At 41.4% G+C, this 246,112-nt stretch overlaps 1 protein-coding gene and 2 long non-coding RNA genes across 3 annotated transcripts; all 3 read right to left on the bottom strand.

Moving 5' to 3' along the window:
* Positions 1-3,627: 3,627 nt before the first annotated feature.
* LOC114560383 (uncharacterized) lies at positions 3,628-9,202 on the bottom strand. Its single transcript, XR_003693178.1, has 3 exons — positions 9,057-9,202; positions 8,879-8,951; positions 3,628-4,507 (listed from the first exon to the last, which is right to left on the bottom strand). It is a non-coding gene; the product is annotated as an uncharacterized LOC114560383 (long non-coding RNA).
* Positions 9,203-9,283: 81 nt separating this feature from the next.
* On the bottom strand, positions 9,284-207,679 carry kiaa1549la (KIAA1549-like a). Its single transcript, XM_028584441.1, has 20 exons — positions 207,279-207,679; positions 206,519-206,634; positions 185,940-186,162; positions 179,747-179,880; positions 178,495-178,663; positions 162,682-162,741; positions 156,083-156,243; positions 153,606-153,677; positions 151,261-151,432; positions 148,681-148,841; positions 144,069-144,104; positions 118,908-119,095; positions 88,965-89,110; positions 48,957-49,081; positions 42,237-42,457; positions 38,820-38,952; positions 36,668-36,900; positions 36,331-36,499; positions 33,227-33,324; positions 9,284-9,440 (listed from the first exon to the last, which is right to left on the bottom strand). Exons 1-20 carry the CDS (start codon positions 207,379-207,381, stop codon positions 9,284-9,286), a joined length of 2,877 nt encoding a protein of 958 aa, XP_028440242.1. The 5' UTR covers positions 207,382-207,679.
* A 10,615-nt stretch (positions 207,680-218,294) lies between these two features.
* LOC114559575 (uncharacterized) lies at positions 218,295-219,520 on the bottom strand. Its single transcript, XR_003693125.1, has 4 exons — positions 219,303-219,520; positions 218,605-218,667; positions 218,457-218,489; positions 218,295-218,328 (listed from the first exon to the last, which is right to left on the bottom strand). It is a non-coding gene; the product is annotated as an uncharacterized LOC114559575 (long non-coding RNA).
* Positions 219,521-246,112: the final 26,592 nt, after the last annotated feature.

The following is a 246,112-nucleotide window of genomic DNA, read 5'->3' as shown; positions in this document are numbered from 1 at the left end:
CAAGCAGGCAACACCACTGTGGCTTTCAGTAAGAGCCTAGCAAGGAGACATTGGCCGGGAAAAAGGACTGACCTCTCTGTCTGCTCTAAACCCCACAGGACAGGTTGTTTAAGAGAAGACTACAAGAAAGCCAACGGACCCCGGGAAGAATCCTCAGTTAAAGACCCACCACCCTTTTCCTTGAATGCCACAGTATATATTTGTTTTTCTGTATTTATTGTTTATTTCATCCATCCATCCATCTTCGTCCACTTATCCGGTGTCGGGTATCGGAGCAGCTTCAACAGTTTTTTTCATATTAATGTTTAATATGTCTGTTTGTTTTTATGTATGCACCATTCACCAAGGCAAATTCCACATAAATGTACTTATTGTGGCAATAAAACCTCCCATTCAGGTTTCAAGTTTCCACACCGTATTGTAAATTAGTTGAGTAAATTTTATAAATCACTTAGTTTGAAATTATTTACGAACAACTTAGAAAGAACTTCACACAAATGTGCAACCAAGTCCTGGAAAGATGTTCTTTCCTTTGTTCTAAATACAATACCAAAAAATTGTAAAAACCTTTTCGGCTCAAAACTCTCTAAGAAAATAATTAATTGACTAAGGTTGCATATACCATTAATTTAGGCTACAATCAGAGGCCTAATGATCAGGGCTGACTGTACTGTGATTCGTGGCAGTGTCTGTAAACAAAATCACCACAGCCACATTTCTTCCTGTTGTCTTTTTGCTTGGGTTTGAAGAGTCAAGGTCACTGACTGGAGGCTGTTACACCAGCTCAGCTGTTTTATTCATTATGCAACTCCCTCACCTTAAAACAGAATGTATTTCCATTATTTTGCATCTGGCTGTCAGCACACGCAACACAAAAATAAACAGATAAGTAATTTTGATCACTTGCTTTAAGAATTTCTGAATGTGGAAAACACTGATTGAAGAAGCATGTCCGAAGGAGTGCTGAAGATAAGGCCTGTACTGTATATGTCTGCTTCCCTCTAGTGGTCATAATATGGGGATCTACTGTATACTGTATACATGCACAGAAGTTCATTAGTTAATAATATGGACCATATATCAACAAGGCAATATATGTTGTATCACAAATGTATTGTAGAAAAAAGAGTAAATGACACAACAATAAAAAGCATGAGAGCCAAAGAATTGTAAGTTGTCTTTATTTTTAAATTCACCAAAAAGTTTTCTTTTTAACTACATCCAACAGCATTTATTGTTGTCACTGTGACCTCATCAACACCCGAGTAACGATAGTGTGACATCATCAGCGCCGCCATGATATCTCAGCATCATGACATGGCTCAAACGGCAGAAAAAAACTACTGACTGTCAGTCCATCCCAGAGTCCGTCGTCAATAAAAGCATCTTGCCGCTACCCGTGTAAAGCACAAACATTGCACATTAACTTATAGCATAGCATCAAGTCTCCTTCTTAAAATTACTGCTTAAAAACAAAAACCCACCCCTCTCTTTTACATGGAGTCAAATAAAATGATAAACATGAGTGGAAGAGTTTTATTTCAACCATATACTGGTTTATACAGTATACAGAGTATGATTTAAAATATGATTGCTGCAGATCTCCAGTGAAGATAATGATGATTTAAAACACCAATTGTGTGCGCTCATAATGCTCTAGTATTGTCATCTCTTACCTTTGCTCCCACTCCCCCCAGATAACCATATCTAATGTGCAGGCCTAGATTTAAAAAGGGGAAGACTGTCTGACCGATGAAAGAAAGATGACTTCTTATCTTTGCTACTTTCCAGATACAGGCTTTGTATTAAATGCATGTAGATATATTCTACATATTAATATTGCCTTTGGAATTCAATCTCAAAGTCATAAATATAGAGGCAGGCCATAGCCAGGATTGTAGAAATACTGAGGTCAAGATTACAAAGTCCTCTAATGTATGCCGAGTCCCCTAAGAAACTTTTGACTAGCCTCCAAAGCAGTCTAAAAATGTTCTTTTTCCATATATGCTCTATTAATGTAATGTCAAAATTGATTTTATTGATCTGTAAATTTTATCTCCCTACATAACGGTCTGTTTCAAAGCTATCATATTTACTTTTTGGCCTATTACAGTCACATCTTCCCCAACATAATACTGTGAACATGTCCTGTCCAGAAAAGTGAATCGTAATTTAGTTGGAAAAAAAAAATATTAAAAAACCTTTGTACTTTGATTATGCATTTACAGTTTCAGGCTTAGTTGAAAGAAATTCCAAATGGTTTGTAGATTTATAGAATCTAAATATTCCATGCTATACAACAGCATTTTTACAATGATTCTGCTTTTTTTTTGCCAAAGTTTGGGCTCTTTATAAAAGTGCTCATCTCATGTTTAACTATATGTACTAACCTATCTTTACATTTCTATTTCTATCTTTACTATATCTTTATTACTTACCTCATTACTTCCTATCTAATATTTTCTCATTTGGTATCATTTGCCACTTTTAACATAACACTGTATATCCTAGGTGTTAACATATGACTATATTGTACCATCTAAATGATGAAGAGCCTTACACACAGTGTGCTCACAGATTTCCAGTTCCCATATAAAAAAAATAGGGTAAATATAATTTAGACTGTGACATTCTCTGTATTGAAGAAATTGCAAAAAATGCATTATTTTAACTTGTATATGGCTTTGTTCAAACATAAATAACACTGTACATCCATCTGTTCCTTTAGTAATGCATTTATCTGTAATATTTTCTGTCTTCATTTTTCTTAGTAATACTATGAAAAAAGATGATCCAGATGATACTGAAATGTGTGCATCCTTCAGAAATTCAAGGAGAGTCAAAAACAGTCCATCATAAACGAAGTGGAAATTTAAGAAAGAAAAATGAGGTCAGAAAAATGTCAAGTGAAGTATCCCTCCCACAGTACTTGCATAAATCTCTTTGTTAAATAATCTGCTATATACAGTAATACATTTAATCGTTACATATAAGGCTCATCTGAGCCCAGCCAGTCTCTTGAACAATACTACACCATAGTCCAGTGACCAAGTATTCATCAAGACCAAATTAACCAAAAGTTAAATTTCCTTGTACAGTAGAAGACACCTTTCAAGTAAAATAATTATATTCTTATCAGTAATTGTGTGTTCTCATAATTTCATCAGACCTGCATCAAACCAGAATTGAAAGAAGTTAAAATCAAAGTCATCATGTAGTAAATGTTTTTATCTTTTGTCAGAAGTCAAACAAATCCTGCAGCGGCTGCAAAGCTACAAAACGCAGAACTTAGAATAGTTGACCCAGGTCTGCCTAATGATTAGCAGACAAAAACTTCATAATTAGATGATCAACATAACAAAGTGACTAATTCCTATTTTCATTACTGAATCTGATGAAGTAAAAGAGTAAACAAAGTAATTATTTTTAAAAGTACAGTAATGCCATTATTACCATAGACAACTAAGCCACCGATTTCTCTGTTTTGAAAAATGTAATATATATTTTTTTACTTAAAATAATGTGAGTAAAAGAGAAACACTCACTAAGTTTTTTTTTTGTACAGTAATCCATTGATAATAATCAATGCACAAAAGTAAAAGACAAAAGCACATAAATATTAAAAAACTGAAATTGAGACAGCTCAAGACAAGATTTTTTTCTCCCTTTTCCTTAGATTTGTTTTCTCACTTAAGTTTAAAATACACATATTAACCAGCTGTATAATGTTTACATACAGTAGGAATTTGGATTCATCAAAAAAGCACAGTTTTAAGTCAGTCCAGGTTTCCTGGTTTTATGGGACAAGTCCAGGATGGTCCAGTCCAGATGAGAGGAGTAGACTACTGGCCACGGCTGGGGCACTACGATACTGATAACGCAGCGTTCGTGTGCTGGGCAGATGCAGCTACTGTGCGATGATTGCTGGGGCAGAGAACTAGTTAAAATTTCGCCCTGCATGTCACACTGTAATGTACTCACCCTGTTCATCAATACTGCACGTGTTATTACACAGGGAAGCACAGTAAAGCTTCACGCAGCTCAGCTCAGTTCAGATCAGCAGTGTGAAGGGCCTCTTGCTGTACAATGGTGGTTACCACAGAGGAGGCAGTGTACAAAGATATAGTGACTAGAGGCCCAGAGGGGCCTGTTAGGGCCAGTGAGGCCAGGGGCTCAGAGAGAATACAAGATAGAGAATTATGGCTGAACATTTACATTGGTAAGGAGATTGAAGCAGAGCTTTGACCAGGTCAAGGGGCTTATGGGACAAAGCAGTTTTGGTGGATGAGAAACGCTATAAGCTGCAGATGAAGCGGGCTGAGAGAGGATAGAAGGAGGCAAGCCCAGCAGAGAGAGGAGGAGGTGGGGGTAAGGTGGTAGTGGAGGCGTGTCCACCTGTGATGAATAAATCAGACAGGACGAAGACCGGGCCGAAGTGAAGGAGGGGTGATATAGCTCCAGGGAATTTTCAGTGAGAGGGAGGTCTTCTGCCCATCCAAAGAGACACCTGGAGAAAAACACATACAGTATAACTGACCTGCTCTTCCATTACAGATTTAGGTTAAATGTTCACTCATCAGCTATTATTTGTGTCCTTCAGTACAAATGCCTGGACACACAAGGATTCAAAATGGCGCAATTTGTTTAGAGTTCAACTGAACAATTGCACACAAATTTGTGCTGTTGATCAATAACAAGCTGTCTTGACAGTGCTGACCTTTGAGGGGACGGAGAGCCTGAGAATCCAAATAGAGGAAGCTATTGGAGCTTATTAGTTGTGTTGCACACATAAAACATTTTTATTTGTCCTCCTCTGTAATATAAATGATCCACTAAAGAGCAATGATTTGCAGAACACATATTTTGAATAAACGTTTTGGACTTATTGTCCTGTTAGACCAATTATGATGTTGAAAACTGACCATTAGCAAGTTTGTTAGCTCTGGCAGCTTTATTTTTCCTCTTCAATAACTTTTGTATTGCACAAAATGGTGTGCAAAGGTGAACAAAATACACAGCAGAGATATTGTGAATGTCACTTTATTGTGTGACTTAATGATGTTTCAAGTCTCAAATTTAGGCCTAGAGGCTTTTCAATGCCCTGCTGACTTGTTTTTGTGTGATGTGGGATTTTTTGTGTTATTCCTCTATTTTTGTATTTTTATCTAATTTAAGGGGTGCCACTGCATGTTAAACACAGTTCAGTAAATTTACTACCACATAAGCTTTAATTATCTACTCTGGTTCAATTTAAAGTATTTTCTAAACTGACTTAAAAAAGCATCAGTGTAGGTACAGTGTCGCCTTCCACTGAGCACTAGTGCAGTGCCTGAAGGCTGGTCTGCAATCTAAACTCCAACAGAGATCATGTGTGCCAAAGGCTTCAAACATACGTTTGAACAAAATAAATGTTTACAGGCAGAAGTAATATGTTGTACATGTATTGATATTGTTAAAGGAACACGTGACTTATTGGGAATTTAGCTTATTCCCCGTAATCCCTAGAGTAAGACAAGTTGATACATATCCTTCCCATCTCCGTGCGTGCTGTAACGCTGCCTGACGGTTCCAGCATCAGCTTAGTCCAGCACAGATCCTGCAGGTAACTGGTTCCAACTAGCCTACTGCTCCGAATTGTGACAAAAGTGACAAAATAACGCCAACATGTTCCTATTCATGTTGTGATTTGTATAGTCACAGCGTGTACAAAAAACAACGTAACATGAGACACAGCCATCTTCTAAGAGTAAACAAACCGGGAACTATATTCTCAGACAGGCTTGCTGCGAGCATATCACTCCTACTTTATTCTTCCGCCTGAGAATATAGTTCCCGGTTTGTTTACAGTTAGAAGACGGCTGTGTCTCATGTTACGTTGTTTTTTGTACACGCTGTGACTCTATAAATCAGAACATGTAAATAGGAACATGTTGGCGTTATTTTGTCACTTATTCGGAGCAGTAGGATTGCTGGAACCATTCACCTGCATGTTCTGTGCTGGCCTGATGCCGCTGGAGCCGTCAGACAGCATTACAGCACGCACAGCGATGAGAAGGATATGTATCAACTTGTCTAACTCTGGGGGTTACGGTGAATAAGCTAAATTCCCAATAAGTCGGCGTGTTCCTTTAAAGGTGCCCTGTGGAGGTTTCTTGTTCACAATCAGTGTTAATCATCAAAAAGCATTCAGTCCTTCCAGAAAAATGCAGAGTCAGATGCAAAAACTGCGGGAACTTGCAAAAACTGCGGTTTGATGAAAAAGAGAAAAAAAACTCCCCCAACACCCTGCTTTTCGATGATGTTCACGTCGCGTAATTATGTTACTTCATAACGTTCTCATGGCAACAGGGGAAAATGGCTGCTCTTGTGTGAAGTAAACGCAACATTTTTTAACTTTCTGTTAAGATATATGTGACTTTTTTGCAACGAAAATGCGGGGATTATGAAATCATGCAAATCCCGCATTTTTTGCACGGAAATCGTCAATTTATGCGCGAAGGTGCGGCGTATTTGAAAAAATGTGTCCCCCACATAAATATGCAGACTTTGGCTGATTATGCATTGAATTATGCGATCACATAATTGCGTTTTTCTGGAGGGACTGAGCATTATGTGTGTCCTTGAGGCCTAGCAAACATGTTGAGTGCATTTCTTTACAGAATAATCATTTGCAAAGCTGTTTTTAGCTTTTTAATTTGAGAGTTACACCTATGTTGGCTTGCTAGCAGTCTTCTTCCCTGCTTGGTTGGTGTAATGCCGTGTTTTTGACCTACCTACAGTATGTAACGGAGTTAAAAATGCACTTTATTAATTCTAATTTCCAATTTGTGTTTAATTTAATTGTAATCATATTTTAATCATTATTTAATGATTTGTTGGGTATTGGTGAATTTTATCTTATTGAGTTTAATTTATTTATCATATTGCTATTGTTTCCAGCGGAGATGTTGTTGCTCCCTGCGCCTCTATTGTACCTCTTAATTCGCCGTAGCTTCCGTCTTCTCCTCACAATACCGTCTTGTATTGCTGAGGTAGGTTGTGTGTAAAATGCTGCTGTGCTATTTTATTGTTTTCTTTGAAAATTGTGTTGTGACCCTTCACTATTTAGTGCCTCTAAGCTAATACGATATTAACTAAGCTGTTTAGTGCCGTTTTTATGGTTAGATATAAGTTTTAACGATGCTTTGTTTAACTCTTTTTCTTTTCGCGCCATTTTTGCGCTGTTTCTGTGCATTGTGAATAACGAAGGCTCAGCGGTCCAGTTTGAGTGTGTAAATTCTGTTATTTAATGTTTAGGAGCAGAGGTGCAGATAGAAGGAAACAGTAGACCAGAAGCCAATTAATGTTATATTGTCTTCTTCAGGTATGCGTATTTCTTTGTTAGACGTTATACTCTTTTTGTTATCTGTGCAGTCCCCAAACCCACATACTGTTTAACTTTGCCCACTGAAACTGTTAAAAAGTATAAAATGTTGGTTCTCATGTTTGTCACATAGACTATTGTTATAATTTAAGTAAGATTTTCCCAGTATATTCTAATTGCTCCTGTTGGCTAACAATGTGCATACTAAGAGTTGAGTGAGATGCTATACTGTGATGTGATTTTTGTGTATGTATGATAGAAAATGAGATCACCCTGACAATACCATCTTGTATTGCTGAAGAGCAGAGGTGCAGATAGAAGGAAACAGTAGACCAGAAGCCAATTAATGTTATATTGTCTTCTGCAGAGAAAATACATCTTGGAAAACTGTCAGCTGAGGTTGTCTGTCTTCACACCCTAATCACATCTGTTACACCTATTCATACTGTTATGGCAACAAGAGGACATTTGGGTCGCATGTTTGCAGATATATGTCAAATTGTTTAATTTGATTATAGTAGTGCATATATGCAACAATATATATGCTTTTTTTTTTTTTTTTACAAAAGTAAAAATCTACACAATCTACACAGCCTGTTACATCCAACCCAGGGACAAATTCTACAATAACCAGAAAGTCTGTGAGGGGAAATTAGAAACACCAGAAAACATTACAATGTAATGTGTTTTAAGTGAAGTGTCAGTTTCCTACTAAGCCGTTTACATGGCTAATGAAAATTAATATTCCACTAATATTCCCGTTAAATGCAGCCGTGCAAAATAGGATTATTTTTCACCGGTGGTGGATTTAGTGGACCGTGCAAACACAGCCGCCCTCATTCATTCCTTCAACCACCTGCTTAATGAGGTTGCTATTGCGTTGTTTGCAATCCAATAACCAATTGATAACTAATTGATATCCAAGTCTTTCTTTAACTATTGTTAAATGTAGGTGTTTTTCTGCCTCCAATCACAAATGTGGGCTTTTCTTTTGGGTATGCATCTCTACCATAGCCTTGCAAACTGTTAGCTAGTTAGTTTGGGTACAACAACCATAGCAACACACAGAGCTGTCCATAAGCCATAAACAGGCAAGAGGCTGTAAGCTGTTGCAAACTGTGGTAAAAAAAACCCAGTTGAGACACATAACTCAAATGCGCTGTAAAAATCTTTGTGTATCGCCAAAGAATGCTTCTAAAACCCAAATATTACCAACATATCCCACATTTTAATCGTAAAATGCTATATTTGGAAAAAGGCCATATTCAGAATATCCCAACGGAACATGCTGTTTACATGACCTGTGTCAAATTCCGATATATTGTCATATTTGGAATAATAGTTTTCATCAAAATCTAGCATCTTAATATCTAAATACTATCACATTTCTCACCAAAAGTACCAAATATCTGCTGTCTTGAGGTATAAATATATTTTTAAATATAAAAAAAAAATATCCACCCAGTATACAAGCATGACAACATAACATTGCAGTGCTGAGATGGTATGACCCACCAAGCTATCGGCTGTTTCCACTCAGTGTCACAGGCAGACGACTTTAGCAGATGGTTTCAAGATGACGTGAGTTCTGCGGGGGAAGAGAAGAAATACTTCACACACTGAACAAAATACTGGTTCAGAAAGTGTTTGCAGCTTGTCATGTATGACTGTAAACTACATGTATGTGTCTCACTGGTGTGTCGTTCCAATGGCGCGGCAGGTCTTCAGGCTCAGGTGGGTAGGACATCCAGGATGGGCTACGGTATGAGGACGGCGGTGACATGACAAAGTAGTCTGAGTAACCAGGGCGGTTGGCAGATATAGCGTAGACTGCTGTTATTGGGTTTCCTGTAAGATATGAAGATCGATTTAGCCAATGACTGAACTTCACTTAATACTGTCTGTATTACAACACCACCACTATGTCATACCTGAGTAGGTGCTGATGGACTGGTCGACAGTGACAGCAGGGAAGGGGGTCCTGGACAGCGGCAGGTATGGGGCTCCGTTGTGCTGCTGGGCCTGCAGGTCTGAGGCCTCTGACACACGGGGCTTCAGACTAACATCAGGGGTGGAACTGTCAGTGGAGAGGAGGGACGGATGTTAACCTGATCTACAGTAATCACACAACTGCAGCCGTTAACGTAACAGTTGAACATGTGAACTGACATCTGAACTGTAAGAAGAAGAAGACATACTTTATTGATCCCCGAAAGGGGAAATTTGATTTTTTTCAATTCAAGCCAAGTCCCTATGGACTGAGCTACTGCCAACCCCTAAAGTAAGTGATGGTAGCTGAAATGAAAGTGAACTGAAATTACAGTTATTAAGTGCTGAAAGCTGTTGAACTGTCATTTGAACTATCATTTAAAGAGAAAGAAAAGCAGTTGGAATGTCAGCTAAAGTGCAAATGATGAAAGCAATTGAAATTTCAGTTAATTGTAGAGATGAATTTGAAGTTTGTAAGATGTTTACAGTTGAAGTTTCAGTTGGTATCAAACCAGTGACTAGGTAAGTCAGCTGAAGAATCAAAATTAGGTTGGTTGATGTGTTTACATTTAAGACAAGCATACACCCATCAAAGTCCATCCAATAAACAAGCATAATAGTCATGTTTGTTTGTTTTTTAAATTATTTATTCCAATAGACACACACAAGACTCAAGACAAGTATGGGCTGATTATACCCAAATATTTTCTCTAAAAGACTGCTGCATAGCATACTAATTACTATATTACAACAGTAGTAATACTGTTGTAATGGCATGTTTTTTCACAGGAAGTGAAAGATGAGGGAAATATGTAAATTGTTTTTTTTATGATATGACTGTAGTTTAATTTTTATGAAATTGTTAATCATTTTAAGGATAAAAATATCCACTGTCCAATAACACTGCACTCAAAGCAAACATCTGGTTAAAGCAAAACACCCAAATGTTGGTGTCAAAATACTAAATAATTAGCTATGTATATTTTAATATATATATACTGCCATTAAAACTAAAATTCCAGGGAAGGAGGAGGAATTAGTAGAAAAATAACAGTTGGTATTTTTTATGCTAATTTCATTAAATTTAGATTTGATTGTTCTCACTTTTAGGCCAACAAAAACAATTAATGATTCAATATTTCCCCACCAGAATTGTTTTCCTGGTAACAAAGAGAAGGCCTTGCAACTTTGCAACTAGACCTTTCATTGACAGAATATTACAGAAAACATAACAAATTATACAATATAACAAAGCCAAACAATTAAAACCATTTTTGGACTGTTTTGTTGGTGTCAGGTTGAAATTTCAGGGTATTTTGGGTACTTAAACTTATGACCTCACCATCTGAAAAACCTTAGCAATGTCCTTGTTCCAGAGCCTTGTTATTGTTCTCCGTGTAGATCACAATTTTTCAGTGTGACAGGTATTGTCATTATCCTTTTCCACCTCTTCTACATTGCAGCATCCTCCTCTGCACTTTAGAAATACTTACCACTGTACATGAGACTGGATGAGAGATGTCATTGCCAGGGCTCAGGACCATAATGCACTATGCACACTAATGCCTCAGTCACACTGCATACTAAAGAGGAATTAAAATGCGGCACTCTTCCACCCTGAGGGCACAGAGGAACTGATGTATGACAAGCTGACTTATTAACTACTCACACATTTCTGTTTCTGGTTTTCAAGCAAGAATAATGGTCACAAATTGTAAAACCAACAGAGCTGTCTTTGTCATACAAAATACAAACATTTGAAGTCCTGTATTATATCTCAATTATACATTATATATCCACATTATATGTGAACAACTGCAAAAAATTAAATACAAATAATAATATTTTACTGAGTGTCAGTTTGTTCCTGGCAGTCTGCAGTACATCGCAGGTCAAACATGTTTACTCGTAAGTGTTATTTAATCAGTTTGTCCACTAGATGGCAAACATGTCTCTCCATGCAATCCACAACAGCGGAAAAGTCAATCACTCTCTGCAGTGCTGAAGTGCCCAGCAACACGGTGCACACAGCAACAGCATTTAAATTAAGAAGCTGCTCGGTTCAAATGATACAGACTAACATATGGGTCTGAAAGAGAAAGAGTGAGAGACACAGTGTGGATGGAGGGCAGTTGGTTCAAATGATGCTGATGAAAATTCTTTAGCCCATTTTAAAACTCTGTATTCTCCGGTGTGCTATCTTAATTGCAGGAATTGCTTAGAGTGAAAGGTAGATACTAGCTTATACACTGTAAAAACGGATTTTGGAGGGTAGTAAATACAACACATGCAAATTGTTTAAATTTTACTGCAAATATATTAGTCAGTAAGCAAATATACAATAATGGGTAAATTCTACCTACATTACATATTTTATAACAGTAACATTTGCAGCCTAAACAAATATAATAAAATCTACCCCAAAATGATAAGTCTGCAGTTCAAAGTGAACATGCGTCAGTGCTGGTTCTTGGCCAAGATCTATCGTTTCACTGGCGGGACACTGGAGTCAAGCTGTTCGGTTTAGCTAAGGTAAGATTCCTTTTAGACAGGTTGCTGTGTGTAATAAACTTATTTAATGTTTGGTTTAGAGTGTACATTTGGCTTACAAGTTACTCAATGGCAGTCTGTCATTAAAAGTTAGCAAGCTACCGAGTGCCAGCTAGCTAGCTAATGCCAGAGTTGAAAGGCTAACGTTAGCTTCTAATGTTACTAAAACGAAGCAATGTGGAGATTGTTGGAAGAAATGTTAGTTACGTTACTTCAAACTAGCTAACGTTACCTGTCGTGGCATTTGACAGTGTCACAATGTAACGTTATTGCTTTCACGGCTGAACCATGTAGGCTCTAAATGTAAGCTAACTGTTAGCTAACATTACAGGTAATGTCACCTAACGTTATCTAGGTAGCCGACTAGATACAGTAAGGTTACCTAATAGTATTGATAAGCCCCGACATTACCTTCTTTTGAGAAAATATATTTTAGGCCAACCTTAGCTACATAAAGTTTTGCTTACTCAGCTTTCATCTTACCAAATCCGTTTGTTATTTAATATACAGTACAATTGAGATAGGGGTGGATAAAAAAGGGTGAACTCAACTGTGAGGGCAGTGCAACAACCGGTCAGTCTCTGTTACACGCATACGCTAACTACAATACACAAATACACTGTAAATGAGGTGTGTGTGTGCATATATATATAAAAATATATAAAAAATATATATATATATATATATATATATATATATATATATATATATTTTTTTTAATAAGTGTAAAGAATTTGTGGAAATTAGCTAATCACTAAATGCATCTATTCACAGTCCCAATGTGTCGAGAGAGAAAAAGGGATGCAGTTGTTTGTCGCCTCATTGAGTACCTTGGGGAACATCAAGAAGATCTCATCCAAGATTGCTAGGTATGTTATTAAATTATCGATCAATTCAAGGTATCACATGGTTACACATAGGGTTGCCCTGATACAATTGTTTAATTTCCGATAACACACACACACACATATATATATATATATATATATATATATATATATATATATATATATATATATATATATATATATATATATATATATATATATACATAGAAACTGTGGATACTTGGCACAGCCACCATTATGGGACAGACATGCCACCCCTAATAATGTCAATTTAGTTTGTAATGAGGCAGGAGGTCTATCCACAATTAAAATCATAATGTAAATTCTTTTTTTTAATTTGTCACTGAATTGTATTGAGGTGCTGATTGTTAAAAACAAACTCTACTTGGGTTGATTTGGCTTAACCAAGAAAACATAGTATCTTGTTATTGTCCTTAACTTAAAAGTGCATATTTTTGTTTCTTTTTTTAACATGGAGGATGAAAATGAGGACAACACCATGAAGGTGCTTGTGATCCATAATCCTGCAGCCAAGGAGCATACAACATGTGTTGATTGCGATGGAGGGAAACAAAGTGCTGAACGTGTGTGGAAACTGAACCAAGGCATGTGTGCTGTTGATGGGATTGATCTACGCTCTCAAACTTGAGTATTCCAAGAAGCTTGAGTATACTTAAAGTATTTCAGAAACTCTTTTGGTGCTTGACAGAGCAAAGCTGCTCAAGAAGGTCCAGAGCCTCAAAAGTAAGCTAATGATGAACTGTTTGTCACCGTATTCAGGCACAGACTGACTGTTTCCTGGGAACTTACTGTTGGTGCTGAAGAATGCTCACTGTACAATGCAATCAGACAATTTCATCTCCCAAAGAGCAGTGTCACATTGAAATTCACTACATTCAAATAATGCATATCATCTCATGGATCAATGTTATTCAAAAGATACATATTGGTTGAGCAAGGACTGAATTCAGTGTGTTTCTGACTGGTACTAGGCTGTCAATTCATTTAACCAAAGGGACACGGTGTTGAGATGTGGAAAATGCTGTTTTTTGTTCAGGCACAAACTGACTGGTTATCTTCAACAATCCCATAAGGCTTTGCAAATATCTGCATATGTTCCTCAAACATATAAAAAAATGTAAGATGTTCATGTTTGGTATAACAAACTGGAATCCACATATGAAGGGTTTAAGAAACTTGTTTCAGTTGAATATGCAGAGTGGAGAGGTTTTTTTTGTACCTCCTCCTGTCCTTATTTTTTCGAACATTTCATTGATTAAAAGAAATTGACATGATCAAATATCTCCTGTGTCTGACAATAATTTTTTTAAGTAAAGTTTACCTTCCCTGAATAAGTAATGATTAATTACTCATATTGTTCAATTTTTAATAACAATTATTAAGTATTAAGTGCTTACAATCAAGAGGTAATGTTACTTACTTTTTATAAGTAATCAGTTGTGCAATGTATTGAGAAATATTAGGTAGACTTTACTTAATTTCTTTTAGTGTATCATAGCTGTTAAATGTAGATATGCTTCACTCAAAACGTGGTGAAATCTACCCAAACAGACTGAGTGCAAATTGTTACCTCACATTTATTGAGTAGATTCTATAGGTTGCTTTTTACAGTGTAGTAGTGGGCAGATCGATCTAAATATCGATAATATCGATACCAACGTTGGTATCGATATGGATCAATACCAGTGTAATGAGATTGATAGTTTAGTTTCAGTTTCTGCAGTTTCATCAAAAAGGCGACCTGGCTGTCTGTGTTTGTGTAAGTACTGCTGCTTTCAAATGCTGCTCCTGTCACAGCGCGGAGCAGGCACACTTTGCTCCTCCTCTCCCCTCTTATGATTTGATGTTGTACCATCACGCGACTCAGCGGTGCCAGGCAAACAAGCAAGCAAGCAGCCAGGCCTGGCGGTGGCCAGCAGCACACACACACAAGCAGGACAGAGATGGCAGAAGAATGGCAGGGACCACAATGGAAATAAGTCTTTGAGCTTTATTGTGTCTTTGGGCTTTATTGTGTTATCTCTGACTATTTATGTATTTTTAATGTATGACACAGAGTGCTGTTTCATATTTTTTTTTATATTTAAGTGGTCAAATAAAATCAATCACTCAATCAATCAATCAATCAATCAATCAGGAAGAGGAGCGCCGTGTGGCTATATTTTCAGTCCAAAAATGAAGCTGTATGATTTGTAAAAAGGTTGTAAGATACAATGGTAACACAACAGATGTATTCATCCATCCATCCATCCATCCATCTTCATCCGCTTATCCGGTGTCGGGTCGCTGGGGGAGCAGCTCCAGCAGGGGACCCCAAACTTCCCTTTCCCGAGCAACATTAACCAGCTACAACTGGGGGATCCCGAGGCGTTCCTAGGCCAGGTTGGAGATATAATCCCTCCACCTAGTCCTGGGTCTTCCCCGAGGCCTCCTCCCAACTGGACGTGCCTGGAACACTTCCCTAGGGAGGCGCCCAGGGGGCATCCTTACCAGATGCCCGAACCACCTCAACTGGCTCCTTTCGACGCGAAGGAGCAGCGGCTCTATTCCGAGCTCCTCACGGATGACTAAGCTTCTCACCCTATCTCTAAGGGAGACGCCAGCCACCCTCCTGAGGAAAGCCATTTCGGCCGCTTGTACCCTGGATCTTGTTCTTTCGGTCATGACCCAGCCTTCATGACCATAGGTGAGGGTAGGAACGAAAACTGACCGGTAGATCGATAGTTTTGCCTTCTGGCTCAGCTCTCTTTTCGTCACAACGGTGCGATAAATTGAATGTAATACCGCACCCGCTGCACCGATTCTCCGACCAATCTCCCGCTCCATTGTCCCCTCACTTGCGAACAAAACCCCAAGGTACTTGAACTCCTTCACTTGGGGTAAGGACTCATTCCCTACCTGGAGTAGGCACTCCATCGGTTTCCTGCAGAGAATCATGGCCTCAGATTTAGAGGTGCTGATCCTCATCCCAACCGCTTCACACTCGGCTGCGAACCGATCCAGTGAGTGCTGAAGGTAGCAGGCCGATGATGCCATCAGGACCACATCATCTGCAAAGAGCAGCGATGAGATCCCCAGCCCACCGAACCGCAACCCCTCCCCGCCCCGACTACGCCTCGATATCCTGTCCATAAATGCTACAAACAGGATTGGTGACAAAGCGCAGCCCTGGTGGAGGCCAACCCTCACCTGAAACGAGTCCGACTTACTGCCGAGAACCCGGACACAGCTCTCCCTTTGGTCGTACAGAGATTGGATGGCCCTGAGAAGAGACCCCCTCACCCCATACTCCCGCAGCACCTCCCACAGTATCTCCCGGGGGACCCGGTCATACGCCTTTTCCAGATCCACAAAACACATGGGCATACTCCCAGGCTACCTCCAAAATCCTTGCGAGAGTGAAGAGCTGGTCCGTTGTTCCACGACCAGGACGGAATCCGCATTGTTCCTCTTCAATCTGAGGTTCGACTATCGGCCAAACCCTCCTTTCCAGCACCTTGGAGTAGACTTTACCAGGGAGGCTGAGAACTGTGATACCCCTGTAATTGGCACACACCCTCTGGTCCCCCTTTTTAAAAAGGGGAACCACCACCCCGGTCTGCCACTCCTTTGGCACTGTCCCAGACTTCCACGCAATGTTGAAGAGGCGTGTCAACCAGGACAGCCCCTCCACACCCAGAGCCTTGAGCATTCAAGCATATGAAAATTCTTTCCTGGGTTTTATTAACCCATTTCAACCCATCGGTTACAATTGTGACCGAAAAAAAGAAATATATTTATAAGCCTCTAAAAATGTTACTGGGGAATTTCCCAATACTCTTTCAGTAAATATTGAAATAATAGAGTGTTTTAATGAAATGTGTGCAGTGTCAAATGTTTTGAGTAAATTGTCACATGACCAGAGCTGTTTACTTCCTGGTTGCACCTTGAGAAGAGGATGGCTGCCTCAAAGCTCCAAATAAAAGGTTCGTAAAGTATGTTAAAATAAACATAGGAAAAAGATTTTTTGTACACATGCTCTTTAAGTTGTCTAATTATGATATATACATTTGTAATTATTCAAATGTGTTTGGTGTGTTTGCAGAATGAGTAAACATGTTAATGGTCACAACAGTGACCGGCGGGATAGAATGTTGTATCTAGATGCACACATACTTCTATACAAACAAAAGTCTTGTCGTATCTTACCTAAATTTTTTCTTTATTTTAGATTTACTTTAAGTGAATTCCTTGACATGTTGGATCTAGGTGACGGCCCAGACTAGGCATGCAACATTGCAATCATACCTCAAAATGAGAAAGATGCCATTATAAGTGATTGTGATAGTGATGAGTCAGATATGGCCTATGAGGGGGAGATGGGCCATTTGCCAGCCAGGATTTTAAATGCACATGCTGAACTGTTGGAGACAGATGACAAGAACAAGTAAAGAACCTTGGAAGTGCAACCATTTTGATAGCATTGATTCGGTCACTTATTGAAAGGGGAAGCAACTTCCAGTTTCTAATGTAACTTATCTTTTAATTTGTCTACCACGTCCAGAAAAGTTTGTTTAAATAAAAGCTTAGGGTTTTGTCGTTTGTGTAATAAGGTATCAGAATGAAAGTTTGATCCTTCTTTATTATCGTCCACAGTCTGTATGGAGTTCCCGCTCTACAAAAACATTCTACTCCCGAAGTCCATCCCGCAAGACCCACTCATAGTACGGTAATACCTTAGGGTCAAAACAGTTAAACAGTACCACTATCTACGTCCCCCTTCTTTAGCTGTGGCTCCTGAACATGAGAAACATAGAATCACATACTTCTGCACTAACAGCAATTTTATAATAGAAATGCAAATATTATCTGGTTTACATAGAAATGAACTCTGTGAGTGTCCCACAACTAAATGCATTGTCAACAGAATGAAACATTATGCAGATCTGAAAAGAACAAAGTATTATTTCTGACATTTTGGATTCAATAGACTTGAGCAGCTAGTTCAGTTCATGTATTTTGTATTTGGCCTAGAGACTCTTCCGGACCTAGTGAGATACACCGAAGTGGCAGCTTGACCTGGGTTCTTGGCCAGCAGTTCCATGTGTTGCTGGGATACACTGGTGGGAGACTTTTCTGGACTTAGTTGTCCGTGACACTGTTCTGATGGTGTTTATTCAGTTCTTTCAGTCCCTTGTATTTTGTCCATGTCTGCGTCTGGTGTGTATCCTGTTGTGTTCAATTCATCGGTGTATGTGGTGCTCTTTGGAGGCTGTGACTCCATCACTGGCAGGATGTGGAGTTGGTTTCGCCTGTATTCCTTCCCTTCAGAATCTACCACATGTGAACGTGGCTCATCACACTTTCGCTTCACAATTCACACTTTGTCATGACCCCTTTTTGTTTGGAGTCTTACCACCTGGTTTGGTGCCAGGGGGCGTAGGGGTTTGCTGGTCTTGTCGTAGTAGTATTTTTGTGTCCGCCGCTTCTTTGTTAATTGTGCTTTGATGCTGGTCGGGGTTCTTGCAGCTGGTTTCAGCAATTGCTTGCAGATGGACAGAACAGTTTGAGTGCGACGGGACAACAGCCTTTGTGCAGGTGAACCCAGGGTGTTGTCTCAGGGCGTTTCGTATGCCAAGCAGATTCAGGTAAAAATCTGTCCCGTCTCTCTCTGTGGTCTCTAACAGTTTCTTTGCACTCCTTACAGCCCTCTCACTGAGGCCATTGGACTGTGGATACTCAGGACTGCTCGTCACATGCTGGAAATCCCAAGATCGGGCAAAGTCATGGAAGGCCTGGCTAGTATACTGGGTGCCATTGCCATTGTGAGTACAACTTCTGTGGTATGCCGTGGACTGAGAAGTGACACTTTAGCTTATTAATGACTGTCAGTGATGACAGGCTGCTGAGCCAGTCAATTTCAAACCACCCAGAGTATGAATCCACAACCACAAGGTAATGGTGATTCTTCCATTCAAATATGTCTGTGGCGACAAGAGACCAGGGCAGGTCCGGGACTGTGTGCGGTTTTAGTGGCTCTTTTTACTGGTGGGGCCTCAGGCTGTTATAGACGTTATAGACAGCCTGAATGTCCTCATTTATTGATGGCCAGAAAACACTTTCCCTCGTCCTTCTCTTCGTGGATTCAACTCCTGGGTGTCCCATGTGTAGCACCTTCAGATATTCAGAGTGCAGGGCAGTGGGCATGACTGCCCTGTTTCCTTTCATGATGACCTTGTCTTCGATGGTGAGTTCATCACGGAAACTGAAGAATGCTCTCAACTCTGTAGGTACGCTGCACGAATGTTTTGGCCAGCCCTGTTGGATGAAATAGGTGAGTTTCTGCAGCACTGTGTTTGCAGCAGTGTATTGACGGAGCTCTACAAGGCGCATTGGAGATATTAGTTGAACTGTCATCACCACAAACTCTGACCATTCTGACCTCTGGGGGCTGACGTTGCATCTTGGTGCACAGGAAAGGGTGTTGGCTAAGTAGAGGTGCTTTCCTTTTTTGTAGGTGAAAGTCAGGTCAAATTTTTGCAACTATAGCATCATGCACCAGCTTGCCGTAGATGTAGTCATAGAACTTGTAGCAGGTGAAGACCACTGCTAGAAGTTCCTTTTCTATTTGTGCGTATCTCGTCTCCGTCTGGGTCAGTGTGCAAGACGTGTATTCCACCGGATTCCCCTCTTGGAGGCAGGCAACTCCTAAACCATATTGTGAAGCATTGCAGGTGAGTGTCACTGGTTGCCTTACATCATAGTAATGGAGTACAGGTGGGCTGTGATGCAGGTCTTGAACTTGTCAAAAGCATTCTGTTGGTGCTCTGCCCAATTCCACACCACTTCACACCAGAGCTCACTTAGGTTTGGAATGAATTTGCCCAAGTAGTTTACCATCCCTAAAAAGCGCTGAAGAGCTAGGGTCTGCTTTTATTCCTTTATCTGTGAATGTGTGCCCAACATAGCTCACCTCGTTGAGTCCAAACTTGTATTTGCTTGGATTCAGTCTCAGTTTTACCTGTCTGGCACAATCCAGTACTGTTTAGGTTTCTTTCATGCTCATCAGGATCTTTGCCACCGATGATGATGTTGTCCACGATTATAGCACATGGATAACCTGCAAAGATTTGTTCCATGGCTTTTTGGAACACTTCTGAGGCTGTACTAATTCCGAACAGCATCTTTAGGAACTTAAATCAGCCATACAGAGTTGTGAATGTTGTGCGGAGAGATGAGGCATCATCCAGCCTGACTTGCCAGAAGGCGCTTTTGGCATCAAGGACGGAAAAGATAGTGGCACCTGACATCTGAGCGGCAACCTCCTCCACCATGGGATGGTCGGGGCCCATGAGGGCCTTGTTAAGGTTTCTGGGGTCTATGTAGACGCGCACGTCACCCGTCTTTTTCTTGTGTGTGGCCACCAAATTTGAAACCCTTTCTGTGGGCTCATCCACAGGTTCAATTATTCCCAGTGTTTGCATTCTTTGGAGCTCTTGTTCCACTTTTTTCCCATGGCATCTGGGTTATGACGTGGAGGGCTGACGACTGGTGTTATTTCTGGATCAACCTTCATTGAGTATGATTCACCGACTTCATCTTTGAATAGGTCTGCATATTCCTGAAACATTTTCCGTGACAGGGTGTGATCCTTTACACAATCTAGGTGGAATACCTTTCACCAGGTTCAGGTTATACTGCTGTTCATTTAGCCTGCATGATGTCACTGTGCCAATTGGTTTGATCATAGATCCGCCAAATGCTACAAGATTAACTTTTTAATTGGCATGTGCGGTTCTTCAGCGTGCCTGAAAAGTTTGTATGTGTGTAAGGACATAACGTTACATTTCGCTCCTGTGTCCACTTTCAGACTTAGTTGTTTGTCATTAACAGTCACAAAGCAATGTCCTTCCTTGTCAGTTTTCCCTTCATCATCATGCAAAGACAAGCCTTCAATGGTGAATGGGTCTTCACTGTCAATGCCAGAGTCTGTTTCGGCATATAGCTGTTTGGTCTGCTTGACTTGGCAGACCTGCACTAGCCTTTGAAGTGGTTCTGCTTCCCGCAGTTGTGGCACTGTTGGCCAAAAGCTGGACACTGGTCACGTTCTGCTGAATGGGTTCCCCCACAATTTCGGCAGCTGGAGATTGATGGTGAATTTTCCTTCATAGTGCACTTCATTTTGCTGTAGACTTTTTTATGTTTTATTTGTATAGCATCCACACTGGTGGTTGTCACAGTTTTTGGCGTGGAGAGGGTTTTGCTATGTTTTTCTGTGAGTTCACTAATTTGGCAATTGCATACTGCTTTGGACAGTGTTAGGTCAGCCTCTTTTAGCAGTGTGCGTCTGACACTGTCGCTACTTATTCCACAGACCAGTCTTTCTCTTATCAGTTCGTTTTCCAATGCACCGAAATTGCAGTTTTTAGCCTGATTTCTTAATGTACTCACAATATGCCTCGATCGTTTCGCCAGATTTTTATGTCTGGTGCTGAAGCTGTGCCTCTCCATTATGACGTCTGTTTCAGGGTTGCATATTTCTTTAAACTTCCTTTTAAGACACTCAGGGTCCTCTCTGGATTCCGCTGGAGTAACGATGTTGTCATCTGCTCCAAGTACCGCGGGCACATAGGTGAATGACCGCTCCCTCTCTATAGCCTCTGGTACTGCGAGGTTAAGGAGTATATAAGGTCTGGTTCGGGCAGGTTTATCACTGTGTGCGGCGGCAATGAAAATATCATATTCTTGTTCAAACTTGCGCCAATGCTCTGCCACATTCTCGTTGAAAACGAGAGGGTCCGGACGTCTGAATCCATCTGCCATTTTGGTGTTGTCGCTTACCGTGGTCGAAACTTAAAACGTTGACGTAGGCTACTTCCTACAGACGAAGTTGTCCGAGGAATGTCTCCAGGAACGATATCCCACTTCTGACACCATGTCATTTGTGCCTCCTCTTTGTCTTTCTCTATCACTCTGCCCCTACCCCAACCCCGCCTTCATTGCTTCGATTTGAAAAATAGCGGAGGGAGATGATTCCGAGAGTTAGAGCAAAAGTTTCCAAAGTATGGGAGTATTTCAGGCCAACTGGTAAAAGAGTTTTCTGTACACTCCGTCAAACTTCACTTGGAAACACACAGGAGTTGTTCAAGATGTACGGAGCGTTTTTTTTTCTCCTCCATGTAACCTCCTGGTCTGTAAAGATGCGCCCACAGAAAAGTAAAATACAACGTAAGTATATGATTACTAATGAAACTGCGAGCTAGTCTGTACTGTTTATTAACTCTTGAGAAGTACATTGACTGCCTTTGGATGTTAAACAGGTGGCTACTTGGACTTTGGCAGTAATGTTTTAAACTACACCATGCATGCGAGCAGCACAGCTGTGTGCCTGCCTTCCTTCAGCACGATTCATTAGCAGAGCTAAGCGGGTGAGTTGCTTTATAAAAGTGTATTTTTTTGGTCTTGTAATTTACAGGAAGCAGTACGCCGTCTTCACAACTCAGAGACAAATTGTAGCAGGCGCTATGAACCGGAGCAAGGGTAAGATTTAAAGAATATGCTTTCATTGCATCTGCTCTGAGAGTCCAGTTCAGATACCATCTGGGTTACTGTTTGCATCATAGCTCCTAAATAAAAAAAGCTGTGTCTGAAATTGCCGGGACGTGCTGACGTGTAAGGTGAGCGTATTGTGTCACTTCCGGTGTTCCCGTGTTACAAACGCTAGTTTGCTGCTCCGGCAAAAACTTATTGAACTCTGCTTTACTGGCTAAATTAGCGGCTATTTGCCTGGATTGCATTTGAATTATAATTGTTTTACTCAAGCACTTATACTTAGCTTCACTTACAGTGACTGACTCGCTGAATTTACAATTGTTAAAACGCTGTTAGCTACTTTAGCTTAGCCATTAGCAATGGCTAATTCCTCTCCCTCTCCTGCTCTTTCTTGCTCTGTGTGTCAAATGTTTAGCTATTCCTCTGCCTCCTTTAGTGATAACGATACATGTAATAAATGTAGTATATTTGCTGCTCTGGAGGCAAGGCTTAGTGAATTTGAGTTACGGCTCCGCACCATGGAATCAGAATCGTATGCTTCCGTAGCTAGCCAGCACCATGTAGTTAATGCGGACCACCATACTGTAGCTTCTGTAGCTTCTTTAACTTCTGCTAGCTGTCCCCCGTCAGACCCCGAGCAGCCGGGCGAGTGGGTGACTGTCCGAGGGAAGCGTAGCGTTAGATCTAGACCAGGGAGTGCACATGATGACGGTCGCTCTAAACCGGAGCGTCTTCGCCTCTCTAACAGGTTCTCCCTACTCAGTGATACACCCGCTGAGAAGCCAATTCTGGTTATTGGGAGCTCTATACTGCGATATGTGAAGCCTGCGGCCCCGGCGGCTACAGTACCTACGGTCATATGTGTCCCCGGGGCCAGAGCGGGCGATATAGAAACCCATCTAGAGCTGCTGGCTAAAAAGAAGCGTAAATACAGTAAGATCATACTTCACGTAGGGGGTAATGGTCGTAAATCGGAGATCACTAAATTGAATGTTGAGTCACTTTGTGCATACGCAAAGACAATGTCGGACTCAGTAGTTTTCTCTGGACCCCTGCCAAACCTGACCAATGATGAAATGTACAGCCGTACGTCATCCTTCCACCGCTGGTTGTCGGGGTGGTGCCCAGCTAATGATGTGGGCTATGTGAATAACTGGGGGGCGTTCTGGGGAAAACCTGGTCTGATGGAGAGAGACGGCATCCATCCCACCTGGGACGGAGCCGCTCTGATATCAAAAAATCTGACCGAGTTTATTAGACATAAACCATGACAACCCAAGTTTGATATTAGTAATAAGGGGTGCAGTACTACGCGCCCCCCGGTGCTTCCGTTGGAGCAGTCACCCACTCATAGTCTAATAAGCACGGTGTCTGTTCCCCGACTCAGATCGGTTAAATCAAAGGTAAACAACAGATGCGCTATACTTAACAACCTAATTGGAATTAAAACGACTGCAACGATAGAACAAAATAGGAAAATTAGATGTGGACTATTAAATATTAGATCTCTGTCTTCTAAAGCATTATTGGTTAACGAGTTGATATCAGATAACAACATTGATTTATTTTGTCTTACTGAAACCTGGCTGGGCCATGAAGAATATGTTAGTCTAAATGAAGCCACTCCTCCCAGTCATATTAATACTCAAATTCCTAGAGGCTCAGGCCGAGGAGGGGGAGTTGCAGCCATCTTTGATGCAAGCCTGTTAATTACTCCTAAACCTAAATTAAATTATAACTCCTTTGAAAGTCTTGTTCTTAATCTTCAACATCCAAAATGGAAAACATTACAGCCAATTATATTCGTTGTTATTTACAGGGCTCCAGGTCCGTATTCAGAATTTTTATCTGAATTCTCAGAGTTTTTATCATGTTTAGTCCTTAAATCAGACAAAGTACTTATTGTAGGTGATTTTAATATCCATGTGGACGTTGACAATGATAGCCTTAGTACTGCTTTCAACTCAATACTGGATTCAATCGGTTTCAGTCAGAGTGTGCACAAGGCGACGCACTGTTTTAACCACACCCTCGACCTTGTGCTGGTATATGGTATTGAAATTGAGGATTTAATAATATTTCCGCAGAATTCGGTATTGTCAGATCACTCTTTAATCACTTTCGAATTCTTACTACCTGACTATATTAAATTAGATAAAAGCTTCTACACCAGATGCCTATCTGACAGTGCTATAGCTAAATTTAAAGAAGATATTCTAACAGCATTCGACTCTATGTCATGCCTTAACATAACAGAGGACCTCTATGCTAACCTCAGTCCCTCTCAAATTGATACATTTGTTGACGGTGCTACGATTTGCCTACGGACGACCTTAGACTCTGTTGCTCCCCTGAAAAAGAAGATGATGAAGCAAAGGAAATTAGCACCTTGGTATAACTCCCAAACTCGCAAATTAAAACAAATCTCGCGAAACTTCGAATGTAAGTGGCGTTCCACCAAAGTGGAGGAATCCCGTTTGGATTGGCAAGAAAGTCTGAAAACCTATAGGAAGGCCCTAAGAAAGGCCAGATCAGACTATTACTCATCACTAATAGAAGAAAACAAGAACAACCCAAGGTTTCTTTTCAGCACTGCAGCCAGGCTGACAGATAGCCACAGCTCTACTGAGCCATCTATTCCTCTAGCTCTGAGTAGTGATGACTTCATGAGCTTCTTTAATGATAAAATTACAACAATTATAGATAAAATTCATCACCTTTTGCCCTCAACTTCTGATGGTTCACCTTTCAACGCAGGACCGCTAGAAAGAACAACTAGTCCCGACATATACTTAGACTGCTTTTATCCTATAGACCTTCAACAATTAATGTTAAAGATATCCTCAGCTAAGCCATCTACCTGTCTCTTAGACCCCATCCCAACGAGATTACTCAAAGAAGCGTTACCCGTGGTAAACACTTCATTACTGGATATGATCAATATGTCTTTATTAACAGGTTATGTACCGCAGTCATTTAAAGAAGCTGTGATAAAACCTCTTCTGAAAAAACCCACCCTCGATCCTGATGTCTTAGCAAACTATAGACCTATATCTAACCTTCCCTTTCTCTCCAAGATCCTTGAGAAGGTGGTTGCTAATCAGTTATGTGATTTTCTACATAGCAATAGTTTATTTGATGACTTTCAATCAGGATTTAGAAAGCATCATAGCACAGAGACGGCACTGGTGAAAATTACTAACGACCTTTTAACTGCTGCAGACAAAGGACTTGTCTCCATACTTGTTTTACTAGATCTTAGTGCTGCATTTGACACTATTGACCATTCAATCCTGTTACAGAGATTGGAACACTTGGTTGGCATTAAAGGAGTTGCTCTGGGCTGGTTTAAGTCCTATTTCTCTGATCGATCTCAATTTGTAAATGTTAATGATAAATCCTCCAAGTACGCTAAAGTTAGCCATGGGGTTCCTCAAGGCTCAGTGCTTGGACCAATTCTATTCTCCTTATATATGCTTCCTCTAGGCAATATTATTAGGAAACACTCAATTAACTTTCACTGTTATGCGGATGACACCCAATTATACTTGTCAATCAAACCAGACGAAACCAGTCAGCTAGCTAAATTTCAAGCGTGCATTAAAGATATAAAATCCTGGATGACCTATAATTTTCTGATGTTAAACCCTAACAAAACTGAAGTTATTGTGCTGGGACCTAAACACCTCAGAACTTCATTATCTAAAGATATAGCTACTCTGGATGGTGTTGTCCTGGCCTCCAGCACTACTGTCAGAAATTTAGGAGTTATTTTTGATCAGGATATATCCTTTAATGCCAATCTAAAACAAACCTCAAGAACAGCCTTTTTTCATCTTCGTAACATTGCTAAAATTAGGAATATCCTGTCTCAAAACGACGCTGAAAAACTAGTCCATGCATTTGTTACTTCTAGGCTGGACTATTGTAATTCCCTACTGTCAGGTTGCTCAAATAAGTCCCTTAAGACTCTCCAGCTGATCCAGAATGCTGCAGCACGTGTTCTCACAAGAACTAAGAAAAGAGATCATATTTCTCCTGTATTAGCTTCTCTGCACTGGCTTCCTGTTGAATCCAGGATTGAGTTTAAAATCCTTCTATTGACCTACAAAGCTCTAAATGGTCTAGCACCATCATATCTAGAAGAGCTCCTAATACCCTATTGTCCCACTAGAGCACTGCGCTCCCAGAATGCAGAGTTACTGGTGGTACCTAGAGTCTCTAAAAGTAGAATGGGAGCAAGAGCCTTCAGCTACCAGGCTCCTCTCCTATGGAACCAGCTCCCGATCTGGGTTCGGGGGGCAGAAACTGTAATCGCTTTCAAGAATGAACTTAAAACTCTTCTATTTGATAAAGCTTATAGTTAGGGAGAGAGGAGTTGCAGTGTTCACCTAACTGGCCCACCTGCTTCTCTTCATAATTGTTAGATTAATAATACATAACAAAGTAGAGGGAGACAGGCCAGCCAAGCCCGATCCGGCAGGGGGAGTTCTAAGCCCGAAAAAGCTACCTCTCCTTATGACCTGTCTCTCTTAGTTACGCTGTTATAGTTCTAGACTGCCGGGGGACTTCCTTCCTCTGACACACTGAGCTGCTCTCTCCTCTCCCTTTCTATTTTCTATTTACTTTTACTATTACTATTTGTGTGTATCCAGTCCCAGAAATGCTTGTTACTAATCCTAGCTTCTGGGGAGTTTACTCCCCGGAGTCCTTATGTTTTTTTTTTTTTTCCCAGCGTATTTCCTTGGAGAACGTTGGCACCAAGATCCTGGTTCCAGCTGTCGCCGTGGTCCTGCTGCACTCCCTGCCGAGCTCAGCGGTGCCCTGCAATGTCATGCTGCTTCCTGCTGAACCCTTCTGCTTCCTGCTGAACCCTGCAGGTCCCCGCTACATCCAGTCACTGTTCCACTATTAATGTGACTATTATCGCCACTGTTCATCACACCCCCAACCGGCCCGTCAGACACCGCCTACCAAGAGCCTGGGTCTGTCCGAGGTTTCTTCCCAAGAGGGAGTTTTTCCTCGCCACTGTCGCACTGCTTGCTCTTGAGGGAATTACTGTAATTGTTGGAATTGTTGGGGCTTTGTAAATTATAGAGTGTGGTCTAGACCTACTCTATCTGTAAAGTGTCTCGAGATAACTCTTGTTATGATTTGATACTATAAATAAAATTGAATTGAATTGAATTGAATTGAATTGAATGAATTTCATTCATTCTGCTGTATAAGGACATAGATACGTTAATACAGTGTTTCTCAAATGGGGGTACGTGCACCCCTAGGGGTGCTTTGGAGGACTGCAGGGGGTACTTGGGCTGTAGTTACTTCTACTGTCATTTTCTTTGCTTTTTTTCAAAGTTTTTTTCCCTGTTTTTGAAGGTTTTGTGTTGCTTGTTCTGACCTATTCTTCTCTTTCTTCCTTTTTTCTACTGTCTTTTTTTCAAAGTTTGTCGCTTATTTGAATTTTTTGTCACTTTTGTCGCCCTAGTGTTGCCTTCCGTCATACTGTTTTTTTTTTTTTTTTTTTACTATTTTCGACCTATTCTTGCCTTACTTCCTTCTTTCTACCGTCTTTTCCCAAGGTTTTGTTTAAAAAAAAAAAAAATCTGCATTTAAATGTTGCTGACATTGCTGTATTGTTCCTCTTTATATAGAGACTTAATTTTTTTTTCTACCAAAAACTATTCGCACTGGTTAGGGGGTACATGGCTTAAAAAAACTGTTCAAAGGGAGTACATTATTGAAATAAGCTTGAGAACCACTGTGTTAATAGATACTGATCTTAACGTACTTTCTTTTTACAGACTAACCTCTCCTCATAACGAAACATTCGCGAAATTGCCTTGCTAAAGCCACCATATAAATAAACAGTAATTTTAGCATCGTAAAATACAAGTTGACAGAAACAAAATCAACCTATGAAAAGCCGTTTTGGGTCATCCTTCCACTTTTCCAGCCATCACAACTCTAGTTTTGGTTTAGTCATAGTTTACCGATTCACATGTTGGATTTATTCAAGCTAAAAGTATTGTTTTTTTTAAATGGAGTCTGGTGGGTTTAGCGCTAGCTGGTTAAACAGAAAGGTCTTAAAGAGGTTTTAAAATTGGTGATGCACATTTTCCCCGTATGGTTACATTGCAGCCCGGTCTGTGGTTGTTTGTTAACGCAGCGGTCCCCAACCCCCCAGGCCTCAGATTTATTATCTGAGTCTGAACAATGTTTTATTTTGAAAAATGACCTGATTCCCTCTGATACATCCGTCTATGACTCACTCTTGACGCTTGTCTCGGTCACGTAATACGTTGCCTCTAAAATTAAACCCACAAGCTAGCAAAATGAGTAAAAAACAAACGTCTTTGGAAAGTTTCTTTGCGAAGGGGAAAAGGCCCAGTGAGGAGACAGAAGAGCCTACGACTTCCAAGAAAAAAAAAGCTGCATTTAACAGACAATACCCGGAGTCCTACTTAAAATATGGATTTATCGCGACAGGTGATTCCCGCGCACCAAGCCCGCTCTGCATAATATGCGGCGACCGCATAAAAAATTCATCAGATTGACTTCAAATTCTAAAGACCTTAAAGATGAAAAGTTATTAAAAGCAAAACTTTTCGTCCGACGGTGTGGGCATGGCGGCCATTTTGAGCATTTATCAATGAACGAAGAAGTTGTTGTAACTTTAGTGTACATTGTCCAATTTGGCCGAAACTTTTTGGTCATAGCGCCCCCCGCTGGCAACAGGAAATCAGCCTTATATGACAAACATCATCCGATTTACATGAAACTTATGTGTGGTCTACATGTGATACTGAGCCGCCTCTTATACTTTAACCACGCCCACTTACTCAGGCCACGCCCCCTTTCATAACATTTGAACCATTTAAGGTAGAATCTTGTGTGAGGTGTCATTGAACTCAGCAGAGAGTTCCTTCTTCATTGGTGATGGTTTGGCGTGTCCCCTATGCTTAAGCCAAGCCCCCTTTCATAACATTTGAACCGTTTAAGGTAGACCCTTGTGTGAGCTATCATTGAACTCAGCAGAGAGTTCCTTCCTCATTGTTGATGGTTTGGCCCACCCCCTATGCTTATACCATGCTCCCTTTCATAACTGGTGACCCGTTTAAGGTAGAGTCTTATGTGAGGTATCAATGAACTCAGCAGAGACTTCTATTTTTATTGGTAAAGGTTTGCCCTGAGCCCTATGCTTTGGCCACGCCCCCTCTCACAGCTAATGAACTGTATGATGTACAGAGTCTTGTGTGAGGTATCATTGAACTCAGCAGGGAGTTCCCTTTTCATTGCTGACAATTTGCAGTGTCTGAATGTACGGTCGCAAGGAGTGGCGTCCGCTAGTAACCCCGACGCGTGCAGAGGCGCGAGGGCCTGTCCAACGCTGCTTGCAGCTTTAACCCCTTGACGCCTGAATTTATTCACAATTATATAAACAAAATATTATGTGTGTTTCTGGCTCCAAGCTGATGCTAAATTAAGTTGAGATTGTTAATTTGTCTAGAGCATATGGAATAGATATAAATTTAGTTATGATGCAAATTAGCGACAACAGGCATTATGGTAAAGTTCTTTACAAAATGGTAAAATTAATAAAACACATAGTAGATTTCATTCATGTCACAAAGTTGTTAGAACTTCTAAACTGTAAATGACAAATACATGGATCTTGACAACGGCAAGAAAGAAAACACTCTCCTACTCCCTAACATTGACAGTAGTTTCTTTAGGGTTAGGGGTAGGGTTAGGTTTAGGGGTAGGATTAGGTTTAGGGGTAGGTTTGGGTTAAAACGCAACACCCAGAATGGGTGCTGCGAGGGGCACGGGCACAAGGGGACCACTGGTGTGAATAAAAACACTTTAAATAACTCCTTAAAAAACCAGGTTTGGTTAAATAAAAATGACGGGCTGTTTAAAAAAAAGGGGGGGGGTTTAGATATTAAAAGGAGGTTAAAAGAACCACTGGAATGGCAGGACAGCGGGAATTTCAAACTTTGAATAAAAGGTCAACTCCACGACCACTCTGGTGTCTCTCCCAGAAGATTATTTAAAAAAAATTAAATAAAATAAAAAATAATAATAAACTAAATAAACAATAAATAAATAAATATAAAAAAACACACAGTCGTCTGATAAATAAAAAAGCCTGGTGTCCCAATTTAAAATATAACTCTATTATAATCTTAAAACCATGTTATTTTAATAAAAAAATAAAAAAATTAAATACTGTCTGCATTACTTGCTCTTGAGGTTAAAAATATCCATACACATACCATTCAGGGTTAATAATAAGTGCTATGTTAAAAGTGCTTTAAGAAGTAAAAAATAAGTAAATAAAAAAGTGCCACACAATAATTAACATGAATAATTTAAAATACATCATATAAATAAAAGCAAACTGTTAGTAAAAAATGCATATAACCAATGGCATGTGTATAATTATGCTCCACTGTAACGGGTTGTAGGTTATGTTTGAGTTTTATTTTAGGGTGATACGAGTTGAGGATGTCCAGAAAAGTCAAAAAAGGTTGTTCGGTGTTATCCCAGAGGCCGAAGATGTCGTCCAAGTACCGGAAGTAAAGCAGAGGTTTGGTGGTGAGTTTGTGGAAAGCTGTTTCCTCCCAATGAGCCAGGTAGATGTCTGCGTATGACGGGGAATACTTCCGGCCCATTGCACACCCACAAAGCTGGAGATAGTGTTTATTGTTAAAGGTGAAGTCATTTCTGGTAAGTGTAAGATGGAGTAACTGTAAAATTTGGCTGTCAGGTCTGGATGGGTCTGGGTGTTTACCAAAAATGTGTTTTATTGCAGCGAGGCCAAGTGGTGTTTCTATGTTTGTGTATAATGAGTCTATGTCTATTGAAAAAAGGAGTGTGTGACCGGGTACCTGGAGGTTTTTAATTTTATTAACAAATTCATATGTATCTTGGATATAGCTAGGGTGAAGTTTAGAAAGTGGGTTAATGAAATGGTATATGTATTCTGTGATATTGTATGATTCTGATCCGCAGTCACTTACTATTGGTCTGCCGACCAGAACAACAAAGGGGACCGTCCAAGTCACAGGAGGCTTGTGGATCTTAGGGAGGAGGTAAAAGAGGCGAGGCCTGGGCTCATCCTGACCGTCCAGGTATTTCTTCTGTTTAAAGTTAATGTATTTGTTTTGATAAAGGTTGTCTGTAATGTCCTTGATAAGTGTTTGTGTTTCTAACTGTAATGGGTGAGTGAGTGGTCTGTAATATGTGTTGTTATTTAATTGTCTGTTGGCTTCTAAAATGTAGTTGTTTTTATCCTGTATGACTATTTGGCCCCCTTTGTCTGCTGGTTTTATGACTATGTATTTGTTATTACCTAATGTTTTAATAATGTCTTTATGTTCCTGACTAATGTTGGGTGTTTTGTGTGGTAAGGGGCGCCAATGTGTGAGTGCTTGGTTGTTTTTATTGATTAATTGTGCAATTTGTGGTGTTAATGTGTCTATGTGTGGTTCCCAGTAGGACGGTCCGGTAAAGAGCACAGGCTCCCGCCTCTGCGTTCCCTGAAAATGGTCCAGAAGTTTCAGCTTCCTGTGAAAGGTGTGTAGGTCCCCCCTGAGCTCCGGCCGGGTGGGAGGTTTTGGAGTTGGAATGAAGGTGAGTCCCTTTTCCAGTATCTCCAGCTGTGTGGGCGTAAGGGAGAAAACAGCTGAAAGATTTTTTATGTTTGAGTGAATGGGGGTTGTATTACAGTATGACAGTTTGTCCCCCTTAGTAGTTTAATTGTTGTTTCCAGTACTTGAACAACATCTCGGCCGTGTCTGCAGTCCAATGTATGTTGTCTCTGGCTGTTTGAAAAAGAAGTGGATTAATTTCTGCAAGAAAGGTGTATTTTGAAGTTATTGTTTCATTCAGAGTGGTTAGTAGTGCCTGTTGGCGTCTGTTCAACTTGGTGGAGAAGTTTATTACAGGGATGTAAATGGTGGCGTTAGGAAAAGTAGTATGACCAGTTTTTACCATCTGCTGTAGCTGTTTAAGTATGGTAGTCTGTTCGTGTTCTGATAGGCAGTTGTTGAGTCCAAAAGAGAGTATGACATGTTGTGTGTCTGGTTGTGGCTGTAGTTTCTTTAAAATGGCTGTTATGTGATGAAGAGTTGCTCCGGGGTAACTGTCAACCTGTATGTCTGGATCTGTGAAAGATGGAATACGTGAGAGGTTGGAGTCCCCAAGAAAGAGGGTCGGCTTCCGCACCTCCAACGACCAGTCCTGTATTTTTCTGAAGGGTACAGGGAGTACCCTTTTCATTGGTGCCGATTTGCAGTGTCTGAGTGCCGCGCAAATGCACGGTCGCGAGGAGCAGCATCAGTAACCCTGACGCGTGCAGAGGAGCGAGGGCCCGTGCTTGCAGCTTTAATTTATAATTTTTTTATTCTAAGAAAATATAAAAACAAAGGGTACTTTGTACTGTTAACTCCTCCTGGGAATAAATAAACAGGCAAACTATGTAAATTCTCTCAAACATAGCAGAGCGGCGCCTCTCATTAAAGTGGTGAGGCCGCTTTAATATTAGGCATAGTGTCGTGAAAAGTCCACTACCTGGACTACACTGTATAAGGGAAGTTCCCGAGGCAAGTGAAATGAGATGTGAGACTGAAAATATTAAATATGAAGAGTGGCACAGAGGAGCCTCTGGAAGCATGTCTACTCTACTAATGCCCCCCAACATTTTTTTTTAATCTTAACAGCACAGTGGATGTTTTGCTACCTGGTAGAGCATTTACCTCTATAGCATTTAGTCTATATATTATCCTTTACAGAGGGTGCAGTGTGTCCCTTGTGTTTATTTGTTTCGATAAATTTACATTTATTTATTTATATATTTAATATATTTTCTCATCCAAGTGTCTTTTGTTGTCTATATTTGTGTGAGTGTGTGTGGTACCGTCGTAATGAGGTCCCAGGTGGTGGTCCTGGTCTTGAGGGGATCAGTGGCGGGGGAGACCCGATACCCATATCAGGAAGCTGGGTGAACCGAAAACCCTGCAGAAGCCACAAATGTTACATATTTAACTAGCATCTGGACTCTACAAAGTACAAAATGGCACAATGGTGTAAGGAACAACAAACAAATCTTGATGGATAAAAAGGGCTACAAAATCAGATGGATGTCTGATCAGTGCAAAACAGAAGATAAATACAAATTCAAGCTGCATTAGTCTCTTTAATCTCTTTAAAGCTTCTCCCTTGCAGATCAGCTGTTGACAATTCATATACTGAGAGCACAAACGGCAGCTTTTCTGTCCAACCTCTGTACAAGTCTGTGTGCAAACATTTTAAAGGATCTAGTGATGATATAGTAATTTGAGGATGTTGGTTGTATGAAATGTTGTGTTGCGTGGCCCTATCTACAAATAAAAATTAAATGTGTGCAAAAATGTATATACCTGCATATGCAGATGAACCAACATATGATTATATGATGGGCTCAAACAGATTTAGGTACATTTTCCTACTATTATAATATTTTCATATTTTCACTGCTGATTTCACATAAATCTACTTTAATCATGTAGGATGAATTGATTTTATTTTATTAAAAGCAAAAGACAAAAAGTCTTTCACACATGATAGTTTTAACAACTACTTCTCATCAGTTGCTAGTAAACTGGTGGAAAAACTATCTGACCAGTCAGGGCAGTGAAAGTCACATCCTTGATTTTTATTCTCGGCAAGAGGTTAAAGGTGATGGCTTCTCTTTTGAAAACGTGTCAGAGGCAGTTGTACTTGAGAAACTTAAAAACCTAAATAGCTCTAAAGCCACCGGCTTTGACAATATTCCATCTAGATTCTTAAGAGATGCTGCTGAGGTTATTACCCCATGTATCACCCATATAATAAACATGTCTATAGAACAAGGACATTTCCCCAATGATTTTAAGCTTGCCAGAGTGATTCCACTTTACAAGAAAGAGTCAATTAGACCATGGAAACTATAGAACTGTTTATATTCTGTGTAGTCTGTCAAAGATAATTGAAAAGTATCTAGTATCATACAATCTACTCTATGAGTTCCAGTCTGGCTTTCGTAAATCACATTCCACTGACACCTGTTTACTGTATCTAACTGACTACATCAAGAGGGAGGTAGATAAAGGTCATTTTTGTGGTATGGTCATGTTAGACCTACAGAAGGCCTTTGATACCGTTGACCATGGCATTTTGGTACACAAATTAAAAACCATTGGTTTTAATGTCTTAGCAGTCAGATGGGTGTGTTCTTATCTGAAGGATATGGATATTGGGGGAACAGTGTCTCAACCACAATGCATAGACTGTGGGGTCCCGCAAGGGAGTGTCCTGGGTCCACTTTTTTTTCGTTCTATATATAAATGACTGTATGTTCATGTGAACTTTTTTTATATGCAGATGATTCTGTGTTATTGGTTTCTCATAAAGATAAGAACATAGTTGAAAGATCTCTCAGTCTCGAACTACTGAATGTCAGCAGGTGGATGTCAGACAATAGGCTATCGCTTCACTTAGGGAAAACGGAAGCCATACTGTTTGGGTCAAAGCTAAAACTGAATAGATCCCCTGGTTTTAAGGTCTTCGTTAATAATTAATATAATTAATGAGATTAATGTAAAGGACTCAGTTAGTTACCTTGGTTGTGTGCTGGACTGCCACTTGTCTGGAGTGGGCCAAGCGCAAAAGGTACTTACCAAAGTAAATCAAAGAGTATGTTTCTTGGCCAGAATCTCAAGGTTTCTGGACAAGAAAGCGATGTCATCTCTGGCAAGTGCTCTAATTCAGCCTTATTTTGACTACGCATGCTGCTCATGGTACAATAGTGTACAAATTCTGTGTATATATATATATACTGTGTGTGTGTGTGTGTGTGTGTGTGTGTGTGTGTGTGTGTGTGTGTGTGTATGTTTGTGTGTATGCTTCATAACTAGAAAGTAGCGTGCACTGGGGCCTGTTGTGACTACCGTACACCACTGCGCTTCCTTGGCTCCTGAGCAATACACCTGACCATGACATAGTTGCATCACACATCCAACTCACGGCAACTCACGGTCATAAACACCGGTAAAATACATTCAAAGTGAAGAAGAGTTTGGTTGTAATTGTAGTACTGGTGCATTGAAGTTGACTTGGGAAGTTGGAATTTCCAAGTCCCAGTCGGAAATGTCAACTGGAACCCCCCCTGTCGGATTTCCGATTTCGAAAGTTGGGAGAACCTCACCAATCCCTTAATCACAATCCAAAATGGCTGCTCCAAACATGAACAGTAGTGAAATTGAGTGTATAAATATACTCTTTTTTTAGCACCTCTCTCTCATTTGTCTCTCATTAAGTAAGTCTTACACACAGTACTGTTCATCTTCTATCTGTGGACATGTTGCTACGGTGTTTGTACCTTTTAATTTTAAAATAGGTGTATTAGTCGCTTGCTTTGACATAACCACCACGCTATGAAGTAGCTTTAACCCACTGTGGAATACATGTTCAACTCCACAGAGCCCTGTAACCCCCGCTTCTGCATACAGCTAGTTGCTTGTTTATTCAAAGTTGATTAATATTGAACATGTTGCGTGTCCAAATTTCACCAAATTCCACAATACAAGTTCTTAGGTAAAGTAGAGTGGATGAACGGTTTGCAAGATATGTGAAGGACAAACAGAAAGACAGAGATTCCTTGGATTATAGTTAGAGGCTAAGGTTCATATTAGAAGCCACAGGGTAGGGCAATCAACGAGCCTGCAAGGATGCATGTCTGGAGAAAGACTAATAGCTAGGATCTGTATCTGGTTTACTGTCGGGTTTTGAGGTTTGTGCAAGTTCATTTTCTATGGTAGGCCTAATTCTCGCAACATTTCTTCACTCATTGGGCATATTAGTCAGAATATGACAATGTACCTGCTGGTATCCTAATTATTAAATTTCATGTAAACAAAGCATCTGTTGTTGAAATTAAGGAAAATAGTTTTTTTTTAATATAATTTGGGTAATTTAGCCCTTAAAAGTCCTTCTACTGCTTACCGGTTTGGGCAGGCTACACTGATGCATGTCCTCGTAGCCTGCACTCCTCTGCCTGCCTCCACAGGGATGGTTCATGGTCCCCGGGGCACTGGTCACCCCGTCACTGTAGTGGCTGGTGTGGGACGGGTTGTAGGCTCTGTGGGCATGATGGTGGTGATGGTAGTGGCTCCTGATGAGACGTTAACAAAAAAGAAAAAGTCAACAGATGCACACCTTCTCTTTTTAGTTTTACACTCTTAAACAAATTGTGTATCATGGTAACTCTCTCTATCCTTTCCACAATACTGTAAATCAGGCATGCTAAGAAATAACTAATCTGTGAAAATTATAAATTTACTTGGTTGGAGGAGAAGGGGGGGCGTGGTCCGGAGGTGCCAGGCTGAAGGCGTTGCCCAGCAACATATGCATCTGCGTGCGGACCTCATCAATGGAAGGCTGAGAGCTGAGTGTGGAGGAGTCGGAGCCACAATGAGCTTTCACCCCAAGGCTGCCGTTCCCGGTGACACCTCCGTAACCCAGAGAGCTCATCAGACGGTCCACATTGGTCTCCTCAAACTGTTCTGGTTCGCCCTGCAGAGCACACACACTGTCAGCAAGACGGGTGCATTCATCAACTTAGCCATTAAGGGATGAGGACATCAAAATAACACGTGTTTCTGACAAATCAAGTCTCCATCTCTGCCCACCTACTGTATGAACGTAAGAACACATGCCCTCTGGAATATATGAACACTTTTGGTATTAAAAAGTATTATCAGTTCATGGAGAAGCTGAAAACAGGCAGCACTCACTAAAGTTAGCGAGTCAAGATAGTATGAAGTAGATAGCCATAGAAAATGCACCACACGTCTGCAGTTTCCCAGACATTTTTCTCTGTCATCATCAGGTAGAATCATCAGACCTTTACCCTCTATGGAGCAGGTTCTCTTGCAATATTACTACATCAGTACATCAGTTACTACAATAATTAATATACACTTAGTTACCAGTTTATAAGGTGTTGATTCAACTGTATGATCACTTTGGTGGATGTAGTTTGTGTTGCTGTTGAACTGGGTGTGTGAGTGCAACGCAATACAGCACCATAAACTACATCCTCCAAAATAACCATACATGTGAATCAGCAACTCTGTTAACATTATAACTTTCATGAAGGTGGTCTTTATTGCAGAACTGTTGTATTAGACTGCATTAGTTTTAGCTAGTAAGTATCTAATAAATTAGAATCTAAGTGTATTTTCATATAGTCTTTTGGATTTATGAAGTACTAAGTCACTGGACAGTTTGCTCTATTTTTTTGTCTGACATGTCACTCTATCAATATCACCTGTATGTTTAACAACTGGATTTAATTTAACAGTATCAATTATTCAATTAAATTGTATGTATAGTGTAAAATCATAACAGATGTTATGTCAGGACACTTAGACGGAGTAGGTCTAGACCACACTCTATAATTAACAAAGACCCAACAATTCCCCCAAGAGCATGCTTTTGGTGCGACAGCGGCATACAGAAGTGGATATTGTTATTGTAGGGAGTATGCAAAAAACCACCAGAATTTAAAGTAGAGAGAGAAATCCTACTTCTATAAGTATACGTTATATACCTACACTGTATCAGTACACACACAACACACTGCTCTCCTTGTGCCATTTCAAACACTTTGGTGCATCCAAGGCTATTAACCACTATCAAGTCTTCCATCTGAAACCATGAATAGGCTAAAATCATATTCACAGTCATTGACATTTAGCTAAGTAGCACAACCGCTGCTGTTACTGTGGCACAGCAGAGAAGCAGCATAAAGAGATTTCACTCACTCTATCTCCACTTTACCTATTTTTTCTTCCTTGTTCCAAGTTCTGCTGCCATTAAAATGAAGGAAGTGCATATTCTCTAATCCTTTGTCATTTCCTCTCTTTCTGTATTACTTCCCTTTGTCTTTATCTTTCTTTTTTTTGGTGCAGGTTTATAAAGTTCATTGAAAGGGAATTTGTTAATCCTCAATGTGTAAGCTCAGAGCATCAGAGTTGGAGTGAAGGAGGAAAAGAAAGGACTAAAGTTCTCTCAGAAGATTATTTTATTCGTTTGACAAAGTGGCAGAGGTTTACATTGCCACAACTATCATGTAAGCTTTTTGGAAGAAGGATCCATTCAGAGTTTCATTATCGCTCTGTATGACTCACCTGGTCAGAGTTTGAACCTCAGCTGCTTTATTACAGTTTCTTACAGGATCCAACTTCAAAATTCTTAAAAGCTATGCATGGTCTTGCCTCTCTGAATATCTCCTACAGTAAATCCCTCACATTCTCTACTCACTCGATCCTGGTTCAAACTTAAGTGTTATAGAGGTGTTTGCTTCAGCTACAGTCTTTTCCTGTATCTGACATGTTTTTCTAACCTAATTTCTCTTAGTGTTTTCAAATACAACAAATAACATTGACACGGCATTCATCAGAAGATCCATGACTTGTCCAGTTTCTCACATCGTAGCCGTTGTTCCGGATGCCCCTCCTAGATCTTTCTCTCAGCACCAGCAGGTCCATCTCCGTCTCTACTGGGCTTGGGCTGCTCAGAGACTGACGGCTCCAATAGGTGGGCTCCCGTGGGTGGGAGTACCTGATGGACAGGTGTAAGACAAAACACTCTAAGAAACTGTGAATGAACTGCATTTATATAGAGCGTTTCCAGTCTTTACCCAAAGCGCTCTACATTTAGACGCTGGTGGCCGAGGCTACCATAACGAGATGCCACCTGCGCATCAGATTATTAACATTAACACACATTTGTGCCGAAGGACATTTCAGCATGTAGACTGCAGTCTGCAGTATTGTATATCTGGGTATCTTATTCCCTCCCAGTTAAAAGACCTAGTTAAAGTTAACTTGGATCCATTACTGAATAAAATCTCTTGTGATGTTAATAGATGGGTGACATTCAATTTCTCAATAGTAGGGAAGGTCAATGTTATTGTGATATCTTCAGATATCCATTAATAATGGAGACACTTCCGTCGAGCTAGCTTTATTGCAAGCAACAATTTGGTAACGTTACAACATGACCTACATGGGGTATTTACTTTACGGTCTACTGCCGCTCCCCGCTCTCTGTAAACTCCTTATAACCAATACAATGGAGTATTGGTTATAAGGAATACTCTGGTCGTAGGATGTAATCCTACAGTCACTACATAAGAGTTATAAAAATGGATTGTGTTCCCAAGCTGAATTACCTTATCCAATCTCTTTCTCTGGAGGTTCCCCTGTCATATTTTAAATGGTTAGACAGGATAACAAAGACATTTATATGGAATGGGGAAAAAAAAGGTTACATTTTAATAAATTTACAAAGGCCTATTGATAGAGGAGTTTTGGGTCTACCAAATATGTTGTATTATTACTATACTTTTAACTTTTTTTAAAGATTACTTTTTTGGGGCTTTTCCCTTTATGTGTAACTGGATAGACATGAAAGGGGGAGAGAGATGGGGGATGACACGCAGCAAAGGGCAGCAGGTTGGATTCAAACCCACGCCGCTGCAGGACTCCACCAACATGGGGCAAACGCTCTTACTGGGTGAGCTAGAGGCCACCAGACTATACTTTTAACTTAAGGCATCTGGCCCACTGGTCATTTCCTCCTGAGAGAGCCCCACCTTGGTATTGTGAGCAATCTGTTCTCACTGTATGGTGTGGCAAAAACACATCCGATCATCTCTCACTTAAGCGGCCCGGCTGTTTGAACTGGATCCATATCTAAATACTTCATAAAGTGTTTGTCGAAATCCAAAGTTATGTATTGGTAAATCTCCCATTTTTTTGGAGGGATTGGTTTGTATAGGAAATTGTCACACTGGGAGATCTGTATCTTGGTGGCATATTGAAATCCTTTGAGGAAGTGGTACATCAATTTGGAATCCCAAGGTCTCAATTTCTTTAGATATTTGCAACTTCGTCATCTGTTAGTGGGGATTTTTGGATCCTGTTCTTCAGCCTCGAAGGCACTAGAATGTTTAGAAAAAGTGAAATATGGAAAAAGTCATGAGGCTTCTGGGTATTATTCTATGCTTATGCAGAACCTGGGGGATGAAGCCTGGACAGCCCTTAAAAAGACATGGGAAAGGGATCTGAGTATTACACTGGATGATGAGGAGTGAGACAGAATCTGTAGGAATATTAAAGTGCTCATATTATGCTTTTTGGCTTTTCCCTTTTCCTTTATTGTGTTATATATATGCAAGAGGTACTGGTAAGTGCCAGGAGTAGGACACATTATAGGCTGCCTTTATCCCTATCTTAGCAAATTGCATAGTCACCTATCAACATGGGTGTGCATCATGATTATGAAAATTACCGTGCCATTTAGTGCTGTCAAACTTAACGTGTTTAATCATTTCTGTTAGGTTAATATGAAACATTAAACGCTTTAGAAATTAATCGCGAGTTGACCGCAAGCTCACTTTTGCTGCTAGGCTGAAGACTATGGTATTGAATTAAACGGGAAAACATCATGCACTTTAAACGTGCTAAACGTGCTAACAAACAGGGAAGGGGGCTAAATAATTCACAAAATTTAACCAAAAGTTTAACCAAAAACTCCTAACTTGCACTTTCTGTCTGTCTTCCATCAGAGTGCAGTTTTTCCTTTTTTTTCATATTTGCGTTTACTATTGTGGAACTGGCAAAGACCTGGTGGTTGTTTCACAGACAAAATTGATAAGGCCTAGTCATTTTCATAATTTTAGAATCAAAAGTGTAATATGACATTGACAAAATATTAAATAGGTTATTCAATGCTAATTCTTTAACACAAAGCAACACTCAGTGTAGCTCTGGTATAGGCCTACAGAATATAAGTTTGTGTAATCTGGGGTTTCTGTAGCCAGTGACATTTCATTATTTGTACTTTATTTTCAATGCAGATGTTGCATGATGATTGTTTTTATTTGAAGCTTTAATTGGATATCCATTTATATTGATAAACACAACCCTAATTAAAGCTGCAAGCAGCGTTGGACAGGCCCTCGCGCCTCTGCGCGTGTTGGGGTTACTGGCAGACGGCGCTCCTTGCGACCGTGCATTTGCGCGGCACTCAGACACTTCAACTCGTCAGCAATGAAAAGGGAACTAATCTTAAATATTTAAAGATTTACAAGAAAGATGACAAGTGACATGTGATTAAAATGGACATTGAGCATGAGCAGGAATTAATTTAGGCCAATTCACATTTTTGTATACAAACCCTGGTACTTCATGCTGTGGTGTTTCTGCATTTTTAATCCCAGATATGACTTTTCAGTCAAACTACTGAACATCCACTGAACATCTACTGAACATCCATAGATTTTCCGTTTAACTTTCAGAAGACAAATAGCAAATTGCTTGTCTTTGCTTAAATAGCAAATATAAAATCATTATTGAACTGTGTAAAGGTTGAATGTGTTAAATGAGTTAGAGACCAAAATAAGAGATATAACAGACATCTTCATGAACTGTGAAATATTAATGTGTTGACCAAAAATCCCCCATCACTACTCACTCCTTATGTGTTGCTTAGCAACTATGTTTTACATCTACACATCTACAGTAGATCTATAATTCTTGGTGGAAGCGTTGTAAAGCACTTTAAGCAGTTAAATAGTTGAGATAAAATGGAACAAAACCAGAATATGTCATATAAATTGAATCCTCTAATTTTGGGACTGTCAAACATTTCTACATAACTGCCATAATGTTTGGTGATTTTGGTTAAATATTTATATTTGTTTAACCAGGGCAATGCAGTTACGGCCAATGAAACTGTGAGTAAAGGAACATTCTTATGTTTTCAATGATGACGTGCAATAAATTATATTCAGATTAAATAACTCCTATGTTTTCTGGTATTTACTGTGTACTCCATACCTCTTATGACATCCGGCGAAGGATGCCCTCTTTTCCTCGGCAGTCATTGGCTCCTTGACCCCGTTGTCGTGCCGACTGTGCCTGGTGTCATGGTGACTGTAACCATGGCTGCCACCCTCAGACAGAGAGAACTCTCCATAGCCCTTCCTCCGGGCCTTCTGCCGCAGTTTGTTCCTGTAGTGCTCAATGTCAGACTTTTGTTTCAGCCCACCATGGTTTGCCTGCAAACAATCCATATTGATTTTAAGCAATCATATTTACCTGGCTCTATCCACTTAGAGGCAACTAATTGAGAGCATTTTTTTTTTTCATTTTAGAAAATGTTTTTGTCCTTTCTTTCTAGCACAATCACTTGTATTTGTGTTGCAGTCAATGTGTTTTAACAAGTATTCCCGACAGTTCGTAATCAGAGAATGTCACACCCTAAACATGATATTTTCTACTAACGCACACTTAATCAATTGCAAATGGACTGGAAAACCGGAAGGCCCCGAGGGGATTTTCTGATCTTATGTTAAAAGATTGAGGGATAATCAGCCTGTATATTGCAGTTCCAGCTGCAGAGAGGTGAGAGTTAGCAAACCTGATCCATCCAACACTTTTAGAATACTATTTCATCCATTACTCCAGCTAGTTATTTCAGTAATTTATCTGTTAATTAACTAATCAGCTATTTAGACTTCTCTGATCGCTTGTTGACTAGTTTTAATGCACTCTCAATCACAAAAACTAGTGCTCTGGTGTTACAACTCACTCACTATGTGGATATCTTTTGTTAAGTAGTAATCTCTAGTTCTTCTTCTGCAACTAAAGAAGTATCCCCTGGCATACAAGTAACCCTGCTTGAGAACCACTGACATGAAGCAACAACAGTTCCAAACATAAACATGACCAAACAATATGACTGAAAAAACATCTGCCATATTAAAGCTGGAGTCTCTAACTTTGGTCACTCCCCCTGGCAGTGAGAGTTATTACACACTGTCGACGTGAAGAACTGTAAGTGAGTGAGAAAGTTAGTTGACAGCACTCCATGTACTGCTCATGTAACGCTGATGTTGTGGAGTTATTAAACTACTACACAAATCATGGATGTAAAATCAGAACTGGATACGGTGCCGCTGCTTAGTGTTGCAGCCTCTTTTTTTCCAGTGGACACTCACAGTATTGCAACGCAAAATCCCTGTGCGGCCCAAAAAATAATAATTTTCTCCATATACCGCCATTGTAATAGAAAAACCTGTAAAATTGATGACAGGGCACCTCAAACTGCAAACAAGGTCCGTTATGACTAGGGTTGGGTATCGTTTTTTTTTTTTTTTTTTCGATTCGGTGCTAAATCGATAAAAAACGGTGCCGGTGCCTAAACGGTGCCTGAACCGGTACTTTTCAATAAAGTAAAAAAAAAAAATAAGAAAAAAAATAAGGGTAGTAAACAACAGTCAGTGACTTGTTTATTGCTAAGGCCATGGTCAAAATTAAAGATTTAATAATAATGTAATAACTATAACAATAACAATAACTTATTTCACCAGTAAATTGCTGTTGAACCCCAGATGGGAAAAGGGTATTTTACAATTACTGTCAATGCACCACGAGGCTACTTGTTTTAAGTGAATCTGTGTTGTTTAATTCCGACAATGGCAGCTGCAAGTGAACGCACCGTCTGTGTTGTTTAATTCCGACCATATAAACATACTGTATATCTATGAATTGCGACAATGGCAGCTGCTGCGCTGCAGAGCAGACTGTTACATCCCGCTGTAGAAGTCCTCCACAGTGAAATACAGTCACACTTTACACTGTTTAACGTTAGCTGTCAGCATTTTAACCGTGATTAATCCAGCTGCTAGCTAAAGGTAGGCTAACGTTACATGCTGTCAGGTGTAGTGTAAAGTCAGGCACCGAAATGAGGCACCGAAACTTTCGTTCTTATTCGGTCTCGTTACTACCGTTTACGTCGGCACCGGTTCCCTATTGGCACCGAGTTTTGGTACCCAACCCTAGTTATGACTCTTTCTATTGAGAATTTTTAATCCATGGACTTTTTATATTTGGAAAACCTTTCTCAAGCCAAGAAAAGTGATTTAAAAACCTGTGATGTCACCACTATGTAAAGTCTACAGTCTATGGGAACTTGTGGACGGGGCCAGTGGGAGAAACACTAGTGCACATATTCAATGGGCCACATATTACTATGTAAACATGGAAGATTATAAACTTTTTGCGGTATGTGCCAGCCGAGCAATTTTATTGAACTAAATAGATGCCATTTTGGAATCCAGTATCCAGTTTAGGGATGCACCGAATCCAGATTTTCGGGGTTCGGCCAAATACTGAATCCAGTGGTTAAGATTCTGCAAAATACTACCAATACCAAATCCTACTCCCATCCTCAGTCCATTAACACAGTAAACACATTAATGGATTAAACAACGTCCACAGTTATTAGCTGTCCTTACTTTGCCATACCTGTGCATTTTGGCTGCTGTCTGTAGATTCTTTCATGCACAACTCGTATTCTTTCTTTCTGCACTGAACGGTCCACCTACGTAAACACGTTCCCATAATCAATGGCGGCGTCATTACGTCAACCAGCGTATCGCGCGTAGTGGAAGCGTAGGGTTCGGTTTGGTGGCAAAAAATTCTGGTTTGGCAGAAACCGAACCCCGTCAAAAAGCCCAATATTCGGCCAAATCTGAAGCCAAATCCTGGATTCGGTGCATCCCTGGTCCAGTTATTATTATACATCCATGGTACAAATAAGCTGCATCGGCATGCAAATAAAGAAATAATGCAAAAAGGAAAGCACACAATCTCTGAAAACAGAAACAATGCAAAAAGAAAAGCACACAATCCCCAAAAACAAATGCAACAACAAAAAACGCTGCATCAAGATTACACAACGGAAGTTCTCCAGGCCTCTAGGGGGAGCACTGAGTGGAACAGTTTGAACGGTTTGGAACTGCTTTGAGATCATAGACTTTAAATATTAAGTCTATGTTTGAGATATGTGTTCTCTCGTTTGGTGGGTGTACTGTGAACTGTGACGGAGGTCTGTAGCGGCTTAAACAACAAGCAATCGCCGCTCTGTAGCACGGAGCTCCTCTTCAATGTTTTTTCTTTTTTACCGCTAGTTACTACGAAAGAGCTTGCTACAGGTATGCTACACTCATGAGACCATGGGATGTTAATGTACGTTACTCAGCAACAGGTGAAAATAGAGGCAAGGTTGCTGACTAAAGTCAAAATGAATTGAACTTTTACTAAGGAACGAGAAGTGAATTACCTGTATGTGTGAAAACAGCTTTATCTCACGCATCTGTTTAGTTGTTGTTGAATATATAGCATAATTATATAATTTGTTGAATATATAGCATAATATCATTTTGTCATTCTTTTACGGAGGGCGCCCCCCCAATACAATGGTAGGGGAAAACACTCAAACCAATATTTACATAAAATTGGCATGAATAATCATAATGGTATACATGCCCTGTGTGTGTGTGTGTGTGTGTGTTTGTGTGTGTGTGTGTGTGTGTGTGTGTGTGTGTGTGTGTGTGTGTGTGTGATCTTGTCATTTATTTGTCATCTGCAGATAGATTTTAAGTAGGGTGATTTTTTTTGAGGCCATATCTCCCAGCCCTACTTCCTACTAACACAGAGTATGTCAGGCAGACCCACAGCTGACAACCATGCAGCTAAACTAATTGATGTGGCGGAGACTTGGGGACTGGGAAAGTTGCTGCATGTGTCATCAACAATGTACGCAAGACGGGTGGACTTGGACTTAGTCGGCTGATTGTTAACTTAATAAGCGGTTAACATGGGCGGGCTATCGGTCAGGAAAAGAAATCTAAATATGCATCCCTATTAGGATAAATAGAGAACATGAAGTCCTGTGGGATAGAACGTGTTGTTTGGCCCTGAAGCCCAAGTAGTTGCGTGAAGTCACTACCTTATTAAATCAAAAAGCAAAAGGCTATGAATCTGAAACAAAGCTCTAAATGGTCAAGCACCATCATATCTTGAAGAGCTCATAGTACCTTATTGCCCCACTAGAGCACTGCCCAGAATGCAGAGCTACTTGTGGTTCCTAGAGTCTCTAAAAGTAGAATGGGAGCCAGAGCCTTTAGCTATCAGGCTCCTCTCCTGTGGAACCAGCTCCCAGTCTGGGTCCAGGGGGCAGACACTGTCACCACATTTAAGAGTAAACTTAAAACTCTCCTCTTCGATAAAGCTTATAGTTAGGGAGTAAGGAGTTGCAGCGTTCGCCTAGACCGGCAGGGGAGGGTGTATTTCTCCAGACACGGCACCCCTTCACTTCTCTTCTCGGCTTCTCTTCATAGTCGTTAGATTCATCTACCATATAATCAATGACATAATCAAAGTAGAGGGAGACAGGCCAGTACAGCCGATCTGGTTGGGGAGAGTTCTAGCCCGACCAGGCTCCTCTCCTTAACCTGTCTCTCTTAATTATGCTGCTATAGTTTTAGACTTCCAGGGGACTCCCTTTGACACACTGAGCTTCTCTCTCCTCTCTCTTTCCATCTGTGTGCATCCATGTTCCAGAAATGCTTGTTACTAACCTAGCTCTGGGGAGCTTATTCCCCGGAGTCCATATGTTTTCTTTTCGCCCAGCATGTTTCCTTGGATTAGGGTGGCCCCAAAATCATGGTTGCAGCCTGTCGCCGTGGTCCTGCTGCGCGCCCTGCTATGCCCTGTTACACCTGCTACGCTCTGCAGTGCCCTGCTACGTCCTGCTACACCCTGCTACGTCCTGCTGCATCCTGCTATGTCCTGTGACACCCTGCTATGCCCTGCTACGCCCTGCTACATCCTGTGACACCCTGCAGTGCCCTGCTATTCCATGAAATACTACAGCTACTATTTCTAGTTACTGATCCATTATCTTTATTGTGACTATTATTGTCACTGTTCATCAGACCCCCAACCGGCACCGTCAGACACCGCCTACCAAGAGCCTGGGTCTGTCCGAGGTTTCTTCCTAAAAGGGAGTTTTTCCTCGCCACTGTCGCACTGAATGCTTGCTCTTGGGGGAATTACTGGAATTGTTGGGTATTAAATTATTATAGAATATTATAGAAATTAAATTATAGAGTGTGGTCTAGACCTACTCTGTCTGTAAAGTGTCTTGAGATAACTCTTGTTATGAATTGATACTATAAATAAAATTGAATTGAATTGAATTATTTTATCAGTAATTATGATCAAACAAAAGGTCAAACAAATGCTATGATAGAGAAACTGTAAAACATCATTAGATAATCTATGTATATATGTAAATCTGTACATATCTAACCCTATAACATATACAACAGAATAGAAATAGCCCAAAACTGAAAACATGTCATTTTACTGAGTGACATGTTATGCTACTGTACTGCAATTTATATGGAAGGAGAATATAAACAAACCATATAGTCCAGGGGTAACGGCAGGCCTCTTCCCCCCTGTTGTCTTCATCTGCCTCCTCCTGATCACTCCCTGCCTCTGTCCCTCTCTCTGAATCTGCAGTCTCCTCTTTATCCCTCACAGTCAATTCTTCTTTTTCACTTGTTTCTGGCCGCTACCACCTCGGCAGTCAAAACAAGTCGATAACCGAATGCGAATAAACAGACTCCATATGAGGCTCCTTTTTCAATTACAAGGTCAATATTGTTTTTTTCAATAATGACAAAACAAGTAATAATCCGTGCATTTATATGGAACTAAGCTTTAGGAGCTTTCCATCTTTACTCTCCTCCCTTTTACGTTGCACTCGGAAATCGATTGTTTTTGACTGATAAAATGGCTGCGGCCGGAAACAACAAGAGCTAAGGTGAGTTGTTCAAAACCTTTCTTTTTAGTAAACTCTGGGTACACAAAGAATGTTGTCAGTGCTTCCGTTAAGGTGTAGAGCCCCTGGTGATACTTCAGGCAAAGTTTCATGTTGTGTTGAGCCTTCTTAGTGTTTTAAAAATAGCTATTTTGAAGCTAGCATAAAAGTGCCCATAACACTCCCATTCAAAAGGCCATTTGACCAAAAAATGAAAATACGGTAAATCTTAAAAGTGGCGATTCCGTCCTAAATATGCTTTTAAATGAAAGTTTGACTCGGGTACATTCACAAAAAGACCCTAGGTGGCATTTTGGCAAGAGTTACACTTTAACTAATCACATACAAATGAGTTTGTTGTAACATAACGCCACCGAAACGGCGACACTCTGTAAACGTTATGAATTAAAACATACCAGTTTGTAATATTTTGTATTATGCTGTTCTTGTCTTTACTAAAATCAAAACTAATCAAAGGGCAGAATGCTCTTACAAGTCACGACGGGGCAATTTTACTTTTGGCTAACGTAATAGACACTGTTGTTGATGCTGACTCGCCTTTAGCATACATTACATTTATTACAAATGTAACTTTAAATAAAACGTGTGTTTAAACTTCACCCGGGGAAACTGACTCTACCTTCAGAGACTCGGGGGCAGCTCAGTCACTAAGGACGTAGCTAAGTATAGAGGGGCAGGGGACTAGGAGTACATCTACAATTATTATTTATCATTAATTAGTATAAATTAATTGTTTGTTTCAATGTTTTAAGAAGCTTGTGGACATAGTGGCAGTGTGTTTTTACAAGTACAGTTTTTTTAACACTGAAGTTAGGGGGGCAGCTTGCCTCCCTGTAGATCCGTCCCTGATGTGGACTTACCTCCACATTGAGGACCACAGAGTCTTGGCTGTGGGATGAGGAGGAGGGATAAGAGTATGTTGGCTGAGCAGTCATGGGTTTAATGGTGATGAGACGCAGAGAGCCTGAATGGTCTTCGTATGGGTCTGGGAAGAAGAAGACAAATAGGTTAGAAAGAGTTAGACAGAGACAGTACTTCCAGTAAGCTGTAAAGTTGCAATCATAGACATATCACAAATTGTGCCACAAATTCCCACAATATTCAAATGGCAATTTTGTTCAATTCCCTAAACATAACGGGTAAAAAGCTTGCAGATCACATCAGTTTATAGCTCAATGTAGATTGATTTAATTTGACCTTCCTTGTGTTCAATAAGCTTTTGCCCTAGTATGAGTGGCTTACCCTCTGTTTGAGTGCATTTAAGTGTGGATTTGATGCTTGCTAGAGTTTTGTGTACTGCACCTATTTGTCATTCTGCAGGGAAGTGCAGGGAATTTTGGGAAGTCAGCAGATGATTAGCTTAGTATAGCAAATACAGAACTCCACTTTCCAACACCTCTAAAGTGTATTTACATTTTACATCATTTTGTAAAACATGTAAAAAAAACAACAGGTTGTGCCGTTTCGTGGGATGTGCAGAGCCAAGGTAATGGTTTACCCATGTTTCCAGTCTTTAAACGTACAATATGTAATTTCCCGCCAGCTAGGGGTCTCTCAATCAAAGCAGGAGCCTAATTATCCGCAGAGGTCTCCTCTTCTCCAAAACAAATTTTGTGATTGACACCAGTAAAAACACTGAATAAATCAGATTTATACGGTGGCCCTGAGAGGCCACAGCACGCAACAATAAGACAACACGTGCAAATAAACCACAGCACACACTAATAAGACAACACGTGCAAATAAGACAACACATGCAAATAAACCACAGCACGCAACAATAAGACAATACGTGCAAATAAGACAACACGTGCAAATAAGACAACACACACTAATAAGACAACACATGCAAATAAGACCACACGTGCCAATAAGACAACACGCACTAATAAGACAACACATGCAAATAAGACAACACGTGCAAATAAGACAACACGGACTAATAAGACAACACGTGCAAATAAGACAACACGCACTAATAAGACAACACGTGCAAATAAGACAACACGTGCAAATAAGACAACACGTGCAAATAAACCACAGCACGCACTAATAAGACAACACGCACTAATAAGACAACACGTGCAAATAAGACAACACGCACTAATAAGACAACACGTGCAAATAAGACAATACGTGCGAATAAGACAATACGTGCAAATAAGACAACACGTGCAAATAAGACAACACATACTAATAAGACAACACATGGAAATAGACCACACGTGCAAATAAGACAACACGCACTAATAAGACAACACGTGCAAATAAGACAACACGTGCAAATAAGACAACACGTGCAAATAAGACAACACGGACTAATAAGACAACACATGCAAATAAGACAACACGCACTAATAAGACAACACGTGCAAATAAGACAACACGTGCAAATAAGACAACACACACTAATAAGACAACACGTGCAAATAAGACAACACGTGCAAATAAGACAACACGCACTAATAAGACAACACGCACTAATAAGACAACACGTGCAAAAAAGACAACACGTGCAAATAAACCACAGCACACACTAATAAGACAACACATGCAAATAGCCCACACCACAACGGAAGTGTTTCCAGGGGACACTTCCGTTGTGGTAGCTGCATTTTCGGAGTTAAACTCCACAAGCGCATGCAGGCTTAACAACCTCGCTGGCCGGCCGTCACACACACACACACACACACACACACACACACACACACACACACACACACACACACACACGCCAATACATAATAATGAAAGACTGAGCACCCTACATGTATCAGACTACCAGTAGGCCACATTCATTTAAAATTAAACATAGCAGTTGGTGCTGAGTGGAGCGTCTGTCATGGTGTGATTGGTTATTGTTGAAGTTAAAAAGTTAAAACCCGGCTTATGTTTTGAAAACAATGTTTAATGGGGCCTGCAGCTAAATTTAATCAAGTAACTAAACTAATCAGCCTTTGACTGCCTCACCCAAAACCTAGCTTCTAAAGAATTAATCAGGTCATGTCTGACATTTAGCATATGAAGAAGACTCATTGTCCCCACAGGAAAGGTAACTATTGTTTCTGGTTTTGGGGAGCCACTCCCTGCAGGGCCAGACGTGATTAGAACAAAGGAAATGCAAACTCTGTAAACTTGAACAGAATCGGCACTACCATGTGAAACGACCTTTGTCTGTGACCTGGGGTAAACCTAAAATCAGAGGTGTGTCTTTAATCAGAGACCCACAATTCCACAGGAATATAATTCGGAAACTGAGGTGATTTCGGCACTTCAATCTGTGACCCCTACAGGGGAAGCACGTTGAAGTCCGCTGTTTACAGCGTATCGTTTGTCATGTCGCATGACTGTTCTTTTGTAACTCCGCAAGGAGAAGCACGAGATCAGTCCGCTGTCAGCTGCAGTGTTTTATGTTTTATGTTTGATTGTGTTTTGTCTTGTCGTTTTCATGCAGTTTCATTAAACCTTTTGCTTAACTTTCAATTCGACCCCAGCCTCTCTTTTCTCCTCCAGAAATCAGAACGAACACGTCTTTTAGAAATTTCTAACATTATGTTGGTGGAATTGATTCTTAATTTCCCACGAAGCTGATCGCGGTTACGTGCCAGTTTAACTACTTATCTCCAATCCCCTCTGTATTTGTGAGACGTGGCGCTGTCCTGAGTTGAAAGCCTATTTTACGGCTTTATTATCGAGTTAATAGGTGTGTGTGTTCGCGTCGGCCGCTGTCCATTTCCTAACGTTCTGAAATGCAAACAATTTTTGACTCCTTTTTGAAGGGCGTGCGCCCGTGAGCACCCACTTTGGAAAACATAAATCCGCGCCTATGCAGACACACACACACACACACACACACACACACACACACACACACACACACACACGGGCATGTATACCATTATGATTATTCATGCCAATTTTATGTAAATATTGGTTTGAGTGTTTTCCCCTACCATTGTATTGGGGGGGCGCCCTCCGTAAAAATGAATATTTTGCTATATATTCAACAAATTATATAATTATGCTATATATTCAACAACAACTAAACAGATGCGTGAGATAAAGCTGTTTTCACACATACAGGTAATTCACTTCTTGTTCCTTAGTAAAAGTTCAATTCATTTTGACTTTAGTCAGCAACCTTGCCTCTATTTTCACCTGTTGCTGAGTAACGTACATTAACATCCCATGGTCTCATGAGTGTAGCATACCTGTAGCAAGCTCTTTCGTAGTAACTAGCGGTAAAAAAGAAAAAACATTGAAGAGGAGCTCCGTGCTACAGAGCGGCGATTGCTTGTTGTTTAAGCCGCTACAGACCTCCGTCACAGTTCACAGTACACCCACCAAACGAGAGAACACATATCTCAAACATAGACTTAATATTTAAAGTCTATGATCTCAAAGCAGTTCCAAACCGTTCAAACTGTTCCACTCAGTGCTCCCCCTAGAGGCCTGGAGAACTTCCGTTGTGTAATCTTGATGCAGCGTTTTTTGTTGTTGTATTTGTTTTTGGGGATTGTGTGCTTTTCTTTTTGCATTGTTTCTGTTTTCGGAGATTGTGTGCTTTCCTTTTTGCATTATTTCTTTATTTGCATGCCGATGCAGCTTATTTGTACCATGGATGTATAATAATAACTGGACCAGGGATGCACCGAATCCAGGATTTGGCTTCAGATTTGGCCGAATATTGGGCTTTTTGACGGGGTTCGGTTTCTGCCAAACCAGAATTTTTTGCCACCAAACCGAACCCTACGCTTCCACTACGCGCGATACGCTGGTTGACGTAATGACGCCGCCATTGATTATGGGAACATGTTTACGTAGGTGGACCGTTCAGTGCAGAAAGAAAGAATACGAGTTGTGCATGAAAGAATCTACAGACAGCAGCCAAAATGCACAGGTATGGCAAAGTAAGGACAGCTAATAACTGTGGACGTTGTTTAATCCATTAATGTGTTTACTGTGTTAATGGACTGAGGATGGGAGTAGGATTTGGTATTCAGTTTCCAATTTTGCAGAATCTTAACCACTGGATTCAGTATTTGGCCGAACTTAAATTATGACATAGGCTATATACATTAGATTTGGTATTTAGCTCATACTTTTTTGTTGGTGTATTTGTTTTCTTATTTATTAGAAGTTGAGTTTCAGTCTGTATGATAAATGAACAGTTGTACATAAAGTGGTAACATGCTATGACATGTTATGTAGACTTAAGGGGAGACACCAACCTTTATAATTTGAATTACTAATTTCCATCTGTTGTCCCTAGGCATTTACAGTGCACTACAATAATATATAAATGATAATTCCACATAACACTAATAGGGACACCTAGGACACGCCAGTGCATAGGCCTACTTCTTTTTATAATTTAAACTGACTTAAACTAATACACTAATACTAGTAGGGATCACGTTCCACTCTTTTGAATAAGTTAGGGGTGTTAGAGCTAAACCATAAACAATAAAATTAAAGCTAATAATAATTTAATTAATAATAAAAAATGTAAACAATTCTCCTGAAGAGAAACGGGTATCTCTCCGTGTGTGTGTGTGTGTGTGTGTGTGTGTGTGTGTGTGTGTGTAGGCGCCGATTTATGTTTTCCCCAGTGGGTGCTCACGTGCGCACGCCCTTCAAAAAAAAAAAAGGTTTGCATTTCAGAATTTTAGGAAATGGACAGCGGCTTAACCCGATAACAAAGCCATAAAATAGGCTTTCAACTCAGGACAGCGCCACTTCTCACAAATACAGATAGGACTGGAGATGATAAGTTTAACTGACACGTAACCGATCAGTTCATGGGAAATTAAGAATCAATCCCACCAACGCTCCACTCAGCGCCAACTGCAATATTTAATTTTAAATGAATGTAGCCTGCTGGCAGTCTGGCACAAGTAGGGTGCTCAGTATTTTATTATTATGTATCTCTGTGTGTGTGTGTGTGTGTGTGTGTGTGTGACAGCCGGCTAGCGAGGTTGTTAAGCCTGCAAGCGCTTGTGGAGTTTAACTCCGAAAATGCAGCTAACCACAGGTTACTCTTAAAATGGACATGTGTTGTAATACTTAAAAAAATAATCCATCAACGGTGAAATAAAAGCCTCTTATTTACGAGAGCGGTCTGAGAGACCTCCAGCTTAGAGCGGGGTCTCTGAGCAGGACTGTCTGAGCAACGAGCTAGCGCCCCGGCAGGCGCTAGCTGGCTGTCGCGTCACTTTATGGAGCTACTCAATTCCGAAAACTTTGAAAGAAATTGTCAATTCGGCAACGATTTTTGCAAGACTGCCTATATTCGAAATCTAAAGAGTTCATTTCTCGCCTAAAATGTATTCAGAAGTGAATTTAGTGATGAATAAAATGGCGAAAATTGTTAAAATTGTCCTGTTGTTGGTCTGTCTATGTACCGGAAAGCCAATGGTTGAGGCACATGTGCATCACTTAAAAGTGTCCCCTGGAAACACTTCCGTTGTGGTGTGGGCTATTTGCACGTGTTGTTTTATTGTTGTGTGCTGTGGCTGAGAGGCCACAGTAGATTCACGTTAAAAATCAGTTTTTCTCTCACACTGTTTGGTGGACACATCCTGGAGGGGTGCTGTGACAAACTTTTTTCTCTCTTCTCTCATCCTATGACTTAAGTCCTTTATTCCTTATTGGCTTCAAACTGGATAAAAAGTACACAATATTTATGACACAATGCTGATGCATGCACAAAGGAGATAAGATGCCAATGACAGGCAAACAAATGTAACAGACCGTTACCTTGATTAAAATTATGGATTTCTCTGGGTATGGACATTGTTGGAGACATTTAGGATAATACAAAAGTACAAAACTCAACAAAATGTATAACATAGGTATAGTAGTTTTTTAAAAAGACATTTGAATGCAAAAGAGTTAAATATTATACCTTTAAGCAAAGCTAAGCTGACTGTAGCCTTATATTGAAAGGACAAATATGAGAGTGGTATTGATCCTCACATCTATCATTTCCCAAAATGTCAAACTATTCCTTTAATGAGTCATGGTAAAGTGCAGCGTGTGATTGCTTCTACACACAATTGCATTTTTTTCCTTGGACACAATTTGCCACCTTTCAGAATTGCGCATGAAGACCCTGATACACATACATCAAATTGTCTAACACACACACCTACTGTACATCAAGCAATCCTTTTATGTTCTGTTATGTTTGGTTGTTTACATTTATCATTTACTAGGTCAGGGGTGTGAAACATACGGCCCGTGGGCCATAACCGGCCTGCCAAAGGGTCCAATCAGGCCCACTGGATGATTTTGCAACGTGTGAAAATTGCAGAAAAGTAATTCACTTTCAAATTCACCACTTTAATCGCAGAGAATAACCGAGGTCTTTTCCCATAAATTTATACCTTTAATCTTAGAAATTCAGTTTTTTCTCAGAATATTACCCCTCTCTCCAGGGTCAACACTACACCTGGCATTCTATTGGTTGTGGAATTTTGATAGTGTTGTAACACAGAAAAATCCAAGCGCGCAGGAGAGATCAGAGAGCAGCAGATTTGCAAGTGCGCAGAATCAGGCTGAGTGCGAGGAGAAGGTTCAAAGCTGAGAGCAGGAAATCTGTCCACAGAACAACATATCTGAGTCCGAGCACAAAGTTTGAGCACAAGCAGAGCAAATCCAAGCGCGAGCATGACCATTTGAGTGTGAGAGCAAGGTTTTGAGGGAAATTGTTACAAAATATGAACGTAATATCAGTGAGAAATGCTCTCAAATTGAAAGAATGCGCTCTTGAATAAAGATAGGAATATAACTCCATATAAAACAGTGTAGCAGCCACGAGCATGCTGGGAAAAAAACTAAAGAAGAAGAGTTTGACCAATCACAGCGTCAGGTTCCTTCCTCTAATGTCAAGCGGGGAAATCGGCTACTGATAGTAAAACGAAAGCATCAGATGCAAGTGTTATTCCTCCCTCATTCCCGTTTAGTTTGGTTGGTTTCCCCCATATATCTATGGGTTTCCCCAAGGGAGGACGGTGCTTGCAAAGACCGGACCGGAGCCCATCACTGGACTCACCGGAGGATCGAGACACAAAGTAAACACGCCTCTCTGACCGCTACCGGGGGGTTAGCGATTAAACTGAGCGGAGGATGTGCGGAATGTGTCGGTGTCTGTCGGACCTTGGCTGGCCGCTCGGCACCTTCAGACAAAGCTCAAGTTAACAGGCTAACGGCTTATTAGCTAGCCAAACACCAAGCGGTAACATCTGCATAGATTTCTTTTGAACTTCATGCTGTTACCATAACTCATCCGGTACAACTGATCATTGTTGTCATCTATCGCCCACCAGGTCCTCTGGGAGAGTTTTTGGAGGAGCTGGATGTCCTTCTTTCAAACATCCCTGAAAATGACACTTGTTATGGGCGACTTTAAAGTGCGTCACTTTGTAACACACGTTATAATGCTCGCTAGCGTGGCACACCCTCATACTCTGCTTCTTAATGGCTAGTTGTCCTTACCTAGCTACTGCGCATGTGTGACTCCCAACAAAGTTGAACAGAAGTGAGATGCCTCACTCGGTAGCTAAAACAGAGAGCTCAACACACAGGGTGAAAAGAGGAGCTGCAGCAATGTGCAGTACAAAAAAAAATATGGTGTTTTTTGAAAATTAAACCATGTAAACCTATTCTGACTACTGCAACTCCCTCCTGGCTGGCCTGCTTGCATGTGCCATCCGGCCCCTGCAGCTCATTCAAAACGGCACCTCGGCTGGTCTTCAACCTACCCAAGTTCTCTAACACTACACCGCTCCTCCGCTCGCTTCACTGGTTACCAGTTGCTGCCCACATCCGGTTCAAGACACTAGTACTTGCATACAGGGCCACGAACGGATCAGCCCCAGCTTCCATCCAGGACATGGTCAAACCCAGTGGTCAAAGCCTGTGCACTCCGCTCTGCATCAGCCAACCCGCTTGCCACCCCCTCACAGCGAGGGACAACTAATCACTCAACGAAATCCCGACTGTTTGCTGTCCTGGCTCCTAAATGGTGGAATGAGGTCCCCATTGACATCAGGACGGCAAAAAGTAGGAAAGCCTACATATCTTCCGCCGAAGGCTAAACACACATCTCTTCCGACTGCACCTTGGTTAAAAAAAACAACTGTATATATTTCTTTTACAGCTGCACTTTCATATGGTTCTTTGTAGTTTTGCTTATTTGAAGCTAATGTACTTGCATTTACTACTTGTTATCTGGAGTTTGTACTTTGAAGGTTGAAAGGACTTAATTAGATGTTGCTTTGGATAAAAACATCAGCTAAATGATATGTAATGTAATGTAATGACATCCTGTTGGAAGGAGGAATTTACAATTGCTGAAACAGCAGGGGCAATAATTGGTAAACTTTAAAAATTAGAGAAGATGGTAGGGCTCGAAGATAGCTTATTTGTTCAAATCTTGTAAGCTGATACGTTGAAAAGAGCAGGAGATAGAGAAGAGATAGAGTTAGGTGGGCGAGTCCCAGGATGAATTCTGGATGTTATCACCATTACCTAACTTGTGACAATCATAATATAATCAGAATGTTTCCGAACATTTCAAACTATTTCTTTAACAGGGCAATTAAAATCACTGTAACATCATCCTTTCAGTCTAACCTTCAAATCACATAAGAGCTGTCAGAAAAAATGTCAGACACGGCTTTAAAATGGTATTACTTTTATTAACCCGAGCACTAAAATCATGCAGGTGAAAAGAAGCATTAAGGTAACGCACTTGTGCAATATTGCACAGAGACGGACAAAATTTGTGGCTGATGTGACAAAGTTACACATAAATTACCGACAGAGGCGACAAGCGTCACAGCATCACAATGATGAATTTTGCGAGCGAAAATTGGTGTGTCCACCTAGGTCTCATGTTTCCATCACTGCAGATCGGAGCTGGAGCCGATAAATACCTGTGACTACTGCAGAGTCATTTCATTAGCTCATATTGATTATCCTTTGGGTAAATACAATGGCTTTTGTCTTTTCCACTAAAGACAAAAAACAATGTTAGTGGGGTTTTTTTCCAGTGGGAAAGGTGCTCTCCAGAGGTTATTTATAGTAATACTCCACTTATATGCATTCTTCTATTACTCTTATTATTTCTTTTTTGTGTCTTTTTTCATCTATACTGTATTATATTGTCCTTCATATGATTTTGTATTAAATCATTCTTTCTCTATGAATCGCACATGTATGCTTCTAGTTTACTGGATTTACACTTTTATTATTCTATTTCCTTGAACAGAGCTCCAGTGTGCTCCAGTCTGCTTTTCTTCCAGTTCTGTCCATCTCCCATTCTCTGTAAACATTAGTGAGAAAATTAAACAATTATTCATCCTCTCCTCCTCTCCTCTGGGTAATCATTCATTCACTTGCTTAAACACTATAAATCACAGAAATTACTGTGAACATTGGTTTGCTGATGCAAAAGAGATTTTGCTTTGATTCTGCAATGTTGCAGCATTATCTTTGTTCAGAGCAATGATTATGCCACCAAACAGTGAATCTGCAAAGCTGGAAAATGATCTGCTTTGTAATCTGTTGAACACGTCATGTCAATGATGCAGTACATTAACTACACTGATAACAGGTAGTGTAAGCATGTGTGTCTTATAATCCTGGGTCTAAAAAGATTTTTTTTTTTTTATCAAAGTATCAGAATCACCTTTAAAGGATAACTACCGTTTTTGTTCAACATGGACCCTGGTTTTTGTGTCTTGATTTCAATATGATCTGCGCACAACCTGGGTTGCTAACAGCCGGGGCAGTACAAATTATGTGATTGGTTGGAAATGACAGTGGGTCATCACAGGTTCCCACACCCTTGAAAAAACAAGATAAATTTGTTCCACTGTGCTTTGCGCTGGGTTTTCACCATAGACTGTATAAAACTAGGATTTTCACAGGCAGCTTCAACAATAGCAGAGCGCAGCCGTTCAATTCATTTCCGAACAGTCCACTGGCAGTGGGTGCCCGGATGTTCACTAGTCTGCCTTTTGCAGAGCGGTAGCGAGATGGCGCGATGTATGGTGACACGCTGCGAGTCTCTCTCTCACGTTGCGCTTTGTGTTAGTTTTAACCTTACTTAAAAGTTGAATAATTCAGCCTACGTCCTCCCTTATCACTTATGATCGCCAGACTTTATTGGACAAATCAGACAAAATGCTCCAAAATTGTCTACATCTACCAAAACCTCAGAGACCTGGCGCACTGGTTACCGAAGGCGATATGGGTGTAAGAGAGGAAGATGTGGGGGACTGTTGGTGAGGCTACGGAACCGACATATTCCAATACCAAGCATGCTGTTGGCAAACATATCGGCAACAAGATGGATGAGCTCCGCTGCTGGATCAGTGTACATCGAGATCTGGGGAATTGCTGTGTGTTCTGTTTTACGGAGACGTGGCTAACATTGGACTATCCGGACAGTGCCATACACTTGGACGGCTTCCCCGTATATCGTTTGGACCGGGCCAAAGACACGACTGGCAAGTCGAAAGGTAGGGGTGTGTGCTTTAACTCGTGTTAAGTGATATCCGACTCTTGTTCACCGGTCCTCAAACATCTTACCATCAAATGTCGGCTGTTTGACTCTCCATGAGAATTCCCATCAGTCCTACTCACAAAGTTTTGCTAATTCGGCTCTGTTTAGTTCTGGTGTTGAGACGGCAGGACAAGTGCTTCGGGACCGTCTACAAACTACAACACCGAAAATAGATACATAAATATTTTCAAAAATAGGCATATGCTTATTTTTTTAAAGTAAGCGCTGTCGTACAACTAGCAGTTATAATTGAGGTAAGTTTGGAGACACTACCTTATTTAATCATTAAATTAATAAATACAGTATTTTTGTTGTATCTCTGTAGATGGTTCCTAAGTCTTGCCGTCTCAACACCGGAACTAAACAGAGCTGAATTAGCACATGTATGCATTTCTTTCACATCTAATGCAGTCAGATTCACTGTGTTCACTCGGAAGGAATCACTTCACATGGGTAGGCACTTGTAATGACATAGCGAACATGTTAACCCCTTAACGCCGACTGTCGCTAATTTGCATCAAACTGCTTCCATTCCGACTGCAGGCGAGATAGCGTGTGTATTCCCCCCCAATGCCGGTTTGTTTACATGCGATACATACCTAGGAACCTTTTGCATGCACTGGTTTCTCGTAGGACCGGTCGGAGTGGGAGATACATCTGGTTCACGGAAGCGAAATTAACCCTAACCCTACCCCTAACCCTACCCCTAAACTTAATCCTACCTCTAAACCTAACCCTACCCCTAACCCTAAAGAAACTACTGTCAATGTTAGGGAGTAGGAGAGTGTTTTCTTCCTTGCCGTTGTCAAGATGCATGTATTTGTCATTTACAGTTTAGAAGTTCTAACAACTTTGTGACATGAATAAAATCTACTATGTGTTTTATTAATTTTACCATTTTGTAAAGAATTTTACCATAATGCCTGTTGTTGCTAATTTGCATCATACCTAAATTTATATCTATTCCATATGCTATGGACAAATTAACAATCTCAACTTAATTTAGCATCAGCTTGGAGCCAGAAACACATAATATTTTGTTTATATAATTGTGAATAAATTCAGGCGTCAAGGGGTTATGAGGCTAAAAGCACGTTTAAAACTTGCCTTGTTTCAGCCTCCTGGGTGCAAACTTATGGCGTTTTATGTCTCATTCCTGAGCGAGTAATTGTATGTTTTGAGCACAGAGAACTATATTTTGCAAGCACATTGCATTTTGAACAGAAATTAACAAAATTAGCAAAAAATCATTTAGTTTAAGTAAACAAAAACCTATTCCATGCATAATAAATGTATTTGCATGTCTTTCTCTGCTCGCAGGTAGGCGCTGCTGCACTCCGGTCATATCTCCCTCGCTCTCAACCTCTTCACTCTGCGCGCTCAACTCTAGACACACTTGCTAAAATTTTCATATCGTTACAAGTGTGCCACAAAACCAACCAATCGGAGAATTAAAGGTCAATTCTGATTGGCTGTTCATCTCCAATTAGATTGGAAGTAGCAGGAAACAAAAATCTAGGAGGAACAGTCTTTTTCAGTCAACACCTACAGCTGACTACAGTGGTGGTTTTCGACTGTAAAACACATTTCGGTCAGTATTTTGTATTATTGACTTATATCACAGAAATGTCTTAATATTTGTGTGTACTATAATGCCGTTGTTTTGTTTGACTCACATCTCCTTGTGTGACTAACATTAGTTTGACTCAGCATTTACAAGCAATCTAGCTCGCACACAGCAGCCAACTGTCACTGCCCGATGTGAGTCGAGTGCCGATTTGAGTCACGCATGCATCACTTTGCGATGAGGGCAGATGTGAGTTGCGCATGCGTCACTTTGCGACAAGTGCCTCCAAGATGCTAACAGCTTTTTGAGCTAACACACAGTCTATGAGCTACCGTTAGCAATCAAACAATCATAGCTAAAACGTTTTTGAAATAACTGCTGCTGCTGGCTACAAGTTAGCAATCAAACATAACAAAGGCTGTCACTTGAATGGCGTTTTGAGCTAACGTTAGCAATCTAACAATCATAGATAGCTAGCTAAAACGTTTTTGAAATGACTGCTAGCTACAAGTTAGCAATCAAACACAACAAAGGCTGTCACTTGAATGGCATTTTGACCTAATGTTAGCAATTAAATAATCATAGATAGCTAAAACGATTTTTGAAATGATTACCATCTTCTGTTATTGTATGTAAAGAGAAACTTTTATTATTTTATGGATTTCACAAATTTCAGTAAGACACGTTATGGAGTAAACCGTTTAAATCTGAGCATGCGCAACTCACATCTGCACTCGACCAGCAGGGTTCTAAATTAACACCCGCAAACCCGCCAAATGCGTGTTAAAATTCATTTTGGCGGGTGTTAATAAAAACTTACTAGCCAGTTTGGCCGGTGATGCATGAGGCATTACATGCATGAGGCTCTGTTCTTGGTCATTTATCCCCCTGGCAGTACTTGATTTTGTCAGGGTAAAAGCTGTCTCAAAGCCAGATGCTACAAATATAGCTGAAGCAGTGTGCAGTATAATGGAAAGTGGAGTCAGCACTGATTGGAAGAACAAGCCAGTGGCAATCACCACAGATGTAATGACAGGAGTAAACAATGGTGTAGTTACAAAACTGCGTACAGACAGATCAAATGTGCTGGGGATCCACTGCATGGCCCATAAGCTAGAGCTTGCCTTTTCAGACGGAATAAGGAAAAATGTGATGGCCAGGAAAGTTGAAGACCTGTTTAGTGGACTCTACACCTTTTATCATAAGAGTGGAGTGAACGGGGCCAGCCTAAAGCAACACTTCAGGGAGCTCCACATGAAGGCTTTGATGCCAACCAGAGTAGGTGGAACCCGGTAGCTACCACATCTCTTCAAAGCACTTGACCATTTTCTCAGAGGATATGCCGGCATTGTACGCCACTTGGAGGAGAAGGTATGTTAATGTATAGCCTACTAAAACCAGCAGTGTAGATGGATTATTTAATGTTTGCTTTCTTTTTCTTTTAATCAGTTTTAAATGCTGTCTAATATAATGCAGTTGTTTTGTTTGTAGTCCCAGGAGGCCACGGACATCAATTTTGTTCTGAGGGCAAAAGCCAAGGGGTTCCTCAAAATAGGCAAGGATGGTGGAGTGCTCAGGTTTTGCTGCCTTCTCCATGACACCATCTATCAACTGAGCAACCTCTCCAAGTCACTGCAGAGGTCAGTGTCGACCCTGGCTGAAGCTCAGAGCTGCCTTTCCTCCACTCAGGCTGTCATAGAAAAGTACAAGTCAAGGTATGTATCTTATATCCTACAATTTATCATTTGATTTTAGGTTGTGTTTGTGTGTTTTCACCTCAGTATAAATAAAAAGACGGCCATCCATCTATCTCTGCACAACTATAGACCTGGGCCTAAGCTGAGAGCAGTGCTGTACACAGACTCCTGAAGGAGTCCTCCTGAAGCCTACTGATGCCGACCGGCATGACAAGGCAAAGAATTAGCTGATCGATTCTCTGTGCATCACTGCTAGATTTAGTGATATGAACAGTGGTGTCCTGCAGACACGAGTTCAGGTTAGCAATTCAAATGTAATGAACAAATCTTTACGCATTTTATGTTTTAAGACAACTGCTTAACTTTATATTAATGTTTTCCCTTTTGTTCTCAGATTTTGGTGATGAAGAGGTAAATAAACTCATCAGTCACTTCTGACCTCTTCTACTGTCTGCTGGAGTGGATGTGGAGTTGATCCCTGATCAATGGACAATTCTCAAGATTGAACTGTACGCAGCAGGATTCAGCCAAGGTACTTGGAGAATGTTTGAGAAAAAAAATCTCATACTGATGTACCTTATCAGTAGCGTTTTTAAACAAGTGCTTGAAAGGTTCCCAAGCTCTATAGAAATGTCTAATATTGTGAGATAATATTGTTTTATTTTGTTTATCAGGAATAGGAGTAAATGTAATTTGTAAAAGACACAATCCAAATTTTATGCCATCTTTTAATAACTAAAGTTGCATTTGAAAATGTATAATTGTTTGCAAGTGCATAATGCATATTGTCTGTCTCACCCTGCTAGAGGAACCTTTGAGAAGACCTGGCCTACTGTGAACAGAACGCTGTGCCATTGGTGTCCTGATGTCCTTGATCTTTTTGATGCTCTCCTCACCATCCCTGCAACTACAGCTGACTGTGAAAGATGGTTCATTGTTATGAAGCAGGTAAAGAGTGACTGGCGCTTACGCCTAAAAGGTGAGACCCTCTCCGACCTCCTTAAAACCCAGTTGTGCTCACCTGACATCAAAGACTTTGATCCAACCAAAGCCATTGACATCTGGCATGCTGACAGTGTGCGTTCAAGCAGGCCTGACTATGTGCGCAAACATGGAACAAAAGGAACCGAGGGTGGCTCAGATTCTGATGGCACCACCTCTGAAGAAGAAGAGCTCTGAAGACGTGATTCAAATGATAGATAGATATAAAGATAGATAGATACTGTAGATACTGTAGATAGATAGATATATATGAAGATAGATACTGTAGATAGATAGATATAGAGATAGACAGATATAAAGATATATAGATATAAAGATAGATACTGTAGATAGATATATATAAAGACAGATATAAAGATAGATATAAAGACAGATATAAACCAGCATATTTCCTTGGAGCACGTTGGCACCAAGATCTTGGTTGCAGCTGTCGCCGTGGTCCTGCTGCACTCCCTACCAAGCTCTGCTGAACCCTGCAGCTTCCAGCTACGTCCATCCATGCTCTGCTGTGCTGCGCTACATCCTGTAACGCCCTGCCGGTCACTCATATAACATGAACTACTACGACTATCATTTTAAGTCACTATTCCTTATCTTTAAAGTGACTATTATTGCCTCTGTTCATCACTTCCCCAACCGGCATCGTCAGACACCACCTACCAAGAGCCTGGGTCTGTCCGAGGTTTCTTCCTAATAGGGAGTTTTTCCTCGCCACTGTCGCTCTGCTTGCTCTTGGGGGAATTATTAGAATTGTTGGGGCTTTGTAAATTATAGAGTGTGGTCTAGACCTACTCTATCTGTAAAGTGTCTCGAGATAACTCTTGTTATGATTTGATACTATAAATAAAATTGAATTGAAATTGAATTATAAAGATAGATATAAAGATAGATACTGTAGATAGATAGATAGATATAAAGATAGATACTGTAGATATAAAGATAGATATAAGATAGATAGATACTGTAGATAGATAGACAGATATAAAGATAGATATATACTGTAGATAGATATAAAGATAGATAGACAGATACTATAGATAGATAGATAGATACTATAGATAGATAGATACTACAGATAGATAGATAGATACGTAGATAGATCCCAAACTTGAAATGAAATGTTTGCACTTTCTGTGTATATTTTGTTGTATGTATTGTACTTTATATGTATTTTTCATGCCAAAAATGTTAATCAAATGCATTCAGTGGCAATCTTAATTTCTCTTATTTTCACCAGAAAAAATTTAGCTAGTGGAAATTATGAATTCTGATTGGCTGGTGATCAAAAAAGTAAATTTAGAACCCTGTCAACCAGAGCCTGTCTGACTCGAGTAACATCAGGTATGACACGTTATGCTGTAAACCGTTCAAATCTGAGCATGCACGACTCACATCTGCACTCGACTCACATCGGGCAGTGACACCGACATGTCATCTGAACAGGCCTCGCAGCACTAGCTAAGTTAGGTCTCTGAACAGCAATAGGCGTGTCACACTATAGCTACTTGTAAGTAGTTTTTAATACTTTGGTTACATTACTGTGTTTTATTAACCTGAATTAGCTTGCGAAGGAACTATCCGTTGCTAACGCTAATTTATCTCAAAAAGCAGAAACGTTAGCTAACTACTGCCAAGATATGGTTTCACTAGAGACCAGAAAGATGTTGTAAGACTCGTCAATTGTTGTTATGTGTTTATACTGTCTTAAAATGAAACCATATCTTGGCAGTAACGTTAGTTAGCTACTGATTTTTGACATAAATTAGCTAACGTTAGCGTTAGCAACAGATAGCTACTTTGCAAGCCAATAAAAATATAGCCTTGGCAAACAGAATTAAAGGGGTGATAGAATGCAAAACCGATTTTACCATGGCATAGTTGAATAACAACAGTTCGGTGGGTAAATAGGACATACATAGAAGCTCAAAATCCCATTGACACCCCTTTACTATGAAAATCTCATATTTTAAAACTGCCGCTGAAAACGGGTGAATCTCAACAAAGTTGGAAGTTAACGTAAGCATCTCAAGACCTGTACCTTCATTGTCACGCCCATGGATGTATTAAGAGAACGGTCACGCCCCAACATTTACATTAGCTACATTAGATTCTTCTGAATCTAGGTCGCGCAGATCTCTGCTATTCCATTACAAAATTCACTTCTGAAACTTTTTCATGCTCGAAATCAACTATGTAAAGCTCAAATATGGGCTGTTTTACGAAACTTTATGGCTAATTGCAAATTTTGTCCGACTGTGTGTCGGAGTTCAGCGGCCGGTGCTGCCTGGGTTGCTACATCGCCGCCCTGCCTGTCCTCCGTCACAGACCCCGGCCTGCTGTGAGCTCGATTGAGCTCCGTCACGGCCGTTAGGCCGCGGTGCTCAATACCCGCGCAAACTCACACTTTCTGGGTGACTGGACTACCAAACGCCGCTGCCCTGACAGAGCTCCAGGGTCTGTAGCTCGCTGTTCTCCCTCCCCTCTTCCTGCTAAATTTGTTACTGAGAGCATGGTCAGCGAGCTTGTTACGCCCGCAATCTCTTACCGCAGGTTTCAGTTCATCTTATAATGGATGTGTGTTGAGTTATTTAAACAAACAATTGGGGAAATAAATGCCTCTTGTCCGCAAGTCTTATTGATAGAGCCCGCGGCGAACTGGAGTCCATCAATGAGAGTTAGCTAGCCTCCTCCTAACGAGACCTCTGAAATTCACAAAAATGCATTAAATTGAAATCCAAAATCGGACAAGTGTTAGCTAAGCTTTGTAAGACCTTGGGGAACCTGTAATATACGTGCCGTGACGAAATTCAAACTGTAAATATACTATAGTTATGCCGAAAGTGTAGCTAGTGTTGTCAGCGAGGCCGGATGAAAACCCCAAAACAAAGAAATAGCAAAATCATTCCTTATTCCTTGCTTTACAACATATATAACGTTATCAGTATTACCAGGATAACTATATAATCACTTAGATAGATGTGTGCCTAATCAACCAAAAAGCCAACCGAAAAGAAAATGTGATGAAGGCTATCTTGCTCTTGGATTCACGGCAGCGGTGGTGGGGGCAGAGGAGAGACCGATGTGTGTCCTGTGCTTAAAGGAACACGCCGACTTATTGGGAATTTAGCTTATTCACCCTATCCCCCAGAGTTAGACAAGTAGATACATACCCTTCTCATCTCCATGCGTGTTGTAAGGCTGGCTGACGGCTCCAGCAGCATCAGGCCAGCACAGAACATGCAGGTGAATGGTTCCAGCAATCCTACTGCTCCGAATAAGTGACAAAATAACGCAAACATGTGCCTATTTACGTGTTGTGATTTGTAGAGTCACAGCGTGTACAAAAAACAATGTAACATGAGACACAGCCATCTTCTAACCGTAAACAAACCAGGAACTATATTCTCAGGCGGAAGAATATAGTACTTGGGCGGAATGATTTGCAAGCCTGTCTGAGAATATAGTTCCTGGTTTGTTTACGTTAGAAGGTGGCTGTGTCTTGTGTTACGTTGTTTTTTGTACACGCTGTGACTCTACAAATCACAACATGTAAATAGGAAAATGTTGGCGTTATTTTGTCACTTATTCAGAGCAGTAGGCTAGTTACCTGCATTCTGTGCTAGGCTAAGCTACTGGTGGAGCCGTCAGACAGCCTTACAACATGCACAGACACGAGAAGGGTATGTATGGACTTGTCTTACTCTGGGGGTTACGGTGAATAAGCTAAAGTCCCAATAAGTCGGCATGTTCCTTTAAACCACTAGCAGCAGACAGTATGAGACCCAACAAATTAAAGGAGAATTCCGGTCGATTTCAACCCGTAGCTCTGTTGCTTGTAAATCAAGAGTACTGTCAGTAGCGAGAAAAACAAAAACAAACGGTGCCGCCTACACCGAGTTATCCTCCTGCGAGATTTTACACCTAACAGTCTTAAACAAGGCTTAAACAGGGCAAGTTTTAAACGTGTTTTTAGCCTCTAAACATGTTCGAAATGCCATTACTAGTGCAGTTATTCCTTACGAGGGAACACAGCGAATTTGACAGCAGTAGATGTGACAGAAAGGCATACAAGTTGTGTTAATCCTTACCTCTGTTGACTTACTGCTTTCCGGTCAAATCCACAGCAATCAAGTGCTGAGCTCATACAATCCAATATTCCAAAATGTTTTTCCGAATTTTTTCCACAAAAAAACGATTTGCCGAGGTCCTGTCCATAGTAATGAGTATGTATCAACAGGCTGTAACCTGACCCCACAGTGAAGCGAGCAGAGCTGCAGTTCAGCAGTTCAACAGCTCATTTGCATAGGTAACCTAGCAACGGCGGAGCCTGTCGTCAGAAGCAGGGAGGAGCTCACAGAGCTGACAGACGGAGCTTGGAGTTAGAGCAGGACAAATATGAGAAAATGGTTTGAGTTTGTGCCTTTCCAAATTGCGGCAACCAAATGAAGAGATATTTGAGCTTGAGCTTTCACCGTCTACAACCTCCGCAGCCGGGAGATTATTAAATTATTAAAAATTGTAAAAAATAAAAGACAGTCGTTTTGCATTACAAGTGGACAAAGCTACTGACAGCAATAAAGACTGCTTGTTCATCTCGTACGTCCGCTTTGTGAATGGCGGGTCACTGTGCGAGGATTTGCTGTTTTGCAAATACATAAAAAATAGAGCCACAGCTGATGAGCTGTTTAAGATCATGGACAGGTACCTCAATGAACACGGACTTAAATGGGAAAACTGTGTGGGCTTTTGCTCTGATGGACACAGACCATGGCAGGGTCAAGAAACGGGCTGCAGGCATGAATAAAGCGAGTGTTTTTAGAGTTGAGCGTGCAGAGTGAAGAGGTTGAGAGCGAGGGAGACATGACCGGAGCGCAGCAGCGTCTACCTGCGAGCAGAGAAAGACATGCAAATACATTTATTGTGCACGGAATAGGTTTTTGTTTACTCAAACTAAATAATTTTTTGCCAGTTTTAATTTCTGTTCAAAATACAATACACACATTGACTTTAATGGAAACCTAATGACTCCGTCGATGTTCTGCAGACGTTCCGCAGTGGAAATTGCCGGTAAGTCCTCTATTATATAGTCTATATACTTATGACTGTATTGCAAAACATCCCACTAACAGTATTGTAAAATTTGCAGATGATACTACTGTGATAGGACTCATTGACAGCAATAACAAAACTGCCTACAGGGATGAGGTGAGTAACTTTATCATGTGGTCCCGCAGAAATAATCTGTCCCTTAATGTGGGGAAAACTAAGGAAGTTACCATAGATTTCAGGAAGAACACACCCACACATACACCTGTCTATGTTAACAACTCTCTAGTTGAAATTGTCAACACCTTTAAGTTCTTAGGGATCCACATTTCAGATTCCCTCTCATGGTCCTTCAATATCAGGTGTACCATCAAGAAGGCACATCAGAGGCTTTATTTCCTGAGGTGTCTTAAGAAATATGGTATGTCACTTAACATTCTACAGAATGTACAATTGAGAGTATACTGACAGCCAACATTGTAGTGTGGTTTGGCAGGGCTACTTCACATGACCTAAATCGTCTGACAAAGGTGGTCAAAACTGCATCTAAAATCATCGGGGTTCTACTTGAACCGCTCCAAAACATTTACTGGAAACGCAGCACTATAATTAGTTAGTTCTGGTTTCTGTGCTTAGATGTTTTTAAATGTTATTTATAATTGTTACTTATTGACTGGTGTTATTGAAAAGGCACATTGTATTTCATTGCTGTGGTACTCTGTACTAATATGCATATGAAATAAACTTGAACTGAACGGAGTTTTACAGGGAAAACTGCCTGCAAAACTGCCTGTAAAAACCCAGCGTAGAACGTTAACTTATAAAAAGAAGTTTTGTTAAATTCTCTCAGCACCGCCGCTCTTTCTGACACCCGTCTGCAGACTGCTGTGCTCGGCTGCTGTGGTAGCACAATGTCTCTCTTTTTTGTCTTTGTCTTTTTTTTAAATGAGTCGTGAGGGCCAACAGCAAAGCCCAACTTTACTTTTAATGAAATCTAACAAAGAGAAATGTTCTCCCCTCATCTGTTCAAAAACCAATACTAGAGTAACCTACTTCCTTTTCCAGCTGCTGCGATAAATATGCAGAGTGTCGTGTGTTTGGTGGTTATTTATTTGTGCTTTAGAACGTAATCACTGCGAAAGAATCAGAAAATGAAACATCAACAAAACATTAATTCTGCTGGTATACAGATGCACTGTAGTATGTGATGTTAGCTGTTCACTAAATATGAGGTGAAAGCCCAGCCCATTTTTGGCACTTAAGGTAACTGTTATGCATTGCTCCCGGTTTGACCCAGGTGAGCTCTGAATTGTCATGTAGACTGGCTTGGTTTTAATTTCCAAAAGAAGGGTTGAACCTGATCATAGAACCCTAGCCCAACCCTGGTAGGTGGTGTGAAAGAGGTATAAGTGCCTGATGGGAACAACAGTCTTTGACACTGGTCCAGTATTAAGCAAGATTGCTGCAGTCAGCAGCGTCGAAACAAGATGCAATGTACGTTAATAGGGCAATCGTGCAGCTTGTATTTACGTTCACAAAAGTGCTCGTTTTGCATTGACTGGCTAAGGTTGGTGTAGATAAGTGTCTGACAACATTATGGAAAGGATTATAAAAGGAAGTGTACCTTTCTGTTAAAGAGTGAGATCCTTTTTTTAAACATAAAAACATGTAAATAAACAGTAGTTTTAGCATCGTAAAATACACTTCATTCAAAGTCAAGAGAAACTAAATAAAACTATGAAAAGCAGTTTTGGGTCGTCTTTCCACTTTTCTAACTATTACAACTCTAGTTTTGATCGGAATAAACACATAGTTTACCGATTTACATGTGAAAATAGGTTGGCTCTATAAACGCTAAAAGTATTGTGGAATGGAATCTGGTGGGTTTAGCGACCTCAGAGCTATTTCTGGTTAAACAGAAAGGTCTTAAAGAGGTTTTAAAAAAGCCTATCTTGTGGCCGGGTTAGCTCAGTTGGTTGAACAGGCGCACATATATAGAGGATTACTCCTCGAGGCAGCAGCCGCGGGTTTGACTGCAACCTGCAGCCCTTTGCTGCATGTCATTCCCCCTCTCTCCCCTTTCATGTCTTCATCTGTCCTGTGGAATTAAAGGCCTAAAATGCCCCAAAAACTAATCTTTAAAAAAGGCCTATCTCTGTAGGGATCCTGTAGGGATCCTGTAGGGTGTAGGCGGGAAACGTTTGGCTGTAAAAGCCCAAATTTGGTAGTCTTTGGCATGTTCTAATGACACACATTCAATCATATACACTGATCTTAATTGCATATTTTAATGAGTTTGCCTGCCCGATTGTAAATGTGGTGAATATTTGTAAAGGAGATGTTGCGGCTGTAAGTGTGACGCACACAAAATGTATAGTCACATTTTATGTAATTTTGTCTGTTTTGTTGCGGGACATTATTTATATGAGAGAAAAACGTTTGATAAGAGTCATAATGGTTAATCATTTATTTCTGATAAGAGTACAAGGCTCTTTCTAATACAGCATTACGGTGCTGTCAGTAGGGGGCAATGTGGCGCTGTGCTTCGCTCTCACGGACACTCTTTGATGTATATTTTTGAAAAGTTAAAACGTCTTCAGCTCAAGCAATTGTACAGTACTGACAGCCGTTAGTGGCCATGTAAAAGGTGTGTTTTCTTTATTTTACATTTTAAGAAAATAAGTGAACAGCCTAAAGATGCAATGTTTATTGAATGGTACCTTCTTTTAAGGGGTTGTTAACTAACTGAAATGCTGGCTCAGGTATAGTACTGAATGAGGATAAATGTAGTAGGACATATTGAAATGGTAAATTGAATCTGTGTTTCATTTGAAAGCTAAGGAGAAGGCTAACTAGCTATGGTATTTTGCTTTGTTTGTTTTGGATTTTGTGTTGATGCTAAATGTATAAAAGCAAAATGCAGAAACAAAAAAAGAGATATTATTGCATATTAGCAAATAAACATTCTGCTGAGCGAAGCTGCAGTGAACGCAAGCACTCGTCTCCTGTCTGATTTTTTTTCTTACTGAATCTGTTTATGGGTTCTCAATCTGAGACCCGTAACCGTTCATGGGGGCTCGCTCGGGATCTGCAACACCCATGGTTGGAGAACGTTGTGGATCCAGTGATATCTGAACCTGTGGACCAATGTGTGGCACGTCATCAGAGCGAGGGGCTGCTAGAATCCAGGACGTCTGACTGCTGCCAGAGCGAGGGACTTCAAGGGCCGAGGGCATCTGATGAGTGTACACAATGGCAGATGAAAGGAAGAAGCTGGTTTGGACGGTAAAGAAGGGACTGTTCCGCCTTTCTGCCGAGGAGTTGCTCCAGATTACAACAGCTATCCCACAGACACCGGACCAAGATCCAGCTAAGTTAAACAAACATGACGAAGAAGCCTGTATGGATTACATTTGTTCATAAATGGAAAGTACAGTTTTGCTGGAGTTAGAGGATGAGGGCATGTCACAGATACTTTTCCTAAAAGATATGATTGGTGAAATTATTAGCAACCGTAAGCAGGGTGAATCCTCTACAGAGGGTGGGGGAGATTTTACTGTGTCTGAGGCTGATGTTTTGCAATCTTTACCATCTGATTTTGGTCATATTAACACACATGCTACAGGTACACACACTGAAACTGCAACAACAGCTTTAGCTCCTCAAACAAATACACTTGAATCACAGCTAAGTAAACTGCTCTGTAGTTATGATGAGTTGTGTCAAAAGCTTAAACTGGGTAGTGTCTCCCTAACCCCACACACGGCCAACACTCAACCGTGCACATGTCACACAGTTACCTTGTTCCACTAGCACCACTGAAAGCGTGATTGCCCTCAAAGACCTTCCCCTCTTGCAGAGGAAAGAATTCAAGATACACGGTGGACAAATTGGGGAGAACACATCTGAGATAAGCTACAGTAGTATCAGTAAACAGATTGATCAAGGATTAAAGGAGAAACACACCAAAGACGAAACAACTTCAAAGAAATGCTCGCCAGCAAGGATGAAATGACAAAAACAGAGTTAAAGAGCTTCCTACAATCACATTTAGGAGAGAAAAACAGCACTGAACTGTTTCAGGAATTGATGAATGCCAAACAGCATGAGCATGAAACGCCACACCAGTTTCTTTACAGAATGATGGGGCTTAAACAAAAAGTGATATTCACATCAAGACAGACGGATTCCGACATTAAGAAGTATGAAGCACGAACAGCACAGAATGTATTCCTTTGCACAGTCTATCAGGGCTTGGGTGAGAAACATGATGATATCAGGCAGGAGTTAAGACCCCTTCTCTCAGACCCTACCGTCACTGATGAGGCTCTTCTGAGACAAGTTACAAAAACGACTAGTGAGGTGAGTGAGAGGAAACGGCGCTTGGGATGCAGCAATCGCCCAAAATTAGCTCACACTCAGAATAGTGAAGTTAACATCAGTGAGGTTAACAAGGGACAGTGTACCATTGACACCAGTGGCAAAGATGAGCTACTCCACCAGCTGAGTGCTCAAGTACAGGCCCTGGCACAGGCAGTAAGCTCCCTACAGTCAAATGTTAGACCAGCAGCGAAGCCATCAACATCTGAGCCTCAACCCCAGTGTACCTACCAGTGTCCCAATAAACAGAACAGACAGTTAAGAAAAGAGAGACCACACGGTTGCCCTAACTGCATTGCCAGTAATCGGACTAACTGCAATCATTGCTTTTCATGCAGGGAAGAGGGGCACCGTGCTGTGGGATGTTTAAAAAAACCTAAGCCGTCGGGAAACGCCCCCCGGTTATGGCAGAGGGACAACCAGTGACCGACTGTAGCATTCAGTCCCACCCAGATACAAGCAAGGCAGTACCAGCACAGGTTAACCACAATCTTGTTGACTCTCCTCATTCATCACCAAAGGTCATGTCAACATCACAGCGAGTAGCTAAGCTAATTGGAAAGACATGTTTATTGAAATGTAATCTAAGTGGGTATACTGTGACTGCTTTGCTAGATTCTGGCGCCCAGGTTAGCATTATCGACCGCACATGGAAACAAAAATACCTGCACGATACCTGCCTCAACAGGAAGTGCGCCCACTGTGTGAGCTTATGGGAGATAGACGACTGGATCTCATGGCAGCTAATGGAGAGCCGATACCATACGATGGATGGGTGGAAGTCACCTTTAACTTACCTGGCAATGATGATCCAAATCTCGCCATCAGAGTACCCTTCCTGGTCAGTTGTGTGAGCCTTGTGAGACCAATATTGGGCTTCATCGTGACCGAAGAGCTCATCCTAGTGCAGGAGAGTGAAATTGAAGTCATTGCCATTATTGTTAAGTTGCTGAGGGAGGCCATGCAAATTGAAAATGACAAAGCTGAGGCCATTGTGAACTTTGTACAGACCCAGGAACCAGTCCATGACAATGGACTTGAGAGAGTTGGTCGGCATGACGTCATTGTCCACCCAGGTTCAAGTTGTCCACATCAAATGTAAGGTGCCTGCTGGTTTCACTCAATCTGTGGCGCTGTTCGAGGTCAACTATCCAGACCTGAGACTGGACCAGCTAGATATTGGTGATGGCCTGGTTGAGGTTCATCACACCCAGCGGCCTTATGTTGAAATCCCAGTGTGCAACTACACACATTACATTGGGCAACTTCACAGTGTTAGGCAGTATCCAGCCAATCGACAAGATAGTGGAAACAGACCAATCGGACTGCATTGAGGTTCAAAATGTTAACTCACTTGTACCTGTTGGGGAGGATGAGGAGGACAACAGCAGAACAGAGCAACGGTCCCAGCTGTGGCATCCCCCCGTCAATGTAAGCCAATTGAACAATGAACAACATGCAGAAGTGAAGAAAATGCTCTATGAAGAGTCAAATGCATTTGCTCGGGGTGAGAACAACATAGGGTGTGTTCCAAGCCTCCAAATGAGCATAACTCTGAAAGATGACATCCCGGTGCAGTCAAAGTCAAAGAGTACATACAGGACTTACTGGCAAAGAAGTGGATAATAAAATCAAAGTCCCCATACTCTGCTCCAGTGGTTTGTGTTCGCAAGAAGGAGGGAAGCTTGAGGCTGTGCATTGATTATAGGCTCCTGAACCAAAATACAGTCCCAGACAGACACCCCCTGCCGCGTATTCAAGATCTAATTGACACACTCGGGGGATACAGCTGGTTCTCAATTCTGGATCAAGGAGAAGCGTATCATCAAGGCTTCATTGCAGAGGGATCCCGGCACATGACAGCATTCATCACTCCATGGGGCTTGTATGAGTGGGTGCGCATTCCCTTTGGACTTTTGAACGCTCAGCTGCATTTCAGAGGAGCATGGAGGAAATGCTCAACTCCCTGCGGGATGAATACTGCATTCCATATTTAGACGACGTCCTCTGCTATTCTAAGACATTTGAAGATCATGTCGAGGTACTCAGACGCATCCTGAGGGCCCTTCAACAGCACGGAGTAAAGCTCAGGCCAAATAAGTGTGAGCTCTTCAAGAAAGAGGTCCGTTACATGGGAAGGCTGGTCTCTGCTGATGGAGTGCGGATCGACCCCAAGGATCTGGAGGCCATTCAGGCTTTGAGAGGGAAAACCCCTAGCACGGTTGGAGAAGTCCATAAGCTAGTGGGATTCCTCAGCTATTATCAGACATATGTACAAGACTTCTCTAAAATCTCCAAGCCAATGTATGAGCTCTTGCAAGCCAAAAGCACTGCCACTGTGATGCTTCAGCCCAAGCAAAAGAAGTACAGAAGGTACAGCTGTCATCCAGGACACCGATACAGTGGATGGAGGAGCACCAAAGAGCCCTAGATCATCTTGTAGATATCCTGTCCAACCCACCAGTGCTTGGTTATCCTGACTTCAACCTCCCTTTCGTGCTACACACAGATGCATCAGAACAAGGGCTTGGTGCAGTGCTATACCAACGTCAGGGAGGGATGCTCAGAGTAATAGCCTATGGATCCAGGACACTGACGCCTGCAGAGCGAAATTACAACCTTCACTCAGGCAAACTCGAATTCCTGGCGTTCCGGGCCATAAGTGAGAAATTTCGAGATTACCTCTTCTACGCGCCCCACTTCGTTGTGTACACGGATAACAATCCTTTAACGTATGTGATGAGCACTGCCAAGCTCAATGCTGTCGGACACCGATGGGTTGGTGAGCTTGCTGACTTTTGTTTTGAGGTGAGATATCGACCAGGGAAAATAAATGTGGATGCTGACACACTCTCCAGGTTGCCATTAGACATTGACGGCTATGTAGAGTCATGCACAGAACAGCTGCCCAGAGACACAATTCTGGCAACATGGGAAGGCAGCAGAGCAGCTAAGCAAGGAGACGTTGCTTATGTCGCCGCCCTGAACCTGTCAAAAGAGAAGTTGTACTTACAGTCACCAGAGTTGCTCCCAACGATAAGCTCTGACGAGCTCATCAAATCTCAGCGAGAGGATCCTGCCATCAGTCAAGTCATCAGACTGAAAGGGACTAGCAACACTATACTAGTGACATGAGAAGGGGAGTTAATGGTCCTACAAGGAAACTTCTACACGAGTGGGGGAAACTTCACCTCAAAGATGGCCTGCTGTACAGGAAAACCAGTCAGAGGAGTCAACTAGTCTTGCCTGCCCAGTACCGACCTTTGGTCCTGAAGTATCTCAATGATGATATGGGTCATATGGGGACCGAAAGAGTCCTGGGCCTAACAGATTAAATAGAGACAGATTCTATTGGCCATACATGAAACATGATGTTGAGGCTTATGTGACGAGAAAGTGTCCATGCATCAAGCAGAAAAAACCTGTCTTACACATCAGAGCACCAATGGGGAGCATCATCACCAGCTCACCACTTGAGCTTGTTTCTCTTTAGACTACCTGCTCTTGGAATCTAGCAAAGGGGGCTTTGAGGTACCAGGTTCGCACAAGCTTATGCTACCAAAAACAAGTCTGGAAAAACTCTTTGATGATTTCATTCCACGATTTGGTTACCCATGGAAACTACATCATGACCAAGGAAGAGAATTTGAGAAGGAACTTTTCAAAACCCTGCAACAGCTCAGTGGAGTGGGTCACTCAAGGACCACTCCCTATCATCCTCAGGGAAATCCAGCATAGAGGTTTAACCGTACCTTGCTTCAAATGCTCAGAACCCTGGAGGAAAAGGAAAGATGGAGAGAACACCTACCACAAGTCGTCCACGCCTATAACTGTACCCGGCATGAGGCTACTGGGTTTTCACCCTTTTACCTAATGTACGGCCGACACCCACGTCTGCCTGTGGATATGATATTTGGTTTGACTGCTGATGAAGAAGCCACCTCTCCTAGAGGCTATGCAGATAAATGGGCCTCTAGAATGAAGGAAGCTTACAGATTCACCTCTGAGAATAGCCAACAGTCAAGTTCTCGGAGAAAGAGATACTATGAGCGCCACCTGTAGGGCGTCGTCCTTGAACCAGGGGACCGGGTGTTGGTGCGTAACTTGAGTGAAAGAGGAGGCCCCGGTAAGCTAAGATCGTACTGGGAAGGCATGATTCATGTTGTGAAGGAGAGGATTGCTGAGGGGCCTGTTTACAAAGTGACCCCGGAAAAAGGTGGAAACAAGGTACGAACACTACATCGCAATCTGCTTCACTTGGTCAATGACTTACCTGTAGATTTACCCCAGCAGTCACAGAAAACACCAACTGGAGGAAAAAGAGACTCAACAAGAACCACGGCCACTCAATCAATAGAACCACAACGTCGACAGAGAACCAGAAACAGTCAGTCAAACACAAAGGAACAGAAAGAATGGAACCCAAGCAGTGACGCTTCTGATGATGATGATGTACCACGATACTGGCTGAGAATACCGGTAAGAAAAGAAACTGAGATTACACAAGTGCAGTCTGTGTGTGAGCCTCAAAGAAACTCTAATCACGCAACAGCAACTGAGAGATCTGGACAAACCCGACCACTCATACCTGAAAGAGACACCAGAAGGAGTGCACGTGTCAGTGAGGGGAGGGGGAACAGGCCTGGGGTAGAGAGCAGAGGAACTAGACACAGCAACCATGGAGAGGAATGGGCTGAAGAGGAGCACTTACCTCTTAACCCTGCAGAATATGAGCAGGAAGACGGGATGCAGCAAGAGGACAGACCAGTATCCCCTCAGGCAATGAGTGAGCAGCCCTATGATGATCAAGCTAATCATCCACAAACTAGGAGGTCCACTCGTGAAAGAAAGCCTACCCAGATGCTCACATATGAATCATTAGGGCAACCCTCTTCCCAACCCAGAACAGTGTGCAACACCGTGGGGGCCTATAGCCCACCTTCAATGCCGATCTGGGAAATGCAGGCATACCCTATAAACTATCACACGCCTTTCAAGATAGTACCATACCCCACACCATACCAAATCCTACCTTACACTTCAACTGTGCAATACAATGCACCACAATTTGTATACTGATCGGCAAACATAGACATACACATATATACACATACTTACCTAGAACTTACCTTTGGGTATTGAAAGTGTTTATTGAATGTAAACGTTTTGAGGTTTAGAGCTTGGAAATGTCTGGAGCCATTTTTATTCTTGTTAGGGAGCGTGTGACGCACACAAAATGTATGGTCACATTTTATGTAATTTTTTCTTTTTTATTTTCATTATCATTTCATTATTTATATGAGAGAAAAACGTTTGATAAGAGTCATAATGGTTAATCATTTATTTCTGGTAAGAGTACAAGGCTCTTTCTAATACAGCATTACGGTGCTGTCAGTAGGGGTCAGTGTGGCGCTGTGCTTCGCTCTCACAGACACTCTTGGTGAGCGGACTCTCGTTGCTTTGTCATTCTGCTGAGCGAAGCTGCAGTGAATGCAAGCACTTGTCTCCTGTCTGATCTGTTTTAAAGGTTTGTGAAGCTTTAAAACGTGTATACTTATACATATCTTGTTAAACAGTACATTTGTAATGTTAGATCGGTTTGGTGGAGGGGAGATAGTACATTTATATGGTTTGTATACAAGTAGAGAAAAAGTATTGTTGTCGCGGCAGTCTCAAGATGGCGCCGGCAGTGAACTTTCCGTTAAAGGAACACGCCGACTTATTGGGAATTTAGCTTCTTCACTGTAACCCCCAGAGTTAAACAAGTCCAGACATACCCTTCTCATCTCCGTGTGTGCTGTAAGGCTATCTGACGGCTCCGGCAGCATCAGGCCAGCACAAAACATGCAGGTGACTGGTTCCAGTAATCCTACTGCTCCGAATAAGTGACAAAATAACGCCAACATGTTCCTATTTACATGTTGTGATTTGTAGAGTCACAGCGTGTACAAAAAACAACGTAACATGAGACACAGCCGTCTTCTAACTGTAAACAAACCGGGAACTATATTCTCAGGCGGAAGAATATAGTACTTGGGCGGAGTGATATGCTCGCAGCAAGCCTGTCTGAGAATATAGTTCCCGGTTTGTTTACTGTTAGAAGATGGCTGTGTCTCATGTTACATTGTTTTTTGTACACGTTATAGGAACATGTTGGCGTTATTTTGTCACTTTTGTCACAATTCGGAGCAGTAGGCTAGTTGGAACCAGTTACCTGCAGGATCTGTTCTGGGCTAAGCTAATGCTGGAACCGTCAGACAGCATTACAGCACTCACGGAGATGAGAAGGGTATGTATCGACTTGTCTTACTCTGGGGGTTACGGATGAATAAGCTAAATTCCCAATAAGTTGGCGTGTTCCTTTAAGATCAAAAGAGTGAATTAAGATTTAAATATTTCTTAGTTTTTGGCTTTAGCGCATTTTAGGTTGGTTTTAAATGCATATTTGTGATGATATAACAACTTGTTTTAAATTAATGTTGTTGTTGTAATTTGATGTATATTTTTGAAAAGTTAAAACGTTACCAGTCTTCAGCTCAAGCAATTGTACAGTACTGACAGCCATTAGTGGCCATGTAAAAGGTGTGTTTTCTTTATTTTCCATTTTAAGAAAATAAGTGAACAGCCTAAAGATGCAATGTTTATTGAATGGTACCTTCTTTTAAGGGGTTGTTAACTAACTGAAATGCTGGCTCAGGTATAGTACTGAATGAGGATAAATGTAGTAGGACATATTGAAATGGTACATTGTGTTTCATTTGAAAGCTAAGGAGAAGGCTAACTAGCTATGGTATTTTGCTTTGTTTGTTTTGGATTTTGTGTTGATGCTAAATGTATAAAAGCAAAATGGAGAAACAAAAAGAGAGATATTATTGCATATTAGCAAATAAACATTCTGCTGAGCGAAGCTGCAGTGAACGCAAGCACTAGTCTCCTGTCTGATCTTTTGTCCTGTTTTACAGGAAATCTTATCGTATCTGTTTACGGGTTCTCAATCTGAGACCCGTAACATAAGCAGTCCAACAAAGTGCTGCCGTGAGGAAGTAAACACTGAGAGATGCATAAACACAGTGTGACATGCTCGAGATTGTATTGCAATGATTTATTCCTCCACTTGTAAAATACAACAAGCACTGCAGTTACCAAATGTAAAGTTACTTTGTGAGTCTAAATAAGTCCGTTAGTGCTACGGTCAACAGAAAGTGTTCGCTCCCAGGCTCACCCCCTCTCTGTGTAGGCCAAAAACCCCAGGTGAACAGGTGAAGCAAATAAATATGTTATCACTTCTGCTCAAACCGCAATGAAAACGCCCACCACCTACAATATAAGTGCACAATATAATAATCAATAAATAATATACATACCTGCAAACACAGAAGGGCTGACAAAGATGCCACATCAAACACCCCCCCTCCTCGCCCTCCCCCCGAGAAGAAAAAAAAGGGAAAACACAACATTTCCCCGGTGTTAAAACAACAAACAACTTATTTCACCAGTAAATTCTTGTTAAACGACAAAAACAACCACTGGATGGGAAAAGGGTATTTTACAACAACTTTGAATGCAGCACAAGGCTGGCGAGGCGAATTTCAAGTGAACGCAACATCTGTGTTGTTTTTCAGACAACAGCAGCTATAGACTGTTGTTGGAATCCTCTCCAGTGAAATACAGACACACTTTTACACTGTTTAGCTGTCAGCATTTTAACCGTGTTTACTCCAGCTGCTAGCTAACGGTAGGCTAACGTTACCTGCTGTCGAGTGTAGTGTTACTGTAACTAGCGTCCCGTGCGGCGACGTTTCAGTTTCCTCTAACGTTTGTTTTCGGAGCATCAGAGAGAAGCGGAGGCATTTAAGTGGCATCTAGTTGCTATTCGGTCTGGTAGATAACGGTCGCTAAGGCACCAGTGGCGTATTAGCACCGGGTCTTGGACCCCCCTCTCCCCCCCTCAAAATAAAAACTCTTCGGATCCACACGATTCACGTGGATGACATTTTCCCATTCAAAACAGCGATTTTCGCCAAAAAGCGAAGTTTGCAGGTATGAATATAAATTAGACCATAAACAACATACAATATGTGGCTCCTACAGGAGACTTCTTGTGTGATTTGAGCCCACACAGTCTGTAAATAACTATTCATATTTAAACTGTGCCTATTCCTGACTGATCAGAACTTTTGTAGACTAATTAAGAATCATTAGACCATATTTAGCCTATTATTTGTTATTTATTTATTTATTGAATAAATTGTTGTTTTACTAGAAACATAAATTGTTTCACTAACATAAATGTACTCACGTAGGCTATTACTGCAGGGAGTTCTATGACATGTTTTATTTTTAAACATATTTGGGCATCTGACATCAGTTTGAATAATTGGTCAATGGCAAAAAAGCATTCCAGGAGTGTTTTAAACTCTAAATTACAGTGAGGCTGCATTTTCCTCTTATGACAGTTCTGTTGTGACAACATTGCCTTTTTAATGTGTTTGCAGTGCGTCTTAGAGATGGCTCTGCTGTAAAAAGATGTTAATAAAGATAGGCTCATTCATTAAGCCTATAAACGTCCTGTCATATGCAAAATACAGCGCTTTCAGGTTTTTTTTTTAATGCTACATGAGCAATCGTCAAGTTGTTGCCACCCAAAGCAGTTAATTTTACCTGACAAAAGGTGGGTTAGGCCCCAAAACGACTGGTTAAGATTACACAAAAGTGAAGGGGGAGATAATTCCGGGCAGCTGGGAGATCTTCTGCTGCTGCATAACATCGGCCATCGGATTCCGCCAGCCATCCCCATCCACACATCTCTCAGCATCGCTGAGTAACGTTACAACAAACCCCTTTCGTTGAAAACATCCAAAAGGTGACATTGACATTGAATATATTGTGATATAGTGGTTTTAGCTGCTGGATAATATTAGCTTGCTTGCTCACTAACTGGTCAGCTACCAATACAAATCGAATCAAGAAAACGTAATTATGTTGGGGAAATTGCAGCTTTTTTATTAGAATGACATGAATAAACATTACTAAAAATACTTGTCCTTGAAATTATGCATTAATTTCGGCAATGGTGTTTAACAATAAAAACTACAACTCCTGTAGTTCCTCGCAACTTTTTGTCCTAATCTTGTTAGTTGGATTCTGGATTTTTTAACAAACAGGACACAGAGAGTAAAGGTGAATGGAGCTCTGTCTGGTCAGCTTTGCTCTTCTACAGGTTCACCACAGGGGTGCGTACTTTCACCCCTTCTGTTCATTTTATGTGTCAGAGCAAATATGTAACTAGGACCATTATTAAATATGCGGACGACTCCGTCATAGTGAGTCAGCTCCATAAAAATGACAGAGGCCATGGCCCAATAATTGAAGACTTTGTCCAATGGTACGAGGAGTCGCACCTTCAATTGAACATATCCAAAACAAAGGATATGTACATTGATTTTGGAAAAACTCCAGGATATGAGGCTATAACTATAAAGGGTCAACGGGTGGATCAAGTACAATCCTATAGATACCTAGGGACAATTATTGACTCTAAATTAAATTTCCAGGAGAATTGTGAGGCTGTCTGTAAAAAAGGACAACAGTGTCTATACTGTTTGAGAAAATTGCACCATTTTCATATAGACAAGACCATGATGACATTATTTTATCATGCTTTTATCGAAACCATTATATCTTTCAGCTTAGTGGCATGGTTCAGTTGTGTCTCAGTCAAGCACAAGAATCGCCTAAACCAAATTGTAAAATGGTCAAGTAAGCTGACTGGGGAGACCCAGCTACACCCTACATCCCTGTATGCTAAACAACTACAGCGGCTAGCTATGGAAGAAGATAGCCTACACAATAGGGAATTCCAGTATCATCCCTCTGGACAGAGGCTAAAATTTCCTGGTTACAGAACTACAAGATTTAAAAATAGTTTTGTACCAGCGGCAATCACTCTGTTAAACAAACGGTAAAATTATTTGCACAAAACGCACAAGCACTTTGGCCATGTACCGTTTTCTATTCCTCTTTTTTTCAATGTTTTACTACCTGTTTTTATATGTTTTAGTGTTTTGTGTGTTGTATGTTATGTTGTGGTCTACATAGTTTTAAGGATGTCCTGCCTCTTAGACTGTAAAACTAGTTTACCTATGGGTACCAATAAAGTAACCTAACCTAACTTCACAACGTCATCAAAAGTCTGTGTTTACCATCCATTGTTCTGGTTGAGAGACCCCTAGCATAGTGTGTTTTGTCATCAATTATTTTTGCTAATATTTGTCAAACACTGAAGACATTTCTCCGCTCTCTAATCCACAGGACACAGCCCCTCAGCTGAGCGTGTGCACGGGACAACAGACAGAATTCCAGTATCATCCCTCTGGACAGAGGCTAAAAGTTCCTGGTTACAGAACTACAAGATTTAAAAATAGTTTTGTACCAGCGGCAATCACTCTGTTAAACAAACGGTAAAATTATTTGCACAAAACGCACAAGCACTTTGGCCATGTACTGTTTTCTATTCCTCTTTTTTTCAATGTTTTACTACCTGTTTTTATATGTTTTAATGTTTTGTGTGTTGTATGTTATGTTGTGGTCTACATAGTTTTAAGGATGTCCTGCCTCTTAGACTGTAAAACTAGTTTACCTATGGGTACCAATAAAGTAACCTAACCTAACTTCACAACGTCATCAAAAGTCTGTGTTTACCATCCATTGTTCTGGTTGAGAGACCCCTAGCATAGTGTGTTTTGTCATCAATTATTTTTGCTAATATTTGTCAAACACTGAAGACATTTCTCCGCTCTCTAATCCACAGGACACAGCCCCTCAGCTGAGCGTGTGCACGGGACAACAGATGTTTCTATCATCATGGTCGTATTGTTTTGAAGCAGAGGCTATAGTGGTCGTAAAATGTACACGCATAGTAAATTGCAACTTGTTAATCAAAAGTATTTTATAAGAATCAAAAGTTAAAACAGAAAAGTAGCCTATAGACTTAAATAAGTAGTAAGCTGTCTGGCCGGAAGCCGACGCTTGTAGAAAGCTCTGCTTATATCAATCATGAAACCTAAATAAATCCTTTAATAAAAAGTGCATGTGCACATGAGGAGACAGGTGTATCATTTCTGACAATCACATCGGCTATGAAAGCATATATTATTTTTCTCTTTTCCTGATGAACAAAACAATATTTCAGTACCATCCCACGACTAACCATTGCTGTTCTTTTCTACTGCAGCAATCATATTGTAGAAAGGCTTTACCTTACACTCTATTTACTTCAGGCCAAACGTGTTTAAAGGGAGATTTTTTTTATTGTTAATATGCAATTCAACACCAAGTCAAATCTATAAAAAATTTTTTTTTATTATTATTTTATGTTAACACGCTCAATCAAAACCTTCCGTGGCGAATTGTGAAAGATTGTGGACATGTCTTAAAAGACGGGATAATAAATTGCATTCCGTACGGTTTAACAGGGTACCCCCAGGATTAAATTTAAGACTTTTTAAGACCTTTTTAATACCACCTAGGATGAAATTTAATGCCAACTTTACAGCCATATAATGAAAAGTCAGTGTGGATTTACCAGGTAATGTCACCTGAATTTAATAAAACATTTTATAATACTCAACAATCATATTTAGTTCACAATAGCTTTGTAATGCATGTTTGTACTCTAATAACATCAAATAATAAAGTATTTGTTGCTTATGCTTTGAAACTTAAAAAAATCAAATAAATAAGGATGATAAAAAAAATGTGTGCATTATGGTGGTGTCACAATTAGTTCCACATTGGCTAGATAAGATAATATATAATATGTAATATAATATGCCAATGTAAATGCCAGTTGCTTAAGTGATTGTTTCATCCTGTTCTACTTATGCATCTAAAGGCTGCTTAATAGCAGCAGGAATAAAGAGTTGGGCTCCGGTTTTTTTTTTTCCTCACCCCGGTGATCAGCACATCTGGGTGACACCGTCAAATGTGCGTTAGCATGTTGGCTGCGTTTCAAACATACCCTACCAAAGGTGGAGCACTGCCAACACCGTCATCGTCTTATTCACAACCCTCTCTCCGTTGCTAGCTGATCAGGAACCTGCAGGTGGGTCTTTCAGCTCCCCCGTTTCATTAGCGCTAGACTGACTCGCATGCCGATCCGCTTGTTGTGCTAACCTCAGCCCCATTGCCCTCAGCCTCGTCTGCATCTCTGGCCAGACCTTCAGACACTTGCCCATTCTAACCAGACGAGCTAACGTTAGCTTGTTAGTAGCACGATGATTGAATTGCGCCCGAGCTTGGATGTTTAGGGCCAGATCTTTCTCACCATGTCCACGGATTTAAGATAAAACACCATGTTGCGCCGTTATTATTGTTATAGCCTAGCCTATTCATGGGTCAGGAAGTACTGAATCTCAGTACTTAAGTAAAAAGTACAAATAACCAGATACATATTTACTTTAGTAAAAGTAGAAGTACCACAATGACACAATGACCCTACTTAAGTAAAAGTAAAATGTACTTTAAGTATGAAAAGTAAAAATACTTGTATAACAATTTATTCTCTTAATGTCTACATTCTAATAATTAAAAAAAAAAAACAGTATGGGCTGTGGCATTTTAATTAAGTTAGTTTTAGGTTAATTTAATTGTGCTTACCATCTGTGGCCCACTTTACATTCTGACTTACAATTCTGGTTATCAGGGTGATCTGCATGAAGCCCGACTTTGCATTATTTTCCATGGGACAGTGAATTGTAGGAATATATTTGGTTAGAATAAGAGAGGTTTCAGTTCATGAGCTGACCTTGTTGTCTCTGCTTCTCTGGGTTATGAGAGGCCATCTGGTTTTTAAAGTGATAAGACATTATAAAGGGAGTATGGGATATTGGCACCCTGGGAATGATTGGGAACTAAGAAAGGTCTCGTCTGACCGGAGGAGGCAGAGACGACAATGGTGCAGTGTTTTGCAAGCGCGAGAAGTGTAGCACAGGGTATGAAAGTGACCTTGGCTCTCATGCAACTCCCTAAGTCTGCAGAAGATTAAGAACACACAGGTATTCAAATCCCAACAATAACAGCTTGTCTCTTTTGACCTGAGAATGGGAGAAGCCGAGGTAAAGTTTTCATACATTGTGCTAGCCGGCTGGAGCCAAGAAGATCTTGACTGTATCCAAACCGATGACAGCACCACCAGAAGATGGGACAGAAATGGATAAAAAGTGAGGGTTTGAGTTAGCCAGGCTTCAGATGCTGGGGGAATCTCACCCCCTCCATCACTCCTTCCAGTTATTATCATCAGGCAGGCGTTTTAGGGTACCACTGGCCCGAAAAAAAAACCTCTACAAGAAATCCTTCATCCCATCTGCAATAGCCATATTGAATAGCACAAAATGAACACCACAGTGAGCTGATACCTCAATTAACCCCATGTCTTGTTTTTATATGTCTGTATGAATGTCTCTTCGTAACTGGAGCCTTGTCAAAGACAATTTTCTGGAACCCTGTGTAACAGACAATAAAGTATTATCTTATCTTATCTCTGTCTGTTTGCTAGGAGAGAGATAGACTTGTATTGTAGTATCTGATCTGTGTACACTTAATTGTAGATTGCAATATAATTTATCACTAAAGCTTGTTATAACTTTAACTGAACGAATCCTGAGTTTTATTTCTCTGATCTACCAGTAAATGAACACTATTTAGGGTGTAGTGACCATAGAATTGGAGTCAGAAAAGGCCAGACGTAATCGGTCACATTTTTAGCATAAATTCCTTCAGAATGCTGCACACATTTATCTAGCGAGAACACACCGGCTTGGACAACAAGTACGTGCCTTCACAGCTGAGGAGGGCCGGGAGCGTTTTTAAGATAAATATATGGTTTGTATATTAACCCTATGTGAACAGATGCTTCACATATGACCAAGCAGAGTATTGGGAGCAGCAGCAGTAACGGGAGCAGCGGTAGTAACGGGAGCAGCGGTAGTACCGGGAGCGGTAGGCTCCTGGCCAATAAATGCTATTGAAGGGCGGGTCTTTTGGTGTGGCGGTGCAGGAGCCACTGCTGAAGGCTTCCCTGCGGACTGCAAACGTGTGACGGTCAGGAAGACGTTTTGGCAGGGGAAAAAACTGATCAGAAAATTTTACAAAAATGTAACGGAACATTGTAGAAATATAGTGGAGTAAAAAGTATAGATAATTGCTGCAAAATGTAATGAAGTAAAAGTCAAAAGTATACCATAGTTAGTTAGTTGCATTGATTAAAAATGAACTAACATTAATAGGCTGCATCGGGTAGCATAGCAGGCTATCTGTTCAAGCCATAGGTGGCACCCAAATGAACCTGCCCTGACAAGAGTTCGCGATAGTAAGAAATTGTATACATTAGTGCACGGAAAGAACCCCTACACTTCTTATGGCCCCGCACATATCCCAAAAAGTTCAACAGATTGGCCTACCTTATCAGCTGTCTCGATTGTGTCACTATAATCCAAAAACTTTTAGACTTTTCTTTAGTCCTCCAGACGTGTGTTTTTTTAAGCAAACGGGCTAATGAGACAAGCATGTAGCTACCATAAAGCATAAACAAAGCGATTAACCCAAAGTTAATTCTTTATTTAAAAAAAAAAAGTTTGGTGCTGTCGATAGCAACATCTAGGATTGTGGCTGTTCCATTCAGTAGTGTGCTCTGTTGTTCATGTAACCACAGTCTATGGTGTAATTAAGTAGTAGTGTCAGTCACGCCTGCTGTTTTTTTTTTGTGTTTAACTTGATTGGAATGGAAAATGTGTTTCTGTGTGTATCTTAAAGATGGAGATAATTACTAATATACCCACAGCCTCAATAAAAAAAGATGGGAAAAAATTACCATGCTAATTTATTTTTTAATAGTTACACAGTGTATCAAAGTATTTTCTCCGCAGGATGAAGAGAAAAGTGTCATGTCACCGGTTTAAAGATGAGTCATTTTGCTAATGCACAAACCATATGGTGTGGGTTGTATGGATTTGAATAACACCTAATCTGACAGTAAGCTGTCGCAGCTCTTCACCAATTCACCCACTTTCTTGTCTTTCCTCTGTAATTCTACTCAAAAGTAACTTCATGCAGTGCTTATGGCACATGCCCTGCAAACCACTGTTTTTTTTTTTTTTTTTTTATCTCCATAGCATTTTCAGCATTGCATCCAAATTAAAACACATAAACACTTAAAAATACAAACACCTGAGATGTCTCTTTTGATTCAGTTAAGACCGGTATCTGTGGTTTGTGTGTATGAGTAAAAGATGATGATTATAAGTGTCGTCACTGACAATTACATGATGCAGAAGCAGGCTGAGTCACTGGATGTATGAGTGTGTTCACTCTGTGCTCATATGCACTTCATTAGCTCGTATTAATTATCCTTTGGGTATAACAGTATGAGAATGTGTGTGTGTGTGTGTGTGTGTGTAGTTAATTAACACCTGTTTATTAACTATGACAGTAGTTGTGGTGGGTGCAAACGTAAAGGAGGAGCAGAATGTATCTCTTTTTATCTATCCATCATCTCTCTTAACCCCCCTCCATATTTCCTCTCTGACCCCCTCGTCCTCCTCACCATTGGGGCTCCTCTTGTGAAGCTCCTCCTTGCCGTTCTTGCTGCTGTTGCCAGTCGTCGTCCTTCGGGCTGAGGAGCTCTTGCTGGTGTTCAGCTTCCCGGAGCCGTTACTTGACACAGAGCCGTCCTCCTCACTTGGCAACCGACTGTAGTATCCATGGCAACAGAGAGAGGCAAGGGAGGAAGGCTTGTAAGTCTCAAGCAGTATACAAGCAGGGCATCATCTCATATTGGCACTATCAACTTTAAATCTAATTTGGAAAATAACATTAATAGAGCATAAAAAAAAACATTTAAAGGTGCTTTACAACCCAAAGAAATGTTGTGTATTGGTCTGTATGTGAGTGTGCATACATATAATGGACAAAACAACTAACTAATATTAGAAACTGTAACCCAAAACTATTATTATTCCAAAATATGAAAAACAGCAAGAATATGAAATTCAAAGTAATGTTATTTGCATCCACAATCACAGCTTCAGCATAACTGTATTGTCTGTGTTTCTATTTTTGTTTTGTGATTTTTAGTTTTTCTTTGTGCTTAGGATTTTTTCTTTACGTGTCTCAGATTTTCTTTGTGCTTCTGAGCTTGGTCTTTATAGTAATTAAAGTAATTGGACAAATATTCTAGGGCTGCAAATGATGTGTGGTGTGGCTCGCTGCTCTTCTATGGGTCCAATAAACTGTCAGTCATATCCTGTCAGGAACTCTAGGAAGTGACCACAGAACTCCAGTCATTCGGGCAGTAGTACTACCTAAAAGTTGAAATCAAAATTAATGTTACTGTTGGTTTTTATCACTGGTGGTAATATTGATGTTTTTGTCACATGTGGAGGATTGAGGATTTATACAATAAAGATAAAAACAATAATAAAAAACTGTTTCATGTACTGTTTGCTCGGTCGGCCAGCCGGCGGGCGGAGGCAATCTGAAATGGAATAAAGCCCATTCACGGCAGACAGCAGAAAAACAGGAGTTGAACATGTGTGTAGCACCTCCTGTTGCTAAATGACAAGCCTTCAAGCATGTACTGGGTTGAAGGTTCAGAGGTCATACTTGGCGTGGATCAGACAATATTCTCTGTGCTTGCCTGGAGAGACTGGTTTCCATTTCTCTCCACAACCTTCATTGCAGTCACCTGACACACAAGCTAAATAAACTATTTTGAGATATTACCATCCTTTCTGACATCCCAATATAAATATGATCTGTAATACAGGTATAACATAAATCCTTTGATTCACCCTGAATGTGCGTAAAAACATTACCTTACATGTTATTTAGCTGACGCTTTCATCCAAAGCGACTTACAATTGCTATATATCACAGTTTGCACACCTCTGGAGCAACTAGGGGTTAAGTGTCTTGCTCAGGGACACATTGGTTGATGTATTGCAGTGGGAGTTGGACCCAGTTCTCCCACACCAAAGGCATGTGTTATTTCCACTGCACCATCACCACCACTAGAAAAAAGTATAATCTCTGCTGTAAATTATAACACGCTTTCAACACGGTCCTTCCACCCAAAGGTGTTGTCCAAATGAACGCCAACGTACATATAGGAGCAGACTTGATTCATTTTTACGACTGATACCCACTCACCCGTGTCTTGACCATTTCCTCAGTTTTTAAAATGGTTGAATGAGATGGTTGGCATCGCACCACTGCACAAAGTTCCTTATTTCAGCAAAAATGCTAAATTAATTTTGAACAAATATTTGTGCTGAGGATAGCAGTGTGCTCCATGGTGTGTATGTACACATATACCCATACAAAGCTATATACATCTTGCTGTCATAAAACAAACTCGCCAACAATCTGCTTGTCCTTCAAATTACTTAAAAAGGCTTTCTTAATCTTGTCCCTTCTTACTTATGAAAATATGTAGGATGGCTACTAGCTATAACTCCAGTGATTGATATGAGGATCATTTTCTGAATATAATAATTAATATGTTACCCCAAATTATTTCAAACAAGTAATGTATATAAAAAACTAATGATGTAGTGTGATGTGAAATCAAACAAAGTTCCACACAAAAATATGCTGATGTTTTTTCCCCTTTAGTCTCTTGCTATTAACGTTCATCATTTGCACAATGTAGTGTTATACAGGGTTTCTGCAGGTTCCACCAAGTCAAATTGAATTCTTTTTAAGACCTTTTTAAGAGCATTATGAATGCAATTTAAGACCTATATTACGACATAAAAAAAGGAAAAGCAGAGTCACAAAATTAATTCCTTTCTTGCATAAGAAGCAGTAGGCTTCAAATACGTTGTTAGCAAACCGAGTATTGCTAAATTTTGCACTTCCCCATAGCCTCAAAAACAAAATCCATTTTATGTCTGTTTTACAATCAGGAGACTCAATAACACAAAAGCTAATTGGCTGCAATAGAAGTTGCATGTTTTTTTTTTCACAAATATCTTTATTGAATTTTTAAAACGTTTTCCAAACATTCAAAAGAAAAAATATACAAAGAAAAAATAAAAAGGAAAAAACAAAAGACAAGGCCTCCCCCCACCCTAAAACCCCATGCTCACTCCATCAACAAAAAGTATAGTTTACATGTCACATGCTTTTACAAGGCGCAAGAAAGGCAACCACATATCTTTAAAATCTTCAAGTTTTCCTCTCTCAATGTAGCTCAGTTTCTCCAGTGCCAGGTTGCTAGACATTAGTTTAATCCAGTGGTTCCCAACCTTTTTTCCTTGGCGCCCCCCCCTACTTATGTCTAAGAAAAGCTGAGCCCCCCCAACTGCTGGAAGACACACACACACACACACACACACACACACACACACACACACACACACACACACACACACACACACACTAAGTAATTACTGCCAAGTCTTTTTTTAATAAACAAAAAAACAATTATGATTGTTTCCATTCTTAGGCCCTTAACCTTTGGTAAATGTCTATGTTTTAACAACTCAACACAGGATGCCTTTTCACACACATCCTTACCAAAATAATAAGTCATTATCAGAATGATCAATCAGCACATCTGTCCAAGAGCTCCCTCATAACATATAACTGAAACAGGGGCAGTTTCAAAATGCACATTCACTTCATGTGGTTTTGACAAAGCTATTAAGAATGAATTTGGCTCAGTAACAATAACAATCAGTGTGTAGAGTCTTCCTTTTTATGCAAATGTACATAATGATAAACCTGTTTTAACACAGCAACAGCACATTATGTGTTAATTTGGCTCTAATGTAAATCAAAAACTTATTAAACTCTTATGAACATGTTTTACTCTGTGTCATCCTGTTCATTCATGTACTAATGGCCACCTTGGGCTTGCATACCTCTGACTAGGGATGGAATGTCCGGTGTGAGGTTAGTGACAGCCAGCCTAAAGTCCTGGTGTACATTGAGTCTGTTACGGGCCTTTGTTTTTATTGTTACAAGGGCGCTGAAGGCCGTCTCAGACAGATACATGGTGCTGAATGGGAGAATAATCCTAGTAATTGCGTGTTTGGCCAGTCTTGGTGCAACAGCGTGTCCTTTGATGATCCAAAACTTTTTGTATCCGTTCTCCTGGAAATATTTCTTTGACACAGAATCAGCTTGAAGTTCAGCAAGCTCATCTTCACAGCCGATGTATTCCACTTCTTCCATGCTGGAAATGTAGGGGTCCATCACCCACAACTCTTTTGATAAGTACTCGTCAACATCGGCAAAACGGGAGTTAATTTCCTCCTGGAGCAAGTTCATGTGTCGGGTAAACTCAGTGCGCAAAAACGCATGCACAGTGCCACAAGACTGTTTCATAAGCAGTGGAAATTGTTGCAGCTCTCCTTTTGACATTTTCCCAACTCTGTATTCCAATTTGCACACAAAAGCGCTGAGAGCGTCTTTGCACTGCATGACGTTTGATTCGGGGCCTTGCATCCGCTTGTTTGTCTCATTATAGAGAACAAATATGTCTGCTAGGTATGCCGTTTTGATCCAGAATGCGTCAGTCAGCTGTTCGCACAGCTGTCGATTGTGATCTTGCAAGAATTCCTTTATTTTTTCCTGCAGTTCCATAAAACGCACAAGCACTTGTCCACGCGACAACCAACGTACCTGTGTGTAACAGCAGTGTTTGGTGCGCTTCGTCCTCACACAGCTGGGCAGTCTCTTGTTCGTAGGGCGAGCTTTGATGAAGTTTACAACTTTAACAACAGTTGCCAGGGTGTCACTGAGGTCTTCTGAAAGTTTTTTACTGGCTAAGGCTTGGCGATGCAACATACAGTGAAAAATTGCGCATCCGGGGGCTTTTTCCTTCAATCGGCTGTTAAATCCCTTGTTTTTGCCCATCATCGCTGCAGCGCCATCAGTGCAGCATGCAACAAGATTCTCATAGGGCAGGTTGTTGGATAAGAGGTAAGAGTCCACAGCCATATAAATATCTTGTCCTGTTGTTGTTGTGGTTAGATTGGTAGACATAAGAATGTCTTGTTTCAAGTCCTCACCGTGAATATGTTGCACATAAACGATGAGCAAAGACTCATCTGACACGGTTGTCGTTTCATCCAACTGAATGGCAAAGGGAACATTTCTAAGTGTCTTGTGCAGCTGGTTTTGACAATCTCCAGCCATTTTATCAATTCTGTCTTTGACAGTGTTATCAGACAGTGGGACGGTTTTCACTTTATCCACCGCCTGTGGGCCACACAGTCTCTCTACAATTTTCAGGCAGGCGGGTTTGATTAGCTGCTCTCCAATAGTGTGTGGCTTTTTAGCCTTGGCAATTAATAGCGAACACTTAAATGACGCCTCCGTGGCTCTGTGTAAATCACTGCCGGCTCTTCCAAATGATTTTCTGATGTCCTTGGATCTTTTTGACAGTGCATGTTGCTTTTTCCTCTCAAAAAAGTCCTGGCCTTAGCCAACAGTCTCCTGGTGTTTTGTTTCTTGGTGTCGTTTCATTTTGCTTGTCGTTCATAAAATAGTGATGCCGCGGCGGCAGGAAAGACGAGGATGATAGCAGCTAGCAGCTGACCTGATGACAGCAAGGGTCCCAGGTTAAGAGGTCCTGGAGGTTTGACCTACTAAGTAGCCTGCCTACAATTTTAAGCAAGAACTAAAAATTATTTTTATACAGACTTTTGTATACATTATCTGATTCTAGTGTATTATTATCATTTTTTAACATGTGCAAATATTTTTTTTTACCTTAACCTCAAACCAGATAAAGACTGGCGCCCCCCCTATGATCTTTGGCGCGTCCCTAAGGGGTGCGCAGACCCCAGGTTGGGAACCACTGGTTTAATCCACTAGTTTATCTTTGGTCTTTCTGTGTCCTTCCAGTTCAGAGCAATTACATGCTTAGCCTGCAATAAACAGAAACTAACATGCTTCCTCTTTTTTGTGGTCCCTTCAAAACCATTAGGAAAAATGTGCAGTAAGCAGAGTTTAACGTCTATAGGCATGTTACATTCAATCAAACGGGAAATAAATGTAGTAACCTCCTTCCAAAAAATCTGAAGTTCCGGACACTGCCACATACAATGAAGAAGAGTGCCCTTGTCAACACCACATTTTACACATACATCAGGAATATTAGAATTAAAATTGTGAAGTTTTACAGGAGTAATATAGCTTCTAAATAACCATTTGTACTGCAGCAATCTAAACCTGGTATTAATAGATTGCGTCTGTGCCAACAGGCAAGAATTGTTCCACTTATCTGAAATTCTGTTTGTAAATCAGTTTTCCATGCTTGTAAATATGAAAGACTACTTTCTTTTGAGGAAAGTAGTAAAATATTGTAAAATTTGGAAAGCAGGCCTCTACTCTGATGATGGCTAACAGCTATGTTCTCTATAGTGGAGAGTGGGGGTTTCACAGTAGACTTTAGTTGGGTAGTGATGAAACTTCTGACCTGTAAGTACTTAAAAAAATGTTTTTTGGGCAAACCATATTTATTTACCAATTGCTCAAAAGACATCAATACTCCTTCACTATATAGGTCCCCAATTTTATTCAAGCCATTATTCAGCCAAATTCTAAACTCCATGTCTGCTCTTCCTGGTTTAAATCTATAATTTCCCCAAATTGGCGACAAGCATGAGAGCTTAGATACCTCCAACAAGGCAGCATGAGATTGGTGCCAGATTGATATAGTGTTTTTGAGAAAAGGATTTTTCGTGTTTTTTAATAATTGTTTAATTTCGGCTGCATAAAGATACAATGTCAAAGGTAGCTTCAATGTATTGTTCTCAATATGTATCCAAGATGGTGTATCAGTGATAGAAAAATAATAAGTAGCAGCACAAAGTTGAGCTGCCCAATAGTACAACTTGACATTAGGCAATCTAAGCCCCCCTCGGTCATAGGGCAGATATAGAAGGGAGAGCCGCAGCCTGGGGCGTTTACTATTCCATATAAATTTGGTAAGGGTTTTATTCAAGGAGGAAAAGAAGGAGGCTGGAATGTGTAAGGGGCTGGACTGGAAAATATATAAGAATTTTGGGAGAATGGACATTTTAATAATATTAATGCGACCTATCATAGAAATTGGCATCCCACCACATCTTTCTAAGGAGTCCAATACCTTTTTTACTAAGGGATCATAATTAGTAGATACAATCTTCTTTATGTCAGGATTTATTTTAATTCCCAGGTAAGTGAAGTCTTCATAGGTACATGTAAATTGTGTTTGTATTGTAGGGTTATTTTTGTTCAGCATTAACAGGGAATTTTTCTTTTGATTAATTTTATATCCAGAGAATTCACCAAACACCTTCAGAATTTGGCCAACAGCCTGGAAAAGACCTCCCTAGATCAGTTAAAAACAAAACGACGTCATCTGCAAAAAGAGACAAGCAATGTTCTGTTCCTCCGATTTGAATACCAGTAATATCAGGGGAATTACGTATAACCATAGCAAGTGGCTCAATAGCAAACAAGAAAAGAAGGGGGGATAATGGGCATCCTTGTCGTGTCGATCTAAATAGGCTAAAAGGTCTCGATAACTGGCTGTTTGTTACAACTTTGGCTATGGGCTCTGAATATAGTAATTGGATCCATTTAAAATATTTTTCTCCTAAGCCAAATCTTTTGAGTGTCCCAAAAAGATAACACCATTCGATCCTGTCAAACGCCTTTTCGGCATCTAATGACAAAAAGGCGTGATCCATGGCAAATTGTTTTTTGTATAATATATTCAATAATCGGCTGGAATTGTGAAAAGCTTGGCGGCCAAGAACAAATCCATTTTGGTCGTTCGAAATTAAGTTAGGAATATGTGGTTCAATCCTCCGAGCCAGAGCCTTACATAGTATTTTGGTGTCACATGACATCAAGGATATAGGCCTGTATGAGCCCATATCTGTCGGGGCTTTACCTGGTTTTAACAGAAGTGAAATGGCTGCCAATCTTAAGGATGGGGGTAGAATACCCTTCTCATAGGACTCATTATACATTTGTTGATGAGGTAATAATTTATCTGAAAATCTCTTGTAAAGCTCAATAGGCAGGCCATCAGGGCCAGGGGCTTTGCCTGTATTCATATGGGTGAGTGCCTCCTTAAGTTCTTGAATGCTCAGTTTTCCATCTAAATAATTTTTTGTCTCCTCTGACAAGGTTGGGAATTGAAGTTGGTCCAGAAACTGATCCTGTTTATCCATATTATCTGGATATTGGGATTTATATAAATTTTTAATATTCTACAAAAGCATCATTTATACATTTTGTATCCACTAAATTCTCTCCATTGTCAAGTACAATTGAGTTCATAGCTCCACTTGTCTGTATTTTTTAAGCCTCCAAGCCAGGAGTTTTCCTGCCTTCTAACCCTGATCATAGTATGACTGTTTCAACCACATTAAACCATCCATCCATCCATCCATCCATGTCTGCTTATCCGGTATCGGGTCGCGGGGGGAGCAGCTCCAGCAGGGGACCCCAAACTTCCCTTTCCCGAGCAACATTAACCAGCTCTGACTGGGGGATCCCGAGGCGTTCCCAGGCCAGGTTGGAGATATAATCCCTCCACCTAGTCCTGGGTCTTCCCCGAGGCCTCCTCCCAGCTGGACGTGCCTGGAACACCTCCCTAGGGAGGCGCCCAGGGTGCATCCTTATCAGATGCCCGAACCACCTCAACTGGCTCCTTTCGACGCAAAGGAGCAGCGGCTCTACTCCGAGCTCCTCACGGATGACTGAGCTCCTCACCCTATCTCTAAGGGAGATGCCAGCCACCCTCCTGATGAAAGCCATTTCGGCCGCTTGTACCCTGGATCTCATTCTTTCGGTCATGACCCAGCCTTCATGACCATAGGTGAGGGTAGGAACGAAAACTGACCGGTAGATCGAGAGCTTTGCCTTCTGGCTCAGCTCTCTTTTAAATCTAACGGTGCGATAAATTAAATATAATACCGCACCCGCTGCGCCGATTCTCCGACCAATCTCCCGCTCCATTGTCCCCTCACTCGCGAACAAAACCCCAAGGTACTTGAACTCCTTCACTTGGGGTAAGGACTCATTCCCTACCTGGAGTAGGCACTCCATCGGTTTCCTGCTGAGAACCATGGCCTCAGATTTAGAGGTGCTGATCCTCATCCCAACCGATTCACACTCGGCTGCGAACCGATCCAGTGAGTGCTGAAGGTCGCAGGCAGATGATGCCATCAGGACCACATCATCTGCAAAGAGCAGCGATGAGATCCCCAGCCCACCGAACCGCAACCCCTCCCCACCCCGACTACGCCTTGATATCCTGTCCATAAATGTTACGAACAGGATTGGTGACAAAGCGCAGCCCTGGCGGAGGCCAACCCTCACCTGAAACGAGTCTGACTTACTGCCGAGAACCCGGACACAGCTCTCACTTTGGTCGTACAGAGATTGGATGGCCCTGAGAAGAGACCCCCCTCACCCCATACTCCCGTAGCACCTCCCACAGTATCTCCCGGGGGACCCGGTCATACGCCTTTTCCAGATCCACAAAACACATGTAGACCGGTTGGGCATACTCCCAGGCTCCCTCCAGGATCCTTGCGAGAGTGAAGAGCTGGTCCGTTGTTCCACGACCAGGACGGAATCCGCATTGTTCCTCTTCAACCCGAGGTTCGACTATCGGCCAAACCCTCCTTTCCAGCACCTTGGAGTAGACTTTACCAGGGAGGCTGAGAAGTGTGATACCCCTGTAATTGGCACACACCCTCTGGTCCCCCTTTTTAAAAAGGGGAACCACCACCCCGGTCTGCCACTCCTTTGGCACTGTCCCAGACTTCCACGCAATGTTGAAGAGGCGTGTCAACCAGGACAGCCCCTCCACACCCAGAGCCTTGAGCATTTCTGGACGGATCTCATCAATCCCAGGGGCTTTGCCACTGTGGAGTTGTTTGACTACATCAGTGACTTCCGCCTGGGAAATTGACAATGATCCCCCATCATCCTCCAGCTCTGCCTCTAATATAGAGGGCATATTAGTTGGATTCAGGAGTTCCTCAAAGTGCTCCTTCCACCGCCCTATTACCTCCTCAGTTGAGGTCAACAGTGTCCCATCCTTACTGTACACAGCTTGGATGGTTCCCCGCTTCCCCCTCCTGAGGTGGTTTTCCAGAAGCACCTTGGTGCCGACCGAAAGTCCTTCTCCATGTCTTCTCCAAACTTCTCCCACACCTGCTGCTTTGCCTCTTTCACGGCAGAGACTGCAGCCCTTCGGGCCCTTCGGTATCCTGCAACCGCCTCCGGAGTCCTCTGGGATAACATATCCCGGAAAGACTCCTTCAGTCGGACGGCTTCCCTGACCACCGGTGTCCACCACGGTGTTCTTGGGTTACCGCCCCTTGAGGCACCTAAGACCCTAAGACCACAGCTCCTCGCCGCAGCTTCAGCAATGGAAACTTTGAACATTGTCCACTCGGGTTCAATGCCCCCAGCCTCCACAGGGATGCACGAAAAGCTCCGCCGGAGGTGTGAGTTGAAAGTCTGTTGGACAGGGGCCTCCTCCAGACGTTCCCAATTTACCCGCACTACCCATCTGGGCTTACCAGGTCTGTCCAGAGTCTTCCCCCACCACCTGACCCAACTCACCACCAGATGGTGATCAGTTGACAGCTCCGCCCCTCTCTTCACCCGAGTGTCCAAAACATATGGCCTCAGATAAGATGAAAAGATTATAAAATCGATCATTGACCTTTGGCCTAGGGTGCTCTGGTACCAAGTACACTTATGAGCATCCCTATGTTCGAACATGGTGTTTGTTATAGACAATCTATGACTAGCACAGAAGTCCAACAATAAACAACCACTCTGGTTTAGATCAGGGAGGCCGTTCCTCCCAATCACGCCTCTCCATGTGTCTCCATCATTGCCCACATGCGCGTTGAAGTCCCCCAGCAGAACAATGGAGTCCCCCACTGGAGCCCCATGCAGGACTCCAGTCAAGGTCTCCAAGAAGGCCAAATACTCCGAACTCCCGTTTGGTGCATATGCACAAACAACAGTCAGAGTTTTCCCCCCCCCCCACAACCCGCAGGCGTAGGGAGGCGACCCTCTCGTCCACCAGGGTAAACTCCAACGTAGCGGCGCTCAGCCGGGGGCTTGTGAGTATCCCCACACGCGCCCGGCGCCTCACACCCTGGGCAACTCCGGAGAAGAAAAGAGTCCAACCCCTATCCAGGAGTATGGTTCCAGAACCGAGACTGTGCGTAGAGGTAAGCCCCACCAGATCTAACCGGTAGCGCTCCACCTCCCGCACCAGTTCCGGCACATTAAACTAGTTGCTATTTTATTGGTAGTGAGTTCATTATATTCAGATTTTAATATGAGAAGCTTTCTATATTTTTCAGTGTCATCACAGTAATATAGCTGGTCCTGCAGTTCTTTATTTGCTTGTCAGTGTCTTTCAATTTATTTAGATGTATTTTTGATTTATGCCGAGTGTAGCTCATCATTTCTCCCCTTATATAGGCTATAAATGCTTCCCATTTTATTGATGCACTGGTCTGGTCTTAAATTAAAATATTCCGTTATTTTTTCTTCAAGAAATTTCTCAAATTCTGCGGACTTCAGCCATTTACCTTGAAACCGAAATGTAAGTGGAGATGAATAATAATTGGGAAACTTAATTGATAAGATAATTGGGGCGTGGTCAGAGAGTAGTATAGTCTCATACCAGCAATTCTGAATCATAGATACCAGACCAGAGGAAACCAAAAAAAAATCTATCCGAGAGTACGTTTTGTAGGTAGCAGAAAAACATGAATACTCAATCTTGCTCGGATAAAGTTGTCTCCAAATCTCCACTAAATTAAGATCGTTCATAAACTTTCCAATCGTCTTCCTGGCTTGTTGGTGGGAAGTGTCGGAACTGTTTGAACGATCTACTGCAGGATGAATCACACAATTAAAATCTCCCCTGATGATGCACTGGCTCCTATAAGCTGACATAGTTAAAAAGAAATGTTGGTAAAAGCCAGGATCATCCCCATTGGGGCGTATTAACATACCAAGTTGACTAATGTAGAGATTATAGTTCCACTAAGTATAATAAATCTCCCAGATGGATCCAAATATTTATCTTTTAGATCAAATGGAACTGATTTATGAATCAATATTATGATCCCTCTTGCATGAGTCGTAAAATTAGAGGAGAATACCTGACCAGGCCACCTAGATCTAATCGTATTCACATCTTCATCTATCAAGTGTGTCTCTTGTAAGAAACATACTGATAAACTGAGGGAATGTAAAAACTCCTACAGGAGGAAGCTGGAGGCCAGTCTCCAGGAGAACAATATGAGGGAGGTGTGGACAGGGATGAAAGAGATCACCGGGTGTGGGGGTAGAAGAAGACCAACACCAGGCAGCATGGAGAGAGTAAACAAGCTGAACTGTTACTTTAACAGGTTTAGCTCACAGCCGTCCTCTGCCTCTTCTACCACTCCACCAACCCCCCCATACTCCCTCTCTGCCTCCTCCCCCCCCCCCTCTCTTGCTCCCACACCTCCCCCCTCACCCTCCTGTGGTCTGCCCACTCCCCCCACAACTACAGCACATCTCATCTCCCCCCACTGACACTTCAAGCACCCCCCCCTGCTTTTCATTCTCACCTGGCCAGGTGAGGAGACAGCTGGAGAGGCTTCACCAGCGCAAGGCTGCCGGCCCAGATGGCATCAGCCCTAGGGTCCTGAAGACCTGCGCCAGTCAATTGTCTGGTGTTCTCCAGTATGTCTTCAACCTCCTTCAACAGTCTCCTGGATCACTGACTACCTGACAGACAGACCACAGTTTGTCCATCTGGACCGTGTTCTGTCTGATGTGGTGGTGAGTGATATGGGGGCTCCACAGGGGACTGTGCTGTCTCCCTTTCTGTTCACATTATACACCACAGACTTCCAGTACAACTCAGAGTCATGTCACCTACAGAAGTTCTCTGATGACTCTGCAGTTGTTGGGTTTATAAGGGATGGACAGGAGGGAGAGTATAGAGCGCTGGTGGACAACTTTGTGGAGTGGTCTGGTAAGAATCACCTGCTGCTGAATGTGGATAAGACCAGAGAGATGGTGATTGACTTCAGGAGGAAGGGAATGGCTCCGCAGCCCCTTTGCATTCTGGGTGGAGATGTGGACATGGTTGAGGAGTAAGTACAGATACCTGGGTGTCAACATTGACAACAGGCTGAACTGGAAAATCAACAGCACTGCGGTTTACAAGAAGGGGATGAGCAGACTATTCCCTGAGGAAGCCGAGATCCTTCAACGTGTGCAGCAGAATGTTGGGAGATGTTCTAACAGTCTGTTGTGGCCAGCGCTCTGTTCTCCTCCGCCATCTGCTGGGGCAGAAGCATCGGAGCCAGCGATACAAACAGGCTGAACAAACTGATCAGGAAGGCTGGCTCCGTCATTGGCTGCAAACAGGACACATTTGAAGCTGTGATGGAGAGGAGGTCACTGAACAAACTGTTATCTATCATGGATAACCCTGACCACCCTCTCCACCCCACACTGGTCCAACAGAGGAGCACCTTCTCTAAGAGGCTCCGTCAGCTTTGATGTCGCACGGACCGCTACAGGAAATCATTCCTACCACAGGCAATTAAACTTTTTAACACTTCATGACTGAGTGTGAGATAAGACTCCTATACATCACAACTGCACTGAATGCACCTTGCACAACCTTTCACAATAGGTTTATCTACATCCTATCTTTACTAGGGAAACAGTTGTACATTTTTACTCCCCAACTTGTACATTAACTTTATCTATATCTGTTGAATCAGTTGTACATTTTATTTCCAAATTGTATATATTTTAAATATTGCTCGTGTAGTATTCAATTATTATTTAATGTATATTGTTTCCTATTATTTAATGTATACTCTGTATGTGTGCTGTGTGTCTGATATTTTTGCTCCTGCGACACCATTATTTCCCATTTTTTTTTGGGTTCAATAAAAATAAATCTATCTATCTATCTATCAATCATACTCTTCATTTGTTTAATTCTGCCCAGCACCTGTTTAAGCTTGAAAATTTTGTTCAGACCATTTACATTCCAACTAGACACATTTCTAACTGAGGTATCAAACAAATTCTTCTTAATCTCAATTTCAGGCCATGTAAAGTCATTAAGCACAGAAAAATATGGAGTGAGCCCCTTAACACAAAACCCCACACATTTCCCAAACGAAATGTGATGCTAAACCCATTAAGACTAGGAACTTGGGTTATATAAACCGTTTCATCCACATAGTGGGTAACGTGTAAATCTGCACACATAACATAGCCACAAGTGGGCTAGCTGTAGTAGAAATGTTCAGACCAAAATAAAACTTGACGCACATAAACGTGCACCCAGTGCGTTAATAAAAAAATTTAAACAAACATACCTTAAGACAATCATGCCAGTAACATATTTTAACAATAAGGCAACTTACTAAATTATCCGTTGAATTTTGTCCATTTACATGGCCATTACTCGTCAGTGGCTCCATGCAGGAGAAGAGAAAAAAGCGGTGAGCACAAAGCTTAGTTTAGTCGTTAGTTAGTTTAGAGTCGCCACAAGTCTGCAAGCTTATTTCCTGAACGTATTCTTAAGCCTCAGCAACCGATTTAAAAATCCTGCGTTTGTCATTGTACGTGATGATCAGATGGGATGGATACAGCATGCCAAACCGAATATTCAGTGCACGAAGCTGGGTTTTCACACCGTTGAAGCGCTGCTGCAGTTTGCGTGTCTCCGGAGAGGTCAGGGAAAAAAGCAACTCGTTAATTCTCATAACATAACTCCGTCATCTTCTTGGTTGTTCTCAGGGTTGTTTCCCGGTCCCGGTAGTTCAGAAACTTCATTATTTCCACTCCTGGCGATGTAGATTTAGGGTTAAAAGGCCCGATCCTGTTTGCTCCCTCTATGATGGGGGGCACGGTGAAACCTTCACCCAGTGTATCTCGGAGCCACTTCTCCAGAAAACCACACATATCTGATCCCTCCGATTTTTTGGGTAGCCCAACCAGTCTCAAGTTGGAGCGTCTGCTCCTGTCTTCTTGCTCTGTAATTCTGTCGCAAAGTCTCCACCGTTTTCTCCAGTATTTTAACTTTGCCTTGAAGAGAGGTTACATCATCTTCTGTTTGCGAGATTCGCTCCTCCGTCTCATTGATTCTTTGAGAGTGCAACTGTATATCCCCTTTTATATCGTTAATTGCTTTCAGCATGTCGGTAGATTGTTTAGCCATGTCACCTTTCAATGACAGAATTTCCTTGAGAAGGTCACTGTTTGTCGGATTCTGTGCCACCGGCGTCTCCGGTGTTTCGGGTGCCTCTGGAGTCTCCAATGCCTTCCGTGTATTGGCTTCATTGGAAATATCCAGCGGTATTTTGCTAGCATTAGCCATGTCCACATTAGCCCCTTTGCCTTGTGAAGCCGTTTTACCCGGTTGTTGGCCAGTTTTTGCATTTTTTGGTGGCATATTGTCCAGTAGAAGCACGTGGGTCAAGAACATGTAGAATTATGTTTATTGGTCCAAGTTAAGGATAGTTTCAAAGGATTTAACAGTGAGCCTCATGCACATGCAGCCTCTCACTAAGACGCCATAACCGGAAGTCCCCATATAAGTTGCATGTTGGCCTCATTTGTAGGCTTATTTGGACTAGCGAAAGAAATAACTATATCACCACGGAATCAAAATAAAAAACATTGTAAAACGCTGCGGAGCATTTCAATATGCATTGGAGGAAACCTAAGACCTGTTTATTATTATTATTTATTTAAGACCAAAAACAATACCTGAGCAAATTTAGGACTTTTTCAAAAGATGAAATTATGTGACCATTTCACAAACTGTCGTGAGACTGGGTTGAATGTGCGCATGTGCAATAGTCACATGGCATTACATTTACATTGGCACTTTTTTGCTGCTTGATACTGTTACGTAAAAACTCAGGAGTAGCTCGAGTCTGGTTAGATGACAGACACAGAAGCATACGGTGAAATCTTGATCGAGGAGAATTAGTATTGAGCAGTACAATTTAACCCAACGTAGTGTTGTGTATGCCATCCTGACTCTAAAATGCCTGTCTTCCTGCAGGAGTATATAAACTCATGCTGGACATACAATATTTAGAAGTAAGGTCCTTCTTCACCCAACTGTGCATGTGTGAAGATGTTATTTGATTATTACTATTTTAACGATCTGAAACGCAAGTATCAAACGTGAAACGCAAGTAGCTTTGTGGGCGGATCTCGCAAATCTCAAATGGGTTGGTCTGAAGTAGCTAGGTGTGGTTTGGGCGTAACATGCAATAAACCAATCAGAGCGTCATCTCACATTCCCTTTAAGAGCAGGCACGCTTGTTCCATGGCGGATTGCTATTATAACGGCGGATTTGCCTGGCGCACGGCAGGGATGCGGAAAAGTAATAAATGCCGTCTTGGCCGGGTGGCGATGTTGCTGCGACCTTTCGGGCACATCTCCACAGTCTGAAGAGGATTGCTGCAGCCATGGAGCGTGGGTCTCCAAACGCACCACCTGCACCTGTTGCGCCCCTTCCTCCTCCCCCAACTCCATCTCCGTCCACCCGTTCCAACAGGAGCGCATCGCGCATTGCCACTCCAGGACCAGATTCCGCCGGAGTGTCAAATCCCACCGTAGTTCAATAGTCTCCTTAAGTCCTCTAAAATTTCCTCATTTATGTCATCAACACATCCATGATTCATGGAAATGTTGTGTAAAACACAACAAGCCACAAAGAATGCTGAGACTTTTTGAGGACTGTACTGTAAAGTGCGTCCTGATCTATCCAAACACCTGAAGCGTGTTTTCAGTAAAATGTTCCCTTGTAATTATGTATGGTTTGTAAAAATAGGAACTGCTGCGTCCTTGTAGATGAGGGTAGCAAAGTGTATGCGCGTTGTGCACGCGCTACATTATGGCCAAGCATGCAGCTCTAAAATAGCATCTGAATAACGCGCTACTGACTTTAGACTAGCGCCACTGACTTTAGACCAGGTTTTTCCTGGTCAGTGGCGGAATTTTTTTCTGAAACTGCAAAATAGCACTAAGGAACATTTGCGCTGGAACACGCCTCCTCTTTCCGCTGAACCGCCCCCGGGAGCGCAAATACATTCCCTAATTTACCGGCGTGCGTCTGTGGAGGGAAAAGTCCGCTGTGCGTCGGGTGCAAAATAGGAACGATACATGCGTCGGTATACAAAGGCAATTGCGCTGAGTACAAGATAGGGCCCATAGAGTTGAACTACTACTCTGCCTGAGACAGGTTATGTTGTTATGTTGGTGTAGTCAATACACTCATGCAGAAAAATGTATGAAAACATATATTGTTTGTTATGGCCTCAGACATACCAGGCACAAAAACCAAATACAGGATACACAAGCACACACACACACACACACACACACACACACACACACACACACACACACACACACACACACTGTGTGTGTGGACGAGTTGGAGTCGGTTGATTTTGGTAGAGCTGATGCCGAGGAGAAGTGAGTTGCAGTAGCCTTTGAGGCATGTAAGCCACAGCAGCTACACAAGGTGACAGGCCTGTCTACAGGTGGTGGGAGATGCACAAATCAGCGAGAGCGGACATTACAGAGCCACAGGCGAGGCAAACACCCTGTCTGTGTGAACACACACACACACACACACACACACACACACACACACACACACACACACACACACACACACACACACACAGCAGACTGAGCAATGGTCAATGGCTGGCTGATTCAGTAAAAGTCATTTGGTATTAAGTAAAGAGCCGGAGGGATGGAGATAGAAATACAGTGTGTAGTCCATGTAAATCTGTGTGGGAAGGCCAGAGACAAGAACAACAGAACCAATAATCCCACCGCTGGAAAGTGATGTTCATCTCTCTGCCTCTCATTTTTAGTCATGCCTCACACACTGTAGCTCTCTCAGGGATGCAGTAAGCAGAATAAATGCTCTCATTCATCCACTTTCATCTGTGCTCATCATTCAGTCTGGACTTTTCTCTTTCCTCAGACAAGTGAACAATCTGCAGCTGAAATAATTGATTTGTTTTTAAATACAGTTCCACTTGATTTAGGTCTTCAGCATCTTGAAACAGAGAGTGCAGATAATAATAATAATAAATAGAATTTATATAGTGGTATACACTAGGTGAAGGGATTATATCTCCAACCTGGCCTGGGAACGCCTTGGGATCCCCCAGTCAGAGCTGGTTAATGTGGCTTGGGAAAGGGAAGTTTGGGGTCCCCTGCTGGAGCTGCTCCCCCCGCGACCCGACACCGGATAAGCGGAAGAAGATGGATGGATGGATGGATGAATTTATATAGCGCTTTTCATAGACTCAAAGTCGCTTTACAGGGGAGGTAGATTACAAAAACAGAACAAAACAAGATTTAGGCACAGATGAAAAGGGAAGGGGGCGTGGGGCTACGGATAGGCAGAGGTGAAGAGATTGGTCTTGAGGTGGGACTGGAAGATGGTGAGGGAGGGAGTTCCAGAGCCTGGGAGCTGCCCTGGAGAATGCACTGTCCCCAAAACTGCGGAGGTTGGATTTTTGGATGGAGAGGAGACCAGCTGAGGCGGATCTGAGGGACCATGAGGGTTGGTACGGGGAGATGAGGTCAGTGAGGTATGAGGGGGCCAGATGGTGGAGGGCTTTGTAGGTGAGGACCAGGATTTTGTAGGTGATCCGGTGGGAGATAGGAAGCCAGTGGAGTTGTTTTAGGACTGGTGATGTGGTGCCAGGATTTGGAGCGGCTGATGAGTCGGGCGGCTGCGTTTTGGACTAGTTGGAGTCGGTTGATGTTGGTAGAGCTGATGCCGAGGAGAAGTGAGTTGCAGTAGTCCAGTCGGGAGGAGATGAAGGCGTGAATGAGTCTTTCAGCAGCGGGGGGTGTGAGAGAGGGTCTGATTTTGGCGATGTTGTGGAGGTGAAAGAAGGAGGTTTTAATGACTTGACGGATGTGAGGCTCAAGGGAGAGGGTAGAATCAAAAATAATGCCAAGGTTACGGGCCTGTGGAGATGGGGAGACAATGGTGCTGTTGATGGTGAGAGTGGGCTTATTGGTTTTGCTGAGTGTGGATTTGGAGCCTATGAGGAGGAATTCTGTTTTGTTGCTTTTGAGTTTGAGGAAGTTGTGTTGCATCCAGGTTTTAATAGCTGACAGACAGGAGTTGATGTGGGAGAGGGGAGGATTGTGGGGGGATTTGGTGCTGACGTAGATCTGGGTGTCATTTGCATTGGAAGTGGAAGTCCAGGTGTGGAGTATCTGACCAAGAGGGAGGATGTAGATGATGAAGAGGAGGGGGCCAAGTACGGAGCCTTGGGGAACACCTTGAGTGACTGTGGCTGTGGCAGAGGTGTGGTTATGGAGAGAGATGAAGTGGGATCTGTTGGATAGGTAGGAGTGGAGCCAGCTGATTGCAGTACCTTCGATACCGAAGTCTTTGAGTCTGGTGAGCAGGATGTTATGGCTCACGGTATCGAAGGCTGCACTCAGGTCGAGGAGGATGAGGATGTTGAGGGAACCGGTCTCACTTATATTGTGTCGAGACAATATCACAATTAATTTACATAGAATACAATTATCTCACCGTTTTAAGAAAATACAAGACAAAATTAAATAACTTATGCAGACAAATTATCTAATTATTATATAAATTAAATATTTAAGTAATCACAATATGTCAGATGTATGGGATTATTTTTGTGACTTTAATGTCAGGATCCGGCTGAGACTGACTGCCTTTGTGCCACTCTCGTGGCCTTTTTGTGTATTTTGTTGTTATCTGCGCTTGTTGCTGTGTTCTATGTGTTCTGTTGTTACTTGTCCGTCATCTGTCTTTGTCTCCGCCCTTCCCCTTATATGGTCTGCACTTCCTCTCCTGTTAGTTTCCCTCCAGTTCTGTTCTCACCTGTTCCCAATTGTCTCGTTAGTTCCCCTCCGTTTCTACTCTCACCTGTTGCTCGTTACTGTCTTGTCCAATCCCCTGTCTTTCTGTTTATTGGTCTGTGTATTTCTACACCCCTGTGTTCCTTTGTCTCTTGTCGGTTCGTCTCTCTCTGTTCGTCTGTAGTTGTGAGTTTGTAGGTGTTGAGTCACAATAAAGTGTGTTTGTTCTGCACTCCTGACTGGAAGAGTCTTGCATTTGGTCCACCTGCTGAAACCGTGACATTTAATTCCAAGCAAAACTTCTCAAGTATCAAACCAATATCACTAACTCAAGCAAAAAAACATTTCACCTCAAAAGGTAAAACTTAAAATTTGCAAACAAAACATTTGTGTAGTCTAAACTATTGGTATTTTATTTGGTTGATATTATGTCCTTTTGTTTACAGTTCCCTCTGCTTCTTTCTCAATAATCAGTCTTTTGCTTTCTCCATCACGTTTGCAGTTTTGCTCCCAGCTTTCTCGTTTGCGCTTCCAAAGTCTTTGTTTGCAATTCTGGCCCAAACCTCTCACGTGGGCGACAGGGGTGCATCCCCACTGGCTAATGAGTTTTTGGAGTATGTTTGACTGACAGCTCAGTGCATTTAACGTTACACTTTGGAGGACACACAAACCACTCCACAGCAGATTCCTACAAAATTAATAAAGTTTAAGTATTGATCATATAGGTTGTCTGTGATCTACATTGCAAGCATGGTTACTAGACGTTTGTTGTTTTGTTATGTTAAGTTACTAGCTAGCTAGTAAAGCTGTGTAAGTTATCATTTAACGTTAGCTAAGTGCTAACATTATCTAAAACAAATGCTAGCCAACTTGGCTTACTGTAGCTACGTTACTGAGCTAATTTTCCATGGGAATCATGTAGGCTTAGTGAGGCCTTACTCATTTGAGCTGTATTAATTATCGTCTTCTCTCTGTAGAACAATGAAACATTGTGTGACCTAGGGAATTGAATGTTCTGAGCTATCCCTATATGCGATTGGTCCCGAGGTGATCACGTGTTTTGTGGACTCCATGTTGGATACCAACATTCATATGATTCCCATTAACATAGTGCAGGGAATAGTGGAAAAATTTAATAAATTATTTTAAAAAATGACATAAATCACTGAAAAAATGCCCAACTGTTTCGCGTTTGGCTGCAATGAAAGACAGGGAAGCGGCAAAAGATTTCACAAGTCCCCCCGTGAACCAAAAAGGTGAAAAATATGGGAGCTGTTCATTATTGTGTGAGGTAAACGTCAATTTCTCTCTTCGATATGATATCAACTTACATAGGACAAATATAGTAATACCATTGTTAATGTGTACCATGCTGTCAAAAAAGTTCTAACACTGCTTAAGAAATGAATGAAGTTTGAAGTTAGCCATGCCTTATGCTAGCATTAGCTTTTTCGCTAGCACTCCATGTACCTAAATTAGGGTGACCAAACGTCCTCTTTTGCCCAGACATGTCCACTTTTTACTTAATGTCCGGGGCGTCCGAGGGGGTTTTATAAATTCATGAAAATGTCCGGTTTTCACTGTTTTTCATGGGACCATTAAGCGTGTACTTAAATTGACTGGGGCTTTGCACACAATACTACGGTACTTTGTTGTGTGACGTAATTCCCGAGAGGCTGCCTTGTGGGCGGCTCTGCGACGCGCACATACACAGACAGCGGAGCAGCATTGCACACAAAATGCTGAAGCGTTTCCTGCTAAAGATTTCCCACCGTGGTCAGAAAACACAGGGGAGACACTCTAGAGTCGTACTCACTCGCCGTCACTCTCACTTCTCCCTCGCTCTATCACCCACTCCCCACACACACGCGCGCGCACACACGCACACACGCACACACACACACACACACACACACACACACACACACACACCAATGCCGGGCCACTTATGAGGGTACGGCGAAAGCTCTGCGTGGAGCCTGCGCGCAACCATAAAACAAGACTAGTGCAGCTAGTGCAGCTTCACAGTTGAACAGCAAAAAAAATGTTCCACATTCCGTCCAGGTCGGGACCGGACCGGAGGACCATGTGCAAAGCTGGCACATATGTTTCAGTGTCTTTATTATTCATCTTATTACATTGAAAAGGTATTAGGAGATATTTTGTTGAAGCTGGATTTTCTAACACAGAAGGTCATATTTAGAACATTATTTTATATTTATTTATATTATATATTTATTTATTTTAAAAGATTATTTTGTTACAGATTTTATTTTATTACAGAAGTTATTTTTCCACCATTGAGGCATAATAAAGCATGTTCATTAACCTCTGAGAAGCCTGTCTGAATTTGTGTCTTGAGTCCTCTTTTTTGGAAATCAAAATATGGTCACCCAAACCTAAATGCTTTGTGATCTTGCCATAGTCATATGGCTTTTGGTCTCGACTGAGTCCAGGTGTCTTTATAATGTTCATAATAATATTGGAGGGAAAGTGAAACACAGTTTGGACGGGGATTTTGTTCGGCTTTTCACAAGTTTAGACAGCTACGCCGATGTTTGCTAACATTAGCGCAACAGCGTTAGCCTAGCCTGCTAGGTAAATATTACACTGCCTTTGGAGTTTCCTATATCTGCGTCCATGTTGTCAACATAAGACCTGTGATGTTAGTACACCTTTTGTACCATCATTTTATTGAATGAAAAGCTACACTCCTATGAGATGGGTGGCTTTTTGTTACTTTACACACAAAGTTAACTGACTATAATTAGCCTGTACGTATGCTAGCAGACATTAGAAAGGTAAACACTGCTTAGAGACTTATTAGGCGACTGGTCACTCACTACAATGGACATTTTTTAGAGGCCCATTTACGATTTAGAAGGTAAATATACACTGAAATATTTCCGTAAGGGCCTTTTACATATTGGTAAACGTTGATAACAACATGTATATGCCTGTTTATGGTGAAAATAAGCGATTTATTTCAAGATAGCATATTCAACCTTGTTACACTGTAGAGTCATCTGACGTTGGTCTCCAATATGGCGCCCATGATTTGAGTTGGCCACACTCTCAATATAAAGGGCGCTAGTTGTGTGTAGCTGGTATTCTTCTGCTACTGTGTGTGTAGTAATCTAGCTCATTAGCGCCTCCACTGGAGTGGTGGTGGTAGAATCAATCAGGAAATGAGCTACCTAGACCGTGCACCAGGCTACTGAACGAGACTGAATGTAACTGTGCAACCGGCCAGCCCGTTAGAGTCTAATGTAATCAAGCGATGTCTGGGTTCTCGGCAAGTTTGAGTTATTAACCAAGCCTTGTTTCTGGTGCATCTTAGATGATGTGTCCATGGAAATTCATAGGCTACATTACCAAGGGGAAAGTATTATATTACATACAAATACACATAATGTTATCTTGGTAGTTATGTTATGTAAAGGTTAGAAGTGAATGTTGCTACATGGTTGTTAGACTGTCACGAGGAGACCGCGCACGAGGCTACCGAATGTAACCGTGGCCAGTGCGTGAGTCTAGTGTCGGTCAGTATGAGTGTGTAAATCGTATGTTGAGACCAAGTGTAACTGCTACCGCTTGAGTCTTCCGCGGTGTCTTGGTTCCTGGTAGGGGAAGTAAACGCGCGATCACAAGAAGTGACTTCAATACTTAGTTAATCAATAGTTTTAGCTATGCAAGCAGCGTGGCTCTACAGATGGCAAGTGGAATGTTGCAATAACTAACAAATATGGGACAGACATTCATGTTCTCAACTTGATGAATTGTAATAATTTTGGTTATGCTTTAACTTTTCCTCTAACTTAATCGCCAGGTTAAATTTTGGCAAAACTAAACACATTCTCATCAGCCTTAACTGTGTCTAATGCTAATTATCAAATGTTAGCATGATAACATGCTTAACTAATGCAATCCAAGATTCTGAAATCTCAGTTTATTCCACACTATATACATACTGAGTATATAGGGGGTAGTTAATTAAATAAGTTAAAGTACTCTATGCTTTTTGGCTTTTTCCCCTTTCCTTTATTGTGTTATATATCTTTTTTGTGCACGTTATAGGTTTACAAAGCGAAAAAGCCCAAAGTCCACCCAAAGGCACTTACCATCTCCAACAGAAAACACTGTTCAGACTGCTCCAACCTGCTCTATTGTAGTCCAGCCCTTACTTCCATGACGAACGTGCATCATTTTGTAACACATATTATAATGCTCGCCTAGCTGCTAGCGTGGCACACCCTCATACTCTGCTTCTAACTGGGTAGTAGCATGGATGTATTAAGAGAATGGGTAGTAGTCCTTTTTATTCCTAAATTCTCGTTACACATACGGCAAATATCCTTTACCGACATGTTGCTTGCTTGCTGAGCTAACGAGCTATGCTTTGCCTGCAGCAGCAGGGGCAGGCTTGTGGTTGTATTTTCATACACTTCGTGGATCTGATTGGTTGATTTAGCCAGTCTATCACCAACATAGGTGATAGACAAATGGTTCATCCAATCAGCTAACCAGTATTTTCGCCTCTTCCCAAAAGTTCTCCAACGGAAAGTTCCCAGATGGTTATGCCGAGCAAATGTGAAGCAATCCATCTGGCAGAGTCAGGTTAGAGCTGCCCCCCTGGTGGCTGAAACAGATAACTGCATTGTTTAAAAAATGAGTGGAATATAATTACGTCTGGCAAGATCAGATATTTTATAAATATCTTAAATAACACAAAACAACTAAATGGTGGTAGGTAATACATCTGATTTCATATAATGCTTTAGTAAAAAAAAAAAGAATTTCCTGGCAGACGATGCGAGCAGCAGGACGCAAAAAAACCAAAATGACTGTTGCTAGTCTGGACATCTTACCATGCCAAGGTTGCAATAAATGGTTCCTAAATGCCACATTTGATGTTAGCTTACTAATTGATTGTGGGTTTTGTCTAGATTTGGACTTTTATACGTTTATTCCACTTTGTTTAAACGGCGAAGTGGAGGAAGCCTAGTGACGAGTCCATAGCAACCAGTTTGTGTGTTGAATGTTACCCAGAGTGCCTTGCTGAATGGTCTCAATGTTTTATTTCATGTGAATACTAGTTTACTAGAGGAGTAACTTAGTATTTGAAATAATGCAGTAATGCAGGAAGTGTGCATAGTTTCCATGCTTATTGTGTTTCCACAACAACGTTAGTGAGTAAATCTACCAAAATGGCCCCCACACCATAACAGAGGAGTGTGATGCGTCAGATGAGAATGCAGAGGTTTAGTCCAGGATGTCATGGCTGTAAAAAAACAATGGGAATCTGTATATATTTGCCAAGTGCAAACCAATACAGAAGGTATTGATAAATTGTTGGGGTAGGGTCATGCCTTTTTTCCAAGTCATTTTGGAGGGTCATAGAAATTTTTTTACTGGTGAGGGGAGGGTCATGTCTTTTATGGCTAAAGGTCCCAAAACTCCTCTGGTGGCCCCTTAAATAAATAACGAACAGTCCCTTAGTTTCAATAGGGCCTTTGCTGCTGTCGGTGCTCGGGCCCGAATTAATGTGATATTTAATGTGATGTGATATTTTATATGATGTTTTATTTAACAGAATAACATTATGTTGTTCTATCCTATCCAATATTTCCTATATTTCTAAGCAGATTTTCTATGCTGTATTCTGATAAAATGCCTCCCCCCTGACTGATTATTGGTCCCTTCCTGTGCCACCCCACTTAAAAAATCCTGGTATTGCCCCTGTAGCTGAGGTCGTGGTTCCAGGTAAGCCCCACTCAACCCACTGCCAGCCAGCCTTTCCTTTACTAGCACACCTTATGTTAGGAAATGAACTGTTAGCCTATACATCTTACGAGTCATTTGGAGTCATTCTCATAACAATATATACAGGTTGGTAAAGCTGATTATTGCATTATGCCAGCCCTTCCAGCATTTTTATCGGTCATCATTGTTACCCTGAATGGCTCCCTCTGACATGGCTATAGCCAGGGTTATAAATATAAATGTGTTTATCGTCCTCGAGAAGCAAAGCACAACTAATCCCACCTCTATTAATTTCTGTTTAGTGGTGTGTAAATATGAGGCACTGTCTGTGTGTGTGTTTCAGAATTTGCATTTCTGTGAAAGGAGGCATGATGCATCTTATTTATGGCTCGAAACTTGCCAAAGGAAAGATGTCACCATTGAATGTGTGTGTGTGGGTGAAGCTTTTAGTAGAAAATGTCTTGAAATGGAAGTTTAGAAAAATAGTTTTCATAATTTTTTTTCTAATGTTTTTTTATTTCATGCATAGATTATAACTCCCTAGTTAAATCCATTGGGAATAAGACAGCTTTGCACATTTTGGTAAATTCATTTAAAACTGATTAGGACGGATGGTTAAAAAAACGTATTCGTCTATCATGCATAAAAAAATAGAACACAGTAACAAAGATTAGTGCACATAGATCACAGATCACATGAACCTTGAGTAGTTAAAAAAATACAGCTAAAACTATATGGAAAAAGCTGTATCGCTGTATTAAATGCCATGTTGAGACAAGTAGCATAAAACATGAAGATTATTAGCATCAAATGCACCCTAAATTCCACAATATCCATCTTCCATCTTTGTAATGTTATCTCAGACATACAGTGTCCAGTAAACCAGTGTAATTCACTTTAGGTTATCAGTGCCTGTGAGGACAAATTATCAGTTGATAGTTTAGGTCAGTACTAGGATTTGATGACTTTTTTTTGGTAAAAAGAATAGAGGTTCAAAGCTTGTAACTGATCAGTGGGTCTCGTCCCAGAGCATGCTTCTAATAACACTATGAAAACACAGACCTCTAAAACAACTCCAATATCCTTCACTCACTTTTGAAATAATATTCTGTGTGACATTTTCTTACAGTAAAGGTAAGGTACTACACTTCAACTGCTAAATCACGTTTGCTTCTCTAATGACTCATTATTATTATTATTATTATTATTATGTGTCAGGGGGACTTCTGACTGGTTTCTTCTAAAGACAATTTATTTTGCATACATTTTCTTACGCTACATAATAGATTTGTACGTTTTTTTTCCTGAGTCAATCAGGGGTGCAGGATTTTGCAGCAAGAATAAAACCATCTAATTCAATGTCATCTGCATATTTAAAAAATGTGTGTGGGCGCAAGCAGAGGCTTGACATTTTGCAGGGAGTATAAAATCCAATGCTGATAATTCTTGGTAATGAAAGGACAGTTTCTTTTTTACTGAAAATTAGGAGAAAATCATTCATCCAAAAATGTTATTTAACCACAGAATCACCTGGGCTTAATTAGGCGAATCTGGGTTTGTAATTTCCTGAATAAAAGGCAAAAACCCTCTTGAAACAGCTATCCAATGGGTGTATCTGTATTCAGATTTGCTAAGGAAGTGGTTGAGAAAGCTATGAAATCTTCTGGACTGCGACAAACGTCATTTTCAAAACATTACATTGTCGTACTAAAAGGCTTCACAATTGCATTTGCTTAACGTCCCACAGCCATCCCAAATTACTTAATTGATAAATGTTTCTCTCATTGGGAGTATAGGAGCGGGGGCCATACAATAGTATTTTAGCCCTGTAAGCTAGTTCAGCTGGTTGAAGGCTTGCAGTCATGATGCTGACGTCTGCCCGTAGAATGCCAAAATTGACACAAGGGGGAGCACTAACTTTGTTCTAGGCAGCCACACTGACAAGGCTGCCTTTAGATGTGTCGGCAGACATTTTTTGTTAATCTGCCCCACGAGTGCATGCATCAGCCCATGCCGATTATCTCAAAATGGCATTAATCACATTAGTCACCATAACCCTCCTGGGTCTAAGACATTTTTCCAATATTTGGGTCACCTGGTTTCCTTGTGTAATAATGATTGTGTATAACTAAAATTAACTGTAACTAATACAAATAAAAATGTAGTTTATTCCCCAATAAGTCCATACGGTTTTATCCAAAAAGATAGTTGTGCCATCTCGAATGCATTTCCTGTCTGCTATGAGACATCATGCGGCCAAATCATAATTTCCACATCCAGGGCTGCCTGAATGTCCTGAAGCTCTGCCCTAAGAATCTATGCAATATTAATTACAGCCTCTGATGGTTGACACACTCACCTGACAACATTCTGGGAGTCAAGATGGCAGAAATAACCGTTCTGTTGTGATTTTACTGTTCTGGACTTATTGTGTAAAGTCTCAGAAAAGACACTGGAGTTCCATGCTGGATTACAAGGACGCTAGCTTGAAGCAATATGAGAAATTGAGCATTACATAACAATAATAATTAATGTATGGATTCATCTGTTATAGATTTATTGTACAAAGACACTGTAGTTTTCGGCTAGATTAAAAAGCTTCTGGAAGGTCCTCATTGAAACTGTGCATTTTCTGCTTCTAAACAGAAAAAAAGTTAGTCCCTACACTGTATTGATCTTGAAATATTGAAAATTACATCAAACCGGACGTGTGGATGTCGACGTCACATTTTATGTGGATATAAATGGATACTAACAGTTGCTAGACAGTGCAATATTTATTAATAAAAAAAAATGTGACACACTTCAGTGTCCAGTGGCGAGCCTGTGTTCACACAAGATTATATAGCCAGCTCCATCGGGTCTAGCAGGTCTGTCATGAGGCCTGATTCATTTAAACTGGTAGTGGGAATCATCTTGAGTAACGTGGGCATAGGAAGCATTGAAAATGTGAGTGGGACAATTTAATGGGAGTCTGGGTGTCCTCCCCCAGCGGCAACCTCTGGTGCTGAAAAATGAAGCTGATGATTTTTCTTATATGCATATTTAAGGGTGTTCCGCATAATTTAGCGGGATTTTTTTTGGAGAATATACGGTGCGGAAGCATAAAAACAAGTAACAGGTGAACAAAATAACAAAGAAATGAAATATGAACATTTAGTTAAAATGACAGCTATGTTTGAGGCATTTAGCAAGCTCGTGTGTGTGAGCGTGCTATGTGAGAATCTGTCTGTGTACAAAGTAGCAGGGGAAATGTGGAATGGAGTTTCATTGATTTGGGCATTTTCTAAATAAGCAAGCAGAATGGATTTGATAATGAAGCACTGACCCAGCGCTCTGAAAAGCACATTGAGTGGATAAAACAATGCAATGGGTCTAAACTAATAATTTTAAAAAGTGGATGGGACTTGCCCCATGCTGAGTAATAACCCCCTCAAGAACCTGCTGTGAGGTTCTTACATACATTTGTTGTATCTAAAATCCCTGGTGTAGTAAAAATCTGTTCTACAGTAATTTATATATTTGACCTGTTATAATTCACAGCCTCTTTTTGCTTAAATGGAACCTTTCCAGCTAACCAGGACACACCACACACCCTTAGTTCTAAAAACCTTATCATTTGCTTAATCCAAATTTGCATCTACATACATGCATTTTGTCTTCTTACTGTTTCCAAACAGCTTCTTGGATTTATCTTTAGATTATGTTAATCTGTCTGAGTCTGCACTGCTTACTGTTGGCTTTTCTTTGTCTTAACACTGAGATGCACAAACAAACACTGATGTCTGGTTCAGCTGCAAAGCTTGGTATTGTGTCACTGGCTTGTTCACTGACTGATACAGCTTCTCAAGAACGTTGTGTTTCCTCTTTACAAGGCTTCCAGCTGCGAAAAGACAGTATGTCTGATCAGCCAGTTATTTTATCCCTGTATCTGTGCAGAACCACATTACTAAATGAATGATTTGAAGAAGCAGGCTTTGCCAAAACATCTACATTATGAATTATAATGTCAGCAGTGTGATTGAAGTGACCTCTTCTCCCAGACTCTGACTGGCATCTATTACAGTTGTGTTTTAATGATGGTTTGTTCAAACACCAAACAGTAACAGCAAATGCCAACCTGCCAACTGTTTGTTGTTCTGTAACTTAACAAATAGTTTAAGAGCTTGAGTTTGTCTTTATATGCATTTGGTGTTCTGTAATGTTTCCAAACCTAATTATTGCAAACAATATTTGTATATGGTGGCCCTGAGAGCTCAACATACTGCAAACTAAGAAAACATGCAAATAGACTCAACACAAGCAAATAAAAGAAACGTTTTCACCAATTTGACCACAGCATTTAGAAAACATCTTTACCAACTTGACAACAAACGAAAATATCAATTTGACGACACATGCGCAGCATTTAGAAAAGCGCTGCAAGAAGCTCACAACACAATAGAAACCGGTACCAGGGCAGAGGTTGATTTAGGCCATATTTGGGTGGGCTTTTTTTTAAAGATAATTTTAGGCCTTTATTTTTACAGCACAGCTGAAGACATGCGGCCGCTCCGTTGAGGTGTAAACTTCTATATACTGTATGGGAGCGCACTCTACCAGGTGTGCTACCCAGGCGCCCATATTTGGGTGGGCTATAGCCTGTAGTTTGTTGAATCACACTATCCTTGGTTTTGTTCGGTCTTTTTGCATACAGTGTATGATTAGCCGTAACAGGTGAAATATTTCAAATGTGTGATGAAAAGATTATTGCTGCTTCAAGTTTGACTCTTTTTATGCCCCCCAAAAGCAGACAGACAATAATTGTCTTACCCTCCTTTGTGTATGTCAGCAGATGGAGGCCTCTTGCTGGCAGTCCCATCCTGGTGGACCTTGTTATCCAATGACAGTGGAGCATCTCGTACAGGCAGCCCCAGTACCAGTGTCTCCTTGGTAACGGAGATAGCCTTATCACCTGTTCGACCCATGTGCTTCTTGGCGTAGTCAAAGCCCTGGACAGGCTGGCAAGGAAAAGGAAAACACACACCAGAAGTCAGAAAACGCTTGATTTTAACAAGATCAAAGCTACTGCAGCTTGTAGATCAATCCATTCAGGAACAAACAGATTGGCCAGAAGATTAATTGCAGAATAACTCAGAAAGGTGTTCTTCTTGTGCTTATAAAATGGGCTTTTGCTATGAGTTTGCCTGTTGGATTGATGGACCAAAAGCAACTTGATGCATCTAAACAATCAGCGTTTTTTTAAAGAAAGGAAAAAAAAAAAAAACACATGCAAAGACAGCAAAAGGCAACACAACATTCTGTAGGAGTCCACAGGACAGTTTACTACACTTTACTAGGTCATAAAAGCTGATAAGTGCTATGTAATTTACAAGCCACAATAACAAGCAATGAGTGTTAAAGCAGGCACAGAAAAAAAAAAAAAAGCAGTTTCAAAGCAAAGTATAGCAAACTGTAGCTGAAGATGGTATGGTCACAAGATACAGTGCCTTGCGAATTTCGGCCCCCTTGAACTTTGACCTTCTGCCACATTTCAGGATTCAAACAGAGATATAAAACTAATTTTTTATGAAGAATCAACAACAAGTGGGACACAATCATGAAGTGGAACGAAATTTATTGGATATTTCAAACCTTTTTAACAAATAAAAAAAAACAGAAAAAATGGGCGTGCAAAATTATTCAGCCCCCTTAAGTTAATACTTTGTAGCACCACCTTTTGCTGCGATTACAGCTGTAAGTCGCTTGGGGTATGTCTCTATCAGTTTTGCACATCGAGACACTGAAATGTTTGCCCATTCCTCCTTGCAAGACAGCTCGAGCTCAGTGAGGTTGGATGGAGAGCGTTTGAACAGCAGTTTTCTGTTCTTTCCACAGATTCTCGATTGGATTCAGGTCTGGACTTTGCCATTCTAACACCTGGATGTTTATTTGTGAACCACTGCATTGTAGATTTTGCTTTAGGTTTTGGATCATTGTCTTGTTGGAAGACAAATCTCCGTCCCAGTCTCAGGTCTTTTGCAGACTATCAGGTTTTCTTCCAGAATGGTCCTGTATTTGGCTCCATCCATCTTCCCATCAATTTTAACTATCTTCCCTGTCCCTGCTGAAGAAAAGCAGGCCCAAACCATGATGCTGCCACCACCATGTTTGATAGTGGGGATGGTGTGTTCAGGGTGATGAGCTGTGTTGCTTTTACGCCAAACGTTTTGCATTGTTGCCAAAAAGTTAGATTTTGGTTTCATCTGACCAGAGCACCTTCTTCAACGTTTGGTGTGTCTCCCAGGTGGCTTGTAGCAAACTTTAAACGACACTTATTATGGATATCTTTAAGAAATGGCTTTCTTCTTGCCACTCTTCCATGAAGGCCAGATTTGTGCAGTATACGACTGATTGTTGTCCTATGGACAGAATCTCCCACCTCAGCTGTAGATTTCTGCAGTTCATCCAGAGTGATCATGGGCCTCTTGGCTGCATCTCTGATCAGTCTTCTCCTTGCATGAGCTGAAAATTTAGAGGGACGGCCGGGTCTTCGTAGATTTGCAGTGTCTTATACTTCCAATTCAATATTATCGCTTGCGCAGTGCTCCTTGGGATGTTTAAAGCTAAGGAAATCTTTTTGTATCCAAATCCAGCTTTAAACTTTTCCACAACAGTATCTCGGACCTGCCTGGTGTGTTCCTTGTTCTTCATGATGCTCTCTGCACTTTAAACAGACCTCTGAGACTGTCACAGAGCAGGTGCATTTATACGGAGACTTGATTACACACAGGTGGATTCTATTTATCATCATTAGTCATTTAGGTCAACATTGGATCATTCAGAGATCCTCACTGAACTTCTGGAGAGAGTTTGCTGCACTGAAAGTAAAGGGGCTGAATGCACGCCCAATTTTTCAGTTTTTTATTTGTTAAAAAGGTTTGAAATATCCAATAAATTTCGTTCCACTTCATGATTGTGTCCCACTTGTTGTTGATTCTTCACAAAAAAATTACAGTTTTATATCTTTATGTTTGAAGCCTGAAATGTGGCAAAAGGTCGAAAAGTTCAAGGGGGCCAAATACTTTTGCAAGGCACTGTAAATTCAACAATCAAAGCTAACAACAGATGCACATAGTGTGAATGTTATTTCCCAAGACGTTTTGAGAAAATGCTACATTACAATTTCTCCTGAACATCTTCATGTTTGTAGAAATTCAATTCAAGAGTTGAAGCTCAAGAAATATGTCCCATTTCCCTAAAATAAGACCCTGTAGACTCAGTTTTTGCAGCTGTCTGGCTGTTAGTGTGACCGTTTGCCTATGATAGAACAAGGACGTTAGCCTACTACTTTATGCAAATACTTACTTTACAAATATATTATTTGATTAGCTGTATAAAAACAAGTTCTATTGTAACACAATTCTGTCTGGTTATTGCAGCGCCATCAAAAATGAATTTAAAGTAACTATGTAAATGTTTCTGAAACTGTACTTTTTCATCTGATGAGCATAAATGACCTGTAACAGTAAACAAGATTAACAGTGAAAAGAACGCTGCACCTCCAGTCACCAGTCTGTCAAGCTCCTGCAGTTCACGGACGACACTCATTGGACTCATCTCTGCTGGGGATGAGTCCGCCTACAGGTGGGACATTGACCACCTGGTGACCTGGTGCAGTCAGAACAACCTGGAGCTAAACGATCTGAAGACAGTGTAGATGGTTGTGGACTTTAGGAAGGACGCAGCCCCACCCTCCCCCATCACCCTGGGTGACTCCACAGTTAACATTGTGGAGTCCTTCTGCTTTCTGGGCTCAGTCATATCCCAGGACCTCAAGTGGGAGCTGAACATCAGCTCTGTCATCAAAAAAGCCCAACAGAAAAATGTACTTCCTGCAGCAGCTAAAGAAGTTCAACCTGTCAATGACAATTATGGTGCACTTCTACACTGCCATCATTAAGTCCATCCTCACCTGCTCCATCACCATCTGGTATGCTGCTGCCACTGCTAAGGACAGAGTGCAACGCATCATCTGCTCTGCTGAGAAGGTGATTGGCTACAATCTGCCGTCTCTCCAAGACCTGTACACCTCCAGGACGCTGAGGCGGGCAGGAAAGATTGTAGCAGATCCCTCTCACCCCGGACACAAACAGTTTGAACCCCTCCCCTCTGGCAGGAGGCTGTGGCCCATCAGGACCAAAACCTCACGCCCCTCTGCAGTCAGCCTTACCAAAAAGGCCCCGGTCCCCCACTGTCACTGTCACTGACACTCAACCCCCTCCCCCACCCGTAGTCACTACTCTTAGCACTAACCTTCATCCTGGACTATACATCTGCCCTTGCACATATTATATATTATATTTGCACATTCTGCACTCATTCAGCCTCTTTTTCCTTATGCAACAATTATTTTCCATGCATATATTTGTTTCTGTATTTGTTGTTTATTTCATAGTAATGTTTAATATGTTTGTTTGCTTGTTCATGTATGCACCATTCACCCAGGCAAATTCCACAAAAGTGTAAGTTATTGTGGCAATAAACCCTTTTCTGATTCTGATTCTGATTTTTATATAGGTTTCATTTAGGGCTGCACAATTAATCGCAATTTAATTGAAATCGCAATATGGACTAGTGCAATATCTAAATTGCATGGGGGGGAGTAATTTGTTAAAGGCAAAACATGTCAAACCATTCTGAATTAAGTATTGTGGTGCTGCATAGATGGCCGGCTCTACAATCACACATTCTGATGGGTCACAGATTTCGGGGTAACACCAGAAAACCCTGTGTTAGTAAGTATCCGGCCAGCTAAAAGGGTAGCAGGAGATTTTTTTACATAGTCCTAATTGTATTTGAATTTTATTTCAGAAGTTATCTGTTGTAGTTATGATACTGGGACAGTGCATTCACAGAAAAAAAGCAAAAACTCCCTGTGTCCAAAAATGTCCCTCTTCCATTTAGCGCGTGGTTTTAATTTCTTTTTAGTCCGTGTTTGTGTTAGCCTACTATTTTCTTTTCCCTTGTCCCCGTGTTCTTGTGTAAAGCATCCTTGGGTTCATGAAATGCTCTATATAAATTAAAGTTATTATTATGTTCGTTGCTACAACAAACTCTTAATGCTTTGGCTCGTGACACAGTGATATTGATAAGGTTACCCGGTTTAGCTCACAATAGATCCAGGCTAAGTTACCAAATGCAACACTTGAAATGCAATGACGCATCTGTAACATATTTTCTTATTGTAAATAAATGATTTTCTGTCTGAGCAAAATATTCATCGCAACTATATAACCTAACTCAGTAATACAGTGGGTACAGCACCAAAATGAAAAGACCTTTACGACAGCAGGAGTATAATTAAAAACACTACCGCTTTTGTCCAAAGTGGCGGCTGGAATCAATACAAACTGAAAGTTACACATAGCGACTTTAATAAAATGAATTTCTGCCTATTGGGTACTATTTTTCCACCCAAAAGAAAAACACAGGTGATTTGCTGTCAGGGGTTTTGGCATAAATAGATGAGGTGAAAATGATGGGTTTTGCTAAAGCCTCCAAGGCCTGGACACATTCTGTGTATTACTAAATACATTTTAAATTAAGGAATAAAGAATGAGAGAGAAAAAAGAAGAAGGTGTGGTGGCAAATTTTATTTTAACCATTTGTTTAATGATATTGTTTAAAGATTGTTTTAAACCTCCACATAATCCTGTTCCTTCCTGTAGACTTAAAGGCACCAGTGAGAGAGCTGGCCTTGTAGACTGTGAGCAATAGCATAAGTTATTTTCGCTAAAGAAATTGCAGCTCCTCATTTGTTTATTTCTCTCAGATAAAGTGAAGAAGGCTATAACACTGTCTGAGCCGTATCTCTTTCTGTCTCCTGAGATAAGCAGGTGTTTAGTCTAATGTAGGAGACACAGGAGCAGAATGGAAGGTTGTAAAATCATCTGACTGTCTATGGTATTTTTTAGAAAAGTGGCAGCATGCTAAAGATATTTGAAGAGGGGTGGCTTAATGGAGTTTCTTCACTATAAGATGTTTTGATTTTTAGGTTTCTAGTTAGGAAAGACATTTTCAGTTGTGCTGCATGTACCTTTGAAACTGTGTTTTCTCCATTTGCAAATGTGAATAAATACTCAAAGACCAACCTTTGGTTTAATTCTCAAACAGTCGTTATTCGTTTTCATTTGATCATTGACATTTCTAAACGCTGCTGCTTCATAGGAAAACTTCCACGACAAAGGTTACACAACTAAGCAGACAAATCCCAGATTTTTTGCCTTCCCTTTTCTATTTTGAGCAGCTCTAAAATGGGACGCCTAATGCATTTGATGATGCATGCTAAATTCTGAGTGCATGTGAGGTCAGGCAGCATGGGCATCTGGATGATGACGTTGTCAATAATTCATCAGAAATACACACTGCATTGCCATCAGCGAGTTCCAACACAGTGTCGGGAAATTGATACGTGCTTATATAGAACACACACGGATATGCGCCTTCTCACCATGGCATGAATATATGGATTGATATTGCGTGTATGTGCATGCAACTTGTAGTCACTGAAGTGATGTATGATGACAGTTGTGACTCTATTGTGTGAAAGATGTATGGAGAGTGCAACATTAGTTCGCCTATGCCCTCATGCTGGTTCTGAGGTGTTCTGTGTGTGTGTGTGTGTGTGTGTGTGTGTGTGTGTGTGTGTGTGTGTGTGTGTGTGTGTGTGTGTGTGTGTAAAAACATGTAGTGTCAGGGGTGCACATTGCCAGTAAAAGATGCGTCATTCTGTGGCTGGCGGGTAATGGATGTCATGCATGGAGACAATATAGATTCTCAGAAATGACACGGCCGAGTGGTGTAACCTTGAAAAGTGCGCCTGACTTTTCACGACTTGTATTTTACTGCACTGTTTTTTTCACACTCACATACAGTGGGGCAAAAAAGTATTTAGTCAGCCACAAATTGTGCGAGTTCTCCCACTTAAAAAGATGAGAGAGGCCTGTAATTTTCATCATAGGTACACTTCAACTATGAGAGACAAAATGAGAAAAAAAAAATCCAGAAAATCACATTGTAGGATTTTTAAAGGGGTGATAGAATGATTATATATGGTATTTCACACTGTTCCTTATGGTCTCCTAATGGGGTATGTAACATTGGTTGGGCTGAAAATGGCCTGATTGTTATTTTATGGGCCCTTATGCATCCCTGTGTTTTGGCCCTATTTGTAACAAGAGCATTTCTTCCAAATATGGTATACTCATGAATATTTAGATGAGCTGCGCGCTGATTGGTTGAGCAAATTGCCATACGCACATATTAGAGACGCGCGCTGATTGGTTGAGCGTATCGCCATACACACATTAGAGACGCGCGCTGATTGGTTGAGCAAATCCCCAATACACACATATTAGAGACGCGACAGAATCTCATATTCCAGACACTGCAATGTTTCCTTACCAATTTCACTTCTGAGACTTTTTTATGTGAGAAATCAACTATATAAATCTCAAATATGGGCCGTTTTACGAAAATTGATGGCTAATTGCAAATTTGGTAAGACGTGTCGGACTTTAGGAACTCCACACAGTCTTGACGAGAAAGCGGCAGCCTGCTGAGCTCCATACCCAGCGCAAAGTCACCCTTTGTGGATACTGCACTAACGGGGCTCCGCGAACGGCTGCCAGCATAACTATAATATATTTACGGTTTGAATTTCGTCACGCCACTTACATAACATCATTCCCCAATGTCTTATAAAGCTAACTGTTGTGTCCGATTTGATTTTAAGGCATTTTTATGAACGCAAGGCGTCTTTGTAGGACGAGCAGCTGCTAGCTATATGTCCCATTCAATACAATGGGGAAATATCGCAGCTAGCTAGCTATACTTTCGGCATTATTAAAGTATATTTACAGTTTGAATTTCGTCACGCCACTTATATAACATCATTCCCCAATGTCTTATAAAGCTAACCGTTGTGTCCGATTTGATTTTAAGGCATTTTTATGAACGTGAGGCGTCTTTGTAGGACGAGCAGCCGCTAGCTATATGTCCCATTCAATACAATGGGGAAATATCGTAGCTAGCTAGCTGCCCTTTCGGCATAACTATAGCTATATTTACAGTTTGAATGTCGTCTTGCCACTTATATAACATCATTCCCCAATATTTTATAAAGCTAACCGTTGTGTCCGATTTGATTTTTCAGGCATTTTTATGAACGCGAAGCGTCTTTGTAGGACGAGCAGCTGCTAGCTATATGTCCCATTCAATACAATGGGGAAATATCGCAGCTAGCTAGCTACACTTTCGGCATAACTATAGCTATATTTACAGTTTGAATTTCGTCACGGCATGAATATTACAGGTTCTCCAAGGTCTTACAAAGCTTAGCTAACACTTGTCCGATTTCGGATTTCAATTGAATGCATTTTTGTGAATGTCAGAGTTAGGAGGAGGCTAGCTAGCTCTCATTGATGGACTCCAGCAGACCGCGGGCTCTATCAATGAGACTCGCGGACCAGAGGCGTTTATTTCCCCAATTGTTTGTTTAAATAACTCAACACACGTATCCATTAGAAGATTAACTGGAACCTGCGGGCTGCAGTAAAAGATTGCGGGTGTAACAAGCTTGCTGACCGCGCTCTCAGTCACTCACCGGCCGGCCGGTAGCAGGAAGAGGGGAGGGAGAACAGCGAGCTGCAGGCCCTGGAGCTCTGTCAGGGCAGCGGCGTGTAGTAGTCCAGTCACCCAGAAAAGGGTGGGTTTGCGCGGGTATTGAGCACCGGGCCGCCGGCCGCTGAACTCCGACACACAGTCGGACGAAATTTGCAATTAGCCATCCATTTTCGTAAAACGGCCCATGTTTGAGCTTTACATAGTTGATTTCTCGCATAAAAAAGTTTCAGAAGTGAATTTTGTAATGGAATAGCAGAGATCTGCGTGACCTAGATTCAGAAGACTACCTGATCTCAGGTCAGTTGTGTAGCCTATGTAAATATTGGGGCGTGATTGTTCTCTTAATACACCCATGGGCGTGACAAAGTTACAGGTCTTGGGAGGTTGACGCCTATTTACCCACCGAACTGTCGTTATTCAACTATGACATGGTAAAATCGGTTTTGCATTCTATCACCCCTTTAATGAATTAATTGGTAAATTCCTCGGTAAAATAAGTATTTGGTCACCTACAAACAAGCAAGATTTCTGGCTCTCAGAGACCTGAAACTTCTTCTTTAAGAGGGTCCTCTGTCCTCCACTCATTACATGTATTAATGGCACCTGTTTGAACTTGTTATCAGTATAAAAGACACCTGCCCACAACCTCAAATAGTCACACTCCAAACTCCACTATGGCCAAGACCAAAGAGCTGTCAAAGGACACCAGAAACAATTGTAGACCTGCACCAGCAGGGAAGACAGAATCTGCAATAGGTAAGCAGCTTGGTGTGACGAAATCAACTGTGGGATTAGAAAATGGAAGACGTATAAGACTGATAATCTCCCTCGATCTGGGGCTCCACGCAAGATCTCACCCCGTGGGGTCAAAATGATCACAAGAAGGGTGAGCAAAAATCCCAGAACCACACGGGGGCCCCTAGTGAATGACCTGCAGAGAGCTGGGACCAAAGTAACAAAGGCTACCATCAGTAACACACTACGCCCAGGGACTCAAATCCTGCAGTGCCAGACATGTCCCCCTGCTTAAGCCAGTACATGTCCAGGCCCGTCTGAAGTTTTCTAGAGAGCATTTGGATGATCCAGAAGAGGATTGGGAGAATGTCATATGGTCAGATGAAACCAAAATAGAACCTTTTGGTAAAAACTCAACTCGTCGTGTTTGGAGGAGAAAGAATGCTGAGTTACATCCAAAGAACACTGTGAAGCATGGGGGTGGAAACATCATGCTTTGGGCCTGTTTTTCTGCAAAGGGACCAGGACGACTGATCCGTGTAAAGGAAAGAATGAATGGGGCCATGTATCGTGGGGTTTTGAGTGAAAACCTCCTTCCATCAGCAAGGGCATTGAAGATGAAACGTGGCTGGATCTTTCAGCATGACAATGATCCCAAACACACCGCCCATGCAACGAAGGAGTGGCTTCGTAAGAAGCATTTCAAGGTCCTGGAGTGGCCTAGCCAGTCTCCAGCTCTCAACCCCATAGAAAATCTTTGGAGGGAGTTGAAAGTCTGTGTTGCCCAGCGATATCATTGCTCTAGTGGAGATCTCATGGAGGAATGGGCCAAAATACCAGCAACAGTGTGTGAAAACCTTGTGAAGACTTACAGAAAACGTTTGACCTCTGTCATTGCCAACAACGGGTATATTACAAAGTATTGAGATGAACTTTTGTTATTGACCAAATACTTATTTTTGACCATAATTTGCAAATAAATTCATTAAAAATCCTACAATGTGATTTTCTGGATTTCTTTTCTGATTTTGTCTCTCATATGATGAAAATTACATGCCGCTCTCATCTTTTTAAGTGGGAGAATTTGCACAATTGGTGGCTGACTAAATACTTTTTTTGCCCCACTGTATCCTTCTGCATCTTCTTCCTTTGTAAACATTCTCTATACCCTATCTTTACTATCTCCACCACCATCTCTCCCTCTCTTTCGCTGTCTACTGACAGCATGTTCACTTTGTTGACTTTCATCTTGGTTGAGCAGCTCAGTTCAGTTTAAAGAAATCTTTGCGGACAAGACTTGTGGTACATCGTGAGCCTCTTATCAGTCAGTCAGAGATACAAGGTGGTTTTCTCCATATACATTTAGAACAGTGAAGGAGTAAAAGAGCAACAGAGACATAAAGACAGCAAAGCTGGGTCCAACCATTTCTTTTATTCAAGTGACTGCGCGCACGATCCCGCTGCAACACCAAATTATATACACTTATTTTCCTTGCCTGTACTATCAAACTGTAGCTTCTCCTCTTGTCTAATTTGAACTCAGAGCAACAGCCAACAGCAGCTTGATGAGGTACAGCAGATGGATGAGATATGCTATATTCCCCTACAGCCATATTGATTTAGATTCAGCTCTAGCACGGCGAATAGTGGAAGCTTACCACAAAGCTACATGCAAAAAAAACGTACCACATTTAAGAAATAAAATAAAACACACAGCAGGGTAGACTAGGTCTCACATCATTATGGTGCTGCACCAGTTAGATAAACCCTGGAGTGGGTATGGGACATGATGCAGCAAAATGCTAAATAACTTGAACACACATTGAATACCTCACAAATGAAAAATGGATTGCCTTTACTTTTGCTGATTCACCTATATTGTAATCCAGATGGAAGCCAACTATCTGTTGCTTTCACACCTATACAAGAAAGCTCAGAGGGAGTAAAAGCCATTTTGAAGAATGTTTCAGCTGCACAGCAGACGTGCTGAGTGATGAAGTCAGCCAGACTCTTCAAAATCCCTCTTTAATGCTTAAACACAGATGCAGACCTAATATAAACCATTGATGGAGTCTATTATTTTGCTTTGGTCTGGTTAGTATTCAAATGACACCTGGCATTAAGGTTTAAATACACACAGAATGCACTGTGATCAGACACTGCGGTCGGATCATCCAGACCACATCTGAAGGTTTTCTGGTCAAGTCTAAATGCAATTAGTACGGTGTGACTACATTTTTAGGGGAAAAAGCAATTTGAAAGGTCATCTAACTCCACAACTTGCTGCCAGCTTAAAGAAAGCCCAACAAAAGCTATGAGTAGTAACAGTAAAGTCTTCCTTGCAAAAAGTGATTTAAAAATGAATGATGCCCATCCATGACATTGCTTCCATTGACCAGGGATGTACTATAGTTCACAAGTCTGCCAGCAACCTAATTTGCACATTGAGATCTAACTAAAATGCAGAATCGAGATAGAGTGCTCATTGTAACGTCCCTAAATAAGCAGACGATGAGATGTAAGCTAGATTTTGTTGCAACTTTATTTCTTACCTGAACACAGGCTACTGTGGGCCATAGCTGACACCAAAACAATTGATTAACTGTTAAACTATTTTAATTAGTTCAAATAGCTCGCTAGCATTCTAGCCCAAAAACTACAGTAACTTCTTCCTTCTTATTAAGAATAACAACACCCAATTTAATAACTGCACACAAGTTAGATAATTATCTATTGTGAACAAGATAAAAATATATCACCTTTTGGGACTTTAGGGGATCCGTACATAATAGAGACTATAGAAGTTTGAAAAACAGACAACTTCAATTCTTTTAAGGGACATACTGTATATGAGGGGGTCCCCTATGGAGGAAATATCTCATTTGACTCATTTGAAATTGACAGACTTCCAGCTGACAGCGGAGTCTCTGAGCTTCATGCCGGCTGCAACTAGCTGGCTTGTCACGTTAGATTGGAGGGTCTCATTCCGACAATTTTCGTCCGTTATTTCACCACTAAATTCACTTCTGAGACTTTTTTATGCGAGAAATCAACTATGTAGAGTTTGAAAATGGGAAGTTTTACAAAAATTGATGGCCAATTACACATTTGCTTTGATATATTGTCGGACTCTCCAGTCTGATGTGAGAGACCCAGTCAGCTGTAAAGGTGCTGACACACAGGGCCGATTATCGGCCGTTGGACAGTCTGGCGAGGTCAGTGATTCAAATCTGTTCGGTGTGTCCCAACCTGACATGTTCAGTCGGCGGCAGGGCAGTCGGGACTCACACGGAAATGGAGAGCGGAATGAGGTGACTAGAGTCTCTCAAAATCTTTTTTGAGCTGAAATGAAGACAGATTCAGCAACTGCATGGCCTATTTCTCGCTTACAATGTTTTCAGAAACATGTTTCAGTGAACTATTTTAGTACAATATGAGATCGTATTCTGAACGGCCGCCATGACAGTCTGGCTTTGAATTTCCGGAGAAAACAAACCCATGTTACGCATAGGCACGGGAAGTAGGGGTGCTGGGGGTGCTGCAGCACCCCCTGTTGGTGGCAGCCCCCCTTGTTGGCAAACTACGATCAAGCCAAGCCCGGATTACCCAATGGGCATTAATCATTATGGTGATAATTATCCAATCAGAATAAAATAAAAGTTGTTTACAAAAAAAATGAAGTCTCGTGATTGTGTGTTTTATAAGTCAGTCAGTGTCGAGGAGCTAGCCAACGTTAGCTTGGAAGAATCGCTGCCTTCTACCAGCTACACTCAGCCACAGCTAATGGTGGCTAACGTTAACTTTAGTGAAGTTGTTGTGGAAAAAGACAGAGATGAGGCCGGACGGTCATCAGCATTACAGAACAAGGTAATGGCACCTCAGGTACCATCATCTCTGAAGACCGTGCACTACGGGGACCGATTACAGAGACCGTCCGGGAGGAAATTATACCCAGAGGGATATTAGCCTTTCAGAATCGGGCGGCTAAATATCCAGCATCTCGGAGGGGGAACGAGGCTGGCGGTAGAAAGACACGCTCTCTCACTAACGAGGTACTGACCCGACACCTTCACAACGGTGAAACAATACCATGGGAGTGGATTCTATATTTACTGTCCACCGGAGACATTTACTGCGTTGTCTGTAAAGTTCCACCAACACACAGCAACGCATGTGTAGTAGGGTTTAGCGAGCTGCTGAGGGAGCTTGACGTTGAGGATTTGATCTGCGACTTTGCAAAGAAAAAGACAAGAAATTAGAACTTCTAAAGGTAAGAGCTATTATGCTATCTGTAAATTGAGTAGGTTAATATAATCTGTTGTGACAGTGTGACCAGATAATGTACATATTTTGTTTAGTTTATTGAAATGCCATGCATATCAGACGTATTGCATCATAATTTTGTGATGCTGCTATAGGCCTGTGTGAGACTTAGTTGTCAAGTGCAGTATATGTTGGCTTTTGCAGTTTGTGAAGTTGGCAGCTGCCTAAGTGACTGTTGTTTTGCAACCTGCACTCAGCTGTGTTGTGTGATGTATCTTCAGTCAATCACATTTCAGAATTACTATTGTGCTTTCTGCTTGGGTGATTTTAGTGAATATTATATTGCCATAGTCTTGAGCCATACAATGCTTTGGTATGATTTAATTCATTGTAACATTGTCTTGTGATGTGTGAGTCAGATGGCAGTACTTGGTTTATTGAACTGGAAAGATAGTGACAGTGGATAGACAGGAACGGGGGAGAGAAAGAGAGGGAATGACACGCAGCAAAGGGCCGCAGGTCGGATTTTAAACCCGGCCTACATGGGGCGCAAGCTAGCTGTGGGAGTTAGAGGCCGCCCCAAGTCATTCCTCTTTTGACCAGTAGTGATTTGGCATGTGATTTATGTATACTTATTTAGTTCGCTGTGCAGTACGCCCCGTACCATGTAGCCTACTTCATGGAGGAGGGGGGGAGAGGCAGAGGTGGAGTGGTTCTGCGCGCCAGCACCCCGCACCCCCTGCTGAAAATGACTTCCCGCGCCTCTGATGTTACGCGTTCGTACAATCAGCTGCCGGTCCGAAAAATTCGGGACAGTCCCGAAATCCAAGCAATTGTCCCGAATCCCAAATCCTGCCCTAATTGTCTCAACAATTAGAGCAAAGTCTCAAGAGCAGACTCTCGAGTAGTAGCCGGGAGAGTTTAACTACATCTCCCTCCAGCCACACAGACATCTAGCTAAACCTGTGTGCAGTAGGCTACTCTCAGACATGCCGTGACCCAACCGTTTCTACAGTCGATATCTAAAGCAGCTGGGTGCTCTCCTGCTGCAGTCTAGTAGTAATTGTGTTTGTTTTGTTTCATAATGTATTAATAATAATAATTGTATGTTTGGGTTACATGACAGACAATTGTTTTGAGATTCATGTCACCCAAAAAGAAAAGGTGTTCAGCCTTGATTTAAAAGAACTGAGAGTTGCAGCGGACCTACATTTAGGTGTCTCCCGAAGAGAAACAGCCATCTCTCTCTCCCCGGCCTCTGCCTGCTGCGCTGTGTGTGTGTGTGTGTGTGTGTGTGTGTGTGTGTGTGTGTGTGTAACTCCGAAAATGCAATGTACCACAGGTTCCTGTTAATCTTATGATGGACGTGTTGTGATATTTAAACAAACGATCCACGAAATAAAAGCATCTTACTTACGAGACCGGGTCTGAGAGACCTCCAGGTTACAGCGGAGTCTCTGAGCAATGAGGTAGCAGCCCCAGCAGGCGCTAGCTGACTGTCACGTCACTTTATTGAGCTTCTCAACTCCAAAAACTTTGAAGTAAATTGTCAATTCGGCAACAATTTGCGCAAGACAGCCTATATTCGAAATCTAAACAGTTCATTTCTCACCTAAAACGTTCTCAGAAGTGAATTTAGTGGGGAAATAACGGACGGAAATTGTCAGACTTGAGACCCTCCAGTCTAACGTGACAAGCCAGCTAGTTGCAGCCGGCATTGCCTACTCGCCGGCCGGCCAATGAAGCTCAGAGACTCCGCTGTCTCCGCTGGAAGTCTCTCAACCCTCCCACCAGCTGTTAGGCCACACCTCCTCATTTGAATTGACAAGTGTCACTTCGAATTGAAAAGCCTTAATGTTAAATAGAAATAGCAATGGTGAATCTTAAAATGTCGAAAGGCAATTATCAAATGTAAAATTCAAAAGATAAAACTTCAAATTGAAAATGATTCATTATTATTTTCTATTTGAGATTTTAATTTAAGTATTTCTATTTAAGCAGAACTTTACAATTTCAAATTATCATTTTACATTTCAACTTTGCTTTTTCAGTTTCCTTTTTCTTTTTTAAATTTAATTATGACATGATTTTTCCTAGTAGAGTAGTAAAATAATAATATTTTTAATTTGATCTTGCTTTGTTTTCTCTTTGGACTTTCAATTTGAATTATGAATAAATATTTCCTCGGTATCTATCTTATAAGAGGTCCTTGGCTAAAAAATTAAATTGAGAACCTTTGCTTTACACTACAAAATTCCCCTGTTTTACTATCCCTCCTCTGAAGCTCAGCTCAAGACCAACAAGTGCCCCCCATCTCTTACACTGGAATCACCTTTAGGAAGGGATCTATGTGTGTATCCTAGTGGCTTAGGGATCTAAGATGCTGACCACGTTATCACAATGTCCCTAGTATAGGTACAGCTGGGGGCCTTTGTTCAATTTAAGCCTCTCAATTCCTGTCACATCTCTGTGTTTACTATCTAAGAAAATCCAAATCACAGCTATTGTGGACAGCAGGACCAATTACAGTGACCTGTAAGTCTTTCAATGCACTTGTGGGCATGTGAGCCTTGTATTAAGATAGACTTGAAAACATTTTAATCTATGCTTTAATCACATTGCTACAAGTTTTTCCCAAACAAATTCCGGTTTTAAATATTTATCTCATTTGCTCTCTACTTGGGATTGGAAGAGGGTAAATATCGCTGTGGATAGGAACAGTGATTGTAGCCTCACGGCACCATTTGTGAAATCTCATATTTCGGGACTCTTTAATATTTGATGAGCTCTCTCGTAAAAAAAATTATTATTACATACTGTAATGTTAAATGTTTATGAAGGATTGTAAAAACAAACAAAACCTTAGAGCTTGGAAATTTAAATGTTTATATACTATAGAAGAAGTTACAGTAAAGCGGGGACAACAGACACATCATGTACATATATTTGGGGGTGTTTACAACCTGTTGTGCTTTGGTGTCACACTAGCTCCATTACTCCATTACAAAAATTTCCTGTAATCCATCCATCCCTCACTTTGCCTCTCGAGGGATGAAGATGGGAAAGGCTGGACCAAAATAACCTGCAAATCAGCTGACATGCTCAACCACTGCAACAGTAACCACAGGAGTGGCCTCTGTATGGTTCTTCGTAATTCAAACTGTTCTAGCAACTTTTTTTATCAGTTGTCTGTTTCTGCTTTGGGTCTAGCCATGATAAAGTATATCATTCAGTGGAGAACCTTATATAACTAGAATTACCGCCTTGCAGTTGTATGCCTCCAACCAGTCAAGTTGCAGTTTACATCCATGTCTGTCCAGACTCACATAATTTATGTAGTGAAGACTTTGAAGCAATTTAATAAAAATTGGCAAACGTGGATGCTTTCACACACAGAAGCACAGAATATCCAAACAATCAACACGATGGGCATTTCAAGATGGGCATCCAAGATTAGTTTCACCAATCAATATCCGACCAAATGTGAAACATGATCACAATCTACCCTTCTGTTCCTGAGTTATGGCGTTAAATAATGGCATGAAAAGTGTTTTTGCAGACCATTACGAAGTTGACCGTTGACCTTTTGGACATAGAAGTTGTTGGATCCTAAAAAATGTGCATAAACTGATCTTGTACAAAAGAACACTGGCCAACGGGCACTCAGAGACAAAAGACTCAGACACCATGTGGTCTTTCAAACAGAGGCCTACATGTAAGTTGCACATCCCTTGGTCCAAACTCCTAAATGAAGGAAAGGAGATAAGGGGGCCACGAAATGGCGTCCTTGGTGGACCTTCATTAAGGTTTTCAAACCTTTGACAGTTTGGAAATCTCCCCATTGGCTCAGAGGTACCATAAACACAGCATGGGGCCTTAACTGGCCCAGCTGGCCAACAGCGAGTCACTTATGTCAAATAGCTAACCGCTAGCCCATAGCAAAGTAGCTAGTGTGTGTCTCTTTGTCAACCACATGTTAGTCTGAGAGCTAACTGACTAGCTTAGTCACGTGGCGTTGCAACGCACCCCACTATCGTATTCTTGAGGCTAAATAGCTTTTGTGCAGCAAACACATAGCCTAGCTTCAATGAGCTAACGGCTAATCTGGACATGACCGAGCAACCCCCAGGTTGCGTCACCCCCTCCTTGCACACTCACACTCACACACAGACACACACAGTGTCTCCCTACATGCTGGTTTGTTTTGCTTTGTTGTAGATTAAAAAAAGGTATATTGGTTTTAATTGATCGAAGAATTATTGATCGGCCATTGATGATTTTGAAGTTAATAAATTCTACTATACTTTAATTAGCAGTTGTTTGTGATTATTTGTGTACTTATTGTAATAATTACTGGTTGAACACAGGTCAGTGCTCGAATTCACCCTTCCTTTTATTCCTTTAAAGAATACTAGATAAATTAATCAAATTAATTAAGATCTGTATTTTAAAGGAGTACCACCTAATGAACCTAATTTTGATTATTGGTCCCTGCCTTTGCAGGGTGGTGCCCCGTTTTGATTGTTTGTTGTTTTGATAAATTTATTAATAACCATATTCATAACTTAAAATTGACTTTTGGTCATAGCGCCCCCCGCTGGCAACAGGAAATGCGCCTTACATGGCAAACATCATCCGATTTACATGAAACTTATGTGTGGTCAACATGTGATACTGAGCCGCCCCCTATAATATAACCACGCCCACCTACTCAGGCCACGCCCCCTTTCATAACATTTTAATTGTTTAAGGTAGAATCTTGTGTGAGGTGTCATTGAACTCAGCAGAGACTTCCTTATTCATTGGTGACGGTTTGGCCCGCCCCCTATGCTTAAGCCACGCCCCCTTTTATAACTAAAGACCCGTTTCATGTAGACCCTTGTGTGAGGTATCATTGAACTCAGCAGACACTTCCTTCTTCATTGGTGATGGTTTGGCCCGCCCCCTATGTTTTAGCCATGTCCCCTTTTATAACTAATGACCCGTTTTATGTAGACCCTTATGTGAGATATCATTGAACTCAGCAGAGACTTCCTTTTTTATTGGTAAAGGTTTGGCCCACCCCCTATACTTTGGCCATGCCCCCTTTCACAGCTAATGAACTGTATGACGTAGAGTCTTGTGTGAGGTATTGTTGAACTCGGCAGGGAGTTCCCTTTTCATTGGTGTTGATTTGTGGTGTCTGAGTGCTGCGCAAATGCACGGTCGCAAAGGGGCGGCGTCCGCCGGTAACCCCGACGCTCCAGCAGGGGACCCCAAACTTTCCTTTCCCAAGCCACATTAACCAGCTCTGACTGGGGGCTCCCGAGGCGTTCCCAGGCCAGGTTGGAGATATAATCCCTCCACCTAGTCCTGGGTCTTCCCCGAGGCCTCCTACCAGCTGGACGTGCCTGGAACACCTCCTTAGGGAGGCGCCCAGGGGGCATCTTTACCAGATACCCAAACCACCTCAACTGGCTCCTTTTGATGCAAAGGAGTAGTGGCTCTACTCCGAGCTCCTCACGGAGCTTCTCACCCTATCTCTAAGGGAGACACCAACCACCCTCCTAAGGAAACCCATTTCGGCTGCTTGTACCCTGGATCTCGTTCTTTCGGTCATGACCCAGCCTTCATGACCAAAGGTGAGTCATCTACAAAACACATGTAGAACAGTTGGGCATACTCCCAGGCTCCCTCCAAGATCCTTGCGAGAGTAAAGAGCTGGTCCATTTTTCCACGACCAGGACGGAATCCGCATTGTTCCTCTTCAACCCGAGGTTCGACCATCGGCCAAACCCTCCTTTCCAGCACCTTGGAGTAGACTTTACCAGGGAGGGTGAGAAGTGTGATACCCCTGTATTTGGCACACACTCTCTGGTCCCCCTTTTTGAGCAGGGGAACCACCACCCCTGTCTGCCATTCCTTAGGTACTGTCCCAAACTTCCACGCAATGTTGAAGAGACGTGTCAACCAAGATAGTCCCTCCACACCCAGAGCTTTCAGCATTTCTGGACGGATCTCATCAATCCCCGGGGCTTTGCCACTGTGGAGTTGTTTGACTACCTCAGCAACTTCCACCAGGGAAATTGACGACAATCCCCCATCATCCTCCAGCTCTGCCTCTGAAATAGAGGGCATATTAGTTGGATTTAGGAGTTCCTCAAAGTGCTCCTTCCACCGCCCTATTACCTCCTCAATTGAGGTCAACAGTGTCCCATCCTTACTGTAAACAGCTTGGATGGTTCCCCGCTTCCCCCTCTAGAGGTGGCAAAAGTTTTCCAGAAGCACCTTGGTATCGACCGAAAGTCCTTCTTCATGTCTTCTCCGAACTTCTCCCACACCCGCTGGGTGATTGATTGACAGCTCCGCCCCTCTCTTCACCCGAGTGTCCAAAACATACGACCTCAGATCAGATGAAACGATTATAAAATCGATCATAGACCTTCGGCCTAGGGTGCTCTGATACCAAATACACTTATGACCATCCCTATGTTCGAACATGGTGTTGTTATAGACAATCCATGACTAGCACAGAAGTCCAACAACAAACAACCACTCGGATTTAGATCAGGAAGGCCGTTCCTCCCAATCACGCCTCTCCATGTATCTCCATCATTGACCACGTGCCCATTGAAATCACCCAGCAGAACTATGGAGTCCCCCACTGGAGCCCCATTGAAGGTCTCCAAGAAGGCCGAATATTCCTAGCTTTTGTTTGGTGCATATGCACAAACAACAGTCAGAGTTTTCCCCCCACAACCCGCAGGTGTAGGGAGGCAACCCTCTCGTCCACCGGGGTGAACTCCAACGTAGCGGCGCTCAGCCGGGGGCTTGTGAGTATCCCCACACCCGCCCGGCGCCTCACACCCTGGGCAACGCCGGAGAAGAAAAGAGTCCAACCCCTATCCAGAAGTATGGTTCCAGAACCAAGACTGTGCATAGAGGTAAGCCCCACCAAATCTAATTGGTAGCGCCCCACCTCCTGCGCAAGGTCCAGCTCCTTCCCCCACAGAGAGGTGACATTCCACGTCCCCAGAGCCGGCCTCTGCCGCCCGGGTCTGGTCCGTCGAGGCCCCTGACATTCACTGCCACCCTTGTAGCAGCGCACCCACCCCCAGCGGTTCCTCCCACAGGTGGTGGGCCCATGGGATGGAGAGGGAACTTGACCTTTGACCTCCAAAATCTAATCAGTTCATTCTTGAGTCCATGTAGATGTTTGTGCCAAATTTGAAGAAATTCCCTCTAGGGGGTCCTGAGATATCGCACAAGAATGGGATGGACGGACAGACCTAAATAAATTGGGTTGGGGGTCCATGTAGGGTTCCTGCTGAGACACTGTTGGATGAGAGTGGCTTCATTTAAGCAGATAAAATTACTAGCTTGAAAGGGAAAGGAACTGGCCAGGCAGTCTAGGCTGATGACACAAACTTGAGTCACTTTTTATAGATGCTACAAAATAAAAATAGATAGATTTGTTTACACCCCTATTACTCTATAGTTATTCAGCTTTCCTCACTGCCTCCTCCTTTCTCCTCCTATTAATCTCCCATAGCCAATGAGGATGGAGGAATAAGCAGGGGTGCAACTACCCAGTGTCAGGGGGTTATGCAGCAACAATTTTGCAAACAAACAAATGAATAAATAAATAAGTGTGCCAGACATCATCATGTATGGGCTTGAAAATAATAAAGGTTTATTTTAAAGTATATCAGCCACTGTAGGCCTACCATATATATATCAGGGCTTGACATTAACGGTTGCCCAGTTGCCCTTGGCAACCAAATTGTGACAAGTGGCAACCTAATCATCACCCCTGGTTGCCCCCTGTGGCAACCACATTATTGTAGCCCACTTTTTTCTTGTACTTTAATTTCATTACAATAAATAAAACATCATTGATGGCATTCGAGCATATGCGTTGCAGAAGTTAAAATTTGCATTCTGATTTGTTTACTACGTCCCTGCTGTCAGACATAGGCTAATTGTTATATTTCCCACATGCACAGGGTTTTGATACAGAAATGCATTTTTCATTCACAATGGCAAGATTAGCCTAATAGCCTGTAACAAAACATGTTCCACACACATCCACATTCTCTTCCAATTCTTCCTCAGTGGTGAGTGGCTTTCCATCTCTGTCTGCACAATTTTTTCCCCAAAAAGGACAGTGAAAAGGTTGGTCAACAGAACTTCAAACCATACTGGACATTTAGTTTTGTGTGGTCTAATAGAACTCCTACCTGATGTCATCACTGGTCTCACCTCTATTTGATACCATCGCCAACCTCATGTCTGTCTCATTCACTCCTTGCCTGTGTTCTTCTCCACTAAGACATATTGTCAAACAAACATTGTGTAATAGAGTTTCCATATTAGTTTTTCCATATTAATAATAATAAGAAATAAATCTGTTGGTATCAAGTGGCTCCCCCTACACTTTCACCTAATGTTAGACCTACCTGTTGCCTTCCCCTGTCTTTCCTGATCCACCATCCTCACACCTGAATGAAATTAACTCACTGTTAAATCTAGCAGCCTAAATTCATTTCTTAAATCAGCCTAGTGAAGGCATCAGATAAGACAACTATTATGCAGTAAGGTTGTGCTGCTGTTGAAATTACATTCACGTTTTGGATTTGGAGAGCCACTTAGCACAGACCTTTAAAGAGAGAGAGAGAGAGAGATGTGACCCTGTAATTACAGCTTTCATGTCACCCAACAGATGTAACTATAGCCTGTATGTCTGACAGCACAGCTAACATGAACAGCTAATGGTAAAAGAAAATGTATTAATGATTCCATGGTAAACCAGAGTTATTGCATAATTTATGTTTTCCAGCTTCTTGTCATTTATTGTGTATGCTACCTTATATTTACCAGTTTTTATTTTACCTTAATAAAATTGAGATATGTCATGCTATGGGATTGGTACCATAGGGTTTAACCAAAATCTAAATGTAGCTATCAGCAACATTGGTTTGCATTAAGCTAGCCGTAAACCCCACTTTAGCTGCTAGTGTTAGCAAACACTAACTAGTCTGAGAACAGTCTCTTAACGAATATTTGCAAGCCTCCAAGTTTGGTAGCAAATCTATGATTCCATGGTAAACTAGAGTTATTGCATTAGTTATGTTTTCCAGATTCTTGTCATTTATTGTACATGCTACCTTACACTCACCTAAAGGATTATTAGGAACACCTGTAAGATTTCTCATTAATGCAATTATCTAATCAACCAATCACACGGCAGCTGCTTCAAAACATTTAGGGGTGTTGTCCAGGTCTAGACAATCCCCTGAACTCCAAACTGAATGTCAGAATGGGAAAGAAAGGTGATCTAAGCAATTTTGAGTGTGGCATGGTTGTTGGTGCCAGACGGGCTGGTTTGAGTATTTCGCAATCTGCTCAGTTACTGGGATTTTCACACACAACCATTTCTAGGCTTTACAAAGTATGGTCTGAAAAAGGAAAAACATCCAGTATGCGGCAGTCCTCTGAGTGAAAATGCCTTGTTGATGCTAGAGGTCAGAGGAGAATGGGCCGACTGGTGATAGAAGATTAACTTTGACTCAAATAACCACTTGTTACAACCGAGGTATGCAGCAAAGCATTTGTGAAGCCACAATACGCACAACCTTGAGGCGGATGGGCTACACCAGCAGAAGACCCCACCGGGTACCACTCATGTCCACTAAAAATAGGAAAATTAGGCTACAATTTGCACAAGCTCACCAAAATTGGACAGTTGAAGACTGTAAAAATGTTGCATGGTCTGAGGAGTCTCGATTTCTGTTGAGACATTCAGATAGCAGTGTTGGAACCATCCATTAGTGGGTTAAACATTATCTTTTTCAAGCAAAGGGTTTTCAGCCAACATGTGCTCAGGGACAAAGAGCCTGAGACAAAAGACAGGCCTACATGTAAATTCCACATCCCTTGCTCCAAACTCCTAAATGAAGAAAAAGGAGATAAGAAGGCCACAAAATGGCTGAATGACCACAAAGGAGTGGCCAAAGTGGTCAAAACTCTAAGAACTACAACCTTGTAGTTCACACCTTTTCAGAGATCTCTGGATCCCCATTCACTTAACGGCCCCTGAACACAGCATGCGGTCGGGGCCTATAAAACCTTCAGACCCACCTTTTTTCATTCACCTTCCATTGCAACCCGTTGCTGAAGGGAGCGCGCAAGCGCTTGTGCTAAAACTTTTATTTTCTGGAGAAAGTGGATTTAATTTCGGTGTCCAAAGAGCATCGTGGACCTATGAAAAACGCACCACTGTTTTTCATATGTGCAGGAGAAGGACAAACAACGTTTTTCTTCTCAAAGTCGACATAGCTTACCTCCTTCTACCCTTTTTGGAGGGAAAGTTTCTCCGTGGCCGCTGACGAGCGACATGGACCGGTTCTGTTCTTTCGTGGAAACCTACGGACTGATGGACTACATACAGTAAGGCTTAGTGTTCTGGGCAGAGAAAGAACATAGTATGTTTATTAATGTGTAAAGGCTAATGTTGCCATTTGTTTACCATTAATGTGATCGATTGATAAGCGTTACTGCTGCGCGTTTGATTTATTAATCTATGATTGTGACCGCTGAGTCAACTTTCGGTGAATGTACTCTGATCACGGTGCATTGTTGATAAGTTGTGTTGAATATGTAGCTTGTTCAGGCTGTAAATGCTACTTTTTACTTCCTCCACTGCTGAGGAGTTTTAGTTACTGTTCTAGGAGATAATAATCTCCGTTGGTCCGTCTGTTCACAGCCGCGAGGCGACAAGAACGCCACAATGTTATCTCTGCGGAGAATCAGCTGTTTAGCACACCAGAGTGGTTATAATGAACGTTCCCCTCAATGAGACGAAATTCTCAGTCTGCCCTAATTTCACATTAGTCCAGACCTGAGTGACTGAGAGGGCTGGCCATTATCGATAACTAAGATCTAAGTGTGTCCCTTTCTTTCTCCTTTCTTCTAACACACGTACACACACACACACACATGTACGTATACACACGCCCAAGTGAACAGCTAGCCAACAGCGAGTCACGTATGTCAAATAGTAAATAAATGCTGGTTTGTTTTGTTGTAGATTAAAAAAGTATATTGGTTTTAATTGATCGAAGAATTATTGATCGGCCATTGATAATTTTGAAGTTAATAAATTCTACTATACTTTAATTAGCAGTTGTCTGTGGTTATTTGTGTACTTATTGTAATAATTGCTGGTTGAACACAGGTCAGTGTTGGCCCCTTAGTACCAATTGGGCATTGTTTAAATGCCACAGCCTACCTGATCATTGTTTCTGACCATGTCCATCCCTTTATGACCACCATGTACCCATCCTCTGATGGCTACTTCTAGCAGGATAATGCACCATGTCACAAAGCTTGAATAATTTCAAATTGGTTTCTTGACCATGACAATAAGTTCACTGTACTAAAATGGCCCCCACAGTCATCAGATCTCAACCCAATAGAACATCTTTGGGATGTGGTGGAACGGGAGCTTCGTGCCCTGTATGTACATCCCACAAATCAACTGCAAGATGCTATCCTATCAATATGGGCCAACATTTCTAAAGAATGCTTCCAGCACCTTGTTGAATTAATACCACAAAGAATTAAGGCAGTTCTGAATTCGAAAGGGGGTCAAACACGGTATTAGTAGGGTGTTCCTAATAATCCTTTAGGTGAGTGTATATTTTCCAGTTTTCAGCTGAGCAACCTCAGTTTTGAGGATTTGCGGTTTTCCTGCAGCTTTTTTGCTTTATCCATCTATTTCCATAGACGACAACTCACTACTCGTACCTGCTCACTCAGCGCTACTATTGAAGGGCGGGTCTTGGCGTGGCCATAGTAGGATTCGTAAATTTGCCTCCCGCTCCCTCTTCTATGTCAAAGTTCTATGATGGACTCTTATGAGATAGGGCGCCTATTCTAGCATGTTAGTCCTCTAAAATGTTATATAACATTGAGGAAATGCAGAAATGATTTAGAAACGCACAACAGCAGCTACATATAGAAAATACCAAAAAAATAATTTTTAATTTCTTTTTTTTTTACCATCGCTTGGCGCCCCCCATGGTGCATATAGCGCATACACACTTTTTGCGCCACTGGGAATAAGTCATATCGACAGCACAGTAGCCACATGCACAAATTTACCCAGCAACAGCAGGCAGCACATACAGAAATAAGCAGCCAACACAACAGTTGTCCATGAGTGACTGTCAGTTAGTCAGTCAAAATCAGCAAACAATGCAGTAAATTATTCATTCAGTAATGCAATAAGTAATTCAGTCATCCATCAAACCACTGTCTAGTGAATACCTGGTGGTGGTAACTGCCCTCCCTTCGATACGAGGTCTAAACAGGGAGAAAGTCGAGGGACAAGGTCAGGAAGAGTTAATATAATAACAGAATAGAATAGAGTAGAATAGGATAGGAGTGGATAGTATAGAAAGAAGTGACATATTTTTACCAGCAGTGACAGAGATGCTGGTTTTGTTTTCACCTGTGTGTTTGTGTGTGTTGCATCATCGCAAAATGTGGTCCTGGAGACATCTAATGTAGCAGGAACTACTGAAGTGGTTTTGAGTACTTTGCCAAGTGTTTATATGTCTGTATGCTACCAAATTTTGGTCACCGCACAACCGTGCAAGATAGTCATGAAACTTTACAGATCAAAATGAAGGCAGAGTTCAAAGATGGATGGTCCGAGCAAGGGCACTGGGAGTAGGGGGGTAGGAAGTATTGTCAACAAATCCTATGAAAATATCAAAACCAACAATCTGTTAGTGTTTCTCAATACTTCGAAACCATTGGTTCCTACTGAAAAACGAGTCACAAACAAACATTAATATAATTTCTTTAAAAGGCTCAGTGATTTCCTAAAACAGCTTGGGCAGGCACTTACTGTAGGTTTTAGCAAACATTTCTCAAACCAGAGTAAATTGTGCATTTGCTGGGGACTGCTCTAGTAGTATTTATGACAACCGGCTGGCGGTCATATTTCAATTTCAGATGTCAGTTACTCATGGAAAGATTGTAACAGGTGACAGTACGGCCCTGAGCTGTGCTGTCCTGGCTCTCACATCCACAGACAGCGCAGAGCAGAGCTCTGGCCCGGCCGTCAGACTGAGCCAATTTAATACTGTCAATTTAAAGGGGGGGGGATCTAAGCGGCCAAATGGCCCCTCCGAACTTGGACTGCTCCGTGATTTGGTAAATCTGATTGGCTCAGTCTGACTTTCGGCCAGGTTACTTTCCTCTGAAGTTATGATCACAGAGAAATGTCGAAAAAAATAAAAGGTGGTAGAGATAAAAAAAAAAGAAATGGGCGGCACAGAGAAGGTTAAAAAACAACAAACAGAGCATGATGTGGCAAAATGCGCAACATTAACCGACCTTTTCCGTAGTGTTTCCACTACGGAAAAGGTCGGTTAATGTTGCCAGGGTTAATGCCACTGTCAGAGAGAGCTCTGATGAGGCAAGACCAGGACCCAGCAGCAGAGACATGACAGGTGCACTATCAGCTAGAGCTGGGCGATTTATTTCCCTAAAAAACTCGATTTACGATTCGATTCGATTTCCCCCCCCTTCCATTTAAAACGAAATAACTGCGAACTGTAAATATATTTTAAAAATATATATTTATTGTGTTTAATTAAAGTGCATCAACATAAACAAAATTGCAAAGGCAAACCCTTTCTCTAAGTGAAAAGTCACTGTGCAGTGTGCAACAAAGATTGTTAAACATCTAAATTATTTATACTGTATTTGGATTAAAAAAAATCTGAATCGATTTGACCTACCAACTCGATTTTTAAATCAAAAGATTTTTTTCCCAGCCCTACTATCAGCCATGTTGGGCAATAATATACAGTATGTGCATTAGGTCAAAGCTGATTGAGAGTGAATAGTTAATTAATTTAATATGATATCATAACAATGAGTTCCTAAACTCCTCAACTAATTAAAATAGGCCACACATTTAATTTATTGTATTTGTCTGTTTTTTTGTTATTGTCTTTAAGTTATTGACTGTTCGCTCTATTGATCATCTACATGTTTTTGGTACAGAGGTTAGCAGTAGTTTGCAGTGAACTGGTACTTATTGTTCCAACTCACTTATACTTAGTCAGGTCTTGTTTTGAATTAATTAAAACTGAAGAGACAGGTGTGCAAAACATCCTGAGTTGAAAGTCTTTAACAACATCAGACTCTTTTTACCACAAAGGCTTAGTTTTATTTGTTTTACATCTGTATTACATTAGGTAGTATTATTACTATTAAAATTTCTTCCAGAAAATGTTCTAGGTGCGCACTTCATTAAAGGTCGCTCTATCCCAAAGTCCCGGGCTGATTTTTTGTCCCAATACATCCCTGGAGAGCAGGACAGCGTTTGTGGGATTGACTCAAAAATAAATTAAAGTGCACATGTTCATGGTACCGTAAAGGAACATGTCGGCCATTGCAACAGCGTGGCCCATTAGTATGTTTTGACAATGGAGCTCAATGGCACATAGGAATAAGATATATCAGGCTTTAGATTCCCACAATCTAGATCAATTCATGGTTGGTTTTGGTCTTTTCATGGGATTTGATGATAACCAGTAGAATATCACCATTCTTATCCTTTAGTCACCCCTCAGAGAAGCCAAAGGGGAACACACATGTTTTACACAAACTGTCTATTTTAAACATCCATAGTTTATTGGAGAGTTTCGATGAAAAATAAGACTTAACATGCTCAACTCACATTGAAACTTAGGAGACTTTGAAGACTGGGTGCTGGATCCATGTGGATAATAATATATAAAGGTACTTTGAAGAGCACTCCAATAATAGTTTTTTATTGCCATGTAATCAAAGCAAAAATGTTCAAAAGTAAACACAATTTTACTGGCAGAAACAAACTAAATAAAGACTTGAAACAAGTTAACCTCCCTCCGAAATATTTCATAATATTGATCATAATATATAACCATTAAAACTATATTTAAGGATCTCTTCAATATAAATCAGTTTCCAGTATCTGTATATTACAGACATATTATCACAGAATTTTCCCTCAAATTCTTTAATGTGTGAATCTATCAGAGAGCAAAAGACTCACACCAGCTCTGTTTAGAATGTCTGAGAGAAATGCCAGATACATAGAGCACATCTCAAAGCCACTGTTGTACAAAGACAACAAATGTAATTTTCCACAGTCAATTCCCTGTGAAGTCTATCCATTGTAACATTTTTTATATAAAATCAATGACACTGACAAACCCACAGCCAGTGTGGTCTAGAGATAACGTTATAGCCAGTCAGTAGTGGTCAGTTGGCATTAAACATGCTAACAGATTAACTCGCAAGTGGTAGAGCTAGCTCAGCTAACCCCCACGATCACATAATCATTGCACATATTTATTATGCTGGCCTGCTTATTGCTTGTTTACCATTTCACTGACTGCAGTGACACAAGCATCTGTTGTTCATGGCTTCATCCACCACACTATGTCCAGGAGAACAATCTGACCTGATCAAACAGCTGGTGGCAATCTATTTCACACATGCTCATTTGAAATGATTGATTTTTATTTAACCTCAAATGAGTTGATGTCAAGTGAGCACTATTATTGTGAAAGGGCCAACATTACCCGAATGTTCACTTCCAGTACACTGAGCCCTGCCCATTTTCTCTCGGCCGATTAGTCTTCAAAGCATGCATGATTAGCAATGACCACGGGATATTGGGCAGCGGAAAAAACAAATTAGTAAGGCCTGCACACATGGGCTTACATTTGTGTGACCTGAAGAAACAACTTGAATGGTATTTTGGTTTTTTTTTCAACCCTATTTTCCCATGCATTGGTGTCTAAGTGACTACTGTGAACAAACATCTTTGAAATTGGTCCACTAATACCTCCTGTAATCGGCAGCTGAACTGGGCTGCAATGTAATCCTATCGGGCAAATGAGCATTGTGAATTTCGGTTCAATAAAAGTGATGTTTTCAGATTGTTATTCTAAGTGTCTGACAACATTATTGAAAGGATCCCTACAGAGAGATATAATTTTGTCAAAGAGTAAGATCCTTTTGAGTTTAACCAGAAACAACCCCAAAATTGCCAAACTCACCAGACTCCATTTAAATAAACAATACTTTTAGCATGTATAGAGCCAGCATATTTCCACAAGTAAATGGGTGAATTAAGGGTTTATTTTAACCAAACCAGGGTGGTGATTGTTGGAACAGCAAAAAGACAAAATAAGACAGATTTTAATAGTTTTATTTTGTTTTTGTTACCTTTGAATGAAGTGTGTTTTATAATGATGAAATTACTGTTTAGTTAAATGGAGTCTGGTTGTTTTGGCGATAGCAATTTTAGGACTATTTCATGTTTTTTTTAAAAGGATCTTATGCTCCAAAAAGATTAACTTCTGTAGGGATCCTTTCCATAATAATGTCAGACACAGAATAATAATCTTAGCATGTCAGTGGCATAACAAGTGGATGTAAATTGAAGGTGTGCGATTGCTCATTAACATTACATTGCAGCATGTTTCAGTGCAGCAGCGGTCTTGCTTAATACTGGAGCAATTTCAAAAATTGTTGTTTCCATCAGTCACTAAGACACAAAAATATGGGAAAATTGGGGGGTTTTCTGTGTGATGTGTCACTCATTCAGAACCATGTTATGTAATCTTTGTTAAAATGTAACTATAGAATTGGCTTTTGGGACATGTTAAGGTGAAGCAGTGCTCTTTGAACATTTTGGGGTAACATTTTACTCCTCAAGAGTGAGACAACAGCTGATTATTATTAATACTAGAAGAAAGAAAGAATAACAGGAAGAACAAAGAGAAAAGGGAGATGTAAAGGATCATAAGGAAGTACACAAAAGCAGGGTAAAGGGATAAAGTTGGATGACTAAGATGGACAGTCTTACCTTGGAGCGGGTTTTGAAGGTCCTGAAGGCGCCAGCTTTAAAGATGACCCTGTTCCTCTTACACAGAATGAAGGACACCATACCGATCACCACCATCAACAGGAAGAGAGGCGTTAGAACAGCCATGATCCACAGGTTGCTGGGCGGTGTCTTTACCACAGCTACAAACATACAAATATTCTTCCTCAGTATTTGATTGTGTGTACAATCATTCCTGAGCAGTTTAGCCATCAAATGGCTGGACCAAGACAAGCAGAAAAAAACACACCAACGGATCAGGTTGTTCAACACTTGTACACACTTGAAAGAATAGTTTGACATTTTGGAAAATATGTTTAACCGTTTTCTTGCAGAGAGTTAGATGGAGTTGGATGGAGTTTGAGCCAGCAGGTTATCTTAGCTTAGCATAAGAAGTTAAAGGGGACATATTATGTTCATTTTCAGGTTCATAATTGTATTTTGGCTTTCTACTAGAAAATGTTTACATGCTTTAATTTTCAAAAAACACATTATTTTCCTCATACTGCCAGACTGAATATACCTGTATTGACCCTCTGTCTGACCGCTCTGTTTTTTTAGAGCCTGTCTCTTTAAGCCCCCCTCCCAAAAAATACCAGTCTGTTCTGATTGTCAGTGTTACAGAGTCTTACGCTTACTTCTTACTTCTGCAACGTCATTGAATGATTGTAATGTAATGTATGAAATATGAATGTAATGTAAATGTAACCCAGATTAAAATAGCTCAACCAAATAGAAAAATAAGAAAAATAGTATTTCATTTCTTTTTCATTCCAAGAAAAAGTTAAAACTTGAATAAATTGCATTCAAATGCAAAGATTGTGTCTATGTTTTTGTGAATTGTGTATGTAAACTGTGTTATTTGGTACTTTTTTTTTACTATTTCTATCTGCTTCTAAATTCTTTCTACTCTTTTATATAAACAAGCCGGCATTCAAACTTACATTTTGGTCTGGGGTATTATTATTATTGAACTACAAACTGCTCCTCCGAACCTAGACCTAGACCTAGCCTGGTCCTAACTTATCTACTACTTGTAGTAAGTGCTACAAGTTTCTTTGTTTAGTTGGTTTCATGTTTTCTGTTTGGTTTTCCATTTCCTATTTTATTTTGTAGTCTCTCTGTTCCCCTATGTGTTGTCTTGTTTTACTTCCTAGCTTTTGGTTTTCCCGCCCTTGTGATTGTCTGATGTGTTTCACCTGTTCCCCAGCCCTAGTGTCACCTGTCCCTTGTTTCCTCATGACCCTGTGTATTTAGTCTCTGTGTTTCCTTTGTGTCTTGTGGGTTCATTTTGTTTCGTTCCATGTGGTGTTATTCTGTGGTGTCAGGTATTGCTCTGAGTTTTTTGTGTTTTTTTGGGTGGTGTACTGTGTGTGCCTGCTCATTCCTGGCTTCCTTGCTTCCTGGCCTGTGTGCTTTCTGGACTTCTTGTTTGTACGTTTTTTTGCCCTGCTATCCTCTTTGTTTTTGGATTTTATCTTCATTTATAAACTTCAAACTCTGCAAAAAAAAAAACTAAAGTCTCCTGAACTTAATTCAGCTATCTTAATCAGATTAGTGTCTACAAACAGTCTTGGATTTTGAATTTGTGAGTTTGAATTTGTATTGATATTCTAAAGCTTTATTGGATGCATACTGTAGGGCATTATGGAAATACCCAAAAGCTACACAATGTCACAGTAAGCCAGGGCTTTATCTGTTGGACTCAAGTTTAACGAGTTGAACTAGGAAAGTTTTCCCCAGTGTGGGGTCTCTACAGTGGCTGCTAAATATGAAGTGTGCTCTGTGCGTTGACTGCATCTGTAATATGAATGTAACTATTTAGCTAACAAAATCCACCTACAAGCATCTCTTAAGCTCACTATGTCCTGTTTCTTAAATCTGTACAAAAAAAACAAAGTGTAAAAATGATAATTGGCCATTTTACAGGCGGTTGTGCTGAGCAAGAAACAGAAAATATCTACAGTTAATGGTAATGTCATGGTTTTTCCCTGCAGACTTCAGGTCCCAGGAGGCTAGAAAGAGCTTAAATTTACCTTTTTTAGGGTATTTGCATTAAACCGATCCCCATGTGTTTCATATCAAAATGTTCAGAACAAACTTGGTTTTCCGTATAGTAAGGACCACATTTTCTTTCTAGAGCAATGTGTAAAGAGATAATTAGGCGCTAAAGCTGAAACGTTGTTCGCTTTTTGAAATTCCTCAAATCTCTTTTGAAAGCCAACCTTAACTTATGACGTGTTGGGCGAATTGTTTCGGTGCTTTAAAATGAGTTTACCAAAGTCTTAGGTTAACAAAGTACTGTAATATATGATTAAAATGTCAAATACATTTTTGTGATATTGCTTTTTGAGTAGGAGTGTTTTCGTGAGTCTTTTGTCCTCAGAGGGTTCAATTTGTTTATAACCACTTTAAAGTGAAGTGTTTCTCATGGACACTGGCATTTGAGGAAATAAAACCTTTAATTTGTATTGTGTCTCTTGTGCCTGACTTGCTTGGTCCTTTACATATATGATACACAAAAATGTAACATCACACTATCCAGTAAGATAATAATCTTACGTTCAGCCTGCACTTGTACAAAGTATCCCAGTGTCAAAGCCATGGTCTGCGAGTCCAGACTGCTAAGGGTCTTTGCAGCGGTGGAGCCAGTGATGGGTGCTCCATTCAGTTGGGCAAAATAGGTCATCTCTGCTGGGTTCTTCGGACCAGGCAGTCGACGCATCCTCACCATCTGGAAGAGGACAAATAAAGTGTCCAATATCGCAAGCTGATAATGGCATTTTGTAAAAACGTTTTATGGCTACATACAAACTACATACAAATACATTATCATTACATATCAGCTCTAGACTAATTTGTTTAAAAGTGTCTTAGGCATAGTTAATTTTAAAAATAGAGAATATCAGCACAACAGAGTGTCTACAGACAGATTGAACATGCAATCCTTTATATCTCCAAACCAAGAGATTAAAATGATATATTAACAGTGGCCCAATCAAAGTTCTGAATTGGCTCGGCTGCTTTGATCATGACAAACCATTTGCTGCAAGATAACTGCACTTGGGGAAGACACTCGAGGATAACTGAGTCATTTGAAATCTCAATTTCCTTTCATCATACATCAAACACTTCTTTTTTTTTTTTTAGACGAACACATCACACGGTTTAATCAAGTCTAGTAATTTGATTTTGTCATAAAAAAAAGGATGTGTGGAATTAAATGGCTGGATGATTTCTCCCTTCTTTACAACCCAACCACCCACCCCCAACCCCTCTCTCTGTACGCCTCTCCCAGTCTCCTCCATTTCTGCAGCCATAAAACTGGTCATCTGTGACTTCCCATTAAACCTTCAGGCTGTGTAAGGCATAAAGCCCAGGAGTAGTCAATCGTTGTTTTAATTTGCACAATATGGAACACCGGGCAGGACACACACAGAATACAATTCAGTAAATAATTAAAATCTACTTGCAGAGACTTACCATGTATTAAAATCATATTTATAATCATTATTAATTAATTTGCCTATGTTGACAATGTGTGGTCAAAGCAGGGACAGTTTTGAGAACTCTCTTTTTTGATGCAAAGATACTCTGATTCTGACTCTGTTCAAAGATACTCTAACATGTGATAAGACTTGGAGTCTGCTCCCATACAGCAACATTTTTAACGTAAAAGAAGTATAAAATTTGCTTTACGGAATGTCAACTAATGATAATTTTTATTATCAATTAATCTTCGGAATATTTTCTCAATGAATCCATTATTTGGTCTATAAAATGTTAGAAAAAGGTGAAAAATGTATGTGACAATTTTTAAAGTCCAACTTGATGCCATAAAATTGCTTATTTTGTTCCACCAACTGTCCAAAACCCACAGATTAAAGTTAATTCAGTTTAAGAACCAATCTCGGTGATTACTAGATTATAAAATAGCTCATCATTCCAGCTCCAATCTCAGAAGTCATCGGCTATCAGTCTGATGACTATTTAGCCTCTGGGGGCAATGGCCAATAGTCTACAGTCGTTTACAATGATAGTATTGTACTGTAATGTATTTCTGATCATTTGTTGAAAAAGAAACACTAACACTGCAATTTGATTGATCGTGCTATTTATAGGGCAAAAATGCAGTGTGGAATGTAACAAAGTACAAATTCTTTGTTACTGTACTTAAGTATGTTTTTCACGTATCTGTACTTTACTTAAGTAGAATCAATAGTGCATACTTTTGACTTTAACTTCGTTACATTTTGCAGCAATTATGTATACTTTCTACTGCACTACATTTCTACAACGTTCCGTTACATTTTCTGATCAGTTTTTGCCCCTGCCAAAAAGTCTTCCTGACCGTCACGTTTGTCTCACCAGTGAAGTTTGCTTGCCATAGATATATAGGGCACCGCCGATCTTTCATCGGCTTCCAAGCCGGCTACGGTGCTCCAGAGCCCGGGCGCAGCGCTGCTGACCTTCGATAATAAAGCCTCCGGTAAAAGTAAAAATGAAAATGTTTTTTTTTTTTTATTATTCCCGTTTTTAAATTATAGTTGCCATCTATTTCTCTCCACAGCATCGTTTACTCCCCCGCCAGGCAGTGTAAGACGCGTTCATATCTTATTTATTTGGCTGGACCTCTTCACATCTCCTCCCCATTTTCACTGCTTCACACACTTTATTTGCTTACTTGCATGGTTAAAGAAAATAAAACCGTCTTAAAATACATCCATGAATAAAACCAACCACATTCCGATTCTAACAACATATTTCCGTTTTTTGCTGGTTAGGATAGGAACTTCATTTAAAAGCCAGGCCTTGTTTGTGGTAGTGGACATCTTCTACTTTTACTGAAGTAAATATGTCTCCGGTTATTTGTACTTTTACTTAAGTAGTCTACTGAGATTCAGTACTTCCTCCACCACTGCAATGTACAAGTCATCTGCAACTCCGACAACCATCTCTTGAATGCAGTCTCCCGCTTCCTAGGAGGTGCACAGGAAGTGTCATGTCCTTTATATGGGAATTTGCGGGGCGTTTTCTTATGCTAATTAGGAACAACTGGCACGTGCTTTCAATTACAAAGAGTGGGATTCATCAATCCTAAGAACACAGGTGCAAACAATTCTGCTGTTTAAGAACACGTCATGAATCTGACATAGACTTTTCTTAGGGACTTTCTTAAGAACATATTTAAGAGAAAACTTTATTGGTGAATTGACTGTAGGTCACTATGTCCCCCATTATGGTCCAGACTGAAATATCTTGATACATATTATTTACCCTTGTAAACTATGTAACTTTTACATACATACTTACCCCTGCTATTCCCACACAAAGTTACAAAATTGTTACATTTCAAGCACTTTCACCTGTTCTGATTAAGTTCTAAGAAATAAGCACCAATTATTATCAAAAATCTTGTTTATATTTTTTTACCTTTTTTATAATTGAATTTCCTTGTTTTCTCACAAAAAACAAAAATGATCATATGATCATAAATGTGATCTCACAGGGGTAAATTGCAAATATGAACCATAAATGATGTATATATCATTGGTAATTGAGCTTAGTGAGCAAGTACACTGTTATGGCTGTATTGATTTAAAAGCCTAATAATGTGGTGGGTCCACCAGACCTGGGAACATTGGCTGTGTAACAAAAATATGAACACCACACAAGGTAACATAAATTCTGCATTTCATTATGCTACTACTGCCTACACGCGCAGAAGGCTACATAATATTTGCACGATTTCCAACAAGTCCTGTTACCAGCATTGTTATCAGTGTTATCGGCACATGCATGCCGAATGTACATGAAGGATCTTTGATATGTGTTTTCAGTTGTGTCGATATGGACGGAGATTAGTTCTAAGACGCACAGCCTGTTTAAGGCATATTGAGGCGTTTTCCTTGGCCTGGCAATCTGTATGAAAGGATCTGACATGGAATGGGGGAACAGAGTTGTTCAGAATGACGGCATGTGATCTAAAATCACACAATAGGGCAGCATTATGCTGGTGTTGTTCAGTGTAAAAAAGCAAAGATGTTGTAATGGCGGATCTAAGCTACATTTCTACAGGGGGCACCATCGAGACCATCCTGACTAACTGCACCACTGTGTGGTATGCCAGATGCACAGCCACTGAGCAAAAGGACCTACATTGTGTAGTGAAGGTGGCCCAGTGCTTGTTGTGATGGAGCTGCCAAACCAAGCACCATTATTAGAGACACCACACACCATGGCCACTCCCTGTTTGAACCACTGCTGCCGAAAAACGTTTCAGGGCAATAAGATACCTTACCAATAGTCTATATACACGACCTTCCACTTCCAGGATTGCCCCGTTGCTGCCAGAAATTCCGCCTTATGTTCATCTTTTCAGCTGGATGTCCATTACCTTTTGCTTTCTTTGTGTTGGAATTTTAAACTCCGGTAGATATATGAGGACTATGGTTAACTGCTCCTCAGATCTCTGCAGGGTAAATCAAGACAGCTAGCTAGACTATCTGTCAAAGCTGAGTTTTCTGTTGCACAACTAAAACAACTTTTGAACTTACACGTTCCACCAAAACAAGCAGTGCTATTTTGCAGCTGCACTGTGGCTCCGTGCGGCGCCTAACACAATTTGTGATTGGTTTAAACAAATGTGATTGGTTTAAACAAATGATTGGTTTAAAGAAGCCAATAAACCAAAGCATGTTTCTCTCCCATCCCAGAATGCTTTGTGGACTAGACAGACCCTCCTCTGTAGTGCTGTGGAGGAAGGTCTGGCAATGCAAGACTACCGCACCAATAGACTGAGGAATAGCTTCTTTCCCAGAACAACCTTCCCTGCCCAACCCCAGAACAGATTACAACACACACACACACACACACACACACACACACACACACACACACACACACACACACACACACACACGCACACACACTGATGCTAATTGGCACAAAATATGGTACAGACATGTATAGTTCATAGAAAACAAATCCTAATGATTTTTTTGGTGATCTCCTGACTTTTTATCTAGTGCCATCATCAGTTCAAAAATGCCCTTTGTTTGAATTTGCTTATAACTAATGACATGCCCATGTACATCAGTTGTGATTTTAATTACACTTTTCATGCGCGTAGCATGCTTACTAGCTGTGTTGACAGGACAATGCTTACTGTAGGTACAGCCTCACAGAGCTGCTGATTCTGAGAATCTGGGTCCATATCATAAACTTGCAAAGGTGAAAACTGTTAAAATAATTTTGTTAGCAAAGATGTGGTCACAACTGGTTATTTTAGTGTAAAGCAAGTACTTGTAAAAGTATAAACACAATACTATCACCAACACTGGTAATACACACAATGAAAAAAAAAAATCCCATTCCCACCCACCTGTACGGTGTAGCTACCCACGGTGGTGGCCCGCCGAGATCGTGCCGTCCGAGGGCCCTGCCTGCCGGCCACCAAGAAGAGCTCAGCCAGCCGTTGCTCCATCAGGTTGGCAAAGCTCTGGTAGTTGGCCTCCAGAGAAGAGCTGTCCACGTCTTGGATCACTGTGAGGAGAGATGAGAGAGAACAGAGGAGGGATTTCAGGGGTAAAGAGGTGTTCAGGCAGGCAAAGAGGGGGCAAGAAAGGAGACAGGTGAAGGGATGGAGAATGGTGTAGGAACGACAACATGAGGCAGGACAGGAGCAGAGGCAGGGAAGGAAAAAATGGATGAGAGGACAGGATGAGTAAATGGAAAGAGAATGTGAAGATTGAGGACATGAGAAAATACCAAAGGAAGATCATTTGAGGACAATATTGATATTGAAGAGAACAGGAGGAAAGGGGGTAAGATAAACACGAGACAGTAGATGAGTGTGATTGCATCAATCTAAATGGTTATCTTACTAGAGGCTTAAAGTGAGATGGAGCAGACAGACAGACTTCACACACACACACACACACAACAGCATCATTCACACCCGGTCGTGATGTGATCTCTCCCTCTGGCCCAGTCAGGATGCTGTGAATTATACATCAATAGGGTTTTCCAAGAAACAGAGCAGTTACAGACACTGAACACAGTGTAAACTAAAATACCTAAAACTAAACCACGCATTATCGTTAAGTGTAATATGAAGCACTTCTCAGAACAACATTTGCCCGGCACTCAGACACCGCAAATTGTCACCAATGAAAAAGGAACTCCCAGCTAAGTTGAATGATACCTCACACAAGACTCTACGTCATACAGTTCATTAGTTATAAAAAGGGGCGTGGCTAAAGTTTAGGGGGCAGGCCAAACCATGACCAATGAATAAGGAAGTCTCTGCTGAGTTCATTGATACCTCACATAAGACTCTACCATAAACGGGTCACCATGTATGAAAGGGGGTGTGGCTCAGCACAGAGGGGCGGGCCAAACAATCACCAATGAATAAGGAAGTCTCTGCTGAGTTCAATGATACCTCACACAAGGGTATACCTTAAACGGTTAAAATGCTATGAAAGGGGGCGTGGCCTGAATAAGTGGGTGTGGTTATATTATAGGGGCTGGCTCACACATGTAGACCACACATTCTAAGTTTCATTTAAAATCGGATGATGTTTGTCATATAAGTCAGATTTCCTGTTGCCAGCGTGGGGCGCTATGACCAAAAGTCAATATTGGCCTGTAGTCCTCAGGCATGGACCATTGTCAATCGTGAGAAATTTTGGGCAGATACGACAACGTACACTCAAGTTACAACAATTTCTTTGTTCATCGCTAAACACTCAAAATGGCCGCCACGTCCACACCATTTGACGAAAAGTTTTTCTTTTCATAACTTTTCATCTTTAAGGTGTTGAGATGGTACAGACCAAATTTGAAGTCCATTGGATGCAATCTCTAGGAGGAGTTTGTTAAAGTATAGCACCTTAACTTTTAGGTCTACTTCCTGTTGCCACTAGGGGGCACTATGACTTTGAATCAATTTTGTCCGGTAAATGTCCTCAGAGTTAGAGTGTTCATCATGAAATCATGAAAAGTTTTGAGCCAGTTGGACAATGTACACTCAAGTTACACCCATTTCCTGTTTTGATGGCAAAACACACAAAATGGCCGCCCTTCCATGGCCATGCCCTATGACGAAAAGTTTTTCTTTTAACAACTTTTCATCTTTATTGTCTTAAGATGGCACAGACCGAATTTGAAGTTGATCGGATGAAATCTCTAGGAGGAGTTCGTTAAAGTACGACATGTGGAAATGGCCTAAATCGCACTAATTTCGAACTTTGAAATCAAAATGGCGGACTTCCTTTTGGGTTTATGGTATGGCTCCAATGACGTTTGTTGTACATCTTGAAATGCTACATACGTGTGCCAAGTTTCGTGAGTCTACGTTAAAGGCACTGCAGGGGCTCAGTTGTTTTTACTTTGTAGTTGCGCTAGCAAGCCATTTTTGTGCGCCTATTCCCGAAACCCTTAAAGGGGTGATAGAATGATTATATAGGGTATTTCACACTGTTCCTTATGGTCTCCTAATGGGGTATGTAACATTGGTTGGGCTGGAAATGGCCTGGTTGATATTTTATTGGCCCTTATGCATCCCTGTGTTTTGGCCCTATTTGTAACAAGAGCTTTTCTTCCAAATATGGTATGTTCATGAATATTTAGATGAGCTGGGCGCTGATTGGTTGAGCAATTGCCATACGCACACATTAGAGACGCGTGCTGATTGGTTGAGCGAATCGCCATACATGCACATTAGAGACGCGCGTTGATTGGTTGAGCGAATGCCCAATACACAATCATTAGAGACACGACAGAATCTCATATTCACACACTGCAATGTTTCGTTACCAAATTCACTTCTGAGACTTTTATGCGAGAAATCAAAGCTAAATATGGGTTTTACGAAAATTTATGGCTAATTGCAAATTTGGTAAGACGTGTCGGACTTTAGGAGCTCCACACAGTCTGACGAGAAAGCGGCAGCCTGCTGGTCTCCATACCCAGTGCAAAGTCACCCTTTGTGGATACTGCACTACCGGGGCTCCGCGGCCGGCTGCCGGCATAACTATAATATATTTACAGTTTGAATTTCGTCACGGCACTGATATCACAGCTACTCCAAGGTCATACAAAGCTAACGTTGTGTCCGATTTGAATTTAAGGTATTTTTATGAACTCAGGGTCTTGATAGGAGGAGCAGCTAGCTAACTAGCTATATGTCCCATTCAATACAATGGGGAAATATCGCAGCTAGCTAGCTACACTTTCGGGATAACTATTGTATATTTAGGGCCCGAGCACCGACAGCGGCAAAGGCCCTATTGAAACTGAAGGAATTATTAGGGCCCGAGCGCCGACAGCGGCGAAGGCCCTATTGAAACTGAAGGAATTATTAGGGCCCGAGCACCGACAGCGGCGAAGGCCCTATTGAAACTGAAGGAATTATTGTTTCTTTCTTTCTTTCTATTATTAGGGCCCGAGCACCGACAGCGACAGCGGCGAAGGCCCTATTGAAACAAATAAAGGACGATATTTACTTAAAGTCATAGCGCCCCCTAGTGGCAACAGGAAGTAGGCCTAAATGTCAAGGTGCTATACTTTAACGAACTCCTCCTAGAGATTTCATCCGATGGACCTCAAACTTGGTCTGTACCATCCCAACACCTTAACGAAACTTTTCGTCAGACGGTGTGGGCGTGTCGTGGCGGCCATTTTGAGTGTTTAGCGATGAACAAAGAAGTTGTTGTAACTTGAGTGTACTTTGTCGTATCTCACCGAAATTTCTCACGATTGACAAGGGTCCAGGCCTGAGGACAACTACAGGCTAAAATTCAATTTTGGTCATAGCGCCCCCTGCTGGCAACACGAAATGCGCCTTATATGACAAACATCATCCAATTTACATGAAACTCAGAATGTGTGGTCTACTGTGATACTGAGCCGCCCCCTATAATATGACCACGCCCACTTACTCAAGCCTTTCATAATATTTGAACCGTTTAAGGTATACCCTTGTGTGAGGTGTCATTGAACTCAGCACAGACTTCCTTTTTAATTGTTGATGGTTTGACCCGCCCCCTATGCTTAAGCCCCGCCCCCTTTCTTAAAATTTGAACCCTTTAAGGTATACCCTTGTGTGAGGTATCATTGAACTCAGCAGAGAGTTCTTTTTTAATTGGTGATGGTTTGGCCCGCCCCCCTGTGCTTAAGCCACGCCCCCTTTTATACCATCTCAACACGTTAACGACGTATATATGACAAACATCATCCGATTTGCATGAAACTCAGAATGTGTGGTCTACGTGTGATACTGAGCCGCCCCCTATAATATGACCATGCCCACTTACTCAGGCCACGCCCCCTTTCATAACATTTGAACCGTTTAAGGTAGAGTCTTGTGTGAGGTGTCATTGAACTCAGCAGAGAGTTCCTTTTTTATTGGTGATGGTTTGGCCCGCCCCCTATGCATAAGCCACGCCCCCTTTCATAACATTTGAACCGTTTAAGGAACTCAGCAGAGACTTCCTTCTTCATTGGTGATGGTTTGGCCCGCCCCTTATGTTCAAGCCACGCCCCTTTTTCTTACTAATGGCCCGATTGATGTAAACACTTGTGTGAGGTATCATTGAACTCAGCAGAGACTTCCTTCTTCATTGGTGATGGTTTGGCCCGCCCCCTGTGCTTAAGCCCTCCCCCTTTCATAAATGCTGACCCATCCAAGGTAGAGTCTTGTGTGAGTTATCATTGAACTCAGCAGAGACTTCCTTTTTTATTGGTGATGGTTTGACCCGCCCCCTATGCTTTGGCCACGCCCCCTTTCACAGCTAATAAACCGCATGACGTAGAATCTTGTGTGAGGTATCGTTATACTCGGCGGGAAGTTCCCTTTTCATTGTTCACGATTCGCGGCGTCTGAGTGCCGCGCAAATGCGCAGTCGCAAGGAGCAGCGTCCGCCGGTAACCCCGACGCGCACAGAGGCGCGAGGGCCCGGTTTTGAATTTCGTCATGCCACTTATATAACATATACCCCAAGGTCTTACAAAGCTAACCGTTGTGTCCAATTTGAATTTAAGGTATTTTTATGAACTCAGGGTCTTGCTAGGAGGAGCAGCTAGCTAGCTAGCTATATGTCCCATTCAATACAATGGGGAAATATCGCAGCTAGCTAGCTACACTTTTGGCATAACTATAGTATATTTACAGTTCGAATTTCGTCACGGCATGTATATTACAGGTTCCCCAAGGTCTTACAAAGCTTAGCTAACACTTGTCCGATTTCGGATTTCAATTGAATGCATTTTTGTGAATGTCAGAGTTAAGAGGAGGCTAGCTAGCTCTCATTGATGGATTCCAGCTCACCGCGGCTCTATCAATGAGACAAGAGGCGTTCATTTCCCTGATTGTTTGTTTGTCACCGGCCGGCCGATAGCAGGAAGAGGGGAGGGAGAACAGCGAGCTTCAGGCCCTGGAGCTCTGTCAGGGCAGCGGCGTGTGGTAGTCCAGTCACCCAGAAAAGGGTAAGTTTGCGCCGTTATTGAGCACCGGGCCGCCGGCCAAGCTCAATCGAGCTCACAGCAGGCCGGGGTCTGTGACGGAGGACAGGCAGGGCGGCGATGTAGCAACCCAGGCAGCACCGGCCGCTGAACAAAATTTGCAATTAGCCATCCATTTTCGTAAAACGGCCCATATTTGAGCTTTACGTAGTTGATTTCTCGCATAAAAAAGTTTCAGAAGTGAATTTTGTAATGGAATAGCAGAGATCTGCGTGACCTAGATTCAGAAGACTACCTGATCTCAGGTCAGTTGTGTAGCCTATGTAAATGTTGGGGCGTGACCGTTCTCTTAATACACCCATGGGCGTGACAAAGGTACAGGTTTTGAGATGCTTACGTAAGCAACTAGCTTTGTTGAGATTCGCCCGTTTTCAGCGACAGTTTCAAAATATGAGATTTTCATAGTAAAGGGGTGTTAATGGGATTTTGAGCTTATATGTATGTCCTATTTACCCACTGAACTGTCGTTATTCAAACTATGACAGGGTAAAATCGGTTTTGCGTTCTATCACCCCTTAAACTTGTTGCGGCCGCCAATTTTCGTGAGTTTTTAAATATGTTAAGCCCTCAAAAAGGCGATTAATTTGCAGAAAATAATAATTCCTTCAGTTTCAATAGGGCCTACGCCGCTGTCGGCGCTTGGGCCCTAATAAAGAACTCAAGCATTTGGACACAACAAAATCTGCAGGCCCTGATAAACTGGATCCCTACTTTTTAAAGCTAGCAGGAAATGTTATTGCCGTGCCCTTAACTAATATTTTTAATCTGTGTTTGAACACAAATGTCATTCCTCCCATCTGGAAATCAGCCTTTGTGGTTCCGCTACTAAAAGGTGGTGACCCTACCATCTTAAATAACTACAGACCAATCTCTAAACTGTCTGTCCTGGTCAAGGTTCTAGAATCCCTTGTCAGTGATCAGTTAAATAACTTTTTGAACAGTTATATCAATCTGGTTTTAGAAAAGGGCATAGTACAACGTCAGCAGCTCTTAAGGTTTTAAATGACTTTGTTGAATCCATGGACAATAAGCAGCGTTGTGCATATCTTCATATAAAAGGCTATTTTAGGTCTCCTTCCATCCTACCTTCTGACATATATCAGTGTAAATAGTATCGGGACTTACAATCTTCGTTCCCAGGATCTGGTATGTACTGTATGTGTGGTTGTACTGCTGCCTGTCTTGGCCAGGACACGCTTGAAAAAAAGATTTTTTATCTCAATAAGTCTCTTCCTGGTTTAAAAAAAAAGGTAAAAGAAAAATTTAAAAAAGAAAAAGAAAAATGACAGGGAGGGCTGCAGGAAATCTGCTGAATTGCACAACAACCTGCGCCGGGGCATTAAACTAACTGCTGTTTTGTCCAATCGATGTAGCTCTTGATTACAGTTGATCACCCAGTAGCACTTTTGCGTGTTTGTGTGTGTGTGTGTGTGTGTGTGTGTGAGACCAATTTACCTGTTATCACCCAATATTTCTTGGTTGCCATTGACGTGTTGAGATTATGGTATTCAAGGGCTGAAAAGAAAAAGAGAGAGAGAGAGACAGAGAGAAAGTTACAGGCATTTGCCAAAACCTGCACTCATACTTCCTACTTGCCACTTTCCACATGTTCATACAATTTTTCTAATAAACTATTTAACCAAGATCGTTTATTTTTTTTGAGTTTATCAAAATGTTCATACAAAACCTGTCTGCAACTTGTTCACTGACAACTTGTTTCATTTGCATTCCTACAACCTTCACTCCTGCATGCAACTAAAGCAAAATACTTTTTTTATTGTTATGTCCAGGCACTAACATTTAAAAATAACCTTTACAACTCATGGGATAAAAATCCCAATCTCCAGTGTCAAAGTACTATGCTTTGTAAGGCCACTATCCACCCTGACCCCCTCTCTACAACTTCTGTGTGGTACAAAACAAGTTTCCTTGTTTAACATTTTTTGCCACTAAACATAATTCATTGAGCAACTATGGTTCCCTGAAAACGTATTTGACAAAAAGCATTAGTAATATATAAACGTAATTTATAGGAGAAAAGGTTGCTTGTACATTACACATGGCAGTCATTACATATCCAGAGACCCAAAAAACATTTAGTATACTTTGTTAAAGTGATACGTAACTCCAGGTTTTGTGTGTTTTTGTGTTATTATGATTTGTTCATTTAAAGTTTTTTAGGGATCCATGGAAGCAATGAAAATGTGACAGCACTATGTGTGTCGCAGCAACAGATCTGCAGAGAAAGAGAGTTTTAGCATTTGCCCTTGACACAGATGATAAAATGATTAAACACTTCTTGTCAGGTTTCCTTATTACCTCTACATTCTCACCTCACTGTCTACTTCCTCTATCCATCCACACCAGCTATCAATCGTTCTTTCTGCCTGCGTGCCTCTGCACCTGCCTCATTCTATACCTGTTTATCTGTCAGCCTATTCATTACCGGAAACGCCTGTTCCTTTTTGTCCAGCTGACTGTCTCCTTCCATCTTTATCTACCCATCATCACTCCCTCAGTCAGCCTCTTTCTGTGTCCTACTCATACTTCATCCACTCTCTCCCTATTTCCCATCTGCCTAGTTCACCATCTGTCTCCACCTAACTCCTCCGAGCTGGCTGTCTGCCGAGAGTTGTGTTTAGCTCAAGTCAATGGCGCTGCAGCGGCGGTAGCTGTTAATACCAGCGAGTGTTTCTGCTCCGCACTCTGCCTGTCTGCCTGTCTGCTGCCGCCTTCCTGATGCCTCTTTAACATGAGCACATCTGGATTCACTGAGCTATTCTCCAACAATAAGCTCACATAAACACTTTAGACAAACAGCACTGAAGCGTTAAATTTCAGACACATTCATTGCCTTCAGAGAATGTGTTCAACTGGCCAACAAATCCAGCACATTCATTTCAATAACGCTGCAGCATTAGGAAAAAAACTGAAAAAGCTCCTGCTCCAATCTAATAATAAGCAAATGATAAATAATAGGTTTTAAAGGTTGAGGCTGGCGGTAATTTATATTTGTTTTACTGTCAAAGAATCCCTATTGACATGCTCTGTCAATACTTCCTGACTTACAGTGGGGCAAAAAAGTATTTAGTCAGCCACCAATTGTGCAAGTTCTCCCACTTAAAAAGATGAGAGAGGCCTGTAATTTTCATCATAGGTACACTTCAACTATGAGAGACAAAATGAGAAAAGAAATCCAGAAAATCACATTGTAGGATTTTTAATGAATTTATTTGCAAATTACGGTGGAAAATAAGTATTTGGTCAATAACAAAAGTTCATCTCAATACGTTGTTATATACCCTTTGTTGGCAATGACAGAGGACAAATGTTTTCTGTAAGTCTTCACAAGGTTTTCACACACTGTTGCTGGTATTTTGGCCCATTCCTCCATGCAGATCTCCTCTAGAGCAGTGATGTTTTGGGGCTGTCGCTGGGCAACACGGACTTTCAACTCCTTCCAAAGATTTTTTATGGGGTTGAGATCTGGAGACTGGCTAGGCCACTCCAGGACCTTGAAATGCTTCTTACAAAGCCACTCCTTCGTTGCCCGGGCCGTGTGTTTGGGATCATTGTTGTTGGATTCCCATAGGGTACAGATTTGAACATTGGCAAATTATCAAAAGATGTTTTATCAATATTAGTAAAGTTAGGAATATGGTTATTAATAACTTTATCAAATCGACAAACAATCAAAACGGGGCACCACCCTGCAAGTCAGGGACCAATAATCAAACTGTGGAACAGTGTCATTTCTGTGAAAATCCTTTAAAAGGAACAAAGGAAGGGGTGATTTTGAGCACGGACCTTTTTAGCCAGCAATTATTACAACAAGTACACAAATAATCACAAGCAACTGCTAATTAAGTATAATAAGATTTATTAACGTCACAATTATCAGTAGCTAATCAATAATCCTTCAATAATAAACTTATATACCTTTTTACAATATCACAACCAAAAACAAAGCAAAAACAAGGCAGCATGGACACGTCTGTGTCCGTGTGCAGTGTTGGGCAAGTTACTTCCAAAATGTAATACATTATAGATTACTAGTTACTGTCCTTTGAGAGTAATTAGTTATATTACAATATTACTGTCTCTGAATTGCAATGCGTTACACTACTTTTGCATTACTTTTGAGTTACTTTCACCAAAATAACAGTGGAAGTTTGACTTGGCAGCTAGCTTGTGAATTTCACCACTGGATCAATAAAGTCTCATCTTTATCCACTTTAATACATCACAGATTATTCATAATATTTTGTATAATTAATATGAATATGCAAAGTAACTAAAGCTATAAAAAATAGATAAGTAAAATGTACAATAGACAAGTAGGAGAAAATGAAAATACTCAATTAAGAGTACCTTACAGTTGTATTGAAGTACGGCATTGTTGTAAAATGTTTGTTTAAAGCACTTGCATAAGAAATTCATGTTTAGTTTAAAACAGTCTAAAGGAAATTGTCAATTATAGTGTGATTAAAACTCACTATTTACATTATTTACAGTACTTGATTTACAGCTGATATGTGAAAAGGTCGACAACCTTATTTGTTTAACAGTAATTTAGTTTTACTGCGAACCGTCACAGGAAGTGCTTTTATTTTGAAGTAGCCTACACGGAAGTTGTCGGTTGTGTACCTTGTGTACTCTTGCTAGCTTACTGAGATGCAACTGTTATGCATGTTGTTGATGCAACAAATACTGTCTATTGATGCAACATGTCCGTCAAGCTAAGTTGCTCACTTTCTTGTTTGTAAAACTGCATCTGTAATAATTATTACCGTTCATGACAGAAACATATTGAACAGTAAATGGTCACAGTAAAAGACAAGCGTTTTTGGTCGTCAAGCCATTCCACTACAGGCAGAGTTACTCTCCACGGCTGATAAACTGCAATGATATTTACGTGTAGCAAACCTAAACATTAATTCCTGACATGTTTAAATATGTCAGCGGCTTGGACACACTGCTGTCCGCGCTGACGTACCGTCAGCTGTTGGGACACAGATGTTATGAAATAATACTCACGGCTTTTTTTTCCTGTGAACCAATGCTTCGCGGTGTTGGGAAATTCTTAAAAAATGTTGCGTTAAAATGTGTTGTAACTTGCGTTACTGAGATTGTAACGGGTAATAATATTACCGAAATTTAATTAGTAATGCGTTATATTACTGCGTTACAGCAAAAAGGAATATATTAGTGTAATTGCGTTACTTTTGTAACGCGTTACTCCCAACACTGTCCGTGTGTGTGTGTGTGTGTGTGTGAGAGAGTGAGTGAAAGAGGAGGGGCGGTGTCGAAGTGTAGTTCTAACACAAAACTACAAGCTACAAAAATGGCTACTCCTGTGAGCTGCACAAAACTATTTAGCCTCAAGAGGGCGGTAGTGGTACTGGGTGCACGGAAAGGGGCTGAAGAAGCCGAGGTGGGGGTTGCTAGGCAACGCGCACGTTTATACCATATGCTAGGTCACTTATTAGCTCTATACAAACTCCACGTGGTTAAGATAGCAGCGTTAGCTCGGGAGCTACGTAGCTAGCTTATATGTCCGTGTGTGTGTGTGTTAGTAAAAGGAACAGAATAAAGGAGGAAAGAAAAGAAACACTCTGATCTTAGATATTGATAACGGCCAGCTCAGTGGCTAACAGCTGATTGATTGCGATTATCTCGCGGACAGTAACTAAACTCCGTGAAAGGAGTGATTTAGCAGGTAGCGATTACCCAGCTACTTAACACAAAATAATCAACGGTATCGTGATCTATTGATACATTCACAGAAAACAGATTAATAATCATATATGGACCATTACATGATTACAATCAGATCACATTAATGGCACAAGCGGTAGCGAACCCTTTGCTCATTAATAAACAAACCAAAACGCACTAGTTCTAACGTCTGCCCAGAACTGTGTAAGCCTCTTACTGTGTGCGTCGTTTGTCAGTTAATCTCCTGCCAGAGCTTAACAATCCGTTTCGTCCAGAGCAGGGGACGAGACGTAATCCAGGTCGACCAAACAAGAAACAGAACGCCGTCCTTTTCTTGAATCCAGGCTGATTAAACCCACTGCAGATGATGGAATACTCGGCCAGTATTTCCTCGGATCCCCTTTGTATATCAGACAGATAGAAAATTGTCCCAGTTCAAAACTCGACCAGCGAGATGATGCTGGCTAGCTAGTGCGGACTAGTGCTTCCTGTCAGCAACCTGGGTCACCGTGGAAAGCGAAGAAACACAAACGCGGACAGCTTTTATCCTTCCTCCGCCTCCTAGTGGCGGGGTGGTGCATTCAAAGGCCCGACAGCCAATGGGAAAACTGCAACTTTGTCACAGGTGTGAAGCAGTTCTTTGTCTCACCACCAGTCTGCCTTGCCTAGCATGTGGTGAAGGTAGATTCTCTATCTTGGCGACTCTGCCTGTAGGAGTTTGGTGAAACTGGCTTTGGGATTCACATGTAGGCCAATATCCTTTGTCTTGCCTTCCCTGTGTCTCTGCCGTCAGCTCAATCTGAGCCAAATCACTGTTTAACCAGCTTCTTGGTCCCCAACAGTCCCCCTTTTTGCTCTGAAGAGTAGTTGGTCCCCGGTCTTTGGAGCAAACCAAGGACCATACAGTTCATGGGAGAAAGGGTTAAACTCATATTAAACATAGTCCATGCCTTCCTGGGAATGAGAGGCAGTTCACAAGTTCATAATGTTCATATGTTGACTGAGGCTACAGTGTCTGTGCAAACAAATGAGGCAGTGTCTGGGCAGACAAAATTATAACTGTAGCTAAACACCAAATGTTTAAACAAAACACAATCCTTAACATAATAGGTAAGCAATGAATTATCCCTTGTAATTATCATTGTAGTTATTTCAATATGACATTAACCCAAAATATAGTGAAACAAAAACAAATGAAGGAAGATAGGAAAGAAAAGTGAAGTAGTTAGGGGTTAACAGGTTCACTCCAGAAAAGAATTGGGGTTCACCAGTGTATGTACATGTGACTGTGTGCATGTACCTGTGGACTGGTGCCTGTATGTTTTAATGTCAAAACAAATACTCAATGCAGACTATAGTCTGTATACATTGTCTTCTGATGCGTAGGTAAATAAAATTTAGTCCTATCTCTCATTCTTATGAGCTACATAAATTTGGAATTGCACTGCCAAGACTATACGTCAGATGTACCTGTGAAGATCGCACAATACAGTTAGTAGCAGATTTATGGGTCTACAACAAGGCTCAAGTTTGTTGACCGAAGAGATTCCTTCTCTACCGATGCTTCACATTAAATCTCTCGCTACAAGCACCTGGTTGTGTTTTCTGTGACACCTGACAGTCTAAAGCATGCACTGGGTTCTTGAGGAACAGAATGGAACTAACAGTAAATGATATCCTGAAAAGAATTTTACAACCGAAGCTCTGAGGTAGTTTGATTACTGTTTGAAAAGTTTAGGATGGAAGTGCATGTCAACAGAGTGAGGTGAGGCATGCAGCTATCCCTATGACTCAACTGGTTTGAGTCTTATCCTCTTGGGGGGGAAAGCCTCCCTCCCCCTTTCCAGGTGCAGAAGCTGCTCTTCTCCTGGGAGTGAGGACCGCATGTGGAGTTGGTCTGACTGAACGTGTGGTTCAGGAGTAGGACCGTGGATGTCACGGCTGTGCAGTGGGGTGCTGAAAGGCACTCAACCCACCTGGTGAGGCTGCACGTGACGATGAGGAGGTACTGGGTACCTCGCCCAGTTCTGGTAACTGGGCCGATCAAGTTTACCTGGAGGTGAAGCCATAAGTGTATGACCCCCTTTCCCTGGAGTACAGAGAAGGCGCCTGCTCCAGCCACCTTGAAGAGAGTCTGCAGGGACTCTGAAGAAAGGCAGTGGTTTTTCTGTGCAAAAGCTGGAGGCGGGTCAGGTGGGCACAAGTAATGGTGCCAGTCTGGCCTGACGGCAAGATTCTTTGGCCAAAGTGATATGGGCACGTCTGTTGGCGTGGCGCCATAAAAGGGTGCACCTTTAATCATACAGGTGCGGCATGGTGCATCGCTGTTGTTCAGCGAGCAAAGTAAAGACCTGTGAGGGTTGGAAAAGTCGAGGGTGCCCGACTGCGGCGGCTGTGTGCTCGCCGGGGGCAAAGAAAAATCAGAGCCAGGGTCAGGCTCTGGAAGAATCATGGCCATTTGCTCATGAATGACGGTGACTTGTCCATCTGGGGCTGGCAGACTGCCTGCAGGATCAAGTGACCTCAGGGTGTCGACCTGGGCGTGACTGTGTCCCCGGTGGCTGTCAGCGAGTGGGCCCGGCCTCAGTTGGTTGTGACCGCTGCCCAAGTCTTCTGTGTCACTCACACAGATGAGACTAGGATGCACCAGAGTCATCCTCTGGGGTGTGATATCGACCAAAACAGTTTTTGTGATGGGCGGTTGAGGAACCCTTTGCTCATTAATAAACAAACCAAAACGCACTAGTTCTAACATCTGCCCAGAACTGTGTAAGCCTCTTACTGTGTGCGTCGTTTGTCAGTTAATCTCCTGCCAGAGCTTAACGATGCGTTTCGTCCAGAGCAGGGGACGAGACGTAATCCAGGTCGACCAAACAAGAAACAGAACGCCGTCCTTTTCTTGAATCCAGGCTGATTAAACCCGCTGCAGATGAGGGAATACTCGGCCAGTATTTCCTCAGATCCCCTTTGTATATCAGACAGATAGAAAATTGTCCCAGCTCAAAACTCGACCAGCGAGATGATGCTGGCTAGCTAGTCCGGACTAGTGCTTCCTGTCAGCAACCTGGGTCACCGTGGAAAGCGAAGAAACACAAACGCGGACAGCTTTTATCCTTCCTCCGCCTCCTAGTGGCGGGGTGGTGCATTCAAAGGCCCGACAGCCAATGGGAAAACTGCAACTTTGTCACAGGTGTGAAGCAGTTCTTTGTCTCACCACCAGTCTGCCTTGCCTAGCATGTGGTGAAGGTAGATTCTCCATCTTGGCGACTCTGCCTGTAGGAGTTTGGTGAAACTGGCTTTGGGATTCACATGTAGGCCAAGATCCTTTGTCTTGCCTTCCCTGTGTCTCTGCCGTCAGCTCCATCTGAGCCAAATCACTGTTTAACCAGCTTCTTGGTCCCCAACACTGTCATGCTGAAAGACCCAGCCACGTTTCATCTTCAATGCCCTTGCTGATGGAAGGAGGTTTTCACTCAAAATTTCACGATTGCCAACAAAGGGTATATAACGAAGTATTGAGATGAACTTTTGTTATTGACCAAATACTTATTTTCCACCATAATTTGCAAATAAATTCATTAAAAATCCTACAATGTGATTTTCTGGATTTATTTTCTCATTTTGTCTCTCATAGTTGAAGTGTACCTATGATGAAGATTACAGGCCTCTGATCTTTTTAAGTGGGAGAACTTTCACAATTGGTGGCTGACTAAATACTTTTTTGCCCACTGTACATACCATGTCTGTGGCACTCTGCCCCAAGCCTATTCATTCTTTTGGATGATGTTTTTTTTTTTTATGAGGCTCCAAAAGAGCTAGGCACTAGTTTTTAGAAAATGTTACTCAAACAGTCGTTTGTCAAAGACTATTTTTGACTGCGAAGTAATACACCATTGGTGCTCTAGTGAGTATTTACAGCAGCAGGACGGTGTTTGTAAACTAGTGTGTGGCTCACGATGTGGAACATTGATGTTTTTGGCTTAGGCTACACAGGCAGTACTTGAATCAAAATTAATTGATTGTTGGTTTCTTGTGTCTTTTAATTGTTGACATTTAAAAACAGTGACTATTGCCATTATTCTTTAAAGTAATTACTAATAGCATTTTTATGAAAATACATGTTTTTTTCTGCTCTTCATCACTGATTCAAGCTACGTATATCCAACTTGTGTATAGCACACATATGCTTTCCCTGACAATAAGTTGGGTTAAGTATGACCACAACAGAGCCATCAGCAAAGAATGACATATGCTTTAATGATGACTGATACTATATCTCCGGGAACCATCCCCTTATCGTGGTGGAGAGGTTTGTGTCTCTATAAACCTGAGGGCTGTGTTGCCTGGAGCTTTTGCTCCTGGTAGGATCTCCCAAGGCAAAGTGGTCTCAGGTGAGGGTCCAGACAAAGAATGGTTCAAAAACCCTATGAGTGATCGAGGTAAAGATGGAGTGACCCTGCCTGGAGGAAGCCCGGGGCCCCCATCTGGAGCCAGGCCCAGATGGCGGGCTCGTCAGCGAGCGTCTGGTGGCTGGGTTTGCCCCCATAGACTCCTCTGCATGTAAACAGATAGTGAAGGTCAATCTCCAGGCAGCTTTGATCACAAGAAAATTGACCATCCATTGATGCTCTCAGTACTGTATAACCACAGTCAATGTGTTTGTACCAATACATGTCTTGACTATTCACTGTTGTGACTGATGTGTCTATGAATATTTACAGCCACTCTTCAACAGATAATTACTTCTTTTTTAAACAAATAATTTTATTGATTTTTCCCTTTTTGCAACAATTACACAGAACCACATATAACATTAATTCTAAATCTACATATTTATACACATATCAACATACACATCCCTACAGCAAAAAGAAATTGGTTGTTAGCTGCATTTCTTCTGGCACTACCCCAAAGATGGAAGTCAGAGGATTGGGATCAATATCTTTGAAATATTTATTTGAAATAAATGAGGGATGGAGGAAACATAGGGTTCGACAGAATGGGAGCTGAGGGCAACGCTTGTTTACTGTTGAAGTGAAGCCTGAATTGCGACCATACTCTGAGTGATCCGCGAATAATTGGGTTATTCATAAAAAAGCTTTTACTCAAAGGTATTGGAGAACAGAGCAGTGAGCATAAAGATACTGGGTTACATGCGTGCTGTTCCATGAGTAACCAAACTGGAGCTTCCTCCCTCAACAAATCAGAGTGCCAAAATATCAGTTTATGAAGGTTAGCTGCACAGTAGTAATGCAAGAAGTTCGGCATTGCCAATCCACCATCCTCCTTCTTCCTTTCCAGATATTCCTTTCTTATGCGGGGAATTTGTTTATCCCAAATAAAAGTAGAAATACAACTATTCAAATCCCTGAAAACTGATTTGGGTATAAAAACTGGCACTGTCTGAAATAAAAATAAAAACCTTGGTAAAATTGTCATTTTAATTGAATTGATCCTCCCAGCCAAAGATAAGGGTAGAGTTGACCATCGAACCAAATCGCGCTTGGCCTTATCAAATGCTGTTTTAAAATTACTGTTGAATAAATCCTTATACCTTCGAGTTACATTCACACCTAAGTAGAGAAATTTGTCAAGGCTTACTGAAAATGGAAAAGATTGGAATGACATTAGATGTGCTCCTTCATTAATGGGGAAAAGAAGGCTCTTTGTCAAATTAATTTTATATCCCGAAACCTTTCCAAAATCTGAACTAATTGTAAGAGAAATCGGTATAGAGGAATGTGGATTAGACAGAAAGAGGAGAAGATCGTCCGCATTAAGCACAAGTTTGTGAACAAGTCCCTCTCTGAGAATTCCAGCTAAACCGGCTGCATTCCTTAGCATAATTGCAAGGGGTTCAATAGCCACATCAAAAAGCAGAGGAGACAGAGGGCACCCCTGTCTTGTCCCCCTAAAAAGCGGAAAACATTTGGATATTATACTATTCGTTCGAATAGATGCTTGAGGGCTGGTATATAGAATTTTAATCCATGAACAGAACACAGGGCCAAAGCCAAACCTTCTAAGTTTTGTTAATAAGTATGCATATTCAATTCTATCAAATGCTTTATGAGCATCTAGGGATATTAGAACCTCTGGATTAGTGTTAACCTTGGGTGAATAAATCACGTTAAATAAGCGCCAGATTGCTAGATAACTGCCTGCCAGAAATAAAACCAGTCTGATCTGGATGAATCATTTTGCTCATAACTGGCTCCACTCTAGCTGCCAGCACCTTGGCCAGGATCTTATAATTGCAGCAAAGTAAACTGATCGGGCGGTAGGAATCACATTTAAGTGGGTCTTTATCCTTTTTAAGAAGGACTGATATGGTGGCTTGCGTCATGGTTGGGGGGAGAGATTTTGAAACGAGGGCCTCTTCAAACACCTTACCCAACAGAGGTGTTAACTTGGCGGAAAACTTCTTATAAAACTCAGCCGGGAAGCCGTCGGGGCCTGGCGCTTTCCCAGATTTTAATTTCTTAACTGCATTGTCAATCTCAAGAACTGTTATGCTGCCTTCTAGAGCGGATTTGTCTGAATCATTAAATAATGGCAACTCTATGTTGCTGAAAAACTCTTCTATCAGTGTCACTCACCTCCGAAGTATATAAAGCCTCATAAAAAGATTTAAACTGATTATTGATACCCTGTTGATCTGTGATAATATTGCCCTCACTGTCTTCAATTGCCGCTATAAGACCCGCTGCTGCAGATTGTTTCAATTGATAACACAGAAACCTGCCCACGCTCGCCATGTTCATAATGAATTTGACGTGATTTCAAATAGAGATCTTCTGCGTGCTCGCTGGTCAGAGAATCAAATTCAGCTTGCAACAGGAGTCTCTCCTTATGCAACACCTCAGAGGACAGACTAGAGCGTGACTGATCGATTGTCTTTATTTCATTCATTAGTTCCGTAATCCGCCTCGATTTCTTTTTATTAGCACTAGCTTGATACAAAATAATTTGACACCTCACAAACGCTTTCAGAGTGTCCCATATAATACTATAACTTATCTCTGGGGATTAATTTGTCTCAAGAAAGAAACCAATTTGAGTCTCTATGAATTTAACAAAGCCTTCATCTGCCAAAAGCCTTGAGTTTAAACGCCACAAATGCTGAGGAATTGAATTACCTGGGAAACGAAGCTTTAATAATACTGTACTATGATCTGAAATAACTATACTGTCATACTCCACTTGTGTCATTAGAGGGAGTAGTTTCTTATCCAGCAGAAAATAATCAATTCTGGAATATGTTTGATGTACTGGTGAATAGAATGAAAACTGTTTGGATGATGGGTACTTGAATCTCTAGGGGTCCATTACACCATATGTTTGGAGAAAGGCATTGATACATTGCGCTGATTTACTAGCTGGAATAGCCGTAGAACTAGAGTGGTCCAGAATTGGATGTAAAACACAATTCAGATCTCCTCCTAAAATTAAATTATACGTGTCACTGTACATTATCCCAGTTAGGTGCATATACATTGGCCAGAACCACAGGCATGTTATAAAGTCTGCCCTGAATTATTACATATCGACCATTTTTATCCTTCACAATGGTCCTCCTCGACAAATTGTACGTTTCTATGTATAAGAACAGCAACTCCTCTACTCTTACTGTTAAAATTAGAGTGGTATATTTGCGTAAAGCTTCCTCTGTGAAGTTTGGGATGGTCCTTGTTCAGCAATTGAGTCTCCTGCAAATATACTATATCTGATTTAAATCTATTAAGGTGGCTGAATACCTGGTTTCGTTTCACTGGATTGTTCAGTCCACGTACATTCCAACTGACCAGCCTCGTTTCTGCACCACCTATGCTACTAAAGGCCATCGGATACATTTCTCAAAACTGCCAGCAGAGGACCCCTTTGTGATAAAGAGAGAGAGAGAAAAAAAAAAAAAAAAAAAAGGGGTTCCTAAACACACAAACATATGCATGAATAACTACAGTACAGAGGACTGACAACAACAAAAAATAGAAAACGTATTCTTTGCGTATGAAAACGCAAACTCTTCCAGTTACCACTACTCCCAATTAGCTTACCATGAGAGCCCCCACTTAAAAACAGAACAATATAAGGCTCTTGCGGATATTGAATCACTAAACTACCCCAAACAGAGCCCCAAGAGAGAGAGAAAAACTAAGACAAAACAAAAACACTTTGGCTCTTGAGCCGCGATTTCTCCAATAGAATAGCACGTGACCGCTTTTAATGTCTCTTAGACATCTGACAAAAACTTCGGGGCTCGATATAAACTGAGCGTAAACATTAGATAAACATTTTAAGTTAACTCAAATTGAACACCGGCTAACATAACAGTACCAAACCTGAATTGAGCTTCGACGGCACAGTCCGTAACTTGGTGTCTAGTCAACTGACAGCCGCTTAAGTATGCGGTCGTCACTTTCCCTTACATGTCAGGTTCTTCAGAATGAAGTCTTTAGCTTTCAGCGGGTCCTTGAAGCTTGACTCTCGTTCCATCCTGTGTCGTAATCCTCAAGATTGCAGGGTATCTCAATCCAAAGCGAACCCCCTCGCAGTTACGAAGTAAGCTCCTCACCTCATTGAACGCGGCTCGCTGCTTTCTCACTGACTGAGTGAAATCAGGAAGAATCCGTATCCGATCACCGTGGGCTGTAGTGGCTACTTTATTTCTATGGCTTTCTTCAAAATGTCCTCTTTCTCAGAGAAGTAATGACACTTTACCACAAAGGCGCGCGGTGGTTCATTGTCGTCAGTTGGTCTGCTGCGAAGAGTGTGGTAAGCTCGGTCCAGGAGTGGGGTCTTCTCAAGGTTCAGGGCCTCTTTCAGGAGGCCGGCAACAAACTCAGTTATCTGTTTGCCGTGCTCTCGCCCGTCTTTAACTCCTGTAATGCGGATGTTTGAGCGGCGCGAAATTTGAAGTTGGTTGTGGAGAGCTCGACAACTTTACGTCTTCACATGGCGCCGCACCAACCGGAAGTCTGATAATTACTTCTTTGTCTACTTTGTCTCATCCACCTTTAATCTACTTTTTTGTTTTATATGATTCTACAAGAATTTGCTCAGTTTCACAATTAGTAAAATAAGTGTATTTTAAGGAAATAGAAGGGATTTCCGTAGTGGGTTTGGGTGGGACTAATCTAATCTCACTATGCTAAAATTACTATTCATTCAGGGGACATGGACAACAGAATGCCTATGGCATGACTAAAAATATCTTTGTTTCTTTGTGTCAATATTGTAATCCTTCACTACTGGCAGTCCTCCAATCTCAGTCTGTTGAACCTTTCAAGACAAAAAAAAAAAAAGCTGTAAATGTAAAATATTTTTTTAGGATTCAAGCTCAGCTCTGTACACTTGTCCCCTTCCTGCTGCTGAAAATCTCATAAAAAGACATGGAGCAGGGATGTGGGCACAGTTTCTATCCTCGTTGGGTTTTTAAGTCAACCTCCACAGCCTGAGGGTAACACCTGAAGCTAGTAAGAACAAAATATAGCTCACTCACACTACATGGCACATTAGTGGTACAGGATTTTTTGCTGTAAAAAATACATAAATCAGCAAGTCCAAGTCTATTAGTGTGGTCTTTACCTTTGAAAATAAAATGCAATATGTGCAAAAAGCAATAGAGGAAGACAATGTGCTGATGAATGTTGATTAAAATTCGGAATCAAGAATTCTACATCTGAAAAGTCCCATTTTGAACTATAAATAAACACTGTGTGTTCACTAATGTACACTTATGGTGAAAGCATCTTTGCATTGTGTCAGAGTGAGCTAAAATAACACCCATTAGGACAACATAAAGTCTAGTCAGCAGAACACCAATCCTGTTTCGTGATGCTGTTTTTAAGTATTACGGAAAAAAGCTGTGGCATTATGCATTGACTCAAAAAAGACAAGTTGATGTGTTACCGCTGCATTTAGCTAAACATTACAAACAATATATTTGTGCTTGACATTGCATTTGTCAGAGCCACATGCCCTGTCCACAGATAAATTACTCATTTTAATTTTCACTTACAGGAGGTCCGAATTCTAGAAGGTCAATTCATCAAAATTACAAAAAAAAAAATCTCACTCACCTGTAGTGGTATCTAGCCATGCACATACTTCTGGTTTTATTTGTTAAAGTTTTAAGATATCTATTTGCGAGATGTATATCAAGGTCTAATATAATGGAGGTGAATGGAATTTGTTTTTGGTGGTCACAGAATTTAAAATTTGCATTTGAAAAATTCAAATGCATGTCTTTCCACAAATAATGTCTGCATTACTCTAGGCAGTTCACAGGGTATCTAAAGGGGACTGTTACTTTGGTAGAAAGTAGTTCCAAACAAATCTCAATTCACATGGCATTTTATTGGGGTGTACCTTTGGAGTATTTTGTGGAGTTTTTGACCACTGGTAGTGCTATGGAGCAATGTTTTTATAAGGTGGTGCCCATTTTGTTTGCATTGCTATGTGGGTGCCCATTTTGTAGCATAGACATAATGCATCTTAGTGAGAAACACTGAATGTAAAGAAAACTGCACAGAGCACATTTAATAAGAATTCATGTTGTAAAGAAGGACTTGCTATGAATGTTCGGGGTAACGGGGATCAGCCAATCAGCACCTTTGTTTTGGGGTCACAGAGAGGACACCTGTTTGTGCTGGCTGATAAATTTCGTGTTTAAGTTAGTAGTGAGAGTGGCTGGGAGAAACACATCGTAGATATTTCTGAAGTGTATAGTTTTCGTCTGTGTCGCCATCTGTGCATGTGTGCGTTCAGAGATACTGGTGTAAATGTTTACGTATGTGTATATTTGGTGCCTTAGGTTTATATGAATGTTGTCTGTTCTGGGATACTCAGTTGAAATGCCGTATTTTAGCATAAATTTCGCTAGCAGCATGTTAATGCCTTGTAGTATTATTATTTGACTTGAAGTGAAAGTTATACTAATTACCATTTATTAACCTTACTAATTGCATCCCTTTTTTATTGTTTTATTGTTACCACACATACACTCATGAAGACACAGACAATCACCTGCTGGCTGCCATTAAATCTATTGAAGAGCATCAGAGCATTTGACTGCATTCTTACCAATGCACCACAGTGGTCACCTATTCCCAACTAGCTACAGTTACAGTCCTAGTTATCAAGTCTCCATTACAAATTGGTCCTTCGAGCTGGATAGTGTGACTGCTGTGCGTGAGGATGTTCCCATATGGTAGAGGTGAGGCAACGCCACTTCCTGATACCCGCCCAGACGTCAGACACGTCCACCAACCTGGCTTGCTGACTATGACATCTTCCTGCCTGTTGTGGAGAGAACCCACCAGGCTGCAGTACTCTCCCCACAGCCCCCCCAGCAGATGGAGGAGCCCTACTACTTCTCCATTACACATGTGTTGGATACTGTACACCATTTAAATAATATCTGCACAGAAGAGATGAAGGAAGCAGAGAGAGCTGAGATCACACTCAAATATACTGATCGTTAATTAGATCTATGTCATCACCACAGCTGTCCCTTATGATCTTAAGGTGCATTGTGGTTTTACTTACGCTCAGCGATGACCATGGGTGGGTAGAACAGAAAGTATCCCACCAGCTCTGCGGTCAGCTGGTTGAGGAGGCCACTGGAGATCGTCCCGTTGAGAATGGCATCCTGGTTCTTCACCACATACACCAGAGAGACTGATGGAGAGCCTGGGTCCTGGGACACACTTTCGATCTGAGGTTAAAAATATATATTTTTTCAATACGCAAATGATTATTCAAACAAACACATAAACATGCAGCAGTGGTAATTGACACATTTATACAGAAATATGTGTGGCGCTCTGAAAACAATGTGACTGGGATCCACATTCAGCGCAAAAGTCAACAAATACAACAAGACCCCTGCCAACCCCTTCTTAGTAACTCTCCCCTCAAAAAGAAGACTCAGGGCCATCAAAAACAAGATGTCCTGTTTCCTCAACAGCACTTACTGCAGAACCATCCAAATATTAAATGGCTCCCCAACTCAGCACCAACATTTTACAAAGGTTTGCACTAACTAAAATTGTATTTTAAAGTAACGGACACTTTCATTTGTTCTGACTGTTAATATCTTTCATCTATGGCTGTATGTAATGTTTTATGTGGTGGGGGTTATGTATTATGTGTCTTTATTTCTTATTATGTGTCTTGACTGTTGTGATTGTCTGTTGATCTGACATGTGCCCACTGAGGCAAATTCCAAACAACTAAGTTGTAAATTTGCAATAAAAGATTGAATCTACTGAATCTGAGTCACCATAGTAAAGCGGATGATGATATGAGATACGAAGAATTCCCATCAGAATCCTCCGTGAGTGTTAATATTTCAGAGGATGAATTATGAATGGACCCTACAGTATATCTGCCTCTGCTTGCTGAGACCTACTTTATGATTATGATGGTGTGTGCATGCTTATCCTGCCCTCTTGAGAGTACCTCGGCAGTCAAAGAGAAAGAGATGGAAAGTGAGAAAGAGAGAAAGATGCAGAGAACAAAAGCAGGAAAAATAGCTGAAACTGTAGAACAATGAGCTCTGTTACTATCACATCTTTTGACTGTTTGACTGTGTGACCTTTTATTGAATAATTACAGAAAATGTTCAGTGTTTTGTGTTAACTTGCAGTAAAGCAGTTCCACTGTAAAAGAGCAACAGTATGGTCGCAATAGAGCATTATTGTTCACATTAGCCTGCATAGCATGCAAAATATAAATAGGACATACTTGGCTGTTTGCATTTTGCACTAAAAATAGCCTTCATAACGGCATGTAGTACCTCCACAGTGAGCCTGTTGTATGTCTCCAGCACTTTGTCCTGAGCCTCGTCGAAGGCGTTTTCCAGCCTCTGCTCCAACATCTGGACAAAACTGCAGGAGTAGATGTTATCTGTTGGGCCGACGAATCTCAACACTGGGGGGAGATCGAAAATTATATTTAATTGGTATTGAAAGTACGGAAGGACATAGCATTCACAACAGAAAAAAGTAGACACCTTATCTCGTAATTATTAGTTACTATCTCATAATTACGAAAAAAGATCTTATAATTATGAAATTCAGATCTTGTATTCACGAGATCAGGATCTCATCGCTAGCCTAGGCTACATGATAAGAGGCAGGCCGGGAACTAGCTTTCTTTTGGGGCATGGATACATCGATGGACGGCAGATTGGAGACGACAGGTGAAATCGCAGGGGACACTGTCTGTTTATGGCTGTGAAGCAGTGGAAACCTAGCCTGACATGGTCCTACTCAGATTCTAGTCCTGACCTCGAATGTTGTGGGTGGGGCTAAGTTCGGCTGGCATCCAGGCTAGTGGAAACCTTTATATGGACGAAATTCTCCTCAAAGCCTATGGTTCATTCACTGTATCAGTGTGTGGAGTAAACAACTGTTAAACTAGCAGTTCTTATTTCTAGTGTTTTAGTGTTCACGGTAAATGAAAATATTTGTTTTGTTCATTGATGCTTGAATTTGTTGTTTTTGCAAGACACTCATTCTTCCAAAGTGGATGCAGCCTTTTGAATCAATTAGTGTGGAGCCAGAATTATATTCAGTCACGGCTCTAACCGATCTGGAGGTGTAGTGATCTTATTCTCAGTTATTATTATCAGTTATTCTCAAGATGATGTTAAACAAATCTCCAGGGTCAGATGGGCTTACGACCAATTTCTATGAGTTCTTTTGGAAAGATGTAAGAAATATGTTATTCAAAGTTTTAAAGTAATGTATAGAGAAGAAAGAACTGATGTCAACTATGAAACAAGGATTCATCACCCTGATTCCTAAATCTGATAAAGACAAAAGATTATTAGATAATTTGAGACCAATTACATTGTTAAATACTGACTATAAATTAATCTCTGGAGTTATTGCCACTAGGCTGAAGGAGGGTATTTCCACCATGATAACTTAGACACAATCTGGATTTTGAAAGGAAGGTTACAATAACATGAGACTTGTTTTAGATTTACTTGAGTACAACAATATTATTCAAGATAGTGGGTTCATTTTTAGATTTTTATAAAGCATTCAACTTTGTTGAACATCCCTTGATACTGAAAACGTTGCATCACTTTGGATTTGGGGAAAATGTATTGATATAACTGGAATGATATATAATAAAATCAATAGTTATGTAGTTCTAGGGCATGGCCCTTGTCCAAGATTCAAAATCAAGCGGGGAATTCATCAAGGTTGCAGCAGCTCTCCACTATTATTCATAATGGTAGCAGAAATGTTATCCATTTTGATGAATTGATCACATTGAAGGGTTAAATGTGAGTGATAAATAACAAATAATAAGTCAACTGGCAAACGACAAAGTGAACAATGTAAAGTGTATAAAGAAGTTTGATTTAAGTATGTATTAGATAGACTGACGTTTTTGCTTCGACGTAATTTATAAGTGGTTTCAAGCCTGTGTTCAAATATTGTATCATTATTATTATTATTCACAGTTTAAACTGTTTGATGCAAGTACCAACAACAATAACCTGATGTAAGAACTAACTGAAGCACTGAGAAATAGCTGGGGAAAGAGACACGATTAAGTAACTCTACAACAATCTACTTAATCAAGCTGTATCTGGAATCTGTATCTGGGGCTGTGATTTTGGTATTTAAAGTATTACTCTAGATAGATGTTTTCTGCGTGGCTGGGCTGATGAACTTAAGCAGCAAAAAAAAGGATTATTGCCACTATCTAGAATGAGAACAACTTAAAGAGTATCTGTCAGCGTCACAAAGTTCCGCACTGGGGAGGAACAGGGTAAACAATTTTGAATACATCATCTGTCTTTCTCTGCTCTATTTTAAAAGCCTCTAAAAGGACTGGGATAGGAGAGGTGGACATTATGGAACATTATTTTGACCTAAATTCAAACATTGGTGCTTATGAGCACAGGCTACATCTTCAAAAGAAAAAGGAAAAGAGACTCTACATCCTTCCCTAGTCTCATAGTCGGCAACACATTGCAGGCACAGTGTTGACCCAGTTGATAATCTTATGCAAATTGTGCTGTGGATGGTGAACTGGCATATACTGTGTTTTTCTGGTTTATGAGCTGAACAAGCCAGAAATGGATTTTAATTTTTGTGTCCAAAATGCACACTAACATGGGAGTAGCCTTATCTGCAGTATACATCAAACTACAAGGAATTAATATGTAATTTGGCCCTTTACCAAAGTTCAGTTGGTATTACAAAAAACGATGAGGACACAGCAAAGGTAATAGTTGTTTCCCATTGGTGATTAAAGCCACTCTGTTTAGGATTTGAAAATGTTCAACTACGATGCCACCCAGTGGTAGTATGCTGTAGGGTTGGGCGTTATCAAGGTATATGAAGGGCCCTATTTTAACGATCTAAGCGCATGGCGTGAAGGGCCTGGCGCAAGTGCATTTAGGGCGTGTACAAATCCACTTTTGCTAGTTTAACGGCGGAAGAAATGGCCCGTGCGCCAGGCGCATGGTTCAAAAGGGTTGTACTTAGTGTCTTAACTAATCATAGGTGTGTTTTGGGCGTAACATGCAATAAATCATCTCCCTCATCTCCCATTCCTTTTAAAAGCCAGGCGCGTTTGTACCTTGGCACATTGCTATTATGATGGCGGATTTGCTGAGCAGGAAGGAGAGATTTTCAGGAGAAGAAACTGATCTGCTTGTGCTTGAAGTGTAAGCGCGCAAGCAGATGATATCATACTACTATTTCACATTGCTGTTGCTGTGTGTATAACAAGCATTGCGCTTGCTGTGCACGAGCCTAGGCACATTTTACATTTACATTTTACTGTTAACCCTCTGAGGTCTAAGGGCATTTTTAGATATCTTCTTGAATTCTACTTTTAAGTTTTAATTTGCGTATAGCCTGATCCCCATTTGTTTCATAGCAAATGTTCAGAACAAACTCAGCTAAAGTGGAAATATTTCTCAAATCTCTTGTGAAAACATACACTCAATTGTTTTGGTGATTGAAATAAGTTTATAAAAGTCTTGGGTTCACAAAAGTAACGTAATATATTAATAAAACAGTAAATAAATATATATCAAAAATAAAATTTTGTAATATCGCTTTTAGTAGGAGTGTTGTCAAACATCACTTGGCCGGTGCGTCTTTTGTCCTCAGAGGGTTAAAATAACAATCAAATGTTGCGTTATTGACTTTGACCAGGTTTTTGTTGGTCAATGGCCCGATCACTTTCCACTGCCTCAAGATAGCAATACAGCAAGAATGCCCATGGGCGCACAGATGGGCGCATGTGCATTTGCTATTTAAATGATGTGGGCGCTGGACGGGAAATTGACAACTGCGTCGGTCTTAAACGGGCTTTGCGCTGCTCCGGGTGCAAGACAGGGCCCATAGTGTGACAGTAGAAATGTGTCCACAGTTAGAGATTCGACAATACCCTTTCCTAGTGATCAAATGTAGTCAAATGAAGCTTCGTGAACCACTGTCTTTATTTTCTGAGCTCACTAGATGGCGCTCTCTGTTCAACAAATGGTTGAAAACACGTTGAATTGCCATTCCTTTAACCTTTTTCTTTGAACAGAGAGTGCCTTCTAGTGAGCTCAGAAGATAAAGACAGTGGTTCGCAAAGCTTCATTTGACCATCACTACCCTTTCCACCGCAGGAGCTATTCTCACGTGATCTTCTCTTTGTGCGGATGGCATCCTATTAACCTTAAAGGTGCACTGAGTTCCTGCATTGATCCGCTAGCTGCCTGCCCCATGAATACACTTTGAAAAAGCCTGGTCTCGGGAGACAACATGGGTCGTAAACGTCAAACAAACACTAGGGGCACAGGCTGTGTACCAAAATACAACAAACCACGTTCCAACCAATCACCGACAAGATGGTTGGGGGAGAGGGTGGGGGTTAGTGCATCTTTTTCACTAAAATTAAGGCTGCTGCTCTTAAAGCACCCTTGTTTGGGCATCTTGTTTGGGAATAATTTAAAGCAGTATTAATCGTACAGTAATGTAAAATCACCTTATAAACTCAATATGGCAAATGTGTTAAATACTTTTGCCTATTCACACATCTATTAAACAACATAAGCATTCATTTGGAGTAATTTTTCGGTTATCATTATAAAGCACTTTCACAATCATGACATGGGCCTTACGATCGGTTATAGGCCGATTCATAATCATGACAGGTTTGTTATCAAAATAATATTGTTTGATACATTACAACTTGTTCAGTGCGAATAGAAGAGGAATCAGTCTATGTTCTACTTGTGGACCTTGTTTCGCAGGTGGCATTGACTACATCAGCTTGACCCAATAGCAACAGCTCTTAGAGGGCGAAGCCTATACGAAATAGAACGATAGTTAAGTATTGTAACTCCAGATTCTATGAGAATAGGCATAGCCCTCTAAGGGCCAGGACACATCAGGCCGATTATCGGCCGTGGGACAGTCTGGCGAGGTCAGTGACTCAAATCGGTTCGGTGTGTCCCGTGTTGTCGTCCGTCTGGGGGGCTGTCGGCGTTCATTTTGGCCGACCTGACATGTTCGGTCGGCGGCAGGGCCGTCGGGACTCACCCGGAAATGACGAGCGGAATGAGGTGACTACAGTCTCTCAAAATCTGATGAAAATCTTTTAAACTGACCTTTGTTGAGCTGAAATGAAGACAGATTCAGCAACTGCATGGCCTATTTGTTGCTTAAAATGTTTTCAGAAAAACGTTTCAGTGAACTATTTTAGTACAATATGAGATCGTATTCTGAACGGCCGCCATGACAGTCCAGGTCTGAATATCCGGAGAAAACGGACCCATGTGACCTGTTCGTCCAATCAGCTGCCGGTTTTAATTTCTTGGGCAACATTACAGATTAGCGCCGCCTGCTGTTATGGAGGCCTATTACGTCTCGTCTCCTCTTTTTGATGTGTCCCGAGGCAGTTTTTTGGACCTCGGGGACGCGACTGATCATATCGACGGGGTTTTATGTCAACGGTCGGCCGTCGGCTATATGTGTCTACACCATAAGATCCGGGCCACCTGCTTCACTAACATTGGCTGAAGAAAAATGCTGATGTTTGGAGCAGATCTCTGGTCTTGCAGTTATAATATACAGTAACTGCGGACGTAAGGCTGGGCACTAGGGCGCGAAAGAAATCTTCACGATTGCGCATGCGCGACGTATAAACCCAATAGCAACAGCTCTTAGAGGGCTATGCCTATACTCTGGAATCTGGAGTTACAATACATAACTATCGTTCTGTTTTGGTCTCCTGAGAGAAGTGTCTTGAGAAAAGCTAAATGCTGCTCTAAAAACCAAAACAATGAGCTGAAAAACACAAAAACAATTCACTTATTTATTAGTGCAGCTTGAAATGGAAAGAAATTGAATCATTTTGTAAAGAAAGAAATACACATAGTGGCTGTAATTCAATCAGTAACACCACTAAAAAAACATATTTCTAGTAAGCTGAATTGAACTCTGAACCAACATGAATTAAATAAAAAAACAATTATTAGTTTAGAAAAGTAATGGGTTTCCAATCTGCACATGTATCTTTTAAATAGCAAAATTGTTAAGAGCACTGATTTTATTGTTCCCACAATACTTGATTTAGCGTGCGTGTGCTGAAATGTGTTTTTTAAGAGGCTTAAGAGGCTGACTAAATGAATGGACCAATTTGCCTTTGCTCTGCAATCATGGGAGTTTGTATGGGATTTAGGGTATCAGAGAAGAGTAAAGGAGAGCAGACATGTAATCAGAATTTTCTAATTTTGTCTCTGCTCTACTCTTCCCCTGTGTCTCCCTCCCTGTACTCTCATTGCATTTTCTCTCTCTCTGCTCTCCTGCTCACATTCTCTCCCTCCTCTCTGCATATCTCTAACTCTTCTATTACTATTCTCTAATTATTTATGCTTTTAAACTCCACCTCCAGAATTAACATCATATATTTTTTTGATAAGGTTGATCTATCTTATCTCATTTTCCATCAGGTTTCATCACCTGTTTTCAGCTGCAGGTGAATGCTTGGAGCGGGCACCCAGGTTGCCACAGGAACCAGAACTGCCTTAACCAATGGGGTGTGCTGCCTGATGTCCGAGAGGAGCTTGTCAAAACCGTAAACATGCAGTGCCTCGACCACCAAGGAGGTAATGTAGACAGTTTTGCCGCTAGTCACATAGTAACCCAACGTCACGTTGTGGGGGCTGCATTCATCGTGTTCCACCTGTGACAGAGAGGGAGAGAAAAAGAAAAAATTCAAGTTGTAGCAATTGAAGCTTGTGTTTTTGTTTTTTTTTACTTCACTTACATCTATATTTCAAGTGAGGCTCTGTGCAGTACAACATTTTTTCTAGTAGATTCTAGTATGTTAGAGGATTTGTGTTCTTTGGTTCTTCTTCCAGGCAAACAGCATCAGAGAAAAAAACAGTGCTAGGTGATACTGGAGATGAGGTGACAAGGTGCATCTTTTTCGAATACATGTCGTACTAGCTATGGGTTTGGAATACAAATATCTCAGACTGAGGATATTCATAATACCTGTTTTTTATTAAAGCCAAAACTGCCAGGAAGGCATATTTTAGCTAGTCAGACTGTGTCCTGGAAAAATACATACAATCGGTGATGAGTCAAGACTCATATTTCTGGAAACATACACCGCCCACCTTCTGCTGCCTGTTGTTTCTATGGCTTATTCCTCATCCTTCTCTCCTCTCCTCTGTAAGCGTTAGCTGGTTGTCCCTGGCTTCTAGGAAAACCACATGTATTTGGTAACAACTGAAACCAATCCTGTGTACCATCCATAACCAGTGTTAGTTTTAAACACAAACCTGCCTAGGAATAATTTGTACAAACAGTTAAAGGTTAGGGTTTGGATTAAAAATTGTCTATACTGATATGGGTTTTTGAATGTTCTTTTACATATATGTTTGAATAGCCAGCCCGGTCTCATGGCAGTTTGTGATATGGTCACGTTATTGAATCTATTAAGTCGTGGACAGGACACGTAAATGTCGTTTTTTTCGTGTGGCGATTTCGAATTTTAAAGCAATGTATTTCAATGGGAAGCATATTTCGTGATCACAGAACGATGATGGCAGCGAGTAGTATTGATAAGGGGAAAGTCCGCGCAGGGACGTTGGTCTGGGTGGTGGATGGGTCAAACAACACAGGACTTTCACCCCGGAGACCGGGGATCGCGTCCCGCGTGTTGCAGTTCCTTTCCTTGTTATTCTCTTCCTAACCACAACCGTCCCGTTGTTGTGGCGTTTCATTTCCCCGTTGTTGTGTGGCCCTGCGCCCTGGGATCGCGTACCGCGAGTGGTGGCCCGTCCCATTGTTGTGCATTTCGATTCCCCGTTGTTGTGTGCCCCTGCACCTGTGGATGCACCCGGGGATCGCATCCAACATGTGGCGGTCCGTCTTGTTGTTGTGGACGCCGTGTGGTGCCTCATTTCCTGGTTGTTGCGTCCCCCAGAGCATGTTTGAAAATCGTGACCTGTACACGTTCAAAATTCGTGGCGTGTACACGACATAAACGTCAGAATTGTGACCTGTACACAAATTAATAAATCAAAATAACGTGACTATTTCACGACCTGGTGTAAGACCGGGTTGGAATAGCAATTATAAATTAAAGCTGCAAGCCGCGTCGGATGGGCCCTCGCTCCTCTGCGCGCGTCAGGGTTACCGGCGGACGTCGATCCTTGCGCCTGCACATTTTTTGTAGGGGTGCTAGCGAGCCATTTTTGTGCGCCTATTCCCATAAACCTTAAAATACGTACATTTTCACCAGGATTGATGAGACTGCCAATTTTGGTGAGTTTTTGAGTATGTCAAAGGGGTGATAGAATGCAAAACCAATTTTACCTTCTCATAGTTGAATAATGACAGTTTAGTGGGTAACTAGGACATACATAGAACCTCTAAATCCCATTGACACCTCTTTCCTCTGCAAATCTCACAATTTGAAACAGCCTCTGAAAACGGGCAAATCTCAACAAGCCGCCTAGTTGACGTCAAATCGGCGGCTCCTCCTCATTTGGCTCTAGTCTCTCTCTTTGTCACGCCCCAACATTTGCATAGGCTACACAACTGACCTGAGATCAGTTAGTCTTCTGAATCTAGGTCGTGCAGATCTCAGAAATTGTATACATTGTTCATCTGCTATTTTACCATTAAATTCACTTCTGAGACTTTTTTATGCGAGAAATCAACTATGTAGAGGTGAAATATGGGCCGTTTTATGAAAACTGTGTCGGAGTTCTGTGTCGGAGTTCAGCGGCCGGTGCTGCCTGTGTAGCTGCCTTGCCGTCTGGCCTGCCTTCCTTCACAGACCCCAGCCTGCTGTGAGATAGATTGAGCTCCGTCAGGGCTGGCAGCCCACGGCACTCCATACTAGGGCTGTTGGAACGAATACCGAAATTCAAATATAATTCAAATAGTAAAAAAATCCAGACTATTCAAATGTTGAAATTACTATTCGAATGTGACTTTTTTTATATAAATATGTTGGCTGACGTTAGCTAATCTCCCTCTTCTCGCATTGACCTACCCGCATGTGTGATTCATGTCATGCCATATGAACAATAACAGTGGGAGTGAGAAACACAAGGCATTGTGAGGTCTAAGATAACGTTACGTACCGAGTAACGTTAGTACAACATAACAGAGCTGACGTTACGTAGCGAGTAACGTTAGTACACGGGGGAGTGACAGGCTGCGGCTGGAAATCGTCAGGAGGACGGTAAATAGTTTTAACATGACTTTAAAATCGCCATCCACCGAGCCAAAATGCTAATGTTATCAATAGTTAGCTCGTTCTGGTTTCCTAACTGCGTCGGGAGGTAATGTTAGCGTAGCTGGGAGCTTCATGGAGAAAGCTAAAGTTTATGTTAGCTCTCCTAGAGCTGTCAGAGTTAGCTTCCACGTCATATTATCTTCTTATATCTGTAGTCTCAGTAACGTGACACATAACCAATTAAAAAGGAAGTCAGTGCTGAGTTCAATGACACCTCACACAAGGGTATACCTTAAACGGTTCAGATTGTATGAAAGGGGGCGTGGCCTGAGTAAGTGGGCGTGGTCATATTATAAGGGGCGGCTCAGTATCACATGTAGACCACACATTCTGAGTTTCATGCAAATCGGATGATGTTTGTCATATAAGGCGCATTTCATGTTGCCAGCAGGGGGCGCTATGACCAAAAGTCAATTTTGGCCTGTAGTTGTCCTCAGGCCTGGACCCTTGTGATTCGTGAGAAATTTCGGGCAGATACGACAACCTCCACTCAAGTTACAACAACTTCTTTGTTCATCGCTAAACACTCAAAATGGCCGCCACGCCACGTCCACACCGTCTGACGAAAAGTTTTTCTTTTAATAACTTTTCATCGTTAAGGTGTTGGGATGGTAAAGACCAAGTTTGAAGTCCATCGGATGAAATCTGTATGAGGAGTTTGTTAAAGTATAGCACCTTGACATTTAGGCCTATTTCCTGTTGCCACTAGGGGGCGCTATGACTTTAAGTAAATATCGGCCTTTATTTGTCCTCAGGGTTGGACTTTTATGAATCCTGAAAAATTTCGAGGTAATCGGACAACGTACACTCGAGTTACACCCACTTCCTGTTTCGGCGGCAAAATGCACAAAATGGCCGCCCTGCCACGGCCACGCCCTATGACGAAAAGTTTTTCTTTTAACAACTTTTCATCTTTAACATCTTAAGATGGCACAGACCAAGTTTGAAGTTGATCGGATGAAATCTCTAGGAGGAGTTTGTTAAAGTACGACATGTGGAAATGGCCAAAATCGCACTAATTTCGAACTTTGAAATCAAAATGGCGGACTTCCTGTTGGGTTTAGGGTATGGCACTGATGACGTTTTTTGTACATCTTGACATGTTACATATGTGTACCAAGTTTCGTGAGTCTACGTTAAACGCACTGCAGGGGCGCAATTCTTTTAACTTTCTAGGGGGCGCTAGCGAGCCATTTTTCTGCGCCTATACCCGAAACCCTTAAAATACATAAAGTTTCACCAGACTTGATGCGACCGCCAAATTTGGTGAGTTTTTGAATATGTTAAGCCCCTCAAAAAGGCAATTCATTTGACGGGAAAATAATAATTCCTTCAGTTTCAATAGGGCCTTCGCCGCTGTCGGCGCTCGGGCCCTAAATATATTATAGTTATGCCGGCAGCCCCATAGTGCAGTAATCCACAAATGGTGACTTTGCCCTGGGTATGGAGCCCAGCAGGCTGCCGCTTTCTCATCAGACTGTGTGAAGCTCCTAAAGTCCGATACATCGTACAAAATTTGCAATTAGCCATCAAATTTCGTAAAACGGCCCATATTTGAGCTTTATATAGTTGATTTCTCGTATAAAAAAGTCTCAGAAGTGAATTTGGTAATGAAACATTGCGGTGTTTGGAATATGAGATTCTGTCGCTTCTCTAATGTATGTGTATGGGGGATTCACTCAACCAATCAGTGCGCAGCTCATCTAAATATTCATGATCATACCTTATTTGGAAGAAAAGCTCTTGTTACAAATAGGGCCAAAACACAGGGATGCATAAGGGCCAATAAAATATCAACCAGGCCCTTTTCAGCCCAACCAATGTTACCTACCCCATTAGGAGACCATAAGGAACAGAGTGAAATACCCTATATAATCATTCTATCACCCCTTTAAGCCCCTCAAAAAGGCAATTAATTTGTTTCAATAGGGCCTTCGCCACTTTTGGCACTCGGGCCCTAAATATGTATGTATTAGCTTAGAATAGTTTTACAGTGCAGTAGAACATTTATACAAGTGTGTTTTTATGTACAGCAGGTTTAAAACTGTTTTTTAAATGTAACGACAATGGAGTAGAAGCGCTGCTGGCTCTTTGGCTGATCACATACAGGTGCTCTTTGCAATATGCATTAAAATGACCAATGCATTGCAACCCATAGGTCTTCAATGTCTGAAGTTCTACCATGGAGTCTGTAACATTTTTTGTGGAAAAAATGCCTTGGTTACCTTGTTTCAAGCCATTCTAGCGTGGTATAGAAGAAAAGGCTATCTCATCATTGAGGCTGGGTTATTATGTTGCTTTCAGTTGTACAATCCAAAAAGTCTCTCATAGAAGTAGCCTTTTTACGCGGTCACCTCCTCTGATGTCCTTTTCAACCACTTTTAACACCATGACTTTCAGTATGTTAGGGTCACCATGTCCTATTTGCACATGATGTATAGCACATAGCATATAATCAACATTTCTTGTGCGGATGGCATTTTTATGTTCTTCAACTCTCTACAGTCTATACACAACATGTTTGGTGTGCAATTAGCAAAATGTCTCATTTGATATATGCGGGATGTGCTCACATCTTAAAACCATTATCACAATGATCCCACATTTAAAAGTTCCCGAGGGGCTTTTTTAGACAGGTTGTTCGTATGGGAGGGGGAAGGTAGCTAGGTACCACATTGTCTCTCAGGCCCGGTGCACGTCTAAATGAGAACATACTGTGAATAGTGGTTTGAGAGACACTTCACTCTGAAGAATGTGCCAATTGCGTTTAATGATGTTTCTTATTTGAGATGCGTGTTCACTGTGTTGCATCACAAATACATTTTTGAAGACTGGTGTGGTTTCTTTTCATGGATTTAGCTCTTTTAAGTGATTTTTTGACTGTATTTCTTTTGCGACCTCGTTCAGTGAAGCGGTTTGCCGTGTCTGTAGCCTTGTCATCAAACTCTTTCTCTGAGTCATTGAAAGCTGAATGGAAGGTTGTCAATCAATGGTTTTTCAATGGATGGTAGTATTTAAGTCCCCATCATCATTAGTTTTTGTGATTTTCACATTTCGGAAATGTATTTTTCCTTTTTTGCTGTGCTCCAAAGATAGTTTCAGGCTCTTATTGATATTGTTCAAATATTTCTGAAACTCAAGTACTATACATGGATTTCTCTGCAACGTCATCACTGTTTGAAGTCACTGTTCCATTATTAATGTGACTATTATCGCCACTGTTCATCATATCCCCAACCGGCTCGTCGGACACCGCCTACCAAGAGCCTGGGTCTGTCAGAGGTTTCTTCACAAGAGGGAGTTTTTCCTCGCCACTGTCGCACTGCTTGCTCTTGAGGGAATTACTGTAATTGTTGGAATTGTTGGGGCTTTGTAAATTATAGTGTGGTCTAGACCTACTCTATCTGTAAAGTGTCTCGAGATAACTCTTGTTATGATTTGATACTATAAATAAAATTGAATTGAATTGAATTGCTTATGCACGCAACCGGGAGGCAGAAAGAAGACGTGTTTTGTGTAGCTAGTAGTAGTAGCATAGTGTAAGTCAAAATGCCAAGGAGTTGTTGCGTGGTTAATTGTACAAACAGAGCAAGTGATGGGTGCCTCATGTTTAACATACATAGGGGGAAGCATGCAAAAACCGGCGGAGGTTATGGCTTCAAGCCATAAGAAGGGCAGATTGGGGTCATATGCAAGAGTCAGGCTGCCATTGTGTCAGAAAAGTTGCAGCTTGTTCAGCTAAGCGATATCTACCTGTCAGGGCTGTATACTCGAGTCTGGACTCGAGACAAGTTTAGACTGCTAGCTAAAGCTACGCCGATGTTTTGCTAACGTTAGTGCAACAGCGTTAGCCTAGCCTGCTAGGTAAATATTACGACTGCTTTCGGAGTTTCTTATATCTCCGTCCACGTTGTCCGTTTTTATCCTATAGACCTTCAACAACTAATGGTAAAGGTATCTTCAGCAAAGCCATCTACCTGTCTCTTAGACCCCATCCCAACGAGATTACTCAAAGAAGCATTACCCGTGGTTAACACCTCTTTACTAGATATGATCAATATGTCTCTATTAACAGGTTATGTACCACAGTCATTTAAAGTAGCTGTGATAAGACCTCTTCTGAAAAAACCCACCCTCGATCCTGAGGTCTTAGCAAACTATAGACCTATATCTAACCTTCCCTTTCTCTCCAAGATCCTTGAGAAAGTAGTTGCTAATCAGTTATGTGATTTTCTCCATAGCAACAGCTTATTTGAAGACTTTCAATCAGGATTTAGAAAACATCATAGCACAGAGACGGCACTGGTGAAAATTACTAACGACGTTCTAACTGCTGCAGACAAAGGACTTGTCTCCATACTTGTTTTATTAGATCTTGGTGCTGCATTTGACACTATTGACCATACAATCCTGTTACAGAGATTGGAACACTTAGTTGGAATTAAAGGAATTGCACTAAGCTGGTTTAAGTCTTATTTTTCTGATCGATCTCAATTTGTTAATGTTAATGATAAATCCTCTAAGTACGCGAAGGTTATGCATGGCGTTCCACAGGGCTCGGTGCTTGGACCAGTTTTGTTCTCCTTGTATATGCTTCCTCTTGGTAATAACTTTAGGAAACACTCAATTAACTATCACTGCTATGCGGACGACACCCAATTATACTTGTCAATCAAACCAGACAAAACAAGTCAGTTAGCTACACTTCAAGCATGTATTAAAGATATAAAATCCTGGATGACCTATAATTTTCTGATGTTAAACTGTAACAAAACTGAAGTTATTGTGCTGGGCCCTAAACACCTCCAAACTTCATTATCTACAGATATAGCTACTCTGGATGGTGTTGTCCTGGCCTCCAGCACTACTGTCAGAAATCTAGGAGTTATTTTTGATCAGGATATATCCTTTAACGCCCATCTAAAACAATCATTGAGAACAGCCTTTTTTCATCTTCGTAACATTGCCAAAATTAGGAATATCCTGTCTCAAAACGATGCGGAAAAACTGGTCCATGCATTCGTTACTTCCAGGCTGGACTATTGTAACTCTCTACTGTCAGGTTGCTTAAATAAGTCCCTTAAGACTCTCCAGCTGATCCAGAATGCTGCAGCACGTGTTCTGACGAGAACTAAGAAAAGAGATCATATTTCTCCTGTTTTAGCTTCTCTGCATTGGTTTCCTGTAAAATACAGGATTGACTTTAAAGTCCTTCTCCTGACCTACAAAGCCCTAAATGGTCAAGCACCATCCTATCTAGAACAGCTCTTAGTACCTTATTGTCCCACTAGAGCACTCCGCTCCCAGAATGCAGAGTTACTTGTGGTTCCTAGAGTCTCCAAAAGTAGAATGGGAGCCAGAGCCTTCAGCTACCAGGCTCCTTTCCTGTGGAACCAGCTCCCAGTCTGGGTTCGGGGGGCAGACACCATCGCCTCATTTAAGAGTAAACTGAAAACTCTCCTCTTTGATAAAGCTTATAGTTAGGTTAGATATGGGTCTATGGTGGAGTGAGGAGTTGCAGCGTCCGCCTAACCCGGCCCACCTGCTTCTCTTCGTAGTCATCAGATTTATTGATCATATAATCAATAATATAGTGTGAGTTGAGGGGGGCAGGCCAGTACAGCCTCTCATCAATGTTTTCATTTGTTTCCTTTTGTATGCATCCTGTCCCAAAACTGCTTGTTACTAACCTAGCTCTGGGGAGTTTACTCCCCGGAGTCCTTATGTTTCTTCTTTGCAGAGCATACCCTTCAACGCCCGGCCGTGTCCTGCTGCGTCTGCTACACCCACCCATGCTCTGCAGCGCCACGTTTCATCCCGCAACGTCCTGCTGTGACATTAACTACAACGACTACCTTCAAAGTCACTGTTCCACTATTTTCAATGCGACTATTATCGCCTTCACACCCCCAACCGGCCCCGTCAGACACCGCCTACCAAGAGTCTGGGTCTGCCAAGGTTTCTTCCCAAGAGGGAGTTTTTCCTCGCCACTGTCGCAATAGCCATTTATAATGCTTGCTCTTGAGGGAATTACTGTAATTGTTGGGGCTTTGTAAATTGTAAATTATAGAGTGTGGTCTAGACCTACTCTATCTGTAAAGTATCTCGAGATAACTCTGTTATGATTTGATACTATAAATAAAATTGAATTGAACATAAGACCTGTGGCGTTAGTGCTCCTTTTGTACCATAATTTTATTGAATGAAATATTAAGCTTCGCTCCTACTAGATGGGTGGATTTTGCTACGTTACACACAAAGCTAACTGGCTATAGTTAGCCTGTACGTATGCTAGCGGACATTAGCTAACGTTGCCAAGACAGCAGCAGTAGAGTTTCGGCGAGCTAACCACGACAGTGATGTCGCCCTCTCGCCCACAATCAACCTCTGCTGCTAAAAACAGTTAACCTGCAGTGATGTTTTGAAATGGAGACACACATATCATACCTTTTCCTGGAAATCCTGGCCATTATTTTAAGGCATAAACCAAGCATAGGGGTACACTCAAGGGTAACCCTGCTGCTAACATTGTCTATTACATTAGCTTAAAATGATAATTATAGCCATACATATATATCACAGTAACACTGCAAAATTACAGACAGACAAACGGATCCAACTAAAATCACGTTTTATTTATATACAAACAATAAGGAAAGCTTCAATACTTATGGTTGTTGCAGTAGTGGCCAGTTTACCAATCTGGCTTTCTGCCTCCGGTATGCGCACGCACCCAGTAATGTTTGTAAACAGGAAACCCGTGTATATGATCTTCACATTGGGGAATTACTGGAATTGTTGGGTCTTTGTAAATTATAGTGTGGTCTAGACCTACTCTATCTGTAAAGTGTCTTTAGATAACTCTTGTTATGATTTGATGCTATAAATAAAATTGAATTCAATTCAATTCAATATTAGATTGTGTATTTTATAAATGTATTTAAAGCAATAAAGGTAAGATAGATAAAAAGATGATATAGCCCACATAAGGATCAATAAATACATATATTTATGACTACTGTGTTATCAAGTATATATGTTTATTCTCCAGTTATGGATACTTCATAATAGGAAGAGATAATTGTTGACATATAAATTGTTAACAATAAAAAATGTCTTAAGTCTGTTTCCAGCTACACTATAGTGTGTTACTGCATTATAAAGCATTTATTCTTTGTTTATTAGTCTATATGGACGATGTTTTACTTCCGGGATTGTTCAGGTGCCACTGGAAATTCTGCCGGATGTCCCTCATTTCAGCTGGATGTCCGTTACCTTCCACTTTCTTTGTGTTGGCATTTTAAACTCCAGTCAATTTATGAGGACTATGGTTAACTGCTCCTCAGATCTCTGCATGGTAAATCCAGACAGCTAGCTAGACTATCTGTCCAATCTGAGTTTTCTGTTGCACAACTAAAACAACCTTTGAACGTACACATATTCTGGCCTTGACCAACTGCCACTTTGCTCATTTGAAAGCCATGATGTCTCTCTCTCATGGGTGGGATAAATTCTCTGGGCGGGCAAAGCAGAGAAAGGGGAGGTAACCTTGCTCCTTATGACCTCATAAGGAGCAGATTTCAGATCGGCCCATCTGAGCTTTCATTTTCTCAAAGGCAGAGCAGGATACCCAGGGCTCGGTTTACACCTATCGCCATTTCTAGCCACTGGGAGACCATAGGCAGGCTGGGAGAACTCATATTAATGTTAAAAAACCTCATAAAGTGAAATTTTCATGCCATGGGACCTTTAACGTCTGTTAAAGCTCACTTCTGACAACCATAATATTTCAGGCTATTCGTAAACTTGTGTAAAAACATTAGCAGATAACAATAAGCTAATAATAATAATAAGCCACTGCTAGCTCTAAGTAGCTGCTAGTGCTAACGTTATTTCCCTATGAGCTTGAGATGAAAACGTTTGTAATATAGCCTTACACAAATGCAAGATGAGCTCGGGAACAGGAGTACCTGGCTGTCCTGAGGGAGATGCAGGTGTCGGAAGTGGAGCATCAGGAGCGGATATTTACGGATGGTGTTCGAAGATGCAGCCCAGGCAAGGGAGCTGGAAGTAGCCGTGAGAAGGGAAGAGATAGCAGCTAACTGCTGCCTTCAATTAGGCCTTCCTTGGGACTCTGAGCCAGCTTGTGCAGGCGCTGCACAGCAAGCGGGACTAGACAGTTCACCAGTTATGGATAAACCTACTCCCAACCCCCAGACTTTCTTCTACCCACATACTGTGCAATATTTAACATTTAATACTTTTTATAATATTGACGATTCTGTGCAATTTCATTACTGTGCAATATCATTACTTCACACCAAACCATAGCTACCTCTATATTTTTTTATATATGTATATAGCCTCTCAGAACTGTGCACCTTACCGCCCCACCTTTTTCTTTGCACTACTTTCTTTATTACATATTGTTACATGTTGACACTAAAAAAAGAGTTGCTTTTAATCTTTTAATGTTTGTACACTGTGTGTTTTGCCATTTACAAACCTAACTTATGTAAATGATGTTTGATGTTTGGATATCATATGTGTGTATTTTGCCATTTAGGATCCTAACTTATGTATATAGTTTATTTGTTATTTGAATGTTTGTTTTTGATAAATAAACCTTTTTAACTATTTAAATGTTTCTTTCACCATGGTTTTATATTATAAGGGCTTTTGCATGTCATTTCCAACATTGCACACTGTTATAACTTTAAAAAAACAAGACAATATTAAACAATGTTTTTATTATTTAGCTATTCAAGTAGCGCATCAAACCCTCCCGTACATCCCTGCCTTCTTCCTCTGCACCCTGTGACAGTGCCACCACAGGCTCTGCTGCCCCAGATGCATCCCAGCCATTGTCATAGGCCTCTCCGTGAGTCTCGCAAAGATTATGCAAAGCACAGCAAGTCAGCACCATAGATCTCACCAGTTCTACATCACAGTCATTTCTTTCCATAAGGCAACGTCTCCTTCCCTTCAGTCTACCAAAACCATTTTCAACAACAAATTGAAATAGTCGCAGTGGTACTCTTGTGGTGCTATGATGGGAATGGGTGATCCATCAATAGCACCAATACACTGCGGGATCCCCCATCTTCTGAAGCGGTACTAAAATCTGCAATGGAAAACGAACGCACAGTGCGTCGAGTCGAGATGAGGTGAGTCGAGCTGTTACCAGCAGTGGAAAAACGCCATCATTGTTTATATACAACTTAAAAATACTAATGCAGGAGGTTGAAATGAAGTGGAACCCATTTTGAATTCCTCACGTACCCCACAGAACTTTTGTTTTGCATACCTAAAAGAAACGTTGCCCTCTACTGTCACTACTTTCTACCTGCCAACATTTTTGCAGCTGTAAAACTGGCCAATTGTGCAATCAATTCTGATTAACCACACTGCTAATTTAATGCCGTTTGACAATCCCTAAATGTTGGCTGCTAAAGACAACATTTGCACATCGACAGTGCCTCAAAACACAGCCTACATATCAGAGTTTAAAGCTCTAGCCAATTTTATACCTTACTGTCACTGCTGCTGTCTTTCAATAGACTGATCCAGGTTGCCAAATGATAATCTACGTTATTTGATGGAGAGGAGGAGAACTGTGTGTGCGTGTGCGTGTGTGTGTGGCAGGGGGTAGATGAAAGTGGACTGGAGCTTAGAGACACTGAATCACTCCCAGTGCGGGCACACAAACAACTGGATGAAATTAGCAAATGCAGGCAGATGAAGACAGAAAACAGACAGAGATGAAGAGAGGCAGGTGGACAGACAGAGAGGCGTGCAGGCAGGGCATGCACAACAATAGACAGGCGAGATAGACACGTTGGCAGAAAATCTATCGACTTAAACCGAGGAAGCAATCAGATAGGAGATGGAGGAGGGGAGCAATATCGAGAAACAGCCTACAAAGGAGGCTAGAGAGGGCGAGAGAGTGATTGTTTGAAAAGAGGCAGAGAAGGTAAAGATGAAATAGAAATAGGGTTGAAAAGGAACCTAAAATAGATTGGGCAAATCAAAACAAAGACAAAAATGATCCGCAACAGATTAATAAGATCACTTGACTGCACTGCTATCAAGCAGGAAAAAAGATAATAATAGTTTAATGTAGCAGAATAATAGCAAGTGTTAATAATTAATAATCAATTAATACCCAAATATATGATGATAACTATTAACTTAAAATTATTAATCATAAACACGTACATTTGTACCGCAGATCAGTCGCATAGCCAGTAATGGACCTGGGTGGCACTGGCCCACCCACATTACTCACTGGCCCACCCAGCCAAGTTTGATCAAAATACATTTTAGCCACTGCTAATGCTTGTCTCGAGATAACTGTTGTTATGATTTGATACTATAAATAAAATTGAATTGAAATTTTGTTACAAAAAATATTCAAATGTATTAAGAAGATAAATAAATATAAACTTGACATACTGTATCGTAACTTGTGTGTGTTTTGTTGATTGAAATGGAACAGTTGAAACATGTGGTTGGAAGCCACTGGAATTGGTTGCTTTAGTTCAGACAGGCAGACTCTCTGGGCTGCCTTCAGCCAGCTAGCTAGCTGGCTTTTCAGCCGATGTAACGTTACCATCACAACATTGGCTTAACAAGCTGGCAATAAGTTCTTTAATGTGCTATTTAAAGGAGGAGTTTCTCTTGGAAGAGGTATGGACCTTTTTCTTGGTTGGAATAAAGTGTAAATAAGGACGTGCTTTTCTGAAAAATGTGCAGACATTTTCCCAGCGGAGCTGACCTACCATTTGCATAAGAGGTGTTTTGTTTGAGTGTAGTGTTCTTTCTTAAAAGAAAGAAAAGAAAAACTCTGGCACTCACAGATACTAAACAGGCACACAAATGAACAAACAACTAAAGAATTGATGTTCAAAGGTAGGGTGGGTAATGTTGATAGGTTAGCAAGATTTGAAAGTAGCATCTCCTCAGGGCTCCATCTAACCCCTCCCCCTGCCCTCGGGGCTCCGACCCACACACCAACGTGCACGAGCACCGCTGCCTCGTTGCTTCAGAGCGGAGCGGAGAAAGGAATTTTACAATTTGTCTCATTCACTAATAAGCAAACATCTAATATTATGATACTGAATGTTTAAAACAAACATGAGGGAGATCACATGACCAGCGGCCAATGGTCGCAGAAAGCTAGGGCTCTCATACCCACCTCCGCATTTCATTGAATAACCAGGTCAATTGTTTTATCTGCTCTCACAGTGACAACATACTCGGACACAAAAATCTGCAAACATGGCGGCGGCTAACAGAGAGGTGGCTAACATAGCGTCTGATGCTAGCGCATTCCCAAACATGGAGGACTGGATCGCTCAGGTCTTGGAAAAGCAAAAATAGTGTGCTTGAATCAGTGGTTTACAACGCAATAAAGGGAGTGCTAACGGAAATGAATGCCTCGCTGCAACACATCAGGGCAGAGGTTGAGACCAAGGGAACTACGGTGCGTGATCTGATACAACCTGACTGCGGCGCATTCATGACCCAGCGGCATCGGAAGATTGAAGGAGCACAACACAACATACATGCTAAGGGCCCCCCGGACCTGCTCATCCACCCGGCCTCCCTCAGAGTGACCCACGGAGGGAGAGAGTTCGCCTTCACTGCAGCCACATATGCAGACGTTTTCTGTCGGTAGATGGATGTGGAGGACAACGCGACATCAACACGGGCCGCTCCACCCCGGGGCCTGTTGCCGACAACATTGCCGGAAGACTATCAATCTATGTTTGTTAACAGTTAACAGGACTGAAAAACCATTATAAATGCTGACTGTCCAGTTTATAATCTATGTTTATTACTCTTATTTCAGAATTTGATAGCTGGTTGAGACCTAGTTCTAGGGTTTTTGTAACACCGTTCATGTTTAGCATAAGAAGTTCACTAGACATGTTTCAATGTACCTGTGACTTTAGACAGGAGGGGTAATTGTGGGCTGGAGTTTGTGCGAGCTGCATTTGATGTGACCACGTATCTTGCAGATAGGGGTTGGGGTCTGTGGTCTCAGAGGGTTAGGGGATTTATTTTATTTTTTATGTTTTTACCACACTTTGCTTAGAGCTAACAGTTCACCCTTTGCTACAAATTTATCAGTGAATTCCGGTAGGGTACTCGAGAGATACATGCATGTAAATTTTGAAGATGGCTGAGCTTTCAATCCTTTCAGTTAACATCAGAGGGCTAAAGTGGGTGGACGGGGCCTGGCAGCCACTGGCTTTCTTCAGCCGTCAGTTGCACCCACTGTGAACGGAAGTAAAGCACTTTCGACTGGGAGCTGATGGGTCACTACCTCGCCATCAGACACTTTCGTTCCCTGATGGAAGGTCGACACTTCACTGCTTTTGTGGACCACAAGCCGCTGACTTTTGCTATAGCAAAGGTGGCTGAGCCGTGGTCCGCCCGCCAGCAACGTCATCTGTCCTACATTTCTGAGTTCACTACGGACTTGCAGCACGTTGCCGGTAAGGACAACCACATGTCAGACTGCCTGTCACGGGCTTTGGCAGGAGCAGTCCATCTTGGTTTGGATTACAACTGCATAGCAACGGATCAAACTACAGACCCAGACGTGCAACGCCTGAGGACCTCGACTACGGGGCTGCAGGTCAAGGACATGGTTTTTGGCGATGCCGGCGCCGCACTCCTGTGTGACGTCTCCACAGGCAGTCCTCGACGACTCGTTCCCACGGGATGGAGACAAGTTTTTGATGCCATCCATGGTCTCTTCCACCCGGGTTTGAAAGCGTCGCAGACACTGGTTGCAGCAAAGTTTGTTTGGCACAGCCTCAAGAAGGATGTTAGGGACTGGGCTAACACCTGTGTTGAGTGCCAACGGGCCAAAGTACACCGCCACACTAAAGCCCCATTGGAGTTTTTCCCGGTTCCAGAGAGACGCTTTGACCATGTCAATGTGGAGCTTGTCGGTCCCCTGCCCTCCTCCCATGGGTTCACATACCTGTTAACCATGGTTGACAGGACTAACCCACTGGCCTGAGGCTGCGCCACTAACATCAGTGGGGTCTGTCGACATGACACAGGCATTTATCAGCACCTGGGTTGCCCGTTTCGGCACTCCTTCGGACATATCGTCTGACCGTGGCGCGAAGTTCACATCTGCTGTGGAACGCTGTCGCACAGAGCCTCGGAGTGAACCTCCACCGCACGACCGCATATCACCCGCAGGCTAATGGGCTCTGTGAAGGTTTTCACAGGTTGATGAAGGCTGCCCTGTGGGCCAGCCTTAAAGACAGCAACTGGGTCGACAAGCTCCCATGGGTGATGCTGGGCATCGGGACTGCGCCAAAGGAGGACCTTCAATCCTCTTCCGCGGAGCTTGTTTATGGACAGCCGCTGCGGGTTCCAGGGGATTTTGTCCCTAGCACCACAGTTCCTTGGTCTGCTACTCTCCAGCGGTCTACTCTACTGGACAATGCAAGGCTTTTCGCACCTGTCCCCACTTCCCGTCACGGCCTCCCTCAGTTGCACGTCCCCGCCGGGGTTCCCTGCATTTATACATGTAAATCTTTAGAGCAATATCTTAAGACTTGTTTTTCTAAATCTACACATACTCTTCTAGTCACAAGTTGAATAGAGCTAAATGATCTGCTAAGAAGGAGAGCTGAATTCATAATGCACAGAGTGAGGCAAAATTATTATTTTAATGGCTGTAAACCAAGCAAATTCCTTGCTCTGAAATTAAAACAAAGCGAATCCAGAGCTACTATCAACAGTATCCACACAGACCGAGGTATCTCAACAAATCCTAAGGATATCAGCGCCACTTTTCAATCCTTCTATTCAAAGTTGTATGAGTCCTCCTGCAACCCAGATCTGACAGTGCCAGAAGTTCCTAAAAGAACTAAACCTGCCTCTTCTTGACCCAGAGGAGGCATAATGAGTGAGCCATAACATCCTGCTCACCAGACTCAAAGACCTCGGTATCGAAGGTACTGCCCTCAGTTGGCTCCGCTCCTACCTTTCCAACAGATCCCACTTCATCTCTCTCCATAACCACACCTCTGCCACAGCCACAGTCACTCAAGATGTTCCCCGAGGCTCCGTACTCGGCCCCTTCCTCTTCGTCACCTACATCCTCCCCCTTGGTCAGATACTCCGCCACTTCAACCTGGACTTCCACTGTTACGCCAATGACACCCAGATCTACCTCAGCATCAAATTCCCCCACAATCCTCCCCTCTCCCACATCAACTCCTGTCTGTCAGCTATTAAAACCTGGATGCAACACAACTTCCTCAAACTCAACAGTGATAAAACAGAATTCCTCCTCATAGGCTCCAAATCCACACTCACCAAAATCAATAACCCCACTCTCACTATTGACAGCACCATTGTCTCCCCATCTCCCCAGGCCCGCAACCTTGGTGTGATCTTTGATTCCACCCTCTCCCTTGAGCCCCACATCCGTACTTACATACTCACACCCCCCGCGGCTGAAAGACTCACTCACACCGTCATCTCCTCCCGACTGGACTACTGCAACTCACTTCTTCTCTGCATCAGCTCTATCAACATCAACCGACTCCAATTAGTCCAGAACTCAGCCGCCCGACTCATCACCCGCTCCAAATCCTGGCACCACATCACTCCAGTCCTAAAACAACTCCATCTCCCACTGGATCACCTACAACATCCTGGTCCTCACCTACAAAGCCCTCCACCATCTGGCCCCCTCATACCTCACTGACGACCTCTCCCCGTACCAACCCTCACGGTCCCTCAGATTCACCTCAGCCGGTCTCCTCTGTATCCAAAAGTCCAGGGCAGCTCCCAGGCTCTGGAATTCCCTCCCCCAAGAGATCCGCACCTCTGAGTCCCTCACCATCTTCCAGTCTCACTTCAAGACCCATCTCTTCACCACTGCCTATCTGTAGCCCCACGTCCCTTCCCTTTCCATCTGTGCCTGAATCTTGTTTTGATTTGTTTTGTTTGTCTTTATTATCTACCTGCCCTGTAAAGCGACTTTGAGTTCTTGAAAAGTGCTATATAAATTCAATTTATCATTATTATTATTATTATTATTATTAATGGAAGAAGCCAAAAACCTTCCAACAATGGCAGCAGTTTTATTAGCGGACGAGGAAAAGGCTTTTGACTGCCTAGAGTGGAATTACTTGTGGCAAGTAATGGAGAGGCTTGGTTTGGGGGCCAAATTCTTTGACATGGTGCATACTTTATATGCGAATCCCATGGCCATAGCCTCAACCAATGGCTTAGATGCTCAGCCATTTTCCATCGAGCGGGGCTCGCGACAGGGATGCCCGCTTTCCCCCATGCGGTTTGCAATCTCTCTTGAACCGTTAGCCCAAGCGATAAGGCAAAATAAAATCTGTAATGTCCAGATTAAATCCAATAGCAGCTCAATATTATTATATGCAGATGATATTTTGTTGTACATCTCTGATCTTGAGGACTATTCCAAAAAATTTTAAAGTGCCCATATTATGAAAAAAACATTTTCTTCTGGGATTTGGGGTGTTATTTTGTGTCTCTGGTGCTTCCACACATACAAACTTTGAAAAAAATCCATCCATGCTGTTTTGAGTGAGATACGGTTTCTGAATGTGTCCTGCCTTTAGTCTCCTGGTAAGCTGTTCAAAATCGGCCTCGCTTGTGACGTCACAATCCAAAATGAGCTGGCTAACCACAACCGTTAGCTCGTAGCGTTAGCATGCTAATATGGGCGCTTTAAAATCTTCAACGAATTTTGCTCAATCCCCGGCTGTAAAATTAACTGGAATAAATCTAATCTTCTTTTATTGAACAACAGGCATGTGACATCAGCCATTAGTGTTACAATACCAAACCAAAGCAAAATTACATATTTGGGCATCACCATACATGCATGGCTACAGCAAGTTGTCCAGGACAACTATGAAACTATATTAAGTAGTGTTCAAAGGCATCTGGCCAATTGGTCTGCGCTGCTGGCTTCAATATCAAATACAGGACTGCTGTTGTTAAAATGAACATAGTTCCTCGTGTGAATTTCTTAAGTACAATGATCCCCTTACCCCCACCAATACATTTCTGAAGGAAACTTGATATCTTAATTCGGCAGTATATTTGGATTGATAAACGACCTAGGCTAAAATACTCTAAATTACTAAATTTCTGTTTGAGATAGACATATATGACAGTCAAATAAATGTACGTACAACAATTCATAGTAACACTATTCTATGGTTTTACATTACTACCATACTTGTGGATGGTTAGTTACACAAAGCACAGCATGGCATAGCATATAAATGAATGTACATTTGAATGGCAAATTTTGTTTTATCCTGTGGGTCTCAGTATCTTACATCTGAGTCTTCGGAAACGGCGAATGTCAGGGGCTCCTAGCTACAGTATAGCCTAGTTGTAAATCACTTAACTTCTTTATGTATTTAAAGTGTTAATCAGCCCTTTGTTGTTTGTTCTCTGTGACTTGGTCTAGGCCTTGTCATCAATTTTTAGATTTGTCCATCAACTAGGCCCAGAGGCCCAGACAGCTATGATCAGCCTTCCTTAAGACAATCAGATCCTGTTCTAGGGAAACTATACACAATGCATTCTATGTCACGCTTATTTTCAACTCATCAGTGCAATCCCTCTTATGAGTGTCCCCAGATACTTGATTGATGATGATTACTTGGTTTTTTGCTTCATCATTGCTACATTATTCTGGATTTATTTTCCATTACTAAATGTGTGTGTCTGTGTGTGTGTGTGTGTGTGTGTGTGTGTGTGTGTGTGTGTGTGTGTGTGTGTGATATCCTCTCTGATCAAACACTGCCTGACTACTCAACAGGTTATTTCTATTCAGACTTGAATGCTGTCTGCATTAGTCACCTCTCCCTGGTCTTCTCTAGCACCATTCACAGTCCTTATGAGATGAATGAGCAGGAGGAAAAAATTATGAATACTGTAAAATATTGTAAAGTGATGACACACTCAAGAATGAACACATGAAGAGGCAACACTGTGGCATAAAATGTAAAGATTGGATGATCTTATTAGCCTCAGGTAGGAAAGCACTTTTACTCAGTATAATGAAGCAGATAGACACTTGTGGTCATCTAATTTACATCAAGAGTGTATTGACCTGTTGGAGTTGGTAGTAAAGGTATTAAATGCTAAGGTAAAATGTGTGTACTATAAGCAAAGCAAGCTAAAGCTCTGAAAACCATTTTACATCTGAAAATGTTCAGTACTGCAGTGTTTTACTTCTGATGAGACAACTCTATACTTTCATGCAAAACTAACTGCTTATGAGCTCCTGTTTACTAGCCACTGACCTGTGTTTAGTAGCCAATGACCAGTATTTACTAGTCCCTGACCTGTGTTTACAAGCCACTGACCTGTATTTACTAGCCACTGACATGCATTTACTAGCCCCTGAACTGTATTTAGTAGCCTCTGTATTTACTAGCCCATCACCTATTGTTACTAGTCACTGACCCATGTTTACCATCCACTGACAAATTATTCTGATAAACCTGCTTCTTTGTATGTACTAACCATTGCATGTGTTTTACTAGTTGCTGAAAATGTATTAGCGACTGACACAGATATACTTTATTGACAGTGATGAGTTACTTCTAAACTGTTTTTATTAACTCCTAACTGTTACTGAGCCGTGGTTACTGGTTTCTGGTCAGTGGTTACAAGCCAGGGAGTTGCGCTTATCACCCACTAACCTGCGGTTACCATAGCTGAACCTGTAAGAGACACCTACCTGTGCATAGGCTGTGGAGTCATTCAGGGCTCTCTGCAGGGCATGGCTCAGTCCTTTAGAGAGGTTCTGTTTCAGGATCAGATCCAGCCGGTTTCTACGCAACTCAATGGACAGAACTGTAAAGGAAAACGATTGATGCTCATTGACTGTGCACAATGTGTTTATATTTGGCTCGTTAATATTTTGTGACAGATCTTCCACGCTTCCACGGTTGGCAGCAGCTGGGGGGGGGCCCAGCTGCTGCCAACCACAGTAAAGGAAGGCCTTACTACTGTAGTATCACACCATCTCTGGTAAATGTATTCAAAGGATACAGTCTCCAGCTTCTTATTAATTTAAGTGTTTATGCTCAAGGAAAATCTGCCCTTGCTTTTATGCAAGTTTTCATTAATTTGTGTGCATGTAATTACATCTTGGACAGATTAGGTACATTGTTCCTGTGCTTCTGAAAATGGCATTTTACCTGTATTCATCAATACTTTCTAAGAATTTTTCCAGAAAAGGGGCAAAAGCTTGCCTTTACATAATGTTTAGTACATTGAAGGTTATTTGATAAGGGACATGCAGTACTGAAGTAACAGTAAAGTGTTTTTTTTTTGGAGAATCACCTGATGTTTTAGCCTTTCATCTTAACTCTTTCTACTCTCTTTTCCACACATCTAAAATTATTCCAATTTGAATAATTTTTGAAAAATACAACATTCTTTTTTCAAATTTGTTTACTTCATGTTTATCCTAATGATGATGTTTAGTCTCGTACCTGTTCTGACCCAGTACTTCTCGGTCACGTTGCATGGTAGAGGACTTTCCTCTGCGCTTGTACTGGATGGAGGTTCAGTGGTCGTGGTGGGAGGTGACGTCATCAGGATGAACAGAGTGGTGGCAGGTACCTTTGTTGTTGTTGTTGTTGTTGTAGTGGTAGTAGTAGTAGTGGTGGCAGTAGTGGTAGTTGAAGGTGTAGTAGTTGTAGTAGTGGTTGGGGGAGGATTAGTAGTGATGATGGTGGTTTGGGGAGGAGTAGTGGTGGTGGTGGTAGGGGGGGCCGTAGTAGTGATGGTAGTAGTGGCAAGTGTGGTTGTAGTGGTGGTTTTAGGCTGAGTTGTAGCCGCTGTGGTCGGTTTGAGGCTTGTTGTTTGCTGTGTGGTGGTAGCAGCTGTGGTATTTGCTGATACTGTTACAGCGCTCCCAGTGGTCACCGCCTGTGTCTTCATCTCAGCGGTGGTCACAGTAAGAGTGGTCATTAAGGGCATTCTTGCGGCTACTGTAGTCAGCGGAAGGCTGTCATTGGTCACAGTGTCCTGGCTTGTGGTGTGAGAAACAGTAGTGGATCCTGATGGTGTTTGTGCTCTTGCTGTGGTGAATAGCGGTAAAGCTGAGGTGGTGGGTGATAGAGATGTGTTTATGGTGGTGGTTAATGTGGTTGTGTGCTGTGAGGTGTTTCTGGTGCGCACGGGCATGGTGGTGTTCCATTGATGGGTGGAGAAAGGGCTGGTGATGTTGGCAGGAAGTGTGACATCGTGGTCACCCACTGTGGACAGGAGCGACTCGGGGACAGTGGGGAGATCCCAGGCTGGCAGGCTGCTCACTGGCTCTTCTGCAGGGAGAAAAACATTTGGAAATCAATGACATTGAAATATATATAGTGATATTCTAAAGTTTCTTTTTTGTCAACCAATCCCTTGAAAAGACCTAAACCAACAATTAATTTATCCTAATAATAAGTACCATCTGTGAAGCCTAATGTAGTTTATTCCTCTGTGTCATATGGCTACATTGTTGTCCTATACTATCAACAAAAATAAAAAGCAATCAGCCACACTGTTGCACTGGTGATGGCTGACATGTTCCTTTATTACCATTAACACACACACACACACAGACACACACACACACTGTAATTAGCTTTTAGTCAATCCCCCACACCGTCCTGCTGCCATAAATACTATTCAACTAAGGCTAAGATTTTTTGTTTGGTTGTTCACATGACCTTTTAAAATGTGGCCTATATCAGATTCCAGTGTGAACTGTTTGCGGTTTTGAAATGACCCACATGCGCAAAAGAACAATAACAATGACATCAGACGCAGCACACTCTTGCACTAAAGTTAGGGAGATTATGGAGGCAGGAAGCATTTTTGCTTTTATTTCAAAATGTTTGTGTAATGGCAGCCATAATATTAATGAGCAGGTGCTGGGGAGGAGAAGAATGAAGAGAAAGAGAGACAAATTGGCTATTTTGGCCTTTTGCGGGGTTATGGCTGCAAATTCACTACAGAGGTCTGTGTGACCGGACAACCGATTTGCACATCACGACTGCTACGGGCCTGCACCAGAGTTTCCTCTGGCTTCGCCCTCGCACGCGCTCACGTTCCACCTCTGCGACGGTGCAGGCGAGACCAAGGGGGTAAGCTTCGCTTCAGAACTCGAGCCATATATGGCGCCATTTTGTTGCTAACTGGCCATCAATCCTGTTAGCATTCCGCTGATCGCCATTTTTTTTTTACGTCACTTGACTGCGAATAACTTTACATCAGAAATGTTCGAAGACTCTATTTGTCCGTTGTTTAGTTCCAAAGAAACACGAAAAATGTATAAAAGGCTCCATTACCTTGTACCTCACGTTATGGCTCCGTAGCAGACGTTTTTGTAAATATAAGCTAACGATTGTGTCATAACCAAGTGACTTACTGTCGCATAGTAGAGGAATTACCGTATAGTACAGGAGAAGCTCGCAGGCAGTTTCGACTTACATGAGCTGTTTAGGTTTAATTACTAATGTTAACTGGCATGTTAGTTAGCAATAATTAGCCTGTGCTTATGTTATCTCCTTACATATACATACGCTCTCCGTATCTGTAAGATTGGAAATGATTGAGATTTCTCTTGGCACAGCTACCAGAAGACTTACAACTTTCAGACACGTTGCTCACGTCACATTCTCTCAGTTGGAGGCTGCGCAGTAAAGCTGGCCATCACCGGAAAAGTGCTTCTAATAGCCTTCACTGGTCTCCGTCCAGAGCAACGGGGTCTATTGGTCCATAATATACTGTCTATGGGCGAGACGGGCGAGAGTGGTGCGCCTGACCCCGAGGGACCGGGACCCCACCTCAGCCAGCTCGCTCCGGCCCTCACTTTCATTGCGCCATGGGGCGCCCCTCTGACTTGCGAGCGCATTAAACTCCTTGGTCCGTGTTTACAGGGTGGGTTGCCGACATCACCTTTTTACGTAAGCCGATCGCCGCCCTGGCAACGTGACGCGGTTGGGGCACACTGAGGACAGTCCGCCCAGGTTGACAGCTGCACCGGGGGGGCACAGCGAGGGTTATTGAGGTAAAAGTCGCATTAAATCTGCATTGGTTGTTCACACTGCGGCCGCATAAAAAAAAATCAGATCTGGGTTGGATTCAGGACCACATATGGAAGTGGCCTGAATCTGATTTGAAAAAGGCTAGATATGAGTGTTCACACTACTTCTGAAGAAGTCTGACCTGGTCACTTAAACCCCATTGATGGTTGTGTGCTGCAGACCTGCCACGAGTTAAAACCAACTCTGCTGTGGGGGTTAAAAATGAGGGGGAGATGTATAAGACCAATATCCGAACCTCGAAGCGCCTCCCTAGGGTTGTCGTTTTTGTTGAGGATAGTATGGAGTAAAATATCTTTGAGATTTTTGTTCCTCCTGTAGGTGGAGATCATACGGCAGTCTCTCAACACGTCACACTTTTCCCCCACCCCTGGGAAATTCCTCTTAATTGCTGGCATCAGGTTCCTTAGAGTAGGTAATAACCAGGGGGACAAGGGTCAAGCTAGACGGCTGGATAATGATGTCTTCTTCTTTGTTTGTAAAACTGCCGCTGACCTCCACCTTTATACCTCTAAGGAAGCGCCTCGAGTAACCCCTCAACCTCATCGCACTAAAAAGTGTACTAATGGCCTCCTCCACATGCTCCAGGAAGGTGCAAATTCTGTGGAAGCCTATATACTGGGACTTAATGAGGCCTCTGTACGTGTGTTTAGGGTGATAGCTGGTCTTAAGGTTAAGGTTAAGGTTAGGTAAGTCGACGGTCGCAGCACTGCCTTGAAGTCGACGTTGGGGGCTTAAAACACCATCGAGCCCCAGCCTTGTCCAAGTGCCCCAGGCTCTGTGGATTTTTTATGCGTTTGTCTTTTTTTTCTCTTCCCCTGACCCGCCTTCAGACCCCTTTCTGTGTTCCAGGACCTCCTGATTTACGAATGAAGCTCTAAATATATAACACATGAACTGTACCAAACTCAAACAGTAATGTAAAATCCATTCCCCAGTCTATAATGTTATTTAATTTTTTTCTCCCCAACCATCTGGCGTCCCGACCCCCAGGTTGAAAACCACTGATGTAGAGGACATGGAAATGATGATATTTATGAAACTTGTATGCTCCTTGTCTTTGGAAGTAACACTAGGTTAGTACTGTAAGTATTAAGCTAATTAGCTGCTAAGTCTCTGCTGAGTTCGTCGATACCTCACATAAGACTCTACCTTAAACGGGTCATTAGTTATGAAAGGGGGCGTGGTTTAAGCATAGGGGGGTGGGCCAAACCATAACCAATGAATAAGGAACTCTCTGCTGAGTTCATTGATACCTCACACAAGGGTGTACCTGAAACGGTTCAAATGTTATGAAAGGGGGCGTGGCTTAAGCATACGGGCGGGCCAAACCATGACCAATGAATAAGGAAGTCTCTGCTGAGTTCAATGACCCCTCACACAAGACTCTACCTTAAAAGGTTGAAATGTTATGAAAGGGGGCTTGGCCTGAGTAAGTGGGCGTGGTCATAGTATAGGGTATTAAAAGTTTTTCTTTTAATAACTTTTCATCGTTAAGGTGTTAAGTTGTTTGAAGTCCATCGGATGAAATCTCTAGGAGGAGTTCGTTAAAGTATAGCACCTTGACTTTTAGGCCTACTTCCTGTTGCCACTAAGGGGCGCTATGACTTTAAGTAAATGTCGGCCTTTATTTGTCCTCAGGGTTGGACTCTTATGAATCCTGAAAAGGTTCGAGCCAGTTGGATGACGTACACTCGAGTTACACCCACTTCCTGTTTCGGCGGTGAAACGCACAAAATGGCCGCCCCGCCACGGCCATGCCCTATGACAAAAAGTTTTTCTTTTAACAAATTTTCATCTTTAATGTCTTAAGATGGCACAGACCGAGTTTGAAGTTGATCGGATGAAATCTCTAGGAGGAGTTTGTTAAAGTACGACGTGGAAATGGCCAAAATCGCACTAATTTTGAACATTGAATTCAAAATGGCGGACTTCCTGTTGGATTTAAGTTTTTTGTACATCTTGACATGTTACATGTACATGTGTACCAAGTTTCGTGAGTCTACGTTAAACGCACTACAGGGGCTCTATTCTTTTGACTTTCTAGGGGGCGCTAGCGAGCCATTTTTGTGCGCCTATTTCCGAAACCCTTAAAATACGTAAATTTTCATCAGACTTGATGCGACCACCAAATTTGGTGAGTTTTTGAATATGTTAAGCCCCTCAAAAAGCCAATTCATTTGACAGGAAAAAGAATAGAAAGAAAGAAAGAAAGAAAGAATAGAATAGAAACAATAATTCCTTCAGTTTCAATATGGCCTTCGCGGCTGTCGGTGCTAAATATGTTTAAATGACAGAGAACAACCAGGCACCATACCCAAACTTGAGCTGCTATTGCTGTTGGAGGAGTTGTTGTTGACAACATACAGAGATACGTTGTCTGATCTTGCTGTCTGACTGTCTCTTTTACTGGCTGGAGAGGAGGAGGAAGAGGAGGAAGAAGGCAAAGAGGATACTTTTGTTGTAGATGAGGAGGAGGATGAGGAGGAGGCCTTGGATGAAGAGGAGCTTTTGGTCGTCCAAGCAGCTTTAGACAGCAGTCCTACAGGTTTTTTCAACGCTGGTGCCTGCAGCTCTGCTCTCTCTGCCAGTATGGTGGGTACTGATGAGATGGTTGCCTGCTCTCTTTGGCTCTCTTCATGCGCCTGCAGCCTCTGCTGCCCCATCCAGGCAGCTGGGTCCTTGGGCATGCTTGGCAGGTCATCCCCCTCTCCATCCACTGGACTCCATTCAGCCCTTATTTCAGCCCAGGTGCCGGTTCCTGTCATAATTCCAGTCTCAGCAAGGACTTCATCAACTGCCCGGGCATGGACTCCTGCTTCTATTTCAGCAAACACTTTACCCTCAAGCCAGGCTCTGGGTTCAGCCCTGGGTCCGCCTCTATGTCCAGGCCCGGGTCGAGCAACTTTGTCGTTTGCCCCAGCTCTGTCTCCAGTCCTGGGGATGGCTGAGAGGTTGGAGGGCACTGTGGGGTCCAAAGGCAAGACAGCCCGTCTCACTGACTCATGGTGACCTCCGTCAGCTGTAGGAAAGATAAGGGATTGGGAGATGGAGGAAAAAGTGGATAAAATAAAAGCAATAGTTTTAAAAATCAAATTAAATAGTCTTTAATTAAGAGTTCTGGGTAGCAGAAACATTGTGAGTAGTCTTTAACCCCTTTTCAACCTGGTATTAAAGGGTAATTTCATTTTTTTCAACCTCATTTCCCCATGCATTTGAGTCTAATAGACTGATGTGAACAAAATCTTTGCAATTGGTCCAGTATTGAGCTAGAACACAGTGACAAAAATCTTTAAGATAACGCAAAACCATGGATGTATTAGTATTATAGCCTATTGACTGCACAAAACACTCTGCAGCTGCTGCCTCTCTCTCTCTCTCTCTCTCTCTCTCTCTATCCACCTTGTCAAAATAATTGACATATTGAGCCACAGCACTGAAAATATTTTAGATAACAACACAAGCCTATAATTTCTGTAGGCTACTCCAAAACAACACACTCCCGAAACGCCTTTTTCCCGCCTTGCGTTCCACTCTTAACACCACTGTCTTCGTACAAGAAGTCACCTCGTGAGATTGATAATGTTGTCAGACACTTTTAATAACAATCTGAGCCTGTCAGTAGCAAAAACAATCACTTTTAGTGGACAAAAATTGAAAATACACAATTGCCCCATTAGGTTAAATTGCAGCTTGGTTCGCGCCGGCCTCATTACCAGTTTATTTATAATTTATTTATTTATTTATTTTTAATTAATTATTAATTATTATTAATTATCAGTGTAATCAGTCTATTAGACACAAATGCATGGGGAAATGGGGTCCAGGTTGAAAAAAATCTAAATTACCCTTTAAGATTCAATCTGAGTGCCAGATGTTGGACGCATTGAGGACGCATTGAGATCTGATCGCAAAAGACACATTCGGAAGCGGTTTAGGTTGCATATGTTCACATTCCGCATTCATATGACTGCCTACTCAACTGTGAGCGGAACTGTGAAACTGTTTAATTTCCTGTAAATTCTTCACAATAAAAGTCCTAGTTATTTTGTTATTTAAATGCATTATTATGAAGGGACAAAATAAGGAAATGGCAGTAATCAGCAGTAACATAACACAACTCCTATAAATGAACATGAAACATAAATTAAAGCAGATCTAAAATAGAAACTAAACTTCAGTCAACAGAGATTCAGTTAGAAGCTACAAACATACTGAGAGCTGAACACACAGAAACTTTTAGAAATGTCATTCTCTCCTGCACAGGTCCCGCCGCTCGTCAGCACACAGACAGACTGTGGGCAACATTTTTCAACTCATCGCACGTTTCTAATGTATGAATTATGTCAGTACAACTGACATTTATAAACACACGCTCACACACATCCAGCCTATATGCAAACAGAAATGATGTACTTGTTTATTTCATACCTGCCAACCTTGAAATCTTTTTTGAGTAGCAACTTACTGATTTATTGTCGAAGTTCTGGTTCACGAACACGGCGGCACGCACGCGGAAAGAATTTGGCTTTACCACTGTCTTTGATGTCATTTTGGCTGGTTGGGCATCAGTATAGTGTATTGTTCAGTTCACATGCTTACCAATCACTTCATCTGGTCCTAAGCAGAGGTGTATAAAGTACTAGAGACCCATACTTGAGTAAAAGTACAAGTGCTCTATCAAAAAAGTGACTTGAGTAGAAGTAGAAGTGCTCTTTAAGCACAACGCTTAAGTAGAAGTACTAAAGTATTCAAAAAATGTTGTACTTAAGTATTGCAAGTAGTTTATTTTAAAATCTACTACTCAAGTACTGAAAGTAAATGTACAAGTATTGTGTTATTTAGTTATTAAAGAGAGCAGTCAAAAGTTTAAATATCATATTGTTTATATTATTTCAAATGTTTAGCCTAAGGTTGTAGCCAAAGGAATTAACAAATATTAAATATATATTATATTAAAAATAACAAATATTAACAAATACTGAAATAAAATGTACAATTATCACACTGTGCAAGTAAAATGAACATCCTCTCTAGCACAGTAATGATTAAAGCCCCAAAAAACGTATCACACACTAGCTAGTAACATGTTTGATGAACAGGAAAGTTAGCAAGCTAGCAACATATAGATAAACTAGCAGCTTCACATCATTGCAGACTGAAACAACTCAGGAATAGCTTAATCTGCTGCAACAATAGTTAAGTAGAAAGAGTACAAACATCGTCTCTGACTTCTGAACAGGCAACCGTGATGAAAAGAAACACGACGCGATATCAGGGATTTCTTACATAATTAGTGTATGTAACTAACGTAGCCGTAACTAACGTAGCGGTAACTACACACACTGTAACCTATACAGTCTCCGTAGCGTGAGGCATTCACAACAGTAACGAGTAACGATGCGGCACATAAAAAATGTATCGGAGTAAAAGTATTAAACTCATCGAAATTATGTACTCAAGTAAAAGTGGAAGTAGGAGAAAAAAATAATACTCCAGTAGAATACAGATACAGCCTGTTAGTACTTAAGTACAGTAGTGAAGTAGTTCTACTTCGTTACTATACAGATCTGGTCCTAAGACATAGTAATTTCCCCACTCACCACCATATTCAGTTATTCAACATAAATTGACAACGTTTTTTCACTATATAATCACTGAAGCGGCTGCTGTTTGAATACTGTTGGCTCTCTGCAGCTATTTCTGAGCGTTCAACAGAGTGACTGCTTGGGAAAAGAAACTGTCTTTGTGTCGCCTGGTTTTGGCAAACAGTGCCCTGTATCGCCTACCAGAGGGAAGGAGTTTGAAATGTTTGTGACCAGGATGAGAGGGGTCTGCAGAGATTTTTGCTGCCCTTTTCCTGACCCTGGACTGGTACTAAAGTCCATTGTCTTTTTCAGGCCTCTCCAAACTGATGCAAGGTCATTGGCTGAGAGGCTTGGGCTGCACTGTAGCTGGCATGCTGGTGGAGGGTGTGGCTTTTGGCTTCTGTGTAGGACCAGGTGGAAGCTTTGGCAGATTGGAGGAACCTGAGGACTTTGTCCTATTTTTCTTTCCTGCATCCACCTCATTACCAAAGAAAACCGTAAGAGCATCCCACTGTAAACGGTTCACACACTGCACCAGAGACAGCCATCTTGTGGAGGCCAGCTTGAGGATCTTCTTCACCTCTGTGTCACACATGATTTAAATATCACGTAGGCTTGACTTTCTCTTGCTGCTTTTGTCTAGATAGTAATAGATGGTAATGAGAAAGTCTTCGATGTTCACACTAAGCTGCCTGGATGCCATCTCTGCAGCTAGGTGTATTAGGTGACAACTAACTAGGTAGATATGCGGATGTTGTGCCTTCAAAAAAGCCGCTACACCTTTCCCCAAACTTGCATAACTGCAGCATTGTCAGCTGCAAGGCTGACACAATTTGACCATGGTATGCCTCTCTTTGTCAGTTCACCATCAAGCACTTCAAATATTGCTCTCCCAGTAGACTCTCTTGATTCACAAATCTTGAGCAACATCACAACTACTCTACCCAGACAGGCGTTAAATCTTCACTACAATGGAGTAAATTTTTATCTCCTCCATAACTGTGCTCCCATCTGTAGCATTTTTTTTTTTTTTTGGAGAGTGCTTCATTGCTTCTGTAATGCACTCATCATCATGCCATGCCAGTGTTTTTACTATGGCAGCAGTCTCGTTTTTGGTTGCGGGAACGTTCCCTGAAGGTTAGTTTTTGGTTCCCATGGAAAGTTTTCCTGACGTTTAGGGAACGTTAGTTTTTGGTTACATCGAACGTTCTCAGAACAACCTTTAGAGAATGTTCCCCTAACATTGTAACCTTTAGAGAACGTTCCCCTAACGTTGTAACCTAAGTATTTTTTACATTCCCCTAACCTTTAAAAATAATTTTTATAAGTTTTATTGGCCATATAGACACATACTGTACAATAGAGACAACATACATATAGACACATTAACACAATATACAAAAAATACAACTATACAAATAAGACATAATATCAATACAAGTACACATGGAGTGGGATTTAGAGTGCAAAGTAATAGTGCAAATGTAGTGTGCAAGATGCATATTGGAATGATAAAGTATGTAATGTGTAGGTGAATGGTCAAAGTGGGGATGACCCCACTTATCAGCAGTTCAGGAGAGTGATGGCAGTGGGAAAGAAGCTGTTCTTGTGTCTGGTTGTTTTTGTGTGCAGGGATCTGTAGCGCCTGCCAGAGGGGAGGAGGCAGGAGGAGGCAGGAGGATGCAGCAGTGTAGAAGATGGCCAATAGCTCTTGTGGTAGGCCATGCTTCTGCAGTTGCCGTAGGAAGTATATCCTCTGCTGAGCCTTTTTAAGGATGTTGGACTCCCACTTCAGGTCCTGGGAAATGATGGAGCCCAGAAACTTGAATGAGTCCACCTTTGACACTAGGCTGTTGGATATTGTGAGGGGGGAGCACTGTGGGGTCCTCCATGTCTGCTGCAATCAGTGCGGGGTAGTTTTTCTGGGAGGCCTCTAAAGTAGCAAGTAGAAGTCAAATTAAAACCTCTTATCAGTCAAGCTAAGCATAATAATGATGTGAACAATAAAATAACACCTGCTTATATACTGTTATAACCCTGCAGATTGTCAGGTCCTGGTAGTTCTTCTTTGTCTTTCTGCCCTGCAGGCTATACGGTTTTAGAACGTCATTGGTTGCCACTTGCCGTAGCATGCGACGGATGGCAGTACCTCCGGTCGAACCTCCAAAGGTTGTCAGGAAAAGTTAATGTAAAACATATTACAAAATACAAATTACACATGTAGAACAAAGTGGAGAGCTTGTACAATCTCATTTTGTAAGATATATCAGTTCAGTTATAATGATATTTTAATTTATGCAATTATATATTATTATTATATGTTATCTTAGGGCAGGGTAGGGCCACTTAATTACCATTTGTTCCTCCTCTCCTGTTGACCAAGACTCCTGTCTAACTCCTGCAGCTCGGTGACTGTCGACCAGGGCAACAGCAACATGTCATCGACTGGAGCAGAGGGAGGTGATTGGGAGCTCCTTAAGAGCATGAGCAGCTCATCCATCTTTTCCTCAAATGTGTCCATCCGCTGTGCCATGCGGGTAATGGATGTCCTCATGGCTATGGAATAATTAATGGTTTTAGTTGTTATACATTATATACTTTCATATGTGAACAACTTAAGTGAGTCTTCTTGCCTTTCTGTGTGATGAGTCACATCCCTCTGTGTGATGAGTTCTGCTGTTTACAACAACAAAAAAGTTAAGTTACTCTCAAGTTCCTTGTCATGAAATTGTATTTAATTGGAAATGGAAAAATTCAAAGCCACTGTATCTTCAACTGGGGCCCAGGCCGAGCTTGCGTTACAATAGACCCATCAAGCTCTGGGCGACCGGCTGGTTTCCTGTGTGGTGTTGACTCATCTAAAAAGAAAGTTGATATGAATATTGGTCAGTTCATTTATGGTAGGTTTCTTGCACATGCTATTGCAAAAGATGAACCTATGCTGTTACATTAGACAATCGCTAAAAAAAAAACTAAAAAAACTTACATGCACGTGGTGGAGGCAGTGACATCTGCTGACCTGAAAAAGGGCAGGAAGAGACAAACGCATCAGAACAGTCACGTGTTATATGCACCAGGTTGAATTGAAGTAGTTCCATGGTAGTTTCTTAAATGCTGCATAAATGTTAACTTACAGACAGGGCTTCCAGACACACGCTCCGTCCTGGAACGCTTTCTTTCTTGTGGAACGGATTCATCTGAAATAAAAGACCATACAATTAGTACTGATTGCAAAAAGAATATTTGAATTGTGTAAATAATGAAGCTAGTCTGTATTTAAGAGCTCTTACCATTACCATTATCTAAATAAACAATGGATGTATTTAGACAACCAAGGAGGTTTAATCATTATGTTGTGCTAGGTTAACCTGCAGTTTAGTGAACAGATCTTCTGTTAATACATCCATGGCTTTATCTCTCATCCACGTTACAGGCTTTACAGCATACAGCCCTCGGATGTATCGTAAGATAAGTGTTAAACCCTAAACCCACATCGGCTCTTAGGGACATATAAGATATTATGTTAACGTTAGCTAGCTAGCTACCTAGCTAACTAGTTCCATTATTTAGCTTGAGCCAATAGCCCCGGCAGTTTTGGGAAACGCTAGTGACGTTACATCCATGTAACAGGCTTTACAGCATACATGCATACATCCATACATCTCTCGGATGTATCATAAGATAATACCATGGATTAATAGAACACATGGTGAATTACAGCCTCCAATTTGGACGTGCATTCAGTGAGTCTGCCTGAGTTCAGCTCAACTCGCTGTATAATGCTGGCAACCATGTCGGAGCTTTCTTTAAGTTGTTTACCAAAATCTCCCACCTTGTTGTCCAGGTTCCTTATGGCGGCTAAAACATCACCGAGGGAAGGCTCAGTCTCTGTCGCGAACTTTGACAGAACTTTTGATGCAGCGCTCGCAGCATAGCTAGCTGTGGAAAGCTAACTTGTTTCCCGCGTTAGCATTCGGGCTAGCAGTCTTAAGCAGAGGAAAGACTTTACTGTTGACAGCCGATAACGTCTTTCTTGGTATTTTCGTCCTACCTTGCATTATAACACCATCGGTGAAGTGTAGTCAGCATCAGTGTTGTATAAAGTACTAGAAAGCAATACTTGAGTAAAAGTATCGTACTAGAAAAAGACTTTGGTAGAAGTGAAAGTTACCTTTTAGAATATAAGTAAAAGTCTTAAAGTATCTGATATATACTGTACTTAAGTATCAAAAGTAATTTTCTGATATTTAATGTACTAAAGTATTTGAAGTAAAAGTAAAAAAAAAGGTTAGAACTTTTATTGTGAACTTTATTGTGGCTTTCTTATAGTAAAGCATAAAGCATATTTAGGGTTCCCATATCTTCTTAATCTCACTCATCAAATCAAAATCACATTATTTTCTAGGACTTTTCAGGCACAATTCTTTTAAGTTCAAAGAACACATAGCAGAAATTTCACTTTTGTATGAACTTCAGGTAAAAATGAAAAATAAATAACTTATTTCTTTAAAAAAAAAAAAAATACCTGCTAGTAGGGAGAACATTTTGGTCATGTGGTATGAGCATTTGTAGGACTTACTCCCCAGGTCACCATCTCACACACACACACACACACACACACACACAGGCCACCTATGTCCAGCAGCTACTAATACGCCAGTCATTAGTTGAAACTGAAAAGGTGTCTGTTCATCTTCAAAAGAAGCTGGTTTTCAAAGTAGCGGAGTGTTCAGCTTCACAGAAAGCTTGCACACTGCTGGGAAGGACTTCAGCAAGTCCATGTGACCTGCTGGCATCGCCTATCTGCAGTGAGGGCTCTTCCAGATGCTGCCTGATGTAGTCAGTTCCTGAAATAGTGTGGATAAAAATATAAATTTTTAATTAAAACTTTTAATTTAAGGTTTGTTATTTTAGTTTCATGTACTATCCATGCACCTATAATTCAAGGTTTCGTTATTACTACCGAGGGTAAATTTGTTGTGCAGCAATCAGAATCTTGATTTGTGAATTGCCAGTATCACAAATTGTGAAAATATATACACCTAATTTTTCATTATCCCCATAATAGCTTACCTGTTTTGATTGTGACTTCATCCTTTGTCCACATCGTTTGGAATTTCTCTCTGAATTGCAACAGAGAGCAGAAGAGAGCAGGCAAGTGTTCATAAACTTCTGGTGTACTTACAAACTTTCCAATCCATCGTTTTATGAGTACATAACCTATTTGTACTAGTGTAGAAGTTTGGTATCATTTCGGGCATTATTAGTGGGGTCATTTACGAGATACAAACTTGGGTCCATTAGCCCCTGCGCTAATAAGTTATTCAGCTGATAACGCTACGTTACGCTAACTCTCCCAATGTTAGACCCAGGTGAAAAAAGCTTCTGGGGGGGTGTTTGGCTCGAGGTCATGGTGCAAAGTACCCTAGGGTGAAATTACTCCGAACCATCACTGTAAACATGTGCGCCATGTCAGCTAATTAGCAACGTTAACAAGCAGACATTAGCCTGGCCATCACGTTAGCCAGATATCTGATACGGCTTATGATAACTAATGTTGAATCACATTGAGATTGTGTCTTTACTGAATAAATATAAATTTAACCTACCTCAACGTGCTTCTTCAGGTTGGACGGGGAGTTTTTCAATGCCAAAATTTCAGTGACTTTCGGTAGGCATAAGAGGCACTTCATCCGGTAGGAAGAATCTTTCATTCCAATGTACAGAAACATTTCTTGCAAATACGGCCACGGGTGTATGACGTTATCTTCACCACTACTCTGTTCACTGAGTTCACCACTATTGTTGGGGTGGTCGTCTACGATAACGGGAGGTCCTTCAGTAGGTGCTCGTGCTTCCATGGCGGTTTCAGTTGTGCGTCCTCCTCCTCCTTTAGCAACAAACAAGCGCTGAATAGAGCGCGCGGCGTGCGGAGCGTGCGTAATGCAATCTAGGAGCAGTGATTCGCCAAACCTCCCTTATTGCAGTCGCACACATTTCTTCTAATTTTATTTTTTAGTAACGAGTAACGAAGATACTTAGTGGAAATATTCATTTTATCTAGGAAATGTAGTGGAGTAGATGTGAAAGTTGACATAAATTTAAATAGCAAAGTAAAGTATAGATATGTGAAATTTCTACTTAAGTACAGTTACATTACAACACTGGTCAGCATATGTTTTAGTCAAAGGCAGTATTTCAGTTTGAATTTGGGACCAAACGAACAGATCTTAATACCTTTTGTTTGCCCTGTTCGCCAGGTAGCTACACCGGTGTATACGGAAGTTAGAACAGGACTTCAATCGGTCACCTGAAAGCAGAGGCACTGTCTTCCCCCTACTGGCGTGGGTGTGTAACGGTTGGACTTTACACTGAACTGAGCCACTTGTTAGAAGTGAAATGTGAAATGAAAGAAGTGAATTTTCTTAGTTGTGAAAATCATTCTATTGATACATTCTTGTTTTAAGTATTTTCACCTAATACAGTTAAAAAAACGAAATCAAGCACAAAAGTATTGTTTTTAACAAAATTGTTATCAGCCTAAAAATAAATATATTCTCTTGCTATGTTGTTTATCTTCAGTGTTAATTTCGTTGACGAAGACTATGGCGAAAAATATTCGTCAACAAACCTTTTTTATGGACAAAAACTAAATAAAAACTAAATAAAAAGTCAGATATGGTGACGAAAACTGCTGTGACAAAATATAAGTGACACTTTAGTCAATAAATAAAAATTAGACGAAAATGTTAGGGAGGGACGAATGGAGAAGAGATCCAATCAGAACTACTCTTTTTGTGGGACAAGTTGGTAAGAAATCCAATCAGAGCGAATCTTTGAGGGTAGGTTGATCAATGCAGAAGCAGCAGAGCCATTTTAAAAAGCCGCGGAAAATGCAAATACTGTCTATGGGCACAACAGCTAAACAAACGCAGCAGCATTACACAGGAGGAGAAGACGAGTTGGCAGAACTTTGCACAGTTTCAAGGACGTTATTAACAGTTAGCTAGGTTGTTTATATTATATTTAGTTGTGTCTTAGTTACACAGCTTTGGCTGATTTCAGTTGACTTTGCTCGTTAGCAATACGCTAACGTTTTGCAGTGCACCCGGTCCGAGGGCAATGACATGTCTCATGAACAACAGAAATGTCAGAGCTAGGTCTAGGACGAAAATGAAGAATTGACATCTGGTCACACTTCACATATGACAACAAGGACAACAAGACCGCCTGTAAACCGTGTGGAGCAAAAATCGCTGTGAAAAACACCACCAACTTGAAGCAACATTTACAGACGACTCCTCCAGAAATACATGCGAAGGTAAGCATACACGCTAAGGTTATTTTATCAGATAAACCACTGTTTCAGCTAAACTTGGAATAAAATAGAAGCTAAAGGAAACCACCTCTGAACTGTATTGATTAGACGATTGTCTCGCTGAATTAATAGGAGTATAAATATTCAATGTCCTCAAATTGAATCAAATGTGTACTATTATAGTAGATGGTGTGTGTGTGTGTGTGTGTGTGTGTGTGTGTGTGTGTGTGTGTGTGTGTGAGTGAGTGAGAGAGAGAGAGAGAGAGAGAGAGAGAGATCTGAGGAGATTGGGCAAGAAAGGAAAAACAATCACAACTTGATTCCCCCTTTATTTACCCTCACAGATACAGAAGACGTCTGATGACAAAGGTGACCATGGGCCAAGTGGAAATAAAGCTAGTGCTGCTAGTGCAACCTAGCAGCAGGCCATCTCTACAGCTTTCCTAAATTCTTCAAAGTACAAAACTGAATCAAAGGAACAACAGACCAAGGAGCAGGCCATAGCTGGATTGGACGCACAGGTTTACCACTCACAATTGAAGTTGAGGACTTTGTGCTAATGATGGAGATAGAAGACTAACAGTTCCAAAGAAAACTAAAATGAGCAATTTGATTGAAAACACAGTATGAACATGAAAGACAAAAATTCAAAGAGATTGGCTGCTGCCCGGAGAGTATCCATTGGCCTTGACTTGTGGACAAAAAAAGGACTGACCGCCCCATTCCTTGCTATAAGCGCATGCTACTTTTGTGTTGAACAATGTAAACCTGTACACATATTGTTGGCCCTTGAACAAGTAGCTCACCCACACACTATAGTATACTATTGTACTTCATCTTGAAAGAATGTCATATGAATTGCACATCATTCAGGGAGAATGCATATCTTTTTCAGGGAGCATGTATATTTTTCAGGGAGAGCAGGCCTTATGCTTATTTTATGTGAGATTATCTTTTGTGAAAAAGCCACGGTCAGTGTTTTTGACATTAAGAATAAAATAACATACATGTTTTGTATTACAACCGTTAAATCTGTGTCTGTATTGCATATTCAAACCTTAATACCATTCCATAATAGACTGATGGATACTTCCAATGACCGGAAATTCTGGGGAAACATTTAGTCAACTAAATCCACTGTAGATTTAGTCAACTAAAATCTGCTAATATTTGGTCTACTAAAACTAGACTAAGACTAAAACTCTTAGAATATTTAGTCGATTAAAACTAGACTAAGACTAAAAGATTTCAGATGACTAAAATATGACTAAAACTAAATGGTGTGTTATTCAAAAGACTAAGACTAAATCAGAATTTGCTGATTTAAAAATTAACACTGTCTTACTTAGATTTTATAAACCAATAATTTTTGAGTGAATCTAAATCAAGTGACTGAAAACCTTTTATATGCTACTTCAAAAACTTAAATGGAGCTGGTTAAAAACCCGACTCAGAACAACCAAAAACAACCAAACGGGAATGTATGGAGCTAAATCAGGGCCAAATGTTTTGTTAATTTGAAAAAAATATATATAGTTGAAAAACTAAAGCTTGAAATTTCAAAACTTGGAAAAAATAAAACCATGTATTCAAACTAAAAATAAGTGTACCAATTTTTCTTTCAGTTTGAATAAAATATAGATTAAATTCTGGAATTATTTTGAATAAATAATAAATTTTCATTTTTCACTTTTATATTTGTTTTCAGTTCCACATTTCATGTTTTCAGATTCAAAACTTATTTTTTTTACGGCTTCAAATCTTTTTTTCCGGTTTCACATCTGTTTTTCACTTTCAGATCATTTTTTTTGGGTTTCAGACTTTTGGCCCTGATTTTGCGTAGGGGGCGTGGCTTCAACTCAGAGGGGCATTATGAGTGACAGCCTAACAAAGAAGGCAGAAGACTCCTCTGTCATGTTGCCTTCAGGAAATGTTGTTACTGTGAGAACTATGACTGAATGCTTTCTATCCACTATATACATGTGATTTTTACTTAACAAATTGATGCCAGTTACAAAGTTCCATTTAAAAAACTGTTTTGGACAACACATGGTACCAATTACACTATAAGAGCAATAAACTGTGCCAGATTGTGCAGTTCAGCAGGAACAATGACTTCTCCCACTTCCATGTACGACTTTGAATGTAGCACCACAGTATTCACTCGGCAGTCAGCATAGCGTGATGTGTAGCCCAGGTTACTTATGATCTCTATAATAACCCTCCATAATGTTCCTACAATAGCCTACAGTCTTATAATACTTCTATAGTCTGTCCCAAAATACTGTAATACTTTTATAGTATGTCCCAAAATACTAGGCCTATAGGAGGCTATTTCTATAAGATTACTATAATATTGTTCCAAAACTGGCCTACTATACGATTCCTATAATTCTTTTTCGTGATGGTTTGTACTAGAGATGGCCCGATACCATTTTTTGCTTCCCGATACCGATTCTGATACCTGAACTTGCGTATCGGCCAATACCGAGTACCGATCCGATACCAGTGTGTCATATATTTGATTATGTTTTAACAACTGTATACTACTATCCCTGTATGGATGTGATATGATTTCTATCTTTGTTGTCGGCCTGGCTCAGGTTAAACTTTTTGTGAAACATGAACAAACACAAACAATGAATGCCCCAGAACTTTCTTTTACTATCTAGTTTGACAGTCAGTTATAACGGAAAAAGAACATAAATAAACTACTTTAACGTAGATTTTCTTTAGGGCTTTATTACGTGGTAACGGATCGGTGCATAAACTCCAGTACTTCCCGATACCAATACCAGCGTTTTAAGCAGTATCGGAGCTGATACCGAAACTGGTATCGGAACATCTCTAGTTTGTACAGCCTAGGCTACAATAAAAAAGTCACGTTTAACAAACAAACAAATGATATAAGTGGGAAACGGTGCCTGAACCGATACTTTTAAAAAGATTTAAAAAAAAAAAAATGTATATAATTAAAAAAGAAAAAAGGAGCACAAAACGACAGTCGGCGACATTTAAGAACGGCTTGTTTATTGCTAAGGCCATATGGTCAAAATTAAATGATTTATTAAAATGTAATAACAATAACTTATAACAATAACTTATTTCACCAGTAAATTGCTGGTAAATGACAAAAACAACCACTAGATGGAAAATGGGTATTTTAAAATAACTTTGAATGCACCACAAGACTGGCGAGGCGAGTTTCAAGTGAACGAACCGTCTGTGTTGTTTTTCCGACAACGGCAGCTGCGGACTGTTATGTCTCGTTGTTGGAATCCTCTACAGTGAAATACAGTCACACCGTTTAACGTTAGCTGTCAGCATTTTAACCGTGTTTAATCCAGCTGCTAGCTAACGGTAGGCAAATGTTACCTGCTGCCAAGTGTATTATGTTAACTAGTTTCACATGCAACGATGCAGGCTGCCCCTAACGTCCGTTTCGATATCCCCGTTTGACATTTAAGAGGAAGGAACCCAACGCTGTGATTGGTCGAACTCTTCTTTAGTTTTTTTTCCAGCATGCTCGTGGCTACTACGCTGTTTTAGCCTACTACCATCAAGTGTTAGACTGAGAGGGCTACTGCACGTCAATGAGTGAACTCAAAGCATTCACCTGATTTTCGCATAGTTTAAAGTGACAAGTCTTATCACCGTATTTTTATGTCAAAATGCGTATCTACTACTACTACATACTCAGAGCTGTCCACAGAGCTGTTCAGATGGGAACATTATACCAGGTGGAAACGGTGCCTTTGACTCATCTGACCCACAGGGCAGACAATGATTTCAGTTTCAGTTCTTCAGTAACTCATCTATCATATGCCCTACTTAAACACACATGCATGCACACACATCTGGATTCCTCAAATCATTAGTGCTGGTAATGCCACCACAACTGTCTACTCTTTCTTTCCTCTTTCTCACACACATTATCCAAAGGGATTAAATAAAAAACTGCGATTGTGGAAAAATAGTAATAATGTCTAAAGTAGGTCACTTGTGTTTTAGAGGATAAAGCATAGGGAATTAATTTAGATGATCCAGAGTGCATAAATTAGGACACACACACACACACACACACACACACACACACACACACACACACACACACACACACTCCCTAATCAGTTGTGATTTCACAGATACTAATCTGATTTGTTAGGTTAGCCATGCTAGCCTGTAAATTTATTATTCCAAGAACATACACAAGCACTGAGGCTGAGCTCATAGTGGGGGGTTTTCTAAGCAAAGTTATACAATTAATGAAAATTTTAAATTTTTCAATTTGACATCAAATGAGTCAGCTATAGTACATGGACGTTGAGTCCTTGAAAAGCGCTATACAAATTCAATTTATTATTATTATTATTATTATTATGGAAATGGAGCAGCAAAGATAGCATCCAGTCAAAGCATTTAACTTCAGCCTTTATCTCTGTTCTGTGAACTGTCTTCATCTTCTCTGTAACCTCAACCAAGCCTGAAGACTGGGGCAATTATCCTGCCTAATACATTCAGTCTCAAAGGCACGTTGCCTTAGTTGAATTGAAAGATTAAAAAAAAACCAGCACGCTGGTTGTCTTACTGGGTGACGCAGTTTATTGCATCTGCTCATTTGTTCTGGAGTAGAAAGGTTTGGTTTTGGCATCACTTAATGATGGCTGATGTTGAGTTTCTTCTGTTCTCAGTGTAAAATATTGAAAGTGAAAAGCGAGTGCAAGGCAGAGTGTTGAGCGCACACTCATTCCAGCCTTCAAAAGTGTTAAGTGTGCATGTATGTCACACACTTCCCACACTCCCCATGTCTCTGTGGAGGATTGGTTAATTAAAAGACAGTGATTCTGAGCAAGAGAGGCTTTACAGAACTAGCTCTGGGCTTAGCGCCGTATATCCTCTGGACACCTGCTTTAAAGCATTTCACGACCCCACTATTAACTACCACCAGTGAGCAATCTGTTTCTTGTCATAGGGCCTCATATCATAAATGTCCTAAAAAGAAAATAAATTAATCCACTGACAATTTATATTTCAGCTTCTTCAGGATCTATGTTGTGTGTTAGTACCAGCATCCAGTGCTCTGTAAGTCAGTATGAGAAAGGAGAATACGACAAAGCTAGAAATGACAGGGGCAATTACTTGGGCATTGCAGGGAGAGTACAGTAACATGCTTGTGAAACTTAACTGAAATGTTATACTTCTATTAGCAGCAATTAATCTCATAGAGAACCACTACAGCTGTGTTTCTTTACTGGCTCCAAACAGATGATGATGTGAAAGGGAATAAATGCTGATAGCACTCCTGTTAACATACATTTAACTAATTTAAGAAAAAATATATGTTTTAAGAAAGACAGTTTGATATGCTGCAGCAGTTGACCTCTGCTGCTGCACATAGCAATTACCTGACAATACCAAGCTTTGTTATTTTAGTCAGATATTTTCCTCAGGAGTTGGTGGAAATCAAAACAAGAGCTAAAACAGAGTGAATATTGGACTTGTCAGGTAAACAGAAACACAACTCCGAATGACTACTAATGTTTTCGGTGACTGCTGGATGTGTAAATAGACAACAGGATTGTATGATATCGTACGAAAAGTTATGCACAACAATTCTTATGAAATCCAGTGTTGGGTAGTAAATAGTTACATAAAAAAAACACATTAAAAAATAAAGGTAACCTGGTAATCTGTTACAGTTAACACGAAGGCGATACAGAAAAGATTGCTAACCGAGCCTGGACTCACTTTTCAAAAGGCTGTGGAAGTAGCCGTAGCAATGGAGACGGTAGCAAAGGAAACACACCAGCTAAGTAATGCATTAAAAGTAAATGCACTGTCACTGACTAATCAGCAATGCTACAAATGTGTGCACTGTGGAAAAACGAATCACAAAGAGGGTGAATGCTATTACAAGGAACAAACATGCCAGCTGTGGTAAAAAAGGCCACATATCAAGAAGCGTGCCGAAAAAAAGAGCATTTAAAGAACAAAAAGGCAGTTAAATAAGGAAAAATGTTAATTTTTCAGGGATTCACTGGAATACTTGGGCCATGTTATCGACGCCCATGGCCTGCACAAGTCACCTGAGAAAGTAAAGGCGATTGTGGAAGCGCCTGCACCGACGAATGAGAGCCAGTTTCGATCCTTTCTAGGGCTAATTAATTACTACAGCAGGTTCATCCCAAACCTGTCATACCTCCTTAGCCCAGTCAATGCACTCTTGTGCAAAGGCAAACAGTGGCGATGGACTTCACAATATGTAATGGCATTTAAGGAGGCCAAAGAACAGTTGTTATCGCAAAGTGTGCTAACTCGACCCACAACTGCTCATCCGGCTGGCCTGTGACCCTTCACCCTATGGGATAGGTAGTGTGATTTTGCACATCCTTCCAGATGGACAAGAGAGGACCATAGCCTTTGTGTCACGAACCTTGAATAAAGCAGAACAAAAGTATGCACAGATTGAGCGTGAAACTCTTGGCATTATATTTGGTGTTTGGAAATTCCATCACTATGTATATGGTAGGAAGTTTACGCTCCTCACAGACCATCGCCCTCTGACCACAATTCTGAGTCCCAGCAAAGCAGTACCATCTGTGGCAGTTGCCAGAATGCAGCAGTGGGCTCTCCTGCTGGCTGCTCATGATTACAGCATCCAGTACAGAGAAGCATTACGTCACGGCAATGCTGATGGGCTGTCCAACCTGCCGCTGGCCAGATCAGCTAAGGAGAAAACCAACACTGTGGACAGCTTTCACATTAAACACCTGGAAACCTTACCTGTGAGCTGCAAAGAAATCTGCAAAGAGACCAGGACCGATCCTGTTCTTGCTCAGGTACTGGACATGGTGTCCACAGGTCATTTCCCGAGGCACCATTCATCAGTAGGATGGATGAACTGACTGTTCAGCAGCGGTGCCTCATGGGGTATCCGTGTATCCTAAGCTGAGACCCAGAGTGCTGTCCGAGCTACACAGTGGACACCCTGTTGTTGTCAAAATGACAGCCGTCATCCGCAGTTACATGTGGTGGCCAGGAATTGACGCACAAATCGAACAAGTGTCGAAGACCTGCCAATCCTGTCAACTCACACAAAAAGCACCTGGACCATCACATCTCCATCCTTGTGCATGGCCGGGAGCTCCATGGCAGAGGATCCATGTCGATTTTGCTGGTCCTTTCCAAGGCCATACGTTCATGGTGGTTGTGGACGCCCACTCCAAATGGCCTGAAGTGCACCTGATGACCACGGCTTCCAAGACCATACATGTACTGAGAGGGCTATTCAGTTGTTATGGCCTTCCTGAGGTCTTAGTGAGCAACAATGGTCCGCAGTTCACATCAAGCGAATTCGAGACATTCATGAAGAGCAACGGAGTTAAGCACATATGCTCTACACCATTCCACCCAGCCACGAATGGCCTTGCGGAACGTTTTGTGCAAACATTCAAGCATTCATTGAAGTGCTCCAAGGGAACAGTTTCAATCCAACACCAACTGGATGCATTCTTACTGATGTATGGCATCATTCCGCACTCCACCACAAGGAATCACCATCCATCCTGTTCATGCATCGCAAGTTGCGATCTCGACCTGCTAAAGTCTAGTGTTGCAGCAGTGGAGAAACCACAAGATGAGCAGTGTGCTCGTCAACAGATACGTGCTAAAGCCTGGTCATTCAAAGTGGGTGACACAGTATTGGTTCGTGATTATGGGAGAGGAGAGAAGTGGACACCGGGCGTGGTTTCAGCCGAAGCTGGTCCTGTGTCATACACAGTTAACGTTGGATCTTCAGAACATTGGAGACGGCATGCTGACCAGATGCTGGCTCGACATGCAGACTTGGATGTTCCAGAGTCTCAGAGTCTACTCACGTTCCAGCAGACCTGCCTGTGTTGGAGAACACAGTTTCTGAACCAGCTATTCCATCGAGTGTGCAGCCATATCCGGTAACATCAGAGGTAGTCAACACACCACATCATGAGACTGGTAAGCGATACCCATCCCGTGTCATTACGAAACCAGTTTGTTTTAGCCCTTAAAGGAACACGCCGACTTATTGGGAATTTAGCTTATTCACCGTAACCCCCAGAGTAAGACAAGTCAATACATACCCTTCTCATCTCCGTGCGTGCTGTAACACTGTCTGACGGTTCCAGCATTAGCTTAGCCCAGCACAGATCCTGCAGGTGACTGGTTCCAGTAATCCTACTGCTCCAAATTGTGACAAAAGTGACAAAATAATGCCAACATGTTCCTATTTACATGTTGTGATTTGTAGAGTCACAGCATGTACAAAAAACAACGTAACATGAGACACAGCCATCTTCTAACAGTAAACAAACTGGGAACTATATTCTCAGACAGGCTTGCTGCGAGCATATCACTCCGCCCAAGTACTATATTCTTCTGCCTGAGAATATAGTTCCCGGTTTGTTTACAGTTAGAAGACGGCTGTGTCTCATGTTACGTTGTTTTTTGTACACGCTGTGACTCTATAAATCACAAGATGTAAATAGGAACATGTTGGTGTTATTTTGTCACTTATTCGGAGTAGTAGCATTGCTGGAACCATTCACCTGCATGTTCTGTGCTGGCCTGATGCCGCTGGAGCCGTCAGACAGCATTACAGCACGCACGGAGATGAGAAGGGTATGTATCGACTTGTCTAAATCTGGGGATTACGGTGAATAAGCTAAATTCCCAATAAGTCAGCGTGTTCCTTTAAGGAATTCAATACACATTTTGGGATAAGAGACTGTTACATTTGTGTTTTGTTTAGACTAAAGATTCATGTCTCAAGAATAAGGGCATAATAACCCCTTGACTGACTCGGGGTTGGGACAGTCTACTCCTTACATCAAGATTAGGTAATGTGACATCACATAAACACAACAATTACATTGGTGGTTACTAGGGTTGGGTATCGTTTTTTTTTTTTTTTCGATTCCGGTGCTAAATCGATACTTTTAAAACGGTGTCGGTGCCTAAACGGTGCCTGAACCGGTACTTTTCAATAAAGTAAAAAAAAAAAGGGTAGTAAACAACAGTCAGTGACTTGTTTATTGCTAAGGCCATGGTCAAAATTAAAGATTTAATAATAACGTAATAACTATAACAATAACAATAACTTATTTCACTCCAGATGGGAAAAGGGTATTTTACAATTACTGTCAATGCACCACGAGGCTACCAGTTTTAAGTGAATCTGTGTTGTTTAATTCCGACAATGGCAGCTGCAAGTGAACGCACCGTCTGTGTTGTTTAATTCCGACAACGGCAGTTGCAAGTGAACGCACCGTCTGTGTTGTTTAATTCTGACCATATAAACATACTGTATATCTATGAATTGCGACAACGGCAGCTGCTGCGCTGCAGTGCAGACTGTTACATCCCGCTGTAGAAGTCCTCCACAGTGAAATACAGTCACACTTTACACTGTTTAACGTTAGCTGTCAGCATTTTAACCGTGATTAATCCAGCTGCTAGCTAAAGGTAGGCTAACGTTACATGCTGTCAGGTGTAGTGTAAAGTCAGGCACCGAAATGAGGCACCAAAACTTTCGTTCTTATTCGGTCTCGTTACTACCGTTTACGTCGGCACCGGTTCCCTATTGGCACCGAGTTTCGGTACCCAACCCTAGTGGTTACATCTGTATTTTTTCTGTAAAAAACTAGGCTACATGTTGAATAATATTATTTTGTTGCTTTGCTGTTTTTCATGTTCATAATGTCTTCATTTGCCATTTCCAGCCACAGGCGTTAAGTAAACTTTGATACTATTCTGATGCTTTCAATGGGTTCTCCTATTTGAATTTACAGCGCCACCCGTCTGACAGTTAAATTGCATCTCAAGCAGTTTCAAGCGCAAAATGTACACTTTTCATTCTTCCTCCTTGAATAAGGATATTGGTATGTGAGATCTGATATTAGCACTCGCAACTCGAATTTTAGGTTTTTATTTTTCTCTCTCGGAGATTATTCCTTCAGAGCGCTGTGCAATGCGAGCAGAGACAGATAGCCTACATCAGATTTCATCAGACTCACCCGCAAATCAAATCCCCTACTTCACCGTTAACCATCAAGCCACTAAACCTGTATGAAAATGAACACCTCTGCTGAAATGTTAAATTCTTTATCCGACAAGAGAAATCTCTCTCTCTCTCTCTCTCTCTCTCTCTCTCTCTCTTTCTCTGTGCGCACACACACACACACACACACACACAGTCCGGTTCTGGTGATGAACACAGATATGTGCTGTTTAGCTCTCATAACGGGCAGGGTGGGTAGCCACTGCCATGAGTCCATGACGCTAATGTCTGATTAGCCTACTCCACATTTTAATTGTGATATTTTGTGATTACATTCTGATTCTGCAATGTTCTCTGTCAGGTAAATATAGAAGCACAATGTCTTCCTCCATCCTCCATAGGTGCCAATTTATGTTTTCCTCCGTGGGTGCCCATGGGCAAAAAATGTTTGCATTTCAGAACCTTAGGAAATGGACAACGGCCGATACAAACACACTATTAACTCGATAATAAAACCGTAAAGTTTTATTCAGGACAGCGGCACTCAGGACTGGAGATGAGAAGAAACTGACCACCAACTACCGCTGACCTGACGGACCACCACGACCGTGCTCTGTATCTAGCGCGCAGTAACCGATTCTGGGGTATCAAACGAGATCAGCTTCGTGGGAAATTAAGAACTCTCTGCGCTGGTGGTGGATGTCGTTGATGCACTTGCATCATTAGCTTTGCTTTTTTAATAACAAATCTGTCCATTTAATTCTCACTCCGATTACCTAACGCACATGCACGCACTGTGGGGGGATGGAGGCGTTTTCATCCAAGAGACGCTGTGATTGGTGGATAGGATATGGAGCAGGGGACTGACAGAGACATAACCAATCACATTATGACAGATGCTCCACTTAGCACCAATTGCATTGTTTAATTTTAAATAAATGTAGCCTATTGGCAGTCTTGCACAAGTTGGTGCTCGGTATTTTCCGTGGGCGCTCGAACTCTGGAGCACCCATGTCTTCCTCTGATGTAGTCGTAGCCTACACTAAGTCAATAGATACTAGGCTATACAGTGGAGGTGCATATTAAAGGGAAACTTCACCGATTAGCATTAAGCTTTGTATCAGTAGAACCCCGGTAGTATTTTTGAATGACCATGCTTCCCTCCCTCATGTCCCCCTGAGAGGGGAGATCTCTGTATTGAGGGTCTGGAAAAAACCCTCAGATGACGCAAAATGACGATTTTTGCGTCATCTGAGGCTTTTTTGCCCAGAGGCAAAAGACTACAGCCTGTATTCATTGTGTATTAAGAGCCACTTCCGCATAGCCCAAAGGGGGTTGGACTGTCGGCTTTTTACGGAGATTGCCGAGGAAAAAACGAGTGTCAGCCATCTTGAATCCTCGCTTAGCTTCTCAGCAGGAGCAGATACTGTTCATCCCGACGGAAATTTTGGGACGCGAGCTTTTATTTTGAAAAGTAGACGGGACGGCATGATATGGGACGCTCCAGGCTGCAGCCATACAGTCTTGGAAATTTTAGAACAACAATTATGTGCATTCAAACTACCACACACGTGTACCACCGGGATACATTGGAACACATCGGAGAATATGCAGGACACTTTATTACGGACGCAATACTCGACACACTACAAGAACTTTGCCTGCATGGAGACCAGTGCTCGATTCCTGTGGCCGGTAAAGTGACCTCATGAGAGGGGAGCGTTGAACGAGTGTGCCGGTGGAAAGCTAACGCTAGCCAGCCATCTGTTCACCAATCGTGCTTGCAAGTGTCCGCTCATTAAACAAACTGGACTACATCCAACTTCAACGAAACTCCCAACGCAAGTTCAGAGACAGCTGTGCTGTGTTTTTGTTGTTGTGGAAATATTGCTGTGGACAATCCAGCCTGCTGTCACCGGGTAAGACTACTAGTGGAGGTGGGCTGTGTTACCCTGGACTGCCTGTTGCAGAAATGGGGTGATTTGTATCCACCTAACTGTCTGTTATTTCTTGACAACAGACCGCTGCTAAGGATAACACACCGTTGCCATGCATAGCAGAGCATTGCCATGGACACAGTTCTGTTCACTCTGGAGCTATCAATCAATCCGCTGAAAGAAGTCCGGATAATGTATCAGCTGTGGCCAAAAAAAGCATGTTTTAAATGTCTAACACCACTTGAGCCACGGTGAAACGTTTTTTCGTGTATATGGTTGAAATGACAATAAAACACACTTGTTGAGTTGATCGTCTCACTGTCTGTCTGTAAAGGGCAGGCGTGGCTTGGGAGTGGCCTCATGCAGCAGCAAAGCAAGTGCATTCTGGGATTTGGTGTCTTTCATCCATATGAGCCAAAAACACATTTTCTGTCTTATCTTGGCCTAGAAGGCACCAATTTCAATATTTTTTCACATTTCTACTACATAAGTGATCCAATTTAAAGATAGATTCAGCTTTCCAGCCGTGAAATTTCCCTTTAAGTGGTTCAGGGTCCTTCTGTAAGTCATTTTGGGGTACACTTTGGTTTTGATAAATTCTACAAGCAGCAACACTACAGGCCAAGCAATCAGTTTTCAACGGGCACAGCACTAGTTCATTTTGAATGGGGGTAGTGTTTTTAGGCTGGAGCGGGGGTTGCCCCAGGGGACAGGGAAAAAAAACACAGCAGGCCTGCGGTGAAAAGTTGAGACCAACTAAATTTTTGGAGAAATGCAACCACACGTAACTGGTGATCAGACTTGTCAGTGGGTTTTGAGCTATGGTTTGATGCAGTATGAGAATCCTGTACAGTAAACAGGTTTACTGTTTACAGGTTTGCTAACGATCACCATAACAACTTAATGGTATTAGAATGTTAATGTTCTGCTTGCTTTGCATTTTATTGATGGCTTTAAACTCATGCTGTCTTTGATTTTTTTATTTTTTCAAATGTTTTTATCTGTTTCCATTTCTTTTTTATGTTTCACTAACTTTTTATAAGTATTTACATTTGTATTTATTTAAACTGTACCAGGGATTCTTCCCTAAGTGTATATATTTCTTTTTAGAGCAATTGTTAACCCTTACCCTATCAAGGACCAATATATGCCATTAGTAACAATATATCTGTGTTGCTAATGGCCCCTCTCATTCAATAGTCAATAGTTCTTTAAGAAAGGGAACACTTGTGTGGAAAGCTATTAGGAATCAATTTGTTTGAATGGAGTAATGAAAGGATGAATGGATAGATGGAGGGATGAATGGATAGATAGATCGATGGATGGTGGGATGGATGAAAGGACTGTACCATATGCATAACTGTTAGCAGTGTTTTGAGTGTTTTCTCCTCCAACAGCTAGCCACCTGCTCTGGCTGAGAGCAACATATGTGACTCTACCATCAGACCTCTGACAAAACGCTAGGATAGAAAAACCTCCACTGAGAACAAATATGGACTGGATGGATGGTTGGTAGAAAGTGTGGATTAAAGATGGATAAATGTGGATCAGAGCAGAACTAACCTGCTTTATCTATATGCATGAATGTTTTGCTTATTTCCATGTGAAAACATTTAGCCACAACCCTGTGAAGCATTGCCAGGTCACTACAAGCTTAATGCCCATTCTGATTAGCTGTTTCCATGTGCCTGTAAAAACATACTGTTAAAAAAATGTCTGTGGCCCATGGCCATGGCTTTGCCCTTCTCAGTCCTGGGTAGTGTATTTGGAGTTGTGTGCCAAGCAGAGTTGAGCCATGCTGCCACCCTAACTGTGAGCAGGACAGGTGGTTAGGAAGTGTGAGAATGGTACTGAGCCAGCTGGTCCTCAGCTCTGTGAAACTCAGAAGAAAAGTAAGGAGGGGGAGTCTGGTTAGCTTAATCTGCCAACTAGCCAACTGGTGGCAAGTTTTCATAATAGTAATAATTATCAAGAAGGCCAGATGAAATTATGTATTTATCTCCGTCTTTGAGCTGTACTGGCCAAGGTTTTTCTATAAAACAACACCAGACTTTCTACTCTAATTTATAGGATAGGGCTACAGTACACAGCCGTATCATATGATTCCTAATAATGAAGACACTGGAGTTTCACCTCATTTGTCTAAGCAAAATAGTGGTGTTTATGGTCAGTGGTCACAGGCAGAAATTCTTCCAGCCTCAGAAAGTGATAACAAAAAAAACACAATGTGCCAAAAGCTGGGTGCACTAACAATGCCGAAACCTTCTGCAAAAGAATTTTGCACCAAAGTGTGTACAGATTGGTGGCATCACATTAAACGATTTAAGGGGAGCGAAAGTGTCAAACTTTCAAAAAATCAGTTTAGCCAACAGTGTGCATGAACCACATTCTGGCCTCACGCACAGGGTCTTTGATGAACTTCAGAATTGCAGTAGGGGCTTTCTCCTGGGAACTGAAATAAGACTGTAGGGATGGATAAAGCTTCAGCATCCGCTTGACTACAGGTCCAAGAGACAGTCAGTTCTCTTCGGCAAGAGAGCTAAACGTCAGAGTACTGACGGTTCTGTCAGAAAGAGCTGCAAGTGTCATATAACAACAGTCTTTTCAACAATACTTTGATTGATTGACACACATACAGCCACATCAGTGTTTAATTCAGACATGGTGCATTGTTTTTATATTGGGTTAGGTAATAATGAGGGGGACAGAACATGATAAACGTCTATGTAAGCATAGTCTCACATTGCCAGACCTATCACCACAGCGGTGTAGAGTAAGGTCTGGCTCCTCCACACATACATTCCCAGATAGGAGCAAAAAAACGCTCTGGGTTGTTTGCTCTATTTAAACCTATCACAATCTTCTTGGCACAGCGCTAAGCTCCGGTTGCAGACGATGGCTCTGCAAAATGTTCTTGGGAAGGAACTTGTTTAGGTGGAACATTTGCACCCAGCAAAAGAAAACGCCACATACAATATTAAATTAACTGTTCACACAATACAGTAAAGTGAGCTATATAAATTAGCTGGATACATGGTGAAACGTAATTTGCTCTTACCAGTGTATTCTTGTCAATGCATTCAAGTACAATTATTGGTGGTGAGTTTTGAATTGAAGTCATTTCTAAAAGGCTAGGCAAATAAAGGTCTTACGTCAAACAAGTTGTGTAAGGTCTCTCAGGAGAAGAGCGAGTCGTTGGAGGATGAGGAAATGGGATTCTTTTTTTAGTGCCAATGTGGTTAAATGACTGTCTTTGTGGTTAGAGTGGGAGTTCTGGTAACAAGTCAAGGCGTTGATATACTTGATGTGGTACAAGACTCAGTAGGAGTAAAGATGGTCCCAAGCCAGTAGGTTTTGTCCAACAGGATGGACATGTAACCATTTCCTGGAACTATTCAGGGCATCCATCTGTCTCTTTGGAGGCAAGAACAGGAAACAATTTGGATGGATTGTCAGATAAACAGATCAATGGATGATAATGCGAGGAGAATCAATAATCAAAGTCATGTCTATGCTCAAACGTAGAGATTTTTTCATGTAAAATATTTTTTTTGTGGGGTTAGGCTTTAGTTAGGCATTTGTGAGTTTCCATATTTGCCAACAGATTAGTGTGACCAGGATTGCTTCTTTGACAGCACTGAAGTGATCCAGTGCCCATCTGTTTGTGTAAGAAAAAGCAGTCAGTGACAGTCAGGATGGATTAATGGCAGGCATTATAACATACAGCAAAGCAAGGTGTAACCGAGTGTAACATCATACCATTATCATGATACCTATCTTAAACATTGTATCTTTAGTAATTTATCTCACTCTTAGTGGACAACACAAGTAGTGTAGCAACAAAAAATAGTTGTATTATTCTCTGAAGGGATAATAGTGAGTAAAGTTAGGGGAAAGTGTGCCATCTTTTCTAAGCAATACTGCCAAAGTGTGAGAACTGCCTGAACTGACTGCAACAGAACATCATATCAACTAAACAGTGAATATGAAGGGGGAGTACAATTTTTAGGTTTAATAGTTATGTTAAATTGTACCTTGTCACAGCCAATTTATCCAATTTACACACATAGTGGATGGATAGATGGATGCATGGTTATTTAATGATAACATTATAACAAGAGATACAATTCATCACCTCTTGCCCTCAACTTCTAACAGTTTACCTTTAAACGCAGGGCCGCTAGAAACGTCTTTAAAACCTGACATATATTTACTGCTTTTCTCATATCGACCTTCACCAATTAACGCTAAAGATTTCTTCAGCTAAGCCATCTACCTGTCCCTTAGACCCCATCCCAACTAGGCTACTTAAAGAAGCTTTACCCTCAGTTAACACTTCGTTATATGATCAATTTGTCTTTATTAACAGGTAATGTACCACAGTAATTTAAAGTAGATATGATAAAACCTCGAGACCTATATCTAATCTCCCCTTTCTCTCCAAGATCCTTGAGAAGGTAGTCGCTAATCAGTTATCTGACTTTCTACATAACAATAGTTTATTTGAGGATTTTCAGTCAGGATTTAGAGTGCATCATAGTACAGAGATGGCACTGGTGAAAATTACAAATGACCATCTAACTGCTTCAGCCAAAGGACTTGTCTCCGTACTTGTCTTATTAGATCTTAGTGCTGCATTCAACACTATTGACCATAGCATCCTGTTAAAGAGACTGGAACATTTAATTGGCTAAAGGAACCGCACTAAGCTGGTTTGAGTCCTATTTATCAGATTGATCTCAGTTTGTTAATGTTAATGATGAATCCTCCATGCATGCTAAAGTTAGCCATGGTGTTTCACAAGACTCGTTGCTTGGACCAACTCTATTCACCTTAGATATGCTTCCGCTAGGCAATATTATTAGTAAACACTCTATTATGTTTTACTGTTATGCAGAGGATACCAAATTATACCTATCAATCAAGCCAGATGAAACCAGTCAGTTAGTTAAACTTCAAGCATGCATTAAGGACATAAAATCCTGGATGACCTACAATTTCTTGATGTTTAACTCAGACAAAACTGAAGTTATTGTGCTGAGTCCGAAACACCTCCGAAGCTCACTATCTAAAGATATAGCTGCTCTGGATGGCATTGCACTGGCCTCCAGCACTACTGCATAACATTGCCCAAATTAGGCATATTGTGTCTCAAAACAGTGCAGAAAAACTAGTCCATGCATTTGTTACTTCAGGGCTGGACTATTGCAATTCCTTATTATCAGGTTGCTCAAACAAATCTCTTAAGGGCGTTTTCACATCGACAGCCTTTATTTCGGTTGAATCAAGCCAGAGTTCGTTTCCCCTGCTGGTGCGGTTCGTTTGGGCAGGTGAGAACGCAGCCATCGAACTCGGGTGCACACCAAAAGCGCACCAAACAAGCGTACCGAGACCTGCTTGAAGAGGTGGTCTTGGTAAGCTTTCAGTCGAACTCTGGAGTGGTTCGTTTATGGTGAAAACGTGATCCGTACTCGAACCGCACCAACTAATATGTACTCCGCAAGTCTGAGCTAATGTCTCCTGTAGTCAGGTGTGTTTAGCAATCTGCGATGCAGCAGAGCAGCAAACTGTAGCAGCTTGCAGTGTTTCTCTCACAGAAATAGACTGCATCAAGGTAGATTAATCCAGCGCTGTATGCTTGATAACGGCCACTCCTCATGGTCTCATTCATTACCATCCCCTTGCCCTGATAACCTTCGCCCTCAGTTAGTAGCATCACAAGCCCAGCATGCTGCAATGCCACCTCAGGTTACCACACGTGACCATAGGCCCTTTCCTCCCCCACCTCAGCAGCAGCTTTCTTATCCCCCTCTTGTAAGCCGTACCCCTTCCATTCAGCCCCTGGCTCAGTCCTGGCAGCACACAAATCCTCCTGACCATAGTGAGTTTCCTGCCACCGGTCAAGACCCAGTCTCACGTAACCCCTTGCTCCCAGCCTACACGTTGCCCCCTCAAACTTTGCCTGGAGCTATGGCCCGCTCTTCCCAGCCAGCATACCAGCCCTGCAATATGTGCAATTTCACCACCTTGCTCCTGTGGCCCCTCCAAGCTATTTAGTGCCCCCTTCAGGCAGACTACAGTCATATAGAAAGATAGAAGGTCCCTCATTCCCTGATCTTACTGAAGAGGATGAAAGCCAGTAAATGATGTTAAAGATGGCCCTATCCAACCTGTTAGACCCAGAAGAGTCTGAGCAGCAACAAATACCACATCTTACTGGATCACTTAAAGGTAGATCAGGCAAGGCGGCTTGCCTTAGCTTATGTTTATACCCAAGATTCCTACACTCAAGCTATTCGGGCTCTAGATGAGCGTTATGGCCAACCCAGACCACACACACACACACACACCCATACCTGTTACCTTGATATTACTTGGAATAAAGAAAGAAATTGTGGAATTAAAAGTGACTGGACTGAACTGTTCTCACTGACACTTCCACTGGTCTCAAGCCAGCCACCTATACATCCCTCTCAAACCTCCTTTTCAATATTGATTAATACCAGTGTAATAAAATCGATACTTTAGTTTCAGTTTCTCTCCAGTATGCACTGCTGCGGTTTTATCAAAGAGGCGACCGGGCTGTTTGTGTCTGTGTAAGTACCACTGCTTTCAAGTGTCCCTGTCATAGCGCGGAACAGGCCCACTTTGCTCCTCCTCCCCCCCTTTTGTGATTTAATGTTGTACCATCACATGATTTAGCAAACACACACAAGCAGCATAGAGACGGAGCGGAAGAGGAGTGCCGTGTGGCTAGATTTTCAGGCCGAAAATAAAACCTTGAAAACACAGCACAGAGTCATTTCCCCTCTACTCCTCTGGATGGAAACAAACTGTTGTTGGTTTTGTGGTTCTATTCTACCTGAATTCCTCGTGACTACCGCTGTCAGTCATGGCCGCAGCCATTCCGCAACAAATCCGGACCTGGTGGTTATTGACGGACGGCGGAGCACGCAGCAGACATGCAGCGGAGCCAACGCATCTAGTGGAAATCCCCGGTAAGACATCTGTCTGCTAGGACTGACACAGCGCTGTGGCTATGCAGGACTAGCTACTTGCAGGAAGAAGATTTTTGTAACATCCTGTTGGGCTTAATATATAGCCTACAAGCAAGTGGTCGTTACTTAGAAAATTTAATATATTAGTTTAGCAAACATTAGATGTTTTTCTGTACCCCCCAAAACATTATTTTTTATCACTCACCCCCAGTTGCATGGAATACCCGATGAAACTTTATTTTCCATGAATAGCATTAGAGCAATCAGCTTACCACTTAACTTAAACTCGAGTTGGAGGAAAACACTGGACAAACAAGAGAGCCTAATGTTTGACTACGTCATTGTTTTCTTTTTCTGTAAGACGTAGTGCAGCAATGGCACTGAAAGAATGAGCAAGGACCGAATCAATCGAGTTCAGGTCACACGGGTCAATAACTAGAGCAGTGGTTCCCAAACTTTTTCTGCAGGGCCCCCTTTTGTAGATACAAATATTTTCAAGAAATTCAAATGGGAGTTTTAGCAAATGTAGGAGTTGAGGTTTCCTTTAATTGTCTTTGTTGGAATAAGGCTAAAACATCAGCTAAGGTGTAAGCACTAACAAGAGTTGAACTATAGGCACTTTTATTTAGGAAAAACTAGTTATATTTCCTGTTAACATACAGGGACTGTTTAATTTTTTTTTTACAACAAACAAGATAGAGTTACTCTATGGAGCTTTAATTTTGGAAAAAAAAAACTTGTCCTGAGTTCCCTGATACATTTATTTTCTAGGGCTTTTTTGTCTAAAAAACTAGGTCATCCCTAGAATCCTGTTAACATACACTGACTGGGGTCTTTTATGTTGAAGTCTGGCTCATCTTGGCTTTCCTGCTATGATAAAATTACCATCTTGGGCTTTTTTTTTTGAAAATGAGAAATGACACTGCGTGCGTGCGTGCCTGCGGGCCTGTGTGCGTGCCTGCATGCGTGCGTGCGTGCGTGTTCTTTGGACTGGTATGGGGGTGAGGGAAGACAAAAAGTCATAAAATGTCAAGCTGAAATGCCATTTTTCACAGCTCTTTACATTCTGGGTGTTTGAGTCAATTCAGTCCCAAACATAAAATAATTGCTGTGTCAAGCTCTGTGTCATGTCATACTGATACCTTATTGGAGATTGCCAGAAGGACATAAAAAGTAATGAATATTTGCTCATCTTTTGCCTCTCTGGCTTCAGACATTTTTTATAGTGAACAAAATAAGAATCAGAGCTTTATAAACCATCCATGTTCAGTTTCCACTTGCAGACACTTTTCAGTGTAACAAGGCTTATATATATTATATATATATAGCCTAATCCAAATCAAAGAGGAAGAGAATTCCTAGCTTATATCTTAAAGAAGCATACTAAAGTTGCTTTGAACATAGGATGTCAACCTTATACATCCAAACAAATGCCAGACCAATCATTATATGAAAAAAACAATGCATAGACTCAACCTATTTTAAGGTAACAGTGTTTTAACTGCCCCATTCAGCTTGACAACAGGGCTGCTTTTGCTGCTGGGTCTCCACAGCAACTACAGAGATGCTGTCACCAGGGTAACCATTACCATGGATAAGGAAGGAAACAGAGTGTTCTGTGCTTATGTGACGTCAAACCTGTATGTCGTGTATTGCCTGAAATACAGCTGTAACAACAAGGAGCAGTAATAAGGTGTGATAATGCTATCAAAACGAACACAATATTAATTTCATGCAGCAGCTTCCCACTTTGCAATGAACAGAGCACAAATTAATTAATGTAATTTAATAAATACTGACAAAATTACACTGACAAGAATACTATGGACCAAAAATATCTGCTGATAAACAAAGACTTTTTTTTTTTATCGCAATCACCTGCAACAGTTCACAGAAATGAGCTAAAAATCAAACTATAGTAACATCACAGTCCTGCATTTACACAGCTTATCATAAGAGGCAGCATTTGACTTTATTTTAATGGCAGGATGAAAACGCAAATAAGGCGTAATTATGATCACTGGGGAATTACGAGGATTAGTTGGCTAAGGGACATAACAGAAACAAAATCTTTTGAATTTATTTTCTTAAAAAGAATAGTTTATTAAAATACAATAATGTTATATTGTAGCTATAGAAGACATATGTTATGAGGAGGGGTCATTGGTGATGAAAAAAAATCAAATAACAGTTAGTGTCAGCTGTAGATTATATTTAGACCTTAATCTGTACGGCCTTCTGTTTGATGTGAGAGGCCAGTGGACTCAGTAGGCCCTATTAAGTCACCTACATCAAAATGTCCAACCCTCCATGTGCTATATAGCACTTGATATCATATGAAATTGCACTTTTCCAAACATGGATTTTTTTATTGCCCCTGAGATTCAGAAATGTCAAGTGACAAATGCATTAACATTAATAGTAAGATTTAAAAACAAAACACAACATATGGACTTCATCCACACTAGGGTTGGGTACCGAGACCTGGTGCTAATACGGCACCGGTGCCTTAACGACCAGTATCTACCGGACCAAATAGCAACGCGGATTTCGGGGCCTCATTTCGGTGCCACTGATATGCCTGTGCTGCTCTCTGATGCTCCGAAATGGACGTTAGAGGCAACAGAAGCATCGCTGCACGTGATGCTAGTTAACACTACACTCGACAGCAGCTAACGTTAGCCTACCGTTAGCTAGCAGCTGATTAAACATGGTTAAAATGCTGACAGCTAAAGAGTGTAAAGTGTGACTGTATTTCACTGTAGGGGATCCAACAGTGGGACGTTAAGCAGTGTGCAGCTGCCATTGTTGGAAAAACAACACAGACGGTGCATTCACTTGAAACTGGTAGCCTCACGGTGCAGTCAAAGTTATTGTAAAATACCCTTTTCCCATCTGGTGGTTGTTTTTGTCATTCAACAGCAATTTACTAGTGAAATACGTTATTGTTATAATTTATAGTTATTACTATATTATTAAATCATTTAATTTTGACCATATGGCCTTAGCATTAAACAAGCAGTTCTTTAATGTCGCTGACTATTGTTTGGTACCCTTCTTTTTTTCTTTTTTCTTTTCTTAAAAAGTATCGGTTCAGGCACCGTTTAAGCAACGGCACCTTTTTAAAAGTATCGCTTTAGCACCGGTATCGGAAAAAACCCAAACGATACCCAATCCTAATCCACATTAACTCGTGGTAAAATGTATTATTGGGCTCAAAAGTTCAAAGTAACACACAGTAAGTGCAAATCTAACTGTGCTGAAAACACACAGGACTGTGTTATGTATTGAGCATATTTATCACATCATGTGTTAAAACGTATTTTTCGAGGTAGTTCTGACCCTGGAAAATCCATTTGACCCTTAGCCTAGAAATCTAGACGCACCCTAGCAGCAGCAAATGTAATTTGCAGCCAGGGTCAGTCTAGCAACTCTCCTTGGCTTGCAAGCTGGAAAAAACAAACTCTAGTCAGGCCACATCTTATAAAGAGTCGGTGGGCGGACTTAACATAATGATGGCAGAGCTGCGACAGTTCCGCGTGAATTCCCTGCTACTTGAAAACAAAGAAGATGGCTGCTGCTGCTGCTGGCGAACAGAGGTCTTTTGAATCGGCTTTGGCCGCCACTCTGGAAGACTTGGAGTTAAGCTTTTCTTTGAGAAAAGAACAAAGAACGGCACTGAAGTTATTCTTAAAAAAGGAAGATGTGTTGCTCTGGTTGGTTGTAGCTCTATCCTATTGCGTGCAGAGGGAATTTGAAAGACAACCGTTTATCCCGCCCCTCGGATTGAGCCTTGCCAATGGTAAGTTCCCAGACCCAACATCTTGATGTGGATCTGGCTTGTCAGGCTATTTGACCCTGTGCTTGCTGTGACAAACCCTGAACGCCATTAAGCACTTAACATGAAAAGAAAATGTTTAAAAAATAAATAAATAAAAAGCCAAGCATCTGTTTTTTATTTGGGTAAATGATACAAAAGAGACTCAACACAAACATCTGATCTGTACATTGCTATGGTCACTGCAGTCATCTAGACCACAGGGCCATACAATGAATTTGGCAAAATCAATCAATTACTCGCGTAAGCATGATTTGCCTTGACTGAACCTGAACTAACACTATAAACAAGTTACACATAAAAGCCTTTTGAGTTGTTTCATGGGCATCCCACTGCCTCTGTATGTTGTGGTACATGCATAAGCTCATTATGTCCTCTTCTTTCATACTGCATGGCATATTGTTGCACCAAAGACATCAAGAAACTACCTTAATCAATTTGAATTCAGCCCTTGATTTCGTTTGAACACAGCTTATCACATCCTTGTACCAATCACAAGACAAACATAGGTACATTTT

The sequence above is a fragment of the Perca flavescens genome, chromosome 8 (genome assembly GCF_004354835.1).
Source record: "Perca flavescens isolate YP-PL-M2 chromosome 8, PFLA_1.0, whole genome shotgun sequence".
Taxonomy (NCBI): domain Eukaryota; kingdom Metazoa; phylum Chordata; class Actinopteri; order Perciformes; family Percidae; genus Perca; species Perca flavescens.
The sequence above is the reverse complement of the archived record's forward strand: the minus strand, read 5'-3'. Positions and strand labels throughout refer to the sequence as shown.

What these genes read in the sequence shown, in the direction of transcription:
- kiaa1549la (XM_028584441.1), bottom strand. Translation starts at nt 207,381, where the DNA reads ATGACGTCACCTCCCACCACGACCACTGAACCTCCATCCAGTACAAGC. An exon ending in CCCCCTTCTCCTCCAACCAA is followed by an intron (nt 36,500 to 36,667) that starts GTAAATTTATAA and finishes ACGTCTCATCAG; the next exon opens with GAGCCACTACCATCACCACC. An exon ending in CCTGGGACCTCATTACGACG is followed by an intron (nt 9,441 to 33,226) that starts GTACCACACACA and finishes CTCCACTGACAG; the next exon opens with TTCCACCCCTGATGTTAGTC.